This window comes from Podarcis gaigeae (genome assembly GCF_964106915.1).
Source record: "Podarcis gaigeae genome assembly, chromosome: 2".
Classification (NCBI taxonomy): Eukaryota; Metazoa; Chordata; class Lepidosauria; order Squamata; family Lacertidae; genus Podarcis; species Podarcis gaigeae.
Window position 1 is genome coordinate 105,427,993 of NC_139679.1, and position 283,289 is coordinate 105,711,281.

At 45.1% G+C, this 283,289-nt stretch overlaps 9 protein-coding genes and 1 long non-coding RNA gene across 32 annotated transcripts; 6 read left to right on the plus strand and 4 right to left on the minus strand.

Annotated features, from left to right (window-relative positions):
• Positions 1-19,482: 19,482 nt before the first annotated feature.
• On the plus strand, positions 19,483-51,855 carry FAM107A (family with sequence similarity 107 member A). Of its 2 annotated transcripts, XR_014560652.1 has the most exons (5): positions 19,502-19,808; positions 39,795-39,969; positions 47,007-47,163; positions 49,356-50,645; positions 50,782-51,855. XR_014560652.1 is itself a non-coding variant. In XM_083725401.1 (4 exons), the coding sequence occupies exons 1-4, from the start codon at positions 19,730-19,732 to the stop codon at positions 49,461-49,463; spliced, it is 519 nt and encodes a 172-aa protein (XP_083581527.1). In that variant the 5' UTR covers positions 19,483-19,729; the 3' UTR covers positions 49,464-51,855. The 2 variants fall into 2 exon arrangements, 1 of the variants encoding a protein (XP_083581527.1); XM_083725401.1 differs by having other exon boundaries at positions 19,483-19,808; positions 49,356-51,855.
• Positions 31,015-45,441, minus strand: LOC310838186. The gene is made up of 4 exons (XR_014560776.1): positions 43,681-45,441; positions 41,347-41,528; positions 39,630-39,711; positions 31,015-33,151 (listed from the first exon to the last, which is right to left on the minus strand). It is a non-coding gene; the product is annotated as an uncharacterized lncRNA (long non-coding RNA).
• Positions 51,856-63,988: 12,133 nt separating the features above from the next.
• On the plus strand, positions 63,989-92,942 carry ACOX2 (acyl-CoA oxidase 2). Of its 3 annotated transcripts, none has more exons than XM_083723972.1 (16): positions 63,989-64,262; positions 64,843-64,912; positions 66,916-67,094; positions 67,934-68,096; positions 70,876-71,027; positions 71,772-71,879; positions 73,631-73,750; positions 74,688-74,803; positions 75,266-75,438; positions 76,312-76,474; positions 77,823-78,013; positions 79,260-79,421; positions 81,031-81,136; positions 82,812-83,029; positions 86,480-86,612; positions 89,938-92,942. In XM_083723972.1, the coding sequence occupies exons 3-16, from the start codon at positions 66,935-66,937 to the stop codon at positions 89,998-90,000; spliced, it is 2,028 nt and encodes a 675-aa protein (XP_083580098.1). In that variant the 5' UTR covers positions 63,989-64,262; positions 64,843-64,912; positions 66,916-66,934; the 3' UTR covers positions 90,001-92,942. The 3 variants fall into 3 exon arrangements, with proteins under 3 accessions (XP_083580098.1, XP_083580096.1, XP_083580097.1); XM_083723970.1 differs by having other exon boundaries at positions 64,050-64,262; positions 66,934-67,094; XM_083723971.1 differs by lacking the exon at positions 64,843-64,912 and having other exon boundaries at positions 64,050-64,262.
• A 1,193-nt stretch (positions 92,943-94,135) lies between these two features.
• Positions 94,136-115,428, minus strand: KCTD6 (potassium channel tetramerization domain containing 6). Of its 2 annotated transcripts, XM_083725265.1 has the most exons (4): positions 115,277-115,358; positions 101,744-101,890; positions 101,445-101,552; positions 94,136-96,769 (listed from the first exon to the last, which is right to left on the minus strand). In XM_083725265.1, exons 3-4 carry the CDS (start codon positions 101,469-101,471, stop codon positions 96,083-96,085), a joined length of 714 nt encoding a protein of 237 aa, XP_083581391.1. In that variant the 5' UTR covers positions 101,472-101,552; positions 101,744-101,890; positions 115,277-115,358; the 3' UTR covers positions 94,136-96,082. The 2 variants fall into 2 exon arrangements, with proteins under 2 accessions (XP_083581391.1, XP_083581390.1); XM_083725264.1 differs by lacking the exon at positions 101,744-101,890 and having other exon boundaries at positions 115,277-115,428.
• Positions 115,429-121,261: 5,833 nt separating this feature from the next.
• PDHB (pyruvate dehydrogenase E1 subunit beta) lies at positions 121,262-130,723 on the plus strand. Its single transcript, XM_083724993.1, has 9 exons — positions 121,262-121,477; positions 123,335-123,442; positions 123,542-123,604; positions 123,757-123,792; positions 123,912-124,197; positions 126,665-126,775; positions 128,434-128,525; positions 129,417-129,558; positions 130,335-130,723. The coding sequence occupies exons 1-9, from the start codon at positions 121,358-121,360 to the stop codon at positions 130,478-130,480; spliced, it is 1,104 nt and encodes a 367-aa protein (XP_083581119.1). The 5' UTR covers positions 121,262-121,357; the 3' UTR covers positions 130,481-130,723.
• Positions 130,724-131,101: 378 nt separating this feature from the next.
• Positions 131,102-179,885, minus strand: PXK (PX domain containing serine/threonine kinase like). 6 transcript variants are annotated; one of them, XM_083724256.1, is made up of 18 exons: positions 179,516-179,885; positions 167,441-167,491; positions 165,634-165,681; positions 158,315-158,501; positions 155,118-155,195; positions 153,695-153,768; positions 153,496-153,570; positions 151,639-151,743; positions 150,855-150,956; positions 148,366-148,527; positions 146,945-147,062; positions 146,751-146,829; positions 145,544-145,592; positions 145,252-145,329; positions 144,942-145,028; positions 143,739-143,808; positions 140,574-140,636; positions 131,102-132,198 (listed from the first exon to the last, which is right to left on the minus strand). In XM_083724256.1, exons 1-18 carry the CDS (start codon positions 179,615-179,617, stop codon positions 131,996-131,998), a joined length of 1,731 nt encoding a protein of 576 aa, XP_083580382.1. In that variant the 5' UTR covers positions 179,618-179,885; the 3' UTR covers positions 131,102-131,995. The 6 variants fall into 6 exon arrangements, with proteins under 6 accessions (XP_083580382.1, XP_083580384.1, XP_083580381.1 ...); XM_083724258.1 differs by having other exon boundaries at positions 140,574-140,633; positions 179,516-179,826; XM_083724255.1 differs by having other exon boundaries at positions 131,102-132,201; positions 179,516-179,826.
• Positions 179,886-187,251: 7,366 nt separating this feature from the next.
• On the minus strand, positions 187,252-196,075 carry LOC310838035 (ribonuclease P protein subunit p14-like). 6 transcript variants are annotated; one of them, XM_083725397.1, is made up of 6 exons: positions 195,926-196,075; positions 194,030-194,137; positions 193,828-193,912; positions 193,082-193,158; positions 189,595-189,673; positions 187,252-188,313 (listed from the first exon to the last, which is right to left on the minus strand). In XM_083725397.1, the coding sequence occupies exons 2-6, from the start codon at positions 194,119-194,121 to the stop codon at positions 188,257-188,259; spliced, it is 390 nt and encodes a 129-aa protein (XP_083581523.1). In that variant the 5' UTR covers positions 194,122-194,137; positions 195,926-196,075; the 3' UTR covers positions 187,252-188,256. The 6 variants fall into 6 exon arrangements, with proteins under 6 accessions (XP_083581523.1, XP_083581525.1, XP_083581524.1 ...); XM_083725399.1 differs by having other exon boundaries at positions 195,864-196,050; XM_083725398.1 differs by having other exon boundaries at positions 194,030-194,134; positions 195,926-196,023.
• Positions 196,076-214,352: 18,277 nt separating this feature from the next.
• LOC310837867 (monoacylglycerol lipase ABHD6-like) lies at positions 214,353-226,976 on the plus strand. Of its 4 annotated transcripts, none has more exons than XM_083725062.1 (9): positions 214,355-214,494; positions 216,109-216,259; positions 217,024-217,180; positions 218,554-218,667; positions 219,775-219,907; positions 221,624-221,781; positions 223,210-223,264; positions 225,578-225,678; positions 226,459-226,976. In XM_083725062.1, the coding sequence occupies exons 2-9, from the start codon at positions 216,138-216,140 to the stop codon at positions 226,633-226,635; spliced, it is 1,017 nt and encodes a 338-aa protein (XP_083581188.1). In that variant the 5' UTR covers positions 214,355-214,494; positions 216,109-216,137; the 3' UTR covers positions 226,636-226,976. The 4 variants fall into 4 exon arrangements, with proteins under 4 accessions (XP_083581191.1, XP_083581188.1, XP_083581189.1 ...); XM_083725063.1 differs by having other exon boundaries at positions 214,368-214,498; positions 216,119-216,259; XM_083725064.1 differs by having other exon boundaries at positions 214,389-214,494; positions 216,215-216,259.
• A 4,736-nt stretch (positions 226,977-231,712) lies between these two features.
• LOC310837855 (monoacylglycerol lipase ABHD6-like) lies at positions 231,713-250,453 on the plus strand. 6 transcript variants are annotated; one of them, XM_083725045.1, is made up of 10 exons: positions 232,511-232,843; positions 233,252-233,312; positions 242,600-242,754; positions 243,733-243,889; positions 244,259-244,372; positions 245,166-245,298; positions 245,768-245,883; positions 246,821-246,875; positions 247,295-247,395; positions 249,751-250,453. In XM_083725045.1, exons 2-10 carry the CDS (start codon positions 233,310-233,312, stop codon positions 249,925-249,927), a joined length of 1,011 nt encoding a protein of 336 aa, XP_083581171.1. In that variant the 5' UTR covers positions 232,511-232,843; positions 233,252-233,309; the 3' UTR covers positions 249,928-250,453. The 6 variants fall into 6 exon arrangements, with proteins under 6 accessions (XP_083581169.1, XP_083581171.1, XP_083581173.1 ...); XM_083725046.1 differs by lacking the exon at positions 232,511-232,843 and adding an exon at positions 232,986-233,004; XM_083725043.1 differs by lacking the exons at positions 232,511-232,843; positions 233,252-233,312 and adding an exon at positions 231,713-231,761 and having other exon boundaries at positions 242,604-242,754.
• A 2,435-nt stretch (positions 250,454-252,888) lies between these two features.
• LOC310837941 (monoacylglycerol lipase ABHD6-like) lies at positions 252,889-274,848 on the plus strand. The gene is made up of 9 exons (XM_083725197.1): positions 252,889-252,934; positions 259,526-259,663; positions 262,840-262,996; positions 263,853-263,969; positions 264,967-265,099; positions 269,052-269,212; positions 270,650-270,704; positions 273,660-273,760; positions 274,175-274,848. The coding sequence occupies exons 3-9, from the start codon at positions 262,940-262,942 to the stop codon at positions 274,349-274,351; spliced, it is 801 nt and encodes a 266-aa protein (XP_083581323.1). The 5' UTR covers positions 252,889-252,934; positions 259,526-259,663; positions 262,840-262,939; the 3' UTR covers positions 274,352-274,848.
• Positions 274,849-283,289: the final 8,441 nt, after the last annotated feature.

Sequence of the window (283,289 nt, forward strand, 5' to 3'; positions counted from 1 at the left end):
GTTGCCAAATGTGTGCTTCTGCTGATCCACTACCAAAACAGAACTGAAATGAAATTTCAGCAAATTTCAGAAAGCAAAAACAAATCTAAAGATGCTTATAAAACTCTCATAACACACACACACAGAGAGAGAGAGAGAGAGAGAGAGAGAGAGAGAGAGAGAGAGAGAGGCATACACACAATTTGCTGGCAAAGGAACATGAGCTACTGAAAAGTTTGCTGATACAATATTCCTTACACCTGATAGGAACTTAGGAAGCTGTATTATACCAAGTCAGACCATTGGACCTCCTAACTCAGTATTGTCAACACTGATTGGCTGCGGCTTTTGATAATTTCAGACAGGAAAAAATTCCCAGACAGACCTGGAAATTGGATATGGGACCCTCTGCCTCCTCCCGTGTGCAGAGGAGGGCAACCAATATAATCAAGGGTCTGGAAAACCAAGCCTTATGAGGAACGGTTGAAGGAGCTGGGTATGTTTAGCCTGCATAAGAGGAGACTGACAGGAGATGTGATAGCCATCTTCAAGTATCTTAAGAGCTGTCACATGGAAGATTGAGCAAGCTTGTTTGGACTCGAACCAATGGCTTCAAGTTACCAAAAAAAGGAGATTCTGACTAAATATCAGGAAGAACTTTCTGATGGTGAGAGCTGTTTGAGAGTGGAACGGACTCCCTCAGGAGGTTGTGTACTTTCCTTCCTTGCAGGATTTTAAGCAGAGGTTGGGTGGCCATCTCTCATGGATACTTTAGAATCATAGAATCATAGAGTTGGAAGAGACCACAAGGGCCATCGAGTCCAACCCCCTGCCAAGCAGGAAACACCATCAGAGCACTCCTGACATATGGTTGTCAAGCCTCTGCTTAAAGACCTCCAAAGAAGGAGACTCCACCACACTCCTTGGCAGCAAATTCCACTGTCGAACAGCTCTTACTGTCAGGAAGTTCTTCCTAATGTTTAGGTGGAATCTTCTTTCTTGTAGTTTGGAACCATTGCTCCGTGTCCGCTTCTCTGGAGCAGCAGAAAACAACCTTTCTCCCTCCTCTATGTGACATCCTTTTATATATTTGAACATGGCTATCATATCATCCCTTAACCTCCTCTTCTCCAGGCTAAACATGCCCAGCTCCCTTAGCCGTTCCTCATAAGGCATCATTTCCAGGCCTTTGACCATTTTGGTTGCCCTCCTCTGGACACGTTCCAGTTTGTCAGTGTCCTTCTTGAACTGTGGTGCCCAGAACTGGACACAGTACTCCAGGTGAGGTCTGACCAGAGCAGAATACAGTAGCACTATTACTTCCCTTGATCTAGATGCTATACTCCTATTGATGCAGCCCAGAATTGCATTGGCTTTTTAAGCTGCTGCGTCACACTGTTGGCTCATGTCAAGTTTGTGGTCAACCAAGACTCCTAGATCCTTTTCACATGTACTGCTCTCAAGCCAGGTGTCACCCATCTTGTATTTGTGCCTCTCATTTTTTTTGCCCAAGTGCAATACTTTACATTTAGTTGAGATTTTTTGCCCAAGTGCAATACTTTACATTTAGTTGAGATTCCTGCATTGCAAGGGGCTGGATTAGGTGACCTTTGTAATTCTTTGATTCTATGAAGCAGGTGCTCTACCGCGGAGCTATACAAGAGAAATGGGGGACTTCCGGGTTGGCGCCATCGCCGAATGGCGGACTCCCTCCGAGCTCCGGAGGGAGCCTGCTCGGCAGGGGTTGGGTCCTACCGCGCCGGCGACGCGGGGACCCTCAAAAACCATGGGCGCTGAAACCCATGGACATGGTGACTCGGCTGGCACCTTTTGCGCTCTCCCCCGGCCCGCGAAGGAGCCTTTTTAAAGGCTACGGAACGGGTGACAGGGGGGCTGGTGCTTTGAGTCCTCCGCTTCCCCTGCCGAGCGAAGCCGCATGCCATTCGACGGAGAGCGCTGGCTTCTTCTATTGAAAATCTGGACCTAAAAGAATAACCCGTGAGTAATTGGAACCTGGACTAAAAAGGGGGACAATTTTTTAAAAAAATTCGGAGCGAGCGGGGGAGGCGCATAAAGGAAGTCAAACCCCCCCCCCGTTGTAGAGGAGTTAAAGCAAAGGATTTGACATCTAAGATCGAGTGCAACCCTATTTTTACAAAGATATCAATTTCGCGACGGAAAACTATAAGACTGAGCTGGAGGAGAAAAGTGGAACTGATTTAAAAGTACCCCCCCCCCGGAACCCTGGGAGCATTTTGGGAGAGCGCCGGGAGAAGACAAAGAGAGGTTTTGACAGCTGTCAAAGAGCTGTCAAAGCAGAAGAACAAAATGAGAACTTTGTTACAAGGACTTTGCCGGTTACATTTGCTATAAATTGGATACAAATTGTTTAAAACAAGGAATAACAAGCTATTTGGACTGATTGGGGTGATCTGGAAGGGAACTGAGTTATTGCAACCCACCTAGAGGAGCCGAGGGATATTACAAGTTGTTGACATGGAATTTGAATAGAACTTTCTATCTCCTGGGAAACTGCAGAAATGGAACACTATTTTGACTACAGAGGCTGACATACTACAGAAGACAATAGACTTATCTATTGGAAAAATGGAAGGGACTTGGCATTATGTTTCATTCCTGAATAACAGAGCCTCTGCAGCTGAATTTGAAGCTTTTGGAATTAGAACATTTGTGCAGGAAAACAGGAAGAAAAAAAAAGAAAGAAAAGGAGAGAGATCAACAAGAACAACAAGAATAACAAGAATAACAAGAATTGGATAAAGTTGAAAGAAGGAACATTTGGGACATCCAGACCTGAAAGGTTTAAAGAAATAAAATTGGAGTTTTTACTCCTAATGTATAAAAATCTGGATGGAAAAAATGGGCCTTTTTGAGACAGACTCCTTCCAAGATTGGACATTCGAAATTAAAGATGACTGGTAAAGGACTATGGCTTAAATAAATTGTGGGAGCTCCAGGAAGACATCAGATGTTGATAAATTTTGGGAACGCAACCGGGAAAAGGGGGAGGGAAATTTGGAATCCAAAGGGTGTTAAACTACATTTTATTTCATTATATTTTAATTTGTAATGTATGTTAAAGGGGGGAACGCGCGGAAGGGAACAGGTCGATTTTAGGAGATGGGAAAATATTTTTAAATTGGGTCAATGACAATAAGTCCAAAATTTGGGATAAGAAATTGCTGAATTTATAAGTAAGAATTGGAATACAAGAGGGGGAGGGGAGGGGAAGTCCTGGAAAGATGTTATGGAAAACAAGATTTTAAATTTGGATGTTTTGTTTTTTATTTGGTTGTAATTGGAAACGTTTAATAAATATTATTTAAAATATATATATATACAGGAGAAATGGTAGGGATACGGCTACCTCCCCTGGCATCTGCTGCCTGAGGCAGTTGCCTCACTCTGCCTAAATGTAGGGCTGGCCCTGTCTTTCATGCACACTTGCCACATTGCAGGTGGCAGGGAGACAAGACACTAAGCCTCAACAGTTGGACAGGCAGGCTTATATATTTGGTCCCAGATTACTTAGGGTCATGATCCGAAGCACACTGACTAAGGAGTAATTCTGCCATTTAGGTACAATTTCAGAGTAACCGTGGACAGGATCTTGCTGTAAAAAAAAACCCCTGTAATCTTGAATTAAGCCTGGAAAGAGTTCACTAACCATTAAAGTAGGAAGAGGCTCACCTCTAATAAAATGCTCCAATAGTTACCATTATATAATAAGTCTATTTCCAAGCACAAAAGCTGGGAGATTAAAATATCTACCTCAAACATAAGATCTTGTTCATCTCCCCTTAGCAGGAAATACATTCAATACACTTTCATACACGCAGAACACACATATCCTAGGAGTATATTTTATTAGATTCAGTGTAATATCCTGATTTGATGCTAGTTCATTAACTTGCTCCTGAGAAAGACAAGCCGGCTATGATTCAGTGCAACGGTTTTAACCAGATGACTCGGTGGTGTCACACCACCTCACGTCATGCTGTATTTCTCTCCACAGGAAATTTGAAATGTTAGCTCTCAGAAAAACAAGTCGCAAGATCAATTTGATAGAAGTGAATCATAAAATGGCCAAGTGCTCCCTGCACACACCATTTTCCTTGTGCTTTAGTAGCTCTGCCATAGGTCAGCCATTAGTGTTTTTTAAAAAAAATCTATGCCACCCTTCCACATTTATGTGGCACACAAGATAAAAAATAGAGATAGATGACAGATAGATAGATGATAGATAGATAGATAGATAGATAGATAGATAGATATAGATAGATGATAGATAGATAGAGATAGATAGATAGATAGATAGATAGATGATAGATTAGATAGATAGATAGATAGATAGATAGATAGATAGATAGATAGATGATAGATAGATATAGATAGATAGATAGATAGATAGATAGATAGATAGATAGATAGAGATAGATAGATAGATAGATAGATAGATAGATAGATGATAGATGCTTTTATATTTGTTGGAAGCCACCCAGAGTGGCTGGGCCAACCCAGTCAGATGGGCAGAGTACTACTACTACTACTACTACTACCACCACCGTATTTTTCTCTCTATAAGACACACTTTTTCCCTCCTAAAAAGTAAGGGGAAATGTGTGTGCGTCTTATGGAGCGAATGCAGGCTGCGCAGCTATCTCTGAAGCTGCGACAGCCACGCAAAGCCTCTTGATCGCAGCGGGATAGCCACGCTTAGGTCCTTCGCTGAAGGGGCCCCTTCCATTTCTCCTCCCGCTTTGCTGGAGAGGCGATGCGCAGAGAGGGAGAGAATATTTTTTTTCTTGTTCTCCTCCTCTAAAACTAGGTGCATCTTATGGTTGGGTGCGTCTTACAGAGCGAAAAATACGGTAATTTGCAGTAATAAAATCATTAGTTTTAACAGTTTAAAAGCCTGATAAAGTAAGACCTTCACCTGCATCAGGCAAGTCTTCCAGGGGGCAGAATTTCATTAACAGGGAGCCAAAACTAAGAAGTCCCTTTCCTCAGATATCACCCACCTCACTTGTGGCAGCAGGAGCACTCAGAGAAGCGCCTTCACAGCAGGAGCACTCAGAGAAGCACCTTCACTAGGCCTAGCTCCTCCTAAATATTCTCTGCCCCCCTCATTTTTCTACATACGAATTATTAAATCAACCAGAAAGCCTTTGTTTGAAAGGTCCTTTGTTGTGGTATCTTCTCTCTCTCAGGAAGCCAAGCAAGCCATCCATACCTCCCTAGCAAGTTTGCAGCAGTGTGTGTGTGTGAGGGGGGTGGATTTGGTTTATATTTCATTTCTTTGACCACAAGGCAAAGGCAGGGGCATTGAGCAGGAGGACTCAGCAGCACATCTTTCCCCCTAGAATGGCTAGCAATCCTATACTCCCAGGGTTGTATTGAACTCACTCCTACTCAGAGTAAACCCACTAAAACTGATGAATCTTAGTTTGTCGTGTCTATTAATTTCAGTAGGTCTGAGGTAGCAGTTCCCTCCCCACAGCTGGCACCTCCACTGTGTAGTTTTTGCCGAATACTGAACACAAACCTCGTCATACAGTAATTCAGATACCAGTTCAGTATATTCCACTATAGTGGGGAAGACTGTGACTGAATGGCCTGTTTGCCTGCTCAGTTGCCCTGGTGCATAACTGTTGATGGGCAACTTCACTTCTGGTGTTTATTTTGCCTTTAAACCAGAATTGGACCAGGCAGCCCTTCCAACAGAAGAATCTCCTAAGTAGGCCACACACGGCCACTTTAGTAACCAGCTGTTTAAGAATTGGTAAGATACGATTCCACCTATTGCTCCTAGCTTTGCAGTAATACATACCAGAGATGTAAATACCAATTGGTTTAATTAGTTTGGATAATTAACTGATTACTTAATTGTAGAATAAAAATGGATCTATAACCAGATGTAAACAAGGATGGGGCTCCCTTTCGATTTGTCTAAGAGATGGAGTTTTAGTTGAAATCCCCAGAATGTCCCGCTTTTCCTTAGGACGTCCCTATTTTCATTGGAGAAATGTTGGAGGGTGTGGAGTTATGTGACCCCTGAGCCAAGGAGATGAAGTACAACCATTAGAAGACATCTGAAGGCTACCCTGTGTGGGGAAATGTTTGATGGGGTTTTGTTTGGTTTTCTTTTTTTAGTATGTTGGAAGTCGCCCAGAGTGGTTTGGGCAACCCAGTCAGATGGGTGGGGTTTGAATAATAAAATTGTCGTTGTTCAACAGAACATCCCTATTTTCATTGACAGCATCTTAAAGAGCAGATACATCACCTTGCTGACAAAGGTCCGTATTGTTAAAGCTATGGTTTCCCAGTAGTGATGTATGGAAGTGAGAGCTGGACCATAAAGAAGGCTGATCGCCGAAGAATTGATGCTTTTGAATTATGGTGCTGGAGGAGACTCTTGAGGGTCCCATGGACTGCAAGAAGATCAAACCTATCCATTCTTAAGGAAATCAGCCCTGAGTGCTCACTGGAAGGACAGATCATGAAGATGAAGGCTCCAATACTTTGGCCACCTCATGAGAAGAGAAGACTTCCTGGAAAAGACCCTGATGTTGGGAAAGATGGAGGGCACAAGGAGAAGGGGACGACAGAGGACGAAATGGTTGGACAGTGTTCTCGAAGCTACCAGCATGAGTTTGTCCAAACTGCGGGAGGCAGTGGAAGACAGAAGTGCCTGGCGTGCCCTGATCCATGGGGTCACGGAGACACAACTAAGCGACAACAAATTTTCACTGGAGAAATGTTGGAGGATATGCTAGCAGTTCCCAAAGTACTTTGGGGGAAGTGTTAATGGTGTGGATGTGATCTTCATTTATGTAAACAAGATTAGTTTCTATGTTGCAGAAAGGCGTTTTTGTGTGTGCGCGCTTTTTGCAAGCAATGTGTATATTTCCTTTCAATATGTGGTCTGAAACAGATAAAAAGGAAACGGCCGTGAGATGTCCTCCTCCACAGAAGCAGCTGTTCTCATTGTGCTGAGATATTTAATATAGATACAAAAAGGGACAGAAGCAGTACGCAGTGTGCCTTTTAGCCAACAAGCATTATTTGACGAGCTAAGTGAGACCCTGCATTCTACTTGCGGGCAAAAAGAAAAAGTCTGAACAAAGGGAAAGCGTGCATCTGCTTTGTCACAATATTTGGTGTTCGTTTTTTATATCACAAATATCCATAGTCAGTAACTAGGAGACCTTGGGGACAAATCCACCTCCTACCCACTAAGTGTTGCTGCATCGACTCCAGTTGCTGTCATCAGTGCTGTTTTTCCTTTAAAAAATTAAATGTTTAGGGGTATTCTCATTTTCCTACTCATATTGAAATACTGCCCCTCAATGAAGCCAAACTTAGATTCATAAAATGTTTAGGGGCATGTGTACCCCCAGAAAAAAAGCACTGGCTGTCATTAAAAACAAAAGAGGGGATATTGAAGTAGAGGCAGTGTAGCAATGGAATGACCTCCCTTCTGAGATGTGTCTTACCACAACACTGCTTCTGCTTCACCTACAAGTGAGGACACACCTTTCTGCCCAGGCTTTTGGGGACGGTTCAGGTGCATGGATGGAATGAGAGCGTCTTGTTTGAAGAGTTTGGATTTGATATCCCGCTTTATCACTACCCGAAGGGGTCTCAAAGCGGCTCACATTCTCCTTTCCCTTCCTCCCCCACAACAAACACTCTGTGAGGTGAGTGGGGCTGAGAGGCTTCAGAGAAGTGTGACTAGCCCAAGGTCACCCAGCAGCTGCATGTGGAGGAGCGGAGATGCGAACCCGGTTCACCAGATTACGAGTCTACCACTCTTAACCACTACTTCTGATGCAGTTGCCTCGTGGTGTTTTAATAATCTGCTGTTTCATTGCAGATTTTTACAATGGTACTCGCTTAATTTTGCATTTTTAATTTTTTTTAATTTTGATGCACATGTGCTTCCTTCCTGGGACCATCAGGAGGAGAGTAGATAATAAACTCCTCAGGAGTGAGTGAGACTTGGGGTGCTGGCCCATCAGTTTCCACCTCCTTCTCAAAATGCCACTCTGGCAAAAAAAAAAAATAGTTACTGACCCTGGAAATTTTGAATTGAGAGGGATTGGATAGGAATGTTTTAACTAACTAAGTAGAAGCAAACAGGCAGGGAGCAAGTAAAGACACAAAGGAATTGCAGGATCAGGAAGGAGCTCACTGAAGAGGCAGGAGCAAGGCAAAGCCATGGAAAAAACAATCTGGGCAGATTCAGGATTATACCTTATATAGAGACAAGGTAGCATAGTGGTTAGAGTGTTGGACTAGGAATGGGGAGCCCAAGTTGAAACCTCCCCTCAACCATGAAAAATACTAGATTAAAAAGAATGGACCTTAAGTTCCTCATAAGAACAGTGGAATATAATGCAAGAGCAAGAGCGTCCAACCTAGGATGGCCGTGAGCCTATGCTAGAGAGGGGGGTCCTCTATTTGAAGGTCTGTCTAGTCCAAATATCAATCAAAGGACCATAAGAAGGAAGACAGAGATGCTAAAGCAACCAATTGTCACTTAGCACCTGGACAGCGGAAACTGCAGTCACCTACTTATAGTCTTCCCCACTATGGTGAGATGCATTGTATTTCGATTTGAATTATAGTAATAATTTCTACATTTACTTCTATACTAGCACACACAGAATTTATGCAAATTGGGGCTCTCAGTTTTTAGCGAAGCATCAGAAAAAAGAGTTATTTTATGGCAGTGCATAAGTGTAAAGGTAAAGGTAAAGGTACCCCTGCCCGTACGGGCCAGTCTTGACAGACTCTGGGGTTGTGCGCCCATCTCACTCAAGAGGCCAGGGGCCAGCGCTGTCCGGAGACACTTCCGGGTCACGTGGCCAGCATGACATCGCTGCTCTGGCGAGCCAGAGCCGCACACGGAAACGCCGTTTACCTTCCCGCTGGTAAGCGGTCCCTATTTATCTACTTGCACCCGGAGGTGCTTTCGAACTGCTAGGTTGGCAGGCGCTGGGACCGAGCAGCAGGAGCGCACCCCGCCGCAGGGATTCGAACCGCCGACCTTTCGATCGGCAAGTCCTAGGTGCTGAGGCTTTAACCCACAGCGCCACCTGCGTCCCATTAGTGCATAAGTGAGCATCACCCAAATGCCAACCTCTGCTTTCTAGTTCCTTTTACAGGTGTTTCCGGTGGGCAGGGGGTTTATTCCCAGGCCGTGCAGTTAGTTCCAGCCATACTTAATCCAGCCTCAGAAGGAGAGGCCTCAGGCTTGAAGGAGCAGTGAGAAAGTAAGGGGGAATAAAGAGGGAGAGAGAAGGCGGTCGAGTGTTGAAACAAGCTAGGAACTGTCTTCCAGAGCTCCGCAACTGTCGAGGACCAGGCCTACCCATTTGCTTATCACATTTATAACACCACACTTGTCCTCCAAGGAGCTCAGGGTAATGTAAATGGTTCTCTCCCCCCATTTTGTCCTCACAACAACCCTGCGTGAGGTAGGTTTGGCTGAGAGAGAATGATTGGCACAAGGTCCTTGAGTGGGGATTTGAACCCAGGTCCCAGTCTGACACTCTTAACCAGGGGTCAGCAACCTTTTTCAGCCATGGGCCGGTCCACCGTCCCTCAGGCCATGTGGTGGACCGGACTATATTTTTTGGGGGAAATTGAATGAATTCCTATGCCCTACAAATAACCCAGAGACGCATGTTAAATAAAAGCACACATTCTATTCATGTAAAAACACAAGGGAGGCCCCACAAATAACCCAGAGATGCATTTTAAATAAATGGTCACATTCTGCTCATGTAAAAACATGCTGATTCCCGGACCGTCCGTGAGCCGGATTGAGAAGGCGATTGGGCCGCATCCGGCCCCCAGGCCTTAGGTTGCCTGCCTACCCCTGCTCTTAACCAATGCACCACACTGACTTTCTGGTGTGTGTTCCGTCACGCGGAAGTTACCTATGAGTTCCCTTTGTATCACCAGATAAGAAGAGCACTCTGCGCCTGTGACGTTAGCTCGCATAATTCCTCCGATTTGAAAAGAAACTTTTATGGAACGTTCCATGCCTGGCAAATCAGCAAGGAGAATGGGTGGAGGGGAGTTTGGCCAAGGTTGCTGCTGCTGCCATCTTGGGACCGAGCAGTATTCATGTTACAGCGTTTCAAGATATCAAGTGCAAGAATCCCAGTCTCAAGTACTATCGCAGGAAGGAGAAGTCCTCTGACTATGAAAAGCATTGTCCGAAGGAGCAGCACCAGATAAACATCACCTAGCAACCAGCAGCGCTGACACACAGTAACCTTCAGGGAGCCCTGGAGAAACACAAAGGCTTTTTGTGCAGAAGCCTTTAAGAGCATAGGTTGGGATTATTTTCCTAATTTAGGTGCCAAATTGGGGTCTTAGCTCGCACAACTTCTGAAAAAAAACTAGTTTTTGATGTGGAATCCACCCCTGTTAAACTCTCTGCTCGGGGTTAAACGGGTCGAGGTAACATTCCTTGCTTTGAAGTGGTTATCCCGTGTAAATAAGTAGAATTAATCCAGTGTATGGAAGGATGAGAATTAAAGCTTCCTCTTTCTCATGTTACTGACGGGGGCTGTGGGTGACCAACACATCTGGTGAGATACAGATATTGTTCACGCCAGCTCCACACCCCAATAATCACATTTACAGGGGGACACACACACACACCACCATACACATTATAAATAGAAAGCCCTCCATTTGATAGTACACTAGTTTTGGGTTAAGCAAAGACTTCTTAGTACAAGAAGTTGGGCCTACAACAAAATACTGCAGCGTGGAGTATGCCTGTTCGTTTCCTCTCAACCAGCCAATCCCTTTTTTCAGATCACTCCATTCCATTCCGCTATTCCGCCTTCCCTGTTTTCTGTTCCTCTTCCTCCACAGAGACACACACATGTTCTGTGACTTCTGAACATGCTGATTCCCCATTGGGCTGTTGGGAGGGTTCCCCCCTTGGGTTTTCTTTCCTCCCAAGACTTCCCAAATACTTTTCTTGTGTGTGGATGGTGCAGTTTTGGCCATCTCGTTGGTTTGAGCCAGTGTGGTGTAGTGGTTAAGAGTGGTAGACTCGTAATCTGGTGAACCGGGTTCGCGTCTCCGCTCCTCCACATGCAGCCGCTGGGTGACCTTGGGCCAGTCACACTTCTTTGAAGTCTCTCAGCCCCACTCACCTCACATTGTGTTTGTTGTGGGGGCGGAAGGGAAAGGAGAATGTTAGCCACTTTGAGACTCCTGAAGGGGAGTGAAAGGCGGGATATCAAATCCAAACTCTTCTTCTTCTGTTTTAGACTGTGCACTGCTTAGCTGTTTGGTTTTTTTAAAAAAAGAATATTAAGAGGTATATGAAAGCTTTTAAGTAATAAATAAATAAAAGGCAGATGGGAAATGAGTTTGTGGTTGGTATACCAGCTGTAAGCTTCTCCCTAATATTTTGGTTCCATGCCAGGGAATTTTTGCAATCCTAAACAAACTTGCTAGGCAGCAAGCCCCATTGAACACTGCAAGATGTACTTCTGAGCAAACATGCATAGGATTGCACTATGAAGCTGTGATTCTCAACTCACCCATAGGAGACTAAACCGCACCGACCAGAGTGCAACCTCTGAGTCAACATATTTACTAGTGCACTTTAACTCAGGTGCATAACTTCTATTCACAACTCGGAATTCACACTTAGCAGAGCAGATACATCATTTGTATACCTTAGGGCAGGGGTAATCAGTGTTGTGATCTCCAGATGTTGTTGAACCACAGTTCCCATCAGCCTCTGCCAGCATCAGTAATGCTAGCTGGGGCTGTTGAGAGAAGTCCAACAGCTGGAGATCACTATACTTACTACTCCTGAATTAGGGTTTCAACTTTTGATTTACTTGAATGAAAGCCCTGTAAAGCCCTACATGGCCCTGCAGATGTTAGAGCCTGATTTAGAATAATAAAACACAAAAAGCAATCATTAAAAAAAACAATTAAACATTGATAGACTTAAAACTATATATATAAAAAAATTCTATTAAAACCATACAAAACAGCATGGCACCAGTCCTTTCATTAAAAGCAGATAGTTCTCAAAAGCCTGATGGAATAAGAACAACTTTAGCTGTTGGTGCAAGGGCAACAAGGAGGGAGCCAGTCCAGCATCTCTAGGGAGGGAGTTACAAATCTGGGAGCAGCCACCGTGAAGGCCCTGTTCCTTGTCCCTACCAAGTGTGCCTACCAAGGTATAGTCATTTGAGGGGATACGGTCTTTTAGGTAGCTTTCCTTTCCCCACCTCCCCATTACATCCCCCCAAAATTCTTAGATCTAGCAAGAACATCCTATAACATTTGGATCAAGCTCTTACCATAACAATGCAAGGAGGAGGCTACAATTCAAAGGTTTAAATAAATGTAAACTAAACAATAAAATTCTTTCCCTTTTTCCTAGAAAGAATACTCCCTCCAGCCCAAGTGTCACAAGGAAAACGGGAATCATGTTATCAATGGCTCAGGTGAGTGTTTGAGATAACTACGAGCCCAGGTGATGTGGACTGCTTCTGTAGCTGGGCCAAAATTTCTGAGACGTTTTCTTCACATAAGTGTCCTGACTCCTTCAAAACTTTGGATGTAGTGTTATACTGAGCCAGACCATTGTTCCATCTAGCTGAGCATTGTCAACCCTGACTAGGAGTGGCCTCGCCAAGGTTTGAGAACATAATGCTGAACGCCACCCCAATCTCCTAATGGTGCAAGATTCCCGGGGTTCCAGACGTGTACCCAGGGATTGGTCTCCTTGGAATGAGGGACAGCAGAGACTGTGGTGTCTTTGGAATATCTGGTTTATTTATACCTATATGCAACCTGAAATATACTCGGAGTCCTGTAGTGATTTCATGCTCTTTATTGCAGCTTGTAAAACAGTGATTGAATTGCCCCCCAAACCTCAGGCTTTTATATACATTATTTACACAATGAGTCCCGTCCGATTGGCTGATTCTGCTTCCCTCCTGGAGCTTGATTGGTCTTTTCCTGCAGGCCTATCGGTTGTTGCATTCTGCAGTCCTACCAGCCTAATAGGCTGATTAACTTCTTCCTGGAGCCTGATTGGTCTTCTCCTGCAAGCCAATCAGTTGTTGCGTTCTAGGATCCTACTTGCCTATTGTTCTAGGATCCAAGGTTAGTACATAGCACAACTGAGTCTACGATGGAGGGGCTCACAGCATTAACACCCCAAGAAGGCCCTGCTTCTCCTATAGCCACAGCCCTGGATTCAAGCAATAATCAAGCATGTCTCCCTTCTCATGCTTCTGCCTACGGCCTGCTTCCAGCTCAGCTCTCTCTCTCGCACTGCCTTTTGTCTTTCTCACTACCAGCCAGGCGAGGGAGAGAGACCCATCCATTTGCCCTTCCTTTCTTATACCAGCGATCCATACATAGGGCCATTATCAAGAAGCTGGCTTGGCTACTTCAACAGTGGAGTCCTCCATTAGAGTTTAACCGTTGCTGGATCCAGGAATTAGAAGATTTCTGCTGGATTAAACCAGTGTCCCATCTAGTCCAGCACCCTGTTCTCAGAGACACCAACCAGAAGCCTGTAGGAAACTCACATGCAGGATCCGAGCACAAGAGCACTCTACTCTGCAGCTGGTATTCGGAAGCATTACTGCCCCAACTGTGAAGGCAGAGATGGTGGCTATTAGCCCTTTCCTCTAATCCTCTTTTAAAGCCATCTAGGTTGGTGGTCGACGTGGGTGGCGCTGTGGGTTAAACCACAGAGTATAGGACTTGCCGATCAGAAGGTTGGCGGTTCGAATCCCCACAACGGGGTGAGCTCCCATTGCTCGGTCCCTGCTCCTGCCAACCTAGCAGTTCGAAAGCACGTCAAAGTGCAAGTAGATAAATAGGTACCGCTCTGGCGGGAAGGTAAACGGTGTTTCCGTGCGCTGCTCTGGTTTGCCAGAAGCGGCTTAGTCATGCTGGCCACATGACCCGGAAGCTGTACGCCGGCTCCCTCGGCCAATAAAGCGAGATGAGCGCCGCAACCCCAGAGTCATCCACGACTGGACCTAATGGTCAGGGGTCCCTTTACCTTTACCTTAGGTTGGTGGCCATCACTGCCTCCTGTGGAAACGAGTTCCATAGTTTAACTAGGTGCTGTGCATGAAGATGTGCTGTCTTTTATCTGCACTGAATCTTCTGGCGTTTGGCTTCAGGGCAGAGTGCAAGCAACCGCAGCAGAGCAGCCTTTCCAAAGTCAAAGTCCTCCATGATGGAAGATAGGCAACATTTTCATTTTCTGTTTCTTTCAACGTAGAGGAAAACACAGAAACGCTGGCAGGGGTTTAATCCCCAATGATGCAACAAGCTGATCGATACAGAAGTGCCTCACCGCCGATTAGTGTGAGAATAAACTTGCTTTCTATCTGAAAAGGCTGGCTGCATGCAGAAGGTCCCAGGTTCCCTGGAAAAGTTCTCAGGTCTCAGGTGCTGTGAACTGCGTGAAACCCTGGAGCTGCTGCATGTCAGAACAGGCAATGGAACATTGGTCTAACTCAGAAAAGACGGCATCATTTCATGTTCTTCTTTTCTTGGAATGATCAGTGAGGCTTGCACACATGCATAAAAGTAATGTCAACAACAATAAAGCCACAGTAAGAAATCCACATTTTATCTTTTTTTCAAAAAAAACCACCAAACTACCCTCTTGAAATACAAATGGCATTCAGTGTTTTCTAGAACAGGGAAGCCACTTTTCTTACCAAGTGGGCCACAAGAATACTTTAACACAGAACCCACAGGCTGAAGACTGCCTTGTTGTGCAGTGGGTGGGAGCGAGGGCAAAATTTGACACGCCGCCCCCAGCCCTGGAACTGCCTTCCCAAAGCCATCTAAGCATGGCGCCTAGCTTTGGGAAGGAGGCACAAGGCTCTGGTGGAGCCCTAAAAGCCCCCACCTCTCCTTTTCAAAACTGGGAAAGCACTAACTAGGCTTTGGGACTAGCAATGACAAACCTTGACAGCATCTTAAAAAGCAGAGACATCAACTTGCCGACAAAGGTCCATATAGTTGAAGCTATGGTTTTCCCTGTAGTGATGTATAGAAGTGAGAACTGGACCATAAAGAAGGCTGATTGCCGAAGAATTGATGGTTTTGAATTATGGTGCTGGAGGAGACTCTTGAGAGTCCCATGGACTGCAAGGAGATCAAACCTCTCCCTTCTTAAGGAAATCAGCCCTGAGTGCTCACTGGAAGGACAGATCATGAAGCCAAGGCTCCAATGCTTTGGCCACCTCATGAGAAGACTCCCTGGAAAAGACCCTGATGTTGGGAAAGATGGAGGGCACAAGGAGAAAGGGACGACAGAGGACGAGATGGTTGGACAGTGTTCTAGAAGCTACCAGCATGAGTTTGACCAAACTGCGGGAGGCACTGGAAGACAGGAGTGCCTGGCATGCTCTGGTCCATGGGGTCACGAAGAGTTGGAGACAACTAAACAACTAAGCAATAACAAACTATGAAGCTCTCTTGCCATGCTGGTGATGAACTACAAAGCACTATGTGGCCTCAGCTCTCCACATCTGAGAAAACATATTTTGTCTATGGCAGAGTTGGCTAACCTTTGGTTTTACAAATCCTGCTGTCTTCTCTTCTCATGAGGTGGCCAAAGTATTGGAGCCTCAGCTTCAGGATCTGTCCTTCCAGTGAACACTCAGGGCTTATTTCCTTCAGAATGGAAGCTTCATAGTTAGCAGGCAGGTAATGTTAACGTAGCTGGTACAGAAGCATTTATAACTTATGTTAGTGACATCCTCATCCAGCCTTTCCCAAAGTAGTGCACTCCTATCAGTCCCAGCCAACATGACCAACAGACTGACTCGCCAGAGTGGTGTATTCTCTAGTTATCTTCCGCTTGGACTACTGCAATGCACTCTACATGGAGTTACCTTTGAAGGTGACTCGGAAACCGCAACTAATCCAGAATGCGGCAGCTAGACTGGTGACGGGGAGCAGCCGCTGAGACCATATAACACCATATAACACCTGAAAGACCTACTACATTGCCTCCCAGTATGTTTCCGAGAACAATTCAAAGTGTTGGTGCTGACCTTTAAAGCCCTAAGCAGCCTCAGCCCAGTATAACTGAATGAGCGTCTCCAATCCCATTGTTCAGTCCGGACACTGAGTGAGGTCCAGCGCCGAGGGCCTTCTGGCGGTTCCTTCGCTGCGAGAAGTGAGGTTACAGGGAACCAGGCAGAGGGCCTTCTGGGTAGTGGCACCCGCCCTGTGGAATGCCCTCCCATCATATGTCAAGGCAATAAGCAACTATCTTACTTTTAAAAGGCATCTGAAGGCAGCCCTATTTAGGGAAGTTTTTAATGTTTAATGCTGTATTGTGTTTTTAATATTCGGTTGGGAGCCACCCAGAGTGGCTGGGGAAACCGAGCCAGATGGGCAGGGTATAATGATGATGATGATGATGATGATGATGTAATGGATGATGGACACTGTAGTCCAGCAATATCTGGAGGCCCCCAGCTGGGGAACGACTGCTTCACTCTCATAAATACAATGGCAGCTAAACTTTGCGCCAGTTGCAGCTTCCAAATGTTTTTGTCAGTGAAGGGGGAATGAAGGATGCTTCCGTTTAGGAGCTGATCTTTAAATGTCCCTTGGCCATTCACGTGGCATGTGAGGTATTGCAAAGCATCATCTTCACTCGTAGGCATAAATCAACAGAGAACATGATAAAAAGATCCTTATTAAGCTCATCTCACTTCCAGTCTGCAGTGCAACACCTTTGCAGCAGCTGTTAACACACTTCTTTTCAGGTTAAGAGGAGGGTAGCCTATGGTCCAGAGCATGATGCTAAGCTACTGTTCAAGCTAAGCAGCAACACAGGAAGATACAGAGAGCTATGTAAGTCATTGCTAGCACCCAGAGGCACAAGGTTGCGCCCAACATTGGGGAGACCCATTGCACATGTGTGACCTCACAAACTGGCGTATATGGCTATGGGAGAAACAAAGCCTTCTTGGGGTGTTAATGCTGCAAGACCCTCCTTTGTAGGCTCAGGTTGCGTATAAACCATATATAAATAAATAAACCATGAATCCTAAAGACACCACTCAAAAAATGTGTACACAAGATGCTGATGAATTTTCACATGGACTGTAAGGAAGAAACAGAATGCAGACGGATGTGAAAAAATAGGAAACGGAGAGAAACCAAAATCGATTGATTAATCCATCCCCAGTTGTAAGTTACATTGCTTACTATTGCTACTAAACGGTGAAAGTTTGGGAAGAACCTGGAATTTGTACCCTGTACAACATGTGACCCAACAGGAGCTAAGGCAGAAAAGCGGGGTTGCCATATTCCAAAGCGCAAAAACCTGGACACATCTGGGGCACAAACACCCCACCACCACCATCCTGCATCTCCATCGCTTGCCCCATTCCTGCCGCTGCCCCCTTCCTCGCCTGCCTGCTTGCCCCCTCCTTCCCTCCCTTCTCTTACCTTTGATGTCTTTGCCCTCATGAGACACTGTGTCTCCAGACGATGGGAGGCCGGGGGCCCGTGCAAGGCCTGGAGGCCAGCGGAGTCATCACCAGACCTAGCGCTGCCCCAAAAATTAAAAAGTTATTTAACGTAAAATACAAAAATCTGCCCAGAGGGGCATGCTGAGCCCCCAAAAGAAGCCATGTCCGGGAAAACCTGGATTTATGGCAACCCTAAGGAAAGGCCCTACCCTGCCCAAATACCTCAGTGATTGGGACCTAGCATCAGCCCACCACTTTCCTCACCTGTTGTTGTTGTTCTTGGTCGTTAATTAGCATTTATACTCTGCCCTTCTACTACAAAGTAGCTGGAGCAGCTTGCAGAAAAGAATAACCAGAAAAATTAAGATGTTTTAAAAAATAAATAACGGACATGCTGCACAATGCCCTTAATATGCCCAGAGGCACTTGTTTTACCTTTAACAGGCACTTGAGGCAGCAGTTCTTGCCAAAGGATTGCAGGTAGGGCGGAGGGCCCAATCAAGGACACCGGACCTGGAAAATTCAGTCTGCGCATAATAATTCACAGTAAGCCTTGGCCGCCAGAGTTTGTCGTCCCCCCCCCACATATATTTGCACATATAAATATAAATTATCACGTGCCACATCGTGTTAAGGTCCTGTGTGTACCCAAACACTTTTAAGCACCTAGCAGCACTCCTCCTTGGTAGTCAGCAGGCTGTGACCCAGAAACAGGGACTCATCATCACATAGCTTATTTTGACTGAGGACTGTGGGGAATCATCAGCTTCCAGTGTTTCTCAAACTTGGGTCCCCAACTCCCATCATCCCGGACCGCTGGCCCTGCTAACTAGGGATGATGGGAGTGGTAGTCCAACTACAGTTGGAGTTTGAGAAACACTGGAAAGGACTGTGGTTCAATGCCAGAGCACCTGTTTTGCGTGCAGAATGTCCCTTATTTATTTATACCCCAGCATCTCCAGGGACGCGGGTGGCGCTGTGGATTAAACCACAGAGCCTAGGACTTGCTGATCCGAAGGTCGGCGGTTCGAATCCCCGCGACGGGGTGAGCTCCTGTTGCTCAGTCCCTGCTCCTGCCCACCTAGCAGTTTGAAAGCACATCAAAATGCAAGTAGATAAATAGGTACCGCTCCGGCGGGAAGGTAAACTGCGTTTCCGTGCGCTGCTCTGGTTCGCCAGAAGTGGCTTAGTCATGCTGGCCACATGACCCGGAAGCTGTACGCCGGCTCCCTCGGCCAATAAAGCGAGATGATCGCCACAACCCCAGAGTCGGTCACGACTGGACCTAATGATCAGGGGTCCCTTTACCTTTATCTCCAGGTTGGGCTGGGAGCAGCTCCCACTATTTGGAGCCCTGCAGAGCCGCTGTCATTCAATGTAGACAATAGTGAGCTTAGATGGGCCAGCAGCCTGAGTCAGGATAAGGTAAACTTCATGTGTCCCTATGGCTTTGCCCAACAACTTGGTCTCTCTCTCTCTCTCTCTCTCTCTCTCTCTCTCTCTCTCTCCTTCCTAAGGAACAGTCTTCAGAGTGCACCTGTAAAACAAAGCAGTCTCTTTGGCTGCTGTGACCTGGGTGCTAATTCTGACACTGGCACCTGCTATTCCAGGCGTAGGAGGAAAGCTGTCGAGGTTCCTGTCTAAATTGCCATTCTAGCAACTCCTCAGCTCCTTGAAAGCTGGCTTCTATAACTCATTGTTTTGAACCACGCTGCCCACTTGCTAATTTACTTTCCACCTCCCAATGTGTCCGTGTGTGTGTGTATTTCCTGAAATAATAAACACAAAATATTCTTTTTTGGCATTGAAGGCACTGACAAAGTTCACAGCGTGCAAAAGGGAGTCTATAGTGGCCCCCTTCTTAAGAGGTGTGGGCTGATGTGCTTTCTCTTTTTTTGCACAGTAAGTAATGTAATATATCACAGGATCTGAGGGAAACGGTTTTTGTTAGAGCAGAATGTGCTTGTCAGCAGGGGAGGGCCGCAACTATAGAGCCGCTCGCAGGGTCACGTGACCGCTTATTCTCGTTGCCTCTGAAAAGGTCTTTGCAGAAGTGAAAGAGCTTAGCAGTATACTGCCAAAAAGTCATGCACGCTTAGAAACATGCCGAGGTGCGGGAAAGAGGGAGAGGCTTAAGGCTGTGCCAGGGAGCTGAGGGAGAGAGAGACAGAGAGAGCGACCAAGACCTGAAAGCCTAAATGAGCCAGAGGATGGAAGACCAGGTGAGGATCCCACCTGGGGCGACTGGACTTTACAGAGCAATGCTAGTCAAATCAGGTAAGTGCAAACATGGGGGTGCTTTCTGAGCAGCGCAGTGCAAGATATCTATATGACACTGGGTTTCTAGCAGAGCAGGCGCACACCCACACCTATTTTCTTGGACAACAGGGATTGTAGATCTCACACTGCCTAGGAATTTCTCTCTTGGCTTGCAGAATCCCTCTTGTACACGAATGGGTCCCCCTTTTGTTTTTCCGACTGAATTTCGCTATCCTGAGATGTCCGATTTTGGTGGCAGATTCTTTTAAATCTTTCTCAGCTGCAGAAGATTTCGCTGTGCATAGTTGTAGCATTACACAACTTGAAAACTTGTAAGGCTAATTGCATTTAGAAATATATTTTCTTTCTTTCTTTCTTTCTTTCTTTCTTTCTTTCTTTCTTTCTTTCTTTTTGGAAGACTGCCAGCAAATAAACCCTTGCTGAACTTTCTGTGACAATTTGCTCTGCGCTGTCAGCTGGGGCTGAGGGAGTGAACTCTGTTTCTGCGAGGTGTCTAGTTAATTATCTAATTAATGATGACGTGGTGATGCAAATCGGTAGTTTTTGTATTGTTCCCGGACACCCGTCACTGCTTACTTAGCAAAAGTAAATAGTTTTTTTGATCATTTAGATTACATAGTATTTCTTCATATTGAGTATATCGTATCAGCAGGACTGGAGAGATTTGTTTTATACTCTTTAGAGGTGGGGAATCAATATTGCTGCACTGCTTCTTTGCAATTATATTTTTAGAAAAATATTGCTGGCTACTGGAGTGGTTTTGCTGAACAGCAGCATGCTTGACATTTCAGAGAGGCATTTAAAATCATTCGCTGTGTTAACTCATCAGGGGAAGGAGAAATATGTAACTTGGCGTATTTATATGACTGCAGTCTTTTAGACCTTTCTTTTCCCAGAGAAATAGGAAGTTGGATTGCACCTGTATTAGCTAAGGGTGGGTTCCCATGTGCAAAACCTGGTTTAGCCAGGTGCGTGTGCAATAGGGTTTAATCTTCCTTTACCTCGAGATCTGATAAGGAGTAAGGACGATGACCCAAGATGAAGCCAGCCTCAGTTTCCAGACGCCTTGCTGCATTATGAATACGGGCAAATTAGATGTGGTTAATTATTTAATGTTTCACATGCGGACCACACAAAGGGGGCTCGGACCTTCCTTTGGGAGCTTTTGTTCCTGAAAAAAAGGGCATCGCCTGACATTCGGGTGAGTGACGGGAGAGCAAATAGTGCCCCGTCAAAAGTTATGCTCAGTTTTTTTGCTGGCAGATAACAGGCATGGTGTGGGAATCTCTGCACAAGCCAAACTCCCACAAGCTGCTGAAGCAAAAGCTCTGTGATGAAAGGAATAGCTCAGAGTCACTGTTGGCTTAAATGGGCATATCGTGCGAGAAGTTTGGAGATGACTGGATAGGCAATTAATTGCAGAGACAATTGGTTGAAAAGAATTAAGGGTCACCAAGGTTTGCATCAGCCTACCTAATCCCCAAACTCATGCGACTCCATGCCTACAAGAAATTCCTTATTCAGGGAATTAGGAAGAGGAGTGAATGTACTTGCACAGGGCTGCCCTAGAATTGAAGTGGTCAGGGAAACCTATGCATGTAGGAACTCTTCTGTACACACTGAAAAGCACGTAAAGCTTTGGCCTGGAGTCCATGTAGCTCAGTTCACAAGCGTGGAATCTGGTTCCTCATTCAGTATCTGTCCTGAAAATCAAAGCTTTGGTTTTTTGTTTTTTTGTTTTTTTTAAAGAATCAAGGGTCCTAGACCTCATGATTGCAAATAAATCTTGGGCATGGTACAGTGGTACCTCAGGTTAAGTACTTAATTTATTCCGGAGGTCCATTCTTAACCTGAAACTGTTCTTAACCTGAAGCACCACTTTAGCTAATGGGGCCTCCCGCTGTCGCTGCGCGATTTCTGTTCTCATCCTGAAGGTGTTCTTAACCCGAGGTACTATTTCTGGGTTAATGGAGTCTGTAACCTGAAGCGTATGCAACCGAGGTACCAACTGTATTTGATTAGCAAATACTCCAAAATTAGAGTAGGAATGTAGGAATGTACCTTAGGACAGTGTTTTTCAACCACTGTTCCGCGGCACACTAGTGTGCCGCAAGATGTTGTCTGGTGTGCCGTGGGAAAAATTGAAAAATTCAAAATATTTTTTTATATAAAAAAGTCAAATTTTCGCCCACTAGGCGGGCTCCGGACTGTGTCCACCCTATTTTCCATCCGTCCTGGGCGGGGATCAGATCGGATGGGAGCGGACAGGCGGTCCGCTCTCATCCGATTCCCCATAGAGAGCAGCGGGGCTCTGACAGCTCCCTCTCCGCACACAGTGCGGAGACGGAGCTGTCATCCGCCGGCTCAGTGGGGATCAGCGGATCGATCCCCGCTGAGCAGAGAACGGTCCGCAACGTTTTTGTTAGCCATTAAAGAAAAAAATATTAAACATTTTCTAATGGTGGTGTGCCTCGTGATTTTTTTCATGAAACAAGTGTGCCTTTGCCCAAAAAAGGTTGAAAAACACTGCCTTTGGAGACAAGGCATTAACAGTTTCTCCTAGTCCTTTATCAGGCTGAGTATACAAGGTACATTTAAAGCACATGTATCTCCCCCCCTTCAAAGAATCATGGGAGCTGTAGTTTATCCCTCGCAGAGCTACAACTCTGATCACCCTTAACAAACTCTCCCCATAGGTTATAGTGGCAAATTACCTAAGCCCCCATGCAGTCATCCCATCGCTTTTCAAAATAAATAAAAAAGCTCAAAATGTTGGCTGTGCAACAAGGTAAGTAAACAAAAGAAGAAGTAAATTTATGCAAGTGTTCTTAATTTGCAAAATTTATTGGGGGCAAAAACTCCAGGTTGCAATTCTGTTCATCATCATCATCATTATTATTTATTAAATTTGTATACCACCTTTCTTCTGAAGATCACAGGACAGTTTACAACATAAAAAAAAATACAAAATGCATCGCATAATAACAACAACCCCCACCCACAAACACATTTAAAACGCCATGTATGATTTAATCAGCCATGGCCCTGCATGAAAAGCAGTATTTTCACCTGAGGCCTAACTTTTCGTAATTTTGAGCATTTGCAAACTCTTCCGTGTTCACAGATTCTTGTGCTCACAGAATACAACCGTTTCCCACCCGTGTTCCAAACCTCCTGCCAGCTCCCTGCCTCTCTCCAGCACAGCCCTGCAATCTTCTATATCTCCGTTTCCAAAACAGGACCACAAGACATCCAGCTGCCAGAGGTCTGGTTGCAAAGGTTGCGTCCATTGCATGCAGCCTAATTAAGAGACTAAAAAAGGCCCCGTTTCTGGATTATACGAAAGACCCATCAATTCCACCGTACAGTTCCCCACACGGTTGCCAATTAGATACCGCTGGGAAGCCCTCAAGCAGCGCTCTTGCCGGCCGTTGCTTCCCACCAAGTGAAGCTCTGAAAATGGAGGTTCCATTTTGCCACTGCAACTGACAGCCACTGATAGACCCATCCTCTTCCACCATCACCCATGTGTCTTATCCCCTTTATAGCCATCCAAGCTAGTCACCAGCAGCAGCAAATTCCGTACGTTAATTTGAAGGAAACAGGGCAACGTCAGATGTTGCCTTATAGCTCAATATTGCCCACGCTGACTGGCAATGGGCATACCTGAAGGAGCATCTCCACCCCCATTGTTCTGCCCGGACACTGAGGTCCAGCGCCGAGGGCCTTCTGGCGGTTCCCTCACTGCGAGAAGTGAGGTTACAGGGAACCAGGCAGAGGGCCTTCTCGGTAGTGGCACCCGCACTGTGGAACACCCTCCCCTTCAGATGTGAAGGAAATAAACAGCTATCTTACTTTTAAAAGGCATCTGAAGGCAGCCCTGTTTAGGGAAGTTTTTAATATTTAATGCTGTATTGTTTTTAACACTTGATTGGAAGCCGCCCAGAGTGGCTGGGGAAACTCAGCCAGATGGGTGGGGTATAAATAATAAATTATTATTATTATTATTATTATTATTATTATTATTATTAGGCAGCTTTCCAGGGATTCAGCCAGGATTTCCCCAGACTTCCTCACCTGGAGATGCCAGGGACTGAACCTTTTTCATGCAAGGCAAATGCTGTACCACTGAGCCACACAGTCTGTATAAAATATTTCCACGTTAATAATAATAATAGTAATAATAATTTATTGGTATCCCGTCCATCTGGCTGGGATTCCCCAGCCACTCTGGGCAGCTTCCAACAAAGATTAAAAATACATTAAAATGTCACACATTTAAAACTTCCCTAAACATTGCCTTCAAATGTCTTCTAAAAGTCAGATAGTTGTTTATTTCCTTGACATCTGATGGGAGGGTGTTCCACAAGGCAGGTGCCCCTACCAAGAAGGCCCTCTGCCTGGTTCCCTGTAGCTTTGCTTCTCATAGTGAGGGAACCGCCAGAAGGCCCTCAGAGCTGGACCTCAGTCTCTGGGATGGATAATGGGGGTGGAGATGCTTCTTCAGGTATAAGTGGCTCGCCATGCAGATCAAGGGATATCTGCCAGGTCACCCCAGGGAGCATGCGCAGGCAGCGGAAAAGCCAGCAAAGGAACACGCAGCTTGGCGCACGCAACAGGATGTGTCGCACAGTGCCCACAACATTACATGACGCTCCGGGCACTGTGTGTGTAGCCGAAACAGCCGCCATGCAGCGGGGGGGGGGGGGGAGCAGCAGGCGAACAGCAACCTAGGGGCGTCGGGCAGATCTTTGCGCCCCGGCACCGCATATGCTTAAGACGGCTCTGGATGGGAGTTGAAGTTCAACGAAATTTGGAGGGTACCAGTTTGAAGAAGGCTGTGGTGCATTTCTATTAGCATGCCTAAGACAGGTGTGTTACTGAGGCACAGAATATAAAGTATGTCTCTGGTGGCATAGAGCACATGGCTTCCCTCAAAGAACACTGGGAACTGTAATTTAGTCCTCATGGAGCTACAATTCCCAACACCTTTAACAAACTACAGTTCCCAGGATACTTGTGGAGATGTGCTTAAAAGTATGGTTTGTACACAGGTTCGGTCTAACAATGAGGCTGGGCGGGAGGTTGCCTAGATTGCAGGTTATTTCACATTTCTCGCCTTCAGTATTCTCAAAAAGGCATTAATATTGAAGTTTGGGCATTATGGTAACTTTAAAAGCAAGGGAATTAATTGACTCTTCAGTTGGCAAACCACCCTAGCCCTAATCTTTCAGAAATCCGACTCTCTTCTTTGCTGGTCTGCGAATACAATAAGGCTGCAATCCTAAACACGTTTTACTAGGCAGTAGGCCCCATTGTACAAAGCACGTTGGCTTGCACTGTGGAAACTGCAAAGCAGATCCTTCAGAAACAATGGGGGGGATTGTGTGCTGTGAAGTTTCGCCTCTTTTGTGTCAGCTTGCGGAATGGAAATGAAATAAATTATCAGCCACTCCTCAGCGGCATGAAAACTATCTCTTGGCATTTGGCTTTTTGACACAGTGGAATGTGTATCCTGTTTGCAGACTTGAAAACATGCCATAAGAGTCCAGAGGCACTTGGTGCCCCCAAAATCATACGGGTTTTTAATCACCAGCCCCCCCCCCCCGTAACCCACAAAATGTGGAATTAAGGACCAGCCCTCTGACCACATACTCAAAATTTGATTTTACTACCAAATTGGCCTTTTACCCAGTTGCAGGCTGTTATGTAAGGGCCTTGGCTCCATGGGGGGAAAGGCCTCTCCATGCTAGGCCAGTCTGTTTGGGAATTCCCCCGATCGGCAGCAAAGGAGGGCAGGACAACCCTCCATCAGCTGGAATTCAGGTTGGCCAATCATTGGCCAGAGAGGACAAGGCTTGGGTGACGGACCAGAATGAAATCCTCACCATCTTAATTTAAAAGGGGGGGGGGGGGGAGCTGCCCTTTTTCCTTTTGGCCATCTCTGCCTTTATTCATTTATTAAATTTCCATCAAAGGATACCAGGCTGGCAAACCTCAGAGCTGAAGGCAATTAAAACAGAGTATAGTTAAAATAAAACATATTAAAAATATTTAGAACATCTATGAACGTTTAGAAACAATCGCATACCCCCACCGTTACGAATTTCACAGTTGCCATGGCCTGTGTCTAACAGCCGTCAAATGCCTGGGTAAACAGGAATGTTTTTAAAAACCACTTGGAGCCACTGCCAAGAAGATCCTGTCGCAGAGGAAATCCATCCAGGCCGTAACTAGAGGCACCACCACCAAGAGGGCCTCTCCTGATAGTTGTAGGGCCCGAGATGGTTGATATTTAACCAATCCAATTTGCTAATCTACTGCAAATCCTTTAGAGATCAGTCAGTAGATCCTGATCTACCCTTACCATGGTGTGTGAGACTGAGCTGCTAACTAAACCAATTAGGAGTATTCAATGGGATTTACTTCTAAGTATACATGGTTAGTTAGGATTGTGCTGTAAGTCAGCCATTCCCGATTGTACTGTAACTGAGTTGGGCTTCAGCAGACTTGTAAAATAGGGATATTCTTCTACACCTTCAAAATCTCCACAGTGCTTGGTATTCCTGCTTTTCAACAGGAGGTAAGGCACTGTCTCTCTCTCTCTCTCTTTCTCTTTAAGGCATTATTTCTAAAATCCATTTTATTTGGACAAGGCTTTTTTGACAGAGTTCGGAAAATATCAGATTTGGTCACCGAAACCTTGAAAAGGAGGAGGGAGAGTTCAAGTTGGCATGGAAACCCTTTTGTATTTAATATCTGTACTTTGGCAGGCAAAATGCTACTTTTCTTTAATGGCCCACTGTAATGTCAGCTTCTTGGAAACACCAACTGTGTTAGTCAAGGAGAAAAGATTCCAAGTCTCACTTCTCAGGGACATATATTGTCTCTGTACTTGAAGTAATGCCCCTTTCTCTAGAAAGTAACCTGAGAGCTTCAGTTTGCTGTTAAAGGAGAACTGGGGCGGCTGTTTCAGAAAGCACTATTGCAAAGGGCTTTACGACAGCATCCGCAGCCTCCAGAGACTGAAACAGGAGCATGGGGAGTTGTCTTAAAGGCCTTAGCAAAAATGGTATTTGAAGCAGCCCCAGGCTTCTCCTTTAAGTGAGCAGGCAGGTACTGATGGCGGGGGAGAGAAGGTTCCTTTCTCCTCTCTTGTCACCCACCTACCCACTTGCTTAAAGCAGAGCTGCTTCAAAGAGTGCTTTTGCAAAGAGCTTTAAATTGGCCAGTGATGTAAGCTGGTGGGCAGGTGCGTGTGGTTTGGGGAAAATGGCCTTGCTGGCAAAATTGGACCTATTTTGGGGTCAGGACCGGCCTGTGGGATGACAGTTCCCCATCCCTGGTATACAGGATATCAGTGGAGGGACAGGGACTACTGGAGACATGAAAATAAACTAAAAATTAACGGACTGCATTCAAGAAGTTCATTGACAAAGTTGTGCAACAAGATGTTAAGGGGACCGACTTCCAGTTTAAGTTAAATCAAATGAAATGGTCTTGATTTTTGTCCAGTGGTGGTGCATCGCCTCTCATTGTGGGCAGTCCTTTTCCCTTTCTTTCTCTTCTTACAAATACTGGGGAAGATGCTCTGTCATAGCACTGTTTGCACTAGGTAATTCTGTTAGCAATGAGGAGCACCACAGCCCTGGCTACTTATTTTGGTTGCAGCTTTTTTTTTTTAAGTAAGAAAAACTGTGAAATAGTCTGTTGCTTCATCTGATGTGGTAAATCCACTCCCTCCAATATGGTAATTCACTCCCTCCAACGTTAGAATTTCGCCTTTGAGGGCTACTTTTGCTTCGCCCTCCTGAAGGCATAAAAAAAAAAAATCACTGTCCAATTACTTTAGTTTAGCGCTAATTTAAATTGTGGCTTCAGGCAACACAGCATATAGCACTGAGTTACCCAGCAACACCCTACGCTGTGGCCAAAACCCTTCAGTATTGTTCAGTCACAAATAAGCTCTGTTCAGCCAAGGTCCCCTGAAAAATTAATTAATAGCTTCCTCTTTGTAGCTTCTTGCCATTCTGTTGCTTCCTGTTCAGTATGACTGTGAGGAATAATGATTAAGTACCTCTTAATTAATAAGCTCCTCCACTCCGGTAGAGCTTTGACTACATCATCTTCCATTTCCCCCTTTTCTTAGGTAGCTAAAACAATATAATTTTGCTACAAAAGAAAGAAAACAAAATGTAATAAAAGAAAGCCAGCCGTTAAAGCTTCTCCCTGCAGTGAACAGAACCTGCCTAATTAAGGAGCAATTAGTCACTTATCGCCCAGCTATGCTGAACAGGAAACAATTAAAGGAGCAGAAACCAAGCTTTTAACTAAAGAAAAGTCTGCCCTAAAAAATGTCAGCATGAGAGACAAAGGACGAAATGGTGAAAACGGCAATGATCAATTGGGCTATAGATGTGGGCCACAATATAGAGTTAGATTTGTGGGGGAAGCTGTGGGAAAAGAGGATTAAAATTCACAGCGTGCTATGACTCTTAAGGAAAATTATTGGAAAATGATTTACAGATGGTACCTGTCGCCAAATGAATTAGCAAAAATGTATAAGTCAGACTAAGGTAAATATTGGAAGTGTAAAGGTACAGATGGAACCTTTTGTCACATGTGGTGGACCTGTAGGGTACTTACCGGTAAATAATAATGGGAAATGATATATAATGAATTGAAAAAAATATTTCGGAAGACCTTTCCAAAGAGGCCTTCCTGTTAGGAATAATGAGGTCCGAGCGTGACAAATTTGTTTATGTATGCCACTACAGCAGCGAGAATACTATATGCACGAAAACGGAGAGAGAAGATCGTACCTACGAAGGAGGAGTGGCAGATGAAATGGAATAGGCGGAATTAGCAAGAAGAGGAAAGATTTAAAGAGGAATGGAAGCCGTTTGTAGACTACCTAAAATACCATTGTAAAAATGTTGGAGCTTTAGTCGGTTTGGAGTAAGCTCAGCAGTTATTATTATAACAATAATAATAATTTTTATTTATACCCCGCCCTTCCTGGTTCAAAAACCGGGCTCAGGGCAGCTAACAACAAATTTAAAACACTTAATTATAAAAGCAGCATAAAATACAGTATAAAAACATGAATAACAATAAAATTCAAAAATCAATTTAGGGGAAATAAGCATTAGATAATCCCCAGGGCTACATGGCTGAATTGGTCCTACTTGGGCCAGCGAGGAGACCAGGGGAGAATTAGCTGTGGAGTCTCAGAGCGGGTGATCTTCATAAAAGGGGAAGGAAGGGAAGGGAAATAGAAGATCAGGCTGAATTCAAATTAAAGGCCAGGCGGAATAGCATTGTCTTACAGGCCCGATGGAAGGAGGTTGAATCCTGAAGGGCCCTAGTCTCATGGGACAGAGCATTCCTCCAGGTCGGAGCCATCACTGAAAAGGCCCTGGCCCTGGTTGAGGATAGTCTGACTTCCTTAGGGCCTGGGACCTCTAAACTATGGTTATTTATGGACCTTAAGGTCCTCTGCAGGGCATACCAGGAGAGGCGGTCCTGTAGATATGAGGGCCCTAAGCCACAAATGGATCATGGGAGTTGTAGGCCAAAACATCTGGAGAACCGCAGGTTGGGGGTGCCTGGTGTAGACAGTACTGAGCTAAAGGGATCGCCAGTATGACATAAGACAGCATCCTATGCTCCTAAAGCAGTGGAAATGCAATTTGACGGCCATGATGTGTTCTGGATTCTCCGTAAAAAAAGTTGAGTAAGTATAGCACTTCCAGAGAAAAGGTTAGTGTTGAAGCCACATTCGTACCACAGTGCAAAATCCTGGTTAGCAACACATTTCTAAAGATATTAGCAGAGCTGTAGGCGGTATGGTTTAATAGCTGAAAGTATTAGAGGAATTGATCGTCCTCCTAATTAAGAAAGATTTAAAGAAGTGGTGCTTTTAGCTTAGATAAAAAACATCTAATAATGGCTATGAAAGATTTAGGAGATCAAGAATTAAATTCCCAGGTGTCAGAAAAGATTATTTATGTATGCAACAACTGCAGCCCGTGTTTCGGTAGCCCCAAAATAGAAAATGAGTGAGGTCCCAACTAAAGAAGAATGGCAACTTCAAGTTGACAGAATACGCACAACTTGAAGACTTAACATATAGATATAGAATAAGAGAACAAGAAGAGCATACGTTTAAAGAAGATTGGGAAACGTTTATTGAATATATGGGAAATAATTGTGTACAGCTGAAAACGCTGGCAGCATTAAAATAAATTCAACAGTGTAAATAAGTTGTGTAATAATGGAAAACCAATTGGTATAGTTTTTGTAAAATATGCAGGGATATAAGATATGCAAAATGAACCATGGAAAGAAAAGAAGGGAGGTCATTGATATCTTAAGTATGTAAAAAATTTATCTGAAATTGTAAAACAGAAAATTTAATAAAAATTGTATTTATTTCTTTTAAAAAAGAATGATGTAGAAAATTTGCTTAGGGAACATTTTTCATCCTCTGTCAAAGCACAAGAACTTGCGCTCACTTAATAGAATTATTAGACAACAGCTTTTAGCAAATGACAATGCTTCTTTATGCAGCCTATTTTTATCTTGCCACAAAACATGGAAGTGGCCTTTATAGCGTGATGCTTCTTTTTAGAAGGCTGGAAAAAAATAGGTTCTAATTTATTTATTTTTTAATTGAATTATCTGCTGCCAGTCTGCCATCAGCAGCATAGCATCCTGGGCTGTTCCTCACAACTGTGGAGAAGAAGTTGCTGTGACATCATCACTCATGAGTTGGGTTTGAGCACAACCCTTCTAATGCCTCAGTATATAAATATGTAGGGACGTGGGTGGCGCTGTGGTCTAAACCACTGAGCCTCTTGGGCTTGCTGACTGGAAGGTCAGCAGTTCAAATCCCCGCGACGGAGTGAGCTCCCGTTGCTCTGTCCCAGCTCCTGCCAACCTAGCAGTTCGAAAGCACACCAGTGCAAGTAGATACATAGGTACCACTGTGGCGGGATGATAAACAGCATTTTTGTGTGCTCTAGTTTCTGTCACGGTGTTCTATTGCGCCAGAAGTGGTTTAGTCATGCTGGCCACATGACCCAGAAAGCTGTCTGTGAACAAACGCCAGCTCCCTCGGCTTGAAAAGCAAGATGAACGCCGCAACCCCATAGTTGCCTATGATTGTACTTAACCATCCAGGCTTCTTTTACCTTTTTTACCTATATAAATATGTGTGTGGCAACACGCAGAGGTTGAATTTGACTCAGGGCAGTGTGCAACTGCCTTGCCATGGTCTGATTTTCATGAAAACTCACACAGGTGGGATTTCCCCAAAGGCTCAGCCACACTGAGTGGTTCTTGATCACAGCACTTGGATGTGCACATGTGCTGAGAGAACTGCATTGGCTGCCAGCCAGCTATTGGGCCATGTTCCGGGCCTTGTTGCTAACAAATAAAAAGCCCTAAACAGCTTTGGGGCCAGGTTACCTGAAAGATCACCTGCCCCTGTATCGACCTGCATCAATCTGTATTAGTCTGACCCTCCTTGTCAGATATTCCTTCCCTAGCAGAAATCGTTCACATTTTAAAATGCTTCCCACCCCACCCCCGCTTCTCCTCCAGTTGCCATGGAGTCTAAAACATTACCAAATACCCCAAACTGATTGTAAATGATTGCCAGTGTGACTAATCTAATTCTGTCAGATGTGGTCTTAAGACTAGTTTGAACTGCAATGGGTTTGGCTATCTCTCAGCATAGAGATCAGCATCGCCAGCTGCCCTGAGTTTGCTCTTATGAGACAGGTGTGTAACAAGAAGGTGTTGCTGCCATCTTGGTCCAAGAGACCATGATCATTGATATATCTGTTATTGGACTTAACATTCATTGGTGGAAAGGATGGTAGGGCTGTTATATTAGGAAATAAAAGACTCGGCTATATAGCGGCAATTAAAACGTTTTGAATGCATAAGTGCAATATACAACTGTGACACCAGATGGCGAATGTGAGCTATAGCAAATTCAATGAATTTTTCAAAACGGTTTTAAAAAACACAAAAACATTTCACAATGTTTTTAACGTGTGTGTAGATCCCACCCAAAACTGCAGAATGCTTTGTACGCTGAAAAGTGCTGTAGCAGGAATAACGTTGCTCCTTTTGAAAAGCAAAAGTGAACGAGGGAACAGCGAGGTTTTCAAGTTTGTCGGTAAGTGATCAGAAGAAGGGAAATCAGAGAAAGAGGAAAATAATCAAGCAGAGATTGGACGCAGCTTCCCTTTTCTTTGTTGGGCGTTCCTACTTCATGCTAGCTGTTTCTTTGCAAGATCGTTTGCATTCTAAAGCTAAACGTTGCATTTTATCAGCCCAAAGGTCGTGTGCTGAAGCTCAGTATGTTTACAAGCTGAACCTATGAAATGAGTGAAGCTGACTTCAAGGGAGTTGTGCATTGGATTACAGCCACGCTGATCCTAATAAATGGGGTATTATTGTGTACTGCTACTCTTTGGTGTATGTGTGCACATATACATACAGTAGACCTACAGAGCTGGCGGCATTTCTGGACTCTCGTTGGGGACGTCATAATGAGGTTCTGCACTTCCAAATACCCCACTACTCCATGGCCTAATGATGTTGCCTTGTGGTTAAGGACAGAAGCTATCAAGAGGAAGTTCTGGATCCAGGTGTAAGATTCAAAATGTTGATGACTACAGAAAAAAAATGCCAAGATCCTAGTTATTGAGTGCTACGTGTCCTGTTAGCTTTGCCACGTCAATATTCAGAAACTGTTCCCTTTGTTTCCAGAGAGAACCACACATTCCTTACGAAGCTCGTGCTTCTGCAAGGTGAGGTCCAGCAAAAACCTGCTATACCTCTCCTTTTTGTAAATATTTGTCTGAAACTCACTCAGCTTGTTGAAGTATGTTCATGCTTCAGTCACTCTGAGCTCTGCACTGATCCATACAATCTTTCTGGCAATCCTTCTGAGCTTTCTCCGAGTCAAGATTCTGTTCTCTGTCAAGCCAGGCACCTGGTAATGTTTGCAAGTGCACCGTGCTCTGCGTGCTGCTCAGTGCCGGCCCTACTATCAGGCAGGATGAGGTGGCCCCCTCAGGCAGCAGGTGTTGGGGAGCAAGGCAGTGTTGGGGGACAGGTCTGTTTTTTCCACGCAGACTGTCTGCACCCTCTAAGCCAGCCTGCTGCCCTCAGGTATGGTGGGAGATATGCTGTCCTGTTACCAGCATTGAAATAAGATTCGATCGGCCGTCCAGTCAGCTTCTGCACATGGAATAGGAGGAAGGGCGCCATCTTGCCTTTTGCCACAGGCGGCAAAATGTCTTGAGCCAGCCCTGGTACTGCTGCACAAGACAAAAGCCACTATTATTCTCATAGGCCGGGATGGGAAACTTCTTTAGTCCAGCAAGCCTGATCCTTATCTGCCCCATAGTCCAACTCTGGCAGAGGGGCAGGATAATCCACCTGTCAATCACTTGATGTCAGCACAATATTGGCAGGTGGTTTGTCCAATCAAAGCCCCTTGCTCGGCTCTCCCCAAGTGCCTGGCAGTGCCTTGGTTCTCAGGCACTTACGAACCATAGAGCAAGGAGATTTGCCAGCCATCTGTCAGATGTTTGGGAAGCAGCATGCAAAGAGCATAGGAGTTGCTTTCAGCAAGTGTTGAAAAGTGTGCACTCTTTCACACAAGCCCTTGTACATGTGTAAAGACGGCTTGTGCCTCCATTCAGTGTAATGTGTGAACAAGCCTTTTGTTTTCGTTTTTGGCCAGAGCAAGGAGGAGCTCCCGACCTCAGTCTTGAGATACCTTCCTGCCCACTCATTGCCATCAATTTCTTTGGTTTCGAACATTCTGGGATGTCGTCAAATTAATTCAGCCTCTCTTTGCGAGAACAAAGTCCGGTCCTCTTCAGTGAGGAGGAGCTCAGGGGTTACGTAAGAGCGAGAGGGATGAATAACAACCAGAGGCTGTTCCTTTCTCCTGACAGATTGCCCAGGAACTGGCATCTCCCTGCTCCTCTCATTTTACACTCAAATATCCAAGTGGGAACACTTGTTTGTCACAAAGGCCGAGGGATCGCAAAACAAAAGGCTCTCCAGCTTCTCATTTTCCTTTACTTTAGAGGGCAAATTAAATAGGTTTTCAAGGTTGTTTCTTTCTTCCCCTCCAACGTTTCAAAAAATTCATTTCAGTGGACAAGTGGAGAGTTTTTGGGGGGAGTCAACAACATTTGGATATCAAAGCCAGTGTATGACTTCAGCAAGAGCATTTTATTTGGCAAAGGGACTTTCATAAACTAGAGAGGCAGTGTGGTGTAATAATAATAATAATAAGCCTCCACGTACCCACATCCGTGCTAGAACAGAGCTATATAGTCATTTTGAACAGTTAATAATAATAATAATAATAATAATAATAATAATAATAATTTGTACCCCACCCATCTGGCTGGGTCTCCCCAGCCACTCTGGGCGGCTTCCATAAAAACCAAAAATACAGTAAAATATCACACGTTAAAAACTTCCCTGAACAGGGCTGCCTTAAGATGTCTTCTGAATGTCAGGTAGTTGTTTATCGCTTTGACATCTGCTGGAAGGGCGTTCCACAGGGTGGGCGCCACTACCGAGAAAGCCCTCTGCCTGGTTCCCTGTAGCTTTGCTTCTCGCAATGAGGGAACCGCCAGAAGGCCCTCGGCGCTGGACCTCAGCGTCCGGGCAGAATGATGGGGGTGGAGACACTCCTTCAGGTATACTGGACCGAGGCCGTTTAGGGCTTTAAAGGTCAGCACCAACACTTTGAATTGTGCTCGGAAACATACTGGGAGCCAATGTAGGTCTTTCAAGACCGGTGTTATATGGTCTCGGCGGCCACTCCCAGTCACCAGTCTAGCTGCCGCATTCTGGATTAGTTGTAGTTTCCGAATCACCTTCAAAGGTAGCCCCACGTAGAGTGCATTGCAGTAGTCCAAGCGGGAGATAACCAGAGCATGCACCACTCTGGCGAGACAGTCCGCAGGCAGATAGGGTCTCAGCCTACGTACCAGATGGAGCTGGTAAACAGCTGCCCTGGACACAGATTTGACCTGTGCCTCCATGGACAGCTGTGAGTCCAAAATGACTCCCAGGCTGCGCACCTGGTCCTTCAGGGGCACAGTTACCCCATTCAGGACCAGGGAATCCTCCACACCTGCCCGCCTCCTGTCCCCCAGAAACAGTACTTCTGTCTTGTCAGGATTCAACCTCAATCTGTTAGCCGCCATCCATCCTCCAACTGCCTCCAGACACTCACACAGGACCTTCACTGCCCTCACTGGTTCTGATTTAAAAGAGAGGTAGAGCTGGGTATCATCTGCATACTGTAGTGATTGGTGCATCAGACTCTGAGTGGCAGAAACTTGGTCCAGATCCCTACTCAGCCATGAAGCTCACTGAGCGGCTTTGGCCCTATCACACATCTCAACTCAAGCTACCTCAGGGGATAAAAGTGAGGGGTGGGGAGACTTAGGAACATAGGGAGCTGCCTTATGCTGAGTCAGACCATTAGTCCACCGACCCCAGTATTGTCTACACTGGCTGGCAGAGGCTTCGCAGGGTTTCAGACAGGGGTCTGTCTAAACCCCACCTGGAGGTGCCAAGGACTAGACCTGGGACCTTTTGCTGATGCTCTGACCATGTGTGTCACATTTTCCTTGGAACAAAGGTGGGATATAAATGTTTTAACCACATACAGTGATACTTAATTCGTTCTGGAGGTCCGTTCTGAACCTGAAACTGTTCTTAACCTGAGGCACCACTTCAGCTAATGGGGCTTCCCGCTGCCGCCGCATGATTTCTGTTCTCATCCTGAGGTAAATTTCTTAACCCGAGGTACTATTTCTGGGTTAACGGAGTCTGTAACTTGAAGCGTCTGTAACCTGAAGTGTCTGTAACCCGAGGTGCCACTGTATTGATCTGGCAACGAACAGGCTCTAGGTTCTTCCCTGGTTTTGTAGCAGCAAAATCCTCTGAGGGAAGAAAGCGGGACTGAGCTGCTTGATCTCACCTCACCCATGATGGAAACATCCTTCCCTTAGAATCATAGAGTTGGAAGCGACTCTGAGGATCATCTAGTCCAAACCTCTGCAATGCAGAAATATTCCCTTTATGGGGAATTGAACCAGCAATCTTGACATTATCAGCACCACACTCTAACCATCCAGGACCATTGCTGGCAAGTTGGTAGTCATTTTGCAATCATTATCAAAACTTGTGGGGTAGGTCAATCTTATGACCATCTTACAGATGAGAAACGCAGGCTGGAGATAGCAACGTAATGCAGAAAGCAAGGTCTCGTTAATAATAATAATTTAAAATTTATACCTCACCCATCTGGCTGGGATTCCCCAGTCTCTCTGGGAGGCTACCAACAAAATATTAAAAACACGATAAAACATCAAACTTTAAAAACTTCCCTAAACAGGGCTGCCTTCAGATGTCTTCTAAAAGTCAGGTAGTTGTTTATTTCATTGACATCTGATAGCAGGGCGTTCCACAGGGCAGGTGCCACCACCAAGAAGACCCTCTGCCTGGTTCCCTGTAACTTCGCTTCTCACAGTGAGGGAACCGCCAGAAGGCCCTTGGCACTGGATCTCAGTGTTTGGGCAGAACGATGGCGATGGAGACGCTCCTGGCAGGTATACTGAGCCGAGGCTGTTTAGGGCAGGCTTCCTCCAGATGTTTTTGGCCTACAACTCCCATGGTCCCTAGCTAGTAGGACCAGTGGTCAGGGATGATGGGAATTGTAGTCTCCAAACATCTGGAGGGCCGAGGTTGAGGAATCCTGGTTTAGGGCTTTAAAGGTCAGCACCAACATTTTGAATTGTGCTCAGAAACATACTGGGAGCCAATGTAGGTCTCGCTCAAGGATCTCCTATGTCCTGGCCCCACAGCTCTCCCTCCACTACCTGGCTTGTAATATTGCCATATAGCCTGGAGGGAAGCTTCCAGGTGACCTGTTCATTGAACATTCATCCTGAACTGTTTTGGCATGGAGTTTGGCTATTCATTGAGCATCCATTCTGACTTACTGGTGGAGATGTTAGACACCGCTGCACCAAAGCAAGTTCATTTCCCCATCGCTTTGCTTATCGCAAAAATGAAACGAAACCCAGCCTTTTGGGGAAATTAGTTTGCTGTGCAAAAACCTCCCAGTCAACCCAAATTTGCTGACATGTGACTGAAAATAGTGACAGTCTGGATTCTGGAAGCACCCTAAGATTCTTGCTTCCAAAGCTGTGGAAGAAGCATTTAAAAATCACACACACTTTTTCTGAAAAAGTTGTACAAAGGAAGGAGCTGTTCCAAGAAGGATCATTCTTAGATAGGGAGCTGCACTTTCCTGAGTGTAATAGGTGTTTCTTGTTTCGTAAGAGGCCAGGGTGAGCCGCATGTCTTTGTCTCAACAGCGGTGGCCAAGCTAGACAAAACTAGCCAGCCTCTCTTTCCCTGCTAGCCGAATGGGGTTTGCGACTGCTGCAAAACAATTTGGTGCACAGAGCGGCTGGATCCGCTACCCTGCAGCGTTTAATTGCAGCATTGAACTTTTCGCCCCAATTATGCTGATGTAATCAGTTGTGATCTGTTTTTCTCCCCTTCCCTTGACCCCCCCCCCCGCCCCACCCCGGTGGGACACTAGCCCAGTTAGCATGCAATGCAGCAGGAAGCCGCTTCAACACTGTGAATTCTGTTTTTTACGTATATGGGTTTTATCAGGTCGTAATTCACCTTTATCAGGTCGTAATTTCATTTATGTCAATGAAATAAACAACTACCTGACTTTTAGAAGAAATCTGAAGGCAGCCCTGTTTAGGGAAGTTTTTAAAGTTTGATGTTTTATCGTGGGACGCGGGTGGCGCTGTGGGTAAAAGCCTCAGCGCCTAGGGCTTGCCGATCGAAAGGTCGGCGGTTCGAATCCCCGCAGCGGGGTGCGCTCCCGTTGCTCGGTCCCAGCGCCTGCCAACCTAGCAGTTCGAAAGCACCCTCGGGTGCAAGTAGATAAATAGGGACCGCTTTCTAGCGGGAAGGTAAACGGCGTTTCCGTGTGCAGCTCTGGCTCGCCAGAGCAGCGATGTCATGCTGGCCACGTGACCCGGAAGTGTCTTCGGACAGCGCTGGCCCCTGGCCTCTTGAGTGAGATGGGCGCACAACCCCAGAGTCTGGCAAGACTGGCCCGTACGGGCAGGGGTACCTTTACCTTTACCTTTAATTCACTTAACGCTGCCCTGCTTCTTCCTCTCTGCTCTGACATTTTCAGCGTTTGGTACAAGTCCGGCAATATCACTCTGGCATGCAGGGCGTAGACAGTCACAGAAGTGGAGGAATGGGACAGAAAGGTGGGGGGAAATGGAGTTCAAGCTGAATATTTTAGGCAGCACGGCCCAATGGTCAAGGATGATGGGAGTCGTTGGGGCTGAAATACATCCGGGTTTTTCCAGACATTGCCGAGATTTCAAAGGTGGAAGTGACATCCAGGGGGAATTTCTGGAAAGCTCAACAATTTCGGGGTGTTTTAAGCTCAACAATTTTGGGGTCTTGCTAATGAAGAGCTCAACAACTTTCAGGGTGTCCTGGTTTTTTACTTTTTGAAAGATGGCAACCCTAGGAGTTGTAGCCCCAGCATCTGCAGGGAACCATGTCATTGCCTACCTTGCTGGAGGGTCACTCAAAGGACCACCACTCATGCATTGAGGAAGAGAGTGGCGTTGAGCCTGCCAGACCCACTCCTGCAGCACCCACATTGCCGACCAGCTCTAGGGATGTGGGGCCCAGTGCACAAAAGCTGAGAACAGGAGGACCTAAGAACATAAGAAGAAGCCTTCTGGATCAGGCCAATGTCCAGCATCCTGTTCTCCTGTGCCTGTGAGAAGTCAGGGAGCAGGGCATGAGCTCAGCAGCCCTCTGCCTGCCTGGAATTCCCAACCACTGGCCTTCAGAAGCGCATTACCTCTGACAGTGGAACATAGCCATCATGGCTAGTAGCCACGGATGAATCTCTTCCATGCAAGGGGGAATCCTGGACCAATCGGGATTCCCATCCCCCTTGTATGGGGGCAGGGGTTGTGGAGCTCTATGCGCAGGGATGGTTGGTGAGCAGTGTGGCTCATGTGTGCAATGCCAGGATAAAGGTAAAGGGACCCCTGACCATTAGGTCCAGTTGTGGCCGACTCTGGGGTTGGGGCGCTCATCTTGCTTTATTGGCCGAGGGAGCCGGCGTACAGCTTCCGGGTCATGTGGCCAGCATGACTAAGCCGCTTTTGGCGAACCAGAGCAGCGCATGAAAATGCCGTTTACCTTCCCACCGGAGCGGTACCTATTTATCTACTCGCACTGGCGGCTTTCGAACTGCTAGGTTGGCAGGAGCAGGGACCGAGCAACAGGAGCTGACCCCATTGCAGGGATTCAAACCGCCGACCTTCTGATCGGCAAGCCCTAGGCTCAGTGGTTTAGACCACAGCACCACCCGCGTCCCCGCAATGCCAGGATACACAGCAATTATAAATCTCTCTCTCTCACACACACACACACAAACAGAGAGAGAAAGAGAGAGAGCTTTTTTTTTTTCCAGCCAGAACTCAGTTCTGGCACCTCTCAGGTGGACGCCATTGCCATTATAAGAGAACAAGGGAGGCGTTTGTAGTGAATTCCGGCACATTCTTTCAAGAGGTGAGGGGATCTGTGTGGAACTCTCCACACACAGAGTCAAAACATGAGTTAGTCCTCCAAAAGCTTAGAGAGCTCAGCTCAAACGCCATGCAAGAGGTCCAGTGCAAACTGCTTACTTACTGTCATGAAATGACATTGCTCAGGTAGTCTTTGTAATCCGGAAGGGCACAGACTTGAGATGATTCATATATACGGTATATATCTGGAAGAAGAAAAATAATAATAATAATCCAGAGGCCTTCTTTCTTTCTTTCTTTCTCTCCTCCCCCTCTTTCCCCCTCCTAGCATCTATGTATACTGAAATACAGAGAGAGAGGCCAGATATTGGGAATATCATGACTCATCCAGATTACATTGACGGAAACCCTGACCTTATCAAACCTAAAAAGCTGCTCAACCCTGTAAGAGCCTCGAAAAGCCATCAAGAACTTCACAGGGAGCTGCTTATGAATCACAAGAGGTGAGGAAAAAGATCCAGCACAGCTGTTTACTGCACCCTAACCTCAAAGTGAGTAGAATTATGAACTAGGAAGAAGAAGCAGGTCCCGTGTCTATGCACAATTGTACCGCTGACCTGCATAGTTTATTCCACTTGTGAAAACTGGAATATGCCATGTCCTTCCACATCCCAGACTATGGATTTCCCCCCCTCCAGGCCTTTGGCCTGTGAGCTAGGGGTTTGGGGGGGGGAATAGATTTTAAGAGTCCTTCTTAGAGCCTTAATTTTTTTTGTAAAAAAATAATAATTGCAGAATAGAGGCCAGGAGTCAAAATAAAGGGCAGGGATTGGTGTGAAGCAAATAGATCCTTCCCTCTAATTAGCATGAGTCTCATTGGGAAATGGCACTTTTTGTAGCTTTTTTTCCCCACAAGCCACGATGACTAGGAAGTTGCTCTGTTGAATGAAAAAGAAAGCTGACATTTTAAGCACAGAAGCCTCCACGTACCCACATCCGTGTTAGAACAGAGCTATATAGTCATTTTGAACAGTTATTATTATTATTATTATTATTATATATTATTATATATTATTATTATTATTATTATATTATATTATATTATATTATATTATATTATTATTATTATTATTATTATTATTATTTGTACCCCACCCATCTGGCTGGGTGGCTTCCAACACAGATTAAAAATACATTAAAATGTCACACATTAAAAACTTCCCTGAACAGGGCTGCCTTCAGACGTCTTCTAAATGTCAGGTAGTTGTTTATCTCTTCGACATCTGATGGGAGGGCGTTCCACAGGGTGGGTGCCACTACCGAGAAGGCCCTCTGCCTGCTTCCCTTTAGCTTTGCTTCTCGCAGTGAGGGAACTGCCAGAAAGCCCTCGGTGCTGGAACTCAGCATCTGGGCAGAACGATGGGGGTGGAGACGCTCCTTCAGGTATATCGGGAGCAATTAGGGTAGTAGACCATAGCTGAGCAGTAGGGCATGTGCTTTATAATGTTTATATGAAGAAATTCCCTGGCGCCCCCGCTTTAAAGGATCAGGTAGCAAGTGGCTCCTCCACAGACCCTGGTCTGCCCCTGCTAGTCATGGAGCATAATGGGGAAATCGATGGACCGGCCAGGCTTCTGATAATCCATGCCAGATTCTGGAATTCTAGCCCTGGAATCAATGTGAATGTCTCCATAACTATTCCATTTAGCACAGGCAGGCCTTTCCTTTTAAAATTTATCCATCTTTACTCTTTCGTTCCCCCCCTTTTAACATTCACCTGCTGGTCCATTGTATGACAATGTCGGTAGCTCTTTTGTTTCTCTTTTAAAATAAATAAATATATCATTATTTAAAATCACAAAGCCTGAGTGGACACGCACTCCTACACCAGAGAAGAAGCCTGCACACAATTCAGGTCACGTTTCATAATCTCGCCTTGGGTTCTTGCAGCGTCAATAGAGCCAGAAGAACGTCAGCTCCCGCCCGAGATTTCCCCAAACTCTCCGAAGAGGTACATATATTTATAGATGAAAGGAAGACAGGGTTGCTTGTAAAGGTCCTCCTAGATAAAAGGAAGCAGAAGAGCTGGTAAATATCCTGTCCGCTTCCAAGCCACATCCGCTAGCATTGTTGGTTTTATGAAGCATGAATCTTGTTTGAAAAGGGCAGGCAGGGGGCAGTTAGGCTATGGAGTGAGCTGTTCAGATTGGATCATTAGCATATGTATTTATTCGTGCATTCGTCCATTTATAAATTTGTATTTCACCTTTCAGGGCAAAAAAACAACAAGACCCTCCCTAGCTGGCTTAGAACTAAAACAATCATTTGTGGTGGGTAGGTGTAGCTTAGAGGCAGTGGGTAGTAGCGTAGAGCTGTAGCTTAGAGGCAGTGGGTAGTAGCGTAGAGCTGTAGCTTAGAGGCAGTGGGTAGTAGCGTAGAGCTGTAGCTTAGAGGCAGTGGGTCTGCTTTGAATGCAGAAGATTCCTGGTTCTGTCCCTGACATTCCTGCCTAAAACTCTGGAGAGCTGCTGGCTGTCAATGTAGGCAAAGTATTGAGCTAGATTATCAGGGCCGTCTTACCCATAGGCACTAGGGGTGCAGGGCACCCGGGCGCCGGGCTCTCAGGGCATAGCTGTCAACTTACAGATTTGAAAATAAGGGACCAGCAGCCTCAAAACTAAGGGATCAGCAGCCAAAATAAGGGATTTTCAGGGCACAGGTATGTTCAACTTCTGAGCCCCTCCAAGCCAAAGGCAGAAAGCTCAGCTGGCAGCCAAACGAAGCCTCAAGCGGTGGTTTCCACATCGCAGCAACCCGGCAAAGGGGATGCAGCAAGGAAAACCACCGTCACCTCTCCGCTGGGAAGCGCTGAGCAAAGGCGAGTCCCCAGGCAACGCGGCCCATTTGATCAGCACAAGGCATGCAAGCTCCACCCCGCAGTCATTCTTAGACTCCTTATTGGGTGAGCAACGCAGCCAAGCAACACAGCTGGAGCCTCCCTCCTCCCTGGCCGGCAGGGAGGGAGGGAGAGGAGCTGCTTCCTTTGAAACCCGGGAAATTTAAGGGACATCATCAATAAGGGACAGCAGCGGGACATGGCGCTGGGATAAGGGACTTTACTGCCAAATAAGGGACAGTTGACAGCTATGTCTCAGGGGCACCAGGCTGAGAGTCCAGAGCCCAAAAGTTGAGCCCAGGGAAGAGCCCGCCCATCAGTTGGGGCACCGCAGTGGGCTTGAACTCTGCACCACGAGTTCGGGGGCGACCGAGCCAGCGAGATGCTGAGGCGGCCGGCCAGCTCCTCCCTCCTGCGCACCTGGGACTGGGCAACCTGGGGGGGGGGGGTGCCAGGTGGATCTTTGCACCCTGGCACCGCATATGCTTAAGACAGCCCTGTAGATGATAGACCAATGGCCTGGCTCAGTTTAAGGCAGCTTCCTATGTTCCTCTGTAGATACAATTAAGACAGCCCCCAAAACCAGATAATAATGGCAGCAGCAGCTAACAATCAACATGCTTACCTGTGGAGCTGGGAGCTCCTTTTATTCCATGCTGTGTGTATCCTGCCTGCTTCCATCTGATAAGATTAGGATCTGGCACAGAATTCATCATCTTCACAATCTTAATACCTACCTGTGCTGGAAGCGTATTGGTTTTAATAGCAGTTTAATTGTCGCTACATCTTCTAAACGGTCTCAGGCCTGAAGCATGTTTAGTGCCCATCTAAATACAGCAGAGATCTTAGAGATCTGCAGTTGCCTCAGCAGGCAACATACCAGATCTGAAGGAATCTGCAGGTCCTGGTCCCCCTGCTCCAGGATCTGATCCCTATCTCCAGGTTGAAAATCCAAGGCAAATTATTGAGTGCCCTCTACTTAGGACCAGATTTTTGCTCTCCTCTTCTGTGGGTCCTCAGCACTTGCTTTTAGCTGTACAGTGGCACCTTGGTTCTCAAACTTAATCCGTTCCAGAAGTCCGTTCCAAAACCAAAGCGTTCCAAAACCAAGGCACGCTTTCCCATAGAAAGTAATGCAAAACGGATTAATCCGTTCCAGACTTTTAAAAACAACCTCTAAAACAGCAATTTAACATGAATTTTACTATCTAACGAGACCATTGATCCATAAAATGAAAGCAATAATCAATGTGCTGTACCATAAAATAAAGAAGATAGTATTTTAGTTGATAAAAAATACAGGTTTTTTTCCCCTTACCTGTACTGATGATAGTCATTGTTTGGATGGGGGGCTTTTATCCATTTCCACAGTCACACAATCAATCAAACGGTAGCTGAACTGGGTTCCACACAGTCACAAAAACAAATTAACCAGAAAAGCCTCAAAAACAAAAACGCAAAATAAATAGCAAAAACAAAAGCACCAAACTTAATCCGTTCTGGAAGTCTGTTTGATGTCCAAAATGTTCAAAAATCAAGCCACACCTTCTGATTGGTGCAGGTGGCCCGGAAACAACAGCCACATTGGACGTTTGGCTGCCAAAAAATGTTTGAAAACCGGAACACTTACTTCCGGGTTTTTGGTGTTTGAGAACCAAGGTGTTTGAAAACCAAGGTACCACTGTATATATATTTTTCACAAGCTTGGACATAGAAGGGGGCCTCTCTAACACTTCCATCTACACTACACTTTTAAAACCGTATCACACCTCTTTATCCAGTCAGGGTTTTCTCCGAAGAATCCTGGCACCTGTCGTTTGTTAAGGGTGCTGGGAGTTTGCCTGTTTGCCTCACAGAGTTGCAGTGGTTTAACAGTCAACTCATCTTCCTAGGGAACAAACCACAATCCCCAAGGTTAGTTGTGGAGTGGGGAGGAGGCATGAATACAGGGTGCAGATGTTGTCCTATACAGCGAGAGCATTGGTCCATCCAGTCCAGACATGATTGACCATGTTCTCTAAGCTCTCTGCCAATTCATTTGATGTTTGTTGTTGTTGTTAAAAACAGTCAAGATCTTGATAAGCTGAAAGGGACGTCATCTGAACAGGGTGACCAAAAGGTCAAAGAATGTAAACAGTAGCATTAGAGCAAAAAACCCATTCAAACACACCACAGTGACTAAGGCCACACATCCGCACCATGCCGTTATAGCAATCTCATGCCACATTAACAGCCATTGAATCCTGACCCAGCTTTTCTCAAGTCAGTATGGTGGGCGATGGCCACTGCTTACAGTCCTGAACTTAAGAGCAGATCAATTTGTTCAGGAACTATTTGCAGCAAAAACTGCCAGAGGTATTCTAGTTTAAGATTATTGGTTGAATTACTCCCCCTGCTGGTGGATGGTAAAGAAGTGGCTGAGATTTATTTTTATTTTTTTAAGTTGGTCAAACTTTGAAATGTTATGCTTAATTAAAACATTTTCTTTTTACACTTTTTCCATACAATTTTAAGGGTACACCCAGTTGATCACAGAGAGAAACGGGGCGGGGAATAATTTTGGATAAAGCTTTTGCGCTGATGCGTGATTTGTCATACATAAAGTTGCCTTACTGATCGAATATTCTCAAATATTTTCCATTGTCATGAAGTGGGACCTCCAGGAGTCTGTAACTTTCCTTTTCCCATTCATTCATTTCTTATATTTCTATGCTGCTTTTTACTCTCATGAGTCACAAAGCGGCTTACATACGATAAATAATAACATAGCAGAACACTACAACTGTTAACAAAACAACTTTAAACAAATAGATAACAACCCAACCACAAGAAAAGTCATATTATAAAGTTCACAAAGTGCTTTTAATCCACAAAACAGTACAGTGGTACCTCGGGTTAAGAACTTAATTTGTTCTGGAGGTCCGTTCTTAACCTGAAACTGTTCTTAACCTGAGGTACCACTTTAGCTAATGGGGCCTCCCGCTGCTGCCATGCTGCCATCGTGTGATTTCTGTTCTCATCCTGAGGTAAAGTTCTTAACCCAAGGTACTATTTCTGGGTTAGTGGAGTCTGTAACCTGAAGTGTCTGTAACCCGAGGTACCACTGTATCAACAATATTGTTGCTATCAAAGGGTTAAAGGGTAGCAGAAACGCTCTAATCACTGAGCAGCTGGAGGTCATTAGGCTTCCAGGAACATGAGTTTGTATAAATAGTCTCCTGTGTGTTTGTTCCCCCCCTTTCTCCCCTTTTTGGGCGTGTTTGCTGAGATGTGTGGTTCTTCGCCAGGGTTGTTTTTTGTTTTGTAAATAAACCTTATCTTTGAGTTACAAACCGCATGCTCCAAGACTACTCTTTGAAAAGATACTGCCTCTCCTGCCCTTCTTCAACTGCTGTGCGAAATACTCTGCTGTAGTGGGACTTGTGACGATGGAAGCGCACTGGGCATTTACATTAAACTAATTAAAGTTTAATGGGACAAATATTAACAACAATATTAATAAACAAGCAAGCAAAAAACAAACTAAGCACTGCTGAATTCTCTCTCTCTCCCCCTCTCTCCCCACCTCCCCATGACTCATAGTCTTCCACTCAGTTCATCAAAAAACACATTTACATTATGGTAGCAACTTCCTTCTGAAATCTCTAGGGCTGAAGTGTGGGGCAAGGCAAGTGGGGAAAGCCCTCGCCTGGTGGCCAGCACAGAGTCCCCTTCTCCTTCCCATCCATGCTGCAGCTGGGTCATTTTTAAACTATGAACTTAGCAGTCTTATGGGGTTGGCGGATGCCCTTTAGTTGGCCATGTGCATTGCCTTGCTTACGCTAAAAATTGGCAAGTCAGCCTGACTTGGTTACTCAGGAAGACGCCACCAGACACCTCCTGTCATATCCTTGGCTGAGAGGAAGGCACAGCTACCATTCCCCACCCCCACCCCTCTCTTTTTTTAGGGTGGCCAAATGGTAAAGAGGACAGGTTTTTGTAGCATCTTTAAGCAACACCTGTTGAAATTCTAAGACACAGTTAGATAAGTTGCCTCTCATCATCATTTCAGACTGCGTGCTGCACAAAAGAAAACAATATAATAAAACACAGAACTGAACTAAAGCAGCAGGTTGGAGACAGCTGCATAATCAGCAAAGGGAAGAAATGTTTTCTTAAATTTCTGGGTAAATAAAAATGTTTGTGCGGCACCTGAAGGGCATTAGGTGACTCTCTTTGTGGAAATGATTCCATAGCTGGGGCACCTTTGTCCATAATCATTATACCTAAGTAGTTTTTCAAAATAATAATAATAATAATAATAATAATAATAATAATAATAATAATAATAATTTATTATTTGTACCCCGCCCATCTGGCTGGGTTTCCCCAGCCACTCTGGGTGGCTTCCAACAGTCCTTTACACACCTACCTGGGAGTAAGACCCATTGAACTCAATGGGATGTCCTTCTTAGCAGTAGACATGTATAGGATTGCAACACAAGGATGCAATTCTTTGGCCACTTTTCTCGTAGCAAGCACCATTGAATTCTGGGGATTACTTTTGTGCAGGGTTGCCCTGTTTGTTTCCCCGTAGGATACAACGATTTGCATTTGGCAGCTCAGCCTTAATTAACCTGCCCCTTTTCCCTCCTCGTTTCACAGAGGCTTGGGAGTCGAGAGCAAACCAGAACTGCAGCGAGTTCTGGAGCATCGGCGGCGGAACCAGCTGATCAGGCAGAGGAAAGAAGAGGAAGAGGCGAAGAAGTTAAAATCTCCCTTCGAGCAAGAGCTCCTGAAGAGGCAACAGAAGCTGGACCAGGTAGGACGCAGTTTTGAAATCTTGTTGCAATAAACCACATCAGAAGTGCAGAGAAATCCACCCTGTATTTACTCTAAACAATCACATGGCGCTCTTCAGTCTTTTCACAAACAACTCTGCATTGGTAGGTTAGGGAAAGGATCTGTGGGTTTTCGTGCGCAGTGCTGCTGTCAAGCTTCATACCATTGGCAAAGGGCACCCCTAAACCCCAGTTCTTGACTTGACTTCATGCAATTTACCTTTGCTCAGGACTCGCAGGAATATGCCTCAAGCTTTCACCTGATGATCTGGATAAACCCTTTTGATCCAGGTTCTGCCGTCCGTAATGGGATTGCAGCCAGCAGGCCGCCTAAGCCTCCTGCCCCAGCAGCAGAGCAGCTGTTTTTCTATCCTGGCTTTAATCCGCAGATTTTAACACCACTTACAAGCTCTTCAATCCCCTTGAAGTCACTGAGAGCTCTAAGCTTGTAAACACCAGTTCAGGCTTTCAAAATTTTTAAACCAGCCTGGCGAAACAGGCAAAGCAACCAAAACATTGTGCGTTGCACTCTTACCGGATAGAGATCTTAATTAAATTTTCGGCAGAGCGCCACACACATCTCTTGAAGGCACAATTATCAACATGTTGCCATGTTCATCCTTCTTGTTTTCATTAACACAGGCTGCTCCCTTCTCTCACGCTAGCTGGTAATTGCAGACATCGCTTAGTGGATGTTCCATGGCTTGGAAGACACGTAGCGTGAGCTTAGCTGGAAATCTGCTGTAATTAAGTGCTTTTATTTTTGGGGTTGTTTTTTTTTAAAAAAACATACCCCAATACAATTTAAACGAAATACTCTCCTCCTCAAGCATTTAATTAAGAGTTCTTAACTCCTTTTATTTTATTTTAAAGCCTCCTGATTATTACGATTATTAATTACTATTGTCTCAACTCAACCTGATTTCAGCAATTTCCTAATTATTCTGGCTTATTTGCGATTAAAGCTATTTGCTAGACAGGCAAAATACATGGTCCGAGCATCCCTTTCCCCCCCTCCACTTAAAGCTTTTCGCAGCTGCCTTTCATTAGAAAAAGGGGGGGGGTAGATGGTGCAACAGCGGGACTTTGAATGGGAGGAGATCAAAATGCATTCTCCCCGTACCTTAGTGGTACAGCATCTGCTATACTTGCAGAATGGTCAGTCCCTGGCATCTCCAGGTAGGGCAGAGAGAGACCCTAGTCTGACCCCAAGGCTGGAGTGGGGCTGCCAGTGAGCATATACAGTACTAAGCAAGGTGGACCAATGGGTCTGAGTCCGTTTCAGGAGACTTCCTATATTTCCCCCGCTAAAAGTGTGGCAACATTCCAAGGAGGTTCGTGCTGCTAATTAGCCTTCCTTCTCATTCTACATCCTGCCTTTCTCAAACCAGAGAAGGGGATTAATTTGACATAGGGTGGCAAGGAGGGCCACCCCTGCAAAACCATCCCCCACTCCCCACCAATGAACCTCCTGTTTGTAGAAACCTCTGACTGTAATGTAGCCTGCTTGTACAGTGACCCATGGACCAGAGCACACCAGGCACTCCTGTCTTCCACTGCCTCCCGCAGTTTGGTCAAACTCATGCTGGTAGCTTCGAGAATACCGTCCAACCATCTCGTCCTCTGTCGTCCCCTTCTCCTTGTGCCCTCCATCTTTCCCAACGTTAGGGTCTTTTCCAGGGAGTCTTCTCTTCTCATGAGGTGGCCAAAGTATTGGAGCTTCAGCTTCAGGATCTGTCCTTCCAGTGAGCACTCAGAGCTGATTTCCTTCAGAATGGATAGATTTGATCTTCTTGCAGTCCATGGGACTCTCAAGAGTCTCCTCCAGCACCATAGTTCAAAAGCGTCAATTCTTCGGCGATCAGCCTTCTTTATGGTCCAGCTCTCACTTCCATACATCACTACTGGGAAAACCATAGCTTTAACTATACGGACCTTTGTCGGCAAGGTGATGGCTCTGCTTTTTAAGGTATGCTGATCTGCAAATGTTTCTCGGATGAAGAGTGGGATTAAAATATCTTTAAATAGATAATAATAGAGAGAGTGCTGGGGGCCTGATGGAGAGACATGTAGAGCTGCATTTCTGCCATCCCAGCCTGAGGTCTCCCTCCCCTACTCTCTCCACATACACAGTTTTATTAATGTATATATCCCTCCTTTCTTCTCCCATCAGTTGGAGAGGGAGCAAGAGAAGCAAGAAGAAAACGCGCCAGAGTTTATTAAAGTAAAAGAGAACCTGAGGAGGACATCAACGCTAACTGGGGCGGAGAAGGTCGCCTAGCGGATGGGAGCAGCTGAGACCAGAATGGAAGAGGAGGACCTTCTCTGCTCGCTTGAATACCTACATGCTGACATCTTCTTATATGGTGGACATTCACAGTTACGTCTTTGGGGCTGCTTACTGTTTATTAATGCTTGCTCCGGTAGAAACTCCCCAACATGGGCTTTTGCTGTACATCTAGGAAGGAATAACATCGGTGTGTGGGGGGCTGGGAAAGTTTGTGATGCTATGCTAGTAGAAGCGTTTGGGTGGGGAGTAATAATAATGGCCTGAGCCTTCCTCTCGAGTAAACAGGCAATGTTGATGCCCTATCCCATCCCTTGTTAGCTCTGGGCTTAAACCTTGGAGATGCAATGTGTGGGCGATGGTCTATGAAGAATAGGCCGCCATATCAATGCCAGGGTTCAAGACACTCAGCAGCAGAAACTAATGGTTGTAATAAATTTCAGGCTCAGTCGAGCTAATTTTTGGAGTAGCTTGTTGGAAACCCAGAGAACAGGGCCAAAAATGAAAGAAACGAAAAAGGGAAGAAGCTATCAGCGCCAGCTAACCGCTAGAGCTCACTCAGCTACGCTTTTGTCACTTTCTGCTGTGTTGAAGCAACACCCACCCAGAAAATGCAACCATGTCAATAAGCGTGTGAGTTTCCATACTTCACTTGAAGTTTGTGAAAGGCTCCCAGGTTGAAACCCCTACTTGAAACCTCAGAAAGCCACGGCTGGCCTGTGTAGACAGTACTGAGTGACAAGCCAATGGTCTGACTCACGATAAGGCAAGCCTCCTATGTATTGCACCGCTGAGATGGTGGGGGAAGCATGTGGTGTCTCTTAGTGTCTATGAGGATGTATTGGTCCTTTCTTAGATTCAGTTGTAAAATAACACTCGCGTTTCTTTCTGCAACTTAACATGTTACTACAGAAAGAGCAGGCCCGGGTTACAGTATATCATGCAGTCAGATGCAAAAACTTCTCAACCCTCATGCTCTGACATGGGGAGCAGGGATCATATTCCAGAAGGGGCCTTTAGGAGCTGTGTGGAAGGAATAAGAAACCATGCCTACAAATGTGTTGCTTTCAGAATATGGAGGAAGAAAATGGTGGTCTCAGAGAGACCGGAAGTGGTGGCCTAATAAGAATCACATCAGCTGCATAGAGAGGGCCTGATGGGGCCACACAGAGGCCTGTGAGGACTCAGGTCAATGGACTAACTCAGGCATGGCCAAATTTGTCCCTCCAGCTGTTTTGGGACTACAGTTCCCATCATCCCTGACCACTGGTCCTGTCAGCTAGAGATAATGGGAGTTGTAGTCCCAAAACAGCTGGAGGGCCAAGTTTGGCCATGTCTGCCCTAACTAGTCCAGCACCCTGTTCTCATAGCAGGAAACCCTTAGGCAGGACCTGAGTTCAAGAGTGCTGTCCTCTCCTGTGGTTTCCCCGCAACAGATTTTCAGGAGCAGTACTGCCTCAGACCGTGGAGACAGATAGCTATTGTGGCTTGTAGCCTTCACCATGAATCTGCTGGATGCTCTTTTAAAAGCTTCTGAGTTAGTGGCTGTTGCTGACTCCCGTGTGAGGGAGCTTCATGGTTTATCTGCAATGCATGAAGAAGGAGCAGTTCTATTGCACATAAAAGTAATTCCCTTATCTTTATTTCTTTGTTTAAAAAAAGTAGGTCCCTTCCAGCTGTCAGATCGTAGTTCCTTTCCCCCTCAGTGGTACAATGTGAATAGGGTGGGGAATTCTTCTTAAAGCAAGAAACAAAAGTTGAGAAATATTTCCCCCACGGAAGAATTTAGATTAGTAATGAGAAGTTGGTTCAAAGAGAGCCTCAAAGTGCCTTCACACAGGAAGGCTTGGCTTGGGACCAATTAATTCATAATACAACCTACTGGTAGATATTAGGAATTTGTGTGTGTGAACACTGGGGCTTGCCATTCCAAATGTTCTGGAACAAGCCAGGGCACCACGTCTGAAGGCTATGCAGAGATCTTTCTTGAGCGGTGTTTTAAAAGCACCTAGGGATCTTGTACTATACGAGTCAGAATTTAGCCTATACAGAGGTACTGGAAATTGTGCTTCCCAAAATGTCTGTTACTTTTCCTCGAAAGCGCATATTATTCTTATTTTTACCCCAAAGAAACTCATTCTGTACCCTACTTAGGTATACTGTGCTATATAAACATAGTGATATCTGTGCACCTGCTGCATGTATATTATTGCACATGTTCATATTAACAACTTAACTGCCACCATTGCTTTCTTGGGGAGAGAACATTTTATCAAGAAAAAAACAACAGAACAAAACCTGAATTGATGAGTAATTGTATATTTTGCTAGATATTCTATGAATGAAAACAGCCGGCAGCCAAAATAAACTGATTTCGTTTTTCTAAGGAACGGATGATCTTTTAAATCTACAACTTCAGGCTTAATCAAGGTGGGTGCTTCAACTTTTGTGGTCTTCCCCCCAGGTGACCACCTTTTCATTAAGAGTTGCACACTGGGATCTCCACCCAGGACCCATCTAGGGAGAAAGAAAGCATAGAGAAGGAGACAAGGAGTGACATTCCTTTCTGGGCAACGTTCTACTGGCGGTGGACACAACCAGAGAAGAAAGTGGACAGAGCAAAAATGTAGCTTTTATCTTCATAACAGTTGGCTAGTTTCTATACAGGAGGTTCCCTGTGCCCCTCACAGACCTGCAGTTACTGGAGTGGTTTAACAATCAATGCACCTTCAAGAGGAAATCTGAGAACTGTAGCCTCTGTGAGGGAAAGAGGGGCTCCTAACCAACTCTAGGGACGCAGGTGGCGCTGTGGGTAAAACCTCAGTGCCTAGGACTTGCTGATTGTATGGTCGGCGGTTCGAATCCCCGCGGCGGGGTGAGCTCCCGTCGTTCAGTCCTAGCTCCTGCCCACCTAGCAGTTCAAAAGCACTCTTAAGTGCAAGTAGATAAATAGGTACCGCTTTATAGCGGGAAGGTAAACGGCGTTTCCGTGTGCTGCGCTGGTGCTGGCTCACCAGCTGCAGCTTCATCATGCTGGCCATGTGACCCGGAAGTGTCTTCAGACGACGCCGGCTCACGGCCTCTAGAGCGAGATGAGCACGCAACCCTAGAGTCGGACACGCCTGGCCAGTATGGGCAGGAGTACCTTTACCTTTACCTTTAACCAACTCTAACCAACAACAGCTTAACAAACTACAGCTCCCAGAATTCTGTGCGGAAAAACCACAAATTTTTAAAGTTGTTTTTGTTGTTATTTATTCCCCAGCCACTCTGGGCGGCTTCCAACAGAATATTAAAATACAATAACCTATTAAACATTAAAAGCTTCCCTAAACAGGGCTGCCTTCAGATGCCTTCTAAAAGTCTGGTAGTTGTTTTTCTCTTTGACATCTGGTGGGAGGGCGTTCCACAGGGCGGGTGCCACTACCAAGAAGACCCTCTGCCTGGCTCCCTGTAACTTGGCTTCTCGCAGTGAGGGAACCACCAGAAGGCCCACGACACTGGACTTCAGTGTCCGGGCTGAACAATGGGGGTGGAGATGCTCCTTCAGGTGTACTGGACTGACGCCGTTTAGGGCTTTAAAGGTCAGCACCAACACTTTGAATTTTGCTTGGAAAGTGGCTTTCAATGTGTGGTGTAAAAGCAGCCCTTGTCTAATTCCCTTTCTGTTTCTGTGTGTGAGGCAGAAAGAGAGACTGCATCTACACAGCTTTTTTAAAAAAAAAGCTCTGAAAATGCTCTGGAGAAAACCATTTTAAAGCTTGCAATGGAAAATTTCATAGAGTTCTTATTTCAGCTCTACAGCACCATCTGGTGTCAAAGTGTTAAAACGGATTTATAACTTCTTTTTCTTTTACTAGTGTAGCTTGAGCTTGAGCCCAAAGATCATTCCTCGAGGGAACCCATATACTGTCACTGGAAAGATGCTAAACCCAGGCAAACAGCTGCCCTCATTACTCTGGTCAGGTATATTAGCCTCTAGTGACTTATGGATGAGGTTCAGGTCAGCAGCACTGTGAAGCTACTTCCTAGGCCCCAGCCCTGCAAAGAATTCACAAAGCGATGCCATCTTCGCTATTTCGGTGGAAATCGTGAAATCTATTAGAGCGCTTCACAATCCAAGGATATATAATGCAGCCAGCTGTCTGGAACGCAGCAGCAGGTCTGGGTTTGGCCAACGTCTGGATAAAAGAGTGCCTGGGTGCTTCCACCTTGCTTTTCAGAAGCAAGATAGGATACAAATGCATTAATAATGATGGTGGTGATATTTAGAATCTTTGAACGATGCAGAATCTCAAAAGGAGAATAGGGTCATGAGATTCAGTTCCCCATTATTAATTTTGGGATGGCAAATCCTTTGATGTGTCTCACCCGTTCGTTGTTCACAATATTCCCCCTGTGGCTGAGATACTTACCGTATTTTTTGCTCTATAAGACTCACTTTTTCCCTTCTAAAAAGTAAGGAGAAATGTGTGTGCGTCTTATGGAGCGAATGCAGGCTGCGCAGCTATCCCAGAAGCCAGAACAGCAAGAGGGATTGCTGTTTTCACTGCGCAGCGATCCCTCTTGCTGTTCTGGCTTCTGAGATTCAGATTTTTTTTTTCTTGTTTTCCTCCTCCAAAAACTAGGTGCGTCTTGTGGTCTGGTGTGTCTTATAGAGCGAAAAATATGGTAATTAATGGGGGTCCCATGAACACCTGGGAGCGTTGGCGATCCTTGCTCCATCCGGCCTCATTTCATAACAGCCATTTGGCAAAGATGCCAATTATCCTTAGAACACCTTGTGTCGGCAAAGAAAACAAAAGCAAATCCTGCCCTGGATCAAAGAGGTTTCGACATCCCCAGGCAAGCCTGCCCTGTGTACGAGTTGCATATCGATGCCCACAGCCCAAGCCCTCCCACTTCAACTCACCTTCACCTGAGCAGGTAAATGAACCACAAAGGAACCAGCTTAGCACAGCATCCAAACCCAGGATCATGGTTTGTTTTGCACTCTTGCACCAAGGACAAGTTCTAGTGTCGCTGCTGCCAGAACTGCTTCGGGTCTACTGTCTTCTAGTGGCTATAGCAAGTGCAGCTGTAGTTAATGTTAAATTGTGGGTGAACATATCAGAGGACACAGCAATTCTTCAAACAGCTCTTGTTTATTCACAGGCCAGAACAGAACTGAGCTGAAGGGTTCAGCCAGCCTGCTTATATAGAGCTCTACTACAATGCAACAGTAACCACTTTCTGTAACTATCCAATCACTGAACGTCGCTTTCAATTCCTTATTTGCATATGTGGACCTGCGTGAAAACTATCTACAGGGTGAAAACTTCAGTACGTAACAGTTAATACATGTATAGCTACATTTGCAGCGCTTCAGCGTGAAGTTGCACAAGGCTTTGATCTAGACTGAGCCTGACAAAAATGTTTAAACCACTAAACACATTGGTTTGCATCCATCTTTCTCGGGAGACAATGGAGGGGTGAGTTGAACCGTTGGAAGGTTGCAACGTCTGCTGTGGCTATAAACATCGATAAGGGAGAGACATGTTTTGTTGCAGTTGGGGCAGATGAAGGCGTCCGGTTGTGCTGCTGCAGAAGTCATTCCTCCCTTGGTCACCGTTGCGGATAAACGTCCTGGCTGTCTGTCTCCAGGCACTGCGGTCGTCTGCAAGGGACTCCCACATAGTGGGGTTGATGCTGCCCATCGCTGTCAACCGTCCTTTATTTGGTGGGAAACTCCCTTATCCCAGCGCCGTGTCCGGCTGCTGTCCCTTATTGACGATGTCCCTTAAATTTCCCGGGTTTCAAAGGAAGCAGCTCCCCTCCCTCCCTCCCTGCCGGCCAGGGAGGAGGGAGGCTCCAACTGTGTTGCTTGGCTGCCCGGCCCGGCCCCCTCTCACCAGCCTCGGCCCCCAGGAGCCCCTCCTGGCTGGGACTGGTGGGAGCCTCGGGCCCTTCCGCTGCCATCCTCCTTGTGGCCGCCGAACTGAGCGTCTCTGCCTGGGGCCTCCCCTTTGCCCGCCGCCGCTACGGCTGCACCACCAAAGAACCCAGATTAGATGGGCAGCCTGGCGCGGCCTATGAATTGGTGAGGAGCCATGAGAGGGCAGCAAGGGCAACCATAGAGAAAGCAGTTCAGAGAGAGGAGGAGGAGGCGGAGGCGCAGGTAGGTGTTCCAAGGGCTACGAGGGAAGGAGCGCAAGCGCTTCTCCCATAGATTTGTAGTGGTCGACTAGCATAGATGGTCTGATCTGCGGGTTTACTTCGGGCGCTATTTCCCCCCCCTCTTCCTCCTGCCCCGCCTGATGGAACTGAGAGCTGCAGATGGAGCACGAGAGAAAAGATACAGAACTGCAGCAGCATCTTCGTAGCTTGGACTTCGTTTTGCGCAAAAAGTGGTTGCTGCTTGTAGTTATTTAATTGCAGTGTTTCTTCAGCTGGTTTATTGAGCAGCAACCTCTGGAAACGAAGGGCTAAAAACCGGCGATGCTCTCAAAAATTATCTGGTCCCTTTTAATTTCGTATTTCAGCTGGTTGTCTAAAATCCCTTATTTTGGCTGCTGATCCCTTATTTTCGATGCTGCTGGTCCCTTATTTTCAAATCTGTAAGTTGACAGCTATGCCCAAGGGTCTCCGAGCCTGACCCTTGGGAGCTCGGGACCATCACTCGGGAAACACATTGTGTGACAGGGTCCCAAGAGTCACCCAGCCTGATCCCTGAGAGGCAGGATCCGTCGCTATGGAAACAGTACCATCGCGAAGGAAAGAGGCTTAAAGTTGCGGTCGCACAGGTCACCCAGCCTGACCTCTGCGAGCTCAGGACCTTCGCTCAGGAAACGAGCTGTGCGACCGGGCCCCAGGGGTCACCCAGCCTCACCCCTGCAGGCAGAAACCGTTGCTATGGAAACGGGACTGCCGCTATGGAAATGGGGCGGGGACCCAAGGGTCTACGAGCCTGACCCTTGCAAGCTCAGGACCATCACTCAGGGAATGGGTTTTGTGATGGAGTCCCGAGGGTCACCCAGCTGGAACCCTGCGAGGCATGGACTGTTCCTAGGGAAACAAGACCATTGCTAAGGAAACGGGATCATTGCTATGGAAACGGGTTTTAGGTTGGGGACCCAAGGGTCTCCACGCCTGACCCTTGCGAGCTTGTGACCATCACTCAGGAAAAGGGTTTTGTGACGGAGTACCAACAGTCACCCAGCCTGACCCCTGTGAGGCAGGAACCGTTGTTAAGGAAACAGGACCATTGCTATGGAAACGGGGCGGGGACCCAAGGGTCTATGAGCCTGACCCTTGCAAGCTGGGGACCATCACTCGGGGAACGGGTTTTGTGACGGAGTCCCAATGGTCTCCCACCCTGCATGGCAGGAACCGTTGCTATGGAAATGGGACTGTCTCTATGGAAACGGCTCCGAGCCTGACCTTGCGAGCTGGGGACCACCATTCAGGGAATGGGTTTTGTGACGGAGTCCAGAGGGTCACCCGGCCTGACCCCTGTGAGGCAGAGGCTGTCGCTATGGAAACGGGGCGGGGACCCAAGGGTCTCCACACCTGACCCTTGCGAGCTGGGGACCATCACTCGGAGAACGGGTTTTGTGACGGAGTCCCGAGGGTCTCCCACCCTGCATGGCAGGAACCGTTGCTATGGAAATGGAACTGCCGCTATAGCAACGGGGCTGGAACCCAAGAATCTATGAGCCTGACCCTTGCAAGCTCGGGACCATCACTCGGGGAACGGTTTTCTGACGGAGTCCTGAGGGTAACCCGGCCTGACCCCTGTGATGCAGAGGCTGTCGGTATGGAAACGGGACCGTCGCTATGGAAACGGGGTGAGGACCCAAGGGTCTATGAGCCTGACCCTTGCAAGCTGGAGACCATCACTCAGGGAACGGTTTTTTTGAAGGAGTCCGGAGAGTCACCCAGCCGGACCCCTGCGAGGCAGGAACCGTTGCTATGGAAATGGGACTGTCGCTATGGAAATGCCTTGCGCATTGGGCCTGCACAGCACAACCATACTGACCTTTGCGAACTCAGTACATTTGTTTAGGAAACACGTTGTGTGACGGGGTCCCAAGGGTTACCCAGCCTGATCCCTGAGAGGCAGGGGCCATCGCTACGGAAATGGGATCGTTGCTATGGAAACAGGTTTTACGTAGGGGACCCAAGGGTCTCCGAGCCTGACCCTTACGAGCTGGGTACCATCACTCAGGGAATGGGTTTTGTGACAGAGTCCCGAGGGTCACCTAGCTGGACCCCTACGAGGCAGGAACCATTGCTAAGGAAACAGGACCGTTGCTATGGAAACGGGGCAGGGACCCAAGGGTTTCCGAGCCTGACCCTTGCAAGCTGGGGACCATCACTCAGGAAACAGGTTTTGTGACGGAGTCCCAATGGTCACCCAGCCTAACCCCTGCAAGGCAGGAACCGTTGCTAAGGAAACGGGACCATTGCTACGGAAATGGGGCAGGGACCCAAGGGTTTCCGAGCCTGACCCTTGGGAGCTCGGGACCATCTCTCAGGGAACGGGTTTCGTGACGGAGTCCCAAGGGTCAGCCACCCTGCATGACAGGGGCCATCACTATGGAAATGGGACTGTCGCTGTGGAAACGGGGCAGGGACCCAAGGGTGTACGAGCCTGACCCTTGCAAGCTGGGGACCATCACTCAGGGAACGGGTTTTGTGACGGAGTCCCGAAGGTCACCCAGCCTGACCCCTGTGAAGCAGGGGCCATCGCTATGGAAACAGGGCAGTCACTATGGAAACGCGTTTTACTTTTGGGCTGCACAGGTCACCCAGCCTGACCCTTGCGAGCTCGGGACCATCACTCAGCAAGTGGGTTTTGTAACAGTCCCGAGGGTCACCCAGCCTGACCCTTGTGAGGCAGTGGCCGTCGCTATGGAAATGGGGCCGTCACTATGGAAACGATGTTAGGTTGGGACGGTTTTAGGTTGGGACCCAAGGGTCTCCGAGCCTGACCCTCCGAGCTCGGGACCATCACTCAGGAAACGGATTTTTATGACGGGGTCCCAAAGTAACCCAGCCTGACCCCTGTGGAGCAGAGGCCATCACTATGGAAACGGGACCGTTGCTATGGAAAGGGGTTTAGGTTGGGACCCAAGGGTCTCCGAGCCTGACCCTTGCGAGCTGGGGACCATCACTCAGGGAACAGGTTTTCTGACGGAGTCCAGAGGGTCACCCAGCCGGACCCCTGGGAGGCAGGAACCGTTGCTATGGAAATGGGACTGTCGCTATGGAAACGGCTCCGTACCTGACCTTGCAAGCTGGGAACCATCACTCAGGGAACGGGTTTTGTGACGGAGTCCAGAGGGTCAGCCAGTCGGACCCCTGGGAGGCAGGAACCGTTGCTATGGAAATGGGACTGTCGCTATGGAAACGGCTCTGTACCTGACCTTGCGAGCTGGGAACCATCACTCAGGGAACAGGTTTTGTGATGGAGTCCCGAGGGTCACCCAGCCTGACCCCTGTGAAGCAGGGGCCATCGCTATGGAAACAGGGCAGTCACTATGGAGACGCGTTTTACTTTTGGGCTGCACAGGTCACCCAGCCTGACCCTTGCGAGCTCGGGACCATCACTCAGCAAGTGGGTTTTGTAACAGTCCCGAGGGTCACCCAGCCTGACCCTTGTGAGGCAGTGGCCGTCGCTATGGAAATGGGGCCGTCACTATGGAAACGATGTTAGGTTGGGACGGTTTTAGGTTGGGACCCAAGGGTCTCCGAGCCTGACCCTCCGAGCTCAGGACCATCACTCAGGAAACGGATTTTTATGACGGGGTCCCAAAGTAACCCAGCCTGACCCCTGTGGAGCAGAGGCCATCACTATGGAAACGGGACCGTTGCTATGGAAAGGGGTTTAGGTTGGGACCCAAGGGTCTCCGAGCCTGACCCTTGCGAGCTGGGGACCATCACTCAGGGAACAGGTTTTCTGACGGAGTCCAGAGGGTCACCCAGCCGGACCCCTGGGAGGCAGGAACCGTTGCTATGGAAATGGGACTGTCGCTATGGAAACGGCTCTGTACCTGACCTTGCGAGCTGGGAACCATCACTCAGGGAACAGGTTTTGTGATGGAGTCCTGAGGGTCACACAGCTGGACCCCTGCGAGGCAGGAACTGTTGCTAAGGAAACAGGACCGTTGCTATGGAAACGGGGCAGGGATCCAAGGGTCTCCACGCCTGACCCTTCAAGCTGGGGACCATCACTCAGGGAACAGGTTTTGTGACGGAGTCCTGAGGGTTACCCAACTTGACCCCTAAATATAAATCATACAATTCTTGACTTGACCCAAAAATACCCTTATTCTTTGGACCTACAGTCACATTTGGAAATCTGTCATAGACAACAATACAAGACAGCAGCTCCCCTATTTGTTGTTTTATTGTTTCCGGGTGGCGCTGTGGGTTAAACCACTGAGCCTAGGGCTTGCCAAGCAGAAGCTCAGTGGTTTGAATCCCCGTGATGGGGTGAGCTCCCATTGCTTGGTCCCTGCTCCTGCCAACCTAGCAGTTCGAAAGCACGTCAAAGTACAAGTAGATAAACAGCGGGAAGGTAAATGGCGTTTCCGTGCGCTGCTCTGGTTTGCCACATGACCCAGAAGCTGTACGCCGGCTCCCTCGGCCAGTAAAGCGAAATGAGCGCCGCAACCCCAGAGTCGGCCACAACTGGACCTAATGGTCAGGGGTCCCTTTACCTTTACCTAAAATTTATACACTGCTTGATTGTAAAACAAACAAACACCTCAAAGTGGTTTATGACCCATGCCATAGAAAATAATACCAAAAAAGAGAAAGAAAGATTCCCAAAGGGTTAGGGTGCACCCTGCCCTCCCCCAAATCAAATCTTTTTTAATTAACTCTCAACCCAGTTATTTACCTTCTGCTCTTCTGGTACACTGCAAAGCAGCATGCTCAAAAATGGCACAGAATATACTAATAAATATGTTAACTTACCTCCAGTATCCACCTACTGCAGGCTCAGAAACATAATTTCACCACTTGGGGGTGCTTTTATACAATATTCTCAGAAGAAGTAGTGCAAAGTTTACTCTATCTCAGGGTTAAGAAACCTGCGGGCCTACATACCATATTTTTCGCTCTATAAGACGCACCAGATCACAAGACGCACCTAGTTTTTGAAGGAGGTTAACAAGAAAATAAATATTCTGAATCTCAGAAGCCAGAATAGCAAGAGGGATCACTGCGCAGTGAATGCCTGCATTCGCTCCACAAGACACACACACATTTCCCCTTACTTTTTAGGAGGGAAAAAGTGAGTCTTATAGAGCAAAAAATACGGTATGTTGTTGGACTACTGTCCTATTGCCAGTGTGGCAAGTGAGCATGGATGATGTGCATTGTAGTCCATCCCAAGGGTGCCAGGTTTCCCACCCTTGCTCCAAAATACTTGTGTAAATTCATCCCTGGTGCAGATATGGGGAACATTTGGCCCTCCATATGTCGGTGAACCACACCTCCCACCTGCTCCAGCGAGCATGGCCAATGGCCAGGGAAGTTGAGTGTTGCTATGCACGCCCCAATATATTTGGCCTGCATAACTCAGAAGTGAACTGTCATTTTGCTTGGGAAACTGCAATTCCTGCAACCAGCTTAAGAGGGTGGAGAGATGGAAGGTCTTAAACCTAATCTGAAAAACACCTGGACAATCCTTGCAGAAAACGCAATAAAGGATTTACCTTAATCTCAGCATTAAGGTGCCGATGGTGGAGGAGGAGGATATTAAAGTAGTAGGGCATCACGGTGTTTTAAAACGTGTCCACGTCAAACGATTTCTGCGTCTAACCCAGTATTTCCCACCGGGGCTGGCAGCAACTCTGTGGGGTCCCAGGCAGCGGTGTCTCCCATCAACTGCTGCCTGCTCTGTTGTTGTTTTTTGCTGGAAATTCTGGGTATTGCAGCATGTGCTCTGCCACTGAAGTTTGATCTTTCCCCAGCACAACACACACCCAAGAAAATCCACAGATGCTGATTATTGATTATTGGCCAGTAGACTTCATTTAGGTGGTTTGCAGCATGTTTCTGGATTTGCGGTTGAAGGCAGGTTGATGGCACATCCATCGCATTAAATATGTGTATTGGTTTTTAACTGCGTTTTTATTGCTTTTTTTATTTCTTACATTGTATTGCAATTTGAATTCTACAATGAAATGCAAGATATAATAAAAGAAGCAATAAAAATGCCATTAAAAATCATGCGGCAACTAGCACAGTGCATTATAGTGGCTACAGCAGGCAGAAGGATCACTAAGTGGTCTAGCAAGACCCTTAGCGCTCTTCAAGTGGTCCTGGGGGGGGGGAGTTTGGAAACCACTTCCCTAGAAGTAACCTCCATTTAAGCTGGTTCATAAAGATTTTATAGCAGGTTTTTAACAGGTGAGAGTTATAGTGCTATGGGCAGAGTTCAGAAACTATTAACCACACTTTCTGTCCTTGCTGAGCCTGATAATTAAAGGGCATTTGTTTCCACTTCCCTTCATTCAAATCCAGTTATAAAACAGGATCAATCCTTTGCCTTCTTATGAAGTAGGTTAGATTACCCGTGTAGAAAAAAATTGTCTCAAGAAAGGAGTAATGTTCCCCTTCCCTTTGTGTTGAAACTGTGCCTAAGGGGAAATGAAGGCCTTGCGAAAGTGGGTGTCGCTGAAGGGCCATCAAATTTGTATAAATTTGCAGTGTTTGTCGGCCTTCCTTTGTCAGCCAGTGTGGTGTAATGATTAGAGTGTTGGGAAACCTGGGTTCGAATCCCCACTCAGCTATGAAGATAACCGGGGGATGTTGGGCCATACATACCTCTCTCGGCGTAACCTGCCTCACCCGGTTGTTGCAAGGATGAAATGAGGAGCAGGAGAATCATGTACGCCACTTTGAGCTCCTTGAGAAGAAAATGTGGCAGGTATATCAATGTGAAACTGAATCAGAGAATTGTAGGGTTGGAAGGGACCCGAGGGTCATCTAGTCCAACCCCCTGCAATGCTTGAACCCACGACCCTGAGATTAAGTTCCTCATGCTCTTCTGACTGAGCTACCCAGCAATAAACCTCCACGCTATTAAGGAACTTCAGCACAATGCTGCTGTTCCAGTTTCGGGGCTGATAAAGCAGCCACATGCTCAAAGTCCAAAGCTGTTATTACTTTTCTTTAACCCCTTCTCTCCCTGAGCTGGGTCTCTGGAACAACTGCACGACAGGCAAAAAATTCAGTGCATCTTTTTCCTAACATGGGGATGCAATGGTGGGGATTGCATAAGCAATTCCCATCTGATCCCAGGCATATGCTGATCGTTCAGCCCAGACACTGAGGTCCAGCTCTGAGGGGCTTCTGGTGGTTCCCTCCCTGCAAGAAGTGAGGTTACAGGGAACCAGGCAGAGGGCCTTCTCGGTGGTGGCGCCCACCCTGTGGAACGCCCTCCCATCAAATGTCAAGGAAATAAACAACTACCTGACTTTTAGAAGACATCTGAAGGCAGCCCTGTTCAGGGAATGTTTTAAGTTTTATTCTGTTCTTAATGTTCTTTTGGGAGCCACCCAGAGTGGCTGTAGAAACCTAGCCAGGTGGGGCGGCAGCAGGGCAGTTCTGTGGAAAACAGTGGTAAATCACTGAGCTATATAGTATTTTCCCCAAGGACAAAAGCCTAAGGCACAATTTCACACACTGCAGCTGCTGAGGTATATGTTTTGAAGCACTGTTGATGCCTTATTGTTTTCCTGGTGCAACTTAAAACCCCAAGGAACATCACCCTCTCGTATTTTGAAGTGAGCAGAGAACGGATGAATCCAAACACACACACAAACCCAATAAAAACAATTTTTTAAAAAAACACACACACGGATGAATCCAACAGCAGGCAGATTTAAAAAGAAACTTTTTTAAAAAAATGTGTTTTCCCTCAATATTGTTTTTTTTCCCCAATAAAAAGGGGTATAACAGGAAAACAGAACTAGAGCCCAGTCTGCAGTATTACAACGGCAATGGTACGGCTTAATTTGGTACAATAATGCATCCATGGTTGTGCATAAGCAAATCACAAATTCACAAATCCTCTCCATAAACCTTCTTGTGGTTCTCTCACTGCGAGAAGCCAAGCTACAGGGAACCAGGCAGAGGGCCTTCTCAGTAGTGGCACCCGCCCTGTGGAACGCCCTCCCATCAGATATCAAAGAGAACAACAACTACCAGACTTTTAGAAGACATCTGAAGGCAGCCCTGTTTAGGGAAGCTTTTAATGTTTGACAGACTATTGTATTTTAATATTCTGTTGGAAGCCGCCCAGAGTGGCTGGGGAAACCCATCCAGATGGGAGGGGTATAAATATATTATTATTATTATTGTTGTTGTTGTTGTTGTTGTTGTTGTTGTTGTTGTTGTTAATCCGGCGCTGCTTGGTTGAGAGCATTTAGGAGAGGATGGAGTTAAGCATAAAGCCTTGATTTCATCATCTGTTACATGAGGATGAACTCTGATCCTGTTAACAGAGACAACCCCTCTGATCTGAGAAGGCAAAAAAGAGAGAGAGAGCTTTCTTGGCGTTCTTCCTCTGTTCCCGGGAGCAGCTCGCCATTCCGGCCAGGAGAAGGCGGTGGCGACACGCGTCTGCTCGCTCAGCCAGTACGATAGAGACGGGGAAGAAGACACCATAGACGCGCATATGCAAAGAAGGGGGGAAAAGAGCATTCAAACTTAGCAAGGCGCTCGGCAGTGGAAGTCTTTCCGTCCGCCGCTCGGATCAGGAAATAGCCTTGCGAGGATTCCCCTTTGCGAAGGGCGGTAAGTCACTTTGCACGACCCACGTGTGCGGCGGGGGGGGGGGGACCAGAGCTGTCAGGGTTTCCCTTTTTTTGAAGGGAAAATCCCTTATTCCGAATAGGATTCCTTGCAAGAAAAGGGAAAAGTTGACCTGACTGAAGCTGGACTCGCTTTCCTGGGAGTTAAACCCCCACACCACACCCCTCCCCCGAATTCGGTGGGACTTTAACTTCTCGGTAGACTCTCCTGGCTGAGTTCACTTTGCCTGTCGGAAACTGTAAAGGTTTCAGGAGGTTTTTAAGTACCTGTCACGGGTGCTTTAGTTGAGATGCGTGCATTGCAGGGGGCTGGACTAGATGACCGCCAGGGTCCCCCCTCCAACTCTACCGTTCTATTAATTTCTGATTGTGTGCGTGAACGGCCACACGGTTATCACCGCCTATACTTTCCCGCACTACATTTCCTCCCTGCCTCCCTGTTTTTACAACCCAGCAACGCTCAAAAACCCACACCTGCAACTCGGGATGACGTTGCATGCATCTGATGGAGGGCGATTTAGTCCAGGGATGCCTATACAGTATAAATTTGTTCAACTTTAAAGGTGCCACGAGGGTCTTCGCTGGATATCGCCTGGGTTGTTCCTGCCTGAGACGTTTCTTTTGAGATCAGAGGTAGGGAAATTCCGCTATCAGTTTTATAGAAAGTGCGATTTTAAGAAAAGGCTTACTATTGCAAAATTAAAAAAAAAAAAATCCTTCCAGTAGCACCTTAAAGACCAACTAAGTTAGTTCTTGGTATGAGCTTTCGTGTGCATGCACACTTCTTCAGATACACTGAAACAGAAGTTTCCAGAAGTTTCAGTGTATCTGAAGAAGTGTGCATTCACACGAAAGCTCATACCAAGAACTAACTTAGTTGGTCTTTAAGGTGCTACTGGAAGGAATTTTTTTTGTTTTGACTATGGCAGACCAACACGGCTACCTATCTGTTATTGCAAAATAATAATTCACAGCTTTGAAACTGTTTAACCCATGTTCGGCGTGCACAGAAGGAAAAACACGTACCTTGGGATGTGCAAGCACAGGCATTGAATTTGTTGTGCAAGAGGGTACAGTGTGAGATCTACAGCTGCAATCAGCACAAAGTTTGAGGTTTTGCAATAACTCCTGTGTCCTTAGGTACAAAGCTGAGGTTTAATGCACCGTGCCAAGGAAATGGGGGTGGGGGGAGAGAGGCAAAGTAAGTACACTTGGCTTTATAAAGAGGGCAGATCTCCCCAACCCCCAGGAACTATTAATTCACAACAGCTTAAAATAGGGTTTGCAGAAAGTAGATTGTGATCTACTGGTAGATCTTTGATTTGCAATAGATCAGCAAGGATTCTGACTGCCAATTGTTTAATAGCTGCAACAGCAAAAATCTCCCCCCCCCCCAAAAAAAAAAGGTTGATGAAATGAAGGTTGGGGACCAGGAGTCAATTTTTGTGTGTGAGAGAGGACTGGAAAATCAGTTCCGGTTCTGAAATCAAATTCCTGGGCTGAACATATGCTCAGAGGCACCCTGGTCCTCAAGTCTCTCTCGCCACTGTTTTGCACCTGGTTCCAATTGTTGGATCTTTGAGTTCTGTTATTCTCCAGCAGATGGTATTGAGAGGCATGGAGGCCTATGATCCCAGTGGTGGCATATTTAATAATAAGAATATTATTATTATTATTATTATTATTATTATTATTATTATTATTATTATCAACAACAATTTTATTATTTATACCCCACCCACCTGGCTGGGTTTCCCCAACCACTCTGTGCAGCTCCCAACAGAATATTAAAACATGATAAGCTTCATAACTACCAGCTGCCAGTACCCATGAATTTTCCCGGTCCCCTTTCAAACCTAGTGGCCAGTAGCTCATTGGTGATTTCTGCAGTTGGGCACACGTTCAAGGGATCTCAGTGTTTCAGCCAATGGTTATAAACAGGGGTCAGCAAACTTTTTCAGCAGGGGGCCGGACTGTATTTTTTTGGGGGGGGGAATGAACGAATTCCTATGCCCCACAAATACCCGAGATGCATTTTAAATAAAAGCACACATTCTACTCATATAAAAACACCAGGCAGGCCCCACAAATAACCCAGAGATGCATTTTAAATAAAAGGACACATTCTACTTATGTAAAAACACACTGATTCCCCGACCATCCACAGGCCGGATTGAGAAGGCGATTGGGCCGGATCCGACCCCCTGCGCCTTAGTTTGCCTACCCATGATTACAGTTATGAGCAGGCTCTTCCCAGATTAGCATATTCTCAAGGTAGAGCCAATTGATTTAAAGGTGTGCTCACAGAGCGCAATCCTGTGCACATTTACTCAGAAACAGTGGCGTAGCGTGGGGAGTGCAGGGGGGGCCGGCCGCACCGGGCGCAACATCTGGGGGTTAGGGTTAGGGGGCGCAAATCCATGGGTTAGGGGGTGAAAATTACTTGTCTTGCCCCGGGTGCTGACAACCCACACTACACCACTGCTCAGAAGTAAAGTGCACATGGGGCTGTGTTGATAGCCATTCAAGGGCAGTCTTAAAGAAGCATCAGTTCTGCAGACAAGAATATAAAACCCCACAACTTCATTGTAAGACTTCTGCAAATGCTCAGTAACTAATTTCCTCTGTCTCTTCAGCATTCCACCAACATTTAGAATGGCATCGTGGAATGCAAATAAAAACATCCAGAATTCCACTAGACAAATTGTGAACCCTGACCTTGACATTGAAAGAAAAACGGCCTCCTTCAGTGTCGAACGACTGACCAATATACTGGATGGAGGTGCTGAAAAGACACAGATGCGGAGGACAGTGGGTAAGTCGTCCACATGAAAATAAGTATTTGTGTTAGTTTGAACGTTGATGATATGCTATTTTAAATGCTTCCCCAACTATGCATCGTTTGCCTTTTGGTGTATCCTCCTTCGCAGCGCTTAAAAACAATTTTTGGAACTGGATAATTTTGTTTGCAACAAAAGGCGTAGCCAAACCAATTGTATTTTTTGCAGTCTTCAGAAACTAGACTGGTGAGACGGTTGATTTTAAAGAGGCTCTTCCAGCATGACCTGTTCATTGCACATTCATCCTGATTAAGTTTGTGCAAAAACTAAAACAGTGGTTGTGCAAGAACCTTGAACCTGGTCCAGTAATGTATGAACAGCTGGCACAAGCTTTTAAGCGCTGGAATTAACATGCTGGCAGTAGTCTGTCCCCCATCTACTTGTATGCATTAAATGATGGTGGATTTCATACAAGTTGTCAGCAGGCTGGACTAAAATGGCCTCTTTTGGGTCACCCCCGACTCAGCGATTTGGTGAAGAAGAGCCTTAGGCTAATGTGAATGGCTTGGAGGTTTCTGCTACGTTGTAAAATGCTATAGATCAGGCTTCCTCAACCTCGGCCCTCCAGATGTTTTGAGACTACAATTCCCATCATCCCTGACCACTGGTCCTGCTAGCTAGGGATCATGGGAGTTGTAGGCCAAAAAACATATGGAGGGCCGAGGTTGAAGAAGCCTGCTATAGATGCTTCACTGCCAGAACTGCATTTTCTTCTGTAAATCTCGTGGTGAACATCAGTGTAATTGCAGCTTGGTTTCCCTGTGTGTGATTCCTGTGTCTCGGCCTACTTAAAGGATCGTTGTGTACTCTGCAGAAGCCATGATCCAGAGTGATCCGGTGTTCAGCCTAGAAAACCAGTACTTCATGAGCCAGAATGAAAGATATGAAGATGCTGTCAGGAAGTCCGTTCACCTCTCAAAGATGGCGGCCAAAATGGGATGGGCAACAGGCGGACCTGAACTGGGTTACTGCCACAGGTGATTTGAAAACAATAAAATGCTGCTAGAATTCTATTTTAGCTGTCTTAAAAAAAGTGCATGCTTTCACCTAAGCTAGGTGAGGCGGCCTGCTACAGTCAAGGGAAATCTCTGGCTTCCGAGAGAGTGTGCCTGTTGTGGATCCTATACCTTTTCAGAGTTGAGAGGACACCACATCTGAATTGAAAATTTACCTATAATGTTATTATTTTTGTAATCTGCTGCGAGGTTTCGTTCGGTTACAATCAAGCAACGTGTCAATGTTTCTAACTACACAAAAGGAGCAGTTATGACCATATTGCCACGTTCTGGGCACCCGTAGAATGAAAGGGTTTGGATTCAGGTTCAAAAAGGAAATGTATGGGGGGAGAGCTTGAGCACAGTAGTTCAGGCGCCTGTGACTTCAACATCGGCATCGTGCGATGTAGGGATTCCCTTGCACTTGATCTGGAAACGGCAATTAGTGCAGAAAGTGAGCGAGAGTGAGACCCTGTCAGCATGTCACCTGGCTGTTCAGAAAATTGCCCTGGATGCTGATTGGTTACTGGGCCGGGTTCAAGGTGTTAGTATTAGCATATAAAGGCCATAGCAGCTTGGGATCAGCTTACTTGATGGGTCACCTTAACCTATATAAGCCCACTGGACCCCTTCATTCCTCAGAATGGGCACTGTTGCAGGTTCTATGCAATATTAGACCTATACTTGCAATAAATAAGTCTCTCTCCTAGGTGTGTATCTGAAGAAGTGTGCATGCACACGAAAGCTCATACCAAGAACTAACTTAGTTGGTCTTTAAGGTGCTACTGGAAGGAATTTTTTTTGTTTTGACTATGGCAGACCAACACGGCTACCTATCTATCTCCTAGTGTGGCAACACCTGCGCATTGGAACTCCCTACCTGTCGAACATCTGGCAGGCTCCTTCACTGTACCCCTTTCGGTGTTTGCTAAGGACATTTTTGTTCCTGCAAGCCTATCTGGACACCTAAAGCTGACATGTACTTCAATCTATGTTTAGCTTAATTATTAATTTTAATTCTTTTTTAAAAAAAAAAAGAAAACACCTGCTTTTGACTTCATTACCGTTTTGTTTTTCATAAACCGCTTAGAGGTTCTAGTTGCAATCAGGGTGGTGTATAAATTTAAGCACCTGAACAGAAAGTAAGGTTGCAGCCTTAATTTTGCTTACGTGGAAGTACACCTTGTTGAATTAAGTAGGGACTTACTTTTGAGCACACATGGTTAGCTATGTACCAGGGATGGGAAACCCAAAGGACACCCTCCAGCCCCCACTCTCTAATAACAACAACAACTTTATATGCCACTTTATATGAGTGGTTTCCAACAAATCATAAAACCACAGTAAAACATCAAACATTAAAAGCTTCCCTTTACAGGGATGGCTTCAAGTGTCTTCTAAAAGTCAGACACAGTGGACGCTCGGGTTGCAAACGTGATCCGTGCGGGAAGCACGTTCGCAACCCGCAGCATCCACAACCCGCAGCGGCGCATCTGCGCACGCATGGGTCACAATTTGGTGCTTCTGTGCATGCGCAAAGCACAATTTAGCACTTCTGTGCATGCGTGACTGCCGAAACCCGGAAGTAACCCGTTCTGGTACTTCCGGGTTTCAGCAGTCCGTAACCTGAAACCGCAAGGTATGACTGTACTTGCTTGTCTGTTTGACAGCTGACAGGAGGGCGTTCCACAGGGCGGGGGACACCACTACCGAGAAGGCCCTCTGCTGGGTTCCCTGCAACCACACTTCTTGCAGTGAGAGAACCGCTCGGAGGTGGACCCTTAGTATCTGGGCTGAGCGATGAGGGTGGAGGTGCTCCTTCACGTATACAAGGCCAAAACTCCCCCCTCCCCTGCTCTTGGGATTTTCCCTAACCCGCCCCCCTCACTGACTCTGCTCCATACCTTCTGTGGTTGCCAGGTTAGAACATGTCCTTGAACTATGCTAATACCTCTTAATTGCCTTTACTGGTTTTAAAGAGCTCAGATATCTGCATAATTGGCATGTAGCCTACTGCATACAGGTGAAAGTTCCATTCCACTGCTCCACCCATTGTGTGTGTGTGTGTGTGTGTGTGTGTGTGTGTGTGTGTTGCTGGCCATGCTCACCACTGGCACCTAACCCTTGAGCTGAAAAAAGCCCCTTTCCCCTTTATGTGCACACTTACTGTAAGTCCGTTTGTATCAGACGGCACGGTACTGTACTGTACTGTAGATGCCAGTGAGGTCAAATATATATTATTCTGTATTTGTGGGAGCCCCTTGGATTTTGGGAATGAGTTAGGGAGGGTTGTCGATGGCTTTTGTGGGCAAACAGAACAAACGAGTAATGTTAGGCCATGTTGACTGGATATTTCAAAATGTGCTTTTCTAACTTGATCTAAAAAAGTTAGATAAAGAAATCCTGCAGAGTAGACAAAAAATACTTACAAAAATGTATAAATTATCAAATAATATACAAACAGATCAATAAATTAAAAGTAAGACTATGTTAAGGTGGGAACAAGATTTAGGTTATGAAATTGAATACAAAGACTGGGTTAAATTTTGGACAAAATGTGCTTTTTATCAGCCATATCTATCAGGGAGCAGTACAGCACAAGGAGGAAGACAGGTGTTGTGAAGTTAACTGCCCTGCTGAAATGTCACGTTCTCCATTGATGTTATCGCCCTGCGCTTTGCAATTTTGCATTTCTGCGCAGGGATCATACACTTAGGGACTAAGATGAAGGAGATGACAGGAATTGTATATCCTTTTGCAGGGTTCTTTCTGCCAACCTGGCGTTCAACGTCCATGTCGTCTTTGTTAAGAGCCTTATGGGGTTGGCCACAGACGAACAGCTCGCTAAGTGGCTCCCTTTGGCAGAAAAATTTTACATCATAGGGACCTATGCCCAGACCGAACTGGGTCACGGTAAGTTTCCCACTTATTGTGGCTCTTAGGGCCAGAATCCATCCAAATACCATGATGTCAAATTCCACTGTGCCAATGGGGACCTGATGTAGCAATTGCTCCAGAGCAGTTGTGGGGAACTTTTGCTGTCAACCCCTCAGGTCTGAGTCCAGGCAGCTCCAGCTGGCATTTTGCCTTGCAGCAGAGTGGGCAGCTGACTGCCCAGAGGACTCTGAGCATTGGCAATTGTCTGGCAGTGCTTTAGGGGCTCTGGTCCCTGAAGGCCACAAGAGAAGATGGCTAGTAGTCTAAAACTGTCAAGTTCAACACCTGAGTTTTGATTGCAGGGAAGATCCCTATTTTTTGTTTTCATTTTTTGAAAGACAGCTGGAGAATAGAGGTCACGGGGAAATGGGGTTAGCCACACTCAGGGCTTTTTTTCCCCAGCCGGAACTTGCCGGAACTCAGTTCCGGCAACGCTCAGGTGGGCGCAATTGCCATTATAAGAGAACAAGGAAGGCGTTCATGGTGATTTTTGGCACCTGTTTTTCTAGAAAAATAGCACCGGCTACACTGACCCTGAGTCAAGGAAGCCCCAAATTAAAAACTGAGATGCCTGTGAGGGTGGAGCTTGCTTACAAAAAAGGAGAAGTTGGACCCAGTCTTGAGAACAGCAGGGCTGGGATTTGTGGGCCTGACTAGTGAATGTGGAATCTGCTGGTAGTCTTGCGATGCTCTGAGAAACCGTGTTCTTTGTTATTAAAGGAACCTACCTTCGGGGATTGGAGACAACAGCCACCTTTGATGCTGCGACACAGGAGTTTGTTCTCAACACGCCAAGCATATCTGCCATGAAGTGGTGGCCGGGAGACTGTAGGTAGCAAACACACTCAGGGGTGGGGCTTTTTCGTTCATTCTGTGCTTTAGTTTCCGAAATCTTTAAAGGGTGTATTATAGCTGAGTGTTTTAAAAGTGTAAGTGGAACACTATGAATGAATCCACTTGGGAAACGTACAGAGGAAAACCCGCTTGCTGCATTTCAGCAGGAAAACACTGGTTTTCCTGGGGTAAGCGCCAGGACAGAAAACAAAACAAAAAACCATTGTTAGGGCACAGAGCTTTAAATCCCAGATTTGTGTCTAGACATGCAAGAAGTCCAGATGAACCCAGAGTCCCTTCCCAAATCCCTGGTTACTTATCTTCCCAATCTGCATCTTAAATTGCAGCTTTGAATATGGTCGATGCTGGAATATAAAGGTATCATAGTACCATTATACAGATCTATGGTGCAACCACACTTGGAATACTGTGTACGATTCCAGGCACCCTACCTGAAAAAGGAGATTGTGAGCGTTAAAATCAACGTGAAAAATATAGAAACAATGAGGAGAGGCAGGACTGAGATTTGGAGATACAGTGGTACCTCGGGTTACATACGCTTCAGGTTACATATGCTTCAGGTTACAGACTCCGCTAACCCAGAAATAGTACCTCGGGTTAAGAACTTTGCTTCAGGATGAGAACAGAAATCGTGCTCTGGCGGCGCGGCAGCAGTGGGAGGCCCCATTAGCTAAAGTGGTGCTTCAGGTTAAGAACAGTTTCAGGTTAAGAACAGACCTCCAGAACGAATTAATTACTTAACCCGAGGTACCACTGTATGCTTCAAGGTCTAGACTATGGGAAGTCCCGAAAAATTAATAATTATAATTTGGATGATAATTTGGTCCTTTTTTGTTTTAGCTTTTTTAGTTTAATTGGATTATGATTTGATATTTTAATTGGATGTTTTTTATTGGAAAATTAATAAAAATGATTTAACAACAACAAAAAAGGAGATTGTGTAGCTGGAAAGGGTTTGCAAAAGGACAACCAAAATGATTGGGGGGGATGGGAGCAGGTTTTCCTGTGAGGAAAAGTTGCAACATTTTTCGTTTAGGAAGAAATCAAATAGCAGGGGGCAGCCTAGCTGTGTGTAACATTATGTATAATGTGGAGAAAGTAGATAAGAGAAACGCTTGGTTTACAGAAATTCATGGAGAATAAGACTGTCAGTGGTTCCTAGCTACATAGGCTACGTTCTCATGCCACTGTAGCTGGGAATGGCAGGTGAGGAGAATTGCTCTTGCACTCAAAGGCCTTTGGCCTCATCCAGTAATAATATTACTTATACCCTACCCATCTGGCTGGGTTTCCCCAGCTACTCTGGATGGTTTCCAGTAGAACATTAAAAGCATAACAAAACATCAAACATTAAAAACTTTCCTAAACAGGACTACCTTAAGGTGTCTTCTAAAAGTCAGATAGTTGTTTATCTCCATGACATCTGATGGGAGGGTGTTCCACAGGGCAGGTGCCACCACCAAGAAGGCCCTCTGCCTGGTTCCCCGTAACCTCACTTCTCACAGTGAGGGAACCTCCAGAAGGCCCTCAGAGCTGGACCTCTGTGTCCGGGCTGAACGATGGGGGTGGAGATGCTCCTTCAGGTATACAGGGCCAAGGCAGTTTAGGGCTTTAAAGGTCAGCACCAACACTTTGAACAGGGCTGTTCTTATGTTCTGAAAACGCCACTTAACTTTTTGAGGAATTGATGACTTATTTTTCTCACCCTCCATTCACCCTTACAGTGGGACGAACGGCGACTCACGCTGTGGTCTTTGCTCAGCTTTACCTGAAAGGAAAGTCGTATGGCATGCATCCCTTCATGGTGCAGATCCGCAGCCTCCGAGATCATTCTCTGGAACCAGGTGACTTACTCCAGAGGGTCCCAAGATGATTCTACTGGGTGGTGTTTTTTTTATCTGTTTCAAACCTGCCAATGCTGGGCTTTAACCATCAGAAACAGGGGTGCCTTGAGATCAGTGGTGCCATCAGGGCAGGCTTGGGAGGCAGACATAGAAACATAGAATTGGAGAGTTGAATGGGATCCTAAGTCTCAATCTAGTTCAACCCCCTGCAATCGCAATCTTGGGCCCCTCTCATCAGAATGAGCAAAGGGGCCTCTAAATGCAAAAATAAATCTGGCTTCCAGCATTATATTTAAGGTCAGAAAAATGCTTTCATGTTGTCATGTGGTTCAGATATTTTCATCACTTTTGGGGCTGTGCCTAAATAATAATAATAATAGTAGTAGTGAAAAATTTAAAAATAAATGGAGAGGAGAATAGCAGAGTTCATCAGACACCATTACATACAGAAATACATTAGCCAATCTATTAAAGTATTAAAATATTATTGACAGGTCCAAAAAATGAGGGGGTGCAAAGGAGGTGGACAGAATAAGGAATAACATTTAGGGGGAAAGGGTGTCTGGCTTACCACCATTTGAAGGTAATGTCTGTACATGCTTACTTGGGAGTAAAGCCCCATTTGTCTCAATGGGGTATTCTACCGAGTAGACATGCATAGACTTGCACTGTAGGTGAAGTAGTACATACTGCCGTCTAATTTGGGGGGGATCAATAAAAAAGAGTTCATAGACTTTTCAGTGCTTTCTGTTGGGCAGAAGATACGTGTGCTTTCACTGGTGGGTGTAAGACCATTAAGTCCAGAGTCTGTTGTTACCTAACCACATCACTGTGCAGTATGCTGGGTTATGTATCCTGATTTCCAAAAGAGACTTCAGTCTGCACAATTTTTTAAACCTACCTGTCTGTCTGAATCCTTGCTTGTTTTGCTCCATAGGAGTAACTGCAGGGGATATTGGTCCCAAAATGAGCTTTGAAAATGTTGACAATGGCTTTCTCTTGCTGAAGAATGTTCGGATTCCGAGGGAAAACATGCTGGCCAAGTTCTCTCAGGTAAACTTAGCTGTAGATATCAAACAGGTTTCATCAGTTGCACCATAGCAAAGGCCTCTAGTTGTTCTCTCATGTGTGGAATTTCATATGGAATCTATCAGGTGGTGAAGACAGAATGTCAAGAATCTTCATGAACTTTGATTCTCTTATTTCATTTGTTTTAAGAAACTAGTCCTCATGGTGATCGATGAATAATTGAAAACAGTGCTTTTTCAGGGTTGGTTTGTTTGTTTTAAATGAGGGGCCAGTAGCCATATTTTGATAAAAGTGCTGTGAGCGATAGCACAAAATGGCTGCCACGGGCAGCAAAAAAAGAGGTGCCAGAGAAATGGGTGACAGGAAGGGAAAAAAACACTGTCTGAAAGACATTTGCAGCATCTGTAAATGCTTCAGAGTTCTGAGTCCTGGACTTAAATTTTGCTAACACACACCTCCTTTTTTTTATTATTTCGCAATTTCCAGGTCCTGCCAGATGGCCGGTATATGAAAAAAGGATCTGCACAAATTAACTACCTTACTATGATTGTGGTCCGTGTCCTCATGCTTCAGAATGAAGTTGTCCCCAATCTGATGAAGGCATGCACCATCGCGATCCGATATTCCGCAGTGCGCCGGCAGTCTGAGTTAAAGCCCGGGTATGGCGGGAAAGGAGGGCTTGGCTCCAGGCAGGGATACATTAAATGTTCTGCTCTTCTGTTGACTATTTTTATTATTGCTTTCCTCTTTTCACACCAGCTCTCGGTGTTCCGGCCCCTAATCCCCACCCCTTCAGATGTCAAGGAGATAAATAACGATACAAGTTTTAGAAGACATCTGAAGGCAGCCCTGTTTCGGGAAGTTTTTAATGTATTTTTAATCTTTGTTGGAAGCCGCCCAGAGTTTCCCATTCAGTTGGGGTGACCATGTCTCTTTGTCTCAATATGTTCTTCCTCCTTCTGTGACCACAGATACCTGGCTGTGTGTTCATGCTGTCTCAAAATTTATTTCAGGTCAGGAAAGACACAAAGATAGAGGGAACCCAGGACTGTCTGTGTATGTACATTAAGGCTATCGAAAACAGCCTCTGCTTAAATCTGGTTCACTACCATTATCTTTATTTTAAAGGTGTTAGAATGTGCACGTGCAGACTTCAAGTTACCTCCATGTATTTCGACAAGGGATGTTTCCTGGAATGGGACTCATTTCTGTGGCTTCCACTAGGGCAAAAACTTGCTTGAATCAGCCCCTCTACCTGCCGCATGGCCACCGCTGGCCCTCTAAGCTCGTCAGGTGGAAAATGCTGTCCTATTAACATTGGAATAAGATCTCACTGCTAAGCCGGTCACCATCTGTGAGTGGATGTTTTTGGTTGGAAGTGGTTGGGTCAGTTCGTGAGGCAGAAATTGGCCGCCCTGTGCTGGCTTCCCAGAATGAAAGAGTAAATGCAAAATGGAAACCCCTTCGGGTAAATGGAGGTTATTCATTTGCGATTCGTTTTGGATAATCTGCAACATTTTCTCCCCCCTCAGTGACCGGGAGGCAAAGATTCTTGACTATCAGACCCAGCAACAGAAGCTTCTCCCTCAGTTGGCAACCGCCTATGCCTTTTACTTCGTTGCAAAATATCTGCGGGACTTCTTTGACAGGGGCTACATGGAAACCAAAGAAGGAAAGTTTGACTTGCTCCCTGAGGTAACGTGAAGAAAGATAAGCAATATCCCTTCAAGCCTTCCTTTAGAAACCTTTAAACTTTGTAAGGTGTGTAATAAAACAAACAAATGATCAGAAGAAGAAACCCAGAAGATTTTGAAATCTTTTTTAAAAAGAAAAGAAAAGAAGAATCAGGAAGAAGGCTACGCCATACATATATCTGCATTGCTTGATTTGCAATCGAATGTGTGAGGTGATATTTATCTACATTTACTTTAAAAATATTTACATGCAAAGCCCATCCAAAGCCGTTTACAACAATAAAAACTCTCCCCCTCCATATAGAATATTAATAAAACAATGCTAAAAACAATCCACAAGAATAAAACAGACTAAGAAAAAGTAACAGTTTATTTTAAAAGTGACACAAGTAGTGTGGCTGCTGCAGGATTTCCCTCCTCAACTGATGTGTTTTTTCCCCTCAACTGACACTCCTGCTTGTTAAAACCTGGCTGTTGGAGCTGATTTTAGATATGCAGGAAAGGCAAGTGTTACATTCCCTTCAAACTGCGCTGTTTCAAGCTCTGGGTGGTGGCAAAGCCGAGTGCCTCTCCCACATTTCCAAAAACAACACTCGTTAGACGTGGAAAGCTAGATGGAAACCTTTGCTCCTGAGGTACTTCCCTTTTCACATGCAGGGTTCATTCAAACATGCGTCACCACATTACAAACACACTTACCAGCATATACTCAGTGCTGTCCTCGTGACTGAATTATCTGTTAAGTGAAGTTTACCTTTGTGGGCACCTGTAGTTTCAAGGTTTAGTTCAGGGACAGTCATTGCAATGCCCTCCAGATGCCGTTGGACGTTCCTGGCCATTGACCATGCTGTCTGGGTCTGAGGAGAGCCAGAATCCACCAACATCCAGAGGCCGCCATGTTGAATATTCCCAGTATCATTGATGATCTGGCTAATTCCATAAATACAAACCAGAGTTTCTGACGTTGCAGTCAGAATCCAGTCAAATCCAGTCAAAATCCAGCACTTTTAAGGCCTCGCTGGTGTCCACTAAAAGGTCTTAATTGGTTTTAACTGACTCCCACAGGCATCAACAAAACTTGCTCTAGCCGCTGTAGAGCACTGTCATAGTTTATTCTTTGGTCTGATCGCAAATAAGTTTTGTAACCTATCCCAAGAATTTAGGACAGGTAACACTCCCGCAGCCATAAAAGATGACCTATGAATTTAAGCTGAGGAGGAGGATAATAATAGGAAAGGATATAAGCCTGCAGACATTTCATACGTCACTGGTCCAGAGATGCTGTTCTGTAGAATGGGAAATGCAGAAGTGTCCTCTCTCAATACTGTTCTTTCTGCCTTAATTCACAGCTTCATGCTCTTGCTGCAGGAATTAAAGTCATCGCTACAGACTACTGCTCGGCTGGAGTCGAGATTTGTCGGAAGGCCTGTGGGGGGCACGGCTACTCTCTTCTCAGCGGCCTGCCTTCCTTATTCACCAGGCAGGTGGCTGGTTGCACCTATGAGGGGGAAAACACTGTCCTCCTCCTGCAGACAGCCAGGTAACTGCGCTGAAAATCTCTCCAAATCTCTTTTCCATCTTGCTTCCAAGGCCCTTGCCAAAGCCACTTTAGATATCAGAAGCTTTTCCACACTACGTTTCACGGTTTATTTTCATGATTAAAACCATTTATCCAGGGGGTCTCAACTCTGAGTTAGACCTTAATTGTTTAATCTAATTATTTGTATTTTGTCTGTTACTTTGTAAGGTAAAGGTAAAGGGACCCCTGACCATTAGGTTATGTTGTGACTGACTCTGGGGTTGCAGCACTCATCTCGCTTTATTGGCCGAGGGAGCCGGTGTACAGCTTCCGGGTCATGTGGCCAGCATGACTAAGCCGCTTCTGGAGAACCAGAGCAGCGCACGGAAACGCGGTTTACCTTCCCACCAGGGTGGTACCTATTTATCTACTTGCACTTTGAAGTGCTTTCGAACTGCTAGGTTGGCAGGAACAGGGACAGGGGTTGGCAGGAACAGGGACCGAGCAACGGGAGCTCACCCGGTCACGGGGATTCGAACCCCCTAGGCTCTGTGGTTTAACCCACAGCGCCACCCGTGTCCTCTGTTACTTTATACTGCTCCTTTAATCCAAATCTCCTTGTATTTTTATTATTACTTGGCACTGTACCTTTAAACTCTACCACAGAGCACAGACATTTCATATGTCACTGGTCCATTTTCTGAAATTTGGAAAGTACAGTTCTCTACATGAGAACTGAAAACACCTAAAAAAACCTACTTGAAACTAGGCAGCCAAAGTTGTTGTGTCCCAAGCAACTTGGTGCTGATTTATTTAAGGGAGTGCTTGACACTCCAAAATTCTGAAATGACGAGCTCCAAACTCAGCAATTGGAAAAAAACTGACACGGATTGCATCTGGTTCGCCAGAAGCAGCTTAGTCATGCTGGCCACATGACCCGGAAAAAATGTCTGCAGACAAACATCAGCTCCCTCGGCCAATAAAGCGAGATGAGAGCCGCAACCCCAGAGTTGGCCACGACTGGACCTAATGGTCAGGGGTCCCTTTACCTTTACCTTTATGTTCTTAAATATCTTTCTCCCCCTGACCTGCCTATTAACTATCCTGTTTTCCAGTTATTTGTATCATGAGTCGTACAGAAACGTTGCCTTATCTGTGGCCCTGCTTTTTAACCACTGAAAAATAAGTGTTTGCAAACAAGGTGCCTAGTTCAGCAAATGCCTCTGGGATGAGGATGTGGCTCAGTTTTCATTTTCTTTGTCATTAGGTTTCTGATCAAGTGTCTTGGGATGGCACAAAGCGGCCAGCCTCTTCCTTCATCAGTGGTTTACCTGACTTCTGAAAGCTTTGGAAAATGCCGAGCCCATGAAAAGAGAGATTTCCTCAATCCTGACGTTTACACTGAAGCTTATAGGCACAGAGCATCCAGGTTGGCACAGAGATGTTGGAACCCAACAGTTTTGCTTGGGTGGTGTTTTTTTTTTTGGGGGGGGATGGATTTCTTGCATGTCTCATCTTAAAGGCACAGGATGATAAACAACAGGAGATCAAATAAGGTGTAATCGTGATCAGGGAAGGCTGTGGGCCAAGTTGTATCAGTCTAACCTACCTCACGGGGTTGTTTTGTGATATTACAATTGCTCCCCCGTACTCCCTTGATGAAGGGCTGATTACATAAGCCCTATTTGAAGGCTGAAAGTTTCTGTTCCCCGTGACCCTGAAATTACTAGTTGAATGTATTAACTGTTTTTAGAATGCTTTTTAAAATGGTTTATATCAAGGATTCTCGAACTGTAGTTTGTGCACCACCAATGAACTGCGAGTTTCATTCAGGCAGTTTGTGTCATGGCTGCATTAAAAACATATTTTTTTAAAATTGTATTTTTTATTGCTTCTTTTGTTTCTTATGTTGTATTTTATCTTGTTACAATTTCAAATCTATGGAGTGCAAACGGGGAATGCGATAAAATGCAATTTAAGAGCAAGACGCAAATGTTCTGAACGCAGGATAAATTAATCATATAACAGGGGACCTATTTTTCGCTCTATAAAACGCACCAGACCATAAGACGCACCTAGTTTTTGGAGGAGGAAAACAAGAAAAAAAATTATTCTGAATCCCAGCAGCCAGAACAGCAAGAGGGATCGCTGTGCAGCAATCCCTCTTGCTGTTCTGGCTTCAGCGATAGCTGTGCAGCCTGCATTCACTCCATAAGACGCACACACATTTACCCTTACTTTTTAGGAGGGGAAAAGGTGCGTCTTATAGAGCGAAAAATACGGTAATCTAGAAGGGGTGTAAGAGCTTCCGTGGAGAGAGGCTGGTATGTGTGCATATTGCCCAACCTATACAATCATCAAAACAGGGTGGTAGAGTTCTTAGGTGGTAGTAGGAGGGATTGCCATCACTTTAGGGCCCATAACTTTTTGGAAAAAAGAAAAAGCTCCAACATTTTTTTCTAAGAGCTGTTTTAATTTTCTAAGAGTTGTTTTTGTGCTTTGCATCATGGACTATTCAAAACTGGTGAAGACACCTGCATGATACAGCCCAGATTTCTGTCACCTTCATTCTCCCCCGTGTGCAGACCAGACCTTTGTTTCTACCATTTAGGTGCATTTTTTTTAAATAGCCATAAATATTTGCAAAATTGTTGACAGTTTTTTTGGGGTGTCTATAATAGTTACTGAAGGAGCATCTCCACCCCCATCATTCAGCCCGGACACAGAGGTCCTGCTCCGAGGGCCTTCTGGTGGTTCCCTCACTGTGATAAGTGAGGTTACAGGGAACCAAGCAGAGGGCCTTCTCGGTGGTGGCGACCTGTGAAATGCCCTCCCATCAGATTTCAAGGAAATAAACAACTATCTGACTTTTAGAAGACACCTGAAGGAAGCCCTGTTTAGGGAAGCTTTTAATGTTTGATGTTTTGTCGTGTTTTTAATATTCTGTTGGGAGCCGCCCAGAGTGGCTGGGGAAACCCAGCCAGATGGGCGGGGTGCAAATAATAAATTACTATTATTATTTTAATCTTTCCCTATAGAGTTGCAAGAAACGCAGCTGTCAAACTCCAGGGTTTGGTTCAGCAGGGAATGGCACAGCACGACGCTTGGAACAGGTGCTCTGTCCAACTTGCCCAGGCTGCCATGGTTGGTAAAAACTTTGTAGCTTCACCCACTACTGGCTCTTCTGCCAGGAATCCTGTCTTGTAAACTGCACTTGAAAAACTAAGCCAATAATAATAATAATCAGTACAGTGGTACCTCAGGTGAAGTACTTAATTCGTTCCGGAGGTCCGTACTTAACTTGAAACTGTTCTTAACCTGAAGCACCACCTTAACTAATAGGGCCTCCTGCTGCTGCCTCGACGCCGGAGCATGATTTCTTTTCTCATCCTGAAGCAAAGTTCTTAACTTGAAGCACTATTTCTGGGTTAGCGGAGTCTGTAACCTGAAGCATATGTAACCTGAAGTGTATGTAACCTGAGGTACCACTGTACTGATGTGTTGTGTTGCGCCCAGATCCCATTTTTTAAAAGGCCTGTTTTGTATAAGAACATGATACTGATGTTTCTAGGTCTAAGCAGCACCTTGTTAAAGGAGGAGGGGCTAACCTTTGACCCTCAAGATCTTGCTGGACTTCATCTCCCATAATTCCTGGCGACTGATCATTCTGGCCGGGACTGATAGGAGTTAGAATCCAGCAAACTCTGGGGGAGTCTTTTCGTAAACTGCTTTGAGGGCTTTAAAAAAAATTAACAATCCAGTAGTCTATACATTTTATGAAACTGATAAATAAAAATAACCTTACCTGGAGATGCCAAGGATTGAAGCTGGGGCCCTCAGATAATCTTCCCCTGAGCTACGACTTTCCCTAAATGGGTGTGTGTGGTGATGAACATAGAAAGAACTGACAAGAGACCATTTTGTCTCACTGTAAATCGTTTCGGGACTTTCTGCTGTGGGGAGCGATGCATAAATTCAGTCCACCTAACCCAGCTCAGGATTTCTTTTAAGAGTTGTGGAAGCAGGACCCCATAATAGACAGAGTAATGGAGAGGAGGTTTTGGGAAAGGAGTGAGGAACGGATTTGCAGGCTTATGCCTTTGCTGTGGAAACACAGGCATGCCAGACACAGCCCCCAGTCATGTGGGAGCTCACTAGAAAGAATCAGCTCCCACTCAGCTGGGGGCTGAGTCTGAAAGGCACTGCGGTCACCTTGATATTGGGGTCATATCCGCACCAGGCATTTAAAGCCCTCTTCCCACAAAGAAACCTGGGATCTCTCGTATGCTGAGAGTTGTTAGGAGACCTCTCACAGAACCATGTTCGAATCCCCACGATGGGGTGAGCTCCCATTGCTCTGTCCCAGCTCCTGCCAACCTAGCAGTTTGAAAGCACACCAGTGCAAGTAGATAAGTAGGTACTGCTGCGGCGGGAAGGTAAATGGCATTTCCATGCGTTCTGGTTTCCGTCACGGAGTCCCGTTGTGCCAGAAGCAGTTCAGTCATGCTGGCCACATGACCCGGAAACCTGTCTGTGGACAAACACCGGCTCCCTCGGCCTGAAAGCAAGATGAGGCGCCTCACCCCATAGTCACCTTTGACTGGACTTATCCATCCAGGGATCCTTTTTTACCTTTATAACGGTGCTGTGACCTCTAACAATTAGGCTGGAGACAATTCCTGGCAGCTGTGACCTTGAAATGAGAAACCACATAGCCCAGGAGTGGAACCCAGTTCCACAATGCCAACACTTCCCCCCCAAGGCAAGTTATCGCGCAGAGGTGAATGGTGCTTGCTTCTAGCTGTTTTTACTTTGCCAGGCTCACAGCCAATACATCGTGGTGGAAAAATTTGTCAAAGCGCTGGAGACGTTTGGAAAAGAGGCTGGGATCCAGAGGGTCCTTAAGCATCTCTGCGACCTCTATGCCCTGCATGGGATCTTTTCTGACTTGGGAGACTTTGTGCAGGATGGCTACCTTTCTACAAAGCAATCTGACATGGTGACCGAATCGTACCTGGATCTCCTGGCTGTCGTTCGGTGAGGTTATCCTCTTTTTCTGCTAAGGGCTTAATGCCATTGGTTCCATGTTTGGAACATACGTTGTGTTGTAACAGTCATTAAACAATACTGTATATGAAACTAGCAAGCTGCCCATCTTTAGGATGGGTGAAGGAGGAGACCCACAGAACTACAATTCCCAAAGTTCCAGGGAAGAGGGGTGGAATGCTTAACCATTCTCAGAATTGCAGCTCCGTGAAAGGAATAAGGCAGTGTTTCCCAACCTTGGGTCTCCAGCTGTTCTGGGACTACAACTCCCATCATTCCTAGCTAGCAAGACTAGGGATGATGGGAACTGTAGTCTGAAAACAGCTGGAGACGCAAGGTTGGGAAACACTGGAATAGGGGTCTTCCTAACATCTGCCAGCATCCTTAATAAACTACACTTCCCAGGATTCTTTGAGGCTCAAGTGGTTTAGGATTGCTTTAAATGTATGTGGCCTTTGTCAATTTGGTATGCTTGAATGGCATTGAAGCTACAAAGCCATTATTCACCCGTCAAATAGAAAATGTCTCTTTGACCTTTTGGTCAGTTTCCTACTCCGATGACGTCTCTTGTGGCTTATTGAGATCTTGTCTGTTTTAAATAAAAACAATCAGATAAAGATATTGCAATAAGCGTGGGCGTTCCTGCTGGTTCTGAAATTTTGAAAAGCGCAGAAGCCGCGACCTCTCCGTTTCCCAACGGAAGCGGATGCCTCAGCACCGTCGGGTGGTTTTGATTCAAAATCAGCTACGTGGGCTTTTTAAAGAAGTCAGAAATATTTACTCTAAAGACTTTTATCAAATCGCTTCCAATAAGGAGGGTGACTATGATGTCACGACTTCACCACGAAGCGTAAAAGCATTAAAAGATAAAGCTATCGTTTGCATGCCATTAACGGATTATCTTCGGGGTTTACCTTGGTGGATTGAAATTAAAGAGACACAATGTGTAACCGATAGATGGTAAAGTAAATTGTTCTGCTGGCTCCTCTGTGAAACTTACATTTTCTTATTATTTTCAATTATCCCATGTGTATCTCCTTTCGTTTGTCTGGGATCACAATATATCTACCCAGCATAGAATAACACTACAGGGTTCATTCTGGGTTATAAAGCCCAAAGCAACGGGTGCCCCTGGATATCAAAATAGTATCTTCCATACCTAGCTCTGAGAACAGATTTATTTGTGCAGTCAATAGACAAATTGATTATCTAGCGATGGAGGTAGATATAGCCAAAAGATGTAAATAAGAAGGCAGTAAGGTCAGTCTCCTGTCAGACCACCCAACCTACCAGATATTTTGGCCTACAATTACCATACTTTTCCATGTATAAGACATGGGTTTTTCACTTTAAAATTATGTGGAAAACTGTGGGTTGTCTTATACAAGGGGCAATCTCCCCCCCTATTTTCTTAAATTTGAGTCCCTAAAAATAGGGGGTGTCTTATACATGGGGGCGTCTTATACATGGGCAAATACGGTAGTTCATTTATGAGAGGGGTATGAAACTTATAGCCATCCTGCTGTGGCTGAATCACAGTTCCTATTATCCCAAACCAGTGGCCCTCCTAGCTGGAGCTGATAGGAACTGGGAGCCCAACAACACCTGGCAGGCCACAGACCTGTGCTCCCTGATTGACAATGCCATTTGATCTAGACTACCGCAATGCGCTTTACATGGAACAGCCCTTGAAGGCTGTTTGAAAACTTCACTCAGGTAGCCAGCACAGGGCCACCCGGATTTTACAGACTACAAGCTTACCTTTGTGCTAAATGACTATGGGAACAAAAAAGAAAGCACCTCGCTCCAGTTTTGGCTGACTTGCACTGACGGCCAATTTGCCTGCAGTCCAGTTCAGGATCTTGGCACTTCCTTCGAAGTTGTAAATGTTCTAGGTCCTGCTTTAAAAAGAGGGCCCCTTCTGTCTTTGTCTTCATTAGCCAAATTATCAGCGTTGCAGCCCTGGTCGTGCTGTAGTAGGATATTGCTAGAATCCTAGAACTGTGGAGTTGGAAGGGACGTCAAGGGACATCTAGTCCAAGCCCTTGAAATGCAGGAATCTCAGCTAGATCATGCATGACAGATGGCCATCCAACCTCTGGTTAAAAACCTCCAAGGAAGGAGAGTCCACCACCTCCTGAGGGAAACTGTTCCACTGTTGAACAGCTCTTACTGTCAGAAAGTTCTTCGTGATGTTTAGACAGAACCTCCTTCCTTGTAACTTGAATCCTTTGGTTGAGGTTCTCCAGAGAGGAGAAAGCAAGCTTGCTCCATCTTCCATGTGACAGCCCTTTAGATATTTGTAGATGGCCATCATATCCCATTCTGCCAGGACACTGAGGTCCAGCTCTGAGGGCCTTCTGACGGTTCCCTTGCTGCGAGAAGCCAAGTTACAGGGAACCAGGCAGAGGGCCTTCTCAGTAGCGGCGCCCGCCCTGTGGAACACCCTCCCACCAGATGTCAAAGAGAAAAACAACTACCAGACTTTTAGAAGACATCTGAAGCCAGCGCTGTTTAGGGAAGCTTTTAATGTTTGGTGGACTATTGTATTTTAATATTCTGTTGGAAGCTGCCCAGAGTGGCTGGGGAAACCCAGCCAGATGGGCGGGGTATAAATAATAAATTACAGTGGTGCCTCGCAAGACGAAATTAATCCGTTCCGTGAGGCTCTTCGTATAGCGGTTTTTTCGTCTTGCGAAGCAAGCCCATTGACAGCTTAGCGGATTAGCGCTATTAGCGGTTTAGCGGCTTTTAGCGGATCAGCTGATAAGCGGCTTATCAGAGGATCAGCTGATAAGCGGCTTAGGGCTTAGGAAAAGGGGGGGAGGAAAAAAACCCCGCAGGAACTCGCAAGACATTTTCGTCTTGCGAAGCAAGCCCATAGGGAAATTCGTTTTGCGAAGCGCCTCCAAAACGGAAAACCCTTTCATCTAGCTGGTTTTCCGTCTTGCGAGGCGTTCGTCTTGTGGGGCACCACTGTATATTATTATTATTATTATTATTATTATTATTATTATTATTATTACTATTATCCCCTCTCAGTCTCCTCTTTTCAGCTCCTTCAACCGTTTCTCATTGATCAATTTGGTCACCCTGCTCTACACACATTGCAGCATTTCAATATCCTCCTTAAATTGTGGTGCCCAGAACTGGACAGAGTTAATGTTTATGCTGCAGAAGGAACAAAAAAAAACAACTTTCTGGCACTTCTAGGGTACAGAGCAAGTATTAGGGGTTTTATTTGGTTTTTCTGGAGTAGAAATTGTGACTCGTATATTGGGGCTCATTAAGCAGAGGCTTGACAACCATATGTCAGGAGTGCTCTGATGGTGTTTCCTGCTTGGCAGGGGGTTTGGACTTGCTGGCCCTTGTGGTCTCTTCCAACTCTATGATTCTGATTCTATGATTCTATGATTCTAAGATTCCTTTGCTCTTTTTCAGGAAAGATGCTGTGCCCTTAGTGGATGCATTTGATTTCTCAGACGCAAATTTAAATTCAGCCCTTGGCTGCTACGATGGTCAAGCCTATCAGAGGCTTTACGAGTGGGCCAAGAAGTCACCATCCAACCATCAGGTGAGAACAGCGCATGCCAAAGTCAACAAGCAGCCAGACAACTTAAAGGAGAGGCCTATCAGTGCTTCCCCGTTTAACATGAATTAATTGTCATGCTGCACTAAAGGTAAAGGGACCCCTGACCATTAGGTCCAGTCATGGACAACTCTGGGGTTGCGGCGCTCATCTCTCTTTATTGGCCGAGGGAGCCGGCGTACAGCTTCCGGGTCATGTGGCCAGCATGACTAAGCCGCTTCTGGCGAAGCAGAGCAGCGCACGGAAACGCCGTTTACCTTCCCACCAGAGCGGTACCTACCGTATTTTTTGCTCTATAAGACGCACCAGACCACAAGACGCACCTAGTTTTTGGAGGAGGAAAACAAGAAAAAAAATATTCTGAATATCCCTCTTGCTGTTCTGGCTTCTGGGATAGCTGCGCAGCCTGCATTCGCTCCATAAGACGCACACACATTTCCCCTTACTTTTGAGGAGGGAAAAAGTGAGTCTTATAGAGCAAAAAATACAGTATTTATCAACTTGCACTTTGACGTGCTTTCTAACTGCTAGGTTGCAGGAGCAGGGACCAAGCAACGGGAGCTCACCCCGTCGCGGGATTCGAACCGCCAACCTTCTGATCGGCAAGTCCTAGGCTCTGTGGTTTAACCCACACTGCCATCCGCGTCCCCTGTCATGCTGCACTAGAGCAGGGCAAAGCCTGCTTTCCATACTGAGCCGAAATAAAATTTAATTATGGGAAGCACATTTGTGTTTAATCTATGCAGACTGAGCACAAATTAAACATTTGTGTTCAATTTGCATAACTTAATGCATATTAGCATTCCACAATGCATAGTTTGGATTCGCACGGTGCAGAATTCTGGACTGTTGTGACAGATTTAGCCCAAAATACAAGCAGCCCTGAGCATCGTAAACAGTAGATGGAACAGGGCAGGGAAGTGTTAACTGGAGCCAAAAAGTGTAGTGGGGGAAGTGAGTTTGGGGTGGTTTGGGGCAAGCTTTATTTTTAGGGGAGAGCTGACTGGAGCTTTGGAGAAGGCGGGGGAAATAAGGAGAGTTGAGGGGTGATATGGCATTAGCCACAAAAAAAGAGCAGTGAGTGAAAAGAACACACATCATCTAACACACAGAAAGATGGGAGAAACAGGAAGAGAGTCAAGGCACATTTATATAAAGAGTTGTGTGCGCTCCACAATGCTGTGCAGAAAGGTGAGGGGGCACATTTATTTTTAGGAAAGGCAATTTTCTACCTCTGGCGACTGCAGCGAGAAGCATGAGAGTACATTGTCAGCATCTAACAATCTTCAGCACTGCAGTGGGAGCTTAATAGGACTCCCAGCAGCCAACAGGGTGAGCTGTTCCTTGGATTTCCTCCCCAAGCAGCAAAACCAGAATCACAGGGAAGCCAGAGGGGCACAGCTCTTGACTAAAATCAGAGGGAGAAATGGGGCAGCAGTTGTGGGTTTCCTGAAACCATGATTCAAGAACTTGAGGATACATTCTGCAAAATAGGGAAATCATCTGCACGATTTGCTTAACTGTGCACTTAATAGAATCCAGGTTTTATTGCTGCAGAGTTTTGTAGGTCTACAGGTATTAGTAATGTCGGTAAAATGCAGGCATGTTTCTCTCTTGCATATCTGCAAGGGAGAATGAGACAGCTCAGTGCAGAGCCCTGCTTATGTGCAAGGCTCAGGAGCCTGACCCTGATGCAGTTGAAAGCTGTGTTCCTCCTGAGGGCCTTATGAGGACACAGGTGACATGCTCCTAGTGGCAGAAAGAGGAGATAGAGCAGAAAGAGGCATCAGTAGTCTAAAAGAGCACCGTTTGAGAGCTTCAGTGTGGTGTAGTGGTTCGAGTGCTGGACTAGGACCTGGGAGACCAGGGTTCAAATCCCCACTTGGCCACAAAGCTCACTGGGTGACCTTGGGAGTCAGTCACCGCCTCTCAGCCTAGCCTACCTTACAGGGGTGTTGTGGGGGATTAGATGAGGAGGGGCAGAACCACGTATGCCACCTTGAGCTCCTTAAGAGAAAAGCAGCAAATAACTAATAGGCAATTGCTTTGCTAGCAGGTACAGGAAGGGCTGGTCTTGGCAAAATAATGCTCAGCACTTTGTTGTTGTTTAGTTGTTTAGTCGTGTCCCACTCTTCGTGACCCCATGGACCAGAGCATGCCAGGCACTTCTGTCTTCCACTGCCTCCCGCAGTTTGGTCAGACTCATGCTGGTAGCTTTGAGAACACCGTCCAACCATCTCGTCCTCTGTCATCCCCTTCTCCTTGTGCCCTCCATCTTTCCCAACATCAGGGTCTTTTCCAGGGAGTGGAATTTGCTGCCAAGGAGTGTGGTGGAGTCTCCTTCTTTGGAGGTCTTTAAGCAGAGGCTTGACAACCATATGTCAGGAGTGCTCTCATGGTGTTTCCTGCTTGGCAGGGGGTTGGACTCGATGGCCCTTGTGGTCTCTTCCAACTCTATGATTCTATGATTCTCTTCTCATGAGGTGGCCAAAGTCTTGGAGCCTCAGCTTCAGGATCTGTCCTTCCAGTGAGCACTCAGGGCTGATTTCCTTCAGAATGGATAGGTTTGATCTTCTTGCAGTCCATGGGACTCTCAAGAGTCTCCTCCAACACCATAGTTCAAAAGCGTCAATTCTTCGGCGATCAGCCTTCTTCATGGTCCAGCTCTCACTTCCATACATCACTACTGGGAAAACCATAGCTTTAACTATACGGACCTTTGTTGGCAAGGTCTCTGCTTTTTAAGATGCTGTCTAAGTTTGTCATCACTTTTCTCCCAAGAAGCAGGCATCTTTTAATTTTGTGACTGCTGTCACCACCTGCAGTGATCATGGAACCCAAGAAAGTAAAATCTCTCACTGCCTCCATTTCTTCACCTTCTAATTGCCAGGAGGTGATGGGACCAGTGGCCATGATCTAGGCTTTTTTGATGTTGAGCTTCAGACCATATTTTGCGCTCTCCTCTTTCACCTTCATTAAGAGGTTCTTTAATTCCTCCTCAGCACTTATTTGCAAGGCTTTATTAGGTGATGTATGTGGCCTGCATCTCAGCCACTGCAGGAACACACTGCGCATAAGCACGTCTTCCTACAGTGCCTTTTCCAAACATGACCTTCATACTGGTTCCATTGCTGAACTCTGCAGCTGGGCAAGAGCCCATAAGCCCTGCCTTTACCCTGTTCGGTCTTGACGCTAAAGAAGGAAGCACAGGGTTAGACAGGAAATTGACTCCTCCACAATGGCTTCTGTTTTCTGCCCTGAGTAGCTGACTGTCTATGCGATTGACACTCACTTTCTGTCTCCCCAACAGGACAACCGGATTTTTGAGACGTATTTGAAGCCGCTTTTCCGGAACGCCCTCTCCAAGCTGTGAAAGGAGGAAATGAAGCAGAGAGGCAGCTCCTCCGCCCCCCCCCCCCCTCAAAGCAACACCAACGTTTATTGATTAATGTAAACCCATAAAATGTAGTGGCTGACTGCCTTTTGAGTTTTGTCCATCAAAACATTCTCTTGAGTTTTCCTGGCAAGCGGAAGGCAGCCAGCGAATCTGAACAATTTGCTTTGGCGGTGGGGAGATGCCTTTTAACTTCACCAAATAAGCCAAGTTTTATTTTATTTCGCTGTTCACAGCAACCCTTGCTGACATGTATGTGCCAGCTCAGTCCGCCGGAATTACTGCCATGAGATCAGTCCAACAGCCGTTTTCGGGCTGGGATTGGGGAACCTATGGCCCTGCAGATACAGCTGAATTACAGCTCCCATCATCCTTGACCATTGGTCATGCTGACCAGAACTAGGAGGAGCGTCACAATTCTCTCCCTTGCTTTAGGATCCGGACCAGGACCAAGGGGGTAACAGTTATACAGAACCCCCTAGAGAGTCGGTGTGGTGTAGTGGTTAAGAGCGGTAGTCTCGTAATCTGGTGAACCGGGTTCGCGTCTCCGCTCCTCCACATGCAGCTGCTGGGTGACCTTGGGCTAGTCACACTTTTGAAGTCTCTCAGCTTCACTCACCTCACAGAGTGTTTGTTGTGGGGGAGGAAGGGAAGGGAGATTGTTAGCCATTTTGAGACTCCTTCGGGTAGTGATAAAGCGGGATATCAAATCCAAACTCTTCTTCTTTCCTATAGCAACTTTATTGATGGCAGAATTCTGGTGATGGCAGAAGGGATTGCTATGGCTCTTCTCAGCGCCTGGCCACACCCACCTGTCACTCACTTGATGTCATATGACTTCAGGTAAAGCCGCGGCTGCAAAGGAGCAACTGGGAACATTAGATTGGGTCTCCCAGTTGTTCCTTTTGCAAGCAGGGTTTGCAATGTAAATCTGGAGCGGAATGCAAGCTGCACCATTTCAGCCAGGTCAGATCCACTTGATGTCATACGATTTCCAGGTGACTGGCAGCAGGGCATGCTTGCCCACCTAGGACTGGCGGCAACTGGAGCCAATCAAAAATGATTCCGCCCCCTTTTCTAACACACGTTTCCTGCGTGGAGATTCGCCTGCACTAATGTAAGCAGAGGCATGGAATGGTCCGTAATGATGATTCTTGTTTTTAATACTTTCAGGGATACTTTCAAGTGCCTAACCTGTAGAAAAAAAGAAACTCGGCAAGATGCCTTTAAGAACCCCCAGAGCCTTAGGATGTAATTGTAGGTCTCTCAAACCCACCTCGCAACCTCTAATTTAAAATCTCGCTGTGGTGACAGAGCTTGCACTAAATTAAAGATCCTGCGCGGGAAAGATAGGGGTATAGATGTTTTAAATTAATTTCACACAGGCACCAGGCTGGCAGAAGCACACAAAGCTGAAATTAAGCTAATGATCGAGTTCAACCTGCGTTGCTTCCATTTAATCAGCTTGCGAGAGGGTGCAATTTAGGAAGAGCACTTTTAAGCAAATAAATTGCAATTCAGGTGCTTCGAAGTGGGGAAGGGATGCAAGTTCATTCCCTGCCTATAAAAGGAACAATGGCTTCATCCATGGGCACCTCTGCTAACCTACCACAATGAATTGTTATGAGGATAAAATGTGAGGAAAGCTATGTATGCCATGTGAAGCTCCTTGGAGGACACAGGGGATACATATGTATCTCACCCTTTTTTTTTTTAGTGATAGACTACTACAATGCACACCATGTGGGACTTACCTTGAAGATTGTGCAAAAGCTGACGCTACTGCTGCTGCCAGGTAAACACATAGGGCAGCAAGAGGGGCTCTTGTTTCACCAATCCTTAAAGCACTGCACGGGCTGCCTATGAGCTAACTGCGCCTGATTCAAGAGATCGGTACAAAACCCCAAGTGGCTTGATACTCAAGCACTTAAACCAAGTGCCTTCCTCAGTTTCTGTCAGTTCAGGCTTTGAGATGGTGAAGCTGTGCTTGTAGTCCCTTAGAGAGACGTGGGCCGTGGGGCCATGATGCAAAGCAGAGACTTCTCGGTGGTGTCTCCCTGGTTGTGGAATTCCATCCTGGTGGAAAGCTGGCTCCCCCCCCCCCCCCCGGCTGTTATCATTCTTGAAAACTTAGAACATACTTTAGTACAGACTGGACTGGAGTTCAGCAGTCTAGGTATCGCTGTCTGTTGAATTGTATTTCACTGCTGAAAAGGGTTTTATGGTTTTATGCATATTTTGTTTTTATGATTATTGTGCAGCACTTTGAGCTTCTACAAGAGGGGGGAAGGCTGAGGAACAAAGAGCAATAAATAATGATCTTGTGAATAAATTAAAGGAGCACAGTAAAGGAATGGGGGAAATCCTCTGCTGGCGTTTAAAGCCATGGAGCTCATTTGTTGGTCCTTGAGCTGTCACCTTCCCTCATCCTAAGCTGCCTTCTTTGTTGTTGTTAGGATAAAGGGCAAAGGGGGTGGAGGGCAAAGAACCACGGAGTCCTGAAATCAGGGAGGAAAGGCACAGACAGAATAAAAAGGTAATATCCTCAAGCTGAGGTGAAGACGAAGGAGGGATCGTAACAGCTTGACAAAGGCCACCTAATGAGTTTGTAATCTGAGCTACAAGTTGAATACAGGATTTGTTTCCTCACACTTAAGTCACTGTGCTGTATCTGTAGCTCATTAATGCACTACTGTCAATGTAGCTCCATGGCGTCATTGAGATGAGTACTTTAAACAAAAAGAAAGTGTCATTTGCAAGTGAAGCTGTTGCCCTTGTATAGTTTCCTTCGGAATCCAAGAGGTGATGGGTCTTCCCCACACAATGTTCTATTTTTAAATGGTGCCGCTCAATTTTTTTTAGATTCTGCTATTCTTACGTTGAACAATGCTAGCCACTGCAAATAAAAACACGTGACGCCACTTTATCGAAACAACCGGTGTTGTTGGTTTGTCAGTGGAGATGTATATGAGGAGAGAAGAGCTTTTGGAGAAGGGTGCAAAATTTATTGGTGCTTGAACCCTCCAAATCTACTGCTAACTGATTTAAATGCTGGAAAGGGTTTGAGTAAAGAATCAAGCGAACCTTGGGTGAAGCTGGCAGGGCCTCTGCTTGATGTTTAGAAATGTTTTTAGTCTTGAGTTAAATTCTGCAGGCCTCCGTTGTCTTCAAATTCCACATTCCCCCTTCTTGCATTCTATCTTCTGGTATTATTTTATTTGGGAGAGTTTGGTAAAACGGCCAGCTAATACAGGTCCACTGAAAAAGCCTCTTACTTATCAAAGTCGTCTCACAAAATTAATGAGCCTATTTGTAGTAACCAGGCAGCTGTTGCAAAGCAGAGGGACAAGCGAGCTATTTCACTTTCGTAGTGAAATACATTAACAACCCTCTGCCACTATTCCAGCAACTCCTGCAGCCAAGCTGGTGCCAAATGTATTGCTCTGCTTTCCTTTGGACCACATCAGTGAGGACGAGAGGGCGGTCTTGTTGTCTGGGCAGCCCAAGACCTCCCTACATACTGCCCATTGTCATTTATCACCCACCCTCCACTCTAGAGAGCCAGTGTGGTGTAGTGGTTAAGAGCGATAGACTCGTAATCTGGTGAACCGGGTTCGCGTCTCCGCTCCTCCACATGCAGCTGCTGGGTGACCTTGGGCCAGTCACACATCTCTGAAGCCTCTCAGCCCCACTCACCTCACAGAGTGTTTGTTGTGGGGGAGGAAGGGAAAGGAGAATGTTAGCCGCTTTGAGACTCCTTCGGGTAGTGATAAAGCGGGATATCAAATCCAGACTCTTCTTCTTCTTCTTCTTCTTAGGTTCCAGAATGGGTTACAACACTTGAACACAATATTGAAAACAGCTGAGAACATAACCAATTTAAAAAAACCTCTTATACCTAAACTTTCCCGAAATTTTTAGCAAACTTGATTGAACTTTTTTGTGCTTTTACTGCTTTCATAAGGGCCGCTTAGATTTTTCTCTTTTTTTGGTCTTTAACTGAGCAAAAAATAAATAAGCAAACACTGTAGGGGAAAACACGCTGGCACAAGCCTCCTTTATCTGCCTGAGGCAGAAGCCTCCCTCCCTCTGACATCACTAAAGAAGCAAAAGCAAGACTTAATGACTTTTTAATTAAAAACCCTTCAGGTCGTTCGCAAGCAAGGTTGCAACAATTATTGAATGAATAGGTACGCACACGCACACAAACACACACACACACGAATGCCGTGTTCCAGAGCTGCTTTTGTGCAAGCTCTAAAACATGACCTTAAAAGCATCTTACGTTGTAATATTTATAATACTGTTTCTCTCACGTTTCTTGGCCTCGTGTATTTCATTGTATAAGGGAAATCCGGTTATATCTGTGTTACTACAAGCCCCATGCACAAACACAAAGCGAGAGAGACTGCTGCCATTGTACATTTCTAAATACCGTTTATCTGCATTCACGAGAAACAAGCTTTTTGTTTGTTTTAATGGCAGAGAAGGTCGGCTCCTGTGTTCTTAAGAGAACCCTCTGTTGTCCCGAGGGCTCATCTGGAGGCTGGGAGAGCAAAGGGTGTTCTGGCATCTATTAGCGCTAAGCAGACGCAGAACACAAGCGCTCAGATGGTATGACGTCATAAGCCTGTGAGGGGTAGGAAGGCTTCCTGAAAGATCCCCGAATGACGGGAGATCAGCAGTGGCGTTTGTGCATCTCCACAATGCAAATGGAACAGCAATACAATAAAATGCATATGAAACATACGTGCAGACTCGCTACTTCTTCCCCTTAACAAGCGAAATTGTAAAGCAAGATTTGTTTTTTTAACCCCATTTGGTAGGGCCTCAGAGGACCAGATCAAATTGTTTCAAGGGCTAGATCTGGCCTGCAGCGTGCCAGCTGGGCTTCTTTATTCTACGGGAAGATGCAATTTTTCACAATTATATTCCTCTCGCCCAGCCCAGCTGCCATGTTTAATATAGGTCCCTAAATCCTGACGAAGTTCACTGCAGCACTGTCATTATTTTGGTTGCTTAGAAAATTCCAACCAGTGATTCTAAAAAGTTTTCTTCCTTCATTTTCTTTTACTCCTATGCACCTTGGAATAATTTTGAGAGAGCAAAAAAACCCCACCAAATCTGTAATTTCCAATTTTTTTATTAGCTTCTTGCTGGCAAGCATTACACCTGGGAATAATACTGCACCAGGCATTTAAAAAAAGGGTTCTGCCACGGGGATTATTATTATTATTTCATTCCAAATCCAATGGAAATACTTCTAACTGTATTTTTATCGCCATAGGTAATATTTGGTTGCTTGTTTTATAATAGAAAGAAAGAGTTCTCATAACTGTAAAATTCTGTACTGCTGACAATAAAACCAGGGGCAGAAGAAGCCTGATGGTACCTCAATTATTTTCAATACTGCTTGCTTACCGGTTTATGAAAACTAGGTTAGATTACATGATGGTAGCTTTTCTCTTCCCAGCTGCACTTTAACAAATCTGGGTACAGCCCAGAGAGAACTTCTTCTACACAAACTTCTCTGTTTCTTATTCGTTTTGGTGTAGCTTACTCCATGAGTTAATTCACACTGGACTGGAGCCTCTGGAGTGGTTTGTAATAGCACTAGACGGATTAAACACAGGTTAAAAACCAGGAGACGATTTTTAGCACTTTACATTGTACTGTGTGAACAACACGGAAAACGTGTCCTAAATGTAATTATTTCACAGTCCTTCCAAAGATGCCCTCTTGCTTCATCCTTTGCGAAAATAAAAAAATAAAAGTTTATTTGATGGAACGAGCAGGCACATGCAAACATTTCCTCACGACATGACGGAAGATTAGAGGCCAGAGCATGCCCATCCTCCGGTCCTTAGGAATCCATAATAAATATTTAAAACAAATATATATATATATAATATCTATGTATATATGGAGAAAGAGAGAGATGCAGAGATTTTCTCCAATGTTGCTTTAAGTGGAAGCCAGTCTCCAGTCTCTTAATACCTTGTTCGGAGAAGCTGCTACATAGCTTCTGGACAGTAAACGAAGGGGGAAAGAAGGGGCGAAATCAGTCGTCCGTTTTCTGTGCCAGTCTACAGAAAGTCCAGTTATGTTCCACCGTATTTTCATTGGCTCGTTCACTCATGTGGTGGACCCTGGTGTTTCGGATGGTGAAGCCTTGCTTTGTGATGTACTCCATCAGGTGGACCCGAAGGGAGACTTCTTGGTGGTAATCGCAGGGCCCGAACGTGAAAGAAACTTGGCAGTCCCTCGTGTCCATCATATGCTTGTTCCACTTGGTGAAATAGTTGGAGATCCCTTCCAGCAACGAGTGGACCTTGGTCGTGATGGTCAGCTGCGTTATGATCACTGCCACCGGGTTGGAATATTTCGAGAGCTTGCGGGTGCTGGAGAGCTCAACCACTTCCTCAAAGGTATCCACGGGATACAGAGGTTTGGGCTCGTTAAGACACTGTATCAAAGGTTCGATCTGGTAGAAGTCCGCTTCTTTACGAAGAAGGTCGAATTCCTTGAAGTCCAGAGGCAGAGTCAGCTCTGACGTCCGTAAAAAGTTGAGGACGTACCGGAAAAGAGGCCCATCCCGGTCAATGAAGTAGTTGCCCTGGGAGTCCCTGGCGGTGCGGAAGTCTCCCCGGAACATGGCTCCCAGCATGGAATCGGGGTACCTCGTGAGCGTGGTGAGCGACGTCGTGTACAAATGTCCACCCACATTCAGAGTGACCGGCTCAGTCATCTGCGGAAGGGGAGAGGAAAAGTTTCAGAGCTCTCATATGAATACCCCATAAGTACCTTAAACAACCATTTAAAAAACCACTGCTTGTACAATCAAGCAAGCAAGCAATAAGAACTGCACTTTCCCCCTGTATGACTTAGCATGGGGCATTATTATCCAAAGTTAATTAGGGTATAGCCCAACTTGCGCTCACGGAAGGGGTTGTGATCCAGAAGAACAGAAATGGAGGGGAGTTTTCCTGATTTGCCCTTCCACCTGCAGCCATAGCTGTCAAATTACAGATTTGAAAATAAGGGACCAGCAGCCTCGAAAATAAGGGATCAGCAGCCAAAATGAGGGATTTTCCCAGCACACGTATGTTCGACTTCTGTGCCCCTCCGAGCCAAAGGCAGAAAGCCCAGCTAGCAGCCAAACGAAGCCTCAAGCGGTCGTTCCCACAGCACAGCAACCCAGCAAAGGGGATGCAGCAAGGAAAACCACCATCACCTCTCCGCTGGGAAGCGCTGAGCAAAGGCGAGTCCCCAGGCATCACAACCGATTTGATCAGTACAAGGCATGCAAGCTCCACCCCCCAGTCGTTCTTAGACTCCTTATTGGGTGAGCAACGCAGCCAAGCAACACAGTTGGAGCCTCCCTCCTCCCTGGCCGGCAGGGAGGGAGGGAGAGGAGCTGCTTCCTTTGAAACCTGGGAAATTTAAGGGACAACATCAATAAGGGACAGCAGCGGGACACGGCGCTGGGATAAGGGAGTTTCCCGCCAAATAAGGGACAGTTGACAGCTATGCCTGCAGCTCTCCCTCTTGCCACCTGCCGCCCTGTTCTGGAGGGTCCCTAGCTCAATTTTCAGGTGGCACAAGGAGGGAGCAGGGAAGAGGGGACAACCCCCCCCCTCTTGGCAGAGGCATCACTTAAATCAAAAGCCCCTTGTCTGGGCCCAAAGGCATCAACTGGATTCATCCCCTGATAAGGCAGAACAGTATTTATAATCTGCCTTTCAATTCCATCTGGAACACAACTGGACCATCCTCTGGGAAGCATTCATCTAGCCATATAATTAGCTGCTCTCTTGGGCCGAGGAACAATTGCCAACAGGTGACTGAACGCAGCCACCTATCAGTGGCGCAGCATCTGACTCACCCCGCATCACCCTGGCTCTGCATCCCGTTCTCACCTGGCCTGCCATTTCCTTTTGAGATCACAGTGCAGACCCTGCCGCTCATGCAGTTATTCTACTGTGCCGTCACCCCTGCACACAAGTGTCCCCACCTCTTGTCCAAAGAGGAGGGGAAGGTGGGCAACCAGGTGAAGGGAGGCGTGACTGCCTCTTTAGCCTTAATTTAGGTAAAGGGACCCCTGACCATTAGGTCCAGTTGTGACTGACTCTGGGGTTACGGCGCTCATCTCGCTTTATTGGCCGAGGGAGCCGGCGTACAGCTTCCGGGTCATGTGGCCAGCATGACTAAGCCGCTGCTGGCAAACCAGAGCAGCGCACGGAAACACCGTTTACCTTCCCACTGGAGTGGTACCTATTTATCTTCTTGCACTTTGAGGTGCTTTCAAACTGCTAGGTTGGCAGGAGCAGGGACCGAGCAACGGGAGTTCACCCCATCGTGGGGATTCGAACCGCCGACCTTCTGATCGGCAAATCCTAGGCTCTGTGGTTTAACCCACAGCGCCACCCGTGTCCCAGCCTTAATTTACAAAGCTGTAAAAAGTAAGAGGTGCAAAAAAGGTACCTGCAACCCAGGGTCAGTCGCAAACCACTGTTCCCTGTGGCACTCCTGGCACACACACCACATTGGTTTGCACCCAATGTTAGCTCTACTCAGAGCACAGCCATTGAAATCCATGGCTATGGATAGCTTAGGCTCATTCATTTCAATTGGTCTACTATTAACCCCACTGGGCTTTATACAATTATGGTACCCCCCTGGAGGCTGCACTAATTGGCTCCATGCGGCCAATTTCACCCAAGAATGAGCTCACTTAGGCACCCCGTGTGCCTTTGTCCACAATGCTGCACAACTCTTTTGGATATTTTTTTGTGGCAGTGTGTCTGGAAGGGAGGGAACCTGCTTAGCCTTTACAGTGTAGCCCAGCAGGCTACAGAGTCTGAATTCAAGCACAATGCCTCTCCCTACCCCTTGCTGTACGCACATTCAACATATACTAGGCAGAAATAGCTCAGCCAAACAAAAAAGAAACCAATGCCGAGAGGACCTGCGGCACCAGATTTGAGTAAGGATCTCTTTTAGGTCGAAATAAAAGAGCGACATAACAAATGAACTGCTGAAATGAAGAGCCAATTAGGAGAAATGCGTGATTTGCCCAGAGAAGTCCCCCAGGACGAGTCAATAGAAATAGCAAAATAAGGCTCCTTTAAAATATTATACTGAAGCTGGAGATAAAACTAAACATCAATGACTTCTTGACCACTGCACTGGAAAAAAACAAGGCAGATTCACTTCTGGGCTAGGTGGCAGGTTCATGAGCGACGAGTGCTTTTGAGTCAAGGTGAGATGCTCATCTAATTCTTCCGTTGCCTGCGGGATGGTTTTTAGAAAAGGATGCTTGGCATTAGGAGATTCACCTGTGCAGGCCTTATTAATTGGGATTTCAGCTGTTCTTGTGCATTAGGAGCTATTGACGGATACTGCCCATTCTTTCAAAGGAAAAGAGGAAGAGGTGGAAACTTTCTCAGATATGAATATAGTCTCTAGGATGGAGGCAAAGGACACCTGGGGTTTGCAGTATCCTGCCCACCCCCCTGCACAAACCAGGATCTTTCTACCCACCACCAACTGCCCTGTGTGAAAGACCCTGATGACCTAATATAACATTATGTTTTGTTTTGAAATGTAAATGTTACTTATAAACAGCCTTGGGAAGCTTTGTACCCTGAAAGGCAAAATTTAAGTACAGTTGTTACCTTGGTTTTTAAACAGCTTAGTTCTCAAAAGTTTTGGCTCCTGAACATCATAAACCCGGAAGTGATAGTTCCAGTTTGCAAACTATTTTTGGAAGCTGAATGTCCAACGGGGCTTCCGATTGGCTGCAGGAGCTTCCATTTAGTATGACCAGGTCCAGCTTGTTAGAAAGACGCAATAGGCACAGACCTGCATAATTACATCCCTTGTCTTTTGAGAATCTGGTGGGTATAAGATGGTTTTCTTCCACGATGGGTGGCGAGTTGTGGAAGTGTGCATATAGTGCTTCGTCAGACTGGCCAATTCTGGCATTAAGATCACCAGCCACTAGCACTGAGGCTGCAGGGGTTTGAATCAACAAACCATCAATGTATGTTTCCAGCCCATGCCAGGTGTTTTTAATCAGCTGCTTGCCTCTTTGGGGGGGAAGATATACATTAATCAATAGCAGGGTGAAGAATCTACTTTTCACTAATAAGGCCATAGCCAGGTGTTTCAGTGTCTCTAACTTTACTAAGGACGCCTTCAACCTTGTAGATATTAAAATGCCTAGGCCACCCTTGACTCTCCCCCCTTTAGTGCTTGGGGATCCTGTGAGGGACATTGAGGAAAAGCCGTTAACTTCTAGGTCCCCTGTGAGCCATGTCTCCTGTAAAAATATTATGTCGTAGCCTTGGATAAATTTAGCAAAGGATGGATCAGCTGCCTTTTTTGCCATCCTGCGATATTCCATGATAAAAAGCTAAGCTTGGCTTTACCAAGATCTACTCCTTGTCAATTATCTTCCAAGGTACTGTTGGAGTTTACCATTCTACGTGGCAGCCGACTATCAACCTTACATGGAGAGCTGCCCAGGTGTTCTATGGTGTCAGATGGTAAATGTAGACACTGGGCCTTTGCTATGCAAGGCCTCCTCCTGGGGGTACTCTACCAGGTTGTAGCCTAATTCTGCTTCATCTAAATATCCCATTTTGGACCAGAAGCTCTCCAGGCTTCAGGCAGCTATCCGCAAGTCTTGCAAGCCTGGCCGCCTGCAGCCCAAAAGCTCGGGGGACAGCGGGGAGGCGCAGCGCCGCCACCCCGTTATTTCCCGACCTGATCTGGAGGCTCACGGGGGGGGGGAGAAGCAAGCTTGCTTCTCCCCCCCCCCCCCGCCAGCCCCACAAGCTCGCGGGATAGCGGGGCAAGCCGCTGCCCCACGGAGGCTAGAGAGGCTGTCCCTGAAGGCAGAAGAGGGAGACAGAGCGCTCCGTCTCCCTCTTCTAGCTTGGGGATGGCTGCGCAAACCTGGGGGGGGGGGGAATAAAAAATTTTCCTTGATTTCCCCTCCAAAAAACTAGGTGCGTCCTATGGGCTGGTGCGTCCTACAGGGCGAAAAATATGGTAACTGTCAGGGGTCCTTTACCTTTAATCTTACTTTAAGGAGCCATTTGGCGCCTAGCTTATATTATCTGAGTTCCTAACACTGCTTAAAAACCTCTAATGAATGTGATCTTCAGACTGGAAGAAGGTTCTCCACCCTCGCTTGCAGCTGACAGAGGAAATCTACTGGCCAAATCTTTGGTTGTAGGTCTGTAGCCAACAACACATACAGGGTATTACGACTGGAAGAAATGGAGCATTTGCATGGGGCCAGCTGTCTGGTAAAGGAGCACAGGAGGGCAGATTTAAACACATGTGCACAGCAGACACACACAGAACCCCTGGGAGAATCTGCCATACCCCCACAGCCCCGCCGGCATACTTACTATATATCCCCAGTCTCCATTATCCATCTGTTCCAATGCGCGAGCTGCGTGAGCCTGGATTTATTGGAAGTCTTTTGAAAGTTTATGCAATTCACGGCTTATTCCTCCCTGGTGGGGGTGGGAGAAAGGAAAAAAGCAGAGCAGATTGTGAGCACTTTCAAGATGGAGATGAGCAAGAACAAGAGAGCGGTGTTTCTACCCCTTCAAAAGGCAGGCTCTTTGCCTGAGCCTCCGATTCCAGCTACAAAGAAACTCAAGTACAATCACCTGCAAAAAAAAATTACCTTCCCGCCACTGACCTTCTTGCATCCTTTGCAGGTGTAGAGAGCCGCTGAGCCTCGCAGGGGAAAAAAAGATAATCATTATGCAGCCGCCTGAGTTAAAATAATGAGCACTTGATCTCTGAAGGTGATCCACACTTTTAAAAAATGGTCCGCATATTTTATCTGGGAGAAAGGAGACGGTTTTCAAAGGTTACCCTATACAAACATATGCCAAGGGAATCCTTCGCTCTGGATATGTGAATCAATGACATGGATGTACCTCACAATCCACCTGCCCCAAGCTTGGGTCTCCAGCTGTTTTTGGACTACAACTCCCATCATCCCTAGCTAGCAGGACCAGGGGGTCAGAGATGATGGGAATTGTAGTCCAAAACCAGTTGGAGACCCATGTTTGGGAAACCCTGATCTAGATGTTTTGGACTACAACAACCATCATGCCCAGCCAGCACGGACAATGGTCAGGGATTGAAGTGAGGCAACCCAGCCGGATGGATAGGGTATAAATAATAAAATTATTATTATGTAAGTCCAGCAACATCTGAAAGGTTCCAGGATGGGGGAGGGTTTGCCATTAACCCATGTGTGTCCTGTACAGGAGCTCATCAAAGTAAGGAAACTGGAAATGAGCCAACACTGAAAATCAAACAGCAATAGCCACAGCCATGGGCTAGACACAAAACAACACATAACCATTAGCCAATAAGCTTCAAAAACTTTTATTATTTATTACCACCCAGACTTCGCCAGCAGGTCCCAGGGCCGATTACAACCATTAAGAAAGGAGAATTAAAAAGTTAAAACATAAATTATGTTCACAGTAACAGGGTGAGGTGCTGAAAACACACATCTCAGGGATCAGAGGCCAGGATAAAGTCTTCAGCATTCTCCAAAAGCTGTACAGTGGTACCCCGGCTTACAGACGCTTCAGGTTACAGACGCTTCAGGTTACAGACTCCGCTAACCCAGAAATAGTACGTTGGGTTAAGAACTTTACCTCAGGATGAGAACGGAAATCGTGTGCTGGTGGCACGGCAGCAGCGGGAGGCCCCATTAGCTAAAGTGGTACCTCAGGTTAAGAACAGTTTCAGGTTAAGAATGGACATCCAGAACGAATTAAGTACTTAACCCGAGGTACCACTGTACAGAGAAAAACCACACACACTGCCATGGGAAGGGGGCCTTCCGCAACTTAGGGGCTGCCACAGAGAATGCCCACTTGCCAAGCCACCTACCCACACAGTTTCTGAGGGTGGTGGAACAACCATGAGGGCCTCCTTTGCTGATCTTAACACCCAGCCCAAGCTTTGTATTTGAGGCAAATTGATAGTCCACTCCCACCGATTTGGCATTAAAAACATTTTTTTCAATCTGATCTCTTCCTACTCTCTAGTCATGCAGCAAAGATTAAAAAAAACAACAACACAACAATACCACGGTTTTGTCCTTGGAGCCTTTCGTAACTATGGGGAGCTCAGAACCGGAAAAGCATTTGCTCTTCAGCTTCAACGGACGGCAAACTGGGATCCTTGCAAGTGCTGTGGAAGAATGCGGCTTCCAGTACAACTGCTCTCAGCTTCTTTGAAAGGTCTGTGATCTCACAGGAACGGCTAACTACAAACTGGTCCAAACAGCGACCCACATTTCCACACGCAAGCACGAACTCTCCACAGTAAAAACAAAACAAAACAAAACAATGCAAGGCTTGGCTGAAAACAGCAGTGCTGCTGCCGCCCTCTGCAAAAATCCATCTCGTTAGTTGGAACAATATTTCTTTCCAGCTTTGAAATAACTGGCTCACCATTATTTCATAGGCAGATAGGTTTGGGGGGGGGGCAAGAGAGAGAGAGAGAAAATGGAAGCAGCTAAAATAGGGGCAGTTGTCCATTTTCGGCCAGAGGAGCACACACAAAACACACACAATACACTCTCCTCTAGAGAATCTGTGTGAATCAGTTAAGAGAAAAGTAATTGGCCCCTCTCTACTCATCAAACGATTGATCTGACGACTGGTGATTTGCATCCTCATCACAGAACTGTATCTACTTTTAAAACCCCCCCTTTTTTTGCTGCCACCCATATTGGGGGTGCCAGGGAAGACCAGAAAATAAATGTTCGGAAGGGGGGGGGTCTCCAGATCAGACCGGGGCTAAGCCACCCCAAGCTAAGACTAACATCACAAAATGGCATTCCGGCGTAGCTTTGCCCACAATCTGTGTGACATATTCAAATCGGACCATGCCATTGGTCGTACCTACGTAGGACTGAAAACACGCAGAAGTTGTGTCAACATCAGAAAATGTTTATTTTATTTATTTAACAAAACACGTACAGTGGTACCTTGGGTTACATTCGCTTCAGGTTACAGACTCCGCTAACCCAGAAATAGTACCTCGGGTTAAGAACTTTGCTTCAGGATGAGAACAGAAATCGTGTTCCACTGGCACGGCGGCAGCAGGAGGCCCCGTTAGCTAAAGTGGTGCTTCAGGTTAAGAACAGTTTCAGGTTAAGAACGGACCTCCGGAACAAATAAAGTACTTAACCCAAGGTACCACTGTATACCACTTCACCATAAATAAAACCTCTAAGTGGTTGGCTGTTTTTATATCCTATCTAGGCTTGGTAGGCTTGCCTAAAGGAAAAGGTTTTCAGTAGTACAGTCATATCCTGGAAGTCGAACGGAATCCGTTCCGGAAGTCCATTCGACTTCCAAAACGTTCGGAAACCAAGCGCGGCTTCTGATTGGCTGCTGGAAGGTCCTGCAGCCAATCAGAACCTGTGGAAACCACGTCGGACTTCCGGGTTCCAAAGAACGCTCGCAAACCGGAACAATCACTTCCAGCTTTGCAGTCTTTGGGAGCCAAAACGTTTGAGTCGTAAGGCGTTCGTCAACCAAGATACAACTGTGTAGTGAAGGCAACTGACTGATGTCAACTCCTTGATTAATTTGTCACAGCCAGACTCTCCTCTAGATTTGGGAATTGAGTTTCCAGTCTGTTAACCAGGCAAGTGCAGATGCCTTGGTTCCTCAGTTCCTTAAAAGAGTTCTGAGGCTTAAGCAACACACGGACTCCCAACCCTGTGTGACTGAGAACCCGGACCATGCAAGGTTGCATATTATAAGATCACCTGGTATGTTCAGAGAGGGGCTCCCAGCTGTATCCGTACCTTCAGACCTGAGAGCAACTGTTTTTTAGAAAGCTAAAGGGGGAGCAAACATAAGGGTGTGGAGCTAATGGATTTCACAGAGAGATCTCCATCTTCGCCCACCGTAATCCAAGCACCTTGTCTTTAAAGTCTACCAGTACCTGTAAGAATCTATTATTCCTCTTTTTCCCACTAAGACCTCACGTTGAGAAGGAGGTGGAGGGAGGAAACAGCTTGAAGGTTTAAGCAAGCTTTTTATCCAAAGCCATGTTTTCTGAGGTCCGTATAGTTCCATATAGTTAAAGCCATGGTTTCCCTAGTAGTGACGTATGGAAGTGAGAGCTGGACCATAAAGAAGGCTGATCGCCGAAGAAATGATGCTTTTGAGTTATGGTGCTGGAGGAGACTCTTGAGAGTCCCATGGACTGCAAGAAGATCAAACCTATCCATTCTTAAGGAAATCAGCCCCGAGTGCTCACTGGAAGGACAGATCCTGAAGCTGAGGCTCCAATACTTTGGCCACCTCATGAGAAGAGAAGACTCCCTGGAAAAGACCCTGATGTTGGGAAAGATGGAGGGCACAAGGAGAAGGGGACGACAAAGGACGAGATGGTTGGATAGTGTTCTAGAAGCTACCAGCATGAGTCTGACCAAACTGCGGGAGGCAGTGGAGGACAGAAGTGCCTGGTCCATGGGGTCACGAAGAGTCGGACACGACTAAACGACTAAACAACGTTTTCTCAGAACACAGCTTATGGCGAAACCATCAACTGTGGGAAACAAAACTGAAAGTTTTTGATGAATTCACTGCAGGTGAAAGTTTACTGCAGGCAAGAGGGGGAGATAAATAACTATCCCATTGGAAATTAACCACAGTCAGATGTTGCGGGCATTTTTCTCCAGTCTCCGAAGCGCAGTGACACCCAATGGATGTCCGTCTCTTGCTTTGAGAAAGGAAGAGTAGTAAGTCAATCGGCATCAACCAGCTCAGCTTTTGTGACCAATTTCCATTCCCTTTATTGACCCCGTAGGCCTTAAAAGATGCCTAAATCACTGCTCTTTGCAGGGGAAGGAAGATTTACATCTTCTTGTCTCCTCCGCAGGCGAAAGAGACAGCATTTGATCGCCAGCCTGCTGCGTAACACCAGAATGAATAATTTATCAAAGCAATTAGTTCAGGCAAGCCTCTTCCCATCCTTTGCACGGGCAAAAAGGAGGCGCAGACAGCAGATGCCTCATTGATTTGGTGTAGGTTTCAGGACCGCTAACAATCTAGAAATCTGGTTAGAAAACGTTAACACTTCAAGGCTATCGCATGCAGTTAGAACATCACCTTTTCTTTTTTTAAACAAGCTGACTCCGTCAAACAACTTTAGCCTGGAAACTGTAGGGCTGTATTTCGATGGAACCACAAAACACGCACCCTGATTTATTTCATGCGTCCGAGCGTGTAAGCTTTCTGGGGGCAACAATAGGAGGCTCGGCCATTGTCCTCTATGTTTCCTTGCAAGAAATAACAGGATGGCAATTCCCAGGGCAGAAGAGCAGGAACAGAGAAGCTGGTGCAAACTGGGGCAATATTACGGCACGCACAAAACTCAGAAGCAAAGTGAGCGTCCCAAGCGTGGCTGGAAAGATCTCAGGTGCCTCAAAAAGCAACGCTGTGGCACCTAAAACATTAGACATCTTTCCCTACCCATGTCCAGGTTTGGCTTCATAGATCCTGATGCTGGATCCTATTTTATTTATTTTTTAATTGCAACTAGAGATAATTTTTCCTGCTCTGACCATGGCAGCACCTTCGGTCGCCTCACCAACCTACACAGCTCTTCAACCAGGTTCATTTTTTAAAATGCTGATGACCAGATGTTATATGTTCTATAGTAGAGATGTCCAACCTGTCGACCGCGATGAACAGGTTGATCCCCGGACAATCTCGGGCTCCCTCTCAATCGACGTTGGTGATAAGCAAGTCTGCGAGTGAAAGCCCCCGCCCCCACGGCCGCGGCTCTGTTCCCCCAAAGGTCAAGAACTTTCTCTTTTTTTTAATAGAATATTTATTAGGATTTTTTATAATAATACAATAAAAATAAAAGAGAAAAAAATAACAGAAATACAAATACAAAAAAAAAATACAGAATAAAAATAATTAAAAACACACACACAGATTTTCCATTACTTATTTTCCTTTAGCTTGTTTCCCGGACCTCCTCATACCTCCCTTTTTTGTATTCCACTTCAAATTGTTGGTTCAGCAGATCCTTACCCTTAAATTTTTACCTATTTCAAACCCTTTTTTCGTATTCTCTTAACGCATTACAGCTGGAAACCACTTAATTTCTATCCAACATCATCCTAACATTCATTAATTTTACAATATTTCTGTAAGTAATCTTTAAATTTCTTCCAATCTTCTTCCGCCGACTCTTCTCCCTGGTCCCGGATTCTGCCAGTCATTTCTGCCAATCCCATATAGTCCATCACCCAAAGGTCAAGAACTTTCATCTTTCCCCTCTCTCCCTAAAAAAAGCTCAACAACCTTGGCTTGGTCCCCCCCTAAAAAAAGGTGAAACAACTTTGGCTTCCCACCCCCTTCATGGGTAGATCACTTCCAGAATTTTTATACTGGGAGTAGATCACAGTCTCTTGTGTGTTGGACATGCCTGTTCTATAGAAATGGCTTGTTATTATTATTATTATTAGTAGTAGTAGTAGTAGTAGTAGTAGTACTGCTTTTATTTTACTATTTTCAGAAAGTTGTGCTCACTTTGCTCAGTGGGCAAAATAAGATTATCCAGGAACAGGATGAATATCTACTACTTTCTTTTTTTCTTTTTTTTTACTACCCCTAACAGCAACCCTGAAAACAAAGCCACAAAACCGGGATTGGGGGGGTCACTGCCTTCCTGCCCCAGGATCAAATGTTTCTCCTGCTTCCCAAGGGGTCCACCGATTTTGATGGCAGCGGGTGAGGGGCGAGAAATGTAAATCAAGCACAGTGCTAGGGGTACAAATTGTCCTCTTCCTGATCATCGGATTGATTATCTGATGCGAGAGAACGATGACCCCACAGATCTACGCAGATCAGCTGGGGGGGGGGGGGGAGACGAACTGTGTGCTTTTGTGCATGACAGCGTATGGAGGACCAGCTATTTGCAATGCACAGATGGCCTGAAATTGGGGGGGGGGGGGAAGAGAGAGAGAGAGAGAGAGAGAGCGCATGTAGATTGTGAAAAGCCTGAATCTGGCATTACATGCTTGCCAAGCAAGTATCCCACTCTGGACACAGGACGCTGTAGAGGTGCACGGAGAATACTGCAAGCATGGAAATTGCCATGGGGGAAAAAGCCTTACTGCTCCCCAAAGCAACCAGCGTACCTATACCCAACCCTAAAAGGAAGGAGGGAAGATGAGTCCTGGAAGATGGAGATACGGCTGGTCAATCCTGACCAGCTGTCGACTAAAGAATTTTAAGCTCGCGTCTAGAAATCTGAGCTGGTGCTTCGCTTTGTTTTCAAAGGGAAAGGTTGGAGGATACATGGGTAAGCTTAGCAATGGTATTATGCCTATGCAACGATCCCCTAAAGTGATACCTATGTGGTTTTCATTACACAAGGCCCAGCTTGTGTAAATGTCAGCTAATGATTCACACGCCGCTGCAAAACCTTTCGACAGGATAAAAAAGAATGAAAAGAGAATTAGAGTGATCAGTTCTGTTAGTTACAGAGATAGAGCACAGCATTATACTGAGTCAAACCACTGGTCCACCCAGCCCAGGGGTAGGGAACCTGTGAACTTCCGGGTGTAGCACAGCTACAGCTGTATCATCAACCTCTGAGAGTTGCAGTTCAGCAACATCCAGCTCACGGTCTTTTACCTAAGATCCTTTTAACTGGTGGCACCAGAGGCTGAGCCTAAGAAAAAGCCATGTGTCCTAACACTGTGTGTGTGGGCTGCTCCCAAATTATTGCAACTGGCTGATGTTCTACCCGTGTGAACAACTACTCAGAGGTAAAGGTAAAGGGACCCCTGACCATTAGGTCCAGTCGTGGACGACTCTGGAGTTGCAGTGCTCATCTCGCTTTATTGGCCGAGGGAGCCGGTGTACAGCTTCCAGGTCATGTGGCCAGCATGACGAAGCCGCTTCTGGTGAACCAGAACAGCGCAGGGAAACGCCGTTTACCTTCCCGCCAGAGCAGTACCTATTTATCTACTTGCACTTGGATGTGCTTTTAAACTGCTAGGTTGGCAGGAGCTGGGACTGAGCAACGGGAGCTCACCCCGTCACGGGGATTTAAACCGCCGACCTTCTGATCGGCAAGCCCTAGGCTCTGTGGTTTAACCCACAGCGCCACCCGCGTCCCACTCAGAGGTACCTTGGCTTTTTAAAACCTTGAAGATTTTACAGACAATACAAAAATTGGAATTTGAAAGGGCTTTAAAAAAATTAACTAAAAAAGAGGCTGTAATTTTCCTCGCACAACTCCATGCTGTCAGTCTTTCAAGCTGTTTGCAGAATGACAATGGCATCCCATTATACTAAGATCCCTGCCTCTGGCACCAATATATTTTATATATGTAACAGATGGAGTATGTGTCCTAGCTCCAAGGAGAACTACAGCGGCATTTCTGCTGAATCTCCCTGTCTGAAACATGTAAAGAATTGGGCATGAGCATTTTTGTTTTTAAAGGAAAGGAAAATGTTCAGAAAAATTAGAGTTACAAAGGAACCTAGGCAGCATAAGAAGTCAGAAAGCATTTAAAATACAGCAACAAAATGATACCATTTAATGAGCGGTCTTTAAATGCAAGTTTTTCAATGACCCACCACTTGGCTATTTAGAACTACAGTACAGCCTCCACTTACTATCATAATCCGTTCCGGAGGCCTGTCTGCTGGGCAAAACCGGTTGCTACTAGAGGCGCCATTGTGCGTGTGCGCATTCGGCGATGGCGCACTTCTGTGCATGTGTAGAGGCGGCAGCCACTTGTGCACATGCGCAGATGGCAGAAGCCGCTTCTGTGCATGTGCGAATCGCGGCAAACCCAGTGTTTACTTCTGGGTTTGCTGCGGTCACAACTTGGAACGTCCGCGAGAAGAGGCGGATGTAAGTCGAGGTTCCACTGTACTCTAGTATTGATTATTTTTAAGCAAATGCCCTCGACTTGTTTACCTCTTTATGGTGATAACCACTGTACTACAATCTCATCCCGTTTCAGACTGATGGGCTGCGTTGGTGTTTTCACAAACAGCTGGAAGGGTAGCTACTTTCCCTGCATAGTTTTCTCCCTTCTGTCCCAGGCTGAACATCAGTTAGGGCTGGTTTTCAACTTTATGATATTATCACCAGCTAAACATTGCGATATACTGATGTATCACAATGTCTGAAATAAGGATGGAGCTATGTAGAGGCACTGGCTGGCTTCATGGTTTTTCCCACATTCTGAATTTTTTCATAGTGTACACACACACCCACAAAATTCACAATATGTTGCTATGTCGAAAACTATGAAACTGACATCACAATATGGACTTTGAACAGGTTATATCGATATATTGCCCTGTCCTACTGAGTATGTGGGCAGGGTTCACATATTACTCAAGTGGTATTCAGCTAAGTTTTACTCATTACTGAAAGTAATGAACCTAGCTTAGGCATGGAGGAGGATGATTAGAATTTATATACCTCCCTAAACCCACAGGATGCTTTAGCTGAGATTCCTGCATTGCAGGGGGTTGGACTAGATAACCCTTGGGTCCCTTCCAAACTGAAGATTCTATTACTGTGGTACCTCAGGTTAAGTACTTAATTCGTTCCGGAGGTCTGTTCTTAACCTGAAACCGTTCTTAATCTGAAGCACCACTTTAGCTAATGGGGCCTCCCGCTGCCACCGCGCTGCTGGAGCACGATTTCTGTTTTCATCCTGAAGCAAAGTTCTTAACCTGAGGTAATATTTCTGGGTTAGCAGAGTCTGTAACCTGAAGCGTATGTAACCTGAAGCGTATGTAACCCAAGGTACCACTGTATTCTATGTTCATTAACTTCAGTGCAATCCTATACTTACCCGGGACTTACTTCCAACTTAAACGTATACAGTCTTGCGCTGCAAGTGGGTCTTACCCTGTTCCACAAGGGTTCTTTAAAAACAAAAGCCACATTCCCATCTACCCACCAAAACAGGGAAAGCTTGAAATGTTCAGAATTCCACAGACTCAGGCCATATGCTGGCATTTGCATCATGATACTACTATGTAGACCAGGGGTCAGCAAACTTTTCCGCTGTCAGGCCGGATCACCCGCACGCAGGAGCGCGTGGGGTGGGCACACTCGCGGGAGCGTGTGCACCCGTGCGCATGCGCACAAACCCACCGCTCTTTCCCCTCTGGCTTTTGGAGCCATAGCGGGGGAGGAGGCGGCGTCTGTGGCTTCCTATTGGCTGCAGGAGCTTCCTGGATATGGCCTGATACGGCTGAGCTTCTTGGATACTTCCTGGATACGGCCTAAGGGGGTTGTTAAGCCAGCCAGGGGCCGGTTTAACGACCCTCTCAGGCCGTATCCAGCCCGCAGACCATAGTTTGCCAACCCCTGATGTAGACCATCTGAAGACTCTCTCTCATGAATGGAGGATGAGAAGCTGCAGCGTTTTGTGGACGGTGCCTTGCACCTCCCAAATGCTATGGGGTCTGATTTACTAGCCATTGCCGTCCACCACGGCTAAGCCAACATGGTGCCTTCCAGATGTCTTTGGACTCTAACTTCCAACAGCCCATGTCAGCTTGGACAATGGTCAGGGATGATGCAAGCTGTAGTCCACCTGGAGGATGCCGCTTTGATTACCCAAATATATAAATAGGTAGAACTAATTTGGTGGCTAAATAGAAAATCCACCTGCTGTCTAATGCAGCAGGTATCTGTCCATCACAACATATATGGGCACAAGCTTAACATGAGTCAACAGTGTGATAGATTAGCAAAAATAAGCTAATGCTATTCTAGGCTGCATCAAGAGAAGTCTAGTGTCTCGATCAAGGGAAGTCAATAGTCTTGCTCTATTCTGCCTTGGTCAAACCACACTTGGGAGTATTGTGTCCAGTTCTGGGCAGCACAATTTAAGAAGGATACTGACAAACTAGAACATGTGAAGAGGAAGGCAACCAAGATGATCAAAGGTCTGGAAACCAGGCCTTATGAGGAATGGTTGAAGGAGCTGGGTACGTTTAGCCTGAAAAAGAGGAATGTGCTAACCACCTTCAAATATCTAAGGGCTGTCGCATGGAGGATGGAGCAAGCTTGGCTTTTTTCCTGCCCTGGAAGCTGGGACCCAAACCAATGGATTCAAGTACAATAAAGGAGATGTTGACTAAACATCAGGAAGAGTTGTCTGACAGTGGAACGGTCTCCCTCTGGAGGTGGTGGACTCTCCATCCTTGGAGGATTTTAAGCAGAGGTTGGATGGCCACCTGTCATGTATGATCTAGTTGAGATTCCTGCATTTCAAAGGCTTGGACTAGATGTCCCTCGGGGTCCCTTCCAACTCTGCAATTCTATGAATCAACAAATATCCTACTACGGAGTAAGCAGGGCTGCAAAGCTGATAATTTGGCTAATGAAGACAAAGACAGAGGGACCCCCCTTAGTTAAGCAGGACCTAGAACAGGTATGGGCAAACTCAGCCCTCCAGATGTTTTTGGGACTACAACTCCCATCATCCCTAGCTAACAGGACCAGTGGTCAGGGATGATGGGAATTGTAGTCCCAAAACATCTGGAGGGCCGAGTTTGCCCATGCCTGACCAAGAACATTTACAGCTTAGAAGGAAAGTACCAGTATCTTGAACTGGACTGCAGGAAAATGTCACGTATGATCTAGCTGAGATTCCTGCATTGCGAAACAGTTTTTTCTTACCTCTGAAAGCTTTTGCTACTCACCTGGTTCCCAAAGACCAGCTTTCCATTCTTGTCAGCATTTCTTTAATATACCCCTTAACCCTTCATCAGGACATACCCTCCAAATTCTGATGGCGGGGCTACCTAAGTGCAACGGAACCCACTAACCTAATTAATACTTTCTATTGCTGTCTCCATGGGAAGTGTGAGCACAACCAACAACATGATGCATCTGCTTTTCACACAGGGAATAAGGCTATCCATGGATACCAGCTAGCCCTGAAGGCTGCATAAAAGCTTCCAGTGTTGAAAGCAGGATGCCTCTGAACAGTTGTTGCTGGTGAGCACAAGTAAAAAGAACGTGTTGCTGTGCTTATGTCTTTGCAGGGTTCCCATAGGTATCTGGTTGGCCACTGTGAGAACAAGGCCATCAAATTATCAGTTATTTGGCTTATTATAATTCACACCCCAGGCTGCCACAGGCCTCAAAATCTTGGTCTGTTTCTTGATTGGAAGCGGTCTTTTTTTGACAGCAGTTCCCCCTGTGGAAATATGTGACCATGTGCAAAGCAGACTGACTGGCACTGGACTTCTGCTTATACGAAACAATGCATCTGAGCTAGCTAAACCAAATTCCAAGAACCAAAAGTGACATGGTTGCCATAGGTTATAATCCAGGAGGACCTGATTTGGTTAAAGCTGGTGCACATGTTGATTATTTCACTAACAGCAGAAGGGCACCGCACAATTACAGAACAGAAAGTGAAAGATATATACAGTAGAAGAGTATTTGCAGCCCTGGATCGTGGGTGGATTACTGGCAAGGATGAAAACACATTGTGCCGGAACCAGCAAAAGACCAAACAAGAAACCCTATTAAAAAATTCCTCCCCACCCTTCAATCTAAATAAGGATTCTCTTCACCTTCATTTCCAAACACTACTACCTTCAGAAGGGAAAAGCCATAGAGCCACAACACAGAGAGGCTATTACTTGGATTCCCCAATGGGCTGGCAGAATCATCCTACTGAATTTAAAAAATGAAAACAGCACAGGGACCCTTCTTCAACACATGCTTTCCTCCACCTTTCAGGGGAATAAGGTAAAGGTAAAGGTACCCCTGCCCGTACGGGCCAGTCTTGACAGACTCTGGGGTTGTGCGCCCATCTCACTCAAGAGGCCAGGGGCCAGCGCTGTCCGAAGACACTTCCGGGTCACGTGGCCAGCGTGACATCGCTGCTCTGGTGAGCCAGAGCCGCACACGGAAACGCTGTTTACCTTCCCGCTAGTAAGCGGTCCCTATTTATCTACTTGCACCCGGAGGTGCTTTCGAACTGCTAGGTTGGCAGGCGCTGGGACCGAGCAGCGGGAGCGCACCCCGCCGCAGGGATTCGAACCGCCGACCTTTCGATCGGCAAGTCCTAGGCGCTGAGGCTTTAACCCACAGCGCCACCTGCGTCCCTAGCCTTCAGGGGAATAACCCCACCAAAAAACAGAGGTCCTGGCTATGCTTCAAACTGTCACACATAATACCAGGAATTCCATCTTCCTACAGAAACTACAGAAGGATCCAAGAATCCTGGCAGCACACACATTAAAACAAAAAACAGGTAATTCTGGAAATGATCCATCCTTCAAAGCCAACACACACAGAGAACTTTAGGTATTTTGCACTCTAATCCCAAGCATGTTCAGTGGGACTAATTTCCCGGTAAGTGTAATTAGGATTGCAGCCTTAATGACATAATTCACATGCGCCTGCAAAAACAAAAAAACTTGAAATAAAACAAAGTCCAATATCCAGACTCTGTACCATGAGATCGCTAACCCAGAAAAGTATGCCCATGTTACCCATTAGCATGTACTGTACTGCAATAGCCGAGAGGATCACTCTTTAACCGCTGTTCACTCTTTAACCGCCGTTCCCGAGAGAAGGATGGCCGTGTAATATTTATGTGGTAGCTGCCCAATGTGGAATGATCCAGTATGGCTCTTCGGACACATCCTGATTACTCCCTTAATAAGAAGCCAGGCATCCTGACAAATTTCTAAACACACACACACACACACACACACACACCAGGTGTCCTGCTTTCACTCATCTTTCCCTCCTGAAAATGGACCCTGCCTCCTCTCCTGAAAAGGGACCCAGGCGTCCTGCCTGCCTCTTCTCCTGAAAAGGGACCCGGGTGTCCTGTTTTCACTCTCCTTTCCCTCCTGAAAAGGGACCCTGCCGCATTTCCTGAAAAGGGACCCAAGCATCCTGCCAGTTTACATATCCTGCTGATGCTCCTCTCCTGAACAGGAACCCAGGAGTCCGGGCTGCATCTCCCACCCCTCCTTTGTAAGAAGCCCGGGCGTTCCGGTCTTCCTCCCTCCTCCCCTTCGCCGCCGCCGCGACGAGGAAGCCAGGCGTCCCGAGGGTGCAACAACCGCGGCGCAGCCGTCCCCTGGGCAGCCCTCCCGGCGGTGTCTTCCCGCCATTTTATGATGCCCCGACCTCCGCCGCTACTCACTCGGGAACAGGCGCGCCTCGGGGAAGCTCCCTCCGTCTCTCGGCTTGTCGCGCGCGCTCTGCGCTGCTCCCGGGCCGGCGGCGTCGCTGGCTCCTCCCCGGCGCCGGCGCCGCCTCCTCCTCCTGCAGGGCCTGCCTTTCTCCGCGAGGCCTCGTGCAAGGGGCAGGGGGAAGCCTTCCTAAGGGAAGGGCTGGAGAGGAAAAGGAGGAGCGGAGTCTGGCGAGGCCTAGGCTGGAGGAGAGGCAGTCTCTCCGAAGCGAGCCAAGAGCGAACTATCCCCATCCTCCCAAGCATATTGATTCGGATGCAAGCCCTGCCGAGTTCAGTGCATGCATGGAGGACCGGAGCTTTAGAGATGAAGAGAGTGCCGTTATGATTATTATTATTATTACTACTATTATTGTTGATGCTATATATTTGTTTATATCCAGTGCTTTAAAAAAAAAAAAAAGGTGCTGGTACTCCCATGCTTTTGGGAGTGCTAGTATTGCGTATCCTTGAGTACCCCCAGAAAAAAGCACTATTATTACCCTGCTCTGACCCTAAACCTCTGCTGCCTTGCAGGATACAGTGGTACCTCGGGTTACATACGCTTCAGGTTACATACGCTTCAGGTTACAGACTCTGCTAACCCAGAAATAGTGCTTCGGGTTAAGAACTTTTCTTCAGGATGAGAACAGAAATCGTGCTCCGGTGGCGCGGCAGCAGTAGGAGGCCCCATTAGCTAAAGTGGTGCTTCAGCTATGCACAGATACAGATATATTTAAACCACCAGGATTCTTGAAGTAACCTTTAATACTAAATCATACACTGCAATCTCATAGTGGGACACCCTTTCCAAAACAAAAGATTCTCTCTTTTGCCACATCTACAGTGGTACCTCAGGTTAGAGACGCTTCAGGTTACAGACTCTGCTAACCCAGAAATAGTACCTCGGGTTAAGAACTTTGCTTCAGGATGAGAACAGAAATCGTGCTCCGGTGGCGCGGCAGCAGTAGGAGGCCCCATAGGTTAAAGTGGTGCTTCAGGTTAAGAACAGTTTCAGGTTAAGAACATACCTCCGGAACGAATTAAGTACTTAACCTGAGGTACAACTGTATAGTAAAGGTAAAGGTACCCCTGCCCGTACGGGCCAGTCTTGACAGACTCTGGGGTTGTGCGCCCATCTCACTTAAGAGGCCAGGGGCCAGCGCTGTCCGGAGACACTTCCGGGTCACGTGGCCAGCGTGACATCGCTGCTCTGGCGAGCCAGAGCCGCACACGGAAACGCCGTTTACCTTCCCGCTGGTAAGCGGTCCCTATTTATCTACTTGCAACCGGAGGTGCTTTCGAACTGCTAGGTTGGCAGGCGCTGGGACCGAGCAGCGGGAGCGCACCCCGCTGCAGGGATTTGAACCGCAGACCTTTCGATCGGCAAGTCCTAGGCACTGAGGCTTTAACCCACAGCGCCACCTGCGTCCCCACAACTGTATAGTACTTTGTAATAATTTTATTTGTACCCCACCCCGTATGACTGGGTTGCCCAGGCGGCTTCTTCGGGAGATGAAAAGGCTAAGTAGTATATCTGGAATTGGATGGCGCTTTGTACACCTCCTTCCAGCGACTCCCGATACCGAGCTGGTGCCAAATGTATTGCTCTTCTTTGCTTTGGACCACATCAGTGTGGCCAAGAAGGGGGTCTTTTTCTGGGCAGCCCAGAACCTCCATACACACTGCCCAGGCTTGTATCCCAGGGAGGTCACTTTGGTGTTGCTAAAGCAGTGGTTTGAATCCACACACCCAGACAGATAATAATAATAATTTATTATTTATACCCCACCCATCTGGCTGAGTTTCCCCAGCCACTCTGGGCGGCTCCCAATTGAGTTTTAAAAACAATACAGCATGGATGGATGTTAACAACAAATTATACCTAGCCTTTTCCCCCAGCTTGCAAAAAAAGGGGGGGACATTAAAAAAAACTGAACATTGATGGAATTAAAATTATATACCTTTACAAATTTATTAAAGCCATACCATAAATTACATAAAAGCAGCATGGCACCAGTCCTTTCATTAAAAGCAGTCAGTTTCTGTTGGAACGAGAAAGTATTCACCTGCAGGCAGAAGGACAAGGAGGGAGCCAGTCTTAACTTCTAAGCCTTTCATTCCTCTGGCTCATCCTTCACATTTTTGAGAATAAATATCTGTGATAGGGCTGCTCATAACGCTTGAATAGACATTAGGGGCTTAAATGCAAGGGTTGGGAACCTTTAGCACTCCAGCTATTGCTGAACTACAACTCCCATCAACCCCAGTAAGCTAGGCCAATGGGCAAGGATGGTGGGAGCTGTAGTTCAGCAGCATTCTGGTGGGCAGTCTTGGGTGGACAATGGAGGAGTGCACCTTTGGGGGTAAAGTCAAACCATTGGAGAGTTACAGCGCCCCCTGTGGCTGGTAGAGACCAATACAGCAGAGACATGTTGTGTTGCAGGTGGGGCAAATGAAGGTGTCCGGTTGTGCTGTTGCAGGTGTACCATGGCGTTTCTTCTTTCTGCGCTCCTCCCAGCGGTCATTCCTCCTTCTGGTCACTGCTGGTCAGCAACATTGTTGTTGATTTCTTAATCAGAGGGCCAAAGATTCTCCCACCTTTGGGCCACTGATTTAATTCTGAGGCTGAAATTCTATCCACACTTAACCTGGGAGTAGGCTTACCCTCTGAATAGATGTATATATGATTGCACAGCAAGGCCCTAATCTTTAGACATACCCATCTGAATACTTTATCCTGCCCTCCTTCCAAGGAGCTCAGTGCAGTGTACAAGATCCTCTCGCCACCCATTAAGCCCCTAACAATGCTGAGACCTAGCTTGGGATGAGAGATAAGAGACTGGCCCAATATCACCCACTGAGCTTCAGGGCTGAGTAGGAATTTGAAGCTTAGGCCCTCTGGCCCTGATTTGGAATGTTAACCATTTTGTCAAACAGGCTCTGCATTGATTTGTAATAACCCAGATGTAACTAACAGTATATATTTCCACAAGTGGGAGAGATGGAAAGCAGGCCTCATTCCATCAGTTTTGCTGAAAGTCCAGTTCCTTACCCCTGAACCATGCAAGCTTGTCGTTATAAAAACAATTACTTAAGGATTGCCTGAGTATGATTTTCTCTCCCTATTCCTTTCCCCTTTTGTGTAATGGGGATTTTTTTTTTATTGGTTGTAAGCCTGTGGGCAAGGACTGTCTTGTTTGAGTTGGTTGTATGTGACCCACTGCGATAACTTTTTCCCCCTCTTTTTTTTTGCTAAGGAATAGAGGACAAATGCTCTAAATAAATAAATAGCTGACTCTGCCACAAATTGGCAATGTGCCCCGCTCCAGCCCGGGGGCGGGGGGAATGGAGAAAAGTAGATCCTACAAGCCTTCAATCTGCCTTGCCTACCGGTATTTTATGCCACTAGAATGTAACCATTTTCAAATACACAGTGAGTGGCATCTATAATTTTAGTTAACATGTGAGTTTATATTTAGCTAATAACCTCTCCAATAAGGTCATTGCAATTTGCTCTTCGAGTATTACGTGTTCACAATATGTACAAATTGCACTTGACTATTAGCTGTGCTAATGAACCCACTTAGAATAATCTAATCATTAGCTATTTGCATGCCTTAAAAAAAAGTTATTTCAGCTGCTTTCCTCTTCCTTTCCTTTCCCTTTTCAAGCCAAATTCAAAAGATAAAAATGAAGTCACTGCTCCTTTCGACTGGATAATGCAAAATTCTAACATACATTTGCAAGAAAGTAAGTAAGAAAGAAAGAGCGCCAACCAGCCATCCTCAAGATTGACCCACTCTGTTATTTAAGCTCATGATAATTTATTGGGTCTCACAGTAAACTCTTATAGAAAAAGGGTTAGGCATTAAGTCCTATGATGTGTTTTTCATTCAGTTGCTTCAAAACGTAATAACTACATTTTCACTGTCTGAAAGCTCTCTTGTTCTGGCATCTTAATTGGTGCTCAGATTTATCTTTCTGCAAAGGTCCACAGCCCACACGAATGCATTTTTACACAGAAGTAAGTCCCCTGTGTTTAGTTGGAGTTAGTCCCAAATGGCTGTGCACATGATTGCAGCAAGCTTTCTTCTGTGCCTAAAGAGGAACTACTTGAGAATGTGAGGGTGTCACTCTGAACAGACAGCATAAGATGGTTCCTGGTGTAAGAGGTCACCAAGAAACAGCCCAGCAGAGAGCCTGCCACAAACCGGAGAGGCCTTTTGAATTGATAGGTACATGAATGATGCACCCTGATGTAATGTTAACAGTCTGCAAGATAGTTCTGCTCAGAAACCTATGTTAGTTACAAGTATTCAGTTTTTCAAATCTTCTACATTGTTGTTGACTCTTTGTATGGTTGCATTTTTTAATTTATGAATAGTCTCTTGTGGATTCCCATGGAACATCCTGTTTCCCCCCATTAGATTCCTTTAATGAGTATTTTGAAAGGTATTTTTTAAATGTGGGGTTTCTGGTTTAGAAAAAAATCAAAGACAGAAAACTGGGCTGGTTTGGCTTCTTTAGTAGTTGATGCTGTTTTCTAGCAACACCACTGATTGCTTGAAAATAACAATAGAATGTGGGTTCTGTCGAAATAGTGTAGTTTAACACATCATTCCCATCTTACTTAGTTGTAATGTTGTCCTTGGAAGTAGACACTCCAAAGTGTTTTTCTGGAACAGGGTTTATTGCCTTGAACAGGTAGTTTATGGGTGTGAGGGTGTTAATAAAAGTATAATACAGAGGCCATTTCAGTTCTGAAATATGTATCATTCTGTCATTCTCAAGTGTAAACCACTCTGATCTTCAGATGAAGGGCAGTACTGTACAGAAATCTCATAAATAATAATACTAAAATATCTCTAACACATTCAGCTGTTTTACCAAGGGGTTGTTGGGTCTGGTTTTGTTCCGTTCCAGCTTTTGGCTTGTACCCTGTCCCATTCAAAGAGCCTGCTGGATCAGACCAAAGGCCTGGATCAGACCAAAGGCCTTCATCCAACACCCTGTTCTTACAGTGACTAACCAGTTGTCTATGGGGAAACCCACAGCAGGACACAAGCACCTTCTTCTACAGCAAATGGTGTTCAGAAGATGCATGTTGCCTCTGACTCTGGAGTCTACAGCTACTGATGACCATATCCTCATTTATCTAATCCCTTAAAACCACTCAAGTCTTTGGCCATCACTACAAATTGTGGTAACCAATGGTGAAGAAATATGTGGCCTTTAGTCTGTTCTGAATCTCTCATAAATCACCCATTCACACACACATATATATAACCTACTTAAATACATGGATCCCCCCCCCCCACTGCAAGGGTCCTTTAATAGGGTCACATCAAAACTTTTGCAGACACAGGCAAGCTGCATCAGGGGAAGAAATTTCAGATACTTCAAAGGCTTTCAGGCAGCCACTGTGGTGCAGTGGTTACTAGACCAGGGCTTGGAAGAGCAGGATTCAAATCCCTTTTCTCAGCGATGACCTCGGGCCAGTCACCATCTCTCAACTTAAACTACCTCAAGGGTTGTTGTGAGGATAGATAGATATTTATTTAGTTTATTATTTATATTAATTATTTATTTAAAATGGGGAGGGGAAAGAACCATGTACTCTAGCTTGTGCTCCTTGGGAGTAAAGGCGGGATATAAATGTGATAAATAAACAAGGCTTCTCAGTTCATTAGTTCCTAGCCAGGTGGGTGGAATGAAATGCACCCCCTTCCCTCCCTAAGACATTTGACAGCCAAACCCTGAGCTTAATAAAGCTTCTACCAACGTCACCCATGAAGCGCACGGATTGACGCAACGAGCCGTACATCAAACGGCAGGGCCGGCCTCGGCTTTATTGGTCGAATCGAGCCAATGGGCGCCAGCGTTCTCAACTCATGGCGGAAGTGAGGCACGAAGCAGCGTCACGGAAGGGCGCACCCCTGCCCCGTGCTGCTTTCTCGTTGCTAGGCGACGACGACGGCGAACGAGGCTGGCATAGGGCGCGCCGCGTAAGGGTTACGCTGAGCCTCGCGCAGGGTTGAGGGCACATCCAAGATGGCGGCGGCAGCGGGGCCACTGCGGGGTCTGGTGCGCTGCTCCCAGCTGGTGGCGGCCGGGCGCTTCGGCGGACTTCCGCGGCGGCGGTTCCACGGCTCTGCGGCTGCCGCTGCTCAGGTACGGGCGCTCGTGAGGGAGCGGGGACCGAGGCGACCTTCGGGGCAAGGTTATAGCGGAGCAGTTGCTGCTGCAGCAAAGCAGAGGTCGCATCCCTTTCGGTAGCCGGATAGAATTATTATGATATATTTGTTTATACGTCGCCTTCCCGCCGCCCAACTCTCTGCTTTAGCGCTTGAAACGGAAGGTCCTCTTTCTCCCGGGGGCGCCTTGGCATCCCAGCCTTGAAAGGCAGAAAAGGACACTCTGCACTTGCTCAGAGACACTGTTGCCCCTTTTACGACTGCACGCTCTCTGACGTCCTCTTCTTCCCGCCCCGGTAAATACTATTGAAGCTACTGGGGAAAGCCTGAGCTCTGGCATATCCTCACATCCTTCCTCTTGATTGCGGTCATAATATAATAATTATAATTATAATTATTTATTATTTATACCCCGCCCATCTGGCTGGGTTTCCCCAGCCACTCTGAGCTGAATATTAACTGAATATTAAAAACATGATAAAGCATCAAACATTAAAAACTTTCCTAAACAGGGCTGTCTTCGGATGTCTTCTAAAAAACAGATTTATTTCCTTGACATCTGGTGGGAGGGTGTTCACAGGGTGGGCGCCACTACTGAGAAGGCCATCTGCCTGGTTTATTATTGTTATTGTATTTATTTATAATGCTGGCTTAGCGTAAAATTAGAAACAGATTACATTACATGTGGCGATGAGGTTTTGAAGTAGAAAACTGAGTGAGCATCTTTGGGGCAGGTTTTGAAATTATACATGGGGAAAAGAATAAAGAAATGGTGGTGGGAAAGGGGTATGTATGTGCTTGCATTCACAAATCTCTTTTTCTAGGAAGCTCTATTGCTGTTTCCATATTGCATCCTTATCTGTTTATGAATTTAATGTGCACTTGTGTACAAATTCAGTCTTCTCCGATCTCGTAACCATGTTGGTGTAGCATACAAAAATGTTAACATGTCTCAAGGGGCAAAACAAGCCATCAGGTAGCCTTCAGCTTGAATTTCCTGAAGCCGGTCATGCAGCTGTCACACAGTGAGCACCCAGATCCATGCTCAGATTAATCGATTGCTCAGAGTTCATTGACGGGTGAGGGCTCTTGAGAGGAGTCACTGCCAGCGAAAGTAGACAATACTGAGCAAGCACCAGCAGGCAGAATAGGCCTGCTGGCATCACTCTGGAGGCAAAGACCAGGCGATCCCTCGGGGGCTGGACAGAGAGACATTTCTGCACCATCCAACCCACATCCCATGTGGTGCAACAGAGGTTTTCTTTACAAATTTCAGTTAAGCATTGCTACTGCTGACATGGCCCATGAAATTTGTAAAGAAAACAAAGTTATACAACAATCTTCCTTGATCTATAAGGGATGACTTTGATTTGATATTTAAATTGCTTAATGATCTCTTTTTGCTGACAGCTTAGCCAAAGGAAATCTGCCTGGCTGTTTAGAATTGTCCTTTAGAATTGACTTAGTGTCAACAGGTATCTCATCTCCAGGAACTGCTGTCAGGATCTAGCCTGGAGTTCACAAATATTCTGTGTCTCTTGGGAAAATCCTAGTCAGACAAAAGGGAGTTCCACAGAAATTATGAATGTGACCCGAACCCGAACCTTTCCCACTCCTTCCGTGAGATCGTAGGTTAGCCCGAGACATTAATTTGCTTTCAGCCATGGAAGTTTCCAACCAACTTTCCTCCTTGATTATGGTGGGATTACTCTAAAGAAATTTTATTTTTAAAAAAATATTCATATCCTACCTTTCTTCCAAAAAGCTCAAGGTTCCTAATAACAAAAAGAAATGGTTTGTGGATTATGACCTAAATATGTTTTCTCATTAATAGGTGACTGTCCGTGATGCTTTAAACCAGGCCCTGGATGAGGAGTTAGAGAGGGATGAGAAGGTTTTCCTTCTGGGGGAGGAAGTTGCCCAGTATGATGGGGCATACAAGGTAAGAAGATGATGCAGTAATTAGAAGGGCAGCATAATCTGTGCATTTCTTAAAAAGTTATAAATAGCAAGACCACAACCCTCTTTTTTAAACCTACAGATTAGCAGAGGACTTTGGAAGAAATATGGTGATAAGAGGATAATAGATACTCCTATATCAGAGGTATGAATTCATAATACATTTTAATTTTTTTCTATTTTAGTATTTAATCCGAAAAAGTGCAATAAGTCGTCTAGTTTTCCCGAAATATATTTTCAGATAGTTATGATTTAAATTTTAGTTTTCGTCACACTTTGTTCTTCCTTCCCCCCCAGATGGGCTTTACTGGAATTGCTGTAGGAGCTGCCATGGTATGTACCTTCCATATGTGTATTAAGAAATGCCTCTTAAATACAAAATAGTGCCATTAATTCACCGTTTAAAAAGCAACTTGGGAATGGCTATTAACATAGCTACTTTGTCTTCACAGGCTGGCTTGAGACCTGTTTGTGAATTCATGACCTTCAACTTCTCCATGCAAGCTATTGATCAGATTATAAACTCAGCTGCCAAAACCTACTACATGTCTTCAGGCTTGGTACCTGTCCCTATTGTCTTCAGGGGCCCAAACGGAGCCTCAGCAGGTGTGGCAGCCCAGCATTCCCAGTGTTTTGCATCCTGGTATGGGCACTGCCCTGGACTGAAAGTAGTCAGCCCCTGGAATTCGGAGGATGCAAAAGGTCTCCTTAAAGCCGCAATCCGGGATAACAATCCAGGTATATGAAGCCAAGATATCTGTGCGGGTGTAATGCTAAAGTGTTAGCTTATTGGGTTATTTACCTGCATTAAACATTTTATGCAGGGCATTGGGTGTCAGAAACGAATCTAATTTGTGGTGTCTGCATCATGTTGAGTGTCCGATATTTAGCTGGGGTAGTGTGCAGTCTTTCATTCCCTTTGCAGGAGGAGAAGAAAACAGTTTGGGTATCCTTTCAGATACTAGATTAAGGAAACATTTTTGCTTTTTGAATGATTTCCTTTTGCATTTGTTTTAAGAGGCGGGTTGTTCTTAGCTATAAAGTTGTGTGTTTTGCCTACGAAACCATTATGGCTACAATGTTGTGTACAAAGGTAGCAAATGAACAACATAATTGCTTCCTTTTAGAGGAATTGTTCTTCTATTAGTCTTCCTTCAAGTCAAGCTGGTGTTCAGCTTGAGCTGGAGTGTGAGCTTCAGATGTTGCATTTGGAAATAAATCTTCAGCTTTCTCCTCCCCCTTCCAAAAAAAATAATATTGTCATGACCAAGATCTAAAGAGTTGTGCAGCAAGTTCCATGGTAACTCTAGAAGTACCTTTCATCAACAGAAGTTTCCCGTGGAGCATATCAAACTACTTTAGAAACTGTGGGGAGTTAAACTTAGATTGGGCTCATGTGTGCTGCTGACATAAGCCTCATCAGTTCTTTGGATCTCAGCCAGTTTATCATTGTGCAGGCCAGAACATACCAAAATAGTGTACATTCATTTAAATGCTATGTTTTCAGTTTGGTCAGAATTATGATTTCATAGCGGTAGTGGAGGGAAGGGACTTCAAAGGACTTTGCATGGGTACAACACCCTTAGAGGCGATTGTAGAGCAATCCTAGCTCTGCCGGGAGAGCAGCAGGACAGAACACAGTGGTCATAACTGAAGCTCTAACACTTAACACTAGCCCAAGGCAGGGGTGGTGGTTCTGGTGTTGTGTTTACATATTTGGGTTTTGTTTTTTACTGTGCCAGCTCTGGAGTTGGACCAGCATAGGATCCAGTGGGTCCGTGGTTGGCCCAGCTCTGCCTCTGAAACTGAGGGCTTCCTGTTGGCTACTGCCTAAAAGACACAGCACTAGTGATAGCACTTCCCTTCACCAGGCTTTGCATGACTGTAGTGGGGGCTTTTGCAGCAGCAGGGCCCCCTCATTGGAGGTCATTGGACTGGGATGTCCATTGGATCCCAGTCCCCTCCAGCAGTGCGGCTCATGGATTAGGACTTCAGGTACAGGAGGTTGAAAGGTAAAGGGACCCCTGACCATTAGGTCCAGTCGTGACCAACTTTGGGGTTGCAGCTTTCATCTCGCTTTATTGGCCGAGGGAGCCAGCAGACAGCTTCTGGGTCACGTGGCCAGCATAACTAAGCCGCTTCTGGCGAACCAGAGCAGCGCATGGAAATGCCATTTACCTTCCCGCCAGAGCGGTACCTATTTATCTACTTGCACTTTGACCTGCTTTCGAACTGCTAGGTTGGCAGGAGCAGGGACCAAGCAACGGGAGCTCACCCCGTTGCGGGGATTCGAACCACCGACTTTCTGATTGGCAAGTCCTAGGCTCTGTGGTTTAACCCACAGCGCCACCCACATCCCATACAGGAGGTTAGATTCCAGTATAGAAAGGTGAAGAAAGCTGTCTGGTGACATAGGTATTCCCATCTACTAATCTAGCGCTGTTCTGGCTTTAAACTTTGAGCAGCTGCTCCCTCAACATTTTTGAAGCATTCTACTTTATCCCAAAGGGTTAAAAACAAATAAAAATGGATGAGCTCAAAGTACTGAGAACTACAGAATTTTATATCCTTTGCTCATTTGGCCAGCTTCAATTTGGAAGAAAGCTTTGCTTGGCTGCTTGTTGTTTTTTTGAAAGCCCTATATTAACTAGATGAGCTATATTAACTAGATGAGCTATTTCCTCCTCTGAAAGAAAAGTCAGAGCCCAGGGGTTTTTTCCCTCTCTCCTAAATTTGTAGCTGTTCATACTATGAATTCATGCTTTTATCAGCTGATATGGGTCAGATGACTGCATAAAGTTGGTATTGGAGAGTGAGCTGGGTCATTTCCCCACGCACACATCCTTAACTTCCACTTGAATATTTCAAATTGGTGTCTGCTGCATAATGGATGATGTCAAAATACTTGCATATCTTAGGCATCCTCAGGACTTTGGATCCTGTGTGCCTCACCACCACAGGCCACATTTCTGGCATCAGCACAGGCTGCTTAAGCCAGGACAAGTTCTCCCTTGGCATGTTGTACCTGCTGGATCAGGACCCCGTCCCTTCTCTATAGTACCAAACTTGGAATGTGGGGGTGGTGTTCTTTTCTGGCATGTCCTAGGAGTCTTTGACCACAAAACCAATTATTGTGGCTCACCAGAGATTTGGAGAAATGCATCATATAGTTCACATGTACCTGTTTCTAAAATTGCCTTTCTAGTTGTAATGTTGGAAAACGAGTTGATGTACGGTGTGCCCTTTGAATTGTCGGAGGAAGTCCTATCAAAGGACTTTGTTGTTCCTATTGGAAAGGCGAAGGTAGAAAAGCAAGGTAAGCAAAACTAGCTGTTTTTACTGAACAAGGCAAGACCCTGCTGTGTTCTTTTACAGAAACACTGTGCTTTCTTCTTAAAATGTGTTTCTTTTGCTTGCAGCACAACCCTTTTATGTGCAAAGCTACCCGGTGTTCTTCCCATTCCAGATGCACATCCATTAATTATATATATATATATATATATATATGCAGGTTTTGGTGTCCTCGGGTGTCTTCCCGTGTAAAAGTTGGGGTGTCTAGGCGACGTTTCGACGAGGTCTCACTCGTCATCTTCAGGCTGGTGCTTTCGGCTTCTGAAGATGACGAGTGAGACCTCGTCGAAACGTCGCCTAGACACCCCAACTTTTACACGGGAAGACACCCGAGGACACCAAAACCTGCATTCCTGTACCCGTGAAAATCTACGAAAGCATATATATATATATATATATATATATATATGCAGGTTTTGGTGTCCTCGGGTGTCTTCCCGTGTAAAAGTTGGGGTGTCTAGGCGACGTTTCGACGAGATGACGAGTGAGACCTCGTCGAAACGTCGCCTAGACACCCCAACTTTTACACGGGAAGACACCCGAGGACACCAAAACCTGCATTCCTGTACCCGTGAAAATCTACGAATGAAGATGACGAGTGAGACCTCGTCGAAACGTCGCCTAGACACCCCAACTTTTACACGGGAAGACACCCGAGGACACCAAAACCTGCATTCCTGTACCCGTGAAAATCTACGAAAGCATATATATATATATATATATATATATACCAGTTCTTCTCTGTGAAAGTGCGTGTTTCTCTATACATTGGGATTCAATGAGAATGCCTTTTTTGTTTTCTCACTACCCAAAAGACCATCCAGAAGTTGAGTTGGCTTTAGAAGAGATTATGCCTTTTTTTGAGGGGACGGTGGTGAAGCTGTTCCTTGACTATAGCACTGTAGGACGATCAGTCACTTCACGTTGTAAGCCCAACCCTCTTTGCCCAGCAGCTTTCTCTGGATTTGTGAGGCTTATGGAAATTCCATGGTTTGGAGATTTGTTTGCCACAGGTGGCCTGTCAGTGTCTGAATTCCTTCTGTCTTTCATTGCCGTTCTCCCCGCTCCTTTTATTTTAGAAGGTTCAATAATCACAGAAGGGCAAATACTTCTTTTGCCTAGTAAACTAGCTTTTTTGAATTCTACTTTTCCTTGCTCTCAATAATTACACGAGTGCTTGGATATCTCAAGTTTAACAGTAATAAAGAGCACTGTGTTCTGACCTTACTTGGCACTAATATCAATGAGGGTGTTTTCAGTGGCGACTCCACTATTGTGGAACACAATTCTACAGGGTATCTGTTTTAAAAGGCCCGAAAGGACAACTCTTTCCTGCAGCCTTTACTAATTCATGGGATGAGTTGCATAATTACTGTTTTGACCTGGTTTGGATAATTTTTTATATCATGCTGGAATAAGGTTTTTAATGTGCATTATTGCATGCTGATAAATGGCTGTAATCATTTACCATTCTATAAAGGATCATAAGCTGTTTGGTTTAAGAGGTTAAAAGAAGTTGACCGGGTGGCGACTGCTAGATAATCTTCTGTTCTTAAGAATATGTCCGCATGCTAAAGTTAACGACGTTGTAATTCTCAATCCTCACCAGCCTGTGTGTTTCAGGAACCCACATTACCTTAGTGTCTCATTCACGACCTGTCGGCCACTGTCTGGAAGCAGCTGCTGTCCTTGCTAAAGACGGGGTGGACTGTGAGGTATGTGTGTGTGTGTGTGTGTGTGTGTGTGTGTGTGTGTGTGTTTGTTGTCGGTTCCATGAGAATCCACATTGAAGAAACCCTCTTAAGCTTCTACTCCACAGCTAACAAAGTTGTGGCATCGCAGTGTTCTGTAAGCTACTTAATACAGATTGGTTCCACTGTTTTCTTGGCAGTTCTCTTCAGTGAACTTTGCAGAGCTGGGGCAAGTTAGCTACAAGCAGCAGAAGAGAGCAATTGCTTGAATTTCAATTCATCTTGCATGAGTTGGAAAAGGGTTGTGTCAAGTCCAAACTTTACACTGAGAAGCTGAACTATCTGTTATGTATAAATTATACCAATTCACTATATGAAGCTGCCTTATCCCAAGTCAGTTGTTGGCTACTATGACCTCCACCAGCTATCTAAGAACTCAGGTCTATTCTTGGCCCTACAGACCAAAATATTTTTTTTTCTTCTTTCTAACAAGAGGTCACAGGGCCTTGAACCTGGTACAGTGCCACTGAGCTGTGAATTACTTGATAAAACTTTCAATTTGGGTACAGTTTTAATTAGGTAATACATCTTTTTAAAAGTTATTTTTCCACATAGGTCCTTATTAAAAACTGCAGATCACAGGTGCTGTTTTAAGAGGGATGAGGGTCCCCTATGTGTAAATATGTACAGATTTAATCAACCAGTTGACTTACATGGTGTCCAAGATTTGAGAATACCAGTTGATAGGAATGCCAAATAGGAAGAGGACTGTTGCGTTCATGTGCCGATTGGCCACTGTGAGAACAGGGTGCTGGACTAGATTTATGCCTGCTTATTTTTCATAACCTGTTTTCTGCTCAGACTAGGCTGAAGTTAATCAGAAATGATCTAACACCTGCTCTAATCTCTCTCCAGGTGATAAACCTCCGCACCATTAGGCCAATGGATATCGAAACTATTGAATCCAGTGTCATGAAGACAAATAATCTTGTAACAGTGGAAGGTGGCTGGCCCCAGTTTGGGGTAGGAGCTGAAATTTGTGCCAGGATTATGGAAGGTATTTGGGATTATCTTGTGTCTGACCTTCTTAAAATACGTAGCTATTTTCTTGAGAAGCTAGAAATTAGATCCACAGTGAGGAACCTCTAGTCTTCCAGGTGGGGCTGGACTACGTCACCCATTATCTGTGACCACTCTTCATGCTAACGGAGGCTGATGGCAAATTCGAGGGCCACAGGCTCCCTGTCCCAAGTTTAGGTCCTTGAATTGAATTTGCTCCAATTCTTTGCCCAAAGGACAATTATTTAATCTGCTGCAATGCAGGACCATCCCATTTGTAGCAGCAGCCTTCTCTCCCACTTAAAATGTATTCTTAGGAGTAGTGGGTCATCCATGAGCCCACGGCTTTATAAAACCCTACTGTACAAACCCAATGGAGTTTATTGCATTATAGATTGCAGGCAGGCTATTCCACAAACCGCATGGAATAAGCATCTTCTATTCTTCTCCCTACAACTTTCACTGTGCCACCTTGCCCTGCTTGGAGGAAAACGGGCTATAAATGAAACAAACCTACGTGATCTTTGAGCTTGCTGCTCCCTTTACCTGCTGCTGAAATGCAAGAATAGGTAGTGTTTCTTAGGCAGGGACTTGGGTAGGTAGTTTTGGGTTCACTGTCTCCTCATAGCCCTTTTTCTAAGTTAGAGGCAGTTATCAGTGTGGGCTGTAACCTGTATCACCTCAGCCACTGACTGTGCTGCCCGCCCACCACATCTTAGTTTGTACTGACGGAGATTTCTTCAGCTTTTGAGAGATGAACCTTTCTGCTTTCAGGTCCTGCTTTCAACCACCTTGACGCACCCGTTGTGCGTGTCACCGGGGCTGACGTTCCCATGCCTTATGCAAAGATCTTGGAGGAGAACTGCATACCTCAAGTAAAAGACATAATTCTTGCAGTGAAGAAAACGCTAAATATCTAGTTCTGTGTATATGCTGTATGTGGATGTTGTTCTTCTGGAGTAAAAAAAAAAAAAGTTTGTGGAATGTATATTGCAAGCGATTGTATACATAGCTGGCCTTGTATAGGATATAGGCCTTTGGCAGGGGAAGAGCAATAACTACGTTGTCTGTTGCAAGGCATGTACTCCCTCCCCAAGGGAGATGCAGATGGCCTAAAATTGTAATAATTGTAATTCCCTAAAGAACTCTCGTTGCAAGATGAAGTGTTCTGTTTATCATTGTACACGGTGATCAGGCTTGCTCTGATTAGGAGCTCTAGTATCTGAGGAACAGTCTCTTGCTGCTCCTGCTCGTTTTGTAACTTACAAGGCTTGGAAATAAAAGTACATTAACAAAAAAGGGAGAGGAAAGTATCTTTCTGATGTGAAATAGTCCAAAATGGAAGCGGCCTGTGAGGAAACATTTGATACAGGCTGAATTGTCTTCTTTCAGAAATTAGTGCACATTAATGTAAGGCTGAAGGTGCTGCAAAGTATCTTTGCCAAAACCACATAGATAAATGGAATTTTAAAGCTTCAAGACATTCACATTTTTCACCACAGACGTGGTAATTAACATTGAAGTGTGTTCCCCTCCCAGCATTATTGAAATTCCATTAACATTTATTTTAATAAAAATATGACTGAATAATATAATAGGTTACATGAAATCTTATACACAATGACACTCTGCATAGTAACAAACACTGGTGTATACTCAACTTTAAAAATCTAGCGATAATCCTTTAAAGTGCAATTTAAGAGTTTGAGCAAATCAAGAAGGGCATCTTTTCACTAACATTAAATTATGGAGCTCTTTTGTTAACACCCACTTCAACAACACATCTCACATTGCTGTAGATTTTGGTTTGATGGAAACGCCCTGCAACTCCCAATTTAAGCGTAACACAAGCTCATTACAAAACTTACTTGCTTGAATTACTCCTCTTTTAAAGCAGAGCCATCTTAGGTTAACAGGCCTTTCAATAGTATTAAGAGCTCTTAAAGCTCAGGACTTTACAGAGCAGAGAAGAAAGGGAGACCAAGCCTAAAATCTCTCAACCAGTGTTAACTTTCAGACTGAGTGAATGTTTAGCATAATTAAAGCTAATTCAATGCATCAAATCTTGATGTACCGGGTTTTAAACTTTCAGAAGCAGGTCTCAGAAAATGAACTGCTGTTGTCGAGCTATTTTTATTCTATTAGAAGGAATACAACATAGCCAAAAACAAGATCCCCCCCCCTAAAAGAAGGAGGGTTCCTTTAAACCAGAATCGACACTTCACCCTCCGAAACGGCAAAGCAATTTGACACGGTACTGCTACTCAGTTAAGAGATTGTGCTAAGGGGGGGGGGAGTGGGAAGGAGCTTGAAATGGCTCTAAACAAGCAGCTGTAAAACAAGACGCCACCAGGCAGTGGCTATATCAAATAGTTATTTAAGATTTGTTCCTAGAACACAAGGGATACCCCAAGCTGGGTCAGTATGAACAGTTTTCAGCTGATTCTAGGAGCACTGTAGTCACAGGTTTCTGTTTTCTTCAGACCTCCTTTCTGGAAATTCTGAATTGAGCTGAGTAAGGCGCCCCGGCTTGTGCTGTTGACAAGCCGCAGGTCAGGCTGCGTTGCCACATCCAAATTAGGAGGAGGAGGGGGAGCTGCTGGCAGCGGCGGCGGCGAAGGAATTGTCGAGACGCCTGCTGCTGGGAAGATAATAGACGTAACACACAGTCAGAAACCGAAACCCATGAAAGCAAGATACTGCTGGATAAAATAACACATCTGCGAAAACTGCCCAATGTACAAAAGAAAAGAGTACGGTAGGAAAGCATGCAAAAAGAAAAGCCAAGATGATTTCAGGTTAAAAAAGACAAGGATACAGGCATACAGGAGAAGGATGAGAATAGATTAAAAGTGCAGGCAGGACAAATCAGTCACACTAAGATGTTTTATGGTCCTTGCAATGCATGGTCATGTGGACAATCAAACTGGAGCAGGAAATAATTATCATTCCAGGGCTGGGCTGTAGACCAGTGATATATTGCCTACGTCCCGTAGCTTGTGGGATGCAGCCAAACAGCATTGGCTCAGCTTGTACAAGCAAGACATTGGCCTTCCAAACATTATTTCTAGACGCCAAGTAGAGAAGCATTGCAAGGAACATCTGCCTCAAACTGACCACCACCTAACTCAGTAACACGCTCCATCTTTGAATTTACATGAATGCTGAGTGAAAGCTGGTGCCTGCTTCTCATGCGCAGCTAAGGCAAGGACCACAGTTGTAAGTCTTGCTTAGATAGGCACAGGGTCCTTTTGTGCACTGCACACAATGGCATTTTGGTTCACGGTGCAAAACAGGAACAGGCATTTCTCCCTACGTTATACATTATCCCTGACAAGCACAGCAGTAACAACTTCAGGATTAGCTCTTCCAGGAACAGAGTGCCGTAACAGAGCTAAGAGGCTGCCATAGCTATAATTCTCTTTGGAAAATGGGGTAGAAGTAACTGCAGCTGATAGCCAGAAGGCTAATTTCTTTTTCAGTTTTAATCTACACCGACGATACACCCACCCACCTCTGAAAATATACCTTGGGTATAGGCACCAGGCCAGCATATCTAGAAATGCAGAACAGCACCCTGGAAAGAGCACAATTAAAAACAACAAAACGTTCTTATTTTATAGGTGCCTGCACTAGTACCTACCTAGGACTTCACTGTTATCACTGGCTTGAAAGACAAAAGTCACTGTATCCTCTTAGTAGCTTGGTACTATGGAGAAAACCCACACAGCAGGGGCGAGGAGCCTGTGGCCCTCCAGATGTGGTTGGACTACAGTTATCCCTGAGCATTGGCCACGCTGGCTGGGCCGATAGGGAGTTGGGAGCCCAACTTCTGGAAGGCCACGGGTTTCCCACCACTGCCATATAAAGGTTGAATGGCAAAAGAGTTCACGTGGGTCTGCTCTTCAGCATCTGTGCCCCAACCCACTGCTGAAGCCAAAGAGAAGAACGCACGTGGAAGGCTTTTGAGTTTGCTTGATACTAAGCGGTTTCAGGAATTCCTACAGGAGGTAGACCAGGTCCTCCCCCTAGCAATCACACATTTGTTGGATTGCCCTTATCTTCTCCATGTATGTAATAAAATGATTTATCAAATACAGTCATACCTCGGGTTACAGATGCTTCAGGTTGCGTTTTTTCGGGTTACGGACTGCCAAAACCCGGAAGTACTGGAACGGGTTACTTCCGGGTTTCGGCGGTCACGCATGCGCAGAAGCGCCAAATTGCAACCCGCGTGTGTGCAGACGTGGGTTGCGAACGTGCATCCCACACGGATCACGTTCGCAACCCGAGCGTCCACTATATTATGATTGTCAGAATAAAAGATGTTTGAAAAGCCAGATTTTTTATGGATATGGGAAACTAAAGGTAACCAAACTAAAGGTAAAGGTAAAGGGACCCCTGACCATTAGGTCCAGTCATGACCGACTCTGGGGTTGTGGCGCTCATCTCGCTTTATTGGCCGAGGGAGCTGGTGTACAGCTTCCGGATCATGTGGCCAGCATCACTAAACCGCTTCTGGCGAACCAGAGTAGCGCATGGAAACGCCATTTACCTTCCCACCGGAGCAGTACCTACTTATCTACTTACACTTTTGACGTGCCTTCGAACTGCTAGGTTGACAGGAGCAGGGACCGAGCAACAGGAGCTCACCCCGTCGCGGGGATTCGAACTGCCGACCTTCTGATCGGCAAGTCCTAGGCTCTGTGGTTTAACCCACAGCGCCACCCGTGTCCCGGACCAAACTAGACTACAGGTAAACAGAACATCCTGGCAGCTAAAGTCCTTTCCCACAGAGCAGGTAACCCCTAAGCAAGTGCAGAGTGTGAGTAGAAAGGCTTTAGTAGGTTAAAGGTGGCCTGCAAGCCAAGATCAACTTTCTACACCCAATGCAGCTGCTGGCAACGTTGTACAACACCCTGTGTACATTTGCACCACAACAGCACCCAAATCCTGCCTAAAATGTTGGCAGAGCTGCTGCTTATGACACCAGGCATGGAGAAGCAACACTGTATTAAGGTCCTTCTCCCAAGTGCAATCGCTTTTTCATCCTCCCGCTCCTTTCAGGAGACAAAAGCCAGCCTGACAGTCCCTATCTCACGGCACATCAGCTTAAAACCAGAGAAGCCACATGTAGGCACCATCTTTGACATGCTAATGGCAGTGACGGATCTGGTTTCAAGTTCTTCATAGAGAAATCCCTTTGAAACACTTTCTCCAGCAACAATATTTCTAAATGCTTTGATTCAGTTGATAATCAGTTTAATGCTTTGGGGGGTGGGAGGGAACAAGCTCAGAGAGAACCGAAGAAGGCTGCAGGAAAGAAAATGTACAGAATGGCAAAAAATGCATGATGGGGTGACAAAGGAAGAACATGGGGAGAAACAGCAGCATGCTACCAGCTGAGCACGATCAAGCAGCAAATACATATTGAGTTTGTTTATTTTTTTTTAAAAAAAACAGCATCCTAAACAAGCACATACAGGTTTGTCTTTCAACCATCCCTGAGACATCTAAACACAGCAGGTTGCGAAGACGAGTAACATTCAACCAAACAGCCAAGTGAAAGAAGGAGGTATAAAAAGCTAGATACATATAGGTAAAAATGCACCGACCGTAAGAACCAACTGAGAATGCAAAATTAGTTGCAGGATGCTAGGAACAAAAGATCGAAAGCAAAAGGATGCCAAGGCGCATTGCTTGCAATTACAGTGACAGATGAAAATGCCAACAGTTCAATGAAAGGCAGTTTTCTACACATAGGAATTCACAAAGTCACCACCCTCAGTTACTAGAAATAGGACTTGGGCTTTTACACTGGGTACTTATGTTGCTTCACTGAACATAATTTTGAAAAGAATTCCAGTTAGAGACTCTCTGGCCTTGATTTGTCTTTTCAGATAGCAAATAGGGGATGGAGCGGGGTGATCCAAACATTCTTCTTCCAGTTTGCGTGTCTGTTAGAATTAAATACTCCTAATTCTCCTTGTTGACTCTACTCCCGACTTCTGTTTCACTAGGGAATTCTGAGTGGGGTCTTGCTGCACCAGTGTCAAAAGTGCCCATAATACCCATTTAAGAAGGTATATGCTTTCTCTTAAGAGCATATACACCCAACTTCTATAGCAGAAATGATTTCCTCCATGTGGAGGAATTACATTACTCAGGCAATACAAACCATCACTCATAAAAATCTCCACTTGAATTCCTAGAATTTCCTCCTTTGTTCTTTTACACACTACTCATATGAGCAGACTACCGTATTTTTCGCTCTATAGGACGCACTTTTCCCCCTTCAAAAATGAAGGGGAAATGCGTGTGCGTCCTATGGAACAAAGAAGCCATAGCCCCGCGACCCTCTCCCGGCTGGAGAGGTGACGCGTGGCTATGGCAGCAGCCTCTCCGCTATGCGCCTTTCCGCTGCTCCCTGACCTGCTCTTTGGGGCTGGTGGTGGGCTTCCCCCGCCAGCCCCAAAGAGCAGGTTGAAAGGAACTTGAAGCCTGGAGAGCAAGAGTGGTCAGTGCGCACCGACCCCTCTCCCTCTCCAGGCTTCCAAGGTAGCCGCCTGAAGGCGACTGAACGCACCTTAAATGGCACCTTGTTTTAGAGGGGGAAAACAAGAGGGGGGAAATTCTCCCCCACTCTGCACAGCGCCTCCTGCCGCTTCGCTGAAGGGGTGCTGGGCAGAGAGGGGGAGAAATTTTTTTTCTTGTTCTCCCCCCTCTAAAACAAGGTACATCCTATTGTCCGGTGCGTCCTATAGTGCGAAAAATATGGTAATTGCTCAATCTGTTAAATCTGCCGATATTGCCACTTGCTGTTCCTCCTTTTTTAAATTAAGTAGTATTTCACTTGGAAGATTATGTTGATTAGCAAAAGCAAAGGAATCGTAATACAGGCTAGGAGGTCTGGTACATTCAGCAGAATTTCTGTTCCACTAAACTCCCTAAAATCAAGCATTTGCCCAAACGCACCGTTACGATTTAACAAACAACTATTCGATGAAACAGCAATCTTCAGCCAATTCAATCCACATCTATTAACTAAAGCAGGCACCCCCAATCTCGGCCCTCCAGACGTTTTGGGACTACAACTGCTATCATCCCTAGCTAACAGGACCAGTGGTCAGGGATGATGGTAATTGTAGTCCCAAAAAATCTGGAGGACCGAGTTTGGGGATGCCTGGACTAAAGGATTAACTGCTTATTAGAATTTGCCCTGTTATAAATTATAGGACTAAAATGGAAGGGCAAACTAGCCACACTCCCTAGCACTCCCTCCACACTGTGTATCTGAAGAAGTGTGCATGCACACGAAAGCTCATACCAAGAACTAACTTAGTTGGTCTTTAAGGTGCTACTGGAAGGAAAAATTTTTTTGTTTTGACTATGGCAGACCAACACGGCTACCTATCTGTAACTTTATCTTTCTAGTTTGCATCCAATAATTTGCAGATTCCCTCCCCCCATTCCAGCATGAAAGATTACTGCATTTACGCGAATCCAATGCACCATCAAATCTAACCCACACTTCAATTTTCAAAACCTTGAAACCAATAAAGTATTTGCTGGTGAATGTAAACACACCATCAAATCTAATGTGCACCCTGATTTTTGCGATGTAATTTGGCCATAAAAGGTGTGCATGACAGTCGAGTAAATACATTAATTACAGCCAACTGAAGCCAACAGCACCTAGCTAAAAAACCAAGGCTACTGTGTCTTTTTCCATCTATACCATCAATAAAGCCAGCTCGGTTCAAACCTGTTCATACTTAAGCTATTTTAGCTCTGGAGAAATCTCTGTGTGTAACATTTCACAATACCGCATTCCGGGCAGGGTGGGAGTGGGGAAGAACAAGACAGGTGGGTAGGAAATGATCTCTGCTAGTGGAATATCACCACTCCTGCCCTTGCCAACAAATCATGTGCTGTGGTCTCCAGATGTTGCTAGCCTCAACCAGCTTGGCCAATGGAAAGGGATGGTGGGAACTGTTGCTCAACAATTTCTGTAGGACCAGATTCCCCATCCTTGTGCTACAGAATATTCCCACAGCACTAAGGGGCTGCTCAGGGTCAACTCGCTGGTTGCAAAAACATGAGCAGCCCACTCTCACGTGAAATAATTCATGCTACCATTGAAGGGCAACTGATTACTGCCTACAATCTCTCCTGGAACTGTAGTTAGTGATCCAAGGTCAATTAGCGAGTCTCATGGCTGAGAGGTGATTGAACTTGGCCAAGGCACTCCACCTGCCTACTTGACTACATTGGCTTACAAATTTATTTCAATTTAGGTAACACTTTTACCATCATGGGGATAAATTTTGGGGGGTTCTGCTAGCACCAAAATATACTGGACTGCATCTTGCAATTCACCCACTCTTGTGCTTGTTATTCTGTGGTGTGTGGTGTGTGTCCTTCAGGGGCCAGTTCTTATTTTCCTTCATGCCTCCTTCTCTTACAATTCCTTGAGTGTCAACCTATATTACATATTTCAAAAGGCTGCAAAGGAAAATATTGTTTTCTTAACTGCTAACAGCGAAGAGTACCTCTTTGCCCTTTCATCAATGTCTTCGTAGAGACATCGATACTGTGGTTTTTGACATTAAAAATAAAAAAATGTTTAAAAAGCAATCATCCAGCTAAAAGCTGAAGAAAGATGGCAAAGCGTGTTTCGGTTTGTTTTTAACGCACAGTTCACCACAATAACTTGTGACTAATGCTTTCCATTTTGGGTAAACATCTTTAAACATCAACATCAGATTACTTTACCAAGAATTCACGTTCAAAATGGCGCATGCTCTATTGAAGACAGCGGAAAGGAAAGAGAAAGAGAGAGAGAGAGAAAAGAGACAGGAAAAAGAGCACAAACAGTCAGTATTCTGATGTTAAGAGGGCTATTCAACAACAATAAGGAGATACAGACATCGGTTATTAAATACAGTTATGAACACAATGGTTAGACAAACTGGCCTGCTGACATGTTTTTCTATGGCTTTAAACTGGGGTTCCCAAACTGTGGTCCATGGACCACCGGTGCTGTCTGCAAGCTTCATTTAGGTGGTTCGCAGCCTGTCTGTGAACAGTGACAGCGGCAGAAGCAGCGGTGAACCTCTGTCACCCTTAGAACTCAGTGATCAACCCAGAGGGTGAGTTAGGTGGACCAGAAGTGATTTGGGAGGAAACACTTGAAAGGAGTGGAGAGGATTAGCAGCTAAATTAATGCAAGAAGTTTAATATTGATTCAAGTAAAAAAAAATCATATAGATGTATCAGAGTGCCTTACAATTGCTTAACAACATGCAGAAAAATCATTAAGCGGTCTACCAAGACCCTCAGCAATTTTCACATGGTCCATGGGCAGGGAGGGAAGGTTTGGGAACCATTGTCCTAGAATGAATTGCCCAGAGATAACAAAACATCCAGATCATAGTACATACACCACATACAAAAACATTCAATTTTTTTTCCTTTCGAAGGACTTCCGAGACTGGAGCTGTTTTATAGCGTCAGAAGATTCTCTCCTCTAGCCTGTATTGCTTACTCTGCTTGGCAACAACTTTCTGAGCTCTTAGAAAAAGGCATCTTGCAGTCCTGTTACCTAGGAATATTTAACTGCAGGAGCTAAGGATTGAACCTGTAGCCTTCTGCAAGGCATGCATATGGTCTATTGAACTATGGACTCCCATATGTCAAGCACTGTGGATAGTAGGTCCCTTTAGACAAGGTATCTTATTCACAATCCTGTCCCCAAAATCTAAGCAGCAGTAATCTCGAAATACATTTTCAAAATCCATTTGTCTTGTATGGAAGACATCACTAGAAAACAGACCTGAAATGATCCACTACCTTCCAAGGTTAATTCAGCCACTATATATGGATTTAGTAAGCTCATGACAAAATATCAAAACAAGCAAGCAACTGTGCCCAAATTATATCTACCAAAGGCCTAGAACCACAGAGGTTTGTGTGACGATCAACATCTGCCACTATCTAAATAAATTAAGGAGTAATGTATCCAACCAGGAGGAAGGAAATCCTTTAAGTCATTTCGCTTCTGAGCTGCCACTCACCACATAAACACACAATATGCATTTATTGTGTCCTCTGGTGGAAGTCGTTCCAATGGAAAACACACAGTTTAAACCACTCACGTGGCTGTTTCATCCACCACAAGTACACCATTGAGTTATCAGCTGCTCAATCAGGGCTTTTTTAAAATGCCAATTTGTATTATTCTATTAAGAAAACGCACTACTCAGAATGCCTAGCAATGTGTATGTCGTGTCACCTGAAAGTGGAGCGAGCGCTTTTTCAAACTGTTAAAAGGTGCAAGGGGGTGACACATAGACATGTAGTGAGATGGTTGGTCGTGCAGCACAGGCAAACACCCAAAGGGCCCAAACGTATGGTGGACCCAAGTAGTTTAGAGACAGCACAAAAGAGTTCTCTGATTTCCCTTCTTGCCCCTTCCATGTGAAATAAACCCACTTAGGGGGCTTTGACTGAAGCCTGCAAAATCCTAAGACAGGATAGAGGAAAACTTGAACCAACAAACAGGAAGGAAAGGCCCAGTGAAAAAGGCAGACAGAAGAACCCACCACATTGGAAAACAAGGAGGTATTAACCTGAACATATGAATATATCTTATACACACTATTCTGCTTCGGTGCTTAAATGAAGTCATCTCAATGGGCTAGGAATAACTTAGGTTTAGCGCCAGCAAAGGAGCCAGGCAAGCAGGATTAAAGGAAGTACAAACTATCAAGTAATTCACGTTTATGCTGATAAAACAAGAAGGCTGAAAACAGTTTGCCAGATTCAAAGAAGAAACACAAAATCTGAACTCTCTTCTATGGTGACAAGGCAGAATCAAAAAGCTATCAAGATGCGTTTTAAGGCAAGTGGTATTATTTCCTGTCTCATCAAGAGCAAAATTAGCCATTCTTCAGCTTGGCAACAAAACCCAAGAGAGAGATGGGCAGGCGGCGTGTCGACTCTTTAACTCACCTGCTGTACAAGGTGGAACAGGGGAAGAAGGTGATGTCAGAGGTGAACTCGCCCCAGAGCCTGCTGAATGAGAAACACCCAGAGTTGCTAAAAAGGTGCAGTTTCAAAATCCTTTTCACTGCTTAAAATGAGGCTTGCTGAAATAAGCAGCAAAGCTACACACACAGGGAGGGGACTGGGCCAACTGCACATTATAGGTTAAATGTGGAGGCGCATTTAATGTGACTGGGTTTTTTTTTTAAAAAACCCAAGTAATAAATAATAATAGTCAGTGCGGCTAACATCATATAAATAACACAGTATACATAAAAGCAGGCATAAATTCATTAAAATACATCTTAAAATTAATGCAGACAAATTAAAATCTGGGCAAATGGCAGTTACCAGGTTAAGATTGAGAGCGGTTAATACTTGCCAGGATCAACTGTTTTCAGTGATCATATAACCTGGGAACAGGCTGGGAGGCCTCCTTCATGCTTGTTCTTATACAAAGGAAAATAGGTCAGACTGCACCCTGGCCAAAGGCCTGGCGGAACAGCTCCGTCTTGCAGGCTCTGCGGAAAGATGTCAAATCCCACAGGACCCTAGTCTCTTGTGGGAGAGTGTTCCACCAGGCTGGGGCCACAGCCGAAAAGGCCCTGGGCTCTGGTCTTCAGAGTGTTGTTGTTTGATCTTCAGAGTGTTGTTGTTTGCAGACTGTAAGGTCCTCCATGGGGCATACCAGGAGAGGCACTTCTGTAGGTACGAGGGTCCCAGGCTGTTTAAAGGTTAAAACCAGCACCTTAAACCTGATCCTGTACTCCACCGGGAGCCAGTGTAGCTGGTATAGGATTGGGTGAATGTGATCTCTCGGCGAGGCAGATACAGTGGGAGACATTCAAGACCACAGCAGGAGGGGAAGGGGAATTTAACTATTTCAGTCTCTGCCACAGTCCATATGAAAATCCCACCTCCCCTCAAACTACTATTAGTATCAGGAGGAAAGCTTCTATTAGTGCCAATGAGAGCTTTCATTCCAAAACAAAATAGCAGGCAGGGGTGGGGGTGGGGCAGTCTTTTCCTGTCGGGAAGCAAAAGAATTAAATTTCTCCTCACCTATCACGGTCCTGACTTTTAAACAAAGAACCGCACCGGCAGCTGTTTTGTTTTGTTTTTGTTTTAAATAAGCCACGCTGAATGCAAAGACGCATTCAACATGTTACAGTTTGGCCCTGTAGCTAAGCTGAGGAACCAGGCAGAATATGAGTGGGTGGGATGCAAACAAGGCCAGGGTGTTCTGTGGTGGGTCACGCCATGCAGTTTGCAGCAGAGAAGGGCAAACCCTGTGCAAATTTCAATACTCTGTCTGCTTCATAGAGACTAATTCTATCCTTCAGAGCAGTGATCCCACTAGTGCAAACTTGCCTGGAGGGGAATTAAAATTCCAGCAAGAAACTTTACCAACTGTACTCTTAGCTAAACACAAGGGGATTTGCAGGTCAGCGGATGTTGTTGGCACCTGGTCATGAACAAGATTGTACACCATGAAAAAGTTCTGGGAAGTAATGAATTACTAAATCCTTGAGAGCCAAACTAGGGGATATGTGGGAGTTGGACAAAATGTCTCCCAGTGCTGGTTTTGTTTTTTTAGAGAGAGTTATGCAGCAGGCAGCAGTGGCCATAGATCAGATCAGATCAGATCAGATCAGAGTGTGTCTGTGTGTATTTAACTCTTGTTCCACAGGCCTATTGTCTAATCAAACCCCTGCTTCTTTTCCACACGCTGGGAAGAAGACACAAGGCCAATTTCATTTTGAAGAACAGCCCACTGGGGAGCACGGTCTACCTCCCAGCCACTGCTCAGATCAAATCCACAGCTTCCCATTGCTCAAGTTCAGGCTTGTCTGTTTTAAAGCAACAGACCCCAATGGGTTTCTTCATGTATCTTCTGTCCACAATCTAATTTGGGTCGCTAAGCGCTGCGCAGTAATACACATCTCTCTATGTGGCGAGGCTACCTCATTGATAAGCGATGCTTCCAAAATCTCCCTTGGTGGAATATATTTTATTACAAGGTCTGCAAAAGTATGCAGAACCTTCTATTAATTTTATTCTAAGGGGAGTACCGTGCTCTATACAGTCGTTCTTTATTGTTTAAGTCTCGTTTGGATGTTGCTGTGTTTGAAAACTTAATAAACACATATCTCTCTTTAAAAAAAAAAAAATGCTCTGCTTGGAATGTATATCAAGGGCCTATCGCCCTTCTCATGCAGGCAGCTTTCCTCCCCTTCCTGGTGAATCAATTGCTAGAAGCAGAAGGGAAATATTGGTGAATTCACGCTGAGATGATGTGCTTTCTCCAGCTCCTGTCTCAGTGTATTAGTCAGGTTCACCATAAGCAAACAGTTGCTGCCACAAAGAGCTGCCACAGCCAGGGCAAGGGTGTGCCAACCCAAGTGTATGCCAATCCTTGTGCATCTATGGAAAATGGCTTAACAAGGAGATCCTGAGCACTGCAAGTCACTATCCCAGAAAAAGTCCCCCTAGCTCACAGCTCGAGATCTGACAGCCTCGTAGCAATGGCATTGTCAGCATTGTACACACACTTCATTAGACTTTGCGGGGAAAAAATCTTGCTCCAGTGCCTCATATGTCACAACAAGGCTCCTGTCTTGGTGTGGCAAACTAAGGCCCGGGGACCGGATGTGGCCCAATCACCTTCTAAATCCGGCCCATGGTCAGGAATCTGCGTGTTTTTACATGAGCAGAACATGTCATTTTATTTAAAATGCATCTCTGGGTTATTTGTGGGGCCTGCCTGGTGTTTTTACATGAGTAGTAGTAGTAGTAGTAGTAGTAATAATAATAATAATAATAATAATAATAATAATAATAATAATTTATTATTTATATCCCGCCCATCTGGCTGGGTTTCCCCAGCCACTCTGGGCAGCTTCCAACAAAATATTAAAATACGATAGTCTGTTAAACATTAAAAACTTCCCTAAACAGAGCTGCCTTCAGATGTCTTATAAAATGCATCTCTGGGTTATTTGTGGGGCATAGGAATTCATTCATTTTTTATTAATTTTTTTCAAAATATAGTCTGGCCCCCCACAAGGTCTGAGGGACAGTAGACCGGCCCCCTGCTGAAAATGTTTGCTGACCCCTGGTGTAGTTAGTTACCTGAATTGTTAGAGTTGCTGTACTTCATCGTTTGTTCCTCTCCACTCTCAAAGGACGAGCGTTTAGACTTCTGCAGGCAGAAAAAGGAAGAGATTCAACAGTTCACAAGTGGTTAGCTGACTGCCGTTTCGCAACTCTTTTTCCTAGTTCCAAACAGGCCTGCGCATTTCACATGCATTAACCCCATGAGAATTAGCATGGCAGGCAGCAGCGCTGGTGGACAAGTCTTAATTGCAGGGGCCAAGAGCATTTACACAGAGCGCCCAAATCCTCACCAATTACCACCCTTCGGAATACTGCAGGTATAGCTTCAGTGCACAGTGGCAACTGGAGCTCACTACTATCGTTGAAACATGACAACAGTTTCAAAAGGCAGTGTTGAGACCTGGAACTGGAATCTTCCCCTCTCGTTGCGGTAGCTGGGACCATTCTTCTGACTGCCTCAATGTGCTGACGGAGGAAAACAATGTCCTTTAAATGAGCGGAACCTTCCCCTCACCAGTTTAGGTTTTTGCCCATGAGAAACTACCTCAAGAAACAATGATTATTTGGCTTAGAAATGTGCCATCGCAGTTGTAGACAGGATGTAGACGGAACCATTAGCGTAGTCCTTTGTGCAGGGTAGATTTCAGCCTGTGTTTGTCTCCCCCCAGACAGTCACATTATGAACTTTTGAGGGTAGGATGCACATCAGAGTCTTTTGACATAGACCCATCTCCACAACCACCCACACAGAGTTGGTACAGATCTACCACAAGTTACCGCATTGTGAGGTAGTGTACAAAATGCTAGACTTGGATCAGGAACAGCTGGGTTGAAATCCCCTTAGCCAGGAAGTTTCAGCATAGCTAAAACTTCTTATTCTAGCTCTAGCTTCTCTCACAGAGTTGTTGCAAGTACAGAAATGGAATGATCCCAAGACACTATCTTCTTAGGCAGAAGAGATATATATAAATGAGATAAACAACAATGTGCTAGGCAGCTTTCCATGCCTGTTTTAAAATGTTATTAATAAATACAACTATTTTCCCATTATATTTATTAATAAAGTTTTTAAACAGGGATGAATCGCTGCCTAACATATTGCTGCTGCTCTCATTTGTATCCTGTTATATACAGTTTGAAATGGGATGATTGTGTATACACTATTTTCCCATTCTGAGAGAAGTATTATTATTAATCTTAGATTCCAGTGCTGCTTACTTTTCGTGCTAAGATCTTCCTCTTTTTTTTCTCTTCCTCTGAACCATAATGAGATTGGGCTCTCGTCAGTCTTCTGTGCTGATGAATCTTTTAACGGAAGAAGAAAAGGACTTAGGGGGCAAAGAGGATTACAAATGTTTACCAATTCAAAAACCATTTCCCCATTAGATGTTGTTGTAATAGTTCTCTCTGTTTTATATACATTGTAAAATGAAATAATTATAAAAATATCAACCCAAAATAATAATAATAATTAGCAGTATTTGTCTGAGAAACCATCAGCACTAATGGAAAGAGGTTCAAAACTTACCTGCTTCTGTTCTTCTACTAGTCTTTTCTCTATGCATTCTTTGGCAATCTTCAATGCTTCTTTTAACTTAGTGGGGATCTGATAAGTGAAAAGAAAAAGGTCCACAGCTTGGTGAGAGACTAATATTTATAACATGGCATTCATGCAGATATTCTCTAGAAGTCTGTTGGGCTTAGGGGGAGGGGGTGCCAGGGGGAAGTAGCAATGTGTCAAGGACTGAAAAGTTGGGAAGGGACGGCTAGATAAAATATACTATTAAAAGCAAATTGCCATCAATGTAATTCAACTGTACCTTAAACTGTGTTTTTTCTGAATTTGTTAAAAGGACATCACTGAATAACCTGAAATAAAAAACAAACAGATAATGCACATTCAAAAGCCAGCCAGCAAGCACCATCCTACCTAACTGCTGGGTTGTTGTTGTTGTTTTTTTAATTTTGCACTTGGACTAATAGGAACTGCAGCTCATTGGATTAAGCTCCATATGGCAAGGTAGATATGGGTGAAGCAGCTCCTTTCAACTCAAGTCTCCAGCAGCTTAGTGGAAACTAGTACAAATAGGAGCTGCTTTGCAAAAATGGCTTGCCGCGCAATGACTAAACCAGGAGACAGCAATTCCAAGGAGCCAGACTTAGCTGCAACCCAGTGTTGCTCAGAAATTCTAAGAAATGAAAAAAATAAATAGTGCAGTTTTTAAAATAGTGGTCAAAACCAGTGCCATTTCAAAAGGTTCAGTCCACCACCCTGACTCAAAAAGGCACCCAACTGTATCCAGATAGACAAAAACCTGCTCTGTGCATAGCTGTCAACTTACAGATTTGAAAATAAGGGACCAGCAGCCTCAAAAATAAGGGATCAGCAGCCAAAATAAGGCATTTTCCGGGCACAGGTATGTTCAACTTCTGAGCCCCTCCGAGCCAAAGGCAGAAAGCCCAGCCAGCAGCCAAACGAAGCCTCAAGCGGTGGTTCCCACAGCACAGCAACCCGACAAAGGGGATGCAGCAAGGAAAACCACCGTCACCTCTCCACTGGGAAGCGCTGAGCAAAGGCGAGTCCCCAGGCAATGTGGCCGATTTGATTGGCACAAGGCATGCAAGCTCCACCCCCCAGTCGTTCTTAGACTCCTTATTGGGTGAGCAACGCAGCCAAGCAACACAGTTGGAGCCTCCCTCCTCCCTGGCCGGCAGGGAGGGAGGGAGAGGAGCTGCTTCCTTTCAAACCCGGGAAATTTAAGGGACATCATCAATAGGGGACAGCAGCGGGACACAGAGCTGGGATAAGGGACTTTCCCACCAAATAAGGGACAGTTGACAGCTATGGCTCTGTGATCCCAGGAACTACCACACAAAATGTGGTGATGGCATCCGAATGCACAGCAAACAAAGCAACTTTCAAAACTATACAGCGGATGTTCAAACATGTGGTTCCATGACCAAGTGAGTCACTCGAAGCCAGTTAGGAGTGACTAGCCTGTACAGAGAGAACAAATAGGGACTTACGGCATTTGTAAGAGCCGGGAGACTGTAGGCATGCCATTCTTCATGGCTTCGGGGGAAATAATGGATTCCAGTACAGTTACTGAAGGGGCGAGAAATACAGAAGTTAAGTTGAAGGTGAGAAATGTAGAAGAAATGCAAACAATCAGAGTTTGAACTAGGCCGAAATGTTGCTTTGAGCAGCAACCTGCACTCACCTACAGATGTGGATGGTGCAGGGGGGAAGCTGTCCACTGGAACAGAGTCTGGGGGTCTCCCGTAGGTCATTTCGTACAGTAAGTGACCAAAGCAATGCACATCAACACTTTCTAAAGTCTGCGAAAAGAAATGGGAGGGAGAGACAGCTTGCTTAAAATATCACGTGATTATCACATGAACCCTACTCTCCACTGGCATCAGTGATCCTGCGCTTGTAACGAATGTTTACTTCCTGTGTGTACTTGCTGCAAAATGAATAACCGCCAACGGCAAGCATGAATTACATGAATTAAGGTTACATTCCTATACACACTTACCTGGCAGTCTGTCCCATTGAACTCAACAGGACTTAGTTCTGAGCAGGCATGGGTTAAGATCGAGCCACAGGAGGATTAGCAAGGGAACTGTTTAGGGAACTGTGATTTGGGACAGACAAAAAACAGCCTCTCTTCTGACTGGTTATATTGCAAGTTCACGTCTCAAGCAAACTCAAAACAACTACGGTAGGTAACAATTTCTGAAAGCAGTAAGATCCAACTTGTTCCACAAGGTATTTTCAGGACTACCAATATGGCTGAGATCCCATCGGATAAGTGATGTTAAGTTTGACATTATAATAGAGAGGGGAGCTTTTCCAAGTGATAAAACAAGACCCCACCCCCTCCAGGATAATCCATCGGTACACTACTCACATGTTTACAGCACCAGTACTACAATACAGTCATACCTTGGTTTTCAAATGCCTTGGTACATGAACGTTTTGGCTCCCAAACAATCGAAAACTGGAAGTGATTGTTCCAGTTTCTGAATGTTCTCTGGAACCCAAACATCCAATGTGACTTCCGCGACTTCCGATTGGCTGCAGGAGCTTCCTGCAGCCAATTGGAAGCAGCGCCTTGGTTTCCGAACGATTTGGAAGTCAAATGGATTTCCGGAACGGATTCCATTCGACTTCCAAGGTACCACTGTATGTGGTATTCACAAATGCCCTTCTTTGGTGAAAAGACGCTGTAGCAAAGGAGTAGCAACTGTACATTCATTGTGCAATATAATATTTATCTGAAAAAGCCAACTACATACTGCAAGGTTTCGGCATTTCAGAGTTGGCTTATCGTTTTCCCTTTCCCTCTAGGAAAACAAAACCAGAACAAGTCAGGGGTTTCTCCCTTCTGGTTTTTGGTGCCACCCTCCAATTCTCCTCCTCTTTCTTCCAAAAAAAGAGATAAGTGTTAACTAGTTCTTGTAACAAAACAAAACAAAAAAACCACACTGCTGTGTTTCCAAACATCCTTTAAACATCTTTCTATTAAGCTTCTCTCATAGCATTACTGAAAAGCTTTTCTTTTTAAATAAGGTGACTATTTCAACGTATGACATCTATAACGGATTCCCACGCACAAAGATGCTTGCCTCGACGTACATTAATTTTGCGGAACTGTGTGAAGTAGGACCGGTAGAAGGAGGGGAGCCCCAGCAGCGAATTCTCCAAATCCAGTAACCTGCATGTGTCCCCGTCCATCATGACATTGGAAGCATGGAGGTGGCCGTACGGAAATCCTTTTTCGTGCAAGAATTTTAAGACCTGGGAGACCAAGCACACAGATGTTTTAGTTTGAGGAAATTAATTCCCTTGCCAAGATCTATTAAATGCCTGTCCAAAGATGTATCCCACACCCTCCCACACATCCCAAAGGGCATTAATTGGGGGCTTTCGTTCTGTGATGGGTACAAGCCCTATTCACACTTCCCCTGCCCAACCGCCTTTGATGCTTCTGTTATTACTATCCAATAGCCCTTCCTCACCCCTTTCAGATGCTACAGATTTGCTTAAATACCTTCCCACCCTTCTCAAGCCACCTCGAACTCACAAGGTGCACATCTGCATTTTGTGGGATGTGATCCACGGGTAGCAGTCAAGTACAACATTCCTTGTAACTAGAGTGGACATGCAAGGATATAATCGGTCCAGCCAGTCGAAATTCCTGTTCCTCCTGGCCTGGAGCATCCTTCCTCTTGCATGTGACCAGAGGTGGGCGTGACCCTACCTGTCCAGGTAACAAAAGGAAGAGTCACGCAGCTCCCACCCCCCTTTTTTCTCTTTCTCCATTTGTCTGCTTCCAGCTAGGACTGCAGCCAACAGCAGCACAGGGACCTTCCCCCATATGTGGTAAATCCACATGTACATATTTGTAACTTTAAGCCTGCCTTCAGGATTCATACTGTGTACTGCCTGAACGCGAGTAAACTTACTTTTTGTTGACTAAGAATAGACTGTGGTGTCTTTATTCTTTTAAGATGGATTCGAGGGAACTTACCAGGAACGTACAATTCAATCTGCCGCAGATTGAATGGCATAATAGTAAGAGGTTCTAACAAGCCTACAACCAGCTTTCTTGCTGTGCGCGAGAAGGGGAATGTAACTGCTACATAAGGAACTTGCTAGCGCAATTTAGGAAGGATATGAATAAACAATATATCCTCTCCCGCCACCCTTAACATTACCGCACATTTTGCATTTTTGGGTCACATATTGCATCTAGCACACTTCCAATGATCTTAGGCAGTGGTTTCCAATCAGTGTGCCGTGAAAGATGGTCAGAGGAGGAGGAGGAGGAGTTTGGATTTGATTTCCCGCTTTATCACTACCCGAAGGTGTCTCAAAGCGGCTAACATTCTCCTTTCCCTTCCTCCCCCACAACAAACACTCTGTGAGGTGAGTGGGGCTGAGAAACCTCAGAGAAGTGTGACTGGCCCAAGGTCACCCAGCAGCTGCAGGTAGAGGAGCGGAGACGTGAACCCGGTTCACCAGATTACGAGTCTATCGCTCTTCACCACTACACCACACTGGCCCACTGGCCCTCTTTCTTTCCTTCCCTCCTCTGATGCCCTCTTGCGTCTCTGCCTCCCCAAGGCTTCCACAGCTGTTTGTTGCAGCTGCCCTGCCTACAAGCTCCCCAGGAGAATGGTGCCTCTGGGGCTGGCCAGGAGGTCCTGGTTGCCAGGAACTGAGATGGCCTTGGAGTAAGCAAGCAAGTGGATGAGGGAGCACAGCTAGCCAGTCTGCCAACCCTTGCCATTGGGAATGGACCGACAAGTCCCAGGCCCCTGTGGGGCAGTGTGAGGAGGCACCTCTCTTTGGGGTGGGGGGCAGGGCAGCTCAGAGACCAGGGATGGTAGCAGCAGCTGCCCGGAGGACTCCCAAGGAGAGGAGGCTGAGGGAACACCTCACAAGGGAGGGTGTTTGAAAAAGGGTGAGAGGCTGCCAGCTCTGCAGGCAAGGGGTGATAATAATAATAATAATAATAATAATAATAATAATAATAATTTATTATTTGTACCCCGCCCATCTGGCTGGGTTTCCTCAGCCACTCTGGGCGGCTTCCATAGAAACCAGAAAACACTAAAATATCATACATTAAAAACTTCCCTGAACAGGGCTGCCTTAAGATGACATAACTGGGCTCCTGAATGAGCCCCACAGGGTGACACAGAAAGAATGTAGTTGGTCAAGGGAGTCGTGGACTCAAAACAGTCGAAAGCCGTTGATCATAGGCATGTATTAAGGGACTGCTTCTTTCAAAACAGATTGGCTTCCACATGGCAAAAAGTAGGTCCCTTTCCCAGGTAAGGTGTGCTTTGCACCTGCACCCCAGGAACATTTTACAGGAAGAAAATACAAGCAAGGCTAGAGTCTCCTCTACCTGCATGCATACAGCCATACCTCACCCATTTTCCTCTGCAAAATTCATTCGGATTTTGCATTCCAATGTGACATTTCCAGCACACATGGAAAAACATTCACAGCTGATTTGGGTTTCAGATACACTTTTTGTTACTGTTTAGAACTTCAAGTGGATTGCCTGCCTTAACAGCAAATCTATTTTAGACAATCTAAAAAAAATCCTGTACCTCTAGAATTTGTCTGCCGAACGTTTTAATTTGCTGAAGTTCAAGACCTTGAATTTTCTTCGGGTTGCAGTACTTCTTCAGAAATGGATCTTTTGGCTTCGCCTGTAATAATCGTAACAGCAATTTTGTTTTTAATCTCAAACATCACAGAAGTTATCACATCAGCGCAAGGCATTTCAATTATTAAAAAGTTTTTTTTCCTTGCGTGCACTAAGAAAATATTAGGGCAGGTCCCTGATTAAAGAAATCTTTAGGCAATGAATCACATGAGCTGCAGTCTAAGGGTTGTGTCCAATGATAGTCCTGCTAAGAGTAGACCTAATGAAATTAATAGACAACTTAGATGCATCATTTCAATTGATCCACTCTCGAGTAGAACTTGAGTTGGATACAATCCTAAGTAATTACATTTGCATGTGAGTAAAACAATAGTTCTGAAGCAAGGCATTGTTTTCCTTGATTTTAGATGCAGGTCTTGTAGCAGGCAACATCTTAGAAGAGGAACACCCCACCCACCCCCTTGTGTGTGAGAAAGAAAAGTTGAAAATGCCAAAAATGCCTCTTAGCTTGGTGCTTGGCACTTATAAGAACTTCGTTAAAAATAATATGTTTTAAAAATCTGCTGTCCAGTTATTAGGGATATATATATATAGCATGCAAGCAAAATGGTTCTTTAGATTTATTCAATGTTGCAGACCTAAAAAATACGCTCTGCAAATACGTCAAGTCCACGTTACTTATGTACCTTGAAAACATTATGCCTCGAGAGCATACTTAACCCTACCTTATATATCAGGTCTTTGAGTGTTCCTTTTTCGCTGAATGGTCTTATTACCAGTGCAGAAGATTCATTGGCCATTGCAAAAGTGACTTTGTAAATATAGGGATGCTGTTTTTTTAAAAAAGGGAGAGAACACATTTAAGTTTTCTAACATTCTGATCCTGTCCCACCAAGTTCAATGTGCAAGTACGGTCTTCACAGTGATATAAACCAGTGTTGGGGACTATGGAGTCCTTTCAACCTCATGGTTAAGAACATCTGGAAGGCACCAGGTTAGGGGAAGGGATGATTAAGATGACAGTCCAAATGGGGCTTTACTGAGCCAGTCTGTTGCTCGATAAAACACCCCTGATTTTGTTGAACATTCATTGTACCAAACACGACTCCTGCACACGGTAATTCAAGAAGATTGTTGCATGATCAGTTTCCCCCCCAGTATGCAGCAAACACCAAAGCCTGCTCAAAAGAGTGAGAGATGTCCTGGCAAAAACACTGCTGTGTGTTCTAGAGAAATTTGTGCATGGCCAATTGCTCACATTTAAAGGATTAGCGTTTCCCAGCAGAGACCTTTACTTTTGTTTAAATTTTGAACATGACAATCAGGTTTTTTGTGGCAACTCTGAAATGTGTTTGCTTACAGGGATAAACCAAACGACACCCTCAGGAGCTTCTATTGCATTGTAAATAAGTACCTAACACCTAAAGTGATAAAAGGGAAGGGCATACAGTGGTACCTCGGGTTACATACGCTTCAGGTTACAGACTCCGCTAACCCAGAAATAGTGCTTCTGGTTAAGAACTTTGCTTCAGGATGAGAACAGAAATCGTGCTCCAGTGGTGCGGCAGCTAAAGTGGTGCTTCAGGTTAAGAACAGTTTCAGGTTAAGAACGGAACTCCGGAACTAATTAAGTACGTAACCAGAGGTACCACTGTACAAGGTTACTATTGCACATGGTGTTTGGGATAAAACCATGACGGTAGTTCATTTGTTTGCACAAATTAGCTCACAAATAAACTTGTTTTGTTCCTGTAGAGCTTATGGTTGCACACCTCATTTTACCCAATCTACACAGTTAAAATCCCCATTAACACAGTGGAGCTTGCTTTTGAATAAGCATGCACAAGTCTTCAATGCAGCTTTCTTTAATGGCTACTAGCCCAGATGGCTATGTTTCATCTTAACTGCTGAAAGGCAGAATTGCCAGTTGCTGGGGATCCCAAACGGGGAGAGCAATGAACTTTTACAGCCTCCCCCTTCCTCCCCTCTCTCTTCCAACTTCTCTTTTCCCTCAACCCCTTATTGCCTATAACAGAAATGTCTCGCTCTCTGAATATGACAGAGTTTACAACTTGAAAACAGGGACTCTGTATGTTCTACTGCAGGCTTCTTCAACCTCAGCCCTCCAGGTGTTTTTGGCCTACAACTCCCATGATCCTTAGCTAGCAGGACCAGTGGTCAGGGATGATGGGAATTGTAATCTCAAAAATCTGGAGGGCCGAGGTGGAGGAAGCCTGTTCTACTGTTATCCAAGAAAATATTGTAATAAAAACATATTTAAAAAACAAAACGCAAGAAACAAAACCTGCAATAAAATGTATTTCTTTTATTTACTTAACAAAAAGAGAACGCTCAAAATAAACTCCTAGCCGGCTGTGACAAGGAGATTCACAGCTAATGAAAACTGCTTTAAATGCCCATCCAGTTTAAGAACGAGGCATGGGTGGTAGATAGCCCAAGAGCCAAGCTCTGAAATCAAGATGGGATACGGTCACCTCTGTGCACTACTGACGTCTGTGAAGTTTTGTGTTGGACCAAGGAAAGTATGTGGATTAAAAGTAACAATTAAAGAAACTACTCACAGAACAAGAAGAAAGAAGTTTCACAGCGCACTGAAGATCTTTGTCAGACAGGTACTTGTCAGGGCCAAGGTCAGCCTGGAAATACAATGACTACGTTACTGAAAATGACAAAAAACAAACAAAACACCACACGCTGATTAAAAGAACAGGGACACACTGTAATCGAAGCACCACAATGGCTCCCAAAAGTGAAACTTGCCCAGCTCAACGCTAGCCGCTCCTTTGGTTGATTTTTAATCTTCATTAAGAAATATTTCTTCCGTATCCTCCACCCTAAAAAAAGAAAACAGCTACGTGATTACCAATAGTTTGATTGAAGTTGGCAAATGAGGGTTTTCATTTTCTACACAAGCCACGTTCAGATAAGCAGATTGGCCAGGCGTGCACCCAACATGACCCCAATTCTCCTGCAGCAATTCTGTGTTTTCTATAAACACCAATTAGTTCGGAAAGTCTGTTCCAATACAACCTCATTGTTTCACTGTCTCAAATGAAAAGGAAAGGGACTTTTCACTATCAACTGTACAAATGCACTATTGCATTAAATTGTGTGGACGTGGGTGGTCCTTAAAAAATAATATTTGGATTATTTGTGTTACGGGCTGATTCATGACCGTTCTCCCCAGTGCTTTTTTTCTGAGGGGTGCGCAGTGGTAAACATACTCCTAAACATTTTGTGAATCTTTGTGCTTTTGTCCATTTACTGTATTTATTTTTCCCGATTTGAAAAAAATTGTGATTTTCTTGAGTCAAAATGAGAGTACCCCTAAACATTTTTCTAAGAAAAAAAAAGGCACTGGGTCTCTCTAAATAGTCTGAAGTGGGACACGCCTATGTATAAACTCACTTCCACCTCTCAAAAGCCACTTGTAGAAACTATCTTTCAAGCCTTACTTTCTTCGTTTACAACAGAAAACGCAAAGAATGAGAAGTTTACATGAAACAAACTTTCTAATTCATTTTAAATATTAATATAGAGGTGTGTGCATGGAATGTGCATTTGAATAAAATTTAAGCATAACGGGGGGGGGTCTGCCTCTTGAAAAGGGCCTCAAACTGTTCTGACACACAGTGGTAAATGTCTGGTAAACAGGGGGAACCAATCCAGAAACACATCAGGGTCCACAGTTTGATCATCATCGCCAACTTAATATATGACACAAATATTAAACGGTCAAGGCTTAATGGTCAAGGTGACTTGGCACATGAAAAGGGCCCAGATTCCATCTCTGCCATTACCACTTAGAAGGCTGGAAAAAGCTTTTACGGAAGACTAAACTAGAGGAGGACTAAATTAGCAACTGCATGATTATTTTTTTTTAAGTAAACAGAAGGCCTGGAGGGGGGGCAATCTGGATCAAGACTAGGAGGGAAGGGTAGAGGAATTTAACCCTGCCCTCTGCCCCTTATTTACATTGCAAAGAATGCTTCTACTAGTGCAATCAGACCATGGCAGAGAACAAAATCCTTGTGTGCCTGATATTTGCATGAAGGTATCATGTCTAGGTATCATGTCTGCTGCTGCTGCTATTCAGAGGACACTCAATTGGGTTGGATAAGCCGACAGCACATTTCTTGGTTTGTGGCGCAATCGCTTTACCTAGCGAGCAAAAAACTCTTACCGATATCCTTTAGAGGTTCCACCACTTCCCACTTTGGCTCTGACCGAAAGAACATCGAAACGTGCTGTAAGGCAATCTCTGCAAAGAGAATTTTGGGTGGCCGTCAGGTACACATATTAACAAGTGTCAGTGGTGAAGCTGTTACCTTATAACATTTCGCACAAGAGAGGGTGTCTCCTCAGAGGGTTCTTTTCCACTCTAGTTCAACTAAAATGCACACACTTCCTGGGATTGTATTTAAAACCAGAGTACTACGCACCACAAAGTAAATATTTTATATGGGTATAACAGGTGACAACCCCACCACCAAAAAGAGGCTATTGGTAGGCTTCTGTGAGGGCAAAACTCAGCAAAGACTAAAACACTCTATTTAAGAAGAGCCGTCCCTAGATAAGGAGTGAGGAACCTGTGGTCCTCTAGCTATTGCTGGACTACAACTCCCATCAGTCCCAGAGAGAATGGATGATTGACAGGGATGGTGGGAGCTGGAGTTCAATAATATCTGGAGACTCACAGGTTCCCCATTCCTGCCCTAGATAAAATAATTTTTCTCTCAAGGTAGCCTGGTGTTGAAATCAGGAATGGCAATCCTAATTGTCAACATCTAACAACCCTGGTAGCTTTCCATGTGAGGCCCTTTCAGAGGTCCAGAGAGGCCTAGGTCATTTCAGGCTTTTGAGGTCCTTAGCCACAACAACAACAAAATGACACATGGAAATAAAATAAGACACCAAAATATTATGCCACTAGAACAGATAGATTTTAAATATTCATAAATGTTAATAAAACCTTTTTCAAGTAACAACAAAAACGTTTTTTACCATGTCACATCTTTTTTGCTTAAATTTGCAGGTCTAATCAATGAGTGTGTGTGTCTGATGCTCACAAAAACAAGTTGTGAAACTTATCAAAGGCCCCAAAGTTAACAGGTTTCTAAATCTGAGGCTCTGGCCAAATAACCCTACCCTTATTGACTGGCCCTTGTCTGAAAAAAGAACACACCTTGTCTGAGTTGGTGGGTGAGGGGCCCACTGGAAAAAGGACACAAGCATCTGTATAATGTGTGAAATCAGATGTGCTGGATAAAAAAAAATTTGACTTCTGAAGTAAGAATCAACCAAGGATGCTGTAATCTCTTTTGAAGTCTCTTTTATGTACCAGGACATTGTTAAGCCTACAAAAAGGATATTCTCTGTCATTTGTCAGGAATATTTGCTATTTGTTACATTTCCTTTCGTGCACACGCACACACACACAAAATGGCCATGTGCCTAGTTTACAGTTTTCTATGAAGACAAATATTCTGTGAATCAGCACGGAAGGTTGCATCACAGTAGGCAGCGAGAAGCCGAGGAAATCAAAAGTTAAAAACAACATTCCGTTCTCACGTTGCCCCACTGTGCTCAGGTGTTTCATCTCTAAGGATGAAAGAGGTGCGCAGTGGGAGATAAGGCCTTGAGCTGTGAAATGTTTAAGCAGAACAGCCTAACAAGAACACGGCAGCTACTGCAGCAGGCATTTCCATGAGCTGGTGGGCTGAAGAAAGAACAGGACACTTTTCAGTTCCTTAGTTTAGATTTGAAATGTATGGGGGCCTCTTGCTGTAGTCCTAATATTCCCTCAGATAAATAAGGGGGGGGGGAGCTGTGAAAGTCTGGCTTATTAATCATGAAATGCAAAATACTACCCATACCCAAAGCCTGCTTGCACCCACAGAAGATGGGCAAATCTTGGGCAGAAGAGTTGCAGAGGCAGGACTCCCAATAACACTTAGAACACAATTTGCCGGCGAAGTTTCTCAGTGTTGCAGAAGGCCCTTTTCTGCTGAAGAAAACAATGTCCTGGTTCACATATCATTACGATAAACCATGTTTCATGTTGTCCAAACCAGGGTTCATAGTTTATTCCTCTCCTAACAAACCACAGGCAGTAGCCAAACCGATGACACAAGAAGCCAAAAGCTGTGGTTTTGAATCTCCTTTAGATGAACAGCCACTTGTTGTGTCATCCATACATGGAACAACTGTGGTAAATCTGTTCTCTAGTTGGTGGAAATAAGCCAACTTCAAAGCATGGTATATATGCATCAGTATTATCATCCTCCTCTTCCTCCTCCTCCTCACCACCATCTCTTTTCTGATGCAAATGGTTGATCAGCTTCAATCTCCTATTGAACACTCTGGTCCTAGGTGTGCAAGACTCTTATACAATGGCTTCATGAAGGACCTATAACCATTGGTTCAGCTGCTCCAGTGTCAAAATACAGACTTGTAAAACGATCAGCTAAAGTGCTATGGTCCAATAGGGGCTGAAATCCAGGACAACCATGTGCTAAATAAATGCTGAATTGTACTAACATTATGGGGTTGTTGTTGTTTACAGAGCTCCTCACTTTAAAGTCACTTTTCTTTTTTAAACAGAGAGCTGCAGGTATAAATGCTTTTGCTTTGAACTGCTCATCACTTCCTCCAGGAAATACATCAAAACTATATTGCCAGGCTGTGACATGCACCACTTTCAAGTTCCCAGTCTCCTGAATTCAAAAGATGTCTCAAGTACAGTGGTACCTCAGGTTAAGTACTTAATTCGTTCCGGAGGTCCGTACGTAACCTGAAACTGTTCTTAACCTGAAGCACCACTTTAGCTAATGGGGCCTCCAGCTGCTGCCGTGCCACCCAAGCCCAATTTCTGTTCTCATCCTGAAGCAAAGTTCTTAACCTGAAGCACTATTTCTGGGTTAGCGGAGTCTTTAACCTGAAGCGTATGTAACCTGAAGTGTATGTAACCTGAGGTATCACTGTATTCTGAGGCTGGAATCCTGCACTCAGTTTTAAACACTTTTACAAGGCAATCCTATGCATGTCTACTAAGTAAGTACCAGCCTTAAGAAGAGAATTTCAGTGTCCCAAACTTGGGACCCCTAGACTGCAGTCCATGGCAGTAAGTTCAGCTTCCCTCCACCCGTATTATCCCCTCCTCTCTTTGACAAGGATGCACAGATTTCAGTCGGAAGTCAACTGTTTCAAGCCCTTGCACCATTATGGAAGAAGGGTAACTCCTTATGAGCTATAGTGGCAATGTGGATTGATTCTCCAACCCCAAAAGAGGAGAAGGGTGAAGTCCTCCTGCCTTAACTGTTGGGCTGAAGGACTTTCCAATGAAAACAAGCAAAGAAATTTCCAAAATAGCCTACTTACCAGTGTAGTTTACAGAGTAGTTGTTTGGATCCAAAAATTTCTTGACCAATTCACAGTTGGACAGAATGTGATTGGAAGTAATTGCATTGAGATAGTTCTGGAGTCCTTTCTGTCTTTCAGCTATGAATTCACGATCCATATTTCCAATCAACTTTTTGGGAGGAAGAGGTAGACTGAGAGCAGATATCTTCAAAAACAAAAGTTGCAGAAGAGGTACAATGTAAGAGAAGTGCAGAAGTTACTATAAAAATTCCATTAAGCAGTCGGTTTCCATTCAATTAAACAGCCTCATGTACTTCCCTTCCCCCAGAGGAGCAACAAAGACTTTCACTTCTATATTTGATTAACCACTGCTTAGGGTTAGGTAAGAACCCTAATTTTGGTTATACAGTACTTGGTTGAAACAAGTCAGCTTCATAACCCATTGTTTGAAGTTGGCTTGTTTAATGCAAACCATAATTCAGATTAACCAGGGTTTATTGAGCTCAGATGAAATGCTGGTCAAAAACAGAAGCAAAAGCCCTTTTTTCTCCAAGCATTGCCAGAGGAGAAGAAGGGAAAGAGGAGCTCCCTGCAGCTCATTCCCTTCGTAGTATGCTATAGTAAGCGATGCTTTTATCATGACATTCAAACACAACCGCTGACATGTAACTGAAATTTGGTCATTAACAAACCCAAACCAGAGGGAATTAAGCAATCCTGAGTATGTACCCAGAAATACCTGAGTATGTACCCAGATTAGTTAATAATAATAATAATAATAATAATAATAATAATAATAATAATAATAATAATAAATAATAATAAATTTTATTTATACCCCGCCCTCCCCGCCCAGAGCCGGGCTCAAGGCGGCTAGCACCAGTAAAATTACAGTAAAAACATAATAGTGTGTGCGGGGGGGGGGACACCCCAATTTAAAATACAGGTTAAAATGCAATTTGAAATGCAGCCTCATTTTAAAAGTAGCCCATAGATCAAAACCATAAGGGGAGGGAAACATAAGGGTCAGACTGAGTCCAAACCAAAGGCCAGGCGGAACAGCTCTGTCTTGCAGGCCCTGCGGAAAGATGTCAAATCCCGCAGGGCCCTAGTCTCTTGTGACAGAGCATTCCACCAAGTTGGGGCCAGTACTGAAAAGGCCCTGGCCCTAGTTGAGACCAATCTAACCACCTTGCGACTTGGGACCTCCAAAATGTTATTCCTAAATACACTAAAAGTCCTGGTTTGGATGTCAAAGCACAGTTAAAAACAAACCATGGTTTGATGCGAATGAGCAGCCCACTTGTGCAAGCTGTTGAAACGTTCTTGCTCTGCTCGTCCCATGCTCGTACTGCTGCGGGACTGCCGAGAAACAAGGCAGAATCTGGCTTGCCATGATGTCTGAACCCAGGTTTATAGCTTCTTGCCCCCCTGCAAACACACCACAAGCAGTAAGGCAAGCACAGACCTTGGCTACCTGCTCCAACCACCTGCCACAACAACCACCAGGATTCCAAAGATAATTGTGTGTGTGTGTGTGTGTGTGTGTACATATAGAAAGCTTTTCAGTCTCAATAACGCTGAAGTGTCTACAACAGCCTTTCTGGACCTGTGGGTCCCCAGATGTTGTTGAACTACAACTCCCATCACCCCTAGCTAGCAAGGCCAGAGCTCAGGGTTGAAGGGAGTTGTAGTCCAAAAACATCTGGGGACCCACAGGTTGAGAACCACTGGTCTACAATATCCATAAATAAGCACAACAAGATAAAATATCAGCGTCTCAAACATAATGGCAAACAGACAACAGCAGTGGCTGGAACAATTAAATTCTCCTAGAAAGGCTGAAAAAAAGAGGACAGGTTTCACCACCTGCTGTTTCGTAGTCCTTTGCTACTAGGAGTTTGAACCATGTCCAGCAATGCCCCACCACAAGATGACCCAACATACAGAAGTCAGTGATTCTGATTAAAGCTTTATAATAATCCACTAGCCAAAGAAAGTACAGTTTTAAGACTGACAGCATGGTATCTCAATGGCAAAACCTTTCTCGGGAAACAGAAAGAGGATGGACTGCGAGAGTCGTCATTTCATTTTGCAACAGAAATTACAAAACGCCTTCCCGGCCTGAACGGAATTTGATTCTTGCTCTTCGTGCAAAAAGCAAAGGGTCAAAGATCCTACAGTTCCCAGGGCAAACAAGAAGTGCTAAGGTCAGAATGCACTGCTACCTATTTATGCCATCCCAGTGTTGCACAATATGTCTGCCTGGCTAAATGACATTGGCAATATTTACAATGCCAGGGCTAATAATTACAATGGAGTGGAAGTATCTCAGGTGCTTTAAAAAAAAAAGTTGTCTCAAAGATGAACATAATTCAAAATTTTGTATAAAATTTCTGGGCTGCATCAATAGGAGTGTAGCATCTAGATCAAGGGAAGTAATAGTGCCACTGTATTCTGCTCTGGTCAGACCTCACCTGGAGTACTGTGTCCAGTTCTGGGCACCACAGTTCAAGGAGGACACTGACAAACTGGAACGTGTCCAGAGGAGGGTAACCAAAATGGTCAAAGGCCTGGAAACGATGCCTTATGAGGAACGGCTAAGGGAGCTGGGCATGTTTAGCCTGGAGAAGAGGAGGTTAAGGGGTGATATGATAGCCATGTTCAAATATATAAAAGGATGTCAGATAGAGGAGGGAGAAAGGTTGTTTTCTGCTGCTCCAGAGAAGCGGACACGGAGCAATGGATCCAAACTACAAGAAAGAAGATTCCACCTAAACATTAGGAAGAACATCCTGACAGTAAGAGCTGTTCGACAGTGGAATTTGCTGCCAAGGAGTGTGGTGGAGTCTCCTTCTTTGGAGGTCTTTAAGCAGAGGCTTGACAACCATATGTCAGGAGTGCTCTGATGGTGTTTCCTGCTTGGCAGGGGGTTGGACTCGATGGCCCTTGTGGTCTCTTCCAACTCTATGATTCTATGATTCTAATACACCTAAGCAGAATCAGCATCAAGTTTAACCTGCTGGGGAGTGCAAGGTGTTGTGGGGAGCCCTAAAACGGTTGCCCAAGTGGTTCCCCCTTATTTTTTGTTTGTTAATAATAATAATAATAATAATAATTTTTTATTTGTACCCCGCCCATCTGGCTGGGTTTACCCAGCCACTCTAGGCGGCTTCCACAGAGACCAAAAATACACAAAAATGTCACACATTTAAAATTTCCCTGAACAGGGCTGCCTTAAGATGTCTTCTGAATGTCAGGTAGTTTTTTATTGCTTTGACATCTGATGGGAGGGCGTTCCACAGGGCACGCACCACTACTGAGAAGGCCCTCTGCCTGGTTCCCCGTAGCTTTGCTTCTCACAATGAGGGAACCGCCAGAAGGCCCTCGGCACTGGACCTCAGCATCCGGGCAGAACGATAGGGGTGGAGATGCTCCTTCAGGTATACTGGGACGAGGCCGTTTAGGGCTTTAAAGGTCAGCACCAACACTTTGAATTGTGCTCGGAAACGTACTGGGAGCCAATGTAGGTCTTCCAAGACTGGTGTTATGTGGTCTCAGCGGCCGGCCCGGTCACCAGTCAAGCTGCTGCATTCTGGATTAGTTGTAGTTTCCGGGTCACCTTCAAAGGTAGCCCCACGTAGAGCGCATTGCAGTAGTCCAAGCAGGAGATAACTAGAGCATGCACCACTCTGGCGAGACAGTCCATGAGCAGATAGGGTCTCAGCCTGCGTACCAGGTGGAGCTGGTAAACAGCTGCCCTGGATACAGAATTGACCTGCGCCTCCATGGACAGCTGTGAGTCCTAAATGACTCCAGGCTGCACACCTGGTCCTTCAGGGGCACAGTGACCCCATTCAGGACCAGGATTCAGTTTGTTTAAACTTGTTTTTTTCATGTGCTGTTTTTCGAAGAATTATCAGTCCATACAGAGGAAACAGGAAGGAAGGTTCACAACATTAGTAAGTCCCACAGAATTGCTTCTTCCTTCCCCAGAAAAACTTTTGCTGAGCTCATTCACTTCTCAGGCAGTGATTTACTATCACCATCCTGCTGAACTGACACATATATTACAGTCTGCTTTGCAATGAAGACTTTGGCTTGTCAAACAGATTATTATTTTCTTCTTTTTTTAATCTACTGCCATTACTGTTTTAACCAGTGGTTAAATTGCTGGTTTTATCTTCTTTTGTGTTTTATAGGACTGAGCTACGCAGTATTTTAGCTTGTTCGTTGTTATAACTGCCTTGAGCCACAGTGTGTCAAAAGACAGGATATGAATGTAAATAAAGTGATCCTTGAATCTGAAAATGCCCAGTGCTGATCTTTAAAACCACCCTGGAGATAGCAGTACTTTTGAAATACAAACCATCTCTTCACATCAGTATAGAAAAAGAATCAATATTTGTTATATATATGAAATCCATTTAAAGGACTTAAAATGAATGGACTTCTCTCCAATAGTCTATTGTACTGAAAATTTGGTACACCACAAACAGAGAACAGACACAAGGTAGTCATTGTAGTTCTACTGGCTTGTTTTGTTGGAATCATCAGGGTAGGACTTTGCCGAATGAGAAGAGCCCCCAAACACAGCACAGCTGGTTTACTACGTTTTGAAGCAATGTGAAATAATACTTAATTTCCCCCTAGAGGAGGAGGGACCAATAAGATCATAATGCCTTGCTGCCAAAATTACTTAACTGCACCATTTGTTTTGCATATTACCGTCCACGAGAATGCCTTAACGGAATTCTTGCTCCATTTGTATCTCACAGAGAATGCGAGAGGAGCAAAAGGGTTTGCTGAAACCCACTTGACAAAATTCTGCAATCACTAACTTCCCTCTTCTGCCTAGAAGTCACTGAAGAGTTCTTTAGCATACATCCTCTTCCCCTGTACTTTCCCACGCACGCTTAAAAAGAATTCAATGTTCTGGGAAAAGCACAAGCACACAGTAGCTGCAGTGTTCGAAAAATGAAGGAATGCTACTCAGCGGCAAGGAAATACATCACGCGATAAAACAGCACCAGAAAGTACTTCGGAAAGGAACAAAACGACTGCATACACTGCATACTTTTTTTAAAAAAAAGCACATTATGACTTCTGCTTTTGTAAGAAATAGACATTTTGACCACAGAAGATGAATCAAGTTAAACTGAATGTCTGCCACTCTTCCCATCTTCAACGGGTTGCACAAAACATTACTAGGAACAGTTTTTTTCCATAGAGTACTTTAGTACAGTGGTACCTCGGGTTAAGAACTTAATTCGTTCTGGAGGTCCGTTCTTAACCTGAAACTGTTCTTAACTTGAGGTACCATTTTAGCTAATGGGGACTCCCGCTGCCGCCATCCCACCACCGCGCGATTTCTGTTCTCATCCTGAAGCGAAGTTCTTAACCCGAGGCACTATTTCTGGGTTAGTGGAGTCTGTAACCTGAAGCGTCTGTAACCTGAAGCATCTGTAACCCGAGGTACCACTGTAGTTTGAATTAGAAGGTCTGTTTCTTCAGTCTGTACACCTTTGCCTGTTCAAACGTTTGTCTTTTCTTTAGCCTGGTTCACTTGTCTTGTTTAACTTCAGAATGTTTAACTATGGTTTAATAGATCAATGTGCTAGCAACACACTGCTCCAAAATCCTCACTTCCCCTGTTCTTGGCTATGCCATGCAAGACAGCAACACTTTGGCTTATCAGATCGTCTGAACCTGGGGTGCAAGGTTCACGTCTCTCCAAACAAACCACACACCTGGGTATCGCCGGCAGGACAAGCCAGGGTTTCGTTGCGCCCGGCGTGCTGCAGCCAGGAGAAAAGCAGGGACTCTGAGCAGCAGGCCTCAGCATACCGCTCACTCCCGTTAAACCACAGTTAAACATTAATTCTTGTTTAACAAAACGTGCAAACACACGGCATGCATTCACATATGCACAAGTGACTTCACAAAACACACAGTAAAGATACGGTCAGGAGCTCGTCCTACACTCGAGTAGAACCCTGGCAGAGACACATGCCTGACTGGCATGTTCTCTCCCTCCTAGTCGATCGTTTGGGAGCTTCAAAAGCTTTCTTCTGCCTGAACGTCACAGCGACCAATGCCAACTGACACCGGCACACTTAGGGATCCGCAGAGTCTTCGCATCTTGCGTAACAGACGTCAGCAACTCAGCATTTTGGCTAATCTACTTTATTTACATATAAACACACACGAAGCACTACAACATGGCTCCCTCTCTCTCTAGCATCAGACAGCAAAGAGAAAGAAGAAAGGACAATAGTCCCACTTCACGGAACATAGTAACACAAACATCCTGTCTCCATCACTTCCCGCTCTGTGGAGTCAAAACATATACCGTCATGTGATAGACAAAAGTCCCATGACTGCAATCACAGAGCAGGAATTCTAACAGATACTTGAGGAATTTGATCTTTGTGAATTCTCATATGAACTGTCCTGATCCACAGGACTAATGCGAAGATCAAAAAACTTAGCTGTCCATTGGATAACACAAGCCCACTTTGCTGCTTGAGGCAAAACAGGAAGTGCTGCCCAGTGGTTGCTGCGGTCACCAGCACTGCCATAACTGCACCTGTCACTTACCCTGCCGCCACTACTACCACCACCACTTGCCCACTCTGCTGCCTCCACTACTGGGGAAGAAACAGTGCTGCCATCGGCACCAATTTCGGGTGAGATCTTGGTGATTGGGGACCGCTGAGATCCTGCCCAAAATCAGCACTGCTTCCCCACTGCTGGCAGAGATGGCAGGGTGCCCACAGGGTGCCACCGCCTGAGGCAGTGGCCCCACCCCACCTAATGGCTGCGCCAGCCCTGGATTTCACACTTCCCAAATTTCCAATATGCTTCTTGGCTCAAAAAAGTATCAAAACACTCTTTGAGATCCCTATATTGAATATGACTTTGAAATGCAGATTTTGGTGCAGAGCTGCTGCTTCTTCTTTTGATGCAAATTAATGCAGAAAACATGTCAAAACAGATTTGTGGCTGAGACGAGCAGAAGTGACAGGCAACAGACACAGACTGAATTCTCTAGCCCTAAATTCCAAGGACAGTGGTACCTCGGGTTAAGTACTTAAGTTCTTAACCTGAAACTGTACTTAACCTGAAGCACCATTTTAGCTAATGGGGCCTCCCGCTGCTTGCCGCGCTGCCGGAGCACAATTTCTGTTCTCATCCTGAAGCAAAGATCTTAACCCAAGGTACTATTTCTGGGTTAGCAGAGTCTGTAACCTGAAGCGTATGTAACCTGAAGCGTATGTAACCCAAGGTACCACTGTAGTTTTCATACAGCAACAACAAACAAACAAACCTCTTACCTGCAAACTATTATTCAGCAAATCGAAGTCACTGTATCTTCTTATAATCTACAAAAGCAACACATAATTAGTGCCGGTACCACACATTCTAATACAACTGGGTATCGACAATCTATGGGTACAATTGTGGCAGGAGCCAGGATCACAAAGATTCAAAACCTCCAAGGAGAACTAGAGAAATCTCTCTCTCTGGGCATGCTGCAATCACTCTATAGGAGCAAAGCATTGCTTCCATTCCATGTACACAAGTTTACGGGGGCTTGGGCTGCCCCAGTGGCATGGATTTGTAGTGATCCTTCTTATATCTGGGCTTACATGAAAATAAATTGTCAGCGGAGGAACATAAATAAGGGCCTAATTTTATTAAGGTTTCAATGTACAGGTGTTCCCCTTTTGAGTATTGCTGGCTTCTGTTTTAGGGAAAAATTGATCGCCCTTTCCAAAAATATTCACATCATGGAATTTGGAATTTCAGGAGGGGCTCCACACATTAATAATAATAATAATAATAATAATAATTATTATTATTATTATTATTATTATTATTATTATTATTATTATTATATTTATTTATTTATTTATTTATACCCCGCCCATCTGGCTGGGGAAACTCTGGGCGGCTCCCAATCAAATGTTAAAAACAGCACAGCATTAAATATTAAAAACTTCCCTGAACAGGGCGGCCTTCAGATGTCTTTTAAAGATAGGATAGCTGCTTAAATGGTAATAGCGCTTCCGATTGTGGGTACAACAGCATTTCGCACAACCAACATTCAGAGTGTGAACAACAGGCTTGTGTCTTTAAGCCCCTTGGAATGCACACATTAAGGAGTCACACCCAACCAGACTTCTACAGCTTGCATACTTGGATGCTTAAGGATGCTCACCCAAGAGCACATGCCAACAGTATGCAAGCAGACTGAAAAGAAGAAAAGAGTCATATAAGCTTTTTCAGCTCGCAAGTGGGAAATCTGGCAGCTGCCCATGTCCTTCTAGGCCACACTTTTAGGGTCTCTCCCCTACATTTCTCTCTTCCTTCAGAAGAGATTTGAGTCGTCTCTGGTGCCTTCTATTCTAATAATAATAATTTTTATTTATTTATTTATACCCCGCCCATCTGGCTGGGTTTCTCCAGCCACTCTGGGTGGTTCCCAACAGAATATTAAAAATAGAATCAAACACTAAAAGCTTCCCTAAACAGGGCTGCCTTCAGATGTCTTCTAAAAGTCAGATAGTTGCTTATTTCCTTGACATCTGATGGGAGGGCGTTCCACAGGGAGGGCGCCACCACTGAGAAGGCCCTCTGCCTGGTTCCTTGTAACCTCACTTCCCGGAGGGAGGGAACCTCCAGAAGGCCCTTGGAGCTGGACCTCAGTGTCTGGGCTGAACAATGGGGGTGGAGACACTCATTCAGGTACTTACTCTCTACGCTTTCAGCATACTTTAGTATTGACTGAAATGGGTTAGGTGTGGGAAATCAGTATGAGTTTGGCTCTTTTTTAGTCTCATGAAGATGAAGAAAAAGAAGAAAGCATCACAGTGGTGCACTTTCAGGATCTAAACACTGATGCGTCTAATTTGAACCACCTGGGTGAGAGCAAAGAAGAATCTGCAGACAGAAAAGAACATACAGGAACAATTCACCAAGCCCACATGCCGCTGAATAGCTTCTTTCGTCCAAAAAAAAGAAAGTTGGACGTAGAAGCATCTTGTCAGTGCTCAAAATGACTAGGGAATCTTTTGCTGTGTCCCCTGTAAAATCCAATTAGCAAAATGCATTTCCTTATGTCAGAGGTGAACAAGTTACCTGCCAACTGTTTTCCATGGAAATCCCTCTTTGCACACGAATGATATATTCCTAGGAAGGAGAAGAAAACCCAATTAGAAAGCAGAGATCACAAGTGACAATTTGTCCATTTCAAACCTATTCATGCTTTTACGGTAATCTAAATCTGCCCATTTGTTGTAAGACCACGCTGCCCCCCCCCATGAACGTTATCTTGTGACCTTTACAGTTTTTTCAAGGCTATGCAGAGCTCTGCATTTTGCTCTCTCTTCTCTGTGCTGACCTTTCACCCCATCTGATTTTTTTCGTTTCCCTCCATTGCATACTCTTTTATGTTTTGCATGGTGCCCCACTCAATGACGGCTGCACTCCTCTCTTGTCAAACAAACGCTGAAAACAGCAAAACAAGAAACCAAGTCATCCAAACTATCTCGGCTACCGTCCTGCAGGAAGGGACCATGTTATTTCCGCCTTCTGTACCAGAATACCCCCACTAACTGGAGCTATGCAAGTATCTCCATGCTAAGAGAATTGCACACATTTATTAACTACTTAAGTGTTTGAAGTTTACTCAGTAAACCAAAAAACAAGATACATCCTACCCAAGCCAGGAGTAGCAAAAGAAAGAGAAGTGCTCTCCAGAGAACTAAAGTACAGTGGTACCTCAGGTTAAGTACTTAAATCGTTCCGGAGGTCTATTCTTAACCCGAAACTGTTCTTAACCTGAAGCACCACTTTAGCTAATGGGCCCTCCCGCCAGAGCACGATTTCTGTTCTCATCCTGAAGCAAAGTTCTTAACCCGAGATACTATTTCTGGGTTTGCAGAGTCTGTAACCTGAAGCGTATGTAACCTGAAGTGTATGTAACCCAAGGTACCACTGTAGAAGCCATTTATTTCTATACGTTATGGCCTCCTCCTTACGTCAAGGCAATCTCAGGTTGCCCATTTCATTTATTTTTCGTTTCAGATTTTAAACACAGATCACCAGAGTACACTCGAGACTTTAATTGCAAAGAGGTACATCTCTACCCAAAATTGCTCGTTAATGAGTTTTTTTAGAGCATGTTTTAAAGCAGGTTTATCACATGGTTATTCTGCACCCAGAGCCGAGACAGAAGAGGAGGCACAGCTGGAACAACTGCAGGGCAGGGAGGGAAATTTGCTCTCTCTCCTTGCTATACATTTGCTGCTGCTTTGTCTGCAAGAGAAGGGAGCTGTGAGATCACACACAAACAGAAGCACACGGCTTTACAGCAGCTGGTCTTGACCCTGGACTTCTTGCTGGAAGGGGAGATTTAAACCAAAAGGCCACTGAACATAAAAAAAATATGGTTTGAGTTTTCATTTTTTTCTGCTGGCTAGTGGCTAGGAGTACAGTACAGTACAGTGGTACCTCGGGTTACATACACTTCAGGTTACATACGCTTCAGGTTACAGACTCCACCTAACCCAGAAATAGTACCTCGGGTTAAGAACTTTGCTTCAGGATGAGAACAGAAATCGTGCTCCGGTGGCGCAGCAGCAGCAGGAGGCCCCATTAGCTAAAGTGGTGCTCCAGGTTAAGAACAGTTTCAGGTTAAGAATGGACCTCCGGAATGAATTAAGTACTTAACCTGAGGTACCACTGTATAGTAATTTTGGGGGGAGTGGGTTTATTAGAAACATCCACTTCCTGATTACCCTACTTCATTTCAGCAGTCTAATTCAGGAGGGAAAAGTAATTTTTCTTGCCGAATAAACAGGCAGTCAGAAACCCTTCCTAATCTGCTGCAAATCAGCCAGGGATCTAGCAGTAGATTCCAATCTACTTTCGGCCCACCCCTGCTGTACAACAGGCACACTTATCAGTAAACCAGCATATTTATGTAACATACTCTTTCACAAGTGGAGGCAAGCTCCCACAAATGTAGTCTCATGAACCGCATATCCCAGCTCATCCTATACTTCCCTGCCCCTTCAGTCTTCCAAAGCATTCCAGTCTTCGTGATAGTCACCATGTTCAACCTCCCTGCTGCAAAGCAGCTGATCTGTTGTCTTGCATTCAGAGCTGAAGGAGGAGTCCAAGGCAGGAGCTAGACTGGCATACTGGCCAGTGTAGCATAATGGTTAGAGTGCTGGACTAGGACCTGGGAGGTCAGGGTTTGAATCCCCACTCAGCCATGAAGCTCACTGGGTGACCCTGGGCCAGCCGTCATCTCTTAGCCTAACCTGCCTCACAGGGCTGTTGTGAGGATGAATGGGGTGGAGGAGATCCTTGGGAGAAAAAGCCGTATATAAACGCAATCAATCAATCAATTACTGCTGTGGCTTGAATTGGGGAGGGTGTTTTCTATGGTGTGTGTGTGTGTGTGTGTGTGTGTGTGAGAGAGAGAGAGAGAGAGAGAGAGAGAGAGATTTTAAATATGATTTTTACCTCTATAGTATAATCATTTTTTTATATAAAAAATTAAATTGCTTGAATACCTTTTAGGTAACAAGCAACTAATAAGTTTATTATTATTATTATTATTATTAATAATCCACACATGAGGAACTGCCAGTTTACATAGACTAAAGGCCTATTATGTAGTCTACTTAGGTAATGGTTTAATCCAGCTCTAGACTGCCTGGGTTAAAATTGCCTTATGCTTTGTTTTCTAATAAATACTGTATTGTGCAAGAGGGAATCCACATTCCGTTTCCGATTTCCACACGCTGAGGAAACACACTTTTATTCAGCTAGCTATCAATAGCTCTCTTGGGGCCACAATTTGCATATGTTAAAAACCAGGTTTTTACTGTATCCTACTGGAAGTGAAGTAGCAGCCCGCTGCATTGAAAATAACAACAATGCCTTCAAGCCCTTGCTCACGCTGGCTGTAGGAACCGCTTATGGGAGCTGAAAACCAACCAGAAAGAAAACCAGTTTTGCTTTCCAAAGCACATACATGTACACCAAGCATTGCCATTTACGCTGCTCAACTCTGGAGAAACTGAGGGTGGAGGGAGGGAGAGAAAGAATATAAATTACCGGTAGAACGTACAAGAAGATGCAAATGAAAGAGTGTAAAATCATGAACAGAAATAAATGGACAAGGTAGCTAATCCTGAAGCAGTACATTCATGCCTCGGGTTAAATGTGCTTCAGGTTGAGCGCTTCCGGGTTGCGCTCCGCAGCGACCCAGAAGCAACGGAATGTGTTACTTCTGGGTTTCGCCGCTCGCGCATGCGCAGACGGTCTAAATGATGTCACACGCATGCGCAGAAGCGGTGAATCGCGACCCGCGCAGACGCGGGTTGCGTTTGCTTCTGGATGCGAACAGGGCTCTGGAACAGATCCCATTCGTATCCAGAGGCACTACTGTATGTCATAAAGAGGTATTCATTTATTTATTTCATTATATATGTATATAGAAAGAGAGTGCTTGATTGTAAAAAATTATAAAATAAAATAAACCTCTATGGTAAGACAGTCTCTAAGTAGGTTAAAAAAAAGGGGGGGGAAGGACCCCTGGACAGTTAAGTCCAGTCAAAGGCTCATCTTGCTTCAGGCTGAGAGAGCCGGTGTTTGTCCACAGCTTTCCAGGTCATGTGGCCAGCATGACTAAATTGTTACTGGCACATGGAGGACCATGAAGGAAGCCACAATACACGAAAACGCTGTTTACCTTCCCGCTACAGCAGTACCGATTTATTTACTTGCACTGATATGTTTTTTGGACTGCTAGGTTGGCAGGAGCTGGGACAGAGCAATGGGAGCTCACCCCGTTGCTGGATTCGAACCGCCAACCTTCCAATTGGCAAGCCCAAGAGGCTCAGTGGTTGAGACCACAGGGCCACCTGCTCCCTTAAAGCCTCGTAGACACACAGGGATTCTGGCAGCAGAGCAGCAACCACATATACAATGGTACCTCTGGTTACGTACTTAATTCGTTCCGGAGGTCCATTCTTAACCTGAAACTGTTCTTAACCTGAAGCACCACTTTAGCTAATGGGGGCTCCCGCTGCCACCAGAACATGATTTCTGTTCTCATCCTGAAGCAAAGTTCTTAACCTGAGGTACTATTTCTGGGTTAGCGGAGTCTATAACCTGAAGTGTATGTAACCTGAAGCATATGTAACCCGAGGTACCACTGTATGCTCTTCTGCTCAAGGGTACAATTGGAAATTAATCACTGCACTCTCTTGACACAAATTTGCAGTTTACACATATACCTCCAGTGCTTCATGCTTCAGGGTTGATGGTGGTGCACAACTTAAGGACTCTAGGCTAGTAGAAAACCTCTCTTTCCCCTCTCCCCTTATTGACACTCATCTCCGAATGAACCCTGACACCAAAGCAGCTTTACTCCTGTGGGGCTTTGACACTGATAATGCTGATGTAATGAGTGTAGAGAAGCAAAACAAACACGCTCCCTCCGTAGGGAAAAGTATTCACCCACAAAAGCAATGCTTCCCTCAGAACGCCAGCGGAACTTTAATGCATGTAACCTGCAAAATCAGGAAATATTAAAGCATCTATTTACCATAATGTGCAGCAGTATAAACAATCATCATCGTTTTGTGAGATAGTATCTGGAGCTCTGTCTTTGCTGCCTTGTTTGATCCCAAGCCAAATGCTCTCACAAAACCCAGGATGTTTTGGAACAGCAGAAATATTGCTTAAGCAAGACACACACACACCCTGCTTCAATATTTACAAAACTACAAGTACAGTTTCAACACTGCTGCAAGCCCAGAACATGAAACTGCCAAAATAGAAAGCATTGCATTGCCCAATAATGTCTGTGCTTGAAGGCAGGACATTTTTAAGTATATAAAGTATGGGGGGGATTCCCTTCCATTCCTCATGCACCCTCCACCATCACCAGGTGAACTCAAAATTCTCCAGTTGTATGCACTTTTTATTCTGCCTGACCCCGGTTTCCATTTGGGGAAAACAAAATGCAGGTTTAGATGCTTTTCACTCCTGCCACACTGAAAATTCCTTTTTTAAAAAAGCCCTATTTAAAGGTTAGGACTCATCAGTTTTTCAACTGCTGGTTTAGGATCCACAACTGGGTTGTATCCTAATCTAAAGTGGGTCACACTCACAGATATATTTCATTTTGGGTTTTTTCAAAGAAGGAGAGTGACAGATGGAAAACAAGAGACTCTGTGTGCAGGAAAAAGGGAAGTGAAGAAAGAAGAGGAAAGGAAGAAACAGAAAGGTTGAAGAATACTGATATGTACTATTACTATAGCAAAACTAAACAAAAAAAATTCCTTCCAGTAGCACCTTAAAGACTAAGGTGGTCTTTAAGGTGCTACTGGAAGGAATTTTTTTTGTTTTGACTATGGCAGACCAACACGGCTACCTATCTGTATAGCAAAACTAGTTTAGCCATAACTTTTTTGAGTAAGATAGGTCACTGGCACACAAGCCTAAGGCTTTTTCTGGCTACAGTGCCAATTTGTCAACCTTTCAGTAAAGATGTGGGATAAATATCTTACCAAGAATTCTTACAATTCCAAAAGGCCTCTGGATTCCAAATTCAAATCTAGAATTTGCCTCTCCTGGAACAACAGGCTTTTCTAATCCCTGCCACCACCCAAGTAATGAACAGCCCCCAGCTCCCCCCCCCAAGCCCAAAAAAACCACACAGAGAAATACAAATCATTTGTTATACCACACCACTGGGCTCCACACATGCATACGGAAGCTGGAGGGGGGAAAAAACCTTTGGAAAGGAAAAAACAGATGGCAGGGAAAGAGTTAAGCATGCTTACTCCCCTTCCCTGCTTCTGCACTCAGAAGAGGGCACTCCCAGAGCTACTTTTCATTAAAGCTACATTTCACACCCTGCTTCCAGGCCAATAAAGCCACACACACCCCACAAGGCAGCCTAGCTGACAATTAGGAAAAATAAAACACACACAGCAAAATGAAGCAACAAAATCCGAAACAGTGCAAGTCATGAAACAGGTAAGTCAAAATGCTTTCCTACTGAGCAAGGTCTTGATCAGCATTTTAAATTCCAGAAGGGAAACAGGCAGGCAGAGCCCCTGTTGGACAAAGTCATCCCAAAGAGCAAGAAGGGACACAACAGAGGAAAGGCCTTGTGATCAGCTGCCACACCTGCAACACTTCAGAAGACAAGGGCGCTCATAACAGGCTCTTTCCTACATATAAGGCAGTGATGGCCAAACTCGGCCCTCCAGATGTTTTTGAGACTACAACTCCAACCATCCCTAGCTAACAGAACCAGTGGTCAGGGGTGATGGGAATTGTAGTCCCAAAACATCTGGAGGGCCGAGTTTGGCCACCACTGAAATAAGGCATGAGAAGGTGTACATGAGACTAAGTGCTCCTTCAGAAGTTCAGTGACTAGTGTAGACCATTTAGAACGGACCTGGACAGACAGTGTGATTATTTTATTTTATTTATTTTAATTTTGTACTGCCCTTCATCCAGAGATCACAGGGCTGTTTCACAACATAAAAATACAAAATGAGAACACAAAATACACCATAAAAACAAAAACAGACCAATATTTCCCTTCCCACAAACACATTTAAAAGGCCACAGAATGTGAATCAACCCAATCAAGAATAAGAAAATGTAAAATCTGCAACCCTCCATCATCCCCAACAAGTGGCAATGCTGGCCAGGCTGATGGGAGTTGGAGTCCAACAACATCTGGAAGGTCTTGGGTTCCTACAGGTTAAAGGTAAAGGGTAAAGGGACCCCTGACCATTAGGTCCAGTCGTGGCCGACTCTGGGGTTGCGGCGCTCATCTCGCTTTATTGGCCGAGGAAGCCAGCATACAGCTTCCGGGTGATGTGGCCAGCATGACTAAGCCGCTACTGGCGAACCAGAGCAGCGCACGGAAATGCCGTTTACCTTCCTGCCGGAGCGGTACCTATTTATCTACTTGCACTTTGACGTGCCTTCGAACTGCTAGGTTGGCAGGAGCTGGGACCGAGCAACGGGAGCTCACCGCGTCACGGGGATTTGAACCGCCGACCTTCTGATCAGCAAGCCCTAGGCTCTATGGTTTAACCCACAGCACCACCTGCGTCCCAGTTACTGGTGCACATATTGCAATAGTTAGATCTGCACTTCCCCCACTCAAAAAAAAGGGCAGTGCTATTTACCATCCAAGTTGGGAAAGGGCAGTCCTGTTCTTTTTGACCACTTGAGAGTTAAGAAGCAGAACTGGATCCAAGGGCACGCCAAAATCTGCAAATTTCTAGGACTGTTTTGAGAGACGGATAACCCGCCCCAAGGGTAACAGGCCCAATCACCATCAACTATTCAGCCTTATCTGCACTTAGCCTCTTCCAGCCCACCCAGGTAGCATGTTGGAAAAGTATGATATTTGGGAACAATTGATTTGGAGTGACTTCAGAACACCCTGAAGCACTGTGACATTTTCTCAGTGTTCTGTCTAGTCAAAAGGGCTAGAGCGGTGGTAAAGGGAAAATGCGATTTGCCGAATAATAATAATAATAATAATAATAATAATAATAATAATAATAATAATTTATTATTTGTACCCCGTCCATCTAGCTGGGTTTCCCCAGCCACTCTGAGCGGCTTCCACACAGTGGCGTAGCGTGGGTTGTCAGCACCCGGGGCAAGGCAAATAATTTGCACCCCCTAACCCGTGGATTTGCGCCCCCTAACCCTAACCCCCAGATGTTGCGCCTGGTGCGGCCGGCACCCCCGCACCCCCCATGCTACGCCACTGCTTCCACAGAGACCAAAAATACACTAAAATGTCACACATTAAAAATTTCCCTAAACAGCTTCAAGTTTTCTTGCTCCAGCTCAAGACGATGTTACTTAAAAATGTTAATTTATAAAGGAAAATGCTTGCATCAAAGGACAGGACCTACTTCTCACTCCAGATAACAGGAAACCCAATGAAACATTGTGGCAAACTACTAAGTACAGCTATGTATCATATTCTTTCTTTAAAAATACGTCAACACACTTTTTGCCTCCTTGTGCAACTGTTTCGTCTCTGCCTCCTAACAGATGAAACAGAAGTTTAAGAATGGCCAAATACAGCTCTGAAATCACTGAGAAACCCAGCAGGACTCTTGCTTCACAGTACACATGTGATTAAAAGAACAAACCTCTATTTGAACTTTCCTCAGTGTGCATTAACAAAACGGAAATGCAAAGATAAGGTTCACAAAATTGGTTTTTCCAACTCCCACATATGAAAGACACACTATTTGGCTGGGAAAACTGATTTTAAATGTTTGTCAATGAGAAGCTAGACCTGACTCTCCCTTTGCCAATTTGAGCCAACCTCCCCAAAGACCCATAGAAACCAAGGCAGAACGTCAAGACCACAAAAAACTTTGGGTTGTTTTATGCCCTTTAGAATAAAAATAAATGTATCAGATATACTTAATGGCAAGAACTACATAGCAGGTGTAAGTTTTAATAAAGTCAAAACCTACTCTACAACTGAACCATGACCCATCACCTAAAGTGTGGCTGATGTAAACCATATCCAGTTCATTTCAATGGGACTACATTAGTTTAAATCCACATTTTCTGGATTATAATCTGTAAACCAAGGAAAGGGAGGGAGGGAGGGAGGGAGGGAGGGAAGCCAGGCAGAGACACAAAATATCCACACGTCAACCAATGTCCGCATTGAAGTGAAATTACTAAATTCAGGTAGTCCAGTTTAGCCTACTAAATGAAGTAGCACTAAATATGACTCCAGCTATTTTGTTCATGTTAACAAATGAAGATAATGTAACTTGGAAACCTCAAGGAAATACTGAAAATCGTTCAATTTTCTTTAAACCTACTTCTGAACAGTAAGATGAGAGGAATTTCTTCTATCATCACCATGCTAGTTGGAGAGTCAAGAGAATGGGCCTGTCAAGGCAACCAAGGGATACAAAGGTGATGTGGTTTAATATAAAATCTGGTTTGTCAAGAAAATGTTGTGCAGGGTTGTTAAAATATGTGAGCCATGTGACTTAAGGCCACAAAAGGACCAGGCCTCACACATTTTCATTCGTACACTTGCCCACACATGATATTTGTGCTTGTCATTTAAGGAGAACTCACAGCCTAAAAAGAAAAACATAGTAGATTCTTTTCCAGTATAAAAATACCTTCCTAGTTTTGAGGCAATTGTTACTTGCCAGTTATTTATGGGACCCTACTACTACAGGCTTGTAAATAGTTAGCAAAGTCTTCTTAAAACTGTGTTTGGAGGAGGGGTGGGATGATGGTTAGTGCAGGTAAGTTTCTGATTTCCTTACACTGTTCATGTCTTAGTTGTAAACCTGGCTTTGTGTTACATGACCATGAAGGATAGTCAGGGCATAGCAACGAACGATACCAGAAGCTGCTGCAGAGCAGTTTTGGCAGATAAACATTAAACAGGTCCAGGGCTAAAGCAAGTTTATTCCAATATGAGGCCTGCTTAGTCCCAAATATCTATTCAAGGCTATGGCTACCCTTCTAGTCAACAGTTCTCAGTTCATTTGTTATGGGGTATAAACCATATAACAATCTCTCTCGTTACACACTTTGAAAGTGTCCCACATTTCCATAACTCTGCTGCAAATATACTTTATTTATAACTACACAGGCAGAGCCATGAGGAAGCAAATAGGCTCCGAAAGCAGGCAGCACAACTGTTGATCCTGAATTAGATTTCCAAAGAGAGCACTGAACCTCAAAGGTGATTTACCAGTAATCCAATCCACAGTTTTATCTTCTCTCAAAACCCAAACTGAAAACTCTTTTCTCACATTGCACCATGTGCACACACACACACACACGGAGTGCAGAATAATTGTGTCACCTACCCTGTAGGTAAAAGGGCCCATTCAGAAAAATAATCCATCACCGAACAATCATTCCTGCGTATTATCATGCAATCAGTTTAATGAAGGGTGATCACTATGCAGCAGCAACCCACAGACATTCAAACAACTTAAAACCAAGTATGTTCCATGTAGTAAATCACTCTTGATAATAAGCTGCCTGCTCTTAGCCCCACTGCAAGTGACCAACAGTTGTTTCCTGGAAATAAAACTGATCAGAGATCATAGTCAGATGAAGGCAAAGAAACATGCATTTCTTACTATGATAAAAATCCATCTATAAGCTACAATTACCACACTGGCTAATCTAAGCCTATCACAGCATGATGCACTTCATATGACTATGATCTCTGATCAGTTTTATTTCCAGGAAGCAACTTGGCAGTATCTAGGCTGTAATGGATCACAACATAAAGCAGGGTTGGGCTTTTAATGTTGTTTTTGCCCTTTACACCCGATAAACATAGGCATTATACCTGTGAATGCCAGGGGCAAACAAATGGTGACTGCTACTGCCTTCATATCCTGTTGAGACCTTCCCAGAGGCAGCCTGGATGAATGGTTTCTAGTTGGATGGAAGTGTTTTCTTTTAATGCAAAATGCAAGGAGTACCTCACACCAATCTAAATAACCTCAGTTCCCCATCATGCACTAACACAACCTTCCAATCTACCCCACCATGGCAATACCTGGCATTTTACATATTGTATTGTGCAGTAGGTGTCCTCTTAGTTGACTATTATTATTATTAATAATAATAATTACTTATAATTGGCAAGAGTGGTTTAGCTTTCTTTTTAACTTTGTCATTATTTTGTAACGCAAAATGGGACTCTTGAATGTTGTCACGTGGTTCTGAACTGCTATAGGACGGCAGTGTGGTTTTTGCTGTATGTTCTGTCATGTCTCTCGGTTTACAAACTGCCTTGAGTACAGCAGCGTCCATTAAGGATGAAATGAAAATTAAAAGAAAAACATTCACACTAACTCTGCACCTGAGCACATTATCTCACACCAATACAGTTCTCCATTTTCTGGTCACAGCTGAAATCCACTTTGAAACAAAACACCCTCTTTCCTGAAAAACTCTTCCCTCCAATTCACAACAGTGCAATGACACTCTCCGTTACTCTGCAGTCAGAAAAAAATACACTCTGCACCTACTCAGGGGCGCTGCCAACTATTCACACTTCACACTCTCTGGAGTTGTATTTTTCCGTAACATTTCACCCGACTATTCTTCTATGGCAAGAACTCAAATCAGCCAGTGTCCATGGCACATCCTTGCCTCCCATTTTATCTTCACCAAAACCAACAAAAAAACAGAGAGAAGTTTGGGACAGTCCTCCTTCAGCCTCATCCAATGATGTTTCTGGCAGAGTTGAGATTCGAACCCAAGTCTCCCCAGTTCTCCTCCAGCCACTGTAATCCCTAAGCCCCACACCCAAGGCAGATAACACCCAAGGCCTTTCCTTGCTTGTTTTAACCCAGGCACCCCCAAACTCGGCCCTCCAGACTACAATTCCCATCATCCCTGAACACTGGTCCTGTTAGCTAGGGATGATGGGAGTTGTAGTCCCAAAACGTCTGGAGGGCCAAGTTTGGGGATGCCTGTTTTAACCCATGCACCACTGTACTCAAAAACCTTGGACTTTGTTATTTTTACCCATGTACTCATCCTACATGCTTGTTCTATAGTTTTCCCATCTTTTCAATTTCCCTCTGCCGTTGCAACTGTTCCCTCGTTTTTAGGCACAATACGAAGTGAAACAAACGAATAAAAATTATTTCCCCCCCCAAAAAAAAATCAGCAACCCTAGCAGTGACAACAGACCCCCAAGGCTGACCCCTTAGCACTAATAACAGCAACAGCTGCAGAAGAAGTAGTAGTAGAGTGGCTGGGGGCAACCCAGTCGGGTGGGTGGGGTGCAAATAATAATAATGATGATGATGATGATGATTTTAATTAAGACTTACTTTCCACCTATTCTCCACTTTCTCCCCCATCTCCCTCCCAAGCCGACGACGTGCAAAATCCTTCCTGGGGAGGAAGGGAGGCGGAGAGAGGCTCTTGCCCCCTCGAAGGACCACTTAGCCCCAGGGCACGTTGCAGCCAGCAAACCCCCGCGACCCGCCGAGACCCCTTTCCCTTAGCCCCAGACACCCCCCACCCATCACGGCCGGGCTCTGCAGACGCCACCCACCCACCGAGCCCGGCCTGTGCGCTGCCCGCGGCGACCCCCTTCTTCCTGCCCCAGCCGTATACCGTGTGCGAATGGAGGCTCTGGCTGGCCTCGATCACGGCTGTCAGCGGCGTCGTGTCGTCCAGCAGCACTTTGCCCGCCGCCGGCTTCTCCATGAAGGCCATGCCGAGCTGAAGCGGGGAGGACGGGGAAGAGAGAGCGGCGCCTCGCCCGCCAAGCCCCGAGGAGGATTTGCTGCCGCCGCTGCTGGTGGTGGTGGTTCCGCCGTCAACACCGGAGCGAGCGCTGCCGGCCAGCGAGGCCTCCTCTGGGTCTTAAAGCCCGAAGGGCTCCCGGCCTCAGCAACTCCGGCCTGGAAAAAAAAAAAGAGGCTGGAGCGTTACGAGAAGAGGAGGAGGAAAGAGGGAGAAGCGTGGCCAGGAGCCAGCCCCACCCCTTTCCCAGAAACCGCATCGGATCCGGTGCTACGACGCCGATTGTAGGATTTGCTGCGCTTTAAACAACCCCCAACCACAGTGGAAACGGCCTCCTTCATTGGAAGGCTCTCCTTCCTCGGAGGCTTTCCCAGTTGGATGGCCGTCTGCCAGGCAGTGGCGGGTTTATGTAGTATAATAATAATAATAATAATAATAATAATAATAATAATAATAATAATAATAATAATAATAAAATTATTTGTAGCCCGGCTGAGACCGGGCTCAGGGCGGCTAACATCAAATATAAACATGGATATAAAATCAAACAATAATTAAATCACCTCTTAAAAACACGTCAGGATAAAATAAAATCTGCTCAAGTTAAAGAACTTATAGCTTAGGGCCCCACTTTCTTGGTGGGCCCCAAAAAATTTAAATGGGGAAAAAAATGTGTTTCTAAAGGAACTTTTGTTACTGCCAAATGCTAATGTGTTTGCATTATTTTGTTATGAATAAAATTTTTTAAGTTAGAGCTTAATAATTATTTCACTATTAATATACTTCTTAATTGTATTTCAATATTAATATACTTCTTGTATTTCAGTTCAACAATTACTTTGACAAAATACATATTTTGTTATGTGCAAATGGCTTTAGATACCTATTACGTCCATAAATTAGCATATAGCGGATATTCAACACAAAAAACAGTGACAATTTGTTGTTGACAAAGGACAACTGGACATATAATGGGCCCCATTACCTTCAGTAGCTTTAGGGCCTCATCAAACCTAAATCCGGCCCTGCTGCCAGGGATGCTTTCATTGAAAGTCCTGCATTGCATGGGGGATGGACTAGATGGCCCCTCGGGGGTCCCTTGCAAATCTACAATTCTATGATTCTATGACAAAGACAATATCTGCAGCAGATTAGGGATCGGCCAGTTTATTATGGCCTAAGCTTTGGTGGGTTTCATCAGCTGAAGTACCGGCCTCATTTGGGGGCAACTGGGCAACTAGGAAACACTGGCAACACTGACAAGTGGGAAACACTGGCCTTCGAGCGCTGCAATTGGAGAACAACCTTTACCAAAGGTCTCATGGGCTTTGAAGACACTCAAACTCAGGATGCGAGGGAGAAACGCGCTAAGAGGAAGGCACGCTTGGCAAACCCTCACCATGATCAACTCCCATCTGGAAACCAATGTCCCCACTGTGGAAGGACGTGTGGATCCAGAATTGGCCTCTGCAGTCACTTACAGACTCACTGTTAAGACCGTGTTTGTGGAAGACAATCTTACTCGGCTATGAGTGATCGCCAAAGAAGAAGATGCCCATGGTTGCAGAGGGAAGAACTTGTAAGTTGTGGAGTCAAGAGTCAAATGGTGATGAAATGTGCATATATATATCTGGGACAACTCAATTAAAGCTTAAGTGGATGCAGGATGAAGCATGATGACCACTCACCACAGCAGTAATGAACGGTAGATGAAAATCATCCCAGCACTGCTGGGTGGAGACCAGGGTTCAAATTGCCACTGCCTTTCAGCCTAATCCAGGGGTCAGCAAGCTTTTTCAGCAGGGAGCCGGTCCACTGTCCCTCAGACCTTGTGGGGGGCCAGACTATATTTTTTTGGGGGGGGGGGAATGAACGAAGTCCTATGCCCCACAAATAACCCAGAGATGCATTTTAAATAAAAGGACACACTCTACTCATGTAAAAACACGCTGATTTCCGGACTGTCCGCGGGCCAGATTTAGAAAGCGATTGGGCCGCATCCAGCCCCTAGTTTGCCTACCCATGGCCTAATCTATCTCCAAGGAGGTCAAATGAGGACGTGGGGGGGGGGGGAGAGAAGGAACCATGTACACTACCTTGAGCTGCTTGGAAGAAAAGGTCAGATATAAACACAAAATATAATAATAGTAATTAATTCACAAACTCTTGTGGGTCAGGAAACCATAGTCTCTGTTCATGCCCAGATGGGTTGAATCAAACCTCTGAATGGTTTTGTTTACATTAAGAGCTCTCTATGTCTAATGTAGCCAATATGGTGCCCTCTAGATAGAACTGCAACTCCTCTCTTCCCTGAACACTGGCCATGCTGGTTGAGATGGGAGCTGCAATCCAGTAACATGTTGACAACCCCTGCTTACTAGTGCAATCCCTACTATTATGCACCACGGACATGCAGGAGACTTAACAACAAGTGAATTATATTGATTGTATCAACTATAAGCTAATATATAGCAACCTTAGTTTTAAATATTGCTGATTTTAATTTTTTGCACTGCCTGTCCTGGGACTCTTGAGTGAAAAGTCAGCCAATAGTCTCAGAAATAAGTAAGTCAGGGGCTTATCACTATCCTAGGAACCATATTAGTACACAATGGGGGGAATGATGTACTGAAACCCGAACCATTTTCCCTCCCCCTGCTTCCTTTCACTGCTGTTGCCAAACCTGTTTTGTGGTATGGAAGGCCCTGGGAGCAGTTAATACCTTGGGCAGTGCTCCCAGCCAAAGCTGAAGAGGCTGTGCACTTGCCAGCAGTGAGGTGAAGGAACTCTAGGAAACAGAAACCGTGAACTAAAACTTGAGAGACAGTGGAAGCGAAAGCAAAACTACAATGCGTTCCACAGCTAAAGTGGTGCCAGTGGTCTGCCAGACTTGAGGCTACAAGCACCATCATTAGTACACTTGGTAAATGGGAGCAAACACTTATTTGACAGCCAGTGCACCATAGTGGTTAGAGCATGGGTAGGCAAACTAAGGCCTGGGGGCTGGATCCGGCCCAATCGCCTTCTGAATCCGGCCTGTGGACAGTCTGGGAATCAGCATATTTTTACATGAGTAGAATGTGTCCTTTTATTTAAAATGCATCTCTGGGTTATTTGTGGGGCCTGCCTGGCATTTTTTACATGAGTAGAATGTGTCCTTTTATTTAAAATGCATCTCTGGGTTATTTGTGGGGCATAGGAATTCGTTCATTCTCCCCCCCCCCAAAAAAAAAATATAGTCCAGCCCCCCACAAGGTCTGAGGGACAGTGGACCAGCCCCCTGCTGAAAAAGTTTGCTGACCCCTGGGTTAGAGGGTTGGGCTAGGACCTGCAAGACAAGGGTTCAAATCACCACTCAGCCATGAAGCTCATTGGGTGACCTTGAACCGCTTACCGTCTTTCCACCTAACCTACCTCACAGGGTTGTTGTGAGGGTAGCACAGTGGACAGCCATGTATACCACCTGAAGCTCCTTGGAGGAAAAGTACAGTAGTGGGATTTAAACACCACCCCCACCCCCAGTGAAATGTTAGCCTCCTGTGTTTCTTGCCCTCATCTAAGCCTTGACAGAACACCTCTAACCCTCACCTCAGTGATGTAGCTTCCGCCTGGCAAAGGGGGCCTGCTGCTTTCTCAAGCCACAAACACAAGTTGCCTTTGCATGAAATGCCTCTCCCAAGTACTCTCCACAGATTGGGCTACAGCCCTGGATTGGGGGTAGCTTACATGGTGCCCTCCAGACGATTGTGGACTACAACTCCCATCACGCTGGCTAGGGCTGATGGGCATTGTAATCTAGCAGTATCTGGAAGGCACCACACCTTAGCTACCCATGGCTTAGGCCAGGCTTCCTGAAACTCGTCTCTCCAGATGTTTTGAGACTACAATTCCCATCATCCCTGACCACTGGTCCTGCTAGCTAGGGATCATGGGAGTTGTAGGCCAGAAATATCTGGAGGGCCGAGTTTGAGGGAAGCCTGGCTTAGGCAGTCAATCCTCCAACTCTGCCATGTGACAAGCACTCAAGAACATAAAGCATGTGCCTAAGACTGTGGAGGTGGCAGGCTGGCATTCGCAATTTGCATTTTTCTTTCATGCGGAGTGGCACTTTGCATCTCTTACTGCAGTCAGGCAACGGAGGGCAGTTGGCACCTCTCAAAAATAGGGCGGGATGCAAAAGTTCTACTCCATACATTATTTATTTAAACAAAGTTTATGCAGGAAGGTGTGGGTAGCACCTTTTGTTTTATTACTATTTTTGTTTCTCTCTGAATCTCCAGCTAGTCAAAGCTCCCTACTGAGATGAATCAACAGACTACAAAGGTTCACCGTCTTTTCAGCTGGGAAAAGTGAAACAGGCTTGTGTCAGGCTAGACCACATGGTCTTTTCCTTCATGCTCTTTCCCTTCACTATCCTTTTTACGCACAAAAATGAAAGAGGCTATTCAGAAGTGAACAGGACGCAAGGAGCCCCGTGCCACAATAACTTTGAAGCGTGTGCATAGTAGACATCCACACAGCTTTGATCAAAATCTTTAAAAGATGCTCTGGGGGGTCAGAGGATCCGTAATGCCACGAAGTGTAATTTTAATGTATCCTTGTACTTCACCAACACACCATTGCACAGATCCGATGAAATCTGGGAAACAGAATTCCTCCCTCCGTTACTCCCTAGATAACTGGTCTAAAAAACAATACCTCTTACTGGATGAACCACAGTATGTGAAACAAATTTCTATTCAGGGAGTTGTTGTTGTGTTTTGCAGCCATTTAAAACCTAAGTTGACATACTGACCAAATTAACTAGGAATGCATTTTTTTCAGTCATGCTGGTAAGCTTGTTTTAAACTCCCGTCTTTCGCCCCAGGCCACAATCCTACAAACATCGCTGAGGAAACGCAAACCATTTAAGGCCACCATTTTAGTGAATGCTAGCTCTACAACTTTTAAGAATATAGTGTTTCAAGAAGAGAACAATTGTGCTGAATGGAATTGTTTCAGGGGAAGATAATATTTTCCACTCAAAACATCTTTTTGTGAAAGTTGCGATCTCAGGACGTAATGTTTTCCACATGCCCTAGCTTTATGACTAAAGCCCAAAGCATCCCACACATCTTAGGAAGAGTACACATTACACTTTGCAAATAATGGTAAAGCATTTAATGAACCTGAGTTAATAATGGCCAGCTTAACATTGCCGCTTGTCAGTTTAAAAATATCCAAATTCCATTTTGGCGTCAGCAAAACTAGTTTGCCATATTTGATATGGTCAGTCGTCCAGGAAACTAACACTTCTCTATATTCATCCTGTTTAGTTAACAACCTGAAGTACCCATAAATATTCTGGAGGGAACTGATTTCTACAGGAAGGTATAAACTTATAAATTCTACCCTCCCTGGAATTAACAAGCATTTAAATTATGAACAGACAGCTCTGCCTTGACTCCAACTCTTATGGGTCCAGGGATGGTTGTCTGATCTCATTACCAACACAGGGGGAGAAGATCCCACAAATGAAAAGAAGAGGCAAGAGAATGACTCAAGTTGTCTTTCTCACTCACACACAAGTGCTGGTTTTGACCAGAGGGCCATGCAGGAGAAAGATAAGACAGCTCCAGGATATGGAGAACCTAGGAGCATGTAACCAGAGTCATCTTGAACTTAGCAAAGTGGCTTGAAACAAGTGATTTTTTTTTTTAAAAAAATGTAGGCACTCAGCCTGCTCTGTACTGATAGCCAAACCCTAAAAAAAGGAAACCACTCACTATTGTTTTACACATCAGCTGAAACTTGTTTTGGCAAGCCCACCCAGTCATATGATTTAAGGGTTGTTGCTTTTACTAAAAGGCAATTTCTTTTAAAAGAAAAAAAAATGCTTCATAGGTTTTACTTATTTTATCAGTTTAATTGGGGGTTTGAGCATTTTTAATAGATTTGCATATTTTATTAAATTTACCAGCTGCTTTTTTACCAGGGTAACTAAAAGCAACTTATGATACATAAAACAAAACAAAAAAAATCACATACTGAGATGGGATGTCCATTGAGCCAGCCAGGCATGACGACACAACAGGCAAAGTTCAAGCGCTCTAACAAAGGCCCTCAAAACATGCAATAGTCTATTATGACAAACTGGAGTGAAGCAAAAAATCAAATGAAACAAAGAAAAAGAAGTGGATTCTAACGATGATCACAATCTTTGGTTTGCTCTCTGTTGGAGCTTTGATATGATTTAAGATCTTTCGATACTCCAACCCCTTCTTAGGCTTGTGCCCTGTATGAATTCTTTGATGCGAAGTAAGGTTGTTGCCACTCTGACTGAAGCTTTTCCCACACTCAAAACAACTATAAGGTTCGTCCCCTGTGAATTCGTTGATGCAAGAGCTTTGAGTGAAGCACTTGCCGCACTCCCATGCGCATGGCCACGATTTATGTCGGGGGGGGGGATTTATTGGGGAGGAGCCAGGCTATTTGCGACACAATTGGTCACTTAATTATTTTTAATTTACGTACTTGGTTGGAGGGGGCAGCTTGCCACTTGCCCCGCCCCCCCCAGCTATGTCCCTTTCCCATCACTTACTATGAATGCCTCTCACATTCTCTTATCATAGCAATGGCACCCACCAGAGAGGTGCTGGAACTGAGCTCTGGCAAGTTCTTGCTGAGAAAAAGCCCTGGAGAGAACCACAGGGAAACCAACAACAGCCATTTTTCTGTAGGCCAGAGAAATTCCAATAGTACTTGTTGCCCACGAAGGCATGTGTACTTCTGAAAAACAGATCTTAAAAAAATAATAATCATTTAATCAGCAATAGTTAAAAAGAAATCAGACACATGTACCATATTTTTCACACCATAGGATGCACCGGACAATAGGACGCACCTTGTTTTAGAGGGGGGAGAACAAGAATAAAAATTCTCCCCCCCTCTGCCCAGCGCCCCTTCAGCGAAGCGGCAGGAGGGGGAGAATTTCCCCCTCTTGTTTTCCCTCTCTAAACCAAGGTGCCGTTTAAGGTGTGTTCAGTCGCCTTCAGGCGGCTACCTTGGAAGCCTGGAGAGCGAGAGGGGTCGGTGCGCACTGACCCCTCTCGCTCTCCAGGCTTCAGGTTCCTTTCGACTTGCTCTTTGGAGCTGGCGGGGGGAAGCCCACCACCAGCCCCAAAGAGGTTGGGGAGCAGCAGAAAGGCGCAGCGGAGAGGCTGCTGCCATAGTCACGTGTCACCTCTCCAGTTGGGAGAGGGTAAGCGGGGCTATGGCGTCTTCGCTCCATAGGACGCACACACATTTTTGAAGGGGAAAAAGTGCGTCCTATAGAGCGAAAAATACGGTAACTTGTGCATGTGTGGACTGGCTTGTCTAAAAACAAGCAACAGGCAGCACAAAGAGCTCAGTGAAGGCGCCTGTCAAATATCAACAGCGGGGAGTGCCAATGAGTAGGTGCAGCCTGTACTAAAATACCCATTTCTTACAAGCGCAGAACAAGTATTAGGTAGCACCCGTCAGAGTGCCAGTTCTGTGAATCAAAGTGGTCGAGTGAATATATATGGGGTAAAGGGATCATGCATTTTGCTTTGAGCATGAAGGGAATAGGTAGCAACAAACCATTTAGGAGTAATTATTTTTATTGTGGGTGGGGGGAGGAACCCACCAAACTATGCACTGGAATACAAGAGAATGATTTTTTTTAAATAATGGGATCTGTGCTTTATTAAAGTTTGTGAACCCATTACCAGGAAAAGCCCGTTCTGAACAACAAACGGTCCAAAGGAATCCAAACCAGCCACGTTCACAAACCACGGAAATGTAGGTGAGAATGATGCACTGGTGCAGGAAATCCGCATTCAGCTCTCTGTTCTGAGCCATAAAACAAAACACCAACAATTACAGATTTAGATAAGTATAAGATGTACTCTGTGTATCATTAAGCAGTTGCATTAATGTACACAGTTGGCATTGTCTTGAAAAGTATTTAAATGTATGTCCACGCAAACTATTCATGGCCTCAGCTACAATAATATACTGCAACTTGGGGTCATATCTGAGATTTCTGATCCTCTGGCACCATGACTTTAACAGTGCCTTCCATCACTGTTTTGCCACTTTCTATAACAGTACAGGAGACGGAAATATAAGCAAGACATCTCTTCAGTTTCTTCACTTCCGCTGCAGCTAAGACCTCTTCTCCGACATATAACGGGGATGGGAAATGAATTTCCTGAGAAAGAAAAACGCAGCCATGCCCAGGCATCTTAGTGCCCAGAACAGCAGAGATGAGCCCGTTGATCAGAACACCGTGGACAACTCTCCTGCCAAATCTTGAGCTCTCTGCATAGTCTTCGTCCAGATGCAATGGGTTTGTGTCTCCCGTTAACTTCGAAAAGGTAACAACATCCTCCTGCGTAAATGTCTTGGTTAATTCTGCCTTGTCTCCGACTTGTATGGGCAAATGATGAACAGAGGGTTGAGCCAGTGGAATGGCAACATCTGGCCGTGCTGGGAAAGTTCGCTGGAGTCTCGCACATAGAAACCTGCATTTCAGCCATGCTACCTGCATCTTAAGACAGCTCTGGCTTGTCACAAGCTCGAGTCAAGTTGCCTTTTCGGTTTATTTAATCCAGCACCAGTTCTCTGCTGTTCCCAGCTAACGCAAGAAGAAACGGAGAAGTCTAGGAAGGGGAACAAACAGGAACATGAATTTCAAAACAAGAACAGGAAAATTCCTCTTGCAGAAAGCAAAATGTGAGTAACTTGTGACAACAGAATGGAAGTTGATTAATCTTCTTCGAAACCAGATTTAATAAAATATAAGCCTAGGAGGTGAGGGTGAAGTGGGCATTTCAGTGAGAATGGGAGGACAGGAACACTCAGTTCTGTAGCCACCAACAGTCACTTTTACATGCTGATGACAGCCTATATAATTATTTGGTATTCAGAAGAGGGCCAAGGACAATGGGGGGTGTTCTTGCAAAAATAAAACCACAACATGATATATCAGCAAATCAGTAGCCACAGAAGCGAACATTCGGAGTGAGCAGCTTCTAAGCAAGTTTGACAAGGCTTTTTTACGCATTTGTTATTTAAATTTCTGTTCCACCTTTCAGCACTAGGCACCTGCAAGGACTAAAAATATATGATGGGGGAAAGTCACTTCCTCAGAACACACAGAATAGCTTACTTTTCTAAACAATCCCATATTGAAAAGAATTGGTCTTTTACCAGCATGAATACTTTACCACAGTACGGTACATAGATTTCCACGATCTGGAAGCTCCAGGGCAACAACCCAGAATATTTGATAAACAATGGAATTAAGGCATAAACTTTGATCAGCCAGTTATAATGAGGAGACTCAGCTGTGGCTAGCCAGGTAGTGTGAAAGAGAATTCTGATCGATTAGTATTAACCAATGATCCAAATACCTCATTGATTACTCCATCCATCCAGAAAACCGTGTTTTAGCTAGCTGGGACTATTAACTGCAGAGGAAAATCAAAGCAGGGACTTAAATGTGGGACTTAAAATGAATTTTAATCTCTTCGCCATATGGGTTTCAAATTCCTTACTTGAGGTATTTATTGTAAGCTACTTTTGGTTTTTCAAGAGAAATTCAGAAAATAAGACCAATTAACTACAATTTGCTATGTGTGTACTACAAACCAATACTGAAATAAGACTTCTGTGACTGAATATCACATAACATCTTTTGGCAGCAATTTTTTATCCATATGGGAGTAACCACCATTGCACTCAAAGGGACATAGGTCAAGGTAAAGGGACCCCTGACCATTAGGTCCAGTCGTGGCCGACTCTGGGGTTGCAGCGCTCATCTCGCTTTATGGGCTGAGGGAGCCGGCGTACAGCTTGTAAATGTAAATCCTGAAAAAAATGACCATTCTGTTAGGCAACTTTATAACCTGGGATCAGATTGCTTGCATCTTAACTCTTACCTGTATCACCCTAAAAGCACACTTTCTGTTCTGATATGAACCAAACAGCGTCAGAGCACTCCACAGCTTTGCGAGGCCACTGTTCAAACGACAGAATTAGAGACATTCTTGCTCACATAAAACAAGTGCCAACACAACATGACAGAAAAGGCTAAGGACAAATATTAAGATTTCAGTCTCATTCATTAAGAGGCAAGATCCACAGTTCTATGTTGTTGGAATTTTTAAGCATACCTTTCCACACACAAATTTAACGAAAATTTCCTCTTTTTTAAGAGAATGCAGAGAACACCTTGCACAGGATTGCTATGTGCTATGCTAGGTTTACTGAGGAGCTCCGGAAAATGAAGCGGGATCTCAGACGGCTAGAGCGAGTATGGCGACGGACTCGTGACGGAGCCTCAAGAACATCTTATAGGACGCTTATGAAAGCCTATGAGATGGCTATGAAAGCTGCTAAGAAATCTTACTTTGCAGCTTCCATTGCATCCGCTAGCTCTCGCCCGGCACAACTTTTTAGAATAATTAGGTCAATAACGTCCTTAAGAGGACAATCAAATTTAAGCACAAATTCGACCCACAGCTGTGAGGCATTCGCAAGTTTTTTTGCGGATAAAGTCCTATTGCTCCGCCGTGACCTCCCTGCCAATTTAGATACAGTGACTGAACTGGAGGCCCCTCGAATGACTTCAGGTCCAGTGTTGGACCATTTCGATCGGATACTCCCTACTGATGTGGATAGATTCCTCCAAGTTAGTAGGCCCACCACCTGCCTCCTTGATCCGTGCCCGTCTTGGCTGATTAGGGAGTGTCCAGATGTTGCGCGGACCCCTCTGGTTGAAATTATCAATTTGTCCCTTGACACGGGGACATTCCCAGGGGAACTGAAGGAGGCAGTGGTGTGTCCACTCTTAAAAAAACTTCATTAGATCCCTTAGACCTATCCAATTACCGCCCAGTTTCAAATCTCCCATACCTGGGTAAGGTAATTGAGAGAGCGGTTGCTGAGCAGCTTGGTAGGTTTCTGGAGGAAACATCGGCATTAGATCCATTTCAGTCCGGTTTCCGTCCTGGTTTTGGGACGGAGACGGCTCTGGTTGCCTTAACAGACGATCTCCGTAGACAACTGGATTGAGGCGGGTCAGGACTGCTGATCCTTTTAGATTTGTCAGCAGCCTTTGACATGGTCGATCATGATCTTCTGGACCACCGCCTCGCAGACGTGGGGATACAGGGCATAGCCCGTAACTGGTTGTGCTCTTTTATCTCTGGTCGGGGACAGAGGGTGGCACTAGGGAGGGAAATGTCGTCGCGCCACTCCTTGGTGTGTGGAGTGCCGCAGGGCGCAATTCTCTCCCCGATGCTTTTTAACATCTTTATGCGCCCCCTTGCCCAGATTATCCGGAGCTTTGGGCTGGGCTGTCACCAATATGCTGATGACACTCAGCTCTATCTGCTGATGGATGGCCACACCGACTCGGCCCCAAACACATTGACCAGATGCTTGGAAGCTGTGGCTGGATGGTTTCGTGGGAGCCGATTGAAACTAAATCCTTCGAAGACAGAGGTCCTATGGCTAGGTCGGGATGGCATGGGGATGAGGGACCAACTCCCTTCTCTTGCGGGGGCCCAATTAGTGCCATTGCCTTCCGTTAAGAGTTTGGGTGTAATCCTTGACGCCTCCCTTTCCATGGAGGCGCAGGTTACAGCAACAGCCAAGGCGACATTTTTCCACCTTCGCCGCATCAAGCAGTTGGTCCCTTACCTTTCCCGCCCTGACTTGGCCACAGTGATCCATGCGACGGTCATCTCCAGGCTTGACTACTGTAATTCGCTCTACGCGGGGCTGCCCTTGAAGCTGTCCCAGAAACTCCAGCGGGTACAGAATGCTGCAGCAAGGCTCCTCACGGGGTCTCTGCCATGGGAGCATATTCACCCAGTGCTTTTCAAGCTGCACTGGCTCCCGGTGGAGTACAGGGTCAGATTTAAGGTGCTGCTTTTGACCTTTAAAGCCCTTCACGGCCTAGGACCCTCGTACCTCCGGGACCGCCTCTCCTGGTATGCCCCACGGAGAGCCTCAAGGTCCATAAATAACAACACCCTAGTGATCCCGGGCCCTAAGGAAGTTAGATTGACTTCGACCAGAGCCAGGGCCTTTTCAACTCTGGCTCCGGCCTGGTGGAACGCTCTGCCTCATGAGACCAGGGCCCTGCAGGATCTGATTTCTTTCTGCAGGGCCTGTAAGACAGAGTTGTTCCGCCTGGCCTTTGGCTTGGAGCCAGTTTGATTCCCTCCCCCCCCCTCTTTTTCCCCCTTCTTTTCCTTCTCCTCCTGCGATGAGGCTACATTTTAATATTTTAATGTTCCATTATTTTAATTGTTGTGTTTTATTTTGTTTTAAAGTTTGTAATCATTCATCTTGTTTTTATTATTGCTTGTAAGCCGCTCTGAGCCCGGCCTTGGCTGGGGAGGGCGGGGTATAAATAAAAAATTATTATTATTATTATTATTATTATTATTATTATTATTATTATGTGGTTGCCAGAAACCCATTTGACTATTGCCAAGTAACTCAAATCAAGTTTCTTGGTTAACATTGTGTAGGCCTGGTGCTGGTACTTGATACAGTAGGGTACCTTGGTTCTCAAACTGAATGCGTTCTGGAAGTCCATTCCAAAACCAAAGAGTTCTAAAACCAAAGCAAGCTTTCCCATAGAAAGTATGCAAAATGGATTAATCTGTTCCAGACTTTTAGAAACAACCTCTAAAACAGCAATTTAACATGAATTTTACTATCTAACGAGACCATTGATCCATAAAATGAAGGCAATAAACAATGTAATGCAGTCACACAATCAATCAATCAATCAATCAGTAGTTGAACTGGGTTCCACACAGTCACAAAAACAAACCAAAAACAGCTGCAAAAACAGACAGACCTCAGCGTGACACTCAAAACGGAAGTGTGGCACTCAAATCAGAAGCGTAACACTGAAAACGGAGCACGTTCGGCTTCCGAAAAAGCTTTGCAAACCGGAACACTTACTTCCAGGTTTGCAGCGTTTGGGTTCCAAGTTGTTTCTGTACCAAAGTGTTTGAGAACCAAGGTACCACTGTACTGGCATCTTGAAATTGGAAGTACTTTTTCCAACCCTGACCTTGCAGGAACGACGAGGAAATTATACCTTCACCACCATTAAGTAACACTCCTACACCCAAGCAACAACAATGCTACATACAGGCAACTCCCCATTTGCGCACGATTGGCACAAGCACAACCATGGAACCATTTTCGGCACCAGAATAGAGTGAGGAGGACAGGCTTTGCACAGTTACTCAGAACCCAACCCTGCGTAAATGAGGAGTTGCCTGTACCAACCAAGCTTGTGACTTCTTCTTTAAACATAAAGAGCATCCCCTTCATTTTAGAGAGCCTTGTTTTCACCCAATAGCGCTTGCTAAAGATTGTATATTCAGAGTTCCTTACGCATTAGGTACTCTGAGTACTGCAGACAATGTTTCTTCCTCATAGGTCAGCACATCAACAAGTAAAGCGGCACCAACCTAAAAAGAAAAGATATTATGTTGTTACTAAGAAGCAGAAAGAGACTTTGCAAAATGAAGTTGCTGAATACTCATATTTTATATCGCTTTCTCTCTTCATAGTCTTCTCTTGTTAGGACTGCAATGTTTCACCTTTTTAAGTTGGGAGAAACAGCTGGCTGTTCTCACCTAGTTTTAAAAGCATAAAGACAAACAGTGCACAGCTGTACTCCTTCAGAAGCCATCTTTCCTCTTTGCAGTGGATCCAAATAAACAAGGGGATATTTGTTGTTGTTGTTTAGTCATTGAGTCATGTCCGACTCTTCATGACCCCATGGACCAGAGCACGCCAAGCACTCCTGTCTTCCACTGCCTCCCGCAGTTTGGTCAAACTCATGCTGGTAGCTTCAAGAACACTGTCCTACCATCTCATCCTCTGTCGTCCCCTTCTCCTTGTGCCCTCCATCTTTCCCAACACCAGGGTCTTTTCCAGGGAGTCTTCTCATGGCCCAGGTATTGGAGCCTCAGCTTCACAATCTGTCCTTCCAGTGAGCACTCAGGGCTGATTTCCTTAAGAATGGATAGGTTTGATCTTCTTGCAGTCCATAGGACTCTCAAGAGTCTCATAATTTGGAAACTGAAGAAATGCCATCTCCAAATAATGACAGTCAACATAGACAACAAACATACCTCACCATGCAGCCGTTTCAGAGCAGAGATGATAAGTTGTTTGAATTCAACAGCATTTAGGCTAAAGTCAGCTTCCTGAAACTCCCTAAAATGTAAGTTAGCAATAAGTCTTATTAGTAAATCCTATTGATCAACACAAGAATACGCCGCACAAAATCCTTCCAAGGTGAAGGGGCAAAAGGAAAAAAAGGCATGAACTTACAAATGGATCTTTAGATAGTGGTATTCAGAAGCATTCTTGAGAACTATTCTTTTATAGGAAGCTGGATTGTTGCTCTCTCCAAATTCAGTCATTTTGGTAAGCCGACTTCTAAAAGAAGAAATAGCCACTTAAAGCACATCAAGTCCTACACTGGAAATTCCACAAATTGTCAACTGTCATTTGTACTTTCAAACATGTACACAACAGAGTGTAACTAGGATGTTGCCAGTTTCCCTTCTGCACTAGACAGCAGGATCATAAGCCAAGGACTCTTCACCAAAGATCTTCAGGCTTGGGGGGTCAGGGGCTGATGGGAGCAGTAGTCCAAAGAACTGGGGGGCTCCCACGTTGCGAAACCTAGTGCTGTACAAATCGTAAGTATGAAAAATGCCATTCAAAGCTCTGCAGAACTTTGAAGCATTCTATATTTTTATATGTGCTGGAAGCCACCCAGAGTGGCTGGGGCAACCCAGTCAGATGGATGGGGTGCAAATTAATAATAATAATAACCACCATAAGGAATGCTCAGGACACATAATTAAACCACCCTTCCTAATCAGTAGGATACACAGGACTTTATCAATAGGGTTATAATTACGCATTTATTTTTACACTGCCTTCTTCCCTGACAAGGACGGTTTACAGATAAAATAGGAACAACTAGGCACTTGGTGTGTGGGGGTGTGTGTGTGTCAATCATTAAAAAACAAAACAAAACAAAACAAAAAACTTGGGCCTAAGGCTTTACGTCCCACCCTTTTTTTGAACCCCATTGTACTTACTGTTAGGAAGCTAACCTTCCCCGAAAAGCTTAAGCTGGGGCGGGAACCACAATTTCCAAGCGAGATGGGAGAGACGTTTTGGAAGGTTGACTGCATGCATCCCTGCTCGGAAGCAAGCCCTATGAGATTCCGTGGGGCTTTTCTGTGAACCGTCCAGAGACCTCTAGGTATAGGGGCCAGATTTACATACAGTGGTACCTCGGGTTAAGTACTTAATTCGTTCCAGAGGTCCATTCTTCACCTGAAACTGTTCTTAACCTGAAGCACCACTTTAGCTAATGGGGCCTCCTGCTGCTGCCGTGCCGCTGGAGCACAATTTCTGTTCTCATCCTGAAGCAAAGTTCTTAACCCGAGGTACTATTTCTGGGTTAGTGGAGTCTGTAACCTGAACCACTGTATGTAACCCAATGTACCACTGTATATGCTAAACAAACTATAGCTTATGGCTCCACTCTCTTGGCCCCCCCCCCAAATTTCACTACAGTGGTACCTCGGGTTACAGAAGCTTCAGGTTACGCGGTTTCGGGTTGCGAACCCGGAAGTACCAGAATGGGTTACTTCCGGGTTTCGGCGCTCGCACAGAAGCACTAAATCGTGCTTTGCACATGTGCAGAAGCGCCGAATCGCAACCCACATGTGTGCAGACGCGATGCTGCGGCATGCGAACGTTGCTAGTTGCAAACGTGCCTCCCACATGGTTCACGTTCGCAACCCGAGGTTCCACTGTATTAATATACTTCTCAATTGTACTTCAGTTCAACGATTACTTTGATAAAATACATATTTTGTTATGTGCAAATGGCTTTAGATACCTATTAGGTCCATAAATTACCATAAAGCATATATTCAACACGAAAAACAGCGACAATTTGTTGTTGACAAAGGACAGGTGCACATATAAAGGGCCCCATCACCTTCAGTAGCTAAGGACCTCATCTAACCTAAATCCGGCCCGGTATACAAATTCAATAAAAATGAATGAATGAATTTTCCCGCAAGTTAAGTGGAGCCAGCACTGAAGTCAACGTACGAAATCTGCATCGGATGTGCACAGGAGCCGGCCAAGGCTACCACGAGAGTTTCTTCGACGGAGCCCTGCGACGGGGAAACCTACCGACAACAGTCCTGCAGCGAACCAGGCGCCACATGCCTCCCGCACGCGCCTTTCTTCTCGGGACAACGCACAGAACGATGCACAGAGTGGGGGGGGGGGGGAACAACTGGACAGAACTTCCGCCGGCCAATGATGGAGCCCCGTATCTTCCGTTCTGGCCAATGGCGGATGCGCGAAGTCGTCAGGAGCTCCGCCCCGCGCGTAGGCCGGCGGTCCAATGAGCTGTTCGATCATGGAAGAGACGTAAAGGAGCACTCGGGAGAAGAGAGGGCGGGGGAATAATCAGAGTTGGCGCGAGAAGTGGGCGGGGCGGTTTGGAACGCTTGGTAGCCAATAGGATCAAAAGCTCTATGCTTCGGAGGCGGGGGGGGGGTTCTCCCTTAAGTTACTGGACCTAGCGCGCCTGCGTCAAAGGGCGTTCGAATGGGGCTGGTTTGTAGAGTGCTGCTGCGCAGTCGCGGAGGCTGAGAGCTGGGGAAGGGGGACGGGCAGTGAGCAGCGCTTGCCTTGCTGTGGGACGGAGAGCAAAATGGGTCGCGAAGCCTTTTTTCCCACCCTTATGCCGCTTTTGCTTTTAATCCAGGGAAAGCTTACAGTCAAAGTAAATGGGCACAGTATGCCTCGCTTTGCTGCCATTCTTAGTCACAAGCAGGCACCGTTGTGCTAAGTGAGGCTTACTCCCGGGTAAACGTGCAGCGTTTTTCGGGAGCCCTCCCGTGAATTAGAGGAATACCTTTTGTTGTGTTTTTTTCTGCTGAGTCTGTTACTTCTCCATGTCTACGTGGGTGGAGGGGAAAAACATCATTTTAAAAAATCATTCCCTTTGCAAAATTCTCTACTTGGGCATGAAGTCTTGCGCCAGTCACTGCCTCTCAGCCCAGTCTACCTCACAGGGTTGTTGTGGGTACTATTACTCAGTGCTTTTTTTCGGGGGGGGGGGGCGTAGGGTACACATACCCCTAAACATTTTGTGAATCTTAAGTTTAGCCTCATTGAGGGGCAGTATTTCAGTATGAGTAGGAAAATGAGAGTACCCCTAAACGTTTTTTTTTAGAAAAAAGCACTGCTATTACTACTATTATTTATCAAATTTCTATGCTGCCCTTCATCAGAGGATGACGGTGATTTGCAGTATAAAACAAAAATATATTCCATAAAAATAAATAAAAACAATTACCCCTCACCCCAGTTTAAAAGTTCGTAGATTGTTTAATTAGCCAAAGACCTGGGAGAAAAGGAAAGTTTACCTCCCTAAGGATGCCTAAAGATTTAATGAAGGCACCAGATGAGTTCCTGGGGAGAGCAGGGAGCAACCTCAGAAAAGGCGTGTTCTCATGTTGCTGCCCTCTGGGCATCTCGTGGAGGAGGTACACAAAGGAATGCTGATGATGATGGGTTAGTTCATATGGGGGGAGGCATTCTTGAGGCATTGTGGTCCAATTTATAGGCAAGGAGGAGGGGAACCATGTACACCAGCTTGAGCTCCTTGGAGGAAAAAAGGTAGGATATAAATGCAATTTAAATAAATGAATAAACCTTCCTGCAAGCAAATCAGGATGAATGCTCAATAAATAGCCAACAGTGTCTAATCATCATCATCATCAACATCATCATTTTATTTGAAATAAATAAAAAAATTGTCCAGTAGCACCTTAGAGACCAACTAAGGTGCTACTGGACAATTTTTTTTATTTTTTTTATTTATTTCGACTGCATCAGACCAATACGACTACCTACCTGAATCTAGAATCATTTTATTTGTATGCATCCCCAGATCCCAGCTATGGCCCAAATTAAATCTGATATTGCAGGACAAACGACTCCTCTTTCTTATAAAAGCCCTGTACAATGGAACCAAACTGCAGGTCCGATGTAGTCGGCAGGTACAGTTATCAAACAGTATCAAGATGACTGGGGGGGGGGGTGAGACAGGGATGCATTATGACCCTCCCACACACACTGTTCTGCCTATTCTTAAGCGACCTAGAAGCGAGCCTAATGGACCCAGATGGACACCTTCCAAAAATTAAGCCCTGATATACTCAGTCCCAGGGCGGGGAACCAGTCAGTGCCAGGAGACTGGGGCGACTGCCCTTCGCAATCACCAGCTTGAGTACCGCCTGTTTGTCCCGGAACTGTACTGTCACGGCACACATTCCCATGACATGGATGCAGCCCGCTGAGTATGACTGCAAAGTTGCCGGGAAGGGCTCCAGAGGGGGCAACTTACCTCTGGGGAAGAATGTCCTCGCGGTCTGGTCCGACACGATAGTGAATCCAGATCCGGAGTCCACCTCCATGTCGCACAGCTGACCCCCAATCTTCACCTTGACGTGTGCCTTGCCTTGCGCTGGAAACTGCACGACCCTCCCGTTGATCTCCGTTACGTAGTGGCAGTCCTTTAGAACATGGTTTGCTGTGGGCGGTCTGCGATGCTCCAGTCTAGGTGCTCCTGTCGCTCCCAACGCCGCCGATCTACAGACCCTGGCGATGTGACCTGTCTTCCCGCACGTCCGGCACATAGCATCCCGGAAACGACAACTCTTCCGCTCATGGTTTCCGCCACAACCAGGGCACCTGCCTTGGTGATCTTTGTGCACTGTGCAGGCCTGACGCACTGACTCAACCTCACGGACTGGGCTCTGGCTCGGAGTAGCCTCTAGCTCGTCCATGGCATGCGCAACTTCTATCTATGGTTTAGGTGCCCTGCGACTGGCATCAAGCTCCTCTCTTTCATAATTCTCCGTGGCGGTGGCCTTCCTCAAGGCTGAAGCAAGGGTAACTTCTTCTTTAGCCAAGATGCGTCTTCTGGCTTTCTTGCTGCTCAGACCACCGATAAACCGATCCAGGAGAGTCTCTTCCAGATCTTGGAAGTCGTAGTGCTGAGCGAGCTTCCGCAGTTCAGCTAGAAATGCAGATACAGACTCCCCAGCACGCTGCTGCCTCTTATGAAACTCCATCCGCCGGGCCATCTTGGTCTCAGTAGGCGCCAAATGGCTTGTTAGGCAGGCAAGAATATCTTTGAGAGATGTCTCGCTTAGCTTCCCTGGAGCAAGCAATGCCTTGGCCAGCTTGAAGGTCTCAGGCCCACAGTAGCTCAGGAATGTGGCCCTTCTTTTGCTGGCATCGGTGATCCCTTGAGCCACTGCGAAGAACTCGAAGCGTTCGATGTAGTCTTCCCACGTGTGGGGCTCTGATGGCTGGAAGGGCTCCAATACCCTTGGACTCTCCATTGTCCTGTGGGCAGGGTCGTCTTCTCAGCTGGCCAGTGAGTCTTGTTCTTAGCTACAATCCGGACTCTGAGGCAGGGCTGCGTTTAACCGCTCCTCAGCATTCCGGATCCCACCTTCGTCGCCAGTTGTTGTGACGTGGGGTTTGTGATTTCAGCTCTCTTGACATAATATGCTGGAGACAGTTCTCTAGTAACAGTTCTTTGTTAAAGCAAACAAGACTGAGACCTGAGGAGGGGAGAGCTACATTTATAGGGACAGGGAACTAGCTAGAAAGGATACATTTTGGAGGGAACAATATCAGGCAATCACAGTCCTGCCTTTTGGAGGAAACCAATAAGACAGAGGTTCCAAATACAGCAGCTTAAATGAACAAATAGTAGCTGTACCCTCTGGAACCAAAAGGCAGTTACTTTTGGAATTACAATTTAAGTTAAAAACCCAGGTGCTGGAACTGCCTGAGCAACTGTAGCAGTCAGCCTGCAGATTTGGATACTTTGAATATAAACTTGGAAATAATCTGAGGGGGTTTGGAATTGCTACTTTGAGGCACCATTTAGAATACCAGCAGCACTATTTGAGACATTGTGTTCATTTAATACCAACTCTGCTAAAATTTATTACTTGAAGGCTCCTGGCCATTAATTTTGATTTTATGAACTTTATTGGAATTGATCTCTTCCCGAAAGACTTTTTAAGCTCCCCCTAGAGGTTTTGGAATTTACAGCAGTGGCATTGTTTTACTTTCTCTTTCCCGGCCTCCTGTTTGACTGTTACCATCTGGGCCGTCTCTTTCCCATGGGAAACAACTCAGCTTGACCTTGACTTTTAGATAACTTTGGAATGAGTGGTGCAAGAAAAAAGGAGCCTAAAGAAAAGGAGCTTAAAGAAAAGGAATCTAGAGTAAGAACTAGACAAACAACCCTAGTCACAGCTTTACAGCCACGTAGATCGTCTGTGCCTATCCTGCTTTCTGAGGAAGAAGCTGCATCCCTGCCAAGGGCAGGGGAAGGAGAAACTGAGGAATTACAATAGGAAGATATGGCCTCTGGAACAACTGTTTCTATTTTAGAGAAAATCTATGAAAAATTGGAATCTTTGGATAAGAGAGTTGAATCCTTGGATAAAAAAGCTGATGAGCAAACATTTAAAATCGACCAAAACACAGAATGTCTAAATAGACTAACTGGACAAGTGGCACAGAATGCACAAGCAATTGGAGAATTGAAAGAGGCTACAGGTGAAAATCGGAAATTGGCTGAGGATACCAGCCAAAGACTTGGAAAGTTAGAAAAAGAGGTGAGACCACTCAGTAAACAAGTAGGAGAACACCAGACCTACCTTTCTATGATTGAATTACGGAACAGGGAGACTAATTTAAGGATAAGGTCGGACCCAGAAGTGGAAGAAGACAACAGCTGAGTTTCTTTCTTTGTTAGGCCGAATTGCTGCTATTAAGATGAATGTATTGCCAAAGATGTTGTTTTTCTTTCAAACATTGCAAATTGTGGACAAGACGGAGTGTTTCCGGAAGTGGCAGAGAGATATCTCTAAATTTGTCTGGCAGGGCAAAAAGCCCAGAATTAAGTTTAAGATATTAACTGATGCGAAAGAAAGAGGGGGCTTTGCCCTGCCAGACTTAAAACTGTACTATGAAGCCGCAGCTTTCTGCTGGCTAAAAGACTGGCTACTTCTTGAGGACACTGATGTGTTGGACTTGGAAGGTTTTAACAATGCTTTTGGCTGGCATGCATACTTATGGTATGACAAAGTTAAGATCAATAAGGCCTTTAAGAACCATATTGTCAGGAAAGCAGTATTTAATGTCTGGACAAAATACAAAGACTTATTGGAAAACAAAACTCCGAGGTGGCTGTCCCCTCTGGAAGCCAAGGCCCGGAAAAGACCCAATATGGAGGCCAAATGGCCAAAATATTGGGAAATATTAGAAAAAGACGGTGACCATTGGAAATTGCAGAGTTTGGAGGAAATGGAGGGTAAAGTGCGAGACTGGTTACATTACGCCCAGATTAAAGAAGTTTTTAAAAATGACAAAAAACTAGGGTTCCAGGTGGAGAAATCGAAGTTGGAGACAGAATTGTTAGAACCAAAGACTAAGGTATTATCAAGAATGTATAACTTGCTGTTAAAATGGAACACACAAGACGAAATGGTTAAATCTGCTATGATAAAGTGGGCACAGGATATTGGGCATAACATTATGTTTGAGGACTGGGAAAAGTTGAGGACCACTGGGCTGAACTTCACTGCATGTAATGCTTTGAAGGAAAATGTAATGAAAATGATATATAGATGGTACATGACCCCAGTTAAACTTGCCAAAATATACCATTCGTCTGATAATAAATGCTGGAAATGTAAAGAAAATGAAGGAACATTCTTTCACCTCTGGTGGACTTGCCTTAAAGTGAAGGCCTTCTGGGAAATGATATATAATGAGTTGAAAAAGGTATTTAAGTATACCTTCACTAAGAAACCAGAGGCCTTCCTCCTGGGTATTGTCGGCCAGAAGGTGTTAAAGAAGGACCGAACATTTTTTATGTATGCAACAACAGCAGCAAGGATACTTATTGCTAAGAATTGGAAGACTCAAGATCTACCCACACTGGAAGAATGGCAGACGCAGCTGATAGACTATATGCAACTGGCAGAGATGACCGGCAGAATCCGAGACCTGGGAGAAGAAAGGATTGAAGAAGATTGGAAGAAATTTAAAATTTATTTACAAAAATATTGTAACTTGACTGAATGTTAAGAAGGATGCTTGATCTTAAATAATTGGCCACCACTAAACTAGATTGGAATTTGATGATAAGTGAGATTAAGGAAAAGACAAACTCTTTGGGAGAACTATTAGATTATATTTAAATGAGTGGATATAAGATTGCAAACAAGATGATAATTTGCTTGAAAAAACTTTTTAACAATGTAAGTGGGAGCAGGAGACGCGAGGAAGTCTAAACAAGTTATGAAATTTTGTTATGATACAAGCAATGTTGTTTGTTATTTATGCTTTTCTTTTACAAAAACCTTAATAAATATTTATATAAAAAAAAACAAAAGGCAGTTACTTTACCCTAATGCAAATACAGACAATAATAATACAGATATAAAATCCTTTGACTCAATACACAACAGGCGGCAAGTATATTCCAGCAGCCTTAAGGGTTTTCAACGCAAAATCCGTTTCCCAATTCCTGTACACTGCAAATGTCTGGCATAATGGGGACCTGCCTAAGCTAGACGGCTTTCAGGCAAAATTTCTACGACCTCTGCTGCAGGCACCCAACTGTGTCCCCAACTCCATATTTCTGTTAAGGTAAAGGTAAAGGTACCCCTGCCCGTACGGGCCAGTCGTGTCCGACTCTAGGGTTGTGCGCCTATCTCACTTAAGAGGCCAGGGGCCAGCGCTGTCCGGAGACACTTCCGGGTCACGTGGCCACCGTGACGAAGCTGCTCTGGCGACCCGGCACCAGCGCAGCACACGGAAATGCCGTTTACCTTCCCGCTATAAAGCGGTCCCTATTTATCTACTTGCACTTAGGGGTGCTTTCGAACTGCTAGGTGGGCAGGAGCTGGGACCGAAAAACGGGAGCTCACCCCGCTGCGAGGATTCGAACCGCTGACCATGTGATCGGCAAGCCCTAGGCGCTGAGGTTTTACCCACAGCACCACCCGCATCCCATATTTCTGTTAGAAGCTGGTGAATGCCCAATTTCAACTAAAGCATGGTGGGCTGCCCTAAAACATTGGCTCAGGATTGCAGTGTTTGATATAGGGAAGGGTTTGTATCAACACCTGACCAATGATGAGTTTGTCAGCAATTGGCAGAAAACCATGGCTAGAAAAGCCATCTCTATTGGTCTGTCACCCCCCCCCCCCAAACTCTATTATCTGGGTTATGAAGGCAAGCTAAAGACGTTAAAGCAAAGATTATGAGATAATACACACAGTGACTTGCGATCTCTATCACATGCAGTCTGTAGTCCGTTGGCAGTAGGAGTACAATATGGGCATGTCTTGAAGTTAACACCTTACATTAAAAACCTGAAAGTACCAAATTACCGAAGGTTATTCACCAATGCCAGACTAAACATTTTCCTTCTGCAGTGTTGGATGGCAGGTTGAGAGGAGTTCCCTACCAGGACAGACTTTGCTCGTATGCCCAAGACATCGATTCTATAAAACATATTTTGCTGCACTGTGCGAAATACGAGGAAGTCAGGGCTGAACTGATATTACCCTTGCTGGTACCTTTTCCCAGGAAACTCAGAGGCTCACTATGTCAGGTTCCTGTTGGAAGACCGGACTAACACTAGAACATTAGCAGTGGCAAAGTTTTTATCGGTGGTTGGAAGAACCAATGATCCCCATCTTTAAGTCTGAACAAAATGCTACCTGGAGGTAGGCTGTCTGAATTGTGTATTGCTTTGTAATGATTTGTTGGGTCTCTGGACCGTAATAAAGATTGATTGATTGATTGATTGATTGGTTATTTGTATGTCACTTTTCCACAGCTAAAACAATACTCAAGGCGGCTTACAATATGAAAAGATTTACATAATTACAAACATTGCAAAGTTGTCATAAAAATATATATAAAACACATCAAAAACTACATAACCAAACTGAACAATTTCCACATAAAAATAAAGATACAAAAAAATAATGTCAGTAACAGCAGCCTCGACACAATTTGGGATGAAGGCTCAGTATCCTGGCAGATTGGAAGCACCCAAAGTGAAGAAAAGTAGAGGGGGAGAACATCTGAAAGAGATGCCACAAGAGGCCGCCAGTAGACCGAGGAAAGGAATTGTGGTTTGCTACATAAGAATGGAACCAGGAAATGAGCAGCAACACAGTCTTGTGGCACCTAAAAAGACTAACACATTCATTATGGCATAAGCTGTTGTTTCTATGGCTCCATCATTGCAAGCCTTCCAATCTTATCCAAATAAACTAGGTCTAAAATCTTGCCCCCGATGCACTAATTGCTAGAAGTAGGCCTACAACACAGCCTTTCTGATATATCATTGTTTGCACAGCTACACAAAATGTGTGATATGCAACTAAATCATTGGATATCACCCAATATCCCAGGGCCAGTGTGGTGTTAATGGTTAGCATGTTGAACTATGACCTAGGAGATCAGGATCCGAATCCCCACTCAGCCATTGGAGCTCACTGGGTGACTCTTCTTACCTCTGATGCACCTACCCTAATATGGGATGCGGGTGGCACTGTGGGTTAAACCACAGAGCTTAGGGCTTGCCGATCGGAAGGTCGCAGTTCAAATCCACATGACAGGGTGAGCTCCCGTTGCTCGGTCCCTGCTACTGCCAACCTAGCAGTTCGAAAGCACGTCAAAGTGCAAGTAGATAAATAGGTACCGCTCCGGTGGGAAGGTAAACGGTGATTCCATGTGCTGCTCTGGTTTCGCCAGAAGCGGCTTAGTCATGCTGGCCACATGACCCGGAAGCTGTACACCGGCTCTTTCGGCCAATAAAGCGAGATGAGCGCCGCAACCCCAGAGTCGGCCACAACTGGACCTAATGGTCAGGGGTCCCTTTACCTTTACCTTTACCCACCCTGATAACCGTCTTTTCACTCTGAGGCCTAGACACCCTGCCTTGTTGTTAGAATTAGCTTTCTTCTTCCTAAATAATTGTCATACTAGTTTCCAGGCCTGGAATGTTCCATCCTTTCTTACTAAGTTGCAAGTTCATCCTGTATCACTGAAGTGCAGACCTCCAGATGTTGGACTACAACTCCCATCATCCCGGAGCATGGAATGGGACTGATGGGAGCTGGAGTCTGGCAACAGGAGGGTCACGGCTTTCCCAGGCATACTTTATAGCTCGGGTCCAGATTTCCTATGAGTGTATAATTCCTCCCTCCCTTGATCCAACAGTAGCCTCTGCTGGATCTCAGTCCCTTCTGTGAAGGGAAGGAGCCCTTCCATACTCGAAATCCAAACTCTAGATCCAATTCTGTATCATCACCATGTACTTGGATGACACAGTACCAAATAAGGATGGTGATAAACATTAAGAAGCAGAAGGTTAGTGCACATCTTCTGGAGCATCAGGTTTCCCCAGAGGTTCATACAGATCTTTTCCAGAAGATGTCTTGCGAGGTAACAGGTATGGATCTTCCTTGGGGTTTATTCCCCAAGTCTTTCTATAGCTGCAAGACAGCAGAGGTTTAGAGCTACCTAGATGGGCTATATTCCCAGGTTAACAAGCCCTACTTTGGCCCTCAGTTACTCTACAGCGCATTCAGAAACCACCTCCTTGTTGGACCCACCCGCCTGTTGGACCCACCACTGGTCTTGTATGCTCAATCTTCGCATGTAGAGGAAGTCCCTAACTCACCAAGGGTTTGAGGCCCATCGGCTACACTCACCTGTTTTAGTTGGCTAGCCAAAGCCTCTTCCCAGCACTGTTGGGGGGGGGATATTCTTCCTGCCCCCTAATACAGCAACCAATGATGTCAAGGACACTACAGTGGTACCTCGGGTTAAGTACTTAATTCGTTCCGGAGGTCCGTTCTTAACCTGAAACTGTTCTTAACCTGAAGCACCACTTTAGCTAATGGGGCCTCCTGCTGCCGCCGTGCCACTGGAGCATGATTTCCGTTCTCATCCTGAAGCAAAGTTCTTAACCCGAGGTACTATTTCTGGGTTAGCGGAGACTGTAACCTGAAGCATATGTAACCCAAAGTACCACTGTACACAATTGATAATACAATAGGGAGAGTGGGTGGGAGGTCCAATGACAAAGTGGATGCAGACAGAATAAAACTGCAGAGCTTTGAAAAATTGAAAAATATAGTGCGAGATTGGCTCCATTATTATCAAATAATGGAGGCATACAATTTGGACAAAAAAGTTGGTTTCCAGGTGAAAAATCAAAATTGGAAACAGAATTGTTAGACTCAAAAATTAAGAATTTGTCAAGAATGTATACGGTAACTTGCAGTTGAAATGGAACACTCAGGATGAAACGGTTAAATCAGCTATGATAAAATGGGCACAGGACATTGGGTATAATATCATGTTTGCTGACAAGGAAAGGTTATGGACCACCGGTGTGAAGTTCACGGCATGTAATGCCTTGAAAGAAAATATTATGAAAATGATATATAGGTGGTACATGACCCCAAGTCAAGCTTGCAAAAATATATCATTTGCCTGACAATAAATGTTGGAAATGTAACGAAACTGAAGGAACGTTCTTTCACCTCTGGTGGACTTGCCCAAGGATTAAGACATTCTGGGAGATGATCTATAATGAAATGAAAAAGGTATTTAAATATACCTTCCTGAAGAAACCAGAGGCCCTTCTCCTGGGCATGGTCGGCCAATTGGTGCCAAAGAATGACAGAACTTTTTTTATGTATGCAACAATAGCAGCAAGAATACTCATCGCGAAGTATTGGAAGACACAAGATTTACCCACCTGGGAAAGAATGGCAGATGAAGTTGATGGACTACATGGAACTGGTGGAAATGACTAGCAGAATCTGAGACCAGGGAGAAGAGTCGGTGGAAGAGGACTGGAAAAAGTTTAAAGACTATTTACAGTAATACTGTAAAATTAATGAATGTTAGAAAAATGTTGGAATGAGGACAAAGAACCCCCTAGGAAGAGAAGGAACATTCTTTTCTGAAGCCCAACTGACATGGACAAGAATCGACCAAATATGGATAACTAGAGGACTGGCACCTAAGATAAGAAAAGTGGAAATCTGCCCAAAGACCTGCTCCGACCATAATGCCGTAAAGATGGATATGAGACTAACTCCAACCGGCTCCTTTAGATGGAAGATGAATGACAATTTGTTTAGAGATCAGGAGATTGCCAAAAAGGCCCAAAAAGCGTTGAAGGACTATTTTGAGATAAATTTGAACACTACAGTGGACACTACAGTGGAAAAAAGAGTGATCTGGGATGCAAGTAAAGCGGTGATGAGGGGGTTTCTGATACAACAGAACACCATAAAGAAAAGAGCACAGAATGAGAAAAAAGACAAGATTTTGGAGAAAATTAAAGAATCTGAGAAGAAGTTAAGATCGAAACCGAAATCACAGGAGATTTTGAGAGAAATTAAACTTTACCAAGCACAATACTCCAAATTGATAAATCAGGAAGTGGAGTGGAAAATTAAGTTAATGAAACAAAGATCATTTGAATCGGCAAATAAATGTGGAAAACTGCTAGCATGGCAGTTGAAAAAGAGACAAAAGCTAAACACGGTTACTAATTTAGAGATTGAAGGGAGAAATATTGAGAATCCTGTGGAGATTAGAAAATGCTTCCAGAGATACTTCAAACAATTATATACTCAAGGGCCACAAAACGAGGTTACCAAAATTGTCTCAAGAAAACAGGACAATCCTGAACTATAAAATAACACAACAAGAGATTGAAGATGCCATTCAGAATTTGCAATTGGGCAAATCTCCAGGGCCAGACGGGCTTACCTCCAAATATTACAAGACATTGAAAGAGTATTTGATACATCCATTAATGGAGGTTTGCAACAAATTTATGGAGGGGAAGAAAGCACCGGAATCGTGGAAAGAAGCCTTCATCACTTTGATTCCTAAATTAGAAACTGAAAAGACACAACTTAAGAACTACCGTCCCATTTCCCTCCTAAATGTGGGTTACAAAATCTTTGCAGATATTCTAGCGAGTAGATTACTAGAAAACAAAACCCCAAGGTGGTTGTCACCAATGGAAGCCAAGGCCCGGAAAAGACTCAATATGGAGGCCAAATGGCCGAAATATTGGGAAATACTAGAAAAGGATGGAGATACTTGGAGGCTGCAGAGTTTGGAGAAATTAAAAGATAAAGTGCGAGATTGGTTACATTATGCTCAGATTAAAGAGGTCTTTAAAAGATAGGATTCCAGGTGGAAAAATCGAAGTTAGAAACAGAACTGTTAGAACCTAAGACTAAGGTACTTTCAAAAATGTACAATTTGCTGTTAAAATGGAACACACAAGATGAAACGGTTAAATCAGCTATGATAAAATGGGCACAGGACATTGGGTATAATATCATGTTTGCTGACAGGGAAAGGTTATGGACCACCGGTGTGAAGTTCACGGCATGTTATGCCTTAAAAGAAAATATTATGAAAATGATATATAGGTCGTACATGACCCCAAGTCAAGCTTGCAAAAATATATCATTTGCCTGACAATAAATGTTGGAAATGTAAGGAAACTGAAGGAACGTTCTTTCACCTCTGGTGGACTTGCCCTAGGGTTAAGGCTTTCTGGGAAATGATTTATAATGAGTTGAAAAAGGTATTTAAGTATACCTTCCCTAAGAAACCAGAGGCCTTTCTTCTGGGCATTGTTGGCCAGAGGGTGTTAAAGAAGGACCGAACATTCTTTATGTATGCAACAACAGCAGCAAGGATACTTATCGCTAAGCATTGGAAAACCCAAGATTTGCCCACGCTGGAAGAATGGCAGATGCAACTGATAGACTATATGGAACTAGCAGAAATGACTGGCAGAATCCGAGACCTGGGAGAGGAAGCAGCAGAAGAGGATTGGAAGAAATTTAAGGACTATTTACAAAAATACTGTAAATTGTGTGAATGTTAAGAAGGATGCAGGACTGAAAACAACACGGCACTATCAAGCTAGCTGAAAGGAATATGAGAATAAGTGAAACTTGAGAAAAAGATAAATTCTGGATAAATATTATGTCTAAATTAAGTACTTAAGATCTATACAAAAGTATCTAAAGTTAGAGATATAATATTGGAAAATTACAAAATAAGCATTGAAACAAGATGATAAATTGCTGTTTAAAGTTTTATAAATTAGGAACGCAGGAACGAGAGATGTGAGGAAGTCCAAAAAGTGAAGAAAATATGCTATTCTGTTGTGGTATGTTTTTTTGTATAAGGTGTTAATCTTATTTGTTTTTTCTTACTTTTTGTTTTTTTCTTTATTTTTGTTAATTGTATGGTGGTGATGGTTTTTTAAGTGTTTGATGATTATAATGTCTAAAATCCTTAATAATTATATTATTTAAAAAAAAGAAAAGAAAAATGTTGGAATGAAGTTACATGGCTTTAGTAGAAATGTTATAAGGAGCTAAGTACAAATAGATACTAAGGTATTAAAGGGAAAAAATAAGGTTAGAACATGTTAAGAAAAATTACAGGACAGAAAACAGAGGAAGATGGAAAGGAATTGCTGAAACAGTTAACTGAAGTGGAATACAAAAAGGGAGGTGTGAGGAGGTCGTGGAAACAAGTGAATGAAAGATAAGATATTGAAACTATTGGATGTATTTTAAACTGTTGTTGTTTTGTTATGTTAATTTAATGTTTTAGTGTTATTGTTTTGTAGTGTCTTTGTTTTTGTATTGTATTGTATTGTATTGTATTAATTCTTTTGCTTTCTTCTGTAATCTTTAAACTGTTAATAAATATTATTATTATTTTTTTTTAAAAAAAGACAAAGTGGATGCAGCGCAAGAGGCAGATTGGTCCATTTGCAGGCAGGCTTGTATTCAAAGTCCCAGCCAGTGGGAAGGACTTTTGGCCCCTCAACAGCTGAGCATCTCCACCAATAGCCATTCGACATCGGATCATGCCAGGCAAGGCGCCACCAGCCTGCAACGCCGCCACACCCGTGAATGGCAAGCAGATTTTTGAAGGATAGCTGTGTTTCAGTTCACATATTGATTCAGGAAGTGTTATTGAGGTTGCTTCATAGTCAAATGCCTACAGAATCAGGTCCCCCTCCACCCTGCTGGCTGCCATGTGTGCACGCCCTTTAGAGGGCGAAAATGCAGGGAATTCTGATCACAAATCTCTGGAATCGAGGGCATCGTGATTTTTAATCACTAGTTACTCTGTTCCATCAAACCCAGCCCTGATTCTTTTGCATCATTACACAGCACACTGTAATCCAGTTCTTAACAGAGATCTAATCACCTTCCTTGGTGAGTAACAAATTTGCCTTTCCTGAAAAACAGAACTGGAAATCAGGTCTTTCTCTTTTTTTCACGGCGAAGAAATGGTGATCACTAAGAAAACTGCCAGTCCACTCGGGGAGAATTATGGCTGAACAAAAGATAATGTGAATGGCCAGAAGAGGGCTAGAGAGAGAAACAGAACTCATCTTGTCTTCAGGTGTGTCGAGTTTTGTACGTCCACCTGTGCTGCTCATCTGAATATCTGCAAACTGAAAAGCGAATATTGCAAAACACCACAAGTCATTCCGCATCCTACAACGGGAGGGTGGAAACCCAACATAAATAAGTCTAGCGTTTAAATGAATCTCTCTACCAGAAACATCACCACCACTGGGGCATTATTGACTTTAGTAATAATTATATACTGGGCCAGATTAGATTAATCTATTGGAATTGGCGTGGTGTTAGCAATCAATGGCTTACTCACAGAAAAATTTGCCAATAAAGATTGCCTCGCCGGTTAAGAACCAGTCTTCGACTCAGAGCTATTAGGGTTTATTGACTTGGGTTTATTGCAAAAACCTGATCTCACCCACTGAATGGAGGTTTGGGTAAGCAAAATATTCCTTAAGATTTTGCATGTGACTGATAGGATCCAGTGAGCAAGATCGGGTTTTCGCAAGGCACATCCGCAGAACAATGAGAAAAATTATTGGACTTCAGGAAGTTAATCAGTACACAATACAGTCAAAATACAGGTCAAGCAAAAGTGTGGATGAGCTTGTAGGGTCTATCAGTTTGGAAATTAAACAAGGCTACCCCCCAGAAAAGTTTAAACAGTTATGAAAGAGTTTCTAGGACTTATCCATTGCTGAGTAATCCATTGAGAAAAAGGAAACTGAAATGCTTAAATTAACATTCTTAAAGAAACCAGAAGCTCTTCTGTTGGGAATTTTAGGCAGAGATATCCCGAAAAATATAAGAGAAATCTTTTTATATACAATAGTGGCCATCCATCTATTAATAGCATCTAATTGGAAGGGGGGAAGATACCAACGCTAACGGAATGGCAAAATAAATTATTAGACACTGTGGAAATGGCTCAATTAACAGATAGGTTAAGAGGTAACACAAAACAATCATTTTCTCAAAAATGGGAAATGTTTAAGAGATACAAAAAACAACAGCGACATATTATCTGTGGTAGTGTCTGAATGACCCTTGTGTACGTAAAATATTAAGAAATAAAGAAAAATCGGTACAAGATGTTGTACAAAAGTGTTAGAAAGTATATTAAATATAAGGTAATAATTATAAGTACATTCAAAATCATAAAGGTCAACTATATTGAGAAATGATGGGAAGTCTACATTTATTTTATTTTACTTTATTTTGTTATATGTTACTTTATTTTATGTAACATTATTTGATCTTAGCTTAGTTGAAATCTAAGCGGAACTAGAAGTTTAAATTAACACCTTATGGTAAATTAATTTAAGAATATATATTTTTCTTTGTATGTATGTGTATGCGTGAAGTTAAATCTGCAATGACATTAATGAATTTCAATAAAGATTTTTTTCCCCACAAAAAAGTAAAGAAAAGGAGCTTTTTAGTCCTATGAAGAGAAAGGGAAAGATGATACTAGGCTTGAAGTTTAAAGCAAGGGGAAAGGAGCATTTTTTCAGCCCAAGGACCTCACTTGCTCACTTCAGGAGCAATGAGTGAGTGGAGCAACAGATGTGACTTTTCCCTTTGTACAATAGTTTATGTCCTGGTCAAGCAAAAGCAGGTTTTTCTGTATTCCCGGATCAAGGGCATAGAATCCAATGAGGGCATGCAGCAGGGCTGTGACCTAGTGATGGGGATTGACTTGGAGAGAGTACGGAGGGCTGGACTGGAAAACCTGGAGGGCTGCATTCATCTCCTGTCATGGACTGGCTGGATGTAGAGGGGTGGAGGGAGACACCAGCTGGGGAACCCCCAAGGGAAGAAGTCTCAGAACCAGAGGACTGGTGGTGGGGCGACGGTGAGTGGTCAGAGGGAGCAGACTGAGAGACGTGTCAGAAGACCATGAGGTCACTGGGTTTGGTGAGCAGGAAGAGTCTGTGGTAGAGGGCAGTTCAAACTCTGAGGCAGAAGCGGAGGCTGGAGGGGTGCGGGGCCAGGAGACAGAGAGGTAGGCTGCTGAAGAAGCCAGGGAGTCTCCCCCTCCTGCTGCAAGCAGCTCCTCTCCACCTTGTCTCCTAGGGCATACAGAGAAATTAAGAGGGCAGAACAGAGGGGTTTTTTAATGGCTTAAGAAAGACCCTGGAGAAGAGGAGCCTTAGCAAGCGGTGGGAAGATGGGGACCTTACGTTCTCGCAACTGCCTCATTGGGACAAGACCTGCTAGGAAAAGTTGTTGGGATCACTAGGGCTGCACTGTTTTGGTTTCTTTGAATAAAGTGTTAACTTCACTGACACCGTATATTCTTTGATTGATGACCTACGCTTGACACCAGTTCCTGACAACTCCCCAGGCTTGTGGTTTACTCCCCTACTTTAAAGTATCCTGGAAGGATTAGTGGAATTAGGGCCGGAGGAGTAGGAGGAGTAGTAGTAGTACAGTGGTACTTTGGGTTACATACGCTTCAGGGTTACAGACTCCGCTGACCCAGAAATAGTACCTCGGGTTAAGAACTTTGCTTCAGGATGAGAACAGAAATCGTGCGGCGGCAGCGGGAGGCCCCATTAGCTAAAGTGGTACCTCAGGTTAAGAACAGTTTCAGGTTAGGAACGGACCTCCAGAACGAATTAAGTACCACTGAGGTACCACTGTAGTGTTTTTTGAGGGGTGACATCATATCCTTCCCCCTCCCTCCAAATCCACCACGTGAGATCCTGAATTGGCCAACTAGCGAATTTACACAAATCCGGAGGAATGAGAACACACAACATTCGTCTTTGAAAAAAAACATTTTTCTGTTCAAAGGGGAAAGGAAAAAAATATGCTCCAACCATATGAGAAAAGGGTGGAGAGAAATTACCAGTGACATACAAGTAATCCATTGTTTTTCTTTGTCAATGGTTACAAAAGCAGTAGATCTTGGCTTTGAGTCCCGGAAGACCTGTTCCCTGCCTTGCAGGCCTTTTCCTCCTGGCCTGGGAGGGTGAGGCCTTGACTGGCTCCAGCTACGAAAGCTGAGGCTGCTGAACAGACTCTCTGGCTGGAGGGGGTTGTTGCTGGTGGGTTTTTGTATCTTTATTTTAGATTTTGATGTATGTGGAAATGGTTCAGTATGGTTTTGTATTTTGTATTGTTTTATTTATTGTTTTTGACTACTTTTGTTATGCTGTAGTTCTGTCTTTTTCTTCATGCTGTAAGCTGCCTCGACCATGATTTGAACTGTGGAATGGCGGACATACAAATAAAATTATGTATGGAAGACAGGAGTGCCTGGCGTGCTCTGGTCCAGAGTCGGACACAACTATGTGACTAAACAACAACAATGCAAATGTGTGCATGCTCTTGGAACATATCCCACAGGGAATTGATGCTGATGGCATTCTGGGGCACTTGAGACATCCTGAAAAATTGGACGGTGCTTCCTCTAACCCAGGATGGGGGGCTGTGCAGCCTCCAACCCCTTTCAGCCCCAGCCAGCATGACCAGTTATCCAAGTTGTTGGGAGCTATAGTCCAGCAATATCTGGTCCCTCATATCTGCTGTAACGGAACCATTTTGACCAAGGGAAAGATGGACTAATAGCTTTTCCCATAGCACCCCTTGATTGTATGGGGCAGGAGGGTGGGCAGTTATCATTCACATGAGTGGTAGTTGGTTCCAGAAAACAGTCACCTTGGTTTTCTCTGTGAAGTGAGATGAGGTCTTTCTTTTTCCATTTATATCCTTCTTTTCTTCTTCCTTCATGATACCCAAAGTACATGTGGCTTCCATAGGGTCGCCCAACCAAACCCCGACCAGACTTGAACCTGTTTAGCTTCAGCAAGGTGGCTACCTCACGTGCCTTCAGACCAGACCCTGGGACCATCCATCTGGAGTCAACCAAGACAGGAACAAAGCTGGTTTCAGGAATGTATCAGTCAGGGACACTAATCATTTGGTGACAAAACTCCTGGTGCTTCAGTCTTACAGTGAGACGGACATCAATATGAACCAAGCTCTGGAATATTCAGTAGCATCAAAGGGCGTTGGCAGGGTGTCGGCGGAAGAAATTATTATCTTAACACCTCCACCGACCTAGGGAAGAAATTGTTTATAACTTTGCAAGCTCCTCCTTCCTGCTACAAGACGCAGATGCCCACAGCCGTGACAGCAGTGAAAAAGTGAGGTTGGAGAACAGCTCACAACATCCCATCCCAGGTAAGTTTCAGCATATGTTAGAAATAGGAGTGAGATTGCCATTTATGTATTTGTCAGCCTCTCTAAGCACGTTGGCTATGTCAGTGGGAAGAGGCTGAGATGATGTAAATCCTGTATCATAACACAACATTGATTGTAGTACATTGTATAGAACAACTCATCCTTGGACACTTTTTTGAGCTCAGTACGGCGTATAAGAGGAAGGTTTGTTGTCCATTGTATTTATGTTGCTGGAATTCTGCTAGTGCTGGGAAATATTTATGCAAGTTGCTTGGGCTAAAAACCATTAAGTTTGGGGTGAAATAGATCTTTACTGGGTAGCATAAACTGTTGGCGAAGTGGCAGTGACTGGAATGCATATACCGTTCCTTCAGAAGCTTCTGGCTTCCTATTTCTCAATGTGGCTTAACCCTGATTGCACAGAACCATTCATCCCACACAATCAGAGTTGAAGCACACAGAGGGTTGAATGGAAAGATTTCAGAGAAGTGGTGCCAGGTGGCGAGTTTGGTTGTGAACTTTATGCACAGAATTCTGAATGCGGTTTAAGTTTAAAGTTTCGAACAGGCCCTTTGTTTGTGCCAACAGCCAAATAGGACCTTCCAGTTCATAGCGAGTTTGCTTTCATTAAAACACTCAGACTTGGGGTTGTGTCCAGTTGTGTTGCTCCGATGAAGGGAGGTTTTTGACCCAGCAGATGCTTGCATCAGTGGATCAGGAACGGAGGGTAACTTCTGCATATTCACACACAAGCACACACCCTGCAGACTCCATTGCCCACTCTTGATTAGAGGCTTGGTAGACACTTTGGAACAACATGGGAGGTGGCACCAGAGGCTGCAGAGGGGAGGGCAAATCATCAAAAATCCCATTTAGCTAGCAGGTGCTTCTGCTGAATTAAACTGGCTTCCGTCAACAGAACGATGATAAAACCCTTTGATAGTACAAGTGAGGCTTGCCACAGAATGTTGGACTGTGGTGAGTTGGTCCTGTGCAGCTTTTGGCCAAATAGCTGTGTCCTTTTCCGTTCCCCCAGCTTCCTGTTATTTTACTCAAACAGATACTTAGTGGTTTCTGGCCATGAAACATGCTCAGCCCTCATTGGGGTCCTCACCCCTTGGGCTTATTTTCTTTCTGTCCTTCTCTCTCTCTCTCTCTCTCTCTCTCTCTCTCTCTCTCTTTCTCTCTCTCTCTCTCTCTCTTCACACCCACCCACACCTGCAAGCCTTGGTGTTTTCCAAAGCCTGGGGTTACATGGATGATGTGCATGGATGATGTTATTCTTATGTTTTGGCTGCATAAATTTTGATACTCAGTGAATTCACTATTAGTAGTTAGGACTTCATGGGCAAGGAAAGTGAGTTGTTTACCTGCTGTCTTCTTAAGATGTGTTTCAACCTCAGTTTGAAGGCATCTGAAGGCAGCCCTGTATCGGGAAATTTTTAATGTCTAATGTTTTACCATTTTTTATGTGCTGTAAGCCGCCCAGAGTGGGAAACCCAGCCAGATGGGTAGGGTATAAATACAACAACAACAACAACAATTTGAGCTGTAATTTTTATTACCTGTACCCCTTTAATCTTTCCTGTTGTTGTCTAAATGTTTACTACGCAGGCAAATAAAGAGAACCTTAACTAGTTGCCATGAATTTCACTCTGGGCAAGATGCTGATGCTGATTGCATTCTTCTTTGTGGGTATCTTTTCAACCATCTTTAACAGGCGGTATCCCCACTGGACTTTACTATTGTTCAGGATCATGATCAGGTAAGTGTTTACCTAGGGAGATATATGGGGTGACTTGTAATGCCTTGGTCAAAGAGAGACGAGCATCCTCATGCATGGTCTTACATAAAAACTGGATGAGAGGTCAGACAAGAGTCCCTCATCCTTGGCTCTGAATCCTACCCCTACCCCTTGCCTTGGGGAGTGTATTTCAGAGAAGAAAAGGCTAAGGAGTAAACCCTACACAAGTGTGGAGTCCCTAAGATGGTTGGATGGTACTTTGCATGCCTCCTTCCAGCAACTCTTGCAGCCAAACATATTGCTCTGCTTTCTTTTGGACCACATCAGCGAGGCTGAGAGGAGGGTCTTGTTGACTGGGCAGCCCAGGACCTCTGGACACTCTGCCCAGGTCTGTTGCCTCAGGGGTGTCACTTTGGTGCTGCTAACGTAGTGGTTGGACTTCACCCCCAGAGGCACACTCCATTGTCTCTTGAGACAGACAGATGCCAACAAGTATGGCTTATTACAAATTTGCCATCATCTTTGGCCAGAGCAGTAAACCTATGAGCTAAGAAGGGATTCTTTAACTGTGATTCCTCCATCTGGTTTGGACCAGATGACCTTCCAACTCAATTCCATATTGGTACAGGAAGTACAAGTTAGGCCGGTTGGCATTTTAATGCGAACCAAAACTAATTTCTCCTCATGGTAGAGTTCGGCGGCTCCTTCCGCTCCTCGCTTTAACTTGAAGTGCTTCCTCTGAAGAACCACCAGTCTCTTCATCTTGCTTCTCTCTGTGCTTTTAGGTGCAAGCGTCTGAAGAGGGGCATGAAGGTGAAATTCGTTGAACATGAGGGCTACAGGTTCTGTTACTTCTGCCGAGGGAAACCAGGCTCCCAGCCATCAGTGCTGATGCTTCATGGCTTCTCATTCAACAAAGATATGTGGCTAGACACCATCAAAGTAGGTTTCCATTTTTCCAATAGGGCATCTTTGATGTCTCTTTTGTGCCTTCCCTGAGAGGGTTGGAAATGACCAAACGTACCCAACTTTTACACCTTCAGCATTTGACTTGGGGCATTTTTCTCCCCAAGCCATTGTCGAAAAGGCAAGAGTTTCCCCGATGAGACGTAAAGTGTGAGCAGCTGCCCTAAGGACACACAGCATCCTCATCTTTCTGCAGTGCAGGGGTTGGGGGCATCATGTGGCCCTACAGATGCTGTTGGACTCCAACTCCCATCAGCACCAGCCGCAAGGGCCAATGGGATGGGTGAGAGGAACGTTACTCCAGCAACACCTGGAGGAGCCATAGTTTCCCTACCTCTGATGCAATGTGTTAAGATGCCATAAAAGGCAAAGGTAAAGGAACCCCTGACCATTAGGTCCAGTCATGGCCAACTCTGGGGTTGCGGCGTTCATCTCGCTTTATTGGCCGAGGGAGCCGGCGTGCAGCTTTCGGGGCATGTGGCCAGCATGACTAAGCCGCTTCTGGCGAACCAGAGCAGCGCACGGAAACGCCTTTTACCTTCCCGCTGGAGCGGTACCTATTTATCTACTTGCACTTTGACGTGCTTTCGAACTGCTAGGTTGGCAGGAGCAGGGACCGAGCAACGGGAGGTCACCCCATCGCAGGAATTCGAACCGCCGACCTTCTGATTGGCAAGTCCTAGGCTTTGTGGTTTAACCCACAGCACCACCCGCGTCCCTACCTGGTTCAAAATTGTGAAAGTACAGCTGTGAGGCCAGGTTTGTTGGTCTAGCAAAGGGAGACAAACTGGTGTCCCCCAGCTGCTATTAGACTACAACTCCTGCAGGCCCCATGGCCAATAGTCAGGGATGGTCCCATAAGCCATGAGGTTGGCCACTGTGAGAACAGCATGCTGGACTAGATGTTCCCTTCTAATGTTCCTGTGATGGGAGTTGTAATCCATTAACAACCTGAAGGCATCACATTGGCTGCTCCTTGATTGGGAGAGGCATGATTGTTGAATTAGATTTCAGGTCTGGCGTTCAGCTGCCAAACCACCTCATGCTCCAGGGGGGGAAAGGGACCATATCATAAAGAGGGAGTGGATGACCAAGTAGTAAATCTTATCGTTTGCATCATCTTGCATCTCAGGCATTGCAGCTCTGCCTTTTTAACTTAATCCTATCTACCCACTCCATAATACACTCAAACATTTTCTCACCGTATATGTTTCTTTATACCATAGGCTAAAGAAGGGTGTAATGGTATCTATTTGGGCACACCAACCACTCCACCCCTTCGATAATGACCAGCCCAGTTATGGTTGCTTTGAATTCTCGGTCTCATTTCCGATGCCATCTATCCCCAGCTCTTTCCTAAGGACCTCCACGTGGTCTGCCTTGACATGCCAGGCCACGGAGAAACCACTCGCCTGCTGGCAGAAAGTTACACGGCAGTTAACCAAGCGAAAATGATACACCAGGTGAGGCTGGCAAGCAAGTGGTTCTGGACTGGTAAGGGCGTCACCGTCGCTGATTGATGAAGTATGCAGATTGCCTTGGCTCCGATTGCTTAAGCTGGAGCCAAGGAGCTGGTTTTGCAATCGCTCGCCAGCAGGGTGCATTGCAGTTTTCCCATTCCTGCGGAAGCTTTCCTTGAAAACCTTCCTGCTCCACAGCCTCTGCTGATTATTATTTTAAAGAGACTCCAAAGTAGGAATGATTGGCAGCAGCTAGGGACTTGCTTGGGAAATTCCCTTTGCATGGCAAGTTCCCGCCCCCCCCCCCCAGGTGGAAATAATGACGCATGACACAATTATTAAGGTTAATGGGCTAAAAAAGGCCACAGCTTTTTTGGTTACAGGTGATGAGCGGTATTGGCTTAGGTATTGGTCCTAACCGACTATATCCAATTTCAGCCCGTCTGCTTGAAGTCCAGGAAGGGTTAACCACCAGTAGGGGGAGTCCTGCTGATACGCATCAACTAGGAACTTCCCCAGGTCACCGATAGGGGGCGTGCCTTAGGCCCTCACCTCCATGGGCTTTGGATAGGGCCACGCCCCCTGGAATCCTTTATCGGACTACCCTTCCATGTGGGGGGCAGGTGATGGCGTTACCTCCCCTCTTCCATCTACAGAACTATACCAATGCCTAACCACCAATACCCAGAAAGTTGTGGGGATTTGCTACAAGGTAGGCGCAAACCAAGTAGCTGGTGCCAATTTGCCAAGTGGAAAAATTCCTACCAGACCCCTCAACAGTGACCAACCAAGGTCCATAGCAAGGTCAAAGACAAAACCTTAAAGGGCGGGAGGGTGGGAAAGCCAAACAGCTGTGGAGCGGCAAAGAGGGAGATCCCCGGCCGCGTTCTGCCTTAAATAGGGCAGGCCATGCCCCCAGAGCCAGCCGATTGGATGGCCAGGTGGTGACGCGGCCGGGAATCCCCCCAATCACGTGAGAGCTGGGCTCCAGCCACCGTGCGTGTGGTAGGGCCGTGAAGCCCGCAACCCCACCTCTGCTGAAGGGCGGAAGTGGCTAAACAAGTATGGACACCTTTAACATCCAGCTTAACCTCATGCTTCTTCTTTCAGTTTGGTGAGTGCATTGGCCTGAACCAAAAGCCTTTCCACCTGGTTGGCATGTCCATGGGTGGAACAATTGCTGGTATTTATGCGGCTCAGTATCCATCTGATGTCTCTCGCTTGTCTCTCCTTTGCCCACCTGGTGAGTGTCTGAGGCAGGGGTGGGGAATGTCAGACCTGTGGACCAGCTGCAACCCCACCTCCCACAACCCCTTTGTTGTTGTTTAGTCGTTTAGTCGTGTCCGACTCTTCGTGACCCCATGGCCCAGAGCACGCCAGGCACTCCTGTCTTCCACTGCCTCCCGCAGTTTGGTCAAACTCATGCTGGTAGCTTCGAGAACACTGTCCTACCATCTCGTCCTCTGTCGTCCCCTTCTCCTTGTGCCCTCCATCTTTCCCAACATCAGGGTCTTTTCCAGGGAGTCTTCTCTTCTCATGAGGTGGCCAAAGTATTGGAGCCTCAGCTTCAGGATCTGTCCTTCCAGTGAGCACTCAGGGCTAATTTCCTTAAGAATGGATGTGTTTGATCTTCCTGCAGTCCATGGGACTCTCAAGAGTCTCCTCTGGCACCATAATTCAGAACCATCAATTCTTCGGCGATCAGCCTTCTTTATGGTCCAGTTCTCACTTCCATACATCACTACCCACAACCCCTAGGCCTCTCTATTTCATCCTCCAAACTCTCCCCTGGTCACACCCTCTCACCAGCCTTGCTTTGCATCCCAGATTCCTGGCTGCAATTTGTCCTTGAACACTGATGATTGCCTCTTGCTTGTCTGACTGAAGGATAGAGAGGATTGTGTGAGTGTATATGGAAACTAGCCCTATACTATTAAAGCACATTCTTCCCCTCAAAGAATCTTGGGCACTGCAGTTTATCCCTCACAGAGTTCCTGTTGCCAGCAACACATAACAAACTACCATGCCCAGAATTATCTGAGGTGGAAAAATGTGCTTTGAATGTGTTCAAAAGGTACAGTGGTACCTCGGGTTACAGACACTTCAGGTTATGCGTTTTCAGGTTATGGATGCGCCAAAACCCGGAAGTACCAGAACGGATTACTTCTGGGTTTCAGCCATCACGTTTTGCACATGCGCAGAAGCGCCAAATCGCGTCGCACACGTGCGCAGACGCAGCACTGCAGGTTGAGAACGTACCTCCCGCACAGATCACATTTGCAACCCAAGGTTCCACTGTACAGTGTATCGTTCTCAGTGCTGCTCAGAGAGTAGTTTCTCTTCACAGACAGACACAGTGGTACCTCGGTTTTCTAACGTCATCCGCTCTGGAAGACTGTTCGACTTCTGAAACGTTCTAAAACTGAGGCACAAAGGGAGGTCTGCAAATTTAACTGAGAAAATTGAGAAACAGTCAACGGAAGCCGTTTGATTTCTGAGGTGCTTTCGAAAACCGAGGTACCACTGTATACAAATATATACAATATATGGGGAGGAACCTAACCCATAGAGTCTTATATAAATTTGAAATTATTATCCTAACACATACGTTAATATCAATAGCGTACCACGTTTGGCAACTGTGCTAGGGCTATTGAGGTAGCCACCGGCAATATTCCTTGGTTTATTAGCTCACTCCAGTCCCAACTTCTATTCCAGCTGTTACCAACTTGGCCTTGCAGATATTTGCTGCACTACAACTCCCATCAGGCCTTGCCAGCATGCTCTTACTGCCTGGGGCTGATGGGAGTTGTGGTCCAACAACATCTAGATGGGGCCAGGTTGGCAAAGGCTATTGCGGACTTTCAGCACTGTTCTGTGGTACCAGATCTCCCATTTATAGCAACCGGTTGACCAGTAACTACAATTCTAAGCCGCACATTTTCTCCCAACTCTTTAGGCCTACGGTATGCAGCAGATAATGAGTTCATCAAACGTTTGAAGGAGCTGCGGAAATCTACCAACTCACACAGCAACCCTCTGATTCCTTTGACCGTAAAACAGGGAGAAAGTTTGCTCAGACTTGGCTTATACCATCCCAGCAGTACAAACATGCAGGTGAAGAGGTAGCGCCCTGAAAAATTGTAGGGCTCTGGCCTAATAGTTTGTAGCAATGTCTCAGACCTTGGCAAGCTTGTCCACCTGCCTGCCTGCAGCGTTTGGTGTTCTGCAGTGTTTGGTGGTACAGGCAGGAGAGGCACGAGATGAAATCTGAAACAGAAGGCTAGGTAAATAGACTGTGTTTGGTGAACTTGCAACTTTTCATTTGTCAGGGATTCTTAAGCTCAGTTGGTTAGAGCGTGGTGTTGTTAACACCAAGGTTGCAGATTCGATCCCCATATGGGACAGCTGCATATTACTGAATTGCAGGGGGTTGGGCTAGTGTCAGGGTTCAGGGAATCGGCTCCCCCCACCCCTGTGGCCATAAATGAGCAGATCAAATGAAAGGAATTCTTACCAGTTAGTTTATTTATAAACACAGAGAAGGGCAAAAGAAAGCATCTAACCAGAATGGCAGTGCTCCCAGTAAAGGTCACTCCCCCTCTCCGTCCATATTAATCCACATCACTCCCACATTTTGTAATCTGAGTCTATAGTCTCTGCGCTTTCTGTTCTGACACTTTCAGAGCTCTCTGTGTCTTTGGGGAAGGGGGGTGGATACTATCCAGAGACTGTGAATCTGTTAACTCTCTCTCTTCTAGTGTTTCTTCTGCTAGCTGTTCCCCATTCAGTATTTCCCAGCTTCTGCCTTCTGAACTATGCCCTTCTGCAAACCACGGTTCCAAATCTATACTGTCCTCCTGCTCCTGGGAAAATTCAGGATCAGGGGAGGGGGAGGGGAGGGGGAAAGGGGAGGGGGAAGGCTCCCACCATTCTTCCTCAGTGCAGCCCTCCTCAGCACGGTCCCTGACTGCTAGATGATCCTCAGGGTCTCTTCCAACTCCACAATTCTATGAATCTATGATTTTTAGCTGTGATTGGTGTATTGCAGAGAGTTGGACTTCTTCTTCTTCTTCTTCTTCTTCTTCTTCTTCTTCTTCTTCTTCTTCTTCTTCTTCTTCTTCTTCATTCTACCTCACCCACCCATCTAGCTGGGCTGCCCCAGCCACTCTAGGCCACCCTTGGGATCCCTCACAAGACTACATTTCTCTGCTTCTAATTAGGAGAGAGCTCCCACATCCCTTTCTCCGAAGGAACTGCACTGGAAACTTCATCCATCCATTCATTATATAGTGCCATCAATCTGCATGATGATTTACAGAGGATAGGTCTCTTCCTGAAGACAATATAAACAGTGAAATGGCAGGAAAAGGGGGCAAGTGCAGTCGGACTTAAAAGTTGCATGTGTTGAGGTTTGGCTTGGAACACGCAGAAGCTGCCTTATTTTGGCCAGACCATTGGTGCATGTAGCTCACTTTTGTCTACAGGGGTTGCCAACCTTTCAAGGCCGTCTTACTTTTCTTTTTTTTTTCTTCGTCCCCTTAGCTCCTAAAGGGATATCTGGAAGACAGGAGGCCACACAAGTCTTTCTTCTTAAAATGTAAGTTCAATAGCATTGCCTACGCTCTGCCTGGGGATTTTCACAGAGGCTGATCCTGGTTTCCTATCAATATGCTAGATGGAACAAAGATATGCAAAGATATACAGTGGTACCTCGGGTTACATACTCTTCAGGTTACATACGTTTCAGGTTACAGACTCCGCCAACCCAGAAATATTACCTCGGGTTAAGAACTTTGCTTCAGGATGAGAACAGAAATTGTGCTCCGATGGTGCGGCGGCAGCAGGAGGCCCCATTAGCTGAAGTGGTACCCCAGGTTAAGAACAGTTTCAGGTTAAGTACGGACCTCCGGAACAAATTAAGTACTTAACTGAGGTACCACTGTATTCCTTAAAGATAGCCCACTCCTTATTCTCTTTTTGTACCATATCTCCTCTTATCTTCCCTGTTAGTTCGGCAAAATGGAAGCTGTTGTCTTGAGGCAGCAGATTTGCTCTTGTACCACGTTTAACAGTCAGGGGAAACTCCTGGGAACTGCAGTTTGTTAAGGATGCTGGGAGTTGTAGGTCTGTGAAGTCAGTAGAGGGTGGTGTCCGTTGGGATAAGCAGAGTGTTAGGCAGGAGGCCAACAGTAGGTGGAGCCAGAGCCAACCAATCAACTAATTCTAGTTTTGCCCCTTCGCTCCTCCCTGCTTGAGTTCTACAAGGACAGTGCTAAGACTTAAGGTGAAGGAAGCTGATAGCGGGTGCCACCCTCTGGGCTGGTTGTAAGGAAGAAGGCAGATTTGTCATGAAAAACAGAGTTAGGTTCCTTTTTACCTTTATCAGAGCGTTTTCAAGAAAGACCAAATGACACAATTAATTTAATCAGTTCTATATCTGTAATTCAATAACGTCTTTATCCTTGATTCTTCAGAGCCCAACCATCTGGTTCTCATTCATACTTCAGACATTCATGTCCATTCATATCAGCATTCAGACCCATCAAACATACTAAATATATAAGCAATTATAAAATGAGATCATGTTTGATTCTCACAGACCATTCCTGTGACTTAAAAACATCTTAGTAAATCACATATATTCTGTTAGAGATTCAGCATATCCCTGAACATTAGGAAAATGCATGTTGTTGTTTGATAGATTGGGGAGCCTGAAACCAACTGTATTGAAAGAATACCTTTAATATTATCATAACACCTTTATTCACACACAATTTATAAAAAAAAACCTTCCACCCTCACAGATTGAGGTGGATGTCAGTGCCCCACTTGCTGTAATCGACCAGCTTCCACTCCACCCTTAACAAATTACAGTTCCCAGGATTCTGTAAGGGGAAGCCATGACTGTGAAAGTGGCCTAAGAGTTCTTTAAATGTATAGCGTGAATGTGGCCTTGCGCAGAGGCAGATTTAGGGCAGTGCAACCGGTTCTGCCGCACCGGGTGCCAAGCCTAGGGGGAACAGAGCAGAACAGAAGGTGAGAGGTGTGGGGCAGGGGTTTTTGACCTTGTACATGGCTCTGCTGAAATTTGAAAGACCAAAATCTGTCCCACCTTGCGCATTTGTAAATAAACCCAAATATTACAAAACGAAAACAAAAAAAGCCATACGTCTCCAGATGTCATTAATACTTGTTAAGTTGTGGGTGAACATATCAGACTACACAGCGATTCTTCAAACAGCTCTTGTTTATTCAGAGGCCAGAACAGAACTGAACTGAAGGGTTTAGTCAGCCTGCTTATATATAGCTCCAGTACAACGTAACTGTAACAATTTCCTAAAACTATCCAATCACTAAACATCACTTTCGATCCCTTATTTGCATAACTATCTACAGTATCCCCCTGCTGGCCCAGGGCGAGAACTTCAGTACATAACAATACTCCAACTTCCATCAGCCTCAGTGAGCACGGCCAATGATAAGGGATAATAGGAACTGTAGTCCAGCAACAGTTGTGAGGAGAAGGGGGCACAGTGTCTTCATGGCTGCTGACTTTAGGCACTCCTTTGCTTCGTCACAGAAAAGTGTCAGGACATATCACATTTTATGTCTGTAGCAATCTCTAAAGAAGGGTGCTTATCTACATTTTTCCACCAACTATAAACAGACCAGGGGGGCAATGCACACAGCATTCAGATAGGACACACTTTTTCATGTGTGGGGCTGGTCCTGTGCTTCTAAGAAGACATGCAAAGTGACCCTCTGATGATTCAACATGGTTGTTGGGCTTCTGGGTTTCTCTTCTGCTGCAAAACAGACGAACACCTAACTTCAGGGCAACAAGCCTGGAAATGCGCAACGGTAAAACGGCCACAGAAACAGGCCTGACTCTGCTTCTTTCTTGGAAAAGGCTTTTTAGACATGTCCAACAGGGAGTCCAGGTACCGCTTGCATGACAGCATGAGCAAGATCAGGGCTCCAGCGCAAATCATCTGGGGAAGGGAGGACAAGGTAAGCCAACTGGTTAAATCAGCAAGGGTACACTGGGCTAAAGATTTAGGTCGTCATATTGACACAGCCTCATGGGAAAAAACTGTGGAGAGCGGATATGAAATTTACAGCCCGTTTTACTTTAAAGGAAAAAAAATATGAAAATGCTATACAGGTGGTATTTAATGCCAAATAAATTAGCAAATATGTATGGACTGTGTCCAATAAATTCTGGAAGTGTAAACATAAGGAATAGACAAAGCAAGATGTATTTATAGGTAGAGTTAGACGGATGTAACAAATTGAGAGAAATGTTCATGAAATGGTCCTGAACTGGTCTCCTGCAGTGTGCTTCAGTAATAATAATTATAATAATTATTTATTATTGATTAGCATATTTGTGTGAGATTATACGGGGAAAATATGGAATAACAGATACAATCTTGCTTAAAATGTGTATAGGAAGTGCAGTGTAAGCGATGGAAGTCAATCAATGAAATTTTATTATTATTATTATTCTCATATTGAGATATTTGTAGAATAAATTTGGAAGAAACTCTTCCAACTTTTCTTCTTCTTCTTTTCTCTTTATTTTTTCTTCTTCTTTTCTCTTTTCTTTTTCTTTTCTCTTTTGTTCTTTTTTTCATATATATGTGCTTACTTGAAATATGTATGTATGTATGTATGTATTTCCAATATTTTGTCTATATTTTGTAACAATTATGTTAAATAAATAAAATATTATAAATAAATAAATAAATAAATAAATAAAAACAATGCACACATTGTTTTGTTGTTTAGGTAATGGATCCTTCCGGGGCAGAAATGTTAGCCAAAGCCATCCCTTCCTCCCAAGTGCATATGCTGGAGAAATGTGGACACTTCATCACTCTCGATAGGCCCAGGAAACTGTCAAAACTTCTTCTGGAGTTCCACTATTCAGTCTGTGGCACAGCAGAGAATAAGAAGATGGCGTAAACCTCACCAAGGATGGAGCAGCAGCTCATGAAGATTCCAAGCAACTTGGTACCTCAGAAAGGACAATGTGGAAACGACATTTTGAATGCTTGTGAATGTTTCCTTCCCCCCCTGCATTTTTCACAACAAAAGGTTTATGGAATATGATATATGGGCTCTCCACAGGGCCCAGGCAGGAGGAATTTGCATGCTTCATTTTCTAGGTCACAACTTGTAATTAGGCCATGCCAGTGGGGAGAAACCAACCAACTTGTGGGTATTAGATTTCAGATTGCGATCTAGGGCCAAGCCCCATTGAATGCACTGAGAGATATTTATAAGTGAACATGTGAAGGGTTGCACTCGATGGCTGCAATGTTATGCTTACTTAACTGGGAATACAGTGGTGCCCCGCAAGACGAATGCCTCGCAAGACGGAAAACCCGCTAGACGAAAGGGTTTTCTGTTTTGGAGGCGCTTCGCAAAACGAATTTCCCTATGGGCTTGCTTTGCAAGATGAAAATGTCTTGCGAGTTCCAGCTGTTCCCCCCCTTCCCCCCTTTTTCTAAGCCGCTAAGCCGCTTATCAGCTGATCCGCTAAGCTGTTAAGCCGCTAAAAGCCGCTAAGCCGCTAATAGCGCTAATCCGCTAAGACGAAAAAACCGCTAGACGAAGAGACTCACGGAACGGATTAATTTCGCCTTTCGAGGCACCACTGTAAGTTCTTTTGATGGGTGTAACACTGCCGAAAAAGCATTAAAACTGTGGAAGATAAAATAGGTTTTCTCAATCTAAGGAATAATGTTTTGAAATACAGTGGTACCTCGGGTTACATACGCTTCAGGTTACAGACTGCACTAACCCAGAAATAGTGCTTCGGGCTAAGAACTTTGCTTCAGGGTGAGAACAGAAATTGTGCTCCAGCGGCGTGGCGGCAGTGGGAGGCCCCATTAGCTAAAGTGGTGCTTCAGGTTAAGAACAGTTTCAGGTTAAGAATGGACCTCCGGAACGAATTAAGTAGTTAACCTGAGGTACCACTGTATGGTGAAATCATCTAAGCTACATGGCATTTTGAACACTTTCCTCCATCTTAAAATTGGACTGCATCCGCTTATGAAATCTTTGCTTAATTTTGATCTGTTGCCAGCAAGTCACCCAACTGCCTCCTATGAATATTTGACTTATGCATCAGAGCAGGAGAACGCATTAGATAAAGGTGAGTGCCAGAGTGAAGTGGGATACTGCAGAAAGAACTGGGGTTGGTCAGAGGCAAAGCTGGGTCTCTGCAAGATGGCATGATTTGAAGCAGGGACCCTTGAAGTGCTTTGTGGTGCCTTGATGATGCAGATATTTTTTAAAATGCTGCAAACAAGCATCTGCTAAAAGTGAACATACCTGTCATTCACCCAAAGGTCCCAGAGTGGGTTACAACAATTAAAGCACAAACAAGTTACAGAAATGAGGTGAGTCCTAAAAATATGTATCTTGGGTGTTAAAAACCAGGGTAAAGAGGTATGTCTTCAGCATTCACCAAAACCTATACAGTGGTACCTTGGTTCTCAAACTTAATCTGTTCTGGAAGTCCATTCCAAAACCAAAGCATTCCAAAACCTAGACACTCTTTCCCATAGAAAGTAATGCAAAATGGATTAATCCGTTCCAGCACTTTAACATGAATTTTACTATCTAACAAGACCATTGATCCACAAAATGAAAGCAATAAACAATGTACACAAAGTCACACAAGCAATCAATCCATCAATCAGTAGCTAAACTGGGTTCCACATAGTCACAAAAACAAAAAAAAGAGCTGCAAAAACAAAAACGCAAAATAAATAGCAAAAACAGACAGACCTCGGTGTAACACTCAAAACGGAAGCGTGACACTCAAATCGTCAGCATAACACTCAAAAAGGAGCATGTTCAGCGTCAGAAAATCATTCCAAACCGGAACACTTACTTCAGGGTTTGCAGTGTTTGGGTTCCAAGTTGTTTGAGTACCAAGGCGTTTGAGAACCAAGGTACCACTGTATAATGAAGATGCCAGACACAACGCTGTTCTACAACATAGGGGCTGCCACAGAGAATGCCTTCTCCTGGACCACAACTACACTGTCTGAGAAGGGTGGAACAGCCATTAGGGTCCCCTTTGCTGAACATAACACCTGAGGGGATCTGTAGGGAAGGAGGCAGGCTTTCAGGTATTTAGGACCATATCAGGGTCAGGTGATGGGGAAGGAGGACCGAACACCAGAACAGAGGGAGAGCTCCACTGTGACGGACAGGCCCAGCCAATCAGAGAGAATGCTTGTACCTGGAAAGCAAATCCTCCTTAGCTCCCACCAGCAAATCAATGTTTAAAATGTCTAGCACAAAAGCTCCTGGGTCTATTTGTCTGCAGGTAGGTAAGTTTCTTACCCAGAGGTACCTCTCTCACATCCAGTTTTCAGAGCAGTTGCCTACTAAAACTTTAATAATCCCTAAATCACAGGGAAACAACTGCAGCTATCTTTCTGAGATTTGGTAGGATTCTTATCACCAATTATTGCCTGGAAATGTCATCCAGTTCTGCTGGAAAATGAAAAGGGAACATGTACCTGCTTTTGGGGGGGGGGAGACACATTTTAGAGGTGTCCAGTGTAAAAGCCCTTGGACCTATTTGCCTATTATTAAGTCAGGATTTATCCAATGGAGAGGAGTGGGGAGTACTTTGCCTGCAAATTTTATCCACTTCTGTCAAAATGGAGGAAGTGTTAGCCATTCTTTATTTGTTTCCCTATTGTGAAAGTGGGGGAATTGGAGTAGACTCCAAAACTGTAACACCTGCTCTTGTTGGGGAAACCACTGCAAATTTCTAAAATTTGACAGGATTCGTGTATATAGAAGGAATGACATAGTCTGCAAATTTCATCAAATTCTATTTTTAAAAAGTGCAGGAGGGGGAGTGATACCGATATTTTTTTTAGTTCCCAATAGTGAATGAGAGGGGGAAAAAAGTAGATATGATTGCCAAAGTGATGGATATTGATAAGCATAGAAAAGCCAGGAGAGGGCACCAAGCGCAGAGAAAAGGCAGATGTGAGAGAGTGTAAAAAAAGATTCAAAAGATTTATGGGCTGCTCCCATACGTACCCTGCTGTGATACTGTTATACCAAAAGGATTTTTGTCCCCCCTCCCCCCCAAATGTCCATTTTTAAGTTATTTTTTACTGACCACGTCTGCAGATTCCCTGCTTTGTTACGACCTCAGCTCTTAGGGTTGGGGCTGGCATGTGGGTAGCAGAGCCATGAGCCCATGAGGTGATGTGAGGCAGTCTCCTCAGTCAGCAGACCTGGCCTCCTCCACACGTGTTCATCTGCTGCTGCTGCAGCCGCCTCTTCCATGTCCACCCAACCTCCTCCCCTGTGCATAGCCTCCTCCTCTGTGCATGCGCGCACATTGTGGCACCAGCACTTTCAATTGCTCCTGCCTTTCCATGGATTCCTGTTTGTGGGCATCACAGAGACCTCTGTTTGAAAGGTTGTCTGGTCTACGTTTGGTTTCAAGAACCATAAAAACGGACAGCAGGGGGCCTTGAACCATTAGCACCTAGACATCAGATCAAGCAGCCACAGTCTGGAGATCTCTATTCCCCTCACAAAGCTACAATTGCTAGAGTTCCCTGGGAAGAGGGGTTGACTCTTAAATCACTCTGTGGATTGTAGGTCTGTGAAGGGAACGGAGGAGTCTCCAATTTCCCCCACCCTTAACAAATTACACATATCAGGACTCCTTTGGGGGAAGACATGAATGCTCAGCAGCATCAGAGTGCTTTAAATGGGCAAATGGGGTCTCCGTCTTCCCCGCAATGGTGAGATGTGCTGTCAATTCATAAATTTGCATCTATACATAGAAAATAGCACATGCAAGTTGTATGTTTATCTACTTCCTCCAGTGGCTATGCCACTCTTCAGGCGAACAGCATAAAGCAGTTTAATATAAATGCTAAATCAAGTATGCTACACTTATTGCTACATAATAATGCCTGCCAAGGAATTGCTTTGGGTGAGATCACTCCTCAACGGGTTGCATCACCAATGAATAAATTGGAATCATATTGGAAATGGAATCATCACTTCCTCTTGGAGAAATGAACACCTGGTCAGGGAATGGAAGAAACAACTGAATATTGTGAAACCAGTTTAAACTGTAGGGTTCCTGTGTGCTCTCAGCATACAGTGGTACCTCGGGTTACATACACTTCAGGTTACATATGCTTCAGGTTACAGACTCCGCTAACCCAGAAATATTACCTCAGGTTAAGAACTTTGCTTCAGGATGAAAACAGAAATCGTGCTCCGGGGACGCGGCGGCACCAGGAGGCCCCATTAGCTAAAGTGGTGCTTCAGGTTAAGAAAAGTTTCATGTTAAGAACGGACCTCCGGAACGAATTAAGTACTTAACCCAAGGTACCACTGTAATTTGAAAAGGCCAGAAGAGAATCTTTCCTAAATGACTGAAGGATCAAATTGCACCCAGAACATTTTATGGCAGATTACGCAGATGATCTATGAGATTTAAAACATGCCTTCAGGCTACTATCCAGGAAACATTTTCAGAAATTCAACTCGGGAGCCTTGGCTCTTAAGATTTATGTGAATGGGGTTTCTACCACTGAAGGTGGCATAAAAGAAAGTCCTGGGAATAATTTAGGATTTGTTAATAAAATCCTGGCAAGGTTGCTCAGTGCCTTCCCTTTGTAACTGATGGATCTCAGCAGGCCCGGATTTAGGTTTGATGAGGCCCTAAACTACTGAAGGTAATGGGGCCCTTTATATGTCCAGCTGTCTTTTGTCAACAACAAATTGTCGCTGTTTTTTGTGTTGAATATATGCTATATGGTAATTTATCGACCTAATAGGTTACACGAAACAAAACACTGTTGCTGTATGTAGATTTTATTTGTTTTTTATCTTACATTTTGGAAATGTGCATCCAGGTTTGTTTTACTTTACAATTTTTTGGGGGTGGGGCCCTAAGCTATAGTTTAGGATCTCAGCAGAAGCCTGCTCTGACAAATAATCTTACTGGCATTCCTATGCCAGGAGACAACTACTTCTGCTCCCTGGGCTGATGGATCTTGTCATCAGAAGGCAACTACAGGCCAGTTAGACCTGATGGGGGTTACCACATATGACGAAAATGCGGGCCTTATTTTAACAGATTATTCTCCTTTTTCCAAACCATGGGGAAAAGAACATAGCTGATTTTGGCAAATACTACTGCCTCTACTACATAGGTCACCTAGAGCCATGTTCTTCAATCTTGGGTCCCCAGATGTTGTCCATGGTGAAATAAATGTACTTGTTGCAGGATTTGATCCTAGAAAAGAAAAAGAAAAACCATAATACCTGAGTCTGGATAATTCAGGAAACTGCAACAGCAGTTAAAAGATCAAGTGTCTGTCTCTGGGCAGGGCAAATACTTTAAGCTAAGCTTCCTCAACCCGGGGGCTTCCAGATGTTTTTGACTACAGTGCCAAAACTTTAGGAAGTCATCTGGCTAGGGAAGGCTGCAAGCTCACCCCCACCCCAGTCTTTGTGTGTGTTTCCATCATCTGATTAAAAGTGCTTTTGTAGGTATGTTTATGCTATACAGTAGTGATGAACGGTGGCTGCTACTTCTCAGAATATTTATTTTAAGAAATGCAGGGAGAGCTATGTATCAGCAGTATGATAAGGTGTGTTCCAGGGTGATCTCTGCTTTGGGCAACCTGGTATTTTGGAGAGCGAATTTGGTTCATTATTTCATTCATTTTGACTATTGGGATCCACTATCTATTTGTTGGATCTGCACTGGCTTTGACTATGCATTCATTCACATGGTTTTTTATTTTGTTACCCACATTAATTTTATTTTGTTACCCACGTTAATTTTCTAATCTTTTCCCCTCGATGGGGACAAACTCCTTGTGCTGGCCATTTCTGTAAAATAATCTACACTTGACAGCCTAAGTTTTATTTACAGAGAGCCTGAAAGCAATTAAGAAGTTCAATATGTTAGTCAAATAATTTGTGACAAGGTGCATACTCATGTTCTATTGAGCAAAACTGGAATATTGGCTAATTGCTAATTAAAGTGAGCAGCTGCCTAGCCCTCATAATTAAACTATAACCCTCTCGGGGAAGCGTTGGTGACTTGAATCTTTGCCAGTGGCTGTATCCTGGGCAATACTGTCTCAATCTGGTAGTAAGTATTATATTTCTCAGTTGCTTTGACTGGAAATAAAGTGGAGTGGGTTGTTTCAGATGTATTGTTATAAGAGTCTAATTTTGCTTGCCTTTTGTTTCTGCTTGAAGTGGTTGTATAGCTATGGATTTTTTAATTATTTAATATGCAAGATGAAGCAGGTAATACTTGTTTACAAGAAGCTAGATCTCATCCTCTCATGGTTTTGTTTCCCTATAGGAGCAGGCATTTTAGAACGGAGTATTTTAAGACGCATTGTTATTTTGTCTAAATCAGGGATGGGGAACCTGTTGGACTTCAGCTAGTTTTTTCAGAACATTTAGCTTTATCATACAGCAAAGCATTTCAGGAGCAAAATCTGAAATCTTTGTGAATAATGTTTTGCTAATATGCACAGCTTTTTTTCAGCTGGAACTCAGTGGAACTCAGTTCTGGCACCCATTCTAAAAGGACAAGGGAGGCGTTTATGGTGAGTTCTGGCACCCCTTTTTCTAGAAAAATGGCACTGCTAATATGTTTGTTGCATGATGGGGTAGGTTTTAAGAACAGTAGATTTATAGGCATCCTAGAAATTGAAATGCTGACGGATTTAAATTATTTTGATGGCAAAACATGAGTGTTCAGGTTTCTTTGAATGCACTGTATTCTTGGAAGCAACATTTCTGTTGTGTGTCAAGTGCACTAGGATCTAAAACAAATATGGTAAAGTTTTGGTCTATACAGATGGTTATTACAGTGGTACCTTAGTTCTCAAATGCCTTGGTACTCAAACAACTTGGAACCCAAACACTGCAAACCTGGAAGTAAGTGTTCCAGTTTGCAAACTTTCTTTGGAAGCCAAACATGCTCAGTTTTGAGTGTTATGCTTCCAATTTGAGTGCCACACTTCCGTTTTGAGTGTGACACTGAGGTCTGTCTGTTTTTGCTATCTATTTTGGGTTTTTGTTTTTGCGGCTCTTCTTTTGTTGTTTTTGTGACTGTGTGGAACCCAGTTCAGCTACTGATGGATTGATTGATTGCGTGACTGCAGCACATTGTTTATTGCTTTTATTTTATGGATCAATGGTTTTGTTAGATAGTAAAATTTATGTTAAATTGCTGTTTTAGAGGTTGTTTTTTAAAAGTCTGGAACGGATTAATCCGTTTTGCATTACTTTCTATGGGAAAGTACACCTTGGTTTTGGAATGCTTTGGTTTTGGAATGGATTTCCAGAACGGATTAAGTTTAAGAAGGTACCACTGTACTACTTCTTTTTCCTTAAAAGAAGAAAGTACCGTAGGTCTAATTGTAACCCAAAACATAGCTACTCAGAAATAAGTCCATTTGGGTCCAGTGAGGCTTACTCCAAGGTAAGTGGGCATAGGATGGCAGCTTAGTCTGACTGGTTGCCCTACAGATGTTGGCCTCCAACTCTCAAAAGCCCCCCTCCAGCATGGCCAGTGCCAAGGAATGATGGGAGTTGGAGTCCCACAACCATCTCCCTCAGGAAGTTATGGACTTTCCTTCCTTTCTACGCCCAGTCTCAAATCTTCCATTCTTGGGCAAGGTGATTGAGTGCGTGGCTGCTGAACAACTCCAGGCACGCCTGGAGGATGCGGACCATTTGGATCCCTTCCAATCGGGATTCAGGCCTCATCATGGGACTGAAACTGCCTTGGTCGCGCTGGTTGATGATCTCCGGCGAGCTAGGGACAAAGGTAAGAGTTGTTTCCTAGTTCTGCTGGATCTCTCAGCGGCCTTTGATACAATCGACCATAACATCCTTCTGTTTTTTTTTAATAATAATTTTTATTAAGGTTTTCCAAATTAAAACAAATCAAAACAAATTAAATCCAATCTATAAACTTTTTGCCAATAACTAGGACTTCCCCTCCCTACCCCCTCTTGTGTTCCAAATCTTCCAAATAAGCAATTAAATTCAACAAGTTCTTATCCCCAAATTACACTCTTCATCAATAACCCAATTTATCCAAATTCCCATCCCCTAAGATCGATCTATACCCTTCCACGAGTTTCCCCCTTTCAAACATAGTACAGATGGAAATAAGATAAATATGAATAGTAATTTTACAGCCTTTGGATTCCAATTTTCCCTCCCCTCTTTCCCCTTTGCGTTTCACCTATCCCTCCACTTCTAATATCTTCCTGGAGTTCCCACATTACACTATGTCCCTCAGGTTCTTTGCCAGTCTTTAATTACGGATGTCCAATCATAGAAGGAGTCTATCAAATAAGGGCCCATTTCTTCTATCCAGGTTTTTATATCCAGGAGTAAAAACTCCAATTTTGTATCCATAAGCTTGTCAAACCTGAATATCCCAAATGTTCCCCCAGTTCTGTCCAGTTCTTGTTATTTCCTTGTTCTTGTCAATCATTCTCCTCCTTTTTATTTCTCTGTTCTCCCACAGAAATGTTCTTTTTCCAAAAGTTTCTAGTGTCTCTGCAGAGGCTTGTTATTCATGGAGCAAAGCATTGCATCATGTTCCTTTCATTTTCCAACAAATAGTTCCATTGTTTCCTGTAGTGTGTAGACCTCTGTAGACAAAATAATGTTCCATTCCTGCAGTTTCCCAGGAGATTAAAAGTTCCATTCAACTGTTCAAGTTTCCTGTGAAAAACACATGCAATATCCCTCGGCTCCTCTAGGTGGATTGCAGTAACAAAGTTCCCTTCCAGAATCACATCCACCAGACCAAGTAGCTTGTTGACCGATATTTAAAACAGTTTATATTCAATTTATAACAAATATAACCGGCAAAGTCCTCATAACAAAGTCTCTATTTTAATCTTCCTTTTTGACAGCTCTTTGACAGCTGTCAAAACCTCCATCGCTTTTCTCCAGGCAGTTTCACGAATCGCTCCAGGGATTCCGGGGGGGGGGGGTTGCTTTTTTAAAACAATTCCACTTTTCTCCTCCAGCTCAATCTTATAATTTTCCCTCGCGAAGTTGCTGATTCGGCAAGATAAGGTTACACTCGATCTTAGTTGTCCAGTCCTTTGTTTTGGCTCTTCTACAATTTAGGGGTGGGCTGACTTCCTTTTTTCCGCCTCCCCCGTTCGCTCCGAATTTAAAAAATTTATCCCCTTTTTTTAGTCCATATTCCAATTACTCACGGGTTCTTCTTTAGAGCCGAATTTTCAATAGAAGAAGTCAGCGCTCTCCGCCGGATGGCATGCGGCTGCGCTCGGCAGGGATAGCAGAGAACTCAAAGCACCACGCTTCTCCCCGGCACCCGATCCGTAGCCTTTAAAAAGGCTCCTTCACGAGTCGGGAGAGCGCTAACGGTGCCAGCCGAGTCTCCATGTCCACGGCCTCCTCTGGCCGTGGTTTTTAAGGGTCCCCGCATCGCCGGTGCGGTAGGACCCAGCCCCTGCCAAGCCGGCTCCCTCCGGAGCTCGGAGGGAGCCCGCCATTCGGCGATGGCGCCGACCCGGAAGTCCGACCATAACATCCTTCTGGACCGTCTAGAGGGGCTGGGAGCTGGGGGCACTGTTATACAGTGGTTTCGCTCCTTCCTCCTGGGCCGTGTTCAGAAAGTGGGGGGGGATGAGTGTTCAGACCCCTGGGCCCTCACTTGTGGGGTGCCTCAGGGTTCCGTCCTCTCCCCTATGCTTTTTAACATCTATAAGAAGCCACTGGGAGAGATCATCAGGGGGTTTGGACTGGGTGTCCATCAATATGCAGATGATACCCAGCTCTACCTCTCTTTCAAATCAGAACCAGTGAAGGCGGTGAAGGTCCTGTGTGAGTGCCTGGAGGCGGTTGGAGGATGGATGGCGGCTAATGGATTGAGGTTGAATCCTGACAAGACAGAAGTACTGTTTTTGGGGGACAGGGGGCGGGCTGGTGTGGAGGACTCCCTGGTCCTGAATAGGGTAACTGTGCCCCTGAAGGACCAGGTGCGCAGCCTGGGAGTCATTTTGGACTCACAGCTGTCCATGGAGGCGCAGGTCAATTCTGTATCCAGGGCAGCTGTCTACCAACTCCACCTGGTACACAGGCTGAGACCCTACCTGCCCGCGGACTGTCTGGCCAGAGTGGTGCATGCTCTAGTTATCTCCCGCTTGGACTACTGCAATGCAGAATTCAGCAAAGCCAAACATGCTTTGTTGTCCTGGTAAACCTGGATTGGACATTTGACAGGAATTTTCATGTCTTTGCACAACTGTAACAACCATTCACAATCCTTAAGTGAATAAGACAGTGCATTCAGTTCAGCTTCACAAGTACTTAAGCTAACTGTTGTTTGCTTCTTGCATGACCAATCAAATAGACCCTGATTGTACATATAGCAAACTCCAGACGTACTTTTCCTGTCTGTAGTGTCACTTCCAAAACTTGCGTCTGCAAATATCTCAAGACCACCAGACTTCTGATTGTTAAATCTCAGTCTGTAATGCATAGTGCCTTTCAAATACCGCGCTATGCGTTTCAGAGCTTTCCAATCCTTAACAGTAGGATTGTTGACTTGTCTGCTAACAGCAATGTCTGGTCTTGAACATCTGGCAATGAAGTTTAGCTTGCCTAGCACACTTCTGTACAGTGTAGTATCAGAAAATGCTTCTTCAGTTTCATCTACCTGATAACCTGTTGTCATCGGTGTGTCTACAGGGTTAGCATCCATCAGGTTTAGTTTGCTTAACACATCAGCAATTTTCCGTGACTGGTGTACTAGAATGTTCCCATCTTGATCTCTCTCTATTTCCAGAGATAGGTAGTTGTAGTTTCCGGGTCACCTTCAAAGGTAGCCTCACGTAGAGCGCATTGCAGTAGTCCAAGCGGGAGATAACCAGAGCATGTACCACTCTGGCGAGACAGTCTGCAGGCAGATAGGGTCTCAGCCTACGTACCAGATGGAGCTGGTAAACAGCTGCCCTGGATACAGATAGGCATAAGCCTAATGCTCTCATACCTCACTGTGGGTGAGTAGGTCTCGTGATAGTCTTCACCTGGTACCTGTGCAAAACCTCTGGCTACCAATCTGGCTTTGTGTCTGACTATCTTGCCATTTTGATCAGTCTTCGCTTTGAAGACCCATTTGCTTCCAAGCAGTTTCATTCCTGGAACTATTGGAACAAGGTCCCATGTGTTGTTCCTTTCCAAGGAATCAAGCTCAGCCTTCATGGCATTTAACCATGGCTCAGCTTCCTTTGAATCCAAATCCTGGATTTCTTGGAAACTTGAAGGTTCAAATACCTTCTTGGAGCTTTTAACAGCTGTTACTGCTATCTTAGCAAACTCATCAGCAAATCTCTTTGGAGGTCTGCCTTTTGTTGCTCTCTGTGACCTACGAATTAGCCTTAAGTCTTCAACACTCTCCTCTTCCTTCTTGGGAGAAAAGTGACCTATTGTGAACAATGGTTCCTCCAACTCTTGATCAGAGCTTTCAGAGGGTCGCATAGAGGCTTTCGCACTCTTGAAATCCTCTGAATCACCCGATTCAGTTTCAGACTCAGAATCAGAACCTTCATCAGTGGGTGTGGGTTGTTGCGGTTGCTTTTGACTATCCTCAGTCTCATCACTGTCATCAGGATAACATTGGAAAATTCCCACATTCTCCTCCCACTTGGCATTGTACTCAACACTTCTTGTGAGCTTAATTGTCTTAGAGTCAGTCATCATTATTCTGTAAGAACCTTTCTGATAACCTAGAAAGATGCCATGCAATCCACGCTTGTCTAACTTGGAGTTTTGTGGTGAGTGAACCCACATGTCCGAACCAAAAATTTTCATGTGTTTGATGTATGGCTTCTTGCCAAACATCTTCTCATAGGGGGTACAACCAATCGCTGAAGATAACCTGCGATTATAACTGTAAACAAAACACGAGATTCGGCCCAATAACTCTGGAAGATTGGCATCATGCAGCAAGGTTTTTAACCCTTGAAGCAATGTCTGATTTGCCCTCTCGCAAAGTCCATTCTGCCATGGCGAGCGAGGACTAGACAAATCATGTTGAATTCCTTTCTCAGTCAGAAAAGCTTCAAACTGCTGAGAAGTGAATTCTCCCCCGCGATCAGTGAAAAGAATTTTTATCTTCTTTCCATGCACATTTTCCAACCAAGCACAGAATTCCTTGAACCTTGGAAAAGCCTCTGATTTCTGCTTGAGATTGTACACATAAATATATCTGGAAAATGCATCAATGAGAACCATGAAGTACCTATTTCCACCCAAAGAGGGCGCTAGTGGTCCAACCAAATCAGCATGAACAACCTGGTATGGTTCTGTAGCTTGCCTACTAGACACCTTACCTTTCGCAGCCATTTTCACCTTGTTTGCTGCGCAAGCCTTGCACTTCATGTGGTACCTGCAGGGTGTAATAGTCATACCTTCAACCAAGGCAGGCATTTTAGATACTGCCTCAAAATTCAAATGACCAAATTTTCGATGAAAATCATGAATACATCCTGCATGCAAACTTTTGTTAGTACCTGCAATGCAACAAGTGTCATCCTGCACAACATAATCAAAATACAAAACATACAAACGATCAACATATTCAGCATGCAATACATAATCATTTTTCTTTGTGATGATGCACCTTTTGTTCTTAAAGGAAACGTCAATTTTCCGCTCATTCAGCTGTCCAACGCTGAGCAGATTATGTTTGGCATCTGGCACATAAAGTACATCCTGTATCGATAAGTCCAAACTGTGAAGAACAACAGTTCCGTAGCCTTTACTGGGGATTCCGTAGCCTGCCTGGTGAATCGCACCTTCCTGCGGTGTAAAAGACACGAACAGTCGCTTATCGTTGCACATGTGGTGGGTCGCTGCTGAATCAACAACGAAGAAAGATCTAGACGTCTTCTGGACCTTTGCAACTTTTGGAGTGAAGCGTGAGACCATTGCCTTGTGCTGCGTTGTCCTGGACACCGGATCTTTGCCTTTGCCTCGGCCTTTTTCACGCGATGAGCTTTCGCTGCGCTGCTCTGTCTTGGCCCTGGGATATCTGCATTCCCTCTTCATATGGCCTAGACGTCCACACGAGTAGCATTTCACTGCCTTCAAAGCTTTGGCGCCATCTGGTGGTTCCACTGCACTATGGGATGACGTCTGTGAAGTCTCCCCCTTGCCCATGCAGCTATCACCCTGGCGGTCTGCTTCATTCTGAATCATGGCAGTATCACAGGCTACTGTGAGTTGAGCATTTGGCTGATTGGCATCAAATTCCCCACTTGCCTCAGCCAGCTTTCTGCAGCTAGCCATCATGACTCTGGCATTAGTCTTCTGCGTCATCTCTGCTGCTTTAAATCAGGCTGCTTTATACAAGCTGCGTCTGTGTACAGCTGCTTCAAAACCTCATTCCAAAGGCAAGTTCAAAAGTGCTTTCTCTCTGCTGCCTTAAATCAAGCTGCGTCACTGTTTTCTGCAGCTGCTTTATTGCAAAAGCACTTTTAAAAGTTACTTTCGGTTTCCCCCAGCCTCAACGCTTCTACGCCTCCGTCTTAGAGCCTTTGCCTATGCCACGGCAAAATGGCCTTAAAAGTTCAAAGTCCAGCCATAAAGCCATTAAATAGAAGCTGGCAGGCTGCCCGGAGCAGTAGCACATACCTCATCAATCATCTTGACGCGCAGAGCAGATACCGTCCAATCCGTCCCTCTGCCGCTGTTCCGATTCTTTGCTCCTTTGTTCCTTTGCCAGGAGCCCGATTCTACTTCTGGGCGTTTTTCTGGGCCCCATAACCATTAATTGTTGATATTGCAGCGTCCCGTGCACAGCGGAATGATGAGAAGTACGTGCCAACATACTCTATATTGCTTTATTTACATTTCAAAGCTGGTAGGTTACAGAAAAACATCTTGCCTCTGCCGGAGCAGAGAAAGCATCCTCTCTCCTCTAAAGCACGGAGAGAATCACTGAACTGCAAGAGAACAGTGAAAAACAGGAAACCAGTGTACGTCACATCCAGTCTCCCTTTCCCGTGGGAAAACCCAACAGCAATTGACTATGGAATGTAAACACCTGTCTCGTGACAAGCACTTTCGCTGCACAGTGAAAGAGAGCAGAAACCAACACGCTCTACGTGGGGCTACCTTTGAAGGTGACTCGGAAACTACAACTAATCCAGAATGCGGCAGCTAGACTGGTGACTGGGGGCGGCCGCCGAGACCACATAACACCGGTCTTGAAAGACCTACATTGGCTCCCAGTACGTTTCCGAGCACAATTCAAAGTGCTGGTGTTGACCTTTAAAGCCCTAAACGGCCTCGGCCCAGTACACCTGAAGGAGCGTCTCCACCCCCATCGTTCTGCCCGGACGCTGAGGTCCAGCGCCGAGGGCCTTCTGGCGGTTCCCTCATTACGAGAAGCAAAGCTACAGGGAACCAGGCAGAGGGCCTTCTCGGTAGTGGCACCCGCCTTGTGGAACGCCCTCCCATCAGATGTCAAAGCGATAAATAACTACCTGACATTCAGAAGACATCTTAAGGCAGCCCTGTTCAGGGAAGTTTTTAATCTGTGATATTTTAGTGTATTTCTGGTTTTTATGGAAGCCGCCCAGAGTGGCTGGGGAAACCCAGCCAGATGGGCGGGGTACAAATAATAAATTATTATTATTATTATTATTATTATTATTATTATTATTATTCCTTGGAGGTTTTTAAGCAGAGGATTGATGGCCCTCTATTAAGGGTGCTTCAGCTGAAATTCCTGCACTGCAGGGGGTTGGACTAAATGGCCCTTGGTGTCTCTTCCAACACTACAATTCTATGATTCTATAAACATCTGAAGGGCAACAGCTTCTTCATCCCTGGTACAGGCCTGCACTAAAATAGTTATACCCTACAACATGGGACATGTTTGCCTACATTGGAAAAGGTGGCTACAGCAACACATGTGCTATGAACATGAATGAATCACAGGGAAGAATATCAAGGGCGCCCTTGCTTCTTGCAACAGGCCATCACATTGTAAGGAAAGGGTGGGAAATCTGTGACTCTTCAGATGATGTTGTAATGCAATTCCCACTATCCCTGATCCATTTCCAGAAACTTTGAGCAACATGTCAATGGTGCATTATTTTGACAACACCTCTAGGAAGTAGTTTCCTTCCAGTGGATCCAGACAACAAGCTGAAACACGGCAGGACAGAGTTAGTGATTATTAGAAGTCCCTGTGAATACTGTCACAAAGCCCTGATTTAACAGTTATGGCTTCATGGGAACTGTAGTTTGTTAAGGGTGCTGAGAGTTGTCAGGAGATGCTTCAGAGCCACAATTCCCAGCACCCTTAGCATATTAAATAGTTCCCAGGATTCTTTAGGGGAAGCCATGACTGTTAAAATGGTATAAGTGTGCTTTAAATGTATGCCGTGGATGTGACCTCACTTACTTTTAATCCAGTTTTGTTAAAAATGGTACAGTGGTACCTCAGGTTAAGTATTTAATTCGTTCCGGAGGTCCGTACTTAACCTGAAACTGTTCTTAACCTGAGGTACCACTTTAGCTAATGAGGCCTCCTGCTGCTGCCGCGCCGCTGAAGCACGATTTCTGTACTCATCCTGAAGCAAAGTTCTTAACCTGAGGTAATATTTCTGGGTTAGCGGAGTCTGTAACCTAAAGCGTATGTAACCTGAGGTATCACTGTATACTCCCTGTACTACTCTTCCTTGCCTCTCTTTTAAAGAAACATCTAACAGCAGAAGACATTTAGGTGGCGAACCTTAATTTTAATACACTGCCCTCTTTCCCTCCCATAATAATTAACCATATTCACTTTAACTATTACCCAATTCTTTTATTTGTACAGGCAGCAAAGAAGAGCGTTTGGCTACCCAGCATGGAGCTCTCTCTGGCCAATATATTCTTGAAAATTGTGAGCATCGTTGGATTAATCTCTGCACTGACCCTTGTCACAGTGTACCACCTGCTGCCTAGGGCAAAAATATCCAGGATCATGATATGGTGAGTGTATCTCTAGGAAGGTATATGGAATGATTTCCATGTCTTAGGTTTAGGTTAGGTTTATGACATTTGCACCTCCCACACCAAAAATGTGGGATGTCATCCACTGGGAGCAGTCAAATTCCTTGTTTTCCTAGAGTGGATGTGCAAGGGGATGTTTGGTCCAGCCAGTCGAAACTTCCTTGTTCCTCCTGGGCTGGAGCATCTTTCTTTTTGCATGGGTGTGACCTAACCTGCCCAGGTAACAAAAGGACAAGGCATGCTGCCATTCTCTCTCTTCTTCACTTCTTTCGTCGTTGAACCAGCTTCTTAGCTAGCAATGCTCTGTTAGCTTGTCAGCTAGCAGAAGCACTCGATTAAACCCCCCCCCCCATGGGGTAGCTCCACATGTACATATTTGTAACTGAGTCTGTCTTCAGGGATCCAACTGTGAACTGATGTGAGTAAACTTCTTTTATTGACTTTAAATAAGATTGCAGTGTCTTTATTCTTTTAAGAGGGATAAAATGGAACCTACCAGGATCATACAACCCAATACTGAATTGTATGATAGAGAGGGTTACACAAGTCTGCAACCAGCTATCTGCTGTGCATGTAAAAGGGGAATGTAAACTCTGCTAAGTGAAGGAACTTGCTAATGAAAGTTAGGAAGGATATTAATAAACAATATCTCTTCTCCTGCCTCCCTGAACGTTCCCACAAAAAAAGTCCCAAATGGATTTACAATGAGGATAAAAGACAAAAATAAAAAATACATCAACATAGAATAGAAACAGCCAATCACTGCCCAAATGCCCAGGAAAACAATTGGTTTGACGGCTGGGCTGAATTATACCCATTTCGCAGATGGGCAATCCGATGCAAGCAGCAGAGCTGCAGAAATCCTAAAGCCCCTACTTTAATTGGAAGCCACTGCAAAAACACCCCTCCAGATGAAAATACTTTGTCCGTTCATTTTGCTTCTCTTTCTGCTTTTAGGTACAAACGTCAGAAAAGGGGTGTGGCAGTGAATTATGTTGAGCACGAGGGCTACAGGTTCTGCTACTTCTGCCGAGGGGAACCCGGACTCCAGCCATCTGTGTTGCTTCTTCATGGATTGGCATTCAACAAGGACATATGGTTAAATACAATCAAAGTATGTTTCTGTCCTTCTATTCAGGCAAGCACGGTTGCCAAATATAGGCTAGTGCAAGACATATTGTGCTGGGGGTCAGGGGAGTCCTGTACTTTTCCACAATTGTGATTTGTTTCAGTTGGGCTAGTGTGGGAGATCATTCCACCCAGTGCATTGTGCTAGAGGACAGGGATAAATTAACCCTACAGCTTAATAGGAGCTGTTCACTTTCCTATTTTGCCACTATTTAATGGCCTCCCGCTCAGGATTCTGTGCAACATTTATACACTTATACTGGAGAAACATCAAGGTGTTCTTTGACAACAAAGAACTTCAGCTATTATTGCTTTGATTCCTTGGCGTCATTGCTGATTTGACATCCTTTCCCAGTTCCTTCCGAAGGACCTCCACCTGGTCTGCCTTGACATGCCTGGTCACAGTGAAACCACATGCCTGCTGAGAGACAGTTACACGGCGGTTGATCAAGCTATAAAGATACACCAGGTACGGTCCAGCTGTCCTCAGGCGTGCCTTGAAACCTGGGAAGTGAGAGGTTGCCAGAATATGGCCTCTTTTTGTGTGGTGTGGTGGTGGTGGTGGAGAGATGTTCCCTGACCAAAAATGAAGCATTGCAGTTGACTGTGGTTACTGAAAGGTAAAGGTAAAGGGACCCCTGACCATTAGGTCCAGTCGTGGACGACTCTGGGGTTGCGGCGCTCATCTCACTTTATTGGCCGAGGGAGCCAGCGTACAGCTTCCGGGTCATGTGGCCAGCATGACTAAGCCGCTTCTGGCGAACCGGAGCAGCGCACGGAAACGCCGTTTACCTTCCCACCGGAGCGGTACCTTATTTATCTACTTGCACTTTGACATGCTTTCGAACTGCTAGGTTGGCAGGAGCAGGGACTGAGCAACGGGAGCTCACCCTGTCGCGGGGATTCGAACTGCCGACCTTCTGAGCGGCAAGCCCTAGGCTCTGTGGTTTAGACCACAGCGCCACCCACGTCCCTAGGGTACAAACCAGGTCTGTTGAGCAGCTTTGGCTGGCAGGGCAGTGGGGTGGGACTGCGTTGATGACCTGGTGTCTTAACCCCCACCCAACTGTCAGTGGCACTTGCCAAGGATGGGAATGGTGAGCTTGGCCACTGTGAGAACGAGATACTGAGCTATATGGGTCATTTGCCTGCTCTTCTTATGGTCTTCTCCAGAAGTTCTTACAGAGATCTGGGACTTTCTTGGAAAATGTCCCAAAACCAGAACCTCTCAGTAATACAATCTCTCTTCATTCACGTTTCAGTTTGTTGAGTGCATTGGTCTGAACCAAAAGCCTTTTCACCTGGTTGGCACGTCCATGGGGGGAATGATTGCCGGCATTTACGCAGCTCAGTATCCATCTGAGGTATCCGGCTTGTCCCTCCTTTGCCCACTTGGTGAGTATTTAGATTTTCAAGGGAGATCTGAAGCCGATTAACTCTGAATAAGGAAGACATGATAATATGTCTGAGAATAACAAGGGAGAAGGGGGTTGTTACTATGGGTTGTAGCCAATACTCGTCCTTCTCAAAGCAGATTCATTGAAATAAATGACCTCAGGACTCCCAAATTCAGTGGGTCTGCTCTGAGTAGGATCTAACCCCCCTAGTGCTAAGCTACCATTCTGTAGCATGTTCCAGAACATGAATGAACAGGGATGATGGCAGATCCATGATTACAAACACCTTGGACAGGCCACCTTTCTGTCCTCACATACCCTCACTTAGTCCCAGCATGTGCATAACCTCCTCAGCTGTCAATCATGCCAATACAATCCTGACAAGCAGCAGGTTGGAATCCCATATTTTGGAATTGGTTTGCTGCTATATTCCTTCTCTCAGCTGTTCACTCTCTGCCAATTCTTAGGGCTGCGATATCCGGACGATAATAACAACGCCTTCAAGCGCCTGAGGGAGCAATCAATTAAGTCGCGTGATGTCTTCAAACTTGGCTTATATCATCCCAGCACAAAAAACATGCAGGTGAAGAAGACAGCTCTCCAAAGATGCTCAGGCCCAGGGATGTTGCTTAAAAAAATTCGGCTAACTTTGACTCATGGTAGACCAGATGTGGTGAACCTTTGGCCTTCCAGATGTTGCTGAACTATAGCTGCCCTCATTCCTGTTCATTCAGCGTGCTTCTTGAGGCTGATGGGAGCTGTAGTTCGACAATACCTGGAGGGCCAAAGGTTCATTATGTCTGTCCTTGACCCATTGAAGTTAATAGCCACGACTAACTTAGGTCCATTAATTTCAATGGGTTTCCTTTGAATAAATCTTAGTTGAGTATAAACCCAAATGCTTACATTTGCTATATGCTCTTGAAATATAGAAATAATGCAGACCATCCCTTCAGGGCTTGCGATCTAAAGAAACAGAGGGCACGTGAGGGAATCACTGCCACTGAGGCCCTGGCTGAAGAGGAGAGGAATGGCTTAGAGGCTCAGGGGAAAGAGATTGGGGTAGGGAGCTGCTGTACTACAGCCCCAAGCATCCATGCCTGAAGGAACTACTTTATATGAACCAAAACAAGGAGATCCTGATTATCACCCCTCCCTTTGCCTACATCATGGGTAGGCAAACAAAGGCCTGGGGGGCCGGATGCGGCCCAATCACCTTCTAAATCCAGCCCACGGATGGTCCGGGAATCAGCGTGTTTTTACATGAGTAGAATGTGTCCTTTTATTTAAAATGCATCTCTGGGTTATTTGTGGGGCATTGGAATTCGTTCATTTATTTTTCCCCCAAAATATAATCTGGCCCCCCACAAGGTCTGAGAGACAGTGGACCAGCCCCCTGCTGAAAAGGTTTGCTGACCCCTGGCCTACATTGATGGAACTGTTACGTCCTGTTGCATAATGGGGTCCTAACTGCCTTGCACTTCGTGTGAATGACTCACCTCTTTTCCCCCTCTCCTTAGCTGCTAAAGGGATATGTTGCCAACTGGAGACAACAGAATGCTTTTTTGGTAAAATGTAAGTACGATAGCAATAATATTACTGTTGTTGTCGTTTATTACCTGCCCTTCACGTTCTGAGGCTCCAGGGCGGAATAGAGAATGAGACTCTTAAATCTCAAGGTCGTGGGTTCAAGCTCCACACTGGGCAAAATATTCCTGCGTTGCAGGGGGTTGGACTAGATGATCCTCGTGATCCCTTCCAACTCTATGATTCTAATTCGAAACACAACAGTAAAAACGGTTTAGGAGCTACTTAAATTCACAAGGACAGGGTGGGCCCTAAAGATACACATTTCAAGTTCCAAAGGCTATGGTAAAAGCATGTGTCTTCAGCAACTGCCAAAATCTGTCCAGTGAACCCATTTGAAATGCAACAGTAGGAAGGATGCCTTCCTGAAAAATGTTCACTCTACCTTTTTGGTTTTTGTTCCAAAGGTTTTTTAGATCTTTCCAACCCAAAGTCCAAGTACAGCCTTCATGACAGTATGAGCAATATTAGTGCTCCGACACAGGTCCTTTGGGGAAAGGATGACCAGGTAAATGCTTTATATTCACGTGACTTCTACAGCTATAATTGTAACAAAACAAAAGAAATCCATTGTTTGGATTCCATAGTAGGGCTTGCCACCTATGAGGCAAGCTGAGGCAACTGCCTCAGGCGGCAGGATCCACAGGGGCAGCCGATTGGAGGCATTGCTGTTCTCCTCCCATCCCTAGGGAGCAAATGGTGTGGTCTGCCCTCTGTGGTCTCCTGGGCTCTGCACCCATTAATGAAGCAGTCATGTACTGTTGTCTGTGCATGTGCAAGTGATGTCTAAAATGTACACACTAAATTGCAGCTAGGAAGCCAACAATACTGACTCTTTTCTTGAAATTAAATAATGTCCAAAACGGTTGCAGAACATATGGCTAAAGAGGAATATATGCAAAGTATTTACATTTACCTGCTTATCCAAGCATGGGCTTAGAAGAAGAAGAAGAAGAGTTTGGATTTGATATCCCGCCTTTCACTCCCTTTAAGGAGTCTCAAAGCGGCTAACATTCTCCTTTCCCTTCCTCCCCCACAACAAACACTCTGTGAGGTGAGTGGGGCTGAGAGACTTCAAGGAAGTGTGACTGGCCCAAGGTCACCCAGCAGCTGCATGTGGAGGAGCGGAGACGCGAACCCGGTTCCCCAGATTAGGAGTCTACCGCTCTTAAACACTACACCACACTGGCTCTCACACTCGCTTAGTTTTTCCTAGCTGAAGATTGCAGCTTCTTCCTTAAACATTCAAACAAGCTGTGTCTTCCTCTCTTTCCAGCGCTTGCACTCAGCACATTGCCCAGCTAAGCCATGCAGTTCCTTTGTAGCCTTATGAGGCTTTGCCCTTGGGTGGGAAAAATATTGCGCCCGGGAAAGGGAAGTGGGAGTCAACAGGCACTCAAGGAATAGTTTAAGAGAAAAAGCTTTTATTTCTACCATCCATGAACTGGTAGAAGGAGCAAGTGTGATAACTCACAAAAAGCATGCATGAGTTCACAGTCATGTGCACAGAGCATATATACCCATTCCAGTTCCCTCCCCCTTTCTCCTCCTTCTTCCATGAGTTCCTCTGAGCATGAACAGAAAGCTGTCTTGGGACTATTGTGGACTCTTGGCGCCCTTCCCAGGAAAGGGGGGGTGGTGAGAAGCCAAGGGGTTTCAGAGTGTTCAGATATGTTTCAATCTCTTGTTCTGGCATAGTTCCCGGAAAGAAAGTTGCAAGTCAAATGTACTGTTTGGCAAGGTCAACTATAGCCTGAGAAGCGACCTTTGTTACAGCAGAGCGAAATGTTTCTGATTCTTAGCTAATGCCTTTTAGCTGCTGAGAAAAATGATTTTGAAAAGCTTTGAGAAGCTTTGAGCCTGCTTTGGTGGGGGGTGACTTCGGGCCTAGGTGGGGTCACCTGTCCTCACCTCCTACACCTTCTGAGAGGTTTCCGCTTTCTCCTCCCAGCAAACTTCTCTTTACTGCTTCTTTGGGAGAACATCAACTTCTCTACTTTTCTCTGTCACATGCATTCACACAGAAGGATTGGCACTGCTCTCCTCTATTGCATTTGGAGAGAGAGTTATCTAAGGCTGCCTCTTCTTCGGTGCTGATGGAGATGCAGCCATTACACTCAAGTCCCCCCTACCCAAAACAAAATGGAGACTGTAATAAGATACCTCCCGTGTGACCAGAGTTAACCAATCACACGAGAGTTACTGGGGAACATTCCAGAATTAAACACACAACAAAACACACATTTAAGCATTCCCAATTAAATCACTATACTTAACAAGCTTAACTCTTACTTACATTTTCAAATTGGATGGAAGCTGGTTTGAGGGGAAACAGCAGTGTATCTCAAGAAACTGAAGGGCACAGATAGATTGTGCTGAGCGCTACATGTAGTTTTTTGTTGTTTCGAAAAAGAACTCCAAAGCTGCTTACAGCAATAAAATATGCAGACAACAAAACTGAATCCACAAAATGCATTAAGCAACTACCAAAAACAGCAACGTTCTAAAATCCAACCAGTTTTAAAATTTAACAACAGGAGCAATTCCATGTTGCATTATGGCAATTGTGATGTCAGTGCAAGCATTTCAGCTTGTCAGACTGAACGATTCCCACTCTCCTCCTCCTTCATGCTGCTATGGGGGTTCTCCTGGGGGGGATGGGGTACAAGGGGAGAGGGGCGGAAGCCCTGTTGCTCTAACAGAAGTATTTGCAGGGGCTTCCACTAGTTAGCAGGACTGATTGATTGACTCCTGCCCCAAACAGCAGCTCATAACCTGACTCTTGCAAAAAAAAAAAAAGTCAAAGCACTTTGCAAGATGAGAATAACAATGGTAGGAAAAACACTGATTCTTTGTTGTTCAGGTGGCTGACCCGTCTGGCGCAGAAATTTTAGCCCACGCCATTCCCAACTCCCAGGTGCATATGCTGGACAGATGTGGACACATCATAGCATTTGAGAGGCCCAGGAAATCTGCAAAGCTCCTCTTGGAATTCTACAATTCAGTTTGCGACAAAGCGGAGAATAAGAAGTTGGCATAAACCTCACTCAGGAGTTAAGACGCTGATGCGTTCCAAGCGTCTTTCTACTCTGGAAAGGAAAATATGGATCTGATATCCAGGTTGTCTGTGATGGTTTCCTTCACTGGTCATTAAAAAGGAAGAGGCTGGTCTCTGCCGCCTGTCCAACAGATAAAGTTCGGTGTACAGTGGTACCTCGGGTTAAGAACTTAATTCTGGAGGTCTGTTCTTAACCTGAAACTGTTCTTAACCTGAAGCACCCCTTTAGCTAATGGGGCCTCCTGCTGCTGCCGTGCCGCCGGAGCACAATTTCTGTTCTCATCCTGAAGCAAAGTTCTTAACCCGAGGTACTATTTCTGGGTTAGCGGAGTCTGTAACCTAAAGCGTCTGTAACCTGAAGCGTATGTAACCCGAGGTACCACTGTAATTTGTTTATTTACTTACCTTACTGTCAAGCTGTCTCCTTTACTTCTACAAATTTTTATACTGGTGAAATGACCTATGGGCACAGAATGAAAAAAATATTAAAATTGTGGCATTTTTTGTAGTAGATGACTACTTTAATCATTGGAACAGAAGTGGGGAGCCTGAAGACCAGGACACTCTATCTGGCACAGCCCCAGACCAGAGCCCTCACTTGTCCTCCCTCCATCATGCCTTCTGTAGTGGTCAGGTGGGATTACTATGAGGAATTATGAAATATGGAGCAAGCCATTATATCAGCAATGAAAGCATTGCGTTGACTGGGTTTGATTTATTGACAATAATTTCTGATCAAATCCCACAAGCCTCTGCATCTCTGCCATTTGGTTTCTCTACACCTGACAGGCACGCATAAGCATTCTAAAACACAGGCCAGTTGCTTCATCAGGCATCCTCATTACATAAAGAAAGTAGGTTACTTTGATGTAGTTTAAGAGAGTTAACAAGGAGATGGTAAATACTGCCATCTTGCCTCTCCTGTTTATGACATCCGGGGTTTTGCTGAATGCATTCCTCCTTTTTAGTCCTGTTTTATTTACCCCAGAACATATGCATTCTCAAGTAGGAAATAGTTTCTTTGTAGTTAAAAGAATTTCTTCTGATCTGACTTTGTCCCACATGGCGGTTTTGAAATGCTCAGAGGAAATCTGATTGGTTCTTACGAACACTGTGTAAAAAGTGCTTTTGTGAATAAAACAACCTGGGCCAGGGGATGGACAGGATTATTATTATTATTGGCACCTCCTCCCAGAGTCTTGCTGGTCAAGCCTCGTGTGTATTTTATTAATCAGAGCCCAATTCTTTCTTGCTTCGGGAACGCTACACCTTCCTGAAGTTCTTGTTCAACATAGAATTGTAGAGTTGGAACATGCATCTCTGGGTTATTTGTGGGAAATAGGAATTCGTTCATTATTTTTTTCCCAAAATATAGTCCAGCCCCCCACAAGGTCTGAGGGACAGTGGACCAGCCCCCTGCTGAAAGAGTTTGCTGACCCCTGTCTTAGACTATTGATACGGCCAGGCTTCGCCTGCAGGCCTTGAGCATTCAAAGGACAGGACACTGGACACTGACTTGGATCTCCAGCTGTTTTTGGACTACGGTTCAAATAGTGTGCATGCATAGAATCCTGTGATTGATTATGTGGGGCAGGGCTTATCTGCCCTCCCCAGCAATATTTTATTCAAGTTGACGCCCCTGCCTCCATGTATTGTAAGCCTTGTGGAAGTAAATCAAGACGATTGCTAAATAAATAGGTCACCAGGAGGAGCCCTGGCCCACAACTAGGAAGATCAGTACAGTGGTACCTCGGGTTAAGAACTTAATTTGTTCCAGAGGTCCGTTCTTAACCTGAAACTGTTCTTAACCTGAAGCACCACTTTAGCTAATGGGGCCTCCTGCTGCTGCCGCGCTGCCGGAGCACGATTTCTGTTCTCATCCTTAAGCAAAATTCTTAACCCGAGGTACTATTTCTGGGTTTGCGGAGTCTGTAACCTGAAGCGTATGTAACCCGAGGTACCACTGTATCTGTTTACAGCCAGAGGAAACAGAACAGGATGTAGTGTAGGTCAGGACAGGGGCCAAGTCTACCTACGCCAACGGTTTATGAAGTGATTACATTGAGAGCAGCCTTTTCATGGTCACCCTAAGATTTCATGGGTGTAGTAGCACTCATGGGCACCATGGTTTCACTTGGTGGTGTAGACCTTTAATGCGCCACACAGCTTTGGCCCTATATAACTGAAGGAGCATCTCCACAACTTCCATCGTTCAGCCCAGACACTGAGGTGCAGCTTTGAATGTCCTTTTGGTTTTTCCCTCATGGTGAGGAGCCTGCTCACCTTTATGGTGTGGCAGCATTGTGAGCTGGTGAAGGCTTCCAAAGAACCCGACAAGGGAGTCTCAGGTGTTGGGATCTGAGCTGAGCAGGCTGGGGGCGACATAACACCCCCTACACCTATCCAAGCCTGCCTGCCATATTGGCCAATGGCAGGCAAGCTTGGATGTGGGGCTGAAGTTGGGGGCAGAGCTGAGGGACATTTAAGCAGCTCGCACCTGAGGTTACAGGGTACTAGGCAGAGGGCAGTGGCGGTCGCCCTGTGGAACAACCTCCTGTCAGATATCAAAGAAATAAACAATTATACGACCTTTCCTAGACATCTAGAGGTAGTCTTGTATCTGGACATTTTTCATGTTTGACGTTCTGTTGTGTCTTTGTATATTCTGTTGGAAGCTGCCCAGAGAGGCTGGGGCAACCCAGTCCAATAGGCAGTGTACCCAAATAAGTATTATTATTAATATTATTCTTATTAGCAGTGGGAGGGAAATTAGGTAGGCCGGGGATCCAGATGTGGGAGGATAGAATATTCATACCTCTGTATACCTGAAGAACTCGTTTCCAAGCTGTATACCTGAAGAACTCGTTTCCAAGCTGTATACCTGAAGAACTCGTTTCCAAGCTCCTCCACTCAGTGCCAAGTTGCTGATAGCAACAACTTTCACCTCAGCAGAGAAGTAAAATCGTGTGTTGCACCTAACAAGTGCCAGGTAAGACTCAATCAGCTACTGGGGTTTTCAGAGGAGATGGTTTATCTAGATCTATGTCAGTCTGGTTTCAGGCTTGGTTATGGGACCGAGACAGCTTTGGTGGATGATGTACAGCAGGAATTGGCCAGGGGAGATGTGTCCTAGCTGGTTCTGCTGGACCTCTCGGCGCCCTTCAGTGCTGTAGACCAAGGTGTCGAACAGGAGTCCACCAGAACCACCTTCTGGGTTTGCTGCTCCAGGAAGGAACAGAGCCACTGTAAAACAGTGCCTCCGAGTCTCCTCCTAGCAAAGTAGCCTTCTTGGTGGCTGCTCCCAGGCTGGGGAAGTCTTTCCCTAGAAAAGTTAAACTGATTCCTTCTTTGTTGTCTTTCCACCAGCAAGTGAAGTCTTTCTTGTCCCAACAGGCTTTTGGGAATAGACTAATTCCAATGAAATGGCTGGTGCCATGCTGTTTTTACTGTAATTATCAGTCTGTTTTAAATTGTGTGTGTGTGTTATTATTTATAATCCACTCATTTGGCTGGGTTTCCCCAGCCACTCTGGGCGGCTTCCAACAGAATATTAAAATAGAATAGTCCATCAAACATTAAAAGCTTCCCTAAACAGGGCTGCCTTCAGATGTCTTCTAAAAGTCTAGTAGTTGTTTTTCTCTTTGACATCTGGTGGGAGGGTGTTCCACAGGGCGGGCGCCACTACCGAGAAGGCCCTCTGCCTGCTTCCCTGTAACTTGGCTTCTCGCAGTGAGGGAACTGCCAGAAGGCCCTTGGCGCTGGATCTCAGTGTCTGGGCAGAACGATGAGGGTGGAGGCACTCCTTCAGGTATACTGGGCTGAGGCTGTTTACCTTTCCCCCCCTCTTTTTTAAATTAACATATAAAACACATACATATACATTTACACAATGCACATACACAACACACTACCTTATTTTCATAACATAAAACATACCTACATTACTCAATATAATACCTACCTATACTTTACATATCAACATACCTACACACCTACCCCACAGAGACACCCACCAAGTGACTTGACTTCCAGCCGTTCTTGTTACGCTACTTTATTTTTCCAACTAGCTTAAACACATTTCATTATTTCTTTAATCTCTTCTTCTGTCTTGACTTTACTCTCCTTTCACTCTAATCATTTTATGGATTCACTCAATATCTGTGAGAAATTCTACTTTTTCCACATAAATTTTGATGTATTCCTTAAAGATAGCCCACTCCTTATTCGCTTTTTGTACCATATCTCCTCTTATCCTCCCTGTTAGTTCAGCAATATGGAAGTACAGTGGCGCCTCGCAAGACGAAATTAATTCGTTCCGCAAGTCTCTTCCTCTTGCAGTTTTTTCATCTTGCGAAGCACCCCTATTAGCAGCTTAGCGGCTAAGCGGCTATTAGCGGCTTAGCGGCTTAGAAAAAGGGGGGGAAAGGGGAAAAACTTGCAAGACTTGCAAGATGTTTTCGTCTTGCGAAGCAAGCCCATAGGGAAATTTGTCTTGCAAAGCACCTCAAAAGACGGAAAACTCTTTCGTCTAGCGAGTTTTTCGTCTTGCGAGGCATTCGTCTTGCGGGGCACCACTGTATTCCATCATTTTAGGTAGCCAGTCTGTTTTAGTTGGGACTTTGCTGCTTTTCCAATTTTTGGCAATCAATAACCTTTCCGCCATAAGTGCATACATAACTTTTGGTCTGACCGTTCTTTTTATTTCTTCTGACATGATACCTAGGAGAAAGGATTCCAGGGTTTTTTCAAATGAAAATCTAAACATCTTTTTCAATTCGTTATAGATATTTCCCCAGAATCCCACTATATCTTTGTACTCCCACCACATGTGTAGAAAGGTTCCTGCCCCGTTGTTGCATCTCCAACAGACATCACTACAGTTTTTATACATTTTTGCCAGTCTGACCAGGGTCAGGTACCATCTGTATTGCATTTTCATTACATTCTCTCTTAAATAATAGCATGCCGTAAATTTGATATCTCTTTTCCACAGCCATTCCCATTGGCTCATCATAATATTCTCCCCTAAATCCCGGGCCCACTTTACCATCACTGTCTTCACTTGCTCCTCTTTACCTCCCATTCTAGGAGCAAATCACATAATTTGGAAATATGTTTACTTTTAGATTGGATTAAGTACTCATCCATTCTTGAAATTTCGTTCTCAAATCCTTTTTATCTTTTGCCAGTCTCTGATTAATTTGAAAATATTGCAGCCAATCGTTCAAATATTTGTTAACTTCCTTATATTCTTTCAATTTAAGTTTGTTGTTTTCCTCTTCCAATAATACCTTGTATGTTGCCCAATTGTTATTCATATTCTTTCTCTTCACGGTCATGATTTCTAAGGGTGAGGTCCACCAAGGTGTTTTGGGTTCTAGGATCCCTTTATATTTCATCCATATTTTATACAGTGATTTCCTTATAATATGGTCCATAAAACCCTTGTGGACTCTCACCTTTTCATCTATTAGGTATGCCATCCAAATCGAGTGCCTACTCCCTCTAGATCTAACACATCAGTATCCTTTAATTTACGTAATCCACTCCCTTAACCAGGTCAGACCTGCTGTAGCATGATTGAATTCTAGGTCAGGTAAGGTCCAATCCGCCTCTCTTTCTCCGATCAATTTATAATTTATTCTAGGTTTTTCCCAATTCCATACAAACCCGGCTAGATCTCTTTTCCATTTCTTAAAGTAATCCATACCCCCTAGAATCAGCATGGTTCGGAATAGAAATATCATTCTAGGCAATATATTCGTCTTTACTGTTGAGATACGGCCCCAAAATGATAAATGTAGCCTATTCCAAGTTTCTAAATTTCTCTTTATCTCCTTCCATACTTAAAGTTGAAATAGGTCTATATTTTTTGTTGTCATCCATATGCCGAGATATTTCACCCCTTTTTTTTATCTCCAACCCTGAGATTTTTTGCAGTTCACTTTTTTCTTGATTCCCCGTATTTTTAACTACGTAATAGATTCGGGGTTTTTTAATAGTTCTCTTTCCATGGTTTCGTATCATAAATCCCTGGATATTTGACATCAACTAAACCGTTCAGTATTCCATTATTACATCCATCAAAACTTATTTACACTGCTGGATTTATCTTAATATTGCCAACGTTTTCAAGTTAGTTATTCTTATTTTCATTTGTAAGCTGTCCTGAGTTCCTGTCAGGGGGAAAAGTGGGATGTTATAAATATATGATGATGATGATGATCACCACCTAGTGATTATAGTTCAATATAGGTCAACAGTAAGAATGCAGCAGCATTATATATGTTTGTTTTTTATGCAAGCCTCTTTTTTAAAAAACAAACAAACAAGCAAACAAGCAAACAAACAAACCCTGCTCCAATACATATATGAGAAAAGACAGGCTGAAAAGTATGTTGAAAAAATATGAATAATTTTAAGTGCACAACTCATAGGCTGTGGCACTGTGCTGAACTCCTCATACTATCTAAGAGAAAGACTTCTGGATCATAATATTTGCTTCTTGTTACTGCTGTGATTTATAAAGTTCATCTTATGCTGGAGGCTATCACTTAACTTTGCATTATTGCAAGATGGTGGAGGTGATGAAACTTACAGGGGAAACAGAACCTGCTGCTATAACAAGCTCAGACAGGAATGCACACAGTAGTGTCACTAAATTGATAGTTAAAAGTCCTGCATTTCTAGAGTCTTAAAAGGCATCTGAAAGTCATTAATCAGCCTAATTTATAGTTGTGCAAAGTTTACTGGGTAATAGGGGCATAGGGCTGGAACCAATCAAGTTTTACTCAAAGTAAACTCATTTAAGTTAGGATGCCCATTAACTTCAAGTAACTGCCTACTCTAAGTACGACCAGTGTTAGCCACAACCCATTTGGTCCCAGACAAAACAGATTTCAAAATAACTTCCCGAATAATAACTTAAAATTTAAGAAAGGCAAAAATAGCAGATTATTATATATGAAAACACAGGTCTCAAGAAGGAAAGAAGGAAACACAGAACCATACTAAGGCTGTAATGTAAGTAGAGATAGAAAGTAGGTTGGGTTCCAGGAAAAAGCATTTTCTAAAAAAAAAAAAGTGTTGTGAAACTGTTCCTAAAAGGAGGAGGAGGGGGGTTGATGCTGCAAGCACCAGCCAATCAGTGCTGATGTCTCCTGTAACTTGTAGAGCTGGTGTTTGCTGAGGTCAGCCAAAAGAAGAAAACCATTTCATACCCGCCAACATTTATCCAATGAAAATAAGGACGTCCTATTCCATAATAGTAATTTTACTATTTATACCTCACCCCAGCCACTCAGGGCAGCTTCCAACATATATAAAGACATATATAAACTTTCCTATACGGGGCTGCCTTCAGATGGCTCTATACCCGCCAACATTTCGCTGATGAAAATAAGGACAGCCTACCAGACCTTCCGATGTTTCTCTGATGAAAATAGGGACCTCCTAGGGAAAAGCGGGATATTCCAGTATCAAATCAGCAACCAGGAGCCAGTGTGGTAGAGTAGTTAAGAGGGATGGACTTGTAATCTGGTGAACCGGGTTCGCTTCCCCGCTCCTCCACATGCAGCTGCTGGGTGACCTTGGGCCAGTCACACTTCTTTAAAGTCTCTCAGACCCACTCACCTCACAGAGTGTTTGATGTGGGGAAGGAAGGGAAAGGAGATTGTTAGCCATTTGGAGACTCCTTAGGGTAGTGATAAAGCTGGATATCAAATCCAAACTCTTCTTCTGTAAATCCGGGACTATCCCTGGAAAATAGGGACACTTGGAGAGTCTGCTATTTGTTTGAACAGGATGCTGTGAGCCTGGCAGCATTTTCAAAAGTGTGCTGTTGCCAAGTAAATAAAACAGAAATAAAGTAAAATCCCCCCTCCCCACAGTAGCATTACTAAGAGTATGCAAGGACGACTTTGTGCTGAAGCCAAAGCTTTCATGGGACGCGGGTGGCGCTGTGGGTAAAACCACAGAGCCTAGGACTTGCCGATCAGAAGGTCGGCAGTTCGAATCCCCGCAACGGGATGAGCTCCCGTTGCTTGGTCCCTGCTCCTGCCAACCTAGCAGTTCGAAAGCACATCAAAGTGCAAGTAGATAAATAGGTACCGCTCCGGTCGGAAGGTATATGGCGTTTCCGTGCGCTGCTCTGGTTCGCCAGAAGCGGCTTAGTCATGCTGGCCACATGACCCGGAAGCTGTATGCCGGCTCCCTTGGCCAATAAAGTGAGATGAGCGCTGGAACCCCAGAGTTGGTCACAAGTGCACCTAATGGTCAGGGGTCCCTTTACCTTTACCTTTAAAGCTTTCACCTCGGCCGCAGTACTGAGGCAGACAATTACTATTCTAGGGGGAGTGTTTCACAAATGGGACACCATGACTGAGAAGGCCTTTCCCCACATCACACCACACAGCATTTCTGTGGAAATAAAGATGTGTCAATGGCTCTTTAGGGAAGCAGGTCCAGGCAAAATGGAAGCTGTAGGGAGAGACAGCTTTGCTTATAGGTCTGTTTGGCATTTTCTTTTATTTTGAAGATGCTGAGCCTGTGCTGAACATCACAAGATATTGTATGGATATTTTGGAGGTATCATTTGATGTCTTGTGTTCTGTTATGAAGAAAGTTCTGCAAGTAAAGTTTTTGAATGATATCTCATGTGTCTCGGTAATGCTACGTTTCAAAAGGAGTCGGACACTTCAAGCTGCGCAATATTAATATCCGCAATAATTGAGACTGGGAGTAGTTCGCCTAAGGCTACCCAGTGAGTTCATAGCAGAGGTGAGGTTCAAAACAAAACATCCTTACTCAAAACTCAATCTCTTAACCAGCATGCAACAGATTTTAGTCATAAAATAATCAAAGTCATTTTAGTCATGACTTTTAGTCATTTAATGATCAAAGTACTTTTAGTCCAGGCTACACAAGGAATACAAAACAAAAAGAAAAAAATAATCATATAAATGGGGAGGAGAGATTGCAAACACACAAAATTTGAACTAAGTCCATTTTGCAAGAGAAGTGTATTTACTGGTGTCTGTTACAGCAGAAACCATGTTAACTGTTATGTACTGAGCAGAATAGGATCCAAAATGCAGCAGTCTGATTGGTCCTAGAACAATAGGATCCAAAATGCAGCAGTCTGATTGGTCCTAGAACAATAGGATCCAAAATGCAGCAGTCTGATTGGTCCTAGAACAATAGGATCCAAAATGCAGCAGTCTGGTTGGTCCTAGAACAATAGGATTCAGAAAGCAATAGTCTGATTGGTCCACAGGAGCCACCCAATCCAGCTCCAGGTGGAAGTGAATCCGCAACCTGATTGGCCTACAGGAGAATTCTGGAATTAGCCAATCACGTGAGGCCCATTGTGTAAATAATGTATGTAAAGCAGACATTCTGGGGGTACTCCCATTCCTCCTCACTACTATGAGCTCAATAAAGAGCATAAAATCCACTCTCGACTCCGAGTATATTCATTAACCTTAATATTACATGACCTATCCTCTTCCCATTTCATCATAACACTTGACTTTAGTCCTTTTTACCTTTGATTATTATTATTATTATTATTACTTTTCAGGTAGAGGAGAAACTTAATATCACAAACATGGATCAAGATATTCTTGATAGTCATAGGTTTCATTGTGGGGATCTTATTGACAGCTTTTCTCACAATATACTTCCAATGGCCTTCACTATTGATCAAGATAGCGATACGGTAAGTATATTTCTTGGAAAATGTACAGAATGATATGCATGCCTTGCCCAATTAGGTCAGCGATAGGGAGCCTCTGGTCCGCCAGGTGTTACAGAACTACAGCTCCCATAATCCCTGGCAATTGGCCATGTTGAAGGAGTGAGGACCAAGGGTCCACCTGGGTCCACTTTGGAGAGCCAGACTGAAGCCATTTTTATAAGGAGCAAGCTAAAAGCTTAAAAAACTATTTCTCTCCTCTGCTTGCACAAAGCATTTTTGTAAACGCAGCAAGTGTGGTCAGAGCACTTCACTCCTGCAAAGCTAGCTGTGGACCCAATTCCAGTAAAAGGAAGCTCTAGCTCACCACAAGACTAATTGTGAAAACCAGGAACTGCCTTGCTATCTTTACCAGCATGCAGGCGTTCAGAGGAATTGTGAGGAGCTATCTTTACATGCATGCGGTCAATGTGGTTTTCCTAGGAACTGTAAATGGGTCAGAGAGTTTATGAGCTTACAGCACCACCTAGTGGATAATGCAGCTTGAAACCAAAAGGCCACCACCAATTTTCTATTGGTAGAGCTTTTAATGAATATGCATAAAGGGGAATGTTGAAGGGGCTGAACTTTGCTTTGCCTAAGGGGATAAAAACTGTCTGCCCCTGGTGTTCGGGGGCATTCTCTCATTTTTGCTGAATGTACCCACTTTGCTTTGCTTGTCTGACAAATAAACCAAAGTCAATAAAACTTTTGTTTTAAAATATTGCTGCCTGGATTTTTTTCCATTCTGGTCTGCATTCTGAAGTCTCCAACAATGTTTCCTAGAGCTGGTAGGAGTTGTAGTCCAGCAACAACTGGAGGCCCAAAGGTCCCGCAGTCCTCAACTATGTGGTGTCTCAACTGCACACAGTAATGCTGCAAGATCAGAATCTAAAAAGGTGGATTATAGAAAGCGGGCGTTGTCCTGATCGGTACCAAGAGGGGAGACCACACAGAGATGTGTGTAGTTCTGAGCATCTTCAAGAAAGTGTTTGGAAACACATGGGGGGGTGGGGACCAGCTACAGATTGCAAACAACAGGAGCAAAGCATATCAAACAGATCTGCAACCAACTACCACTTCTAAGAATAAGAATAAGAATAATAAATTTTATTTATACCCCACCCTCCCCAGCCAAGGCTGGGCTCAGGGCAGCTAACAACCAATATTAAAAATGAGTTGAATGAATACAACTTAAAAACAATATTAAAATACAACACTAAAACAGTTTAAATGCAGCCTCATCACAGGGGGAGAAAGGAAAAAGAAAGAGGGGGAGGGAATCAAATTGGCTCCAAGCCAAAGGCCAGGCAGAACAACTCTGTCTTACAGGCCCCGCGGAAAGAAATCAGATCCCGCAGGGCCCTGGTCTCATGAGACAGAGCGTTCCACCAGGCTGGAGCCAGTGTTGTAAAGGCCCTGGCTCTAGTTGAGGCTAATCTAACTTCCTTAGGGGCCCGGGACCTCTAGGGTGTTGCTATTTATGGACCTTAAGGTCCTCCGTGGGGCATACCGGGAGAGGCGGTCCCATAGGTATGAGGGTCCTAGGCCGTGAAGGGCTTTAAAGGTCAAAACCAGCACCTTAAACCTGACCCTGTACTCCACCGGGAGCCGGTGCAGCTGGAAAAGCACTGGGTGAATATGCTCCCATGGCAGAGACCCCGTGAGGAGCCTCGCTGCAGCATTCTGCACCCGCTGGAGTTTCTGGGACAGCTTCAAGGGCAGCCCCGCGTAGTCAAGTAGTCATGCCTGGAGGTGACTGTCACATGGATCACTGTGGCCAGGTCAGGGCAGGAAAGAAGGCTTCAGCTGGGCAATTTGGAATGGGCAGCAAGCAGAGGCATAGCGTGGGGGGGTGCTGGGGATGCCATGGTCCCGGGTGCAAATTGGAGAGGGGCGCAAACAGGTGCCCCCACAGCAGGCTTGCTCCATAGCAGAAGGAGCTGTGCCTTGGCTGCGGCGCTTGTGCCTGGCACAACTCCATGGGACCCAAGGGAGGAGTCACTACTGACCTGACAGCGGAAAGGAGAAGAGTAGGCAGCAGCTTCCCTGACCCTCTCCTAACCCTGAACTGTGACACGCGGAGGGCGCCCTCTGCGCCTTGCCCCCCTCGAGGGAATGCCCTGCATACCTGCCCCCGGCAGTGTGGGCATACGCTCTGCCGCTAGCAGCAAGGTCAGTAATTGAGTTCACCCAAACCAGAGACGAAGTCAAGTTACATGACTTAAGAGTCATGGGGAGAGCATTACACAAGCGGGCAGTAACCACAGGGAGTAACTAAGATCATGGCTACTGGTCCCATCACCTCCTGGCAAATAGAGGGGGGAGAAATGAAGGCAGTGAGAGATTTTACTTTCTTGGGCTCCATGATCACTGCAGTCACGAAATTAAAGAACGCCTGCTTCTTAGGAGAAAAGCAATGACAAACCTAGACAGCGTCTTAAAAAGCGGAGACATCACCTTGCCGACAAAGGTCCGTAAGCTATGGTTTTCCCAGTAGTGAGAGCTGGACCATAAAGAAGGCTGATCGCTGAAGAATTGATGCTTTTGAATTATGGTGCTGGAGGAGACTCTTGAGAGTCCCATGTACTGCAAGAAGATCAAACCTATCCATTCTGAAGGAAATCAGCCCTGAGTGCTCACTGGAAGGACAGATCGTGAAGCTGAGGCTCCAATACTTTGGCCACCTCATGAGAAGAGAAGATTCCCTGGAAAAGACCCTGATGCTGGGAAAGATGGAGGGCACAAGGAGAAGGGTGTGACAGAGGACGAGATGGTTGGATAGTGTTCTCGAAGCTACAAACATGAGCTGGACCAAACTGCGGGAGGCAGTGGAAGACAGGAGTGCCTGGCGTGCTCTGGTCCAGGGGGTCACGAAGAGTCGGACACGACTAAACGACTAAACAAGAACAACATCCAGTTTATTTTTTCCTTTGATTTTTTTTTGGGGGGGGGCCCAAGAGAGTGGGGCCCTAAGCTATAGCTTGTTTATGAAATCCGACACTCGCTGAGGGCAGCATGCAGGCTGAAACATCTGTCTTAAAGCAAAGTTATGGATCAGGCAATGATAAATGACCTCTACAAAACCATCACATTGATTCCCCGCAAAACATCCTTCTGTGCATTATCTCCTTTATCTTCCTCTCTCTTCTCTCTTGTAGGTTCAAACGCTGGCAGACCGGGGTGGAGGTAAAATATGCCACCTTCAAGGACTACCGGTTCTGTTACTTCTGCCGTGGGAAGCCTGGACCCCAACCAGTCATGCTGGTGCTTCATGGGTTCTCCGTCAGCAAAGACATGTGGTTAGGCACAGTTGAAGTATGTTCCCATTTTGCTGTTCAGGGCCTGGGACCTCCTCCTCCTCCTCCTCCTCCTCCTCTTCCTCTTCCTCCTCCTTTTATTTATACCCTGCCCACGTGGCTGGTTTAACCCAGCCATTCTCTTTACCAAAAAAATGGTAAAACATTAGATATTAAAATTTTCCCGATACAGGGCTGCCTTCAGATGTCTTCTAAAAGTCAGATAGTTGTCTATTTCCTTGATATCTGATGGGAGGACGTTCCACAGGGCAGGTGCCATCACCAAGAAGGCCCTCTGCCTGGTTCCCTGTAACCTCACTTCTTGCAGTGAGGGAGCCGCCAGAAGGCCCTCGGAGCTGGATTTCAGTGTCCGGGCCAAACGATGGGGGTGGAGATGCTCCTTCAGGTACACTGGGCCGAGGCTGTTTAGTGCTTTAAAGGTCAGCACCAACACTTTGAATTGTGCTCGGAAACGTACTAGGAGCCAATGTAGGTCTTTCAGGACCGGTGTTATGTGGTCTCTGCAGCCACTCCCAGTCACCAGTTTAGCTTCTGCAGATCAGGGCTTCAGGATCCTGCCCCACTAAAAGAGGCCACAATGCTACCCTTCAAATTAAGGGTCAATAGCCTAGGTAAAGAGAGAGGACAGTGCAGAAGTGATTTCCAGTATATGGTGAGAGAAATGCTCAGAACCAGCCCTTACACAAGAACCTGTGTGGTTCTCTTCCTTGCTGTCTGCAAACCTGTGAAAGCTCTCTCTCATGAGCAGTTTTCAAGACAAAGGCTCCCCGGGTGTTTTCTTGTTTTAAATTCTCACTTATCAAGGCAAATTGCTTCGATTGCTTAGTTTCTTTCCTGGTTCCATCTTTCCACAGCTCTTTCCCAAGGATCTCCACTTCATCTGCCTTGACATGCCTGGCCATGGCGAAAGCACTCACTTGCAGGGTGAGGAGAGCTACACAGCAGCTGCTCAGGTGGAAAGGGTACACCAGGTAAGTCTTTGCCCTTAGCTAGCTGTCCACAGGTGCACAGCCCTTGAAGGCTGGCAAGTGAGAGGTTCTGGTAAAAATGCCTGCCTTCTTTTTATTTGCTGGAAGGGAAACCTGTTTCTGCATCACTGTAGCGTCAAAATTAAGATTACTGCTGCCGAATTAACTTTCATCTGTTGGTGAAACCACTTACATGCACTATTCATTGCAGCTTTGCCAGTTTAGCTCACCAGTTGGTTGATTCCCCCCCCCCCAAGAGAAACCAGTAGGGCGCGATCTGGCTCTGGGCCCTGGTGGTCTACCTGAACCAGGGATCAGCAAAGTTTTTGAGGTTTGGCCCATTTCACAGTCTCGCAGACGCCACAGTGGGCTGGAGGGTGTGAGTGCGCGCGCGCACACACACACATGCATGCGCAAACGCTATTTCCAGTGCTCCTTCTGGTGCTAAGGAGGCGTGCGGCTTCCCATAGGCTGCAGGAGCTTCCTGCAGCCAATGGGAAGGTGGTCAGCATCACGGAAGGCGGTCCCCGCTCTGCGCCTGGGATATCTGGAGATCAAGCAGAATTGTGATTGTGCAGCAGGCCTTTGAGTGCCACCACTTCCGCTCTCCCTTTGGCATCCTGGGAAAAGCAGTACAGTGGTACCTCGGGTTACATACGCTTCAGGTTACAGACTCCGCTAACCCAGAAATAATACCTCGGGTTAAGAACTTTACCTCAGGATGAGAACAGAAATCGTGTGGCGGCAGCAGGAGGCCCCATTAGCTAAAGTGGTGCTTCAGGTTAAGAACAGTTTCAGGTTAAGAACAGACCTCTGGAACAAATTAAGTACTTAACCAGAGGTACCACTGTAGAGGCAACAGTAGATCTCCCACGCTTTCCCAACCCATCTTATGTCACCTAGAATCTGTGACAAGAGCCCCAAGTCTTCTTGGGAGTACCTGCAAAGAGTACTGGAGAGCTGGAAGACAGCACATCTCCACCCATGTGTCTTCTTTCAGTTTGTTGAGTGCACTGGTCTGAACCAAAAGCCTTTCCACCTGGTTGGCATGTCCATGGGGGGAATGATTGCTGGCACTTATGCTGCTTGGTATTCATCTGAGGTCTGCTGCTTATCCCTCATGTGCCCCGCAGGTGAGTGTGCGCCGCTTATCCCTCCTTTGCCCAGCAAGTCTAACACTGCAAACAAGTCCCACTGAATTCAAGGTGATTTATATCTGATTAGGTAAGCCTAGGGTTGTGCCATAAGGCTGCAATCCTATACAGTGGTACCTCGGGTTACATACGCTTCAGGTTACATACGCTTCAGGTTACAGACTCCGCTAACCCAGAAATAGTACCTTAGGTTAAGAACTTTGCTTCAGGATGAGAACACAAATCGTGCTCCGGCGGTACGGCAGCAGCAGGAGGCCCCATTAGCTAAAGTGGTGCTTCAGGTTAAGAACAGTTTCAGGTTAAGAACGGACCTCCGGAACGAATTAAGTACTTAACCTGAGGTACCACTGTACACACTTGCCTAAGAGTAAGTCCTATAGAGTTCAGAGGAACTAAACATGCATAGGATTGCATTTGGGGTATTGTTTAGCTTCTTCCTTTTATGTTATTTTTGCCCTCATTGTCTCAATTGTTTTTATGAGTTTCAGTTAACAAGGCTCAAGGATGTGGGCATAGTGCTTGGATCAGCCAGGGTGACCCCTTGTGCTCTGGACCCTTGCCCATCATGGCTGATAAAAAATAGCAGGGAGAGGACAGCTGGCTGGGGCAGGGAAGTATACCTGAAGGAGTGCCTTCACCACCCCGTAAAATCATCATCATCATCTGAATTGTCCTCAGTGGGAAATGTGTGAACAATTACTCTCTCCTGTTCAGGAGCACTCTCTAGAAATTTTGTGAGAATCACCTGACCAGATTCAGACAAAATTACTCTGTAGAGACCCTTTTCATAACCTACAAAAATGCCTCTGGCATTCTTTACTCCACCTGGAGCTTCAGTCAAAACATTAGACCCCAAAACCTTAAAATGGGCTACAGAAGGTTTTCTGTGAAATAGCTTTTCAAAAGGAGAACATCCCAAACCTTTTGAAACCTTTCTCAACCAAGAGTAACAAAAACACATTAATGATTCCGCCCAATACTCATGTGGCAAATGTGAACTCAGCAATTGCGCCTTCATCCCATTTTGCAATTCTTTGTTCACTTGCACACAGACACTTTTGTTCCATGCTCCTGCAGAAACAGCAGTCTTGTGCCTTATCCCTTTCTTATCCAGGAAATCCTGAAAATCCTGTAAAGAAAAACTGGCTTTTCATCTGTGAAAAGACAATCAATGTTAGCATCATGAACAGTTTTAACCTTGTCACAAAACTCTTTAAACCTTTCTAAGGCTTCTTGTGGTTTCTGCAATATGTATATCCACACATAATGAGTGAAATAATCCACACACGCAAGATAATATCTTGCATTGCCTCTAGATGGTGCTAGAGGATCAATCACATCAGCATACACTCGCTGAAATGCTTTGGTTACTTTCGTCATCTTCTGGACGTCCTTCGTCATACCTGCAAGAGAAATCATGTTAGATTCAGATGCATTACAATTTATGCAATCACTTTGATCAAAAGTCAACAAATACAGTCCATCTTTCTCTCTGGCAGAAAGATACAGCTCTCCATCTTTGAAGATTTTGCACCTTCTCTGTCATAGGACAAAGTCAGTCCTTTCTTTGTGATCTGCGAAACACTCAGCAGATTGAACTTTAAATCAGGAACCAAATACACATTGTTAATAGTCAAGTTCAGACTTTCAAGATATACAGTTCCAAACCCGATCGCTTCAAGCTCCTGGCCATTGGCCTGTTTCACAGTGAAGCTTTGCATCTCAAATGTAGAAAACAGTTCTCTGCGTGACGTCATGTGTTGCATGCAACCTGTGTCAAGAACAAAAGCGTTCTCCGTTGAAAATTCAGCTTTTGTTGACAGCAATGCCTTTGCAGGTTTCATCTGGGACTTGGTACGAGTTTTGCCTGACGCCTCAGGCTTTGCAGAGCTCCCCTTAGCTCCTTTCTGTTGACGTGGCTTCTTACAATTCCGCTGAAGATGCCCAGTCTGTCCACAATTGAAACAATGGACAACGTTCAAAGCAACAGCCTGTTCTTCACTTGCAATAGCAGTGGGGGTGTCAGAACTCCGAGCTTCTCTCCCCCTGTCAGCAACATCCGTTGCAGCAAGAACAGGAACATCAACAGCAACAGTAGCAACAGTTCCTTCACTCCCCCTTTTGGGGTCAAAGCTCTCCTCAGCTTTCGATAAGCTTTCAGGAATTTGGCCAGTGTCATCTTGGCTCTCTCCTTCTGGGGTAGTCAACCTTCAGCTCTTGCTTCTCACTCCAGCTTCACAAGCTTTTCGGAGCTTCTGAGAGAACAAAGCCATCTCAATCTCAAGCTTCAGCTCTCACTCTCGAGCCTGTAAAATCCAAGAGTCTATTGGGTTGTTTACTGCCTTGCACCTGGCAGCTAAACGCAGGCTGTCTTGAAAGTCCTTCCAAGAGCAGTGAGATAACAGACAAAACAAACGCTATTTTTCTAGCCTCTTACAGTCCCAGCCTCACTTCCGTGTTGGCTAGTAACTTTCCACTTTCTTTTCAAGCTAACTATCTCCGAAGTAGCTGAAAAGACTGATGTCTCGTTGCTTAGCAACTGGACTTGGCTGACCGGCAATAGCAAAGCTTATCAAGTCTAAGGAATTTGAAATATGCAGGCTGTTCCTTCGTGCTGTTTTCATCCAAAAGCAGACACTTAGTGAACCGAAGATTGCTTCAATTTGTGTTCACTCTCACAGCCATAAAATCACCATACCTTGAGGGAATCTGTTGCTTGTTTTATCAGCAAAAACGCCTCCTCCAGTGCTCAGCCGTCCATTTGTAGCCTCCATCCGCACGCTACCACAACTTCCTTTATCTTCTTGCAGAGGATGAAGTACGATCCATCAACCTCTTTAGCTGCTTTCATGGATCAATGCCATCGGCTCCGTGCTACCAGATGTCGGAAATCAAGCCCATATCATGAGAAACTGGCAACTCTCCCAGGCACCCGGCTTGATCTCCTGTTGACCTCCCTGGCTGCATTCCCCAGCAAGATCCAGGCTAGGTCACAATAGGCGATCCTTCTCAGCGTGAGAAGAACACCCCCCCCCTCTTTCCAGATAGACAGAAACGTATTTACATGCCTTTATTTCTGTCTTTGCAGCGTTACAAAAAACATGACTGCTCTCTTCAAGCTCCAGCAGTTTAGTAGCAAAAACTTCCTGCACTTCCTGGACAGGAACAAACGGAAGAGCTCATATTACACTCTGAGCTAATTCCGGTGCTTCGCACTGTGAATTGACTGTCCCTCTGTTTCCCACGGACAGTCCCAACATTCCCATTATGTTTTGCTTTCAAGCTAGCAGTTTGCAGCTGCATTGCTTCTATATCGTAACAGAGGACAGCTGGCTGGGGCAGGGAAGTATACCTGAAGGAGTGCCTTCACCCCCATCATTCAGCCCGGACACTGAGGTCCAGCGCTGAGGGCCTTCTAGTAGTTCCCTCACTGTGAGAAGTGAGGTTACAGGGAACCAGGCAGAGGGCCTTCTCGGTGGTGGCACCCGCCCTGCGAAACGCCCTCCTATCAGATGTCAAGGAAATAAACAACTACCTGACTTTCAGAAGACATCTGAAGGCAGCCCTGTATGGGGAAGTTTTTAATGTTTGACATTTTATTATGTTTTTATATGTGTTGGAAGCCATGCAGAGTGGCTGGAGAAAACCAGCCAGATGGGTAGGGTATGTATGTATGTATGTATGTATGTATGTATAAATGCCTCCTTGCAAGGAGGGTGGTCCTTGCCTGCTTGAAGGAGATTGTAGGAAAACCACTCCTAAAAGAAAGCCTCCCCGAATTTGGAAAATTTGGAAAAGCCAGTTGCTAATCTCCCTTCCTTGGGCAAAGTTCTTGAGCGGGTGGTCGTGGACCAGATCCGGGATCTCAATCTCACCTTCTGGATTTGTTCACCAGCAAATTTAGCCGTGTGCTTTATCTCCCGAACCTTAGGTCTGCAGTATCGCACAGAGAACGAGGTTGCCAAGCAATTGTTGGAGCTGAGTAAGACTAAGGGCTTGGGCAAGATACCTTGCCTTCCTTCGACTGTAAAGGAGGTAGAAGAAACCGTGGCACTCTCCCTATACCACGTTCCCAAAAATGTAAACAAACAGGTAAAGAAGCAGCCGTCTGCAGTTGGTAGTTCTCTGAGCTAAATATCTCTGCAGCCCTTTCTCCCTTCCCTGAACTGTTTTGTTGTCATGATCAGAAAAGCCACAGGCTGAAATCCAAAAGGGAGAGTAAATAGGAAGGGTGACCAGGGAGCGCGTGCTGAGACTGTTGGCATTTGAGTTGAATGCCTAGCAGAAGCCAAACTGAATACAGAGTCCCTGCTGGCGGAGCATGCTTCACCCTAGATACCATCACACTTAGACTCCAGGTTTTGGAAAATAAAAAAGCTAACATTTACTGTTGGAAATACACGTTTGCTAGAATAAGGATCTTAGATGGAGATACAATAAGCCAGTGTTTCCCAACCTTGTGCCTCCAGATGTTTTTGGCCTACAACTCCCATCATCCCTGACCACTGGTCTTGCTAGCTAGGGATGATGGGAGTTGTAGGCCAAAAACATCTGGAGGCACAAGGTTGGGAAACACTGCAATAAGCTATGCTTGGATCTCCCAAGTCTGCTATCATTAAGGAGGCCTGGAGAAGGAGGAAAGGAAGGAGGAATTGAGGTCAGCAACCCTAAGATTATCAGTCTAATCTGAAGATCAGCACGTCAGGTGTAGGAAGACAAGTCTAGGAAGCTTGGAGGTTTTTCTGGCTGGGGCTGATAGATGTTGAATTCTCAACCCCTGATTTACACACTGCAAGTTCATACTAAGTGAACTATCGTTTAACTGCCTGTCATGTGTGTTAGGTTGTGGGCGAACATATCAGACGACACAGCGATTCTTCCAAAGCACCTCTTTATTTGTAAGCTGGAACAGAACTGAACTGAGGAGCTCAGTCAGCCTGCTTATATAGAGCTCCACTAGAATGCAACAGTAACCATTTTCTGTAACTAGCCAATCACTGAACATCACTTTCGATCCTTCATTTGCATAAAAACTATCCAATCACTGAACGTCACTTTTGATCCTTCATTTGCATAACTATCTACAGTATCCCCCTGCTGGCCCAGGGTGAGAACTTCAGTACATAACTGTTGTGACGTGGGGTTTGTGATTTCAGCTCTCTTGACATAATATGCTGGAGACAGTTCTCTAGTAACACTTCTTTATTAAAAGCAACAAGACTGAAACTTGAGGAGGGGAGAGCTACATTTATAGGGACAGGGAACTAGCTAGAAAGGATACATTTTGGAGGGAACAATATCAGGCAATCACAGTCCTGCCTTTTGGAGGCAACCAATAAGACAGAGGATCCAAATACAGCAGCTTAAATGAACCAATAGTAGCTGTACCCTCTGGAACCAAAAGGCAGTTACTTTACCCTAATGCAAATACAGACAATAATAATACAGATATAAAATCCTTTGACTCAATACACAACAATAACAATGTGCTTCCTGTGACTCTGACATCTCTTTGTTTTCCTTCCATAGTTCTTACAGGGATTTCTGGACTATCAGATTCCACATTACGCAATATTAAAAAAATGTAAGTGCAACAGTGACCAAAAAAAGGCTTCTAGTGAGATAACTCCAAATATGCAATTGCAGCCAGTCACAGCTCTTTGACTTGCATACCTGACTGACATACATGTTGATGTTTCTCATATTCACATCTTAAAAGTAATTTCACATAACTAAACAGCGAAGCCTCCTCAGAGACTTCTTCCCACTATTAGAGAAATACTATGTTATCTTCAGCTCTGTTGTCGTGAATGAATCACACCAGTAATGATGCCAAAATGTATAGTTTATTGGTTCAGAATAACCATCTCCACAACTCATAGCACTTGTCCATAAAGCCAGTGTGGTGTAGTGGTTAAGAGCGGTGGACCCATAATCTGGTGAACCGGGTTTGATTCCCTGCTCCTCCACATGCAGCTGCTAGGTGACCTTGGGCTAGTCACACTTGAAGTCTCGCAGCTCCACTCACCTCACAGAGTGTTTGTTGTGGGGAAGGAAGGGAAAAGGAGATTGTTAGCCACTTGGAGACTCCTTAGGGTAGTGTTAAAGCGGGATATCAAATCCAAACTCTCTCTCTCTAACTTGTTTACAAACAGAGGGCCTTCTTGGTAGTGGCGCCCACCCTGTGGAACGCCCTCCCTTCAGATGTGAAGGAAATAAGCAGCTTTCCTATCTTTAAAAGACATCTGAAGGCGGATTTGTTTAGGGAAGTTTTTAATATTTAATATTTAACACTCGATTGGGATCCGCCCAGCCAGATGGGTGGGGTATAAATAAATTATTATTATTATTATTATTATTATTATTATTATTATTATTATTATCAGTATCTTTAAGTCCTTCTCAGGATGGATTTTAATCAAATTTGAGGAAAAGCTACCCATATTCCCACTCAGCATCCCACTTACCTGCTTAGGGTGGTGGGGGCATGGCAGGAATGGAGGTCTCTCTCACACAAACCCTCACCTTTCTCTCTCCTCCCCTTTAAATTCCACCACAGCAGGAGCAAATCCAGCTTTGGTAGGGTCCTTGGGATCTGATTGGGATGCTGCCCAGGGGCTGGATCTATACTAATCTTAAAAAAAATGCTAATAATTTTTTTATATATAGCTCTCAATGCAAGCTTCCATTGCAGGCTTCCTCAACCTCGGCCCTACAAATGTTTTTGGCCTACAACTCCCATGATCCCTAGCTAGCAGGACCAGTGGTCTGGGATGATAGGAATTGTAGTCTCAAAACATCTGGAGGGCCGAGGTTGAGGAAGCGTGGTCCATTGACTGCTGTGTAGCGCCCCCCTGGTGTCACATTTTTGTAATGCGTTTATAACATTATGCGGTAACTCACAAATATAGATTAGTCCAAAGTCCCTCTTATGGGCTTGTCTCTGGAGGTAAGCCACTTAGCTGCTCCACTGAGTCTCCTCAAAATGCCCGCTGCCTCCACCTAATAAAGAGGAATGGGACTCTCCTTTTACAATACTACTCAGGTACATCCACCCTGATACATGGGGTGAGAGACATTTACCTGAGAACACACCCAGACCACAGCAAAAACAACTATGTTTAATAATAATAATAATAAAATGTTATTTATATCCTGCCCTCCTCAGCCGAAGCCGGGCTCAGAGCGGCTAACAACAGTAAAAATAACACAGTTTACATAAAATCACAATCAATTAATTGAAATACATTCTAAAATCAATTCAGAGTCAAATCAATTCAGAGTCAAATTAATGGCAACCATTGGGCTAGAGTTCTATGAGGATTGCAGAAGGAGAGAGGGGGTCAGACTGTGCCCTGGCCAAAGGCCTGGTGGAACATCTCTGTCTTGCAGGTCCTGCGGAAAGATGTCAAGTCTATAAGAATATAACTTCTGGATCCAGCAGCCACTATATACAGAGTCCTTCTAGTTTCCAGACAGCAGTACCATCTCTTTTAGATATATACTGTGCTTTCATGTCTTCCTCATACTCCTCCCTGCCCCACAAGCCTCTTTATCCCCCACAGTCTGTCATTTTCCAATGGACTCTGTCTCTCTCTGCCTGTCACTCAAACTCCTCCCAACGTTCCATTCTGCTGGCCCCTACTGTCCATCATTCTTCTAGCAGCTGTCCTGCCACAGGTGGTTTTTCAGAGTTCTGGCATCAAGGACCCTGGAAATCGCTGGCTTCTCAATGTTCCCTGGCACCTTGACAGAGCCAGGTTTCTTCTGGGTACTGGTGAAAGCGAGAGGAAGTGGTTACAGTGAGCCGCCCTGCGGCTTAACATGGCATGTGAACTAGGCCAATGGATGCAGTTATTCTCTGCAGTATTTGTGGCACACCCTTTCTGAACAGCTTTTGATGTTTTAATAGACATTTTATTCATTTTATTTTGAAGTGTCAATCATAACGAGAATGAGAATAAGGCATAGCTGTCAAGCGTCCCTTATTTGGCGGGACAGTCCCTTATCCCAGCGCCATGTCCCGCTGCTGTCCCTTATTGATGATATCCCTTAAATAAGTTACTGAAGGTAATGGGGCCCTTTCTATGTCCAGCTGTCCTTTGTCAACAACAAATTGTTGCTGTTTTTTTGTGTTGAATATATGCTATATGGTAATTTATGGAACTAATAGGTATCTAAAACCATTTGCATGCAACAAAATATGTATTTTATCAAAGTAATTGTTGATCCCTTATTTTGGCTGCTGATCCCTTATTTTCGAGGCTGCTGGTCCCTTATTTTCAAATCTGTAAGTTGACAGCTATGGAATAAGGACGATGGTTCACCAGGTTGCAAAACAGGCACACACCTTAGGAAGCAAAGGGTTGTATTCGGCTAAGATATATTCAGAGCAGACCCACTGAAATCAATGAACCCGAGTTAGTCCATTTCAATGGGTCTGCTCTGAGCAGGACAAATGTAAGAGGCAACCCTAAAATGTGCAGAGAAAAATGTGATGACTGAAAGAAGTCTAATTTTGCTTTTTTTACTGGGAAAGGTTTGCTGGACTGTATCTCTGAGGAGTCCAGGTACACCCTTCATGACAACATGAGCAAGATCAAGGCTCCCACACAGATTATTTGGGGAATGCACGACAAGGTTAGTGTGTGTGTGTGTGTGTGTGTGTGCGCGCGCGCGCGCGCGCGCGTGCGCGCGTGCTCTGCTTTCTTTTGCTGTGCTAATGGCTGGGTGCAGCTTAAAAGCCAACTTTTAGTCCTAGCCAATATTTTGAATTACTCCATTGTTACTTTGAACTGTTCTGCGAACTGTTATTCTCTGCATTCAGAAAAGCAGCTAGTACATTCCATAAGCAGCTGAAAAGCAAAGTCCCCAGTCCTGGGGGAGAGAGAGGCTCTACAGGGTGTTACCCAGGTATGGTGCAGGTGCTCATTGGCACTGCTATTGACACACATTCCTTAAATGCATGGAGACCCAGCTAGGACTTCCAGAAGGAGCTAGGGCTGGAAAACAAAATGTGGGCACCAGAAATAAATTTCTTTTCATTTCCTTCAGATCACTAATCCTTCTGGAGGAGAAATTTTAGCTGCCACCATCCCCAACTCCCAACTGCATATGCTGGAGAAATGTGGACACGTCATGATGATGGACAAGCCCAAGAAATCCGCCAAGCTCCTTGTGGAATTCCACAATTCAGTCTGTGGCAAGGTGGAGGCTAAGAAGTCAATATAACCCTCACTAAGGAGTCAAGCAGATGGAGCATTCGAAGCAACTTTCTTGCTCAAATGGACACTGTGGGTGTCTGCCCTGGTCCCCCCCTTCACTTATTTGCTTTGCCATATAATATTTGGAAGCTGGGATGATTGGCCTGGCCTCCTGCAGCTTCTGACAGAACTTGGCATTTGTATGTTCAGACTGACTTCTTCCTTTGTGCAATTGTAACCTGCAGCAAGGCCAGGAGTGAGAGGGGTGATGAGGAAAAAAATAGGGTTTGTCTTTTGCTGCCCAGCTCCCTGAGGGACTGAGTCCCCTAAGTCCATGATTGGTCAGAGATGAATGGATGAAGGCAAGGATCCAAAGAAAGCAAGGGAGATCTAAACAGCTCTGTTTAGGGAAGCTTTTAATATTTGATGAATTATTGTATTTTAATATTTTGCTGGAAGCCGCCCAGAATGGCTGGGGAAACCCAGCCAGATAGGCGGGGTATAAATAATAAATTATTATTATTATTATTATTCTGTTGCAACAAAGTTCCCTCCCCTACTCTCAAGGAGGTAGGAGACACCCCCAACAAAGGTGTGCAAGTCCCTATAAAGACTTTATATGACGTCTGTATAAAGACTTTTGAAATTGCCCACCCCTTAGCCCAAGACCACTCCAAAAACACCATACATACATCAAAGAAGGAGGCATGCTTGCACGTTCCTATGAACCTTGGAAGTGAAGCCATTGGGAGTCTCATACTCACAGCAGAGTCACCCAAGGTAGTAAGGTCAAAGGGGAGGAGCTAGACAAAGAATGACCCAAGAAGACCTCAATGGCAGAACAGGCGGATGATAACAAGCGGTATGTTACAACGGCTGTGAAGGTGGATGAAGGCTGCAGCATATAAGAATCTACTGGTCGTCGTGATACTTGTGTCATCGGAATAGAGCCTTACTGTGAAGACTGTGCATTGGTCAGGGTGCACTGATCTACACACACAAAAAAAATCCATGCACAAGCGTCTTCCACAAACCCATCCCAAACACAAAAAGTCCAGCAAATGGTAACGTGAAGTCTGGAAGACCCCTAGTCATGAATCAACCCATGGGTAGTGGATACAGATGCAGTTGTTCTGACTCAAGAAAATGAGGCAGCTGAGTAGCTTGGCAGCTGTATCCATGACTGTGCAGGGCCGTTCACAACATAAAAATACAAGAGAAAAAACACAAAATACATAATGATAAAAAAGAGCAAAAGCAAAACAAACCAATAACCAATAACCAATAACTGAGAGCCAGTATGGTGTAGTGGTTAAGAGCTGTAGTCTCGTAATCTGGGGAACAGGGTTCGCGTCTCCGCTCCTCCACATGCAGCTGCTGGGTGACCTTGGGCCAGTCACACTTCAAAGAAGTCTCTCAGCCCCACTCACCTCACAGAGTGTTTGTTGTGGGGGAGGAAGGGAAAGGAGAATGTTAGCCGCTTTGAGACTCCTTAAAGGGAGTGAAAAGCGGGATATCAAATCCAAACTCTTCTTCTTCTTCTTCTTCTCCCCCCTCAACGTGTCTGGGTTTCTCTCCTAACTCCCCTAAGGCAACTTCTTCCTAAACTCCAAATAATTTCTTTTGCATTCTGTCCCACACAAGTGGCCCTCCAGCCAGAAATCATGAGGGTTGCAGTCACCTAGAAGGCTACAGGTTAACCACTCCTGCCTCTAGGCTCTTAACATAAGGATCTGATGGACAAGCCAAGCTTGACAGGTGAGTGAGGCTCTCCTCCTGTGAATCCCATGTCACGGGGGTCTCAGAGGAGCTGCTTTCACCCTGTGCTGATCGCAGGAGCTTCAAAGTGCCAACTCCAAAGTGGGAGCTCTGGTTTGTCAAGGGTGCTGCGAGGAGACTCCCTCTTCCCGCTCGCAGAACTACAATTCCCAGCATTCCCTGGGGTGAGGGGTTGATTGTTAGACGACCCTGGGAACTACAGCTCTCAGAAGGGAATAGGGCAGGCTTCCTCAACTTCAGCCATCCAGATGTTTTTGAGACTACAATTCCCATCATCCCTGACCACTGGTCCTGCTAGCTAGGGATCATGGGAGTTGTAGGCCAAAAACATCTGGAGGGCTGAGGTTGAGGAAGCCTGGAATAGGGGGGTCTCCTAACAACTCACAGCACCTTTAACAAACCACAGTTCCCAGGATTCTTTGAGGAGAAGCCATGATGGCTTGTTGTATCCTAGTGCTTTAAATGTCTACAACAGCTGAGACCTTCCCTGGATAAGCAATTGTGTCCTTCCCTTCACAATACCCAGCGACCATTCACACTCCTGATCATCTCAAATCCATTCACAGGCTTATGTCAAAGCTTGTTGGCATAGCTGCCTAGGCCCTATCTGTGACGTCTCCACCAATATTGTTCTTGTTGGATGTGCGTCTGCAAATTTAGCCTTTTGAGACCTGGATTATTTAGGATTTAAGGATTATTAGAAGAAAGAAGACTGCCGAACAATAAAAGGGGTGGTGGAGGAAATACTGCCGCAAATTGATTACTCCTACCACTGACACAATGGTCCTTAGAGTTCTCATTACATTAATGTGATTCTTATCTCGATTTGCTGGACCTTCTGTTTGGCATTTGGGTTACAGGCATTAGTTTCTTCCACACCATATTTTTGTGCCCGTAAATCTTAAGACAAGCAAAACATGATCGTCCACAAAATAGGTTAGGTCAGCCTTAACCAACCTGGTGCTGGCTGGAGGTGCTGGGAGTTGTAGTTTAAAACACCTCGAAGGCACAAGGTTGGTGAAGTCTGGGTTGGGAACTCATTGTTTACAGAGATGTGTTGGCAGACAAGCGTGTTTCTGCGTTTAGCAATATCAAAGCATGAGAAAGAATCATAGAATCGGAAGGGGCTGTGAGGGTCATCTTGTCCAACCCCCTGCAATGCAGGAATCTTCCGCCCAACATAGCTTGAACCCATAGCCCTGAGATTAAGAATCTCATGCCGTACCAACTGATGTACCCCTCAGGGCTAAGAAATCAACGGTGCAATATAATTAGATACTCTTACACCAGAGGTTTGCAAGGGCTGGGAGGGTTGGATTTGGCTTGAACTCCATAGTTCGCACATTCATGGTGTTGTAAACAAAATCTGCCCTCTTTCCCTTATGGGGTATCCAAGAGCCCATTTAGAGTCCTTACATAGGTTCCCTGTTGGTAGGAGAAAATAGCAGAGGCCAACCAGAGAATATTGAGCAGCAAAGCAGCTAGTAAGCCTGATCTTTATTGATCTGTTGCAACAGGGTGCTCCCCTCACATGCAGGAAAGGAGGAGGAATCCAGAACAATGGTGCGCAAGGCCTTATATGGACTTTTGAAATGGCCACCTTGTCTATCAAGACCACCCCCAGAAACATCATACATACATCACAGAAGGGGTGTAACCTAAGACCACCCCCCAGATCATACCTACATCACAGAAAAGGCAGCCTAAAACAGAAATTTGAATGTTGTTTTACCTGTTTGCCAGGTTATCTGATTGCCTTTCCTGATAGTCTGTCACCCATTAAAATGCTGATTACTCAATTCCCTGACCCCACCCCCTCCTTGCAGGGAAAACATTTGGTCAGTTTGGGAATCAAAACGGTTCCAGGTCGGTCTTCCTGTGCTGATCTATGTGCGTGCTTGGTTGGTACACTTATGAACATTACCCTATACCTAAGACCTCAAAAGGGACGCGGGTGGCCCTGTGGGTTAAACCACAGAGCCTAGGACTTGCTGATCAGAAGGTAGGCGGTTCTAATCCCCGTGACGGGGTGAGCTCCCATTGCTCGGTCCCAGCTCCTGCCAACCTAGCAGTTCGAAAGCACGTGAAAGTGCAAGTAGATAAATAGGTACCGCTCCGGCAGGAAGGTAAACGGCGTTTCCGTGCACTGCTCTGGTTCGCCACATGACCTGGAAGCTGTACACCGGCTCGCTCGACCAATAAAGTGAGATGAGCGCCGCAACCCCAGAGTCGGTTACGACTGGACCTAATGGTCAGGGGTCCCTTTACCTTTACCTAAGACCTCAAAATTCCTATCACAAGGATCATGGAGTCTGTCGGTGTCTGAGTGCAGACAAAAAAATCAAGATGTCTCAAGGCTGCAGAACGCCATATGCAGAACCTTCCAGCATCTCAAATGTGGAGCTCTCTTATGCGGTGAAGCACTGGACTGCAGGCTAATGAAAAACCTTCTGAGGTCACATCCACACCACAGAAGTGGTTTCAGGGTAGCGCAATGGGTTCAGCTGCACTGGGTGCTGTGCTACAGGGGGTGCCACAACAATTTGGAGCATGAGAGGTGGGGGGAGCTGAATTTTACAATCGCACAGGGAGCCGCTGAAATTTGAGAGCCCGGAGTCCATCGCTGTGCGCCACACATCAAAATCAAAGAATCCTGAGACCTGAGTTGTTCTGCAAACCACCACCCGACAAAGCTGCAAAAATCCTGGAACAATTGTTCTGGTCACCTCACCTCAAAAAGGAGTTGGAAAAAAGGTTCAGAAAAGGGCAACCATAATGTTCAAGGGGCTGGAACAACTCCCCTGTGAGGAAAAGTTGCAGCCTTTGGGGCTTTTTATTTTAGAGAAAAGGCAACTAAGAGGAGACGTGATAGAAGTTATGGAAAAAAGCAGACATGTAAAGCTAGAACTCATGGACTAAGAACAACAACAACAACAATTTATTATTTATACCCCACCCATATGACTGGGTTTCCCCAGCCACTCTGGGCAGCTTCCAAGAAAATATTAATGAAAATAATACTAATAAAGCGATAAAACATCAAACATTAAAAACTTCCCTTGCGGATAGTAATCTGGCTTGGGGTGAAGTTTTTCCTTCACAGACATCCCCCTTCATAGATGACTGTTCTGTTGTTCCATACCCTTGCTGCTTTGGAAACAGCCTTGTTACTGGAAACAGCCACAGCTCAGCAGGATACTGGCATCAGAAGTCAGTGATGAATATTGGGCAATCACAGAGGGCAATTGATGCCAAAAGGATGCATAATATTGGAGAGATTTAATTTTTTTTTAAGGCAGAGGTTGAAGAATGGTAAAGGAGACACCAGGAGGGGGCACCAATGGACAGCAGAAAGAACAGAATGAGGAAAACAAATACAGTGGTACCTTGGATCCCGAACGCCTTGCAAGTCGAACGTTTTGGCTCCTGAACGCAGCAAACCCGGAAGTGAGTGTTCTGGTTTGCAAACGTTCTTTGGAACCCGAACGTCCAACGCGGCTTCTGCGGCTTCTGATTGGCTGCAGGAACTTCCTGCAGCCAATCGGAAGCTGCGCCTTGGTTTCTGAACATTTTGGAAGTTGAACGGACTTCTGGAACGGATTCCGCTCAACTTCCGAGGTACCACTGTATGACATCACTGAAGAGAGTATCAAGAATGGAATTCTGTCTGTCTGCCACCTGCCCTTGCCCCAGGGCAGGTTACAGCATTAAAACACAATATTAAAAACAAGTAAAAACAACTTACAGCCACAACAGTAATATAAAATCCATATTAAAAAAAATCAGGTATATCGAGAAGCAGACAGAGAAAATGCCTTTAGAATGGGCTCTCGGAAGGCATTTCAATTATATCCCACCAGGCAGAGTTCATTCAAACGCAGACAGAATACTGAATAATTTAATTGCTGCTGCAGCAGCAGGCAACTAACCTGACAGAAAATTGTTAGTTGTTTATTAATTGTTGCTGTTGCATTTTTTGCTGCTGGCAGAGGAGGAGAGGGGGGTTTGGAGATTATCTGTGTCAGGTGCCAAAATAGCTCAACTGGCCTTGGATGCTAGTGAATGCCTTCACTTTAGGAGTGATGGTTCCAGTTACTGATCAGCTTCAGACAGCGAAATGTCTTAGACAGGAGAATTGCCTGCCCTCAGAGCAGGAATGGGCTAATATGTCAATTTATGTTTCTCGTTTTCCCATCTTGAGTTTGGTTCTCCACACCTCCACAACAGTTTGCCCAAATGTCCTGTCACGGTTTCCCACAACGGGAAAACAAATTGTTAAAACAAGAAGACAATTAAAACAAGTCAGTCTGTAGGAAGCTGCCTTAAACCACTGGCCACAGAACTGCATCCTCCATGATACCTGAATGCAGCTGGCTAACTTAGGGGGCAGAGGGCTACTGGTTTAGGGAACCAGTTGCTGCTGCCCTCTCTCAAAATGTCTGCCAACTGAGGCGGCCGACTGACAGGGTTATTGTGAAGATAAAACTGGGGCACTAAGAACTAGCTCTCTGAAGAAAGGGCGAGATTAAGAATGCCATAAACGCAACAAGAGTAATGTCTTGGATGCATGTTTGCTTTATCATCAGCGGAGCTTTATCATCTACAAATTACCAAGATGTGTATCTGGGCCCATGATCTTATCTACTCCCCTCCCTAGATGAGTAATCGTGACAGAAGGAATCAGACCTCCACATGTAACTTGCCTTTGGCAAGTAACTCTGCCTCAGCCTACACAAGCGCACAGGAAATTGGTGTGCTTAAAATGGGCAGCAGCTGCATAAGAGCATAAGAAGATCAAGCCAATGGCCCATCGAGTCCAGAATCCTGTTCTCACAACGGCCACCCAGATGCCTGTGGGAAGCCGACAATTTCTGTTGTGTATTGAGTCAAAGGATTTTATATCTGTATTATTATTGTCTGTAATTGCATTAGGGTAAAGTAACTGCCTTTTGGTTCCAGAGGGTACAGCTACTATTGGTTCATTTAAGCTGTTGTATTTGGATCCTCTGTCTTATTGGTTGCCTCCAAAAGGCAGGACTGTGATTGCCTGATATTGTTCCCTCCAAAATGTATCCTTTCTAGCTAGTTCCCTGTCCCTATAAATGTAGCTCTCCCCTCTTCAAGTCTCAGTCTTGTTGCTTTTAATAAAGAAGTGTTACTAGAGAACTGTCTCCAGCATATTATGTCAAGAGAGCTGAAATCACAAACCCCACATCACAACAATTTCCACCCTCCCTTCCCCACAGGTGGCCGGGGTTTGCGGCACCGAGCGGGGCTCACCTGTGAGGGTGCCACCCACCTGCTTGGGCCAGCCTTTGACCTGCCCTCGGCCAGGGAGGACAATGGATGCCAGTCGGGGGTGGGCCTAAGGCCAAAAGAAAAAAGAATAACTCCGTTGTCCAAGCCTCTTTCGCTGTTCTTCCTTCCAGGATCACCCACCCACCTTCCCTCAAATTAATAATTTCTTGCCTCCATAATTTCATCGTAGGTCAGCAGTCTTCAAGTTAATGATTCTTTTCCTTACAGGCTAATATTTTGCGTTCCATGTCAGCGGGCGCTGCTGCGGTCGTAAGATGGTTGCTGTACAGTGATACCTCGGGTTACATACGCTTCAGGTTACAGACTCCACTAACTCAGAAATATGACCTCAGGTTAAGAACTTTGCATCAGTGGCAGATGCAGCTGATAGACTATATGCAACTGGCAGAGATGACTGGCAGAATCCGAGACCTGGGAGAAGAAAGGATTGAAGAAGATTGGAAGAAATTTAAAATTTATTTACAAAAATATTGTAACTTGATTGAATGTTAAGAAGGATGCTTGATCATAAATTATTGGCCACCACTAAATTAGATTGGAATTTGATGATAAGTGAGATTAAGGAAAAGACAAACCCTTTGGGAGAACTATTAGATTATATTTAAATGAGTGGATATAAGATTGCAAACAAGATGATAATTTGCTTGAAAAAACTTTTCCACAATGTAAGTGGGAGCAGGAGACGTGAGGAAGTCTAAACAAGTTATGAAATTTTGTTATGATATAAGCAATGTTGTTTATTACTTATGTTTTTCTTTCACAAAAAATCTTAATAAATATTTATATATAAAAAAAAGAACTTTGCATCAGGATGAGAAAGAAATTGTGCCGCAGCAGCGCAGCGACAGCAGGCCCCATTAACTAAACTGGTGCTTCAGGTTAAGAACAGTTTCAGGTTAAAAACAGACCTCCAGAACAAATTAAGTACTTAACCCGAGGTACCACTGTATTCAGAACTGGGAAGGAATTTCCTCTGCATTGGCAGGTTTCGCCTTCCCCGTAGCATTTCGTCACAACTTTTGTGGTTTTAGGCCTTGGCAAGGTATCTAACATCAAGTCGGAGTGGGGTGCATTCATGCTCCCTCCCCATGTGGCGGCGCTTGCAGGGCCCATTAAAGGGCACAAACCAGGAGTCCCTGGCCCTAGAGCGGCGGCATGTAGGTCAAACTCCTGGGACAAGGTCGGTGGAAGGGCATGCTGTGTAAGTTTGCGCTTTGCAGTCCCCTCTCACTGGACCTCATCTGCCTGCATATCCTCAGCCAGGCGGGCTGAGAGGGTTACCTGCCAAGGCCTGTGCCAAGTTTCCCACTTCTGAAGCTCAATAAAGTTGTGGCCAATTTGAACCCATACTCTGGTCTCTGGTCTCATTCTCTGGGGGAAAGGGGTAGGCACCACAGACAGGGTTTAGCGCGTGTGCCAGCAAGCAGGACCCAAGCACAAGAGTACCCTCTCCTCTTGCCTTTTCCAGCAACTGGCATTCAAAAGCAATACTGCTTCCAACCAAAGAGGCAGAAGACAGTCATTAATGGCGAGTAGACACTGCTAGCCTTACCCTCTATGAATTTGTCCACGTTGGTGGTCATCACTGCCCCTGTGGCAGTGAGTTCCACAGTTTAACTATGCACAGAAAAAGAGAGTGAGGGAGAACTATGCACGCAGCCTCTTTGAGCTCCTTGGAAAAAAGCTGGGATATAAATGCTGCAAAATAAATATGAAAAAAATAGGAGATGGTTGCTCTCCCCAGATGACGAGTTTGGGGTTTCCTGGAGTCAACCTTCTCTCTCAGCTTTGTGACAGTGGTCCTCTTTGCATGGGTTAGCCAAGCAGCCAAGGCAAGCAAATTGAGGCAAGCACAGATATTTTGGACA

Coding starts and splice junctions, on each gene's coding strand:
- PXK (XM_083724255.1), bottom strand. CDS start 179,617: ATGGCCTTCATGGAGAAGCCGGCGGCGGGCAAAGTGCTGCTGGACGAC. Junction 167,492..179,515: donor AGAGCCTCCATTCGCACACG/GTATACGGCTGG, acceptor TCTCCTTCCTAG/GAATATATCATTCGTGTGCA. Junction 143,809..144,941: donor GGAAGATCTTAGCACGAAAA/GTAAGCAGCACT, acceptor TTCTGCCTGCAG/AAGTCTAAACGCTCGTCCTT.
- LOC310837855 (XM_083725043.1), top strand. CDS start 231,728: ATGGATCTTGTCATCAGAAGGCAACTACAGGCCA. Junction 245,884..246,820: donor CCAGCACAAAAAACATGCAG/GTGAAGAAGACA, acceptor CCCTCTCCTTAG/CTGCTAAAGGGATATGTTGC. Junction 247,396..249,750: donor TTTGGGGAAAGGATGACCAG/GTAAATGCTTTA, acceptor TTTGTTGTTCAG/GTGGCTGACCCGTCTGGCGC.
- PDHB (XM_083724993.1), top strand. CDS start 121,358: ATGGCGGCGGCAGCGGGGCCACTGCGGGGTCTGGTGCGCTGCTCCCAG. Junction 124,198..126,664: donor AATCCGGGATAACAATCCAG/GTATATGAAGCC, acceptor TTGCCTTTCTAG/TTGTAATGTTGGAAAACGAG. Junction 126,776..128,433: donor GGCGAAGGTAGAAAAGCAAG/GTAAGCAAAACT, acceptor TGTGTGTTTCAG/GAACCCACATTACCTTAGTG.
- ACOX2 (XM_083723972.1), top strand. CDS start 66,935: ATGGCATCGTGGAATGCAAATAAAAACATCCAGAATTCCACTAGACAA. Junction 75,439..76,311: donor CAGTCTGAGTTAAAGCCCGG/GTATGGCGGGAA, acceptor CTCCCCCCTCAG/TGACCGGGAGGCAAAGATTC. Junction 81,137..82,811: donor AACTTGCCCAGGCTGCCATG/GTTGGTAAAAAC, acceptor TTACTTTGCCAG/GCTCACAGCCAATACATCGT.
- FAM107A (XM_083725401.1), top strand. CDS start 19,730: ATGAGCCAGAGGATGGAAGACCAGGTGAGGATCCCACCTGGGGCGACT. Junction 19,809..39,794: donor AGCAATGCTAGTCAAATCAG/GTAAGTGCAAAC, acceptor TCCCCCTCCTAG/CATCTATGTATACTGAAATA. Junction 47,164..49,355: donor GGCAACAGAAGCTGGACCAG/GTAGGACGCAGT, acceptor TTCTCCCATCAG/TTGGAGAGGGAGCAAGAGAA.
- KCTD6 (XM_083725264.1), bottom strand. CDS start 101,471: ATGGATAATGGAGACTGGGGATATATA. Junction 96,770..101,444: donor ATGGAGACTGGGGATATATA/GTAAGTATGCCG, acceptor CCCCTTCCGCAG/ATGACTGAGCCGGTCACTCT.
- LOC310838035 (XM_083725394.1), bottom strand. CDS start 188,201: ATGCAGGTAGCATGGCTGAAATGCAGGTTTCTATGTGCGAGACTCCAG.
- LOC310837867 (XM_083725062.1), top strand. CDS start 216,138: ATGAATTTCACTCTGGGCAAGATGCTGATGCTGATTGCATTCTTCTTT. Junction 223,265..225,577: donor CAAGTCTTTCTTCTTAAAAT/GTAAGTTCAATA, acceptor TTCTTGGAAAAG/GCTTTTTAGACATGTCCAAC. Junction 225,679..226,458: donor TCTGGGGAAGGGAGGACAAG/GTAAGCCAACTG, acceptor TTTGTTGTTTAG/GTAATGGATCCTTCCGGGGC.
- LOC310837941 (XM_083725197.1), top strand. CDS start 262,940: ATGCTGGTGCTTCATGGGTTCTCCGTCAGCAAAGACATGTGGTTAGGC. Junction 265,100..269,051: donor ATCCCTCATGTGCCCCGCAG/GTGAGTGTGCGC, acceptor CCCGAACCTTAG/GTCTGCAGTATCGCACAGAG. Junction 270,705..273,659: donor TTACGCAATATTAAAAAAAT/GTAAGTGCAACA, acceptor TTACTGGGAAAG/GTTTGCTGGACTGTATCTCT.